Below are 245,546 nucleotides of genomic sequence, written 5' to 3' on the forward strand. Positions count from 1 at the left end.
CAGTTCCTTCTCCCCCCACTTCTTCGTGACCCAGTTATGACATACTGCTATATGGGGAATTTTAATGCACACATTAATGTTGTAAGATGTGTCACTGTTATCGCAGTTAATTTGACAACAAAATGTTTACATCCACCATTTATGAAAATCCTAAGTGCACCTGGAAATCCCAAAGGTTCATTAATTATGAAAGACACTCCTTCTGTGAGTGTCCTGTTTTTATAGTCAGATATTTCTCGTTAAAGCCTGCATTACCTTTACATTGGCAGCATTCGGGAAGTAGATAAGAAAATGCAGAGATAAAAACAGCCTGATAAAGCCCATTCGAACATTAAACCACAAAAGTCGGTTTTCATCAGCTAGCTCTAATGACTACACAAGATGATGGCACAGGTCACTGCAGATAATCTGACTGGAAAGAGACACACAAACAAATTCAGTAGCATAGTAGAGGATGAAACAGCATGAGACTCGAAAACCTAGGAATCGTCCCAAAAAAGTTTGTGATGCTACAGTTGAAAAAGAAACTTCAGAGGAAGGATTTGGGTCTAAAAAGAACGTGATCGACAGCGATCAATGGCGAGAACATACAAGGATTACCATTGGTGTGGCTTTTGGTCACTGGAGAGCTGTTTGTGTAACTGCTCTCACTTCCAAAATGGGAAGACTAAACTTTTTGCAACTGCCTCTGTCAATGATAATGTTGCTTTACATATGGGATTGAAAGTGCTACATGAATTGAAAATTATTATGAATAACAATGACTAATAATATGACCGAAATGTAAAATGATAAATCAAAGATTTGTATCTCAAATTAACCTTCAAGCTCACCTGCATTATTTAGTTAGAGGACATGAATAAGCCACGTGAAGCCTTTTTCGTCCTGTCTCACTGCACATCAATCTCAATTGTTACGTATTTTATTTTTTTGGTTTATACCAGCGCCGTTGAATGAGAGTCGTGACAACGAAAGTCCAAAATCAACGTGACACATTTGAACTTCAGATAGCTCCTGGAAGTTCTTGGCGCGCAATTCGAATCCATTATTCAGAGCAACAGAACTGCGATTTTTGGTAATTAGTAGTCAATAAATTGTATCGATTTACAATAAAGCCGACCGACATGCCTATTTAGTTACTCTATGTAGTTGGTCAATCCGTTTTCTTAAATTAATCAATCATAAATAATCATAAATCATAATCCACTAACATGCTTAAATGTGCATTTAGATTTGATTCAGATGTGCTGATAATATACAATATGATCAATCTCTGAAATGCTCTAGTTTATACGAAATACACCTTTAAAAGAGACTCCGCCCACTCTATTTACGCGTGCGCAGTGTTGCTAGGAGTCACGTGAATCTTGCTTCGGTTTCCTGGTCGCAGCTGCATCTCTGTAGCCCGGTGAGTTCCTGTCCACTGGTTCTTTTGGGGGGTTTGCGTCTCAGGTCTCCTCAGGTAGCTCCACAGACTGTGCACCGGGACAGCGACGTTAACCTGGAATCATTTTAATGGACTAGACGATTCGGTAAATTGGGCCACTGCGGCTTCCAGGAGACAAGCTCAGCACCGCGCTGACGGAAGTGTTGTTACATTCCGCTGCAGCGGTTTGAACTGCAAGTTACAAAAGTTCCGTTTTGTCCACAAACAGCGACTATTACACGAGAGTCTTTCACTGTCATCACCGTCCAGAGGACGCAGCCACATTAAGGCTGTTTGTCTTTACATAGTTGTATTCATACTCTATTTATTATTTTCCTCTGACAGTAGTTCTGTTTTAGATATTGTGAGCATTAAACGGTACTTACCGTGTAGAAATACTCCTGCCCCTGTTCTTAACGTTGCCTGAACTTCTCCTTTCAACCATCCCATTGTTTATTTTGGTTATTTAATTTGTTCTATGTTTTTGCCAAAATTGTCTGAATCTGCGATAAAGACTGGAAACAATTCAGTACTATTTCCCCTTACTCTCCTTCCAGATAATGACAAATGTCATCAAGAAATGTTTAGATTTTAATCCAGGCAGCGAACTAATGACTCGTTTCACCATCAACTGATGTGTGGAATTCATTATTAAATGCTTTGTCAATAGAATTGCAGGAACTAGGGATGACCCCCACTGCAAATGTCTGGACATCGAGGTGTCATGAAACAATACAACAGAAAAGAAAACAAAGGGATTGTGTTTATAATATTGGATAGAGAGAAGCTGCAAATGTTTAGGTTTGGTGTTTGGACTGTTTACTAAATGATTAACTATTGTGTTAATTAATCTTTAATCATTTAATGAATCAATTAATTGTTTACCACTATTAATATTATAGATATGATTCAATTCACCCATGACTGACAAGCAAGTTGTGGTTCATGTGATGATTTTTACTTTAGTAGTGCAGGTTATTTATACTCATAGGTGTTAATTGTTAAGCTACAGCCCGGCTCTCACTGGTTCCATATAATCTTACAGCACATCTGAGATGATTCATGCAGATCTAATTGATTATCACTCAACGTGAGACTGATCTACTCTCTAACTATATTTAATCATCTCTCTTTATCCTATCTAGGGATAAAACGGTAACATCCAGATGTTTTTCCTGCCAGTTACGTGTTAACAACAGTTGAACCATTCACAAACACGGCACAGAGCAGATTACTTTAATACGCGACAGCAGCAGGGCTTATCAGAGTGATTTATGATGAATAGTTGATGAATGCGCTGTCATTTGCTTTATGCCGTGTATTGTCATTCATCACTGAGCCACTCTCGACTAATCAAGAAATAACCACGAAATCCGTTCTCGTGCTCAGTGTTGTCATATAAATCATGTGCACACGAGCAGAGAATTAACTCTGGGGTTAATATGATTCTGACTGTAAATTATCTTGATGCCAGGAATTAGGAAAATCACTCAATAATTGTTATGAATTGTTCAAAATTATTTCATGTGCACCATGATGACGTTTAATGGGGCTTAGTGAAATGGCTTACATTGAATATTGTTTTTGAATCATGTTCCTGTGTCTGCCTCACTGATGTAATCAAACATATTATGATGGTCCTTTGAAATCACATATCTCCAAATATATTGATTTTGAATTTTCCCTTTTGAGTTGAAGTCAAGATATATAAAATAAGGTGGGTTATCACAAAAATGCTTTTTCACAAAGATGAAAACTGGGCTGTTTTGTTTGGAGTTACGTGGTTTTCACTGTGCAGCAACAAATTATATTATATAACTTGAAACCTCATGTAGTGATCATATGAAAGTGTTGATAAAATATGTGAGTGTTGAGCCAATTTCGTTAACATTTTGTTATTCTAATCAAAAGTGACTGTTTTAGCGGTGATGTAGAAAAACCTCTTGTTATACTGAGCGGTTGAAGCTCCGGCCTGGTGAGGTTATCACCAGTATTTACAGTCTGCCCTGTTACCTGAGGGCACCACATCACAATGAGTCGACATTAGTTATCCAACACCACTCATGCATGTAGTGAAAAAATGGGTTGCAGAGCTGAGTCTTGGTAAAATTCACTGTGAAATGTGCTGTCTGCAGAAATTCACTGTAAGCAGGTCACATAAACACCGAACAGTCTTGGTGGATTACATCAAAAACAGAATTGTTTTGTTTTTTTAAATTTAGTCTCCGTCTGACTGCTGTTGTTGGTCTACAGCAGGTTTGGAGGATGAGCTCAGGAAATGGGACCAGGAGAAAAGTCAAGATGCAGCAATTCAACGACGTGGTGGCGTCTGACCCCGAAACACAGACTGAGATTCAAGGTCTTTTTAGTAAAGTTAGGACCTATGTGAAACCGTCCAATGGGGAGTGGCGTATCCCCGATCCAAACACTGCTCTTAGACACACAGTGGAGGAGCGCTGTCGGCTGCAGGCCCTGAAGGTGTCCCTGAATGATGTGAAGAACCAGCTCAGTGACATGAACGTCCAGGTCTGGCATCAGCACACCAACTCCACCAATCGAGCTGGGAAGGTGATAGCTGTCGTGCGTTCTGCTGTCAATGCGGAGATCTGCACTCAGGCCTGGTGCAAGTTCTATGAGATCCTGGGAACCTTTAATCTGCTTCCAGACGAGGCTCTTCAGAGTGGAGAGCTGAACACAGTCCACCTCTGTGAAGCCCCAGGGGCTTTCATAGCTGCTCTGAACCACTACATCAAAACCAGCGAGTCCACGCGCTACTGTGACTGGAGTTGGGCAGCCAACACTCTCAACCCGTACCACGAGGCTAACGGGGGGAGCACGACCATCGCGGATGATCGGCTAATCGCTAACACGCTGCCCTGGTGGTTCTTTGGTTCAGATAATACAGGCAACATCATGATCCAGAAACACTTGCTGGAGCTGAAGGCGTTCGTCTCTAACATGCGTAGAGTGGACTTGGTGACAGCGGATGGTAGTTTCGACTGCCAGGAGAACCCGGACGAGCAGGAGGCGCTGGTGGCGTCACTGCATTACTGTGAGGTCACGGCTGCACTGCTCCTGCTGAGCCCCAGTGGCTCCTTTGTGCTGAAAATGTTCACATTGTACGAACACTCCTCCGTCTGTTTGCTATACCTGCTGAACTGCTGTTTCCACTCTGTCAATGTCTTCAAACCCGCCACCAGCAAGGCCGGCAACTCTGAGGTTTACGTCGTGTGTCTGAACTACGACGGCAAGGAGGCGGTGAGGCCTCTGCTCTCAAAACTCATTCGGAACTATGGTCCACATCTGGCCGACCGGGAGGCACTTTTCCCAAATAAACTAGTCCCAGAGTCGTTCCTGAAGCAGCACGATGAAGTGTGCTCTTACTTCCACACGCTGCAGGTGGAGACGATCACAGAAAACCTGCGGCTGTTTGAAGGCATGAGCACAGAGCAGAGGCAGCGGCTCGACCACATCAGGGACTGTACGGCTCACGAATACCTGCAGCGATTCCAGGTAGGATGTCTTTTAAATCCTGAACTTTGAAACAAGTAGCTGACAAGCATAATTCACCTAAAGGTCCTTTTACTAGCTGTTACAACATAATTTATACTTATCATTTACCGTATACATAATTGAACAATTAGCTGAGAGAGGGAGAAAGGAGGGGAGAGTGAATCACTGTACTGTGCACACAGCTCTACAATGAAGTAAGATTTTACGCATCTGAAATAAGACAGAAGAAAAATAGAAAATCACTATGTGGTGGTGAGTGATGATGTCGACGCAGGCCACGCAAATAATATAAGTGTATCATAAGTGTAAATAAATCAGTGTGTTTTATGTGCAAGTTAGTTTGACTAACAATCAAAAAACTGAAAGGAATTTGGTTCATAATTATCTAAAAGAGAGAAAAGCTATATTTAAGAAGATGTAACTACCAGTGTTTATTTTTGCTGCTAGATGACTTAATTGGTAACATGATTATGACGATTTGTGATTAGCATTTATCTTCATTTATCGAATAACTGACCAGTCAATCTGTTAATCTCTCCAAAATACACATCTTTTATTTTGTTATTAAAACATTTGAAGGCATTAAATGTTCTGGTTTTCTATTTTTTTGTGCTTAAATACAAATGAATCCAACATTGGATTTCTTAAGATGATAGTCAAAGTTGCTCTCTGTGTGCAGGTGAGCTTCCTTCCACGGGGCCGTTGGGTCTCCCGTAACACGGTGAGTCCTGCCTGTTGCAGCGTCTCAGGGGGCCGGCCTCTGGGACAGAGGAAGCAAACAGGTTCCTTTAATGAGCGGAGGGAGCTGCAGACCCTGACCTGGAGGGAGCGCATTGAGAGGGGTTTCCATGCCACCTGGATACAAAGACATCGCACTGAGGCCGGTGGGACAGGCTGCGTGCTGGAAGGCCCCCTGTCCGAGTATCACGTGGACTCATGGTACGTTATTGTCGGGGCTGCACTGCCCGCACTCAGGAACTCTCCGTTCTGCGAGGGAGGACTGTTAAACCACCTGAATGAAGCCCTGATGGACACAGGAAAAGACTGGACTCGTGCACCTTGCTGTGACTCTTGCCATGTGGTGTGCACAGCCTCCATCTTGTCCAGTGTCGCAGGTGTCTGTGACTTTAAAGGCGACAGTGATGGGAACAGAAAGAGGAGACAGTGCATGGTGTTTGGCAGCCGCGCAGTTTGGGGTGCATGCGAGAGCCAGATTGAGGATTTAGTCTTAATATTTTCTGCAGAGCCTTCGTTTCCTCAAAGAGGCTGCGACACGCTGCATGACGGGGAGCCGCTGTACCAGCAGCAGCTCTTGGGTTGTGTTGTGTTCTCCCTGCAGACGCTGAACTCTGGGGATGCCCTGCTGCTGCCCCTGTTTTCTGCCCTCACCCGTGTCACAGCAGCTGTTGTGCTCTGTCTGCATGTGTGCTTTCGCTCAGTCACGTTCAGGTATCCGCCGCCCTCTGGGGTCGTTGGGACAGTGCTCGTGTGTGTTGGCTTCCGTGCTGAAGCTGCTGCTCGAATACTGCCCGTTCTCACCGACGTCCATAACTGCATGAGTCAGCTGTTGAAAGAAGTGGAAGGTAAAAGTGAGTCTTCGGGCTGGGACAGACAGGTGCTGCAGTTTGTTCCCATGGAGGAACTGCTCACTGGAGGACTGACTGAGTTCCTTTGGACCATGAACTCTGAAATCATTCAACAGAAGCTGCATCTGCTCATGCAATCATAGCGCAGGATATTGAGCTGTGACTCTACTGTTTCAGAACAGACTCCATTATGTTACAATCTGTTTTATTTTTGATGTAGCAGCAGACTGTGCAACTGCATTTAGTCACTGAATAGTTTTGTGAGCTGATATTAAAAAAAGTGATCCACTGATTAGACATTACACTCCTAACAACAATGTCGGACTCTCAATGGCCACCCTAATCGATTGGAAACACTGCAGTAACGTAAACAATGCGAGTATGAATAGCCCCTAAGATGCTTTTCGTTGCCATCTGATTCTCTTCATATCTAATCTTCTTGCTCATCGTCCGCCGGTTCTTAAGATTTTACTGATTTGGTGTGAAGATTTTATATGTACATTTATTTATGGAAATACAATACAAGTTGAGAATTCAGGTACATAATAAAAGTCATCTCCATTATATTATAGGGTCCTAACAGGTTTGAACCAATTTTGTGTTTGAGTTCTTTTCATTTCAACTGATACTGTAGTGACAAATGTGGAGCCTGTGTTGTGGAACTGAGACCAACAACACTCAGAGCCCAAAAGATTGTGACACGACAAATACTATATTTCCTGTGTATCTGATGTCAGATAACAACTGTGATATTGCTGTCTTACCACTATTTGTTTTGCTCAGCCACACTTTCACTACAGTTATATCTCATTGGTGGATATGTTAGGTCGATTTGTAATTGGTGCTGTGCCTGCAGTCAGAGCTGATACTTTCATTTCGATGACCCAGGATCCCTCTGCATCTGTGAACAAGGGGTAGAAACTGGATTATTTTGGAGGCATCCATCCACACACAGTGTCCTGCATCATGCTCTCACCTCCAGCACCTGCCTATGAAAAACCCACCAGATGATGGATGAGGCTAAGGTGGAAATGAACCTGTCTGCAGTACCTTCACTTTTACAAAAATAACCGCTAATACGAATCTACAATACTTTAAATAAGTTATGATGCAGTCCAGTATAACATTGTCACAGCAGAAATCAGGTTTGTGAAATACAAATCTAATTTTTAATAAAAAAAAAGAAAAGAGATAATGCTCATGCAAATAGTTTTTATTGAGAATTCTCCGACAAGGAGCACTTTATTACTTTAAACAACAGCATATAGCATAATTTCAACTTTTTATAGGTAACATCTGTTGGTTTTAAGTAAAAAACAATACAGGTGTCTTCTTAATATGTCAAAAGAGGCATACATCTCCAATCTGTTAATTGGCAGATTTTCTTTAATTTTTTTGTTCTCTACCTTTGGGCAAGAGCTGATATAGATTAGTATATCGGGTCAAATTGTACAAAAACACAGTTGAAAAATGGATCAGAAAGCAAATCAGCAAGTCATATTCCTGTAATCTGTCTCCCTGTTTGTCTGTTTAGGAGATTTCAGCCTAAAGTCTTTACATGTACAAAAAGAAGCAGAAGCAAATGAATATCGTGCACAACTATAATACACTGTGTGTGTGTGTGTGTGTGTGTGTGTGTGTGTGTGTGTGTGTGTGTGTGTGTGTGTGTGTGTGTGTGTGTGTGTGTGTGTGTGTGTGTGTGTGTGTGTGTGTGTGTGTGTGTGTGTGTGTGTGTGTGTGTGTGTGTGTGTGTGTGTGTGTGTGTGATTGACTCAAGTGAGTGCATGTATTGTGTAGTAGGAACGTAATCCTTCCTCAGTGCAATATTCTTCTGTCACCACACTGGCCTTTCCAATATACACACACATTCACACACACAGAGATGATTCTGACTAGAGTGCAATCTGTGTGGGTGAAGGTGATATTGGTCTGTGAACTTGTGAACTCAGATTTAATTTAGTCAAATTATTCTGTTTCCTGGAAAGGTTGTTGACCTACAAAAGTGCTTATTTATTGTTGATAACACTAATGTTGGAACAGTTTTATTCCGGCTAGCTGTTTTTTTTCATTCAAAGAAAAAAATACAATAAAACTATGTTGTATTTTATTCTCTTTATATACTGTACATAAGTACATGTGGCAATGAAATGTCAGGAGGTCAGTCTGTATCCATTGACACAGTGAAACATAATATTAGAGACCATATTCAAGCTGCTCTGGTAAATCTGTCGATATTAAAAACATCAGATGCATATTTGACGATAACATACCTTTAGACAAGCAGTGAATTCAAGGACAAACAACACATTGTCATACTGTCAGTATAAATGAGACTTAATGCAGTGGAGCTCAACAACAGCAGGTTTTTAGCTGATAAGTGTTATGTTGACCCTTGATTCTCTCTGTTTTTGTTTTCACATCACTGTTGGTGGAGACTCGACACTTGCTCTGCTCTCTACAGACAAAAGGGATGTTGACGGATCAGGTGAAGTAAAGTTCATTATGCAACAACACCTTGCAGCGGGGAAGAACTTGTGGAGAAGGTGGTGCTCCCTGCAGGGCGGGACGTATTCACCAGAGGAAATGGTCTCAGTCAGTCATTCATCTCTCATTTGGAGAAGCTATTTTACCTGTAAGACTCACTTTGTGAATGTAATCACTAATCTATGGAATATTACGTATAGGATGCAATAAAGAACGCACAACATTCCTCAAAACATCCTCAGCATAACAAACTGACCGGTCAACTAGTGTTATTCTGTTCACATTGTCTTCTCAATCCAGTGTCAGGGATATACTTGATATACTAGAAACTGTCACACCTGTCTTTTTAATCTACCTTCAATAACTTCAGTTGATATATTTCTCTTCATGTTAGCTGGCCGGTTGATGACACTGACACTGCCAAAGCAGATGGTCCACCAGATGCTGCATCATCTCTGCAGTACGACCGAGAAAGGAGGAGAGAAAGTCAAAGTGAGGACTCTTCCTGAGTGAGTTTGGGGATACTTGACCTCTGGAGCTGCCTGTAGGCTCACATTTAGGTGGGTACACTTAGAAATATTTAGGCCTAACATAAAACACTATTAAACTTGTACAAACAGGCTTTATTAAAGGGGGTATTGAAATTTTTTTGTCTTAAAGTTGTCATTATGATGTTCAAAATGATTGCACAGTGTAATGGTGATATAAACACAACAACATAGGTACTTATTTTTATCTCCTGTAAGCCGTCCCTTCACCATCACCATTCTCTTGGCCACCGGGATGCGGTTTTTGCTGAAAGATTCCGCCTCTTTTTTTTGCCAGGGAGTTTCTCCTCCGAGACTTCAGGCTCCAGGACGAACCCCAGGGCTTTAAAACTGGGAGGGACTCCTCCTCCTGCTCCTTCGGGCCTGACTGACTTCTTGCTTTTAGACTTTAGGAGGTTTTCAGCTGTTTCAGGATGCAGTTGAATCTGTCTGGTATTTAAAAAAAAACCAAGGCATTTTATTTCTACTTCCAGCTTTGGCAGTACATCATTTGCATTCCAGCTGCTTCAGCAACAGGATTCAGCTCTAAGCTTCTTCAGAAAATGCACTTCAATTTTCAAAGCAATGCTTTTCAGATGATATCAAAGTATTTTTTCCAGCTTTTTTCTGTAAACTTCAACTCTATTAAACTTCACAAATTTCACTTCATTATATTTGGCCAAATTTATTTTTATTCAAACTAAGCAAGTAAACTTAGCTGTCAATGTGGGCTTGTTATTTTACTGATGTTATTTTTTTTATATCAAAGCGCTGCTGTGTTTTGAACTAAATGAATCACAAAGCTGCCAGCAGGGCTGTAAACTCTTATTCAAGACTTTGTGCCACAAATCAGTTATTTAATATCAGAATATATCGATGCAGTAAACGCACATAAAGCATTACAATAACACAGCAGACATAGACAATAGACAATAAATACGAAAAGGTAATGAAAGCGAGCTTTTAATGGTTGACTTTGGAAGAGAGAGTGTGAGTCTTTATACAGGATAAATGTTGAGAAGGCCATGTTTCAACTCCAACTACATCAGGAACAGAGTAGAAAAAAACACCACTAAGCAATCACAGTAAACATCTGCTCTCTGTCGCGGTGGCGCTGCAGCGGCACAAACGAGAAACACTCTCCCCTCATGCAGATGTTGTCTGACAACGAGCCCCCTTTGTCCTGCTTATGGACGTATGGATGAATTATGGATCATCTAAAAACACAGTGGAGAGAGATCAATCTCTGAAATAGAAAAAAGAGATACAAGCCACATCGCGTCTGGTGTGATAGACACAAGCAGTACTTTTGCAGCATTAAGGGGGATATGAACAAATATCATTATGATTTGAATTTGTGCCCTGGAGAACAGCTTGTGTAGTTACTGTCATGGCTGAAGTCTTTAAAAAAAGCCTTCTGAGTTCTGCTGAACAATTAGTGATGGTGAAAAATGCTTTGCTATTTTCTGCAGCATTAGTGGATATTTGAAAATGGGAATGACTAACAAGACATAGATAAAGAAAATAAAATTGAACTGTGAAGATCCAACCAAACCATGATTGGCTGACTTCAAATAAGTCACTGTGAGATAAAACCATTCTGTGACTGCTGCAGATAATGTTCCAAGTGATAAATATGCGCTGTACTGTATTCATACATTAATCCTTGAGACTTAACTAAAAGAAAATGCGCAATTGGAAAATCCATGAGAGGAAGGAATTAACCAATTCAACTCTGCGAAAGCAATGGGTCCAGTGCTAAAGCGAGGTTGAGGATACAACTTAGGAGTCTGTAGGGGGAAATTAAAAACTCGGCGAAGGAGACAAGAGGGATATGGGCTCACAAATCTTTCTGTGTGGCATCCGTTCTCCATTCATAAACAACAACAACCAATTAACCTCTGACACTCGGCCAGAATTGGAGTGTCAATCTTTGTCGATTCTTGGAAATATTGCAGTTTAGTTCCTGTTCAAATGGGTTCTTTTATGGATTGAGTATGTAAATCAAGTTGGACAGTCCCAGATTTATTGCCAAGACACAATGGGTTTTTTTGGGCTTGTCCACTTAAAATGTTAATCAGTTTAACTCTCTTCTAAGGTGTTCCAGCTCTGCTGTCAGTCATCTGCACATTGAGGAGCCAGCAGAAAATGCGGGTCTGTCACTCACAACATCTTTACACTGAGTAAATATCTGTTTAATGTCTTCACAAATCAGCTGTTAAGATGTCTTTAATCACATAAAAAAGGTGTTTGACATGATTGTGTACCAATGTCTTCAGGGATTAAAAACATCAATACACGTAACCATAACCTTTAAAACACCAAAATTCAAGAGGTGTAATGTGAGGATCTATAGTGTTCGCTCTATCTAATCATTAGAACAGTCCAAAATCCTGTCCACCTTCGTTCATAACTTATCTTTGGATATTATTCATTTGATTTTGCATGGCTGTGCAGTATGATTAACATATGGTGCACTGGACGGGGATCTGATTGGACAAACTGCCAACTGCTTCAAAAAACACAGCTGAGGCAGTGTCACTGAATGGGAACGATCCAACCTGAAAAGATTTCAAAAGGTTGTTTCAGTTGATACTAGATGACTATAACTAGTAAATTAAGAATTAGGAAAATGAATGATCTCTATGTATTATATCTACTATATTTGCTAGTACTATTTCATAATAATTTCTATAAAAAGTACACACTGCAATGCACATCTTGGTAGACAGATAACTAGTCAGATTAAACTATTTCACATATTTCTCTGTAAGGTCGGGAGTGTTAAAAAATAGGTCTAAAATATTAATCAGCTGAGGCTAAAATCTGCCTGACCTCCATTCAGAGCCAACAGCTTGCACTTCTAGCTCATTGTGTCATTTTCTGTCCAAAATAAAAACCTAATTGAGCCAAAGCTTTAACTGCGCAGCTGCCAGAACAGTTTGTGTGAGAGGCTGCTGCGTGTTTGTTGGGTCACACATGTTTTCCAACAGTTTGACAGCTACAGTAGATTAGGTCCCATATGGCCTGCTTTGGATTTAGTGTAATTTGACTAGATTGTTTCAGTACTTGGGTCTGATTTCACTGAAGGTTACCTCTCACATACATAATCAAAGGCTGATATATTCACTTTGTTAGTCAGTGTTGTTCACTTTGCATTGGCCTCTCTCTCTCTCTCTCCCTGTCCCTGTCTGCCTCGTTGTCTCTCGCTCTTTCCTTGAAGGCACATCAATAGACCTCAGTTCACCCACTGAATTGAATTGACTCAATAAATGGGATTACTTGGACAGAGGTAGGGGCGGAGAGCACAAATCAGGCCACGGTTGTTGGCATTCAATATGTACACACACACACACACACACACACACACACACACACACGTTTGTTTGCTCTAGTATGTACACTGCACTTTTATATGCGCATGTGGGAGTGCATTTGTTTATGGCGGCCCGTCAACACACCATGATTCATCGCAGAGCTGAGCTCTTGGCCTCAAACATCTTTCCCCGCCATTGTGTGTGATCCATTTTTTCGTCCGCACAGATTGACGTTTCCTACTTAAAATCGCTGATGATGGAGAGCGGTGGGTGCAGGTCAGCGTGTGACATGAGCCTTTAATTCAGTCACTCCATCAATTGTGTTTGTGCGGCTCCGAGGAACCACCATTCACATTGTTCGATGCACATTGTTTTTGCATTGTCGTTCAAAACATAGTTCAATTCTAGCTGTCCATGCAGTCTGCATAACAGCTCACAGTTCACTCATCTTGAAGCACAACATTTTCTGCTATTTCACCTGCATAATCACAATTACTGCATATTGGAGCTCTGAGCACTGCCAAAACATGGGGGGGGACTACACTTACTGAGCCTGAATGCCTCCTGTGTAGGTGCACACAGCGCGCTGAAGCTGTTGCTCTCCCAATGTGCTGCTCATGCTGTGCTTCCTGTGTAGACACTGTTGGGTGAGGAGATCGAGACCACTCTCTCCAAGAAGTCACTGCTCGCGGTCGTCACCCGTAACACCACAACGTTTTCTTTTTACACTTGTATATTTGTATGAATTAAACAAACAAAACATTCTATGTCAAACTGGTTGGATTTAATAACCTTTGGATAGAAACAAGCAAGCTGTGTCCACGTTCTTTGTGCTACGCTAAGCTGACTGACTGCTGCTGCACAAATGAAAGTGATAATGATCTTCTCATCTTATTCTGCAAGAAAGTGACATTTTCACTATTGTAAACTATTCTTTTTTTGTTGTGTGTGTTGTGTGTTTGCAGAATTACCTTTTCTTTTGACTGACTTCAAATTCTTTTTAGGATTCCCACCATTCAGTCGATCCATGAGGTTATTGTCTAGCAGCCTCACTACAGGGCTCACTGTTGCATCATGAGGACAAATATTAGCATCTCTTGTCTCGGGTGACATTATTACTCATCGCGTGGTTGTTTTTACAAATGAGAAATGTACTCTTTGGAGATCCAGTGCCCTAATTGTTCCCGATGGAGGAGGGAGAACACATTGTCTTGTCTGCATACAGGGAGATGCCATTCTCATGCCGTTCTCCTCCTAACCATTCAACCAAGTCAAAAGTACAGTTTTATCTGGTCGACTTGGCTGCTGAGCCTGCCTCATCTGTGAAACACCATATGTGATGATGCGATGTATGGGTCACATTGTGTACTTTCTGATCCTATCTCAGCGGGGGGCTGCAGTGTGATGGTGGTGAGCTGCCGTTACTGTATGTAATTCTCTACATGAACAGCAATTGGCCTGCAGTAAATATTGATGCAGATATTCTCATTGTAAGGTGTTTATCTGTTCCAGGTTTCCGCAGAAATGGTATCACTAAACAATCTCCCAAATAGACTTAAAATTACATTCTACTTTATCTGTTTGCAGCACAGCTTCTTTTCAGCAACTCCAGCAGTTTCCTCTCCGAAGATCCCACCATAGTCCATATTGTGCGGCTGATAAAAGTGGCTGATTACCGCGATGAGGCACCCTGTCACTCTAATTTACACAAATCATACACTCCCACACTGACTGCTGCTCAACCGCATTAACACCAGGACAAATGGCTCCGGCAGTCAAACAGAAAGCCTAATTTAATCTTCATGCACAGTTCCACGCAAATAAGTCCACACTGAGATATTCACCCCTACCAACACATACCGAATGTGCATACTGTTGGTCCAACAGTATGCACATTCGGTATGTGTTGCTCCCTTGAGTCTGACATTATGTTGTTTTAGATGCTGTGATTTCAGCAGCAACACACCAGTGATGCAGACATTAATGTGGGTAATTTTTTTAATTCAGCAATTTAGTCCTGCTGATATCTGATTGGCTGCATGCTGAGAAGCTGCGAGACTAAGGCTATAAGGTTTTGTTGGAGGTTTGGTGGTGAAAAAAAGAAAGTTCAGGTTTGGAGATGTCCTTATCATCTGAGAGAACATTAACATGCCTTTCCTTAAAGTCTGTGTAGCTGGTAATTATAGTGGGGTAAGATAAACAGCGACAGTGTCACTGCAGTGTTGTCCACAGCATGCTGATTGGAGAGCCCCCTGACCAATCAGAGGAGTGAATGCCTGCTGAATTTTACGGGTCTTTTATGTTTCCGGAGGATGCATGTAGTGAATACCAGGTGTAGACATTTTGTTGGTGCAGTCTTAGGGAAGATGTATTATTACTACGTACGATGATAATGGTGCTCATTTCAGTCTCTGCTGGAAGGCCTCCATAGTTTTTCTCTTGGTCTTCAAACTACTATCCACTGTTACTTTTCCACCATTGTACAGCTGGCCAATCACCAATGTCTTTCCTGTAGCAGCTGGAAGGCTAAGTCCATTCTTCTCCTCCCAGTCCACCACTTACTCTGCACTGCTGGGCACGTTGAACATCGTTTGAGCAGTAGTTGTTTGTCTCCTGAAATCTTGTCACTCCTCTATTTGAAAAATGTCCTATGCTGTCCATAGTCAATGATAAACTGTGCCACCCTGTTCAAAAAGTTCAATTGATCTGAACAGAAGGCAACGTTTTAATAGGATAAATAGTAATCAGAGGCAGCATGTTTTTTTACGATGCGTCTTCTTCTCGATATTCTGTTACCATCACCCTTACACCCCCTACCCTCTGACCTCTGTTTTCTATAAACTTTAATTTAGCGTTCCACATCTATTCTCTTCGTACTGTGTCAGGTGTAGTAAATGTGGCAGGTGGGTCATCTCACTGGTTTGTGAGCTGTTGATTGATCAAATATTAGATTGACACACACACACACACACACACACACACACACACACACACACACACACAGGTAGTATGGGGTAAATGCTTGAGAGATTATTATTCGGGAATATGACTTAATTACTTTATGACATTGATCAGCACATTTGACTTTCCATCATCAGCGTCTCTTGCCGTTGTCAGCAGGCAGTGTGCAATTCTCTTTATGTTTGAGAGTGTCACATTTCTCCACAGCTGGATGTGCAAATATATACGTTTATTGACATGTGACTTGATAAGAAGTGAATTTCAACTTCGTCCCATATCCATCATTGTCGTTCTCAAACCCAACAACTCTCCATTAGTTATCACTTTACCTCCAACACTTTCATCGGCGAGAGACCAGAGCTCTACATACGAATCCTAAACATTCTCTAATTCTTATTCATTCAGTTGAGGCTTTATCGTCAGAGTTCCTATAAATATCTTCCCCACTTCCTCCTTGTCTCTCTTTCATGCCTATACATGAACTAGTTTTAGATATGGACCACACACACACACACACACACACACACACACACACACACACACTATTTTTGTTGTCTTTCATTTGATCAGCAGCTCTGCAGGGAGCAGATACTGTCTTCTTCTTCTTCTTCTTCTTCATCCTCCCCATCGGAACCCCCCACCCACTGCACCAATCATTCACACCAGCTTGTGGGGACCACACTGGAGAGGGAGGTGCACCACAGTAGGAGGAGAAGATGAGAAAAAGATAGGAGGACTGTATGGCTCATGCTGCAGCATGAACAAAAGACGTGTTGGTGATTTACAAGCCATGCAACAGCCGTGCTGCTGCTGCCAATGTGGGTTCAATTGACCAAGGAGAGTAAGAGCTCCTCCGACCTCGGCGGGTCAGGAATAAAATGATGGAGGGTTTAAATGTTGAGAGAGGGGGGGTGGAGATGAAAGTAAAAGGACAGAATGAGAGGAGGGTGCAGTCTCATCTGCGAGAAATATCTGATGGGTAAAACTCTGGAGTGATCTTGAAGAAAATTTGGTCCTTTTACTCGAGCATGACAAGGACATCATGGCTCATTTTTTTGTTGTTTCGGGTTCCTCTTGCTGAAGTGCTTTGGCCCTTTTGGACTGTATATTTAATTTATTCTGGCTTTATTTGATAATTCCTAGTTCAGTGGTGACATAGATGCCACAACAGTCACTGGAGTCAGCTGCCCCCCCCCCCCCCCCGCAGGATTAAATTGTTTGATGCAATTTTCTCCTCACGGAAGCGGCAGGATTACGTGATGCATAATACTGCTGCGTTTAAACCAGCAACCTGGACAGCAGTTAACGGTAACTCATGCAAAACCCCAGGGGAGCCCTTTCTCCCCCTCCTCCTGTAATTGGTCTCCTGTTGTTGCTCCCTGCAGGCTCTGTGAACGGCGGAGGCGCCCCCGTGTGGCGGCCGGGGGAAGCACGAACGCCGCGGAGGAGGGGGAGGGGGGCGCGCGTTTAAAAGCCCCGACTGAGGAGGAGCCGCCCACAGTATCACGGAGCCCGACACCTTGAAAAGTTTACATCCAACTACAACAGCAGACTTAAGGGAGGAAGAAGAAGAAAAAAGGAGAGATGGCAACTCAGACGCAGCAGCCGCCCCACCTGCACCTGGCTGAGCTCACCGCGGCGCAGTTCATCGACATCTGGAGACATTTCGACGCAGACGGTCAGTGTTGAACTGCGGCATTAATTGATTCATAAATTGGTACTTAATAGAAAATGAAAATATAGTTGTGGAAAAGGTGTGTTAGAAAGTCAGTTATTGCATCAATTGTAATTGCAGGTAGATGTTAACGTCTCTTTAAAAAAAAAACAATAATCCAGTGAAGCGTTTGTTTAACAATTCAGCAACATAGGAAACTACAGTAGGCTTTGTTATTAACTGATTCATATAATTAAAATTAACATTAAAATTAAAAATAAATTCATATAATCGCTCAAACCAATCTGAAGCGTGTTACAATTTGTAACCCACCTCCATGGATTGTTCTTAATTTTACTGTTTAATTTTTAACATTTGTGATGTCTTCAGTATATCTGTGGTGTAAAAAACAAACAAACACATATATGACTGTTAAATGCTCTCGTAGGGACGATGACATTTCTACAACATAGATTCAAATCACTATTAAAAGATGCTTCATTGACTTGACCGTATAGTCAAATAGCCTACAGCGTTAAAGCACATTGCACAAGTATCAACAAGGGAAATCTGCATTCTCATGAATGAACAGCAAAACATATTAATATCTTGTTGAAGAACAATAATGTCGACAATATTTTTGCACAAAAAAAGATCTGTTCATTAAAGCAGAAGGAGATTTAAACACACACACACGCACACACACACACTCATGGATAGAGAGAGAATAAAAAGTGGGGGAGGGAGGGCTAAAAAGGGTTAGGGAGGGAGTATGAGAGAGAGGGAGAAGAAGTAAGATGGGGTGTTTGTTGGGAGGAGCTTCTGAATCTGAGAGCTTACTGGGAATGAACTGGTGTGTGTGTGTGTGTGTGTGTGTGTGTGTGTGTGTGTTCGTTCTGATAGTAGCACAGTAGAAGATGTAAACATGCTCCAAATGTATGTAAGATGTAATTAAAGTATTAAAAGTCAAAGTAGACTCATTATGGTGTAGAACAGCACGTGATTGTTACCTGATGGATTATTATTATCACTGATGCGTTAACATATATGAGCGGCAGCCATCCAATGTTGGTTTGGGTGGAAATGAATTGATAATTTTTTAATGCTATTGCTAACTTCAATCTATAACATTTAGAGCTGTCAGTTAATAAATATACATATATACATATATTAACTGGTAAAAGACATATATTATATATATATATATATATATATATATATATATATATATATATATATATATATATATATTGGACAAAATAAGCTTTTTATATATTGACTATTGTTTTCGCAAATTGTCTCTTTCATCTAATTATTTTAGTATTTTCTGAGATTTTATGGACAAAACAATTTACTCTAATGATTATTTTCTAAATTCTCAGATTAATTATGAATATAACCCTCACATGCAACCCTAATAACACATAAAATTTCATTAATTGTGATTAAAAGCTGAGCTATTAACCGACCATATGTCAAATCTTAATCTACCAATTAATTCTAGCTGTCAAGTCAGTAAAGTGAATCGCCTCTGGATCTAGTCTGACGTAACAGAATAATGGAAATTATTATTAAGCCTAATGATCATTAGACTGTGTGCTGAGCTGCAGGAACATTTTCATCATCCCACTCTGTCTCACTTATATGAGCCACTTCAGCTTTAGAGATTTTTATGATCCAACTTCAACAGAAGGATTTTTTTCCCCAAGCCAATCAGAAAAAAACTTTGACCTCTGTTGTTAAACCCCTTCAAAACTCCTGTGCCCTAAACGCACCATGTATGTTCTACAACCACTGTGCACCTCAAGTCATTTTTGTGCTTACGCATCCAAATCTTAACCACGACCACAGTGGTGATGGATCAGAATATGGTAATACCAATCATTTTTGTGACAGTTCTGAATGGCTCTGATGAACAATGTTGTCCTGAGGTGATGGATCAGAAACATTTGGAGGGCAACGAAAAATCTCTATATTGTGTGGTTTAGTCTAGAGTACATATTGACTATTCAAGGAGGTTGCACATTTTTAGAAACCACTGATCTTTAAACAGGTCTCACTTGTACCAGATGTGTCAGGCCTGTCTTCCTATATAATGAGGGAAAGAACAATTTTCTGCATTTCACAGCAGAGCAATCAGCAGATATTGATTTAACTATAAATCGAGGTAGAGCATAAATAGCCTGCTGGCTTATTGATGCAGAAGTTTTTAGACCTGGACAGCTGTTTTTTTTTTTTTTACTACTGTCTTCAGGCAGCTCCTCTGCAGAAGTTTTTTGCTAAAGCACATCACACTAGTTTTTATGAGGATGAAAAAACACAGTCAATCACTTCACGTCACCCAGATGATCAGAATTTGTATCGTTGACAGAGATGACTTTTGGGCCACAACTGTGGATAAAAGGGAAAACCTCCCTCCTAAGTGTGACAAAATGTTTTATTGTCTGATGTCATCCAATACTGTCATTAGTGAACAGATTTATCCCATAATACTCACTTCAGTGTATCCTCGTGTACTGAGTTGTCCCTCAGTTTTAAGTCAATTTGGATAACAGCTTCTACCAAGTGACTAATTGTGAATGTAAAACATAAACCATTGTTATATTTAACAAGTATATCTGACTGGATAAAAACCTGATGCTGCAATTTTGAAGTAAACCGCAATAAGTGTGTATTTCCACGACAGATATGTGGTCTTTAGTTATTATTCGGTTTGTGACAGTAACAGAGGGACTGTAGGCCAATTTTAGGACCAGTACTATCTACTTGATTTGATATGATTGATTCAGGGGAGTAGAGCTCTGTCAGTGATGTCAGAAATGGTTTCAATCAAATTACTTTTACTGTAAAATTGTCTATTTTAGGGGGATGTGTTTGTGAGCGATTATTGCTAAAATAGCATCAGGGCAGCAACAGGTTGTCTTTATTTTTGACCACAGCTGCAGAATAGCAGGGATTGGATACATTGCCTCCTACCGGCTGCAGCGAGAACTGTGACAAAGAGGAAACATTGGCTGCATTCCCGATGAAATGCAAAGAGTGAAGCGTGTTTTCCACTTGATACAGGAGGAAATGCTGCTGGACTGCACATCCAGCTGAAGAGGGATATTGCTCCATGTTTCACATCGCATTTTTTTGAGGAAATATTCAGTCACCTTTTCGAAGCGACATGTCTTCCAGTGGTTACGAGCTAGGCAGCTGGAGGTGCCATCGAGCGATCGGCAGTTGAGTTGTGTTTGACAGGGTTTTTTCGGAGAGAGAGGGGGCTGCATCTGCTCAGTGTGCAGTGGTGCGCTCCATGTGGCAGATGAGATCTGTACTGCAACCAAAGTCTGGCAGCGAGTCCCAATGAAGTGAGAACACAGTTACTTATTCAGGCTTTATGACAAGCCACGGGAATTTAACACATTCGTATTTCATCGTGCATTATTTGTTCATCCACATCTGTGATACACTATTACAACCTTTTTTTAAACTCCCCAGTTTCAGTCACAGTGTGTTCGATTATGTATTTATGTAATAGCAAAGATGTAAAGGTTTATGATTTCATTAGGACAGTTCATCCAAGGATTGATTCCGGTTGAGAAGAACTTGCAAAAAATGTAATTCAAAAATGAAAACTTAACCCTCACGTCCAGTTTTACAACATTTCAAGAGACCATGCTGTGACAGTACAAGCTGGCAATCAACTGTCAATCAGAGTCTATTTTGAGGTCACTTTCCAGCAATAAGTTTATTGTTTTTTCATCTGGCCTGTAGTGATCTACACTGCAGGTACATGAATAAGCAGGAAATGACCATCAGAGGTAGCTTCTCTCTCTATTTCCATTTACCAGGAAATGGAAGTGTCATGTGCATTCTTGGGTAGGCCGTTTTCTTGCACGCACTTTGTCACACTCGATCACACTTTTTTGCCACACTTGGTCTGACTAAAGCCAACTCTGCTGAGCCAGCTGAGCCAAGGAGGAGGCAGCACAGAGAGCGAATTTGAGCGCCTCAGTAGTCACAAAGTATAAAACGCTTTGGACGCTTGTTTAATTTGTTTTAAAGTAACAAGACTTTGCATTTGATAGTCATCTCCTGTAAAGGAAGGAACATGTCATTAAGTATCTAAGTTACTACAATATATTATGTTTGAGGCCGTCGGCATTGCTCTACATGGCAGTGCTGACCGAAACATCGCAACTATTGGATGGATGGTCATGAGATTTTGTTCACACATTCATGGTCCCTACAGGATGAATCCTACTGACTCTCCACACGTTTACTTTAATGTCAACAGGAGGTTGACACGTTTGGGTCTGAGTGAAATATTATGACAACTACTGTTTTTTGCACTGTAAATGCTGCACATTATAGACATATAAGCAGCTGATTTGAGTTTTTTATTACATTTGATAAATATTTGTTCATTTATGTACATTTTGCTTAACAGTGAAGGTTAAACCAATGAGATTTGATTACAATTCTATAGAAACCCTTGATATTTCTTTCTGATTTCATTTGCTTTCAAAAAGCAAACCTTATCTAAGACTTCAGTGTGAAGTATAAAGTGTAAAATATGACATAGTGGTATTGTTTACTGTATGTCAAGGCTTATCAAATAATTAATATAGTGAAGGATTACTGAGCTCATCCATATTTAACTGGTGGTTTCACAACAACAAAATGAACAATGTCCAGTTTGTTGCAAACAGACCAACACTCAAAGTCAAAAATAGTCACTTTGGTGGAAAATGTGAGTGTTTGGTTAGCAGGTAGTCCAGCCCTGTGTGTTAGCAGTTTAAGTTTGAAAAATGGAAGTAAAGTTAAATGACAGGTTATAATGAGGCTGTGTTGTTTTTAATTTATCATGTCTGCTTTGCTTTGCGTTCCTGCAGTGCTTTGCGTACAGTATATCTAAAACGTCAGCTCAACCGAGCACAGATGGTGACATGGAGCATCTATCAAATACAATGTGTAAATGAAGCTAGGCAGGGAGATGGAGATGGGTGGAAAGGGGGGAGGTGAGGGAGAAAATGATCATAAAGGAAAGAAGATGAGAGGATAAGAGATTAAGAGATGAAGAGGGGAGCAGGGTGAATCTCTGCACTTTACTCTCCACGTCTGTGTTTTATTCTGAATGGAAATAACAATTTTGTTAATGTCTATTTTGGTTTGTCTGAAGGCACAAACCCCCCAACCCCTCGCTCGGACTATGGACAGATGGGACTCATTCTTATGATTAAAAAGAGGTCGCGGAATGTCCTGCGTGTTAGCCTGTTACTCGCAGGCAAACCAGTGGAGTAAATTATTATATTAAATCATCCCTGGTCTTGTGACTGTCAAGGGGAAGTAAAAATCCGGACACACAGGGACAGAATGCCCCAGTAAGCATTAATCTGACTGCCCACTCTCACCCTCTCAGGCAAGAAAACCCTCATTATACTGCGTACTGCACTGGACTCCAGTCATCTGTTGTTTTCTGCTGCAGCACGTCACTCAATCTTCTGAATCTCAGCCAAAAGCCAATTTGGCAAGAGATATAGGAATGTAAATATAGGATAGAGGAATTTTCAATTAAAAGTTTTCAGTCATGTAGAGATGACATAACATGTTAATCGTGGTGCTATAGTGCGCCAGACTTCAGTCAGGACATTAATATTGAAGAGTCAGATTTGTGTTTTGCCTTCAACACTAACTTCAGGGCTCAATTAGCCAAATACTCTAAGAAAGACTCAAGCTGATTTATGCAGAGCTCTAAGCACGTACGCGCCCTGGACACAGTCCATGTGAGCAGTTCTGTGAGCAGCTGGACTCAGTCAAACAGGACTTGAGACTGGATGAGTTCTCAAGGTTTGGAGACTGTGCCAGAATTGAAGGACCCCCAGTGACCTTTAATCGTTCATCCAAATCTTTTTTAATCAAACCTCTGAACAGTCAACAAAGTTTCAGACAACTTAGAAGCCTCCTAACATAGTTTGTGCCAAACTAATTTAATTGCTCTGCTGCTCCACAGGAAATGGTTACATCGAAGGGAAGGAGCTGGAAAACTTCTTCAAAGAGCTGGAGGTGGCGAGACGAGGCGCAGGCGTGGTGAGCAAAGCGCATCCTTGAAAAACCACCCGTTGTGACTAGACTTTCACTTCAAATTGTTCAGTCTGCTTTCTGACCATCATTTAAAAAAAAATAGGGATATATGAATCACAGATATATGAATGATCTTTACATAATACAATACTGCTACTTTCCTTTTTTATTCTATCTTACCCAATTCATTGTTTCCATTTGTCTCTGCCCATGTTCTGTGTCATTGTATCTGGTTTTATCTCTTCTTTGTAAAGCAAAATTGTAAATGATATATATTAGTATTATTATTGTTGTTATTATTACAAATTTTTTGGTAATTCAGTTGAGATGGCAACAAGTAAGTGCTGACTGGATTGTTTTTTTTTCTTCTTCTTCCTCTGACTTTACCCATGTGCTCTGAATGTCCAAGCAAAGCGAACAGATGCTATATGTTGTTTTCAGTATAATGTTTTGCAACAGGCAACACATAATTATTGTTTCCTCACTATGTTAATTGAAAACTTTATCCAGGTGGTATTACATTTTCATATAAAAGTTGCTGTTGCTAATTATAAATCTGTTTAATTTGCACATTTCTGTATTTATTTATATTGTGTTGAAATTAAAGGCCGTCTTATCTTCAGTGTCTTTGATTTATGATTTGATGCATTTGCAGGATCCTACACATGCTGCGTTCAAAGAAAAGATGAAGGAGTTCATGGCCAATTTTGACAAGAATGCTGATGGGAGAATTGAAATGTCAGAGGTGAGCAGACATTGAATACAGTTTTTTTTATCTTCACTTTAATTCTATCCAGTAAAGTGAGAAAAAAGAAGCAAAAAATCATCTTAAAACATTACAAATATTTAAATAAAGCATTGAATTTTCAATTTCTTGACTTTGTAGATGTGTGATTTAAAACCCAAACACAACTCTCAAAAGAGAATCCCTGTGTCTCTTTATCTTCCGTTCTGCAGTTGGCTCAGATTCTGCCCACAGAGGAAAACTTCCTGCTTTGTTTCAGAGAGTTTGTGGGATCCAGCTCTCAGTTCATGGCAGTAAGTTTGTGTAATTCACATGTGTATATATCAATTTTTTTCCCACCTTGATGGTGTCTAATGAGTTGTCAGTATATAACTCAGTATATCACTATACTGTATTTGCTCTGTCAAACTCTCACACTCATCAAAATTGATTCAGTTTAGTAATTGTCCAGAAATTGGGGTTGAATTAGTCTTCTTCTCTTCTTTTCTGTTTGTCGAGTTATCAGTGACATCACAGTTCGCTGTAGGGCACATGGTGTGCTCCCGCGCGATTCCTTTTGTTTCCCCGGCGTTTGTGTTATGTGGAAACAGTCGCATACGGCTGTAAATTGTTCATTGTAAGCTTGGATGCTGTGTCTGGAATTCACACACTTACGAAATGTTAAACATTGTCCTAGAAACTGTACAATGTTTGACACTTTGGACACAGTCTTCAACGACAGCAGAAAATATAAATTCTGTCAATTCTCTTCGTGTGTTTTTATGTACAGTTGAAATGAAAAAAATGAGCTAAGCTAAAGTTAAAGTTAATCATCATTCAAAACATATTGTCATTGACTAAATATTATTATTGTTTGAAAAAAGGACCTAAATATCACACATACTGAAGAAATAACCTTACTGTAAATATTTAATATCTCGCCAACAACAGAACAACACCATATTTGTCCCGCACTTCTGGATCACTCAAGAAACAGGAGAGCAAGGAACAACCTCTCTTCTCCAGTTGCATGTGTTGAGATAATTACATTGAAAACAGTGATGGATTGAACATCTGGGCTACTGTGATTGAAAATAACACACACACAGACACACACACACACACACAGACACACACGCGCGCACACACTCTAGGTGTATTCGGATTGAGGAGGGCTTTCAGTGGTGTGATGTTCGGCCTGCTCTGTGTGTTAAAGCTATTCTCAGACTGCCATACATTATGAATGGAACGCAGCTTTCTGCTGGGGAATGGCAGTAAGTGCTGGAGGGGTTTAGGTATCCATCTTTAATGAGGGCTTTGACTAATTCTATATTTACACAATGTCAGATGAAACCACTGTCGTTTCTCTTTATGAAAACCTTTTGCTGAGAGAAGGTATAGAAAGTCCACCTTGTGTAAAGTCAAGTATCTTTTTCTTATCTGTCATTGTGGTTGAAGTTGCACACATTTCTTCTCCTGCAGGCCTGGCGGAGGTATGACACGGACCGGAGTGGATATATTGAATCCAATGAGCTGAAGGTAACACACAATTTGTCAAAGTCTGCAATAAAGTGAATAAATGAAGAATAATTTGAAGCACTGCTGAAGTGTCAAATTCTGTGCAATTTGGACACGAGATACGTCCGATATCAATAAGCTTTGAATGAACAGGTGAACAGCACTCTGCCCTCTGTGCAGTAGTCGAGCCGGGCAACAAGTGTCTTCTTCACTGGAACCACAGTAGTTTTACGGACTACAACCAAACTCTTTTTCGGATACTTTAAAAAGGTGTTCCGTCTCTCTCCTCAGGGTTTCCTGTCAGACCTGCTGAAGAAGGCTAACAGAAACTACGATGACAAGAAGCTCAAGGAGTACACACAGACAATTGTGAGCATCATCAGACACAGACGATGTTTGTGCTTTACTCTGCTTTTTACAAAGTCGAAATTATGAATGCAAGACTCCAACATTTCTTCTCAGTTCATCGAAAATCACTGTGATGACCATTACTACTTACAGACCATAAGCTGAGAAGAACCATGCACCTTTTAAACCTGGAAAAATGTATTAAATGAACATTATACGGTGTTGTAATTGAAGCTGTAGTGATATAACATGCAGACACTGGCATCATTGAATGACACCTCAAAAATCTCAGTAGCTCTTAGAATTAAAAGTGAACGTTGTCACTTGGCTGCAGCACTTAACTTCTACACAAGGGAACTTAAAGAAAGACCCTTAAAGGCTTGAATTTTAATATCTTGAACAATATACAGTAGACATTTGTCAGGCTGCGACGTCGCTTTTCTAGCCAACAGCATCATTCAGCCATCTGTGGGCCGAACTCACTTAACGGGTGCTACTTAATCCCCTTGAACGGATACGTTTAATGTGATATGTGAGTATGTACAGCACATGATCATATTAAGTTAGAGATTCCCTGATAAATTCCATGTTAATCTTCTTTCCGTGCAGCTGAGGATGTTTGATCTCAATGGTGATGGAAAGCTGGGGCTCTCTGAGATGGCGAGGTGAGCATTTCTTCAGTTTATTAGTTTGTTTAAAATGCTCATATTTCATTTTTTTTCCAAAGGATGTTGACAACATAAGAGTTGTTCTCTGTGTTTTATCGCAGGCTCTTGCCAGTGCAGGAAAATTTCTTGCTGAAGTTCCAGGTGAGATCACACTTAACCTGTTTCAAATTGAGATCGATGAGGCATAAGTTTATTCATGTGAAACTGTTCAGGGCAGCTAGAGATTCAAGACTCGCCCTTGTGATATAGAAAATTCAGACAACGGTTGAGATTTACAATAGTACAATTCAACATTATTGGATTCCTTGCTAGACGAGTATTTGTCATCAAAGTACTGCATGAGCATATGGGGCACTGACACATGTGTGTTTACTTATGTTAATTCCTTCAGGAATTTGATATTACAGTATGAGGTTTCTTTCAAAACACGATGGAATCCCATTTAAATCAACAGTGTTTATTAATTATTGGAGAAGTATGTCTTGTTGCACAGTTTCATATACAGTACGTTCTTATCTTGACATTATTGCAGTACAGTATACAGTAACCACTATATGTCTTTGAACTTCACCATTTGTAGCCACAGTGGCATTACTTAGATATCCCACATGCATTTGTCATGTATGTTGCCATATGTACATGCCGGTTTGGTAGAGCAGATCAAGGATTCCCTTCTGACAGAGGATTAGTCTGTCTGATCAGGATTAACTCAACTCTAGTCCCAGTTATCATAATCTCCGTGGATTAATATCTCTTCTGGATCTGGTGGGGCTTTTACTGCATGCTCCCTTTAAATATCCATCAGTTTCTAACAATTTTCACTGCTGGCTCTCTTTCACACAGGGCATCAGGCTCACAGTCAAAGAATTTGAGTCCCTCTTCATGTTCTACGACAAGGTGAAAAGAGCACGTTTGTCCTGTGACACAATATTTGTCATGCATTTTGTGTATGTGTGTGTTGCTCTTGGGCACAGTGCATAAACACGAGTCTCGGGATCTGTGAGGCTGAAGCTAAATGCTCACATTATCATGCCAACATGTTCACAATAAAAATTGAATATCTGCTGTAAATTTCATGGTGGTGCTAAAAAAAACTCACTTATTTGGGATTCATTCTCTGGGGACCATGAATGCCTGTACAAACGTTCACAACAATCCATCAAATAGCTGTTGGGATCAGTCTGGACCTAACTGATTGACTGACCGACAGACACATTTCAGCACTTTATTTATGAGCCTGGTTAGACACCATGACTCGATAAATGTCTTGAGAACTATTGGATGGATTTATAATAAGATTAACTGTCAATTTTGAGTGTCAATGGTTGTTAGTCTGGCAACCTGATCAGGGTGTATCCTGCCTGTTGCCCAAGTGATTTCCAGTGTAAGAAAAAAAGTGGCTGGGTGTTCATGCTCCCCTGATGAGGAATTGTTCCAACCTATCTTTTCTTCAAAAGCCTCAGCTGTACAGTAGTTTGTGTTTAGGGCTGATAAGCTAAACTAAGAATATGTACACATTGATACTGTGACCACGTTAGCATGCATATGTGAACATGTAGCTCAAAGCACTGCTATTCCTCCATAAAGCATTTTATCGCATTGTTATCCCATAAAACAAGGAAAATCTGATCCACCTGTATAACTGAGACCACCGTTGATGTCTCTCTCACCAGGATGGTAATGGGTATATTGACGAGCAGGAGCTTGATGCTTTGCTGAAGGACCTCTGTGACAAGAACAAAATGGTAATGAATATTGACCTTATTGATTGATCAGTTCAGGTTACTTTTCTTCTTGACAAATATAGAGCTGATATAGAGTGACTACCTAGAGTACATGGCCTCTGTATCATCACTCAGACAACTTTGTGCCCACTGACTGTGACTTCTCTGACCCTCTGCATGTGTGCAGGACGTGGAGGCAACAGGACTCGGGGGGTACAAGAAGAGCATCATGGCTCTGGCTGATGGAGGGAAACTGTACCGCACTGAGCTGGAGATCGTCCTCTGCCGGGACTCTGAGCTGTGACCTCCCTGCCTGGCACCCCGCTGTCCTCCCCCATTGCCTCCTCCTTCCTACCTCCAGATGTAACCTGGTGCATGTGTGACCTTTAACCTTGCTACACCACTTAGAGTGCTCCTGAAAGCACTAAGTGTACTGCTGAGCCTGCTGTTTTAACTTTGTACCCCTCTGAGGGGTTTTTCTTTTCTTTTCTTTTTTTAACCTTTACATGGAGCTCCATAGTGAGATAGCCATTGCAATGATTAAAATAAAATATTGTGTATTTATTTATTTGACTTAGTGTTTTTAATATGTATTTGTATTTTTACATTCATCTCATATCTGTATATGTTCTTCTCCCTATGACTTTAAAATAGATACTTTTATTCTGTAGCATCTCATTTTTTAGTTTTATTTATTTCTATTTAATTTAATATGAACTTGTTTTATTTGATGAGGCTTGAAATGCTCTATTAAAAGATATTACTGAGAGATGAATAAATATATCACGACAGCCTTTGTCGCATTTATTCACTTGCATGAAGAAGGCGCATCTTCATCTAAATGATTTTCTGTTACACATCAGGGTGATAATTCTACTGCTGCTACAGTTTGTTGTGGCGTGTAAAAGAAAATACTTCCAACCCACTCAGAGCATCGTGTGGTTGCAGTGAAGATTAAAGCTCGCGTACAGATGCCCAGAGCAAGAATGTTTTCTCCAGAGTGCTCCACCTTCACTTTCTAATCTCCTGGTAAAAGAAAAATGTGAAGTAGAAAAAAGCTTGTCCTGCTCCATTTTTCATAGAGGCGAGTCTCGAAAGCCTCTGTGGCACTTTGAGATGAAGAGAGCAGAGTAGGACAAGCTGCGAGGCCAGGGACAACAAAAATTCAGCACGATGATTGCCTCCCTCTTGCTTGATTTTCCAACTGCCATAACACCGCATGAGAAAAAACAACAACATGGCAAACAAACGTATTAAGTTAAATAATTATAACTTTCTCATCTAAATTTATTTGAACCTCAACACCTCATTATATGAAACACATTGTACAATATAGCACTGATTAAATTTGCCTCTATAATAATGTGTTAATTCCTTTATATCTTTAATATGGATTCATATTCACAATTGAAGGAAACAAAAGGCAGTTCTTTTCAAAAGAGGATGTCCTAGTGTTCTTTTCTTTTCCTTTCTATAGGACACAGTCCACACCCCCATATTTCAGCATTATGTCTACCTTCCATAAATTAATCATCAGTTCTTTCATCTTTAATTGAATTCACTATCTTCAAAGATGACACCCCCTCACACGCAACATCAACGCAACTACACACTACGACACCCACTCATCAAACAATACTGTGCCCACCTCTTGTCAAATGTTCAATGATGTATACATGTGGGCATACAAATATATGCACACACACACGTATACAAGGACACAGTAAAACAGTGTGCTGCTGTCCAAGCTGTTAACTGCTGACAACCAGGAAAACAAGACTTATGTCCGCTCTGATTCCTTCACACACATCAGTCCCTTACAGAGAGAGGGGAAAGAGACAAGAGAGCAGAACAGACAGATGAGATCCCATTTGTTATTTACCCTCTGTACAGCTGCACACAGACACACACACACAAACTATTCATAGATATTAGGTATTTATTTTACTCATGGCTCAAAAGATGCCATGATGCTCAATTCAACACATCGTTTGTTTGATAAGATTGTGGGATTCTTTTGTTTGTTTAAAGATATGAAGATATGAATGTTGTTTTGGGAATTTCTGTTGCCCTAGAAAATCTGTGCAAATATTAGTGATATTTTTAGATCTTACTCTTGGGAAAAGAAACTACATAAACCATATTGCAGCACTAATTACACAGTGAAATACAACTTAAAATCCAAGTTACTGTGGGATTCCAGTTTTTACAGAGTTCTGCTTCTCAGCATCATTAACACATGGGCTTACAATATTATAGAACAACATAAACAATAATGATAAATCATTCACGTATCTCAAAGTGAAACATTAACTATGATAATTTAATTACTTGGCTTGTTGCCCCTGAAGTACATAAAACCCATGACAACATGGAGCTCATTTGCCTATTGGAACACAGGTTGGTACTGTTAAAGGGCCTGTACACCTTCACAGATTTTTACAGTTATTGTATTGTGACATATCTCTGATCAGGATGAGGTTGACTGGGGAAAAAAAGTAAAATAAGCCTTTGTACTAATAACAATGACAAAGGTGTAATATTTCTGTTCATCTTCAGGCACAGATGCAGATGCCAGCAGGTCGTTTTCATCAAATGCAATTTAACATGTCACAGAAGAAAAGGTAGTGGTGTAAATAACACAATTCATGATCAATAAGTTCCATTTTGCAGCTCCAGTTTCAGAGTCCTGGTATTGTGCACAGTGGCTCATTGTTACAATGTCATGACTTTACTGCAACACTTTAAAATGTCTGCCTGTCCAATGATCTCTGAGCTGCACCTGTACGGAAGCATCACATGAAAGATATAATATGCCTCTTCAGATCAGTCTCACTGTAAAAACAATATTTAGTATGGATTGGATTTGCCATTGTTTGAATTTAGCACTAATTTTCTCTGTGCTATTATTCTGCATCGATAATTTCTTTTAAATCAAACACACACATGCACCAGATCATAAAATACAAGCACATGCATCAAACACAGGACTGCGAGTATGCAAGCCTAAACCAATCACATATATGATGGCAGCAAAAAGAGGGAGATTTTTTTCTCATTGATCTTTACTGTTTCTTTTATTGTTTAGCATATTGTGTTTTGTCTCTACATTTTTATAGTTGTATAATTATATATAATTGTTTTATTCCTTTGTGTAGTGACAGAGAGCTGCCTCTGAGTGTCATGGATGAATGACTGAATGGGCTTAACCGGTAAAATGTCCCAAATACATAACACCTTTTGTTTGATTAATTGATTTTTTTTTTCCTTTTGTTTATTAAATCTTTAAATACATACATAAAACCCCAAAACTACAAAAGAAAACAAATCATGTCAGCAAATCAAATCAAGGTAGAAGCGAAAAAATCACAGGGACAATAAATAGGACTCTTTTGTACAGTAGAATCCAGCACTAGCCCAGGCATTGTAAATGTTAGTGATGTATAAAATAAAATATGAAGTCTCCTGTACTGCTTCACATCATTCCACCATCACATCAGTCTGTTGTCAACCCATGACTAGTGCAAAGCAGTGACAGGAGTAGTAGCTGACATTGTGTTATTATATGTGTTTTAAAATAGAAATTCTTAACGAAAATATAGGCTGAATGAGAGTTTATATAAGTAGCAGTAAGTCTTATTTTTAGATTTTATAAGAAATAATAATAATACTGTGTAACGACATATATTCTGTACAATGAGGCTTTCAGAAGCCTGTTCAACCCTAAACTAAGCTGTTAAATGTCACTCAGTATATTAAAGTAAGTAACATTTCTCTCTCTTATGAGCTCTTCCATTATTCTTTTTCTGCTGCTCTTTCATTTTAACGCTTCTGTCAGCTCTATGCTGTTTCATCCACATATCCTCAAGCTTCTGCTTTTCTCTTCATCATGAGATTTTATGCCGTCGTCAGTTTGTTTCCATCAAATGTTTCAAGGACACTGTAGAAGGATTTCAGTTCAGTTTTGAGGATTAGTTAGTATAAGTATATATAATGTATTATTTATTGACATTCCGCATCATGTCTGTTTCACAAATTATTGTTTTTGAACACTGCATGTGTGACTGTGAGTTTTCTCTGACACAATGGATGTGTTGGCAATAGCCATACTCTATCTCCACCACACAGTGGCAGCCCCACACGCAAGTCAAGAACATGACCCGTTCTGTGTGCCAGTGGAGGCTGTATAGTTGCAGGAAAATGTTTCATGCTTTTCCAGGCTCCGTTGTTTGATGTTCTTGGAGGCTGCTGTTCCTTCCAGACAGACTTAGTGAGAGTGAAGTTGCTGTTCTTGTAAACTCACAAGACACTGAAAGAGAAAACAGGCCTGGCGTCTTCAGTTAATGCAGCACAACAGCATCACCTTAACATCAGACAAAGGCACACTTACACATAAAGCTGAGGGATTAGATGAATAGGCAAAAAATGAAACAGTGTGATCAACAGCTCAAGTGGCTAAGGTACTTTGTTGATTGCAATTTGCCTTTAAAGGTTGGAATCCCCGTGTGTGTCAAACACAAATTCTCATCTTTAATGTCATTTTTAAGTGAGTGCCAGTGAGCTCCGAGGAGTGAAAAAGTAGAGAAGGTCTCCATCTGGTGGGAGGCTTGAGGTACCGGCACTCATTGTTCTTAATTGTTCTTTAGTCAAAAACAACACACTTTTTTCTTCAATTGGTAAGGTATAATTCATCATTTCATTTTCAGTGTCCCATAAATGTCTGCAGACACTCAAATACAATAAATGTGACCTGGAATGTCATGTTTGCATTGGACAATCATTTCCAGAAAAGAGTCCATGATGAAGACTAGCAGCAGATGAAAACACATGCAAAACAGCTACTGATGAAAAGATGATGCAGTCTCCATTGTGTGGTACTGTCCTCCAGTGGACAAATCAAGTAACTGCAGAAGGAAGTTACTAGATTACTATGGGGAAAAGGAATAATTTAGTCAATCATGTATCGAATAAAAGCTGACCATAACTATGAAGGTTGAGTTGATCATTACTGCTTTTATATAACCAGCTGCACTGCATATAAACATTTGGACTGCAAACGTCCAGCAGCAGCCACATTGACTTTAAAGATGAAATGCCAATAAACTTCTCAACAAACTTTTACACATCATCCCTAGAAAAGACCACTGTCAGACTCGCTCTCACTGTCAATTGTCAAAACAAGGTCCCATCTCATCTGTTGGCTGGCAAGTGTACCATTACACAGTAAATATACATATGTTCAGTGACCTCACGAAAGTCACTTCTGTGAAAGGGACAGTAGACCTTAAAACTGATTCCACCCTTTAATTACATATTATAAAACAGTTTCCCTTTTGTCTCTTTGAATTTTATAGTGCTCCAGCAGTGGCTCATATGTTTTGTTGTTTGTATCTTCTCTGGCATGGGACCGATGGAAAACACTTCATGTATAATCTGGCTTCAGACAGTTATATTATGTTTTTGTTTCTTGTTGAGGTTAAGACTCAATTGCTAACTTGTGCTCTACAATATTCAATGTACATTCTTTCTATATATTTTCTCAAAATTACAGAAGTGTAAAATATTGCCTGTCGTATTTTGATGGATGCATCCATCCCTTCAATATATGAATGTTTTCCTATCTGTATGTTTCCCCGTTTAGCCCGTTAGGCTATATATTCTATAACATTCTCTTCAGGTTTACTAACTATACTTTACTGTGTAATTTTAGTTTGTATTGTTTGATTTCACAGTTAAAAATCAAAAACGATGGTTTTATAATCAGATTCATCAACATGTGATTTCCTCCTGATAGAAAACGAGTGAACGTTCACGCCCTCGTCGCCGCACTCTGACGTCAGCGCGTACTAGTCGGAAGCGTCGCGCCGTCGCCGTCCTGGTCCCTGCCCTTCACATCCGTCCACATCCTAGCAGGCTCGACTCCCAAGCGCAGCGCAGCGATGGCCCTTCTCAAGTCCAACAAGGTTCTCTACTGTCTCGGGAACATTTCCCCATCCCTGGGGGTCCTGTCCTCCCGCCACAGGTAAAAACGGAGTGACAGGCCCCACCACCGCGGGCAGAGAGGTGTTTTAAATACAGTCTTCTTGGTAATGTAGCGGCGAGCTGTCACGTTCATTTCGCCGTTAGCTCGACTGGGACCAGCGGCAACGAGTGGATATTTTAACGTTAACGTCCAAACGGCTCCGTGATGCCATAATAATTAACGGTTTAGCGCCATTGTAGTGTAAAATGCTGTGTGCCTACTTTAGCCGCCCCGGTGGGCTAACTACCACAGACAGGGGTCAAACGGTTTCATCAGGGCCCGAGTGTAGTGCGAGGTTAGCTCGTTTTCAGACCCTGCAGCTCCCGGGGGTCAGCGCCTGTTGCCCATTATCCTCTCTGTGGGGCATTAAGATGAGTTTAGAGGGCAACTCAGCGGTGCCATCAGTGAAGCGCGCTGCTAATGGAAGTCACGTTGATTTGTCGGTTGCACTCGTTTCCGTGTCACTGTCAGCGGCGTGATCACCGCAGCCCGGCGGGGCTTTGTACGTTTTTAATAATCACTTTACAACAACGTGCCGTTTGTGATGATTTTGTTTTTGCTGTGTTCGGTTTAACGAAAAACTTCCTTTGTGCATTTTCTTTTCTTTTTTTACACGGTCGCGATTGCTTCAGTTTTCACAGCCCACGCACACATTTGAGCTTAGCGACTTGTCGTAGTTGCGAGTCGTGCGAGGTGATTGGCTGTCGTGTTCCGCCTTCGACCGCCGATTGGCTCATTTCTAGCTGTGGCGCTGAGGCAGGCATCGGTGTCCTTTCTGGTTCCGTTTGGAGGACAAACGAGTTCCTGCGCCTTTATTAGCTTAGTACTGTTCATTTGTATCTTGTGTAGATATAATCCATGTCATCGGGACGTTTTTGTTCCATGTGTCTGTATCTGAATGTTCTCTGCTCCAGTATTCGCTGCTGTAACGATGGTTTCGTTTTTGCCCACGTATCACATGTCTGTCTGTGAGGGTGTGATTCAGTTTCTGCTTTTCCAATGTCATGTCGTCTCATGTTCAAACACCCTGTTCTGGTTTTTCGAGAATAAATGAATGGCAGTAGAGTTTTTTTCTGAGGCAGTAATAAGGGAGGATGTGATCTCTGTAGTCTTGCCCTGCTTCTAACCTCAAAAGCCTTTGGTCTATTGATCACTGATAACTGTCAGTCACGGTGATGTTTGTATAAACGCTGAAGTTCAAAGGTTTTGTGTACATGCAAACTCCATGTGTAATGAGACCACTTGAACCTCAAATGTGCCAGCATTGCTGTCGCTGGGATTAAAAGTTGCATTATACTAGACAGTGTAAAATAACTGCAACCTCTTCTCTTTCAGAATCAGAATCGTTTTGGTTTTCAAATACAAGGAATTTGTTTGTGCATGACAAGACGAATTAAAAGGCTCAATTAGATATACAACAATAGAAATATATTAGAACATGTGCAAAATGGATATGTGCAATCTCACTGACTTAGTTGTAATGATTGTGCAAGAGAAGAAGCTTATTATAAATTAAACTATCCAACAGAAACAAAAATAACCTTATGATACAGTATGTGTTTATTTAAAATGTCTATGCATGGAAATAAGGAAATAAGGAAATAATATGGAAATAAGGAAATCTTATGATAATCTTAAACTTCAAAAGTGTATGAAAGAATCACATACATAGCTGCGATAAAAGGCAGGTACATTGAAAATATGTCTGCACCACAAACAACAGCCTTGAAAATACACCTCTGACAGCCTGATAATTATGAGCTTCAAAAATGTTTTTTTAATTTTTTTATTGTTACTGCACTGCACTCTGCTCCACGTGTCTACATCCTGCTCTATCAGAGCTTCAGGATCAAGTGCTCCATTGTATTTAAGTTAATACTTGCAAAGCTATACTCAGCCTCTCATTGGAGACTCTTGCCCTTTGAAAAGCATTCAGACCTAAATTTAGCTGCAAACTTTAGAGTTTACAAAGTAGATGAAACCGGAGAGGATGTGTGAGCAGCAATGCAGTGAAGGGTTGCAACATGCATTTATCGAGCAGATGTGTGTCAGAATGTATTTAATCTATTAATGTAAAGCATAAAAGTTTCCATACAATTTTTGTATTAGTATTAGTAATCCATTATGGACATAACAGCCAAATATCCTGTAGCAAAACAGTCAAAAATGCAATGACTTTATAGGACTGTAACAAACCAGAAGTAAGTTAGTTTTAATTTTGATTAGTTTGTGTGTTTGTATGATTGATTTGTCAGCAGGATCACACAAAAAATGACTGAACAGATTTTCATAAAACTCGGTGGAAAGATGGGACAAAAAAATAAATAAGCTATAGGCCAGATGATTGATAGTTTTAAAAGGGGGGATATTGGTAACTTTGTTGGAAGTGTTGACTGAATGAATGCGGGACAGGTCGTGTTTTATAACCAGATTAACTGTTACTCTTGTTTTTGGACTCTGGACCTTCAGAACGGATTTAAAAATTTGTTTCATGAAACTTGTTCCCACTGAGCATGTGTCCTTCACGAGATCTACGTCAGTGTCATATCCTCAGGTCACATGAGGAGTTAATCTGGAGCATTAGGCCTGTCGAAGCATGTCACAGGTGCATGGCTAATACAGTTGTAACATTAGTGAAACCAGTGAAGAAGCAGCACAATTCATGACCTTGCAAATTACGCACTAGTGTTTTTGTTCATAAGGGTGATAGCTGGACTTTTTTTTTTTATCAGTGAATGCTTGACTTTCCTCAGGGTTTGTAGTCCCATCCACATCATTATTCTCCTGGTAATTTGTCTTTGCAGCTCGTGGTGGGGTGGAGTGCAGATGGGTCCCCCCGATCCCATCCTGGGGGTGACCGAGGCCTTCAAGAAAGACACCAACCCCAAGAAAATGAACCTGGGAGTGGGAGCCTACAGGGATGACCAGGGCAAGCCCTTTGTGCTCAGCTGTGTCCGCAAGGTATAACAGTTGCCAAGTACTCTAGTACTAAAGTGTTTCTCATGTCTCTCTCACGGACGGACGGACACACAGACACACACACACACACACACACACACACACACACACACACACACACACACACACACACACACACACACACACACACACACACACACACACACACACTTACTTTCAGTATGTTTTGGGGTTTAACTCCTGTTAAAAATTAGGAGCATTTCTGCTTTGATCATCATGAGAAAGAGTGTATGCATTTGTATTGAATCTAAAAAGTTAATTAAATCATAGAGGTTTTAATGTACAAAGTTGGGAAAATACTGTTGTTTTTGTTTGTTTTTTAACCTTTGATTTTCACAATTTTATTCTAGGCAGAAGCTTTGATTGCAGCCAAGCAGGTGGATAAGGAGTACCTTCCCATCGGTGGTCTGGGGGAGTTTAACAAGGCGTGTGCCCAACTGGCTTTTGGTGCTGATAATGAGGTCTTGAAGAGTGGCAGGGTAAGTTTGCCCGTTCATTACCTCAAACTACATGAAGTTCAAATCAGCTCTGATAATTTTAAGTCTAGATCTCTTCTCCCAACAGAACATCACTGTCCAAACCATCTCAGGAACTGGATCTCTGCGCATTGGAGCTAACTTTTTGGTAAGGTGATCTTGGTTTTGGTGTTTCTGCAGAAACTAAATGTCGGTCAGGTCATCTCACCAGGACTTTCCTTTGTCACAGTCTCGTTTCCATGGAGGTCCACGTGACGTGTACTTGCCCAAGCCCTCCTGGGGAAACCACACACCAATCTTCAGAGACGCTGGCATGCAGCTCAAATCCTACCGATACTACGACCCGTCTACCTGTGGCTTTGACTTCAAAGGAGCTCTTGATGACATCTCAGTAAGACCTTAGTGAAAAAGTTGTCAAGGGCCATGTGTGAAGAAACATTTACAAATATAATTTTCCAATAATCACCCCCTTAGGTTTTTCTGACAGCATGATCCTTTCATTCAAAACACAATCACAACGTATTTCATAATGTTAGTTGTTTTGTAAAATTGTGGATAGTATTCAGTTTAATACGGAACTGAGTTGTTGACCAAAGAATGTTGGACGGAGAGGATTTTCACTGACATGTGGTTGCTAGGAAGCCACAAGGTAATCATACTTTGACTTTCACATACAGAAGAATATAAAATATGGAACAAAAAGAAAATGTAGCTGGACTGTGTAGAGCCAATATTCCAATTAATATGTTCATGATGTCATTGTGCCGTATTTACATTATGTCTGGTGTCGACTTGTTTCAGCCCTTTATCTGTTTGCATGTCTGCTCAATCGGACAATTCACAGACTGTACCAGGGATCTGTCTGGGTCCGAAAATCCATGTAATTACTGGTTCTGCTAATCTGGACATTTGTGTGGACGTCCATGTAATATTTAGAACAGCGCAGGTTTGCATTGCATGTGTGAAAGCAGTTTTTTGTCTGTCTCAAAGTGCACAGTCTCTGTCTGGGTAACAAACAGCTGCTCTGCCTTGCTGTCACTCACTGAACAGTGTAGACACAAAGAGACGTGAGCCTCTCGCTCGCAAGTCAGGGTTGCAATTCCTTCTTCAGTCAGTAATGTATCAGCTGTGTGTCTGGCAGCCGGTGCTGCAGTGAAAACAATGTCAATGAAAAAGTCTGCACTGATAGTGTAATAAAAAATAATAATAAAACATTTCATTTAATGGCGCCTTTCATGGCACTCAAGGTCACCTCACATCAAGTGTGAGTTCACTAACCAAAACCTTCTTTTATGTCACAGAAAATCCCGGAGAAGAGTGTGATCTTGTTGCACGCTTGTGCACACAACCCCACTGGTGTGGACCCGAGGCCTGAGCAGTGGAAGGAGATTGCTGAGATTGTGAAGGTCGGTAGTTCTTTGTAGGACGTCGCTACACATTTTCATTAATATCAAAATCAATAGATTTTCAAAGCTCTGTACTTGTATCCAGCTATTATAACTTGAAATGATATTTACCCGTTGTCTCTTTCCTGCGTCCTTCCCTTTTCTTTCTCACCTCACAGCAAAGGCAACTGCTCGTGTTCTTCGACATGGCCTACCAGGGCTTCGCCAGTGGAGACATTGACCGTGATGCCTGGGCTGTGCGCTACTTCCTTGAACAGGGCCACAACATCCTGTTGTCTCAGTCCTTCGCCAAGAACATGGGACTTTATGGTCAGTCACAATCCAGTTCAAGCTCCTTTTAGATTAATATTGATAAACATGACACGTAGATAACAATACATTAAAGATATTTTATTGAAATTTAATTATGCAAAACTCATGTTCATCTTTGACCAGTGCTGAAAAAAGTGTTTTTATGGGCTGATGATGAAAAATCTACCATATGACTGGGTGAATTCAAGCTTGTGTTTTATCACCACCCAGTGGTAAAACATTGATGGCGAACTTACTCATTCAAATATTTTATTAGACTTTCAAAGCACTGCATGTAATTGTACTAAAATGTGTGATAATGTAGTTCCTTTCCCCTTAGCTGGTCAACACAGTTCCTCGTGTGATGTCACTCAGAATATGGCCTGAAGCAGCCATCTTTAAAAACTCATGAAGTATTAGGTGTTTGTCTCCAGAGAGTCTCCTTTACTAACCTCTATTCCTTGACCCCAATGGTAAAGTCATGAGGTCAAGGAAAGATTTGGATGGGAGTCAATAAGAAAAGGCTTTAAAACAACAACTTTATTTATAACAGAATATACGCACATGGATAAACTCAAACCTGCATTCCTAAAATACAAGTAAAGTTTCTTGTCCTACACAGAATCACATCTCCTAAGAAAATATGTTTTCAATAGGCTGCATTTAACTATCAATTACTTATACAACGTACCAACAAAACAAATGTTGTTGAAAATAAAAACAAACACTGACCTCAGCCCATGAGACCTCAGTTTTCCTGTGTCACAAACATGAGTTTGTCAAACTCAACTGTAAATCACTTTGTTTCTGTCATTGTGCATGTTGATTTTCACAGGTGAGCGTGTTGGAGGCTTCACTGTGGTGTGTAATGATGCAGAGGAGGCAAAGAGAGTCGAGTCTCAGCTTAAAATCCTCATCAGGCCCATTTACTCCAACCCACCGATGAATGGTGCTAGAATTGCAGCAACCATTCTCAACACACCAGAACTGCACTCAGTGTGGTATGTGCTCTTTGATCTGTTTGTACATATACTGCACATTACCTTCAAGTTCAAGTCTCCATCTTTCATGTGCACCTAGCTCGTTAGCATATAGTCCAAGATCTATTTCTTCATCTTTCTCATCATGCCGTCATTCCTCCAAGGCTGGAGGAGGTCCATGGAATGGCTAACCGCATCATTAAGATGAGAGAACAGCTGGTGGCTGGCCTGAAGAAGGAGGGTTCCTCTCACAACTGGAATCACGTCATTGACCAGATCGGGATGTTCTGCTTCACGGGCCTCAAACCCGAGCAGGTACTCGCACACACATTTTAGGTTTTGATTGCTGGTAGTAGGGGACAGAAGAATATTTTCCTAATTGAAGTTGTTCAATTCTGAAATTAAACCACCTTTACCGAATTATGCCGTACAACAGATGGATCATTCTCAGCAAAATTGTAGTAAAGCTTGTAAAAAATTTTACGTAGTTTGAGTTTCCAGAGGAAACTGCTCAGAGCCAAGTGTTTTTGTAAAGACCTGATGAAGAAAAAGGAAATTCATGTGCACAGATGTTTGGTGAAAAATGGTTGAAGTTCTTATTGGTGTGAATAAAAGAAGGAGCCTCAGTTGTCCTTACATGAATATATGAGTTTTATTCAAAACATAACTGTCGACACACTGACAGCCAAACCAAAAAGCCTCAAGTATCAAAGAAGGATTTCCGTATTTTAACAACAGTGGAGGTGGAGTAGACAACAAGTCTAGGTCACAAAAAGTCATGTCCATCCATCTCTACCGCTTTATCCATTTAAGGGTCGTGGGGGGCTGGAGCCAATCCCAGCTAACATTGGGTGAGAGGCGGGGTATACCCTGGACAGGTTGCCAGCCTATCGCAGGGCAAAAAGTCATGTCAGGTTTGTTATTAGAATGGAGACCAACTCGAGGCACGTCTCATCCCATAGCGAGGGAGAAGATTAAAACTTCCCACATAAAACATCCTAATCCAAGGCACTCCTGCAAAGGTCTTCGGAACGGGTCAAACTATCTTTGAGACAACTTTAGTGAGACAAAATGTTAGTAATATACAGAAACACATTTTACTTAACATTTACTTTGTGGTCAGTGTCCTATTAATACATCCAGAAATCTCTGTCTGGATGTCTGTCCTTGGATTTTCTCAACATCACTCATCCGATCAACTTGGCAAGTTTTTAACTGAGGATCCAGCGAAAGTGGAATCAAAAGTCCTGACACCTGAATTTGTTTGTGTGTTCGTACCTTCCAACAGGTTGAGCGCTTGTCAAAGGAGTTTTCCGTGTACATGACTAAAGATGGCAGAATTTCCATGGCTGGTGTGACCTCTGGAAATGTGGCCTACCTGGCGGAGGGGATCCACGCGGTTACCAAGTAGATTGGATCCTGCTGGAAAAGCTACAAAAATCAAAGCAGCAGTGTTTAATGAGCAACTTCGTGTGTCACTTGTTCTCTGTCTGCTCCATTCCACCTTAAGAAAAGAGCTCAGTATTTACTTAGACTTTTTCTTGATTGGATTACATCATGAGTTCAACTTTGTCCCAATTCAAGCAGTTGCTGCTGCTTTTTTTCCTTTCTTTTTTTTTAACATTTCATTGAACAGTCTCCCCTGCCAAATTTTAAAAAACGTGAATTCTCCCTCTGATTGAGCTGATGTCTCATCTTTGCAAATTTATCATGTGGAATCAAATAGTTGGCTGTGCATTAGTGTAAATGTTCATTGTTTATCTTCTGTGAGCACAACACTCTTTAAAACATCAAGAGACTAATGTTAGGCTGTGCATTAGTTTTACATGCAAGGTGAGATCTCCCTTACATTGTGGAAGCCCCTAGAAAATGTGAGTTCTTTTCTTTGTTAATTCTAACGGTTAAGTTGTAGCACTTTATCAACAGTAAAGCACTGTTTGAGTTTCAAGATTAGCCTCTGTTTTTATCATTAGACTTAACTGTGTTAACAGGCATTTGTCAATCAGGTAATCAAGTCACTGTCAGGCTAATCTGTGGTCGTTCATCTGAACTAATCAATCATCTGGAAATGTAGTTTCCTGGTTATCTTCCTGTAAGGAATCAGCCTCCATTGTTATCAATAGTTTTTTCAATGGATTCATTACTTTTCCACTACATGTGCAGGGCAGCAGTCTCAGTCGGTCCCCTCAACCACCAACCAAACTAGTCCACAGGCCACAGGAGTTAAACTCAGTACAGAGAAGTGATCAGTAAATGTTGAACGACTTCCACCATTAAAGACTTTTCTTTATTCCAGCAAATCAAATGCCCCATTTTCTTCATCAACATATATGCACTCCCAGCTCATTCACACACACGTGTGTGAGTGATACTGGATCAACGGTCATGTACCTTATTGAACAAACAATAAATTATTATAGAGTTCTGTTGATGTGTGGGTGTCCTTCCTAATGTGACTTGCATCCTGGATGTTTTCATTTAGGGCTGCAACTAACGATTATTCTCATAATTGATTAATTATTTTCATAATCGATTCATTATGATTATTAATAATTATAATATATTTTTAATCTTTTTTCGATTAATCGATTAAGTAATCGGGTTATAAAATGGTGAAAAATGTTGATCGTGTTTTCCAAACCCCCAAGATGATGTTTTGTTTTGTCCACACAAATATATTTAGTTTCCTGTCATAGAGGAGCATAGAACAAGAAAATACTCATATTCAAGAAGCTAAAATCCGAATTTAGACATTTTTTCCTAAAAACTACTTGAGTGATTAATCGAAGATCAAAATAGTTGCTGATTAATTTATTAATCGATTAAATGTTGCAGCTCTAGTTTAATTAACATTACATATTATGTATTAACTGGGATAATTAGATAATGTCATAATCAATCAATCAGTCAATCAGACCTTGTTTGAAAAATTTAAATCAGAGGGTGACTAAAAAGGCCGGTCTTGCATTTGCGTTTGCCCATAATGCTAATCTAATCTTAAGAACTAATGAATCATTAATATTTTTTCTTTCATCTAGTAATCACTGACTTCTTTCATCTGGTAATCACATTCAAATGAGAGTGTCGACCTGCAGCTCGGCTGGTTCAACCCACTGAGTTTCCTCAATGCAACACTGAGCTGTGAGACCTTAGATGTGGAAACAGGGTCCCTCTGTAAAAGAGGCCTGGTTTCATGGCCCTTGATCATTTCAGTTTTCTCAGCACATTCCTGAATACTGCTGCCGCCTAGCACAACAGGATCGATCCGGTGAACCTGGGTCTCATGGAGTTCTCTGGAAGTTGCTGACTTGCTGCCCTGTTGGTAATCCAGCCTTGACCTACGGTGGACTGGATAATTAAAATCTACTCATTTCAGTACAGCATTAAGTTGGTGCAGACATTTAATTATCTCAAACTTAACATCGCATGAGTCTTCAGTGACAAAATAATCAATGGTGGAATGTAACAAAGTACCTGAAGTGCTGTACAAATTAGGGTATTTTCGCTTCGTGTCACTAGTACTTTTAAATTGTGCTCCACTTCATTTGATATAAGATTAATATTGTACTTTTTACCCCATTACAATTATTTGACTGGTTTAGTTACTATAGTGACTCCACAAATTAAGAATTTCTGCATACAAAAAACATGGACATCTTATGAAACATGATGCTTTATTATATAATACACTATCCTACTGTATATTAATCTGCCATCTGACAGAAAATTAATAGGCAACTGTTCTGAAAATCATTTAAATAATATGTCATACAAAAATGCCAAAGGTGCCTGCTTCTAAATGTGAAGATTTCCTTTAAGTTATTTCTTATTTCACTTTTTTTTTGCTATTAATAATTTAGAGGTTAGGGCAAAACAAACCATTGTGAACGTGTCACTTTGGGTTCTGGGTTATTTTTGTTGTTGTTTTTTTTTGCCAAATAATCAGTTGATCGATTGAGAAAATAAATGCCAGAATAATTGATAACGAAAATAATTATTGGTTGTAGCACTATTTTGAAATTGTTTAAAGAATTGTAGAGCTGCAACAGTTAATCGATTATTAATCAACCACTAAATTAATCCCCAACTATTTTGATAATCGATTAATTGGTTAAAATAGTTGACAATTGACATTTTCCACCATTTTATGACATGTTATGGACCAAACAACTAACCGATTAATCGAGGAAATAGTCGACACATTAATCGATCATGAAAATAATCACTTGCACACTTTTACCGAAGTAGGATTAAAAAAACCCACTTTTATTTAAAAATCAAACTTTTAATTGGTATTGTGAAACAGTGATATTGGTTGATTTTCTCTGAGCCCCTCCACAGAAGCAGAACTACATTACCCACAACCCCACACGAACGGAGACACGCCCAGCTCTCCTGTCACGTGACGACGCGTCACGTGTTTTTCGGCTCTCTACGAGCTGCCCGGACACTCCGAGGGCTCAGTCATCCTCCGCCGGGTGACACACATTCAAGGTACTGTCGCTAATAATTTATTTTTTTAAAACATTTGATCACTTATAAACCGAATATTGGGACGTTTGATCACGTGGTCTTGTTGTGTGGTGTGTTCAGGGAGGTGTAACGCTCGCGTTCTGGCTATTGTTGGGACGCTAAGGGAAGTTGTTGTTACGTTAGTGAGAATGAGCTCTCGTTGAAAGCCGGGTCCGTGCGACCAGTGCGACTGACGGTGATCGGCCGGACTCTGTCCGTCGGCACCGGGATCCTCCTGCAGCCTCTGGACACTCTGGTCAGGCTCTTCTGGCGTTTGATGACTTTACTTTCAGTTTCCGGTGAAATGGATTTGTGTGCCTGATGTTTGTGCTTGTGGTCCAGCTCGTCGTGTCATCACATTACCTATTTTTTCCTGTTATTTTAAGTACATGTGCCTCGGGAACAGGGTGAGGTTTTAATATGGGAAAAAAACAACTCCTTATTGTCTGTTCAGCTCGACTGGTAATCTCGACCTTCATTCATATCAGTGTTGATATCATCCAGGATGAGGAAATGCAACTCTGTTTCACCCTGTTGCAGGTCTCTGGTGTGCAGTGGTCAGGCTGCGAGTCAGACTCATCATGGATTCACAAGGGTAAAAAGTAAAGGTATGCACTGTAATGTAAATCCATCCGTCAGTTTGTTTTACTGTGCGTGAATGTAATTTAGCAAAAATGGGATCAATTCTACAAGTCAAAAAGTATTTTTTCCTGGGAGTCAGCATCTCTTTCAGGAAAAACACAATCTGTGCCTCGTACACATTGATTCGCTTATTAAGCCAAACTTCTTCTTAATAATTGTTTACACAGTGTGCTGATTTGTTAACACAGTGTTCAGTTGTCATTTTCCAGTGCAAGTGTTTAAAATGCAAAAACAACATTTCATTGCAGATCGTGCGCCATCATCACACCGACACTGGTGATGACTTTGAGAAACATCGTCTTCTCCCGAATGTTGTGGAACTACAGTCGCTGGACACAAAACTTCAGCTGCACCCGAGGGATTTCTCGTCCCTTGACTCCAGCTTTCTGATAAACTTCACTTGCCCTTGGATCCAGTAAGCTCGAGACTACATTTGGTGTTTTTTGCGCGAGGCTCAAGCAACCAACAGCCTGTTGATTCATGGCGATCAACGCTGACGTGGAGAACTGGGGTGGAGTTGGGAGCAATGACTCTGGAGAGAGGGCGTGGCTCTTGCAGAGCCCCAGCGTGGATTCTGTGCAGCCCCTCGAGTCAGAGACGAGAGGAAGCGGAGGGGTATCGTCCTTGGCAGCCGTCTTCATTGTGGTGAATGCCGCGCTGGGAGCGGGTCTACTCAATTTCCCTGCGGCCTTCAATATGGCAGGAGGAGTAACTGCAGGAGTGATGCTCCAAATGGTGAGGACCCCCCCATACAGACCCTACCTTCACTCAAAGAAGCAGGTGTTCACGACTCAAAGCATTTGGTGTAATGTGATAAATTGGCCCCCAAATTTGCCATTTTCTCTGTAAAACAGCAAAATTCATAATAAATATTATCAGTAAGTCTACAAACCTGACAGAAACTAGATTCAGTTTAAGAGATAGTAGGACCCACATATGTTATGTCATCAGGACTTCACACAACAGTCATCAAACTACGATTTATTTTTCTTAAACATGACTTGTGATGATGCCACATTTCCACCACTGAGTGCCGCCCACTTCAAAACAGTGAGAAGAGCATGTGTAAGAAATCATAACTTATACTGGACCTGGCTTCAGCTCATGCAGACACACAGTATTTACACATTACTCATCAGTTTTCTAGTGAGCAACATACATCTGCTCATACGTGGTAAAAACGGAATGTATAACGTGATGCTTCCTGTTTCTGTGTTTCAGTTTATGCTGATCTTCATAATCAGCGGGCTCGTGATCCTGGGCTACAGCTCCAAGGTTTGTGTCACATTCTGACTGAAAATCTTTATCTCTTACTCGTTTGACTCGTTTCACTTCTCTTTTTCTCCAAAATCTACGGCTTTCCCCCCACTCCAGTGTTCCACTTCATTAGTGGTGAAATAATCCGAGCAGGTCTCTTGTGTCATATGCATTGTGGCAGAATTCCCGATCAAATGCGGTGCACTGCACAAATGCTCCGACTTTCACTTCCTGAACGGCCCAGACTTATGCTGAAATGCTAAAACATAGTGGAGAAAACTTTTACATTTTGACCACCTCTTCGTTTAAAGATGATATTCTTTGGACCCAGCAACTTGTGTGGCCTATTGCAAACTCTGTACCATAAAATAAGTGTCTTCATGAGTAAGATTGGCTGATTGTGCTCTCTTAAAAAAAAAAACAGTCACCCATAACTTTCTCTCTAAGTAGGCCTTCAACTGAAGAGGGGTGCCATTAGTAGTGAGGCTCCTTCCGTTATCCCCTTTCTTATGATCGTCACCTTATCTGATAGCGGATTTCCTTTAATCTACACTCATGCTCTGTCACAGACGCATTCAAATGCATGAAATCACATGAGCTTTATCAGCAGGTGATCATGTTTGTGTTTTTTGTTGTTGCTCTTTTTACAATTGATGGCAAATAAATAGAGAATGAAGTCGCCACAGGCCAATGATTGACCAAATGGGTAACGGGTAGTTAGAGGACTGTTTCTGGATCTGTTTTTGAGATCCAATATCAAAGTTCTGCATGATGCTGGTGGTTCTTTAATGTTGTAATGTTTAAAGCTTGAGCCTTGTAAAATAAAAAATAAAAATCATAGGTCACCTAAAACCTCCCCTCGAGACTTCAGTTAACAAGTAAAACTTACAACTTAGAAAACCGTTCAGTGACTTTGATGTTGTCCAGTGGCCAACATAAATTTCATTTCATGCCAGAACCTTTAAAGAAACTTCACTGGTGGTGGAAGTACTTCTCTTAATTCCACTACCCTTACTACTGGATCTTAACATTATTATTATCTCTGTGGTTCCTTCAGGCCAGTAACGAAAGCACCTACCAGGAGGTTGTTCGAGCCTCTTGTGGGAAAGTCACAGGAGTCGTATGTGAAGTGGCCATTGCTGTCTACACCTTTGGCACTTGCATTGCTTTCTTCATTGTCATTGGAGACCAGCTGGATCGCTGTAAGTACAGTGAAGCACCTGACAGCCGCCCTTCGCTTTGCACAGTAGTCGTTACTTTTTGTTCTCTCACTTACATTTACACGGACATACAGTTTTTACCCTACATTTATTGAACAAAGGGAGATGTCTACTAGTAGCAGTGTTGATTATCTTTAAAAAAACAAAACAAACAAACGTAAAAACGCAGTGCTTTTGTTGAAGAGGGCAAAGAGCGCCGGGGATGACACCGCTCATGTGACCCACGGTTCCATGCACTTAGATGCTGACTGTGTAGAAATCCTACTCCTGCCTGTTCCTGGAAATAGACTGTGACCTCCCAACACTAAAGGAATGAAGAGAGTCCCTGTGACATTCAATTAACCACTTTGTCAAATCTCTGCCGTGTGTTCAGCAGTTTGCAGTTTATTCCCCTCTGTCCTTATCAATAACATTTACTCCCCTGCCTCCGTCTCTGTTTGCCGGTTTATTTTTTTCATTCCTTTTGCAGTGGTAGAAGTTGTGGCCCAGGGAGCAGGCAGCACCGGTGGCGTCTGGTACACCGACCGCAAGTTTACCATCGTTGTCACTGCGCTCTTGATCATACTTCCTCTCTCCATTCCCAAAGAGATTGGCTTCCAGAAGTACGCCAGGTACAGACATTTGTCAAACGGTCAACTCACTCCACTTGTTTTTTCTCACTGAGGATTCAAATGGGTTAATGTTGTCAGTGATTATACTTCATCGCAGTGCTCTGAGTGTGATGGGAACCTGGTACGTCACCGTCGTGGTCATCGTGAAGTACATCTGGCCAGATAAAGAGGTGACTCCGGTCTACGTCCCCACCAGGTGAGCCCGATACACTCATCATAACACTTTAAATAATTTGAGCTTTGTACGCCAACTCATTCAGGCAGAAACACCGTCATCCTCGTCATCTTGCTTTGCTCGAGTTGCTAACTCATTGTGTTTGTTACAGTTCTACTTCCTGGACAGCGGTTTTCAACGCAATGCCCACCATATGCTTTGGTTTCCAGGTATTTCCCAATTTGCTGTAATTTGGAGATCATAAAATGATATGCCTTTCTTATTATCGGATTATAATATTGATGAATTATTTTTGTCTTGTCTTCTTCCTCCCGATCTCTCTCTCTCTCCAGTGCCATGTCAGCTGTGTGCCGGTGTTCAACAGCATGAGCAAGAAAGAGATCAAACCTTGGGGAATTGTAGTCACACTCAGCATGATAATCTGCCTCTTTGTTTACACAGGAACAGGTAATGTGAATGAATCAGTCTACATTGTGCTGATGGCAAAAGACAAATATCATGTGGCAGCATTGCAGGTCAGCGGGCTCGTGATTTGCCATCAATACTGAAACGTTTGCGCTTTGTGCTCGATCAGGCGTCTGCGGCTTCCTGACGTTTGGCTCCAGCGTCAGTCAGGACGTGTTGATGTCGTACCCTCCTGATGACATTGCCGTGGCCATTGCAAGAGCTTTCATCGTTATCTGTGTGGTCACGTCCTACCCCATTCTACACTTCTGTGGCAGGTGAGATACAGGCAAAAATAAAATGCTGTTGAAGCTTGGACTGGACTTTTAAAGTCAATACTCGTGTTTAGATTAAACTAATTAGTTATGCGTAAAAGAAAATGTTTGCGATAAGGGCTGCCAAACTGCGTAATGTGCAATTTCTTGTTGCTCACTGGCAATATGTACCCGGATACTTGTATATCTGAGATAAGCGAATATCGGCTATTTTATCAGCCAGACTGATTTATCACCATGGTTCTCTCTGATCTCACATACCTAATCATTTTCAACATAGATACTGACCTTATTAAATGTACTGAGAATTGGCTTGATGTGACCTATGGACAATAAAAAGAATGTATTTACAGCTCACACATAAAATAAGAGTGTTTGTAAAATAGTCCAGCTCCTAAATTAAGAATGCAGTTAATGGAATGCGTCCTCACTCCTTTCTGGTGTGATCATGTCTCTCCAGGGCAGTTATTGAGGGACTTTGGCTGCGTTTTCAAGGCGAGCAGGTGGAGGTGTGTGTGCGTCGCGAGCAGAGGAGGAGGATCCTGCAGACGCTGGTGTGGTTTGTCACAACCCTTGTCCTCGCCCTTTTTATCCCAGATATTGGTAGGGTGATCTCGCTGATCGGAGGATTGGCAGCCTGCTTCATCTTCGTCTTCCCAGGTAAAAGTGCCTTTGTTGACTGCAGTGTTTTTTATTTTTTAATTTGTACTTTTAAACGTCACACTGTCGTGTCCTCATTTTGCTTAAACTTGGCAGGTTTGTGTTTGATGCAAGCCAAACTATCAGAGACAGACAGCCGATCTATCAGGTGAGTTGCTGCTTATTACGATTAATGTGCTCATATGCATGATTCAAAACTGGCGGTGGTCGCTGGGTGCTGCAGTGTAGCTGTACTTTGATGCTCTCATGTTCATTCTACATTTTAATAAGAGCCAAGCATCTGTTTGTCTGACAGAGGAACTGATGAATTTACTGCTGTTTCCAAATTCTCAAAGACAAATCCTCTTAGAATGTGACTTAATTCCTTAATCAAAACAAGGATCGACTAAAAATAAAGAAATCACTTTTATATAAATTACTTTATATTTTCATACAAATACAAAAATTAACTATCAGTCATGGAGTTTATTAAAGCATTTTTCTCGATATCCAAAATAAGACAGTTCGACTTTTTTCATGTTTTTTTTTTCCCAGTATAACATTTTTAAATGTGGGTTCGCAGACACTCATTTCCTTGTTCTCTTTTTTTTTTTACAGCTGGCATGGATTAGTAGTTTTCGGTGTTGTCATGGTTACAATCGGCGCGTTCATTTTTGGCCTCACCACAACCAACTCCATCTATCAAGACGTCGTCAGCTAAGAGGAACGTGTTTCATCTGAGACTGCGGTGTCCTTGTTATTGAATGGTGCGGGAGCTCAGTCCTGTGCTGCTATAATGAACTATGACTGGATAAGACGGAGAAGCATCTCATGACACTCATTCTAAAAAAACAAACAAAAAAAGCATGAAAAACGCTTCGGCATGTCACATCCCTGCTCAGTCGGGGAGGAGTTGAATACACCACACGACACCAAGTGACTTCAGACATTTTGCCTAGTACTTTATGTCTAATTTTAATTGCATGTTTTCATGCTTTTATGGTTTTAACTTGCAGCGAAATAGTGTAGTCACTCCCCAGGCTTTCCTCGCCTCTGGACCCTGTATGGGCGACACATTCCTGAGGGAATTTGTATAGAAAGTCTTTTTTTTTAAATGAAATTAAATTTGTATTTTGTATTAATTTTGTATTTTAAATCTAAATCTTGTCTTTCATTGAAAATTGACAGGCTGTGGTTCCCACTTTGTTGGCTCTGCTGATAATTGGCCCACTTATCAAGAATGTTGTCTCCTTTCAAATGAAACGTTGAACAAACTGACTGATGGTTTGCACCGACTAGGACAGTTTGTCAGTGAGTGATGTGTTAAGCAATTTCAAGTCTTGTTGATAAGTTTACTTCCAGTCAGTACCACTAAACGAGTCGAAATGGATTAATTTTCTTCATACTTTGTTGGTGAGGTCAACTAACTATATCACAGCTTAGATTCAGGAAGTCATTTCATGAAGATGAGATGATGATTTTACAGTTGTCTTTCAGGTTAAATCATACTGATAAGGTTGAAAAGGGTACAAAGCTACGACCATGTAAACCTGCAGGCCTCTAAAAAAGAGGTTTGGGTACAATGTGCAAAACAAATAAAGCATTAAACAGGCAGATAAGCACATCAGCATTTTACACCTCAAACGCTGTGTGCAGATCTGCAGGCTGTGCAAGAAGAGCAGCACCTGCAGTCAGGATATGAAAACCCAGTGCACTTGTACACACTGCTGCTGACGGTGTTCTCAGTGTCGAGAAGCTGAGTAGTTGGACTGAGCACGAGGTCTGATGTACTCGAGTCAGTTGACACCACTCAACGGTGATTCAAGTTGCAAATATTTTATTTTTTAGATAACCAAAGTGAACTTTGTTGTTACCTTATTATTCAACACTACAGATACTTAAAGTTCTTTAAGTTGGACTGCAAGTAAAAATAATTTCATGAAGTCACTTGTTTGACATGTGGCAAATGCATTGGAAGTATATTTAAATGGAACATTTACCAAAACTATACTGAGTTTAATCCTGGTTTTACATGTATTTAATTAAGACTATTAACTTCAGGGATGGTTAGTGTGATCCATAACTCAAATGAGATTCAAAACTGGTTTACAGTTTATCCAGGTTTAAGGAAACCAGGCAATACGATGTTCTACTCTTGAATATGAGGGACAAATGGTAAGGGAGTTTTTTCAAGTCATACTGGTTTACTAATACAACACAGTATATTGAGAAAGGGAGAGAATCTGCAGTAAAATATTAATGTGTGGGCCCAGTACAACAACTATAAAGCCTCTGTATTTATATTTTATTTAAATGTCATTCTTGGAATAGAATTTTTTTCAATGATTTTCTTTTACCCTTTTGTTGAAGCTGCATTTATGATTTACTTTTTGCAGGCTGGAATGATGTAAACGTTTTCTCAAGGCATTTGTTTATCAGATAATGTTTGTGATATTCGTTTGCAAGTTTTATTGGTAATATCTTTAGGAACCTACCAATGATGCTCCAATAAATTACAGTCACGGCATGTGAAAAAATCTGACAATCCATGTGTTCAGAAATGACATTTAATAAGACAGATTAAGTTATAGCTTTTATCAAGACAGTTTGAACATTGTCAGTTGAAAACAATCACCTTCAATCCCTCCCTTTTACTGTGGCGCTGCTTGTATATCTTATTTTAATCATGTAAAGTGCAGTGTTGTATATCTGGACGAGCACATCTCTCCAGTTTTAGGACAATAAGGCCAAACTAACTGTCCACACCAGTGCGTTAACCTCAATCCAACTGAGCAATTGTGATTCACATATATCAGACTGAAGACAAAAAGTCATTTACAATTTGATTTTGGTTTGTTAATTTGTGCGGGTAGTTTCAGTCCTCCAACAGTGACCGTGTTTGAAAAAGGCCTTTAATTTCTGTGATGTTCACCAGTGAAGAGGTTAACACCCTCAAAACTCAAACTTGTCACTTGAATCAATACAACGTGATGCGCAGAAGAGTCATCAAGAGTCAGCATCAAAAGTCAAAAACACTGCACGAATACTGCAAATGAGAATAATTGTCCCAAGTCATTTTTCCTCTTAAATGCATCTTCCCTGAGAGCAATGAACCATCTAAAAAGTGATGAGTGCAGTTTTTTAACCCAGAGAAGAAGAGAACCCAGCATTTTCTATGAGCAGATCTCTTTGACACGGAGTCAGTTACGGCAGCAACTTTCTCTCAACATCGAGTTTCTGAAACAGGCCCCAGGTGTATCACCATAAAGTCGTCTCTCCCTCCTGGCTCAGTAGGAGCCATTTGTTATGAAAGACTGGAACATGTGGAAAGCTGGACCCGGAGCCCACTGAGGAACCATGTGACCTGCACCCTGAAACACAGGAAAACAGGATCTCACAATAATGGCACCACATCACCAGCCGGACACAGGACGGACACCAAGCAACACTGGTGCGTACCTTGACCGTCAGGAAGGTTAGGTTCCCAAACTTTTGGTAGAAACCAGCAACCTGGGCTTCATGAATCCAGTGCTGATACTTAGTGGTTGCCTGAGAACATTTAGTGGTACAATTAGGAAGTGCATCTGGTTGTAGTTTTGAGTGGAGAAGCTTAACAAAAATAAACATTTTTAAAACATTTCCATGGATTGAAGTTCCTACCTCTAGACCAAGGTCCTCCACAAACCACTGGTCTCCCAGAAAGTTGCAGGCCATGTCAGTGTCTCCGTTGTAGATGAGTGCCCGTAGGCCCAGAGAGAGCAGCTTCTGATACACCCCCTTCATTGTTGGGTACAGGGTGGTGTAATTATCTCCAACATCATCACTGCAATGAAGAATTCACCATCATCACTGACCTCCAACTTAACTGAACATACACAGGACGACCGTCGATCCAACGTCCAGACAGTTACCATGTTGCGTTAAAATCTAAATTTTTAACAATTTTGATCAAAATAATTGTGCAGAGGTGGGGATATGTAGACCAGAAAAGTGGGGGAATCCCACGCATCCCCCGAGCAAATCGCACCCTGCTGCTTACACACAACAAAAACTGTAGTTCAGTGATTTCAACAAGTCAAACTTTAAGGCTAAATTCAAATTTAAAATCTGATGATACAAAAGTAAAAAAGGCATTTGGATTAATCTTTGGGTGATAAGTTGAGTTCTGATGATGTATTGTGAAACAAGCTGCTCTCTGTAGTTTTATTAGTGATGTGTCAACCGACAACAGGAAGGATTAACGCGATGTGGCATTATTATGATACACATTCATTTACAGTTACATACCTGCAGAGGTCCCATGCAGGCAGTTTATCTGGGATGTGTAATGCTTTCCTCACGTCGCCCCTGTTCAGCCAGTTCATCTGTGCTGTGCTGTTGATGCAGGGAGGGACTTCACCCATGGACACGGAGGAAGTCACTCTGTTTGAAAACTACAACAAAGAGTTTATCATAAACACTACAAGACATATATAAAATAATACAAACAGGTGCAAGGCCAAAACACTCACTATGTGGGTTTGTGGATGTTTCCTGTACTTCTTAAACAGATGACTCATGGTCCTCTCATACCCTCTGTGGAATCTGCTGTGACCCGCACAATCCAAGTAGAGGGCGTACTCATTAAGTCCACTTTCATACACAATGTCAAAGGCCACAGTTACCTGAAGGGAGACGAGGAAGTAACTGAATTTGAAAGCAGCGCTGGAAATTACCAGCTACAATACGGGAGAGATGGTGCACACGTACTTGTGTCCTGCAGTTCTCTGATAGAGATTCGTAAAAGTTACAGCGACCCTTCTCACAGCAATCTTTGTTCAGATCATGCCACAAGCTGCAAAATAAATATAGCTTTAAAAACGACAATCTCTGCCCTCAACCAATGTGCAACTTACACCTTGGCTTAATGTTTCTGTCATAAATATATATTGATCGAAAACACCAAATCAAGAAACTCCCAACTACTGTATGTTATATTCGTTCTTGTAAAATAACAAATACACTTAGATTTTAATTTGGCTTTCTGGTATTCAGGTGGGGAAAAAAGTGTCTCAATTCCTTGCCAAAAACTAAAAGTACTATATTTTGTATACTACATTCTTAAGAGTCATCATCATCTATCATTTTTATAATTATGGGCTGGCAGTATAAACGGAAACAAAAATTACTTGAGATTAAATTGTCCAACAACACAACAACACTCAAAACGTGCTCAGAATCTATGTCGCTCATAAAGTCACATTAGATTTGAAATGTACTTACTCTTCTCCAAAGAGGCCATGGTAGTAACCAAAGTAGATCAAAGATTGGTCGTTGAGATCAAAGTTGGTAATACCGTTTCCCACAGCGAAGCCCTAAAAGCAAGTCAGTGTGTCTGTGTCAGGGAGTTTTGCCCATCACAGAGTATTTGTGAAAGTGGTACAGATAGTGAGCAGCTGATAGTGCGGAAGATCAACAGACGGCTGCAAGGAAGCTCCTCACCTTGAAGTTGATTTTGGCCGTTCCTGTAGCCACGTGCAGGCTGAGGGTCGGTGCATAGATTCCACCATAACTTTCTCCAAAGATGAAGAATTCATTTTGAGTGAAACTTGGGAACTTGGCAAAGAAACTCTGCAGGGCTTGGTAATTGTCATCGGCTACCTATGAGAGGAACATATGAAGTTGCTTATGTTTGAGTGGTCTCTGGCAGTTTCTTATCCTCTATTTTCTTTTTCTTTTTTAATCCATCACTGTTCAATCAACAGAACTCACCTGGCTGTCATTGGTTTTATACTGGTGGTCATCAGAGTAGGAGAATCCCACTCCTGCAGGAGATTCTAGATACAGCAAGTTGGCAATCTTGTTCCAGCTGAATTTGTTCTCGTACAGCGTGGCCCCGTTGTCGTTCACCTAAAAAGTAAAAAGTCAACAGTCACTTTAATTCAGTGCACAGGTGTAGTTGTGCACACGGCGAGCGCACTCACGTGAAATGGTCCATTCTCCGACAGGAATCCGTCCAGCGAGCTGCAGCCTGGGCCTCCGTTCAGCCACAGCACCAGAGGGTCTTTGACCGGGTCTCTCTGGGAGGTCACGAACCTGCAGGAGGACACCAGGACCAGGGTTAGATGGCAACACACACATTGTGTGCAATGGAATACTTCTCGACTCAAAACCACCTTGCCCCCTGAGGGAGAGAGCAGCCTGAACAGCCACTGGGACTTTGTCAGGAGACTGACTCGGCATCATGCGTGTGGCTGTTCCTACAACCATCTACACAATTATGTGTATGTTTGCAATGGAATATAGTTGCATTCAATGTATTTATTGGTTTGGGGATGTGTGAGAATGTTTGTGTGTGGGGGGTGAGATACATGTACTCACTCCGATGACGTGCCATGTACTTTAAGGACATTTTACTGAAATGACTTCTGTACTTTTACTTTTAGGTTTTTAGTACCTAGTACTTTAAGTCAAGTAAAGGAACCTGATGTGTCGCAGTAAACTTCCCTGCTGTGAGACGCAGCCCTCCAGGCTGAGGTCTGAGGAGTGATGGCTGGTGGAGGTCAGAGGCGGAGGAGTAAATATAAAGCCGGACGTACACGATGTGCTTTTCACGTGACAGCGGAACAGAGCACTTCTCCTTCCTCCACAGTTTCTTACCAGTAATGGAGGAACGTCCCGGGCCGCGCCTGCAGGTATCCGGACCACTGTCGATAGTTGGGTTGGAACATCATACCCGGTAGAAGCGTCACCTCGTCCGGGGCGTACTGCGCCCGGGAGCCGGGCAGCAGCACGGCGAACACACACACCAGCAGCCCACCGCCGAACATCTTCTGACCAGGGACAGACGACACACCGCGTCAGTTGAGTTCCTCCTGCGAACAGCACAGCAGCTCCGCGACAACAAGCGCAGGCGTCTGGCTCATATGACTTCTGCTCCGGGTCACGTGACCACATGTGACCACAGCCTGTGTCTTTAACCAATCCTGAGCAACGTTTCGCGTTGGATGAAGGTCCGCCCATAACCCCGCCTCTGATTGGCTATACCCTAGACTATTTTCCCTAATAATCATCACTCTCCCTTTCTTTCGGTTGCTCTGATGGAAATATATAAAGGCTTCAGAAGCAGGTGAGAAGTGTATTAGAAGCAGATAATTATATATTCAACTGTAATCAGTAACAATATTTATCGTCACCATTTTTTTATGTGAAACCCAGAAACTCCCCAAATTGACATTTGCAGCAAGAATAGAAGAGCACACTCACACTTTCAGTATTAAAACAATACTAATCATAAAAAGGCTTTTAAAGGTAAAAAAAAAAAAAAAAAGTGACAGTGACACAGACATAGGCTACAGAGTCATGAAATACATGTGATTTTATGCAAAACAAAGTTTAGGGACAAATTTCATAACCTTTGTTGAATTTTTTGAAGTGAGCAGAGGCAAATAACCTGAGCAGCAAGCTCATAACGACGTAAAATGAGCCTCTCCTCAAATATTACAACACTCCTTCTTTCGTTGTTTCATCTGCATGTTTGGTTACCGTTGTAAAGTCTCAAAACTTCATCAACTAAAAGAAATGTCAAGAAAGGTTAATGCGAAATGTCAGCTGAGCTTAAATTCTCAGACTTTTCAGACATTTTGGTATTACTCAACCAACCAAGGGTTCCTGTAAGCAACTGACTCATGATACTTTAAAAAGACACCAGAGTGCTTCAGGATTGAAATGTCCAATGTCAGAGACAGAAATGGCCATTTAGAGGAACTTTGGAAATAAAAGAGAAGATCTGGAAGACCAAGAAGACACATGACTACAGAGGAGCTGCTGGACCTGAAGCAGTAAAGCGAATTCTGGATGCAAATCCCATGCAGTCAGTGATGACAGTGAAACTGAAAAGAAAAACTGAAACGGTCAAAAGCGAACGTAAAAATCAACCCAAAGAAACATAAGCTGAAGCCTTTTAGTTGCCTGAATTGAACATCACAGAAAAATCTGTGGGCGGATCTTAAATTTGGTGTGAGACCACGGAAGAAAAACAAAAATACATCACAGAAGATGAAGGGATCTAAAGGAGGAGAGGGTGAAAATTCCTAAATGTGGACCACATTAACCTGCCCTGAGGAAAATGAAGTTAGGTCCTGTATATTTTTTTCCTGAGCATTTGGGGGGGGATTGAGCAACATGGGGGGACTTTATATGCTATCATTTTAAACTAACTCTTGGTGGATTACCTATTGGATAACATCTGAATTTGACTAATTGAGGGCCTGACAATGGGCTACAGGATACACACTTCAATAGATGATATTGTAGGAGGTGGGATCAATACCCCCGCCCCCATAGGTTACGGTCAATGCAAATTGTCTTCTGTGTGTTTGATGACCTAGTTTTTCAGACTTAATGTGATGAAATAAATATTCCATAAGAAGTATCTCTTCCTTGATGCTATGAAAGTATTTTAGTAAGAGAGGGTGTAATTGTTTTCAAAAGAACGATCGGACTTTTATTTTGAAGGCAGGTATATGCCTCTACCGGAAAAGTTGGGGCCTAACAGTGGGAGGTAGGGCATCAAAGTTTTGGTTCAGCGTGGTAAACACGGGCGTCAGGTTGGAATTAAACTTGAGGTGAATTAAGTTGTAGGTCTACATTTGTATCGCGAGTCAAGATTCTATCGGTTGTCGTCGATAGGACCGTTAGCGTTAGCTTACTATCCTCAGCAGCAGCTCTGAACCACAGGTCTCGATAACGATCCAGGTAAAAAAACAAAACAGTTCTCTCAATGCTCAATCTTCGTAGAAGTCGTGCAGACAGTATGGTCGTGTGTACGTATCCATGTTTTTTTAATTCTCCAAAAGTTTGAAATTAAACGACAAAGTTAGTTTTGGAGTAGCAACCCGAACTGTGACGTTGAAAAGCTACACGAAATATAAGTGTTTCCGGTACAAACTTTTCGTAATAAACCTTCTTCAAACAAACGCTAACGAGGCGTTGAAGTAGAGATACTAACAAACGTGAACATGTCTTTTTCAAAACGCTTTATTTACCCCGCGTGCGTCTGAATACACATACAACAGGAAGATATAACTTCGAAAGGAAGTCTTTCCGGTTGGGCGGGGCGGGCGCAGCTGATTCAAACAACAGAGAGAGAGAGAGAGAGAGATTTTTAAAAAAACTATGTTTATTAAGATTTACCAGAGAACATCACGGTCCTCTAGAAATGAAAAGAAAAAAAACCACACAACAACAACAACACAAAACAAAAATATAACTGAAGAGAGAGAGAGAGAGAAGCTCCAGGCGGCATCATCCGTTCTCCTCCCCTGCCCAGCAGCATGGAGCCTGAAGTTGGCCCTCACAGCCCGGACGAAGACAGTGCCGTGCCAGACCAGGCCCTCAGATACCAGAGGAGCCTGAAGAGCCTCCATATGCTCGCCACCAGATTTTTGGAGTTTCTACAAGAAGCTGAGGGAGGAGTGGTGGACCTCAGAGAAGTGAGTGGGCCGAGGCCAGTCAAACACACTGCACAACAAATACTGAGCCCACCACCTCAGCTTTTTGTTGTTTGTGTGTGTGTGTGTTTTCTTTTCTTTTTTTCTTCACTATAACTGATGTATTTAAGTGTCAGATACGGTTACAGGAGGCCTCAGGGACTGCACACATACTCAACCAATGGACTATTGTTATCTTTGAAAATAATTACAGCTGCAGCGATTGGTTGACCAGCAGAAAATAAATTAAAATTTGATCATTAAATTTGACATTAAAATTTCTCAGCAAAAATATTACTAAAATATTTAGGTTATTGTCTCTGAACTGTCACTGATTTCCAGTCATAAAATATACAGATCCCTTTATGTAAAAGGTGAAGGGTAAAATTCTGCACCTGATTTCTCGTGCTTGTCAGTGTGTACTGTATCTGTTGTGTAAAACCCTGAAATATTTACGTTGGTTCATTATTTTTGCAAAAACTGTGTGAAGTAACTACAATAAGTGCAATCAACTTCTACAGGGACAAAAGCTGGATGTTGTCAAAAGTTTTGAGTGCATTTCTCTTCAATAAGTATCTTAAGAGTGTGTCTGATGCTTAAATTGTGTTTTTTGAAAGCAGACTTACTTTTTGTAACCATAGTAACCACCTGTTAGGACATTGTCGGAACAAGAATTCTCACAGGATGAGGCCAGGGAAGCTGTGTAGGATGAATTCTTTTTTGTTCCTTCAGGCTGTCACGACCCTGGCTGTTGAGCACAAAAGGCGCATCTACGACATCACAAATGTGTTGGAGGGCGTCGGTCTGATTGTGAAGATATCCAAGAACGTTGTAAAGTGGTTGTACGTTTTTTAAACCCTGCCTTGTGTGCATGTATGTGTGTCAAGAGGGTGGTTTAAAATTTGTTTTACAATATAATACACGTGTTTTCTAAATAAGGGGTACGGGGCCAGGAGAGAATCTACGCAATTTAACCCACAGACTGACACAGTTAAGGTCTGAGCTGGCGGATTTGGAGCAGAAGGAATTTATGTTGGACCAGCAGAGACAGTGGGTGGAACATAGCATCAGGAACACAACAGAGGACTGCAGCAAATATCCTTTTTCATGTGCTTTTGAACGATCTTGATTTGAAACATTTATAAGTTATTTTGTTCTTTCTACTTCTATTTGCAAAAACAATCTAGAGTAATGTGAGATAGAAGAGAGGTTTAATGCAGCTTAGACCTTGCGGACACAAACCTTGTATGCCATTGTTTACAGCTGCATTTTCTTTGGCAAAGCAAATCTATTCCTTATGATAGTATTTCATCATTTCTTTGGCAATCTGTCACACTTCTACAGTATTTCAAATTGAACCTTGACTCAGATCAACCCTGACCTATGTGAACCATGAAGATATCTGCAACTGCTTCAGTGGTAATGTATAGTCACTCTCTTGTCATTCAACAATTGCTGTTGTACATTTTTGTGTCAGCATATCTTTGATCCTGTTGAAAATCATATGAGAAGGGCAGTGAACATTGGACAACACTGTAACCTTGCTTTTTTGTGAAATATAAAACCAAAATCGCCCTGGCATATTTCTTCCTTTTTATGCGCTAGAGTTTACCTGCCACGAAAGACACATTATTGCAGCGCAGAATCAGCTCATAATTTTGGTGAATCAGCGTCATCACTATCACACAGCTGGACAAACATACAAAATCATGATAGTGCTTGCATCAGCACAACAGCTGAGAGTTTGTTCACTGTAGAGACAAAAAAAAGGCTAGAATTTCACCTGAAGACCAAATTAAATTATTAACTTTTCAGACCACACACTCTTGGCAGTACGAGGTCCATCGGGCACACAGTTAGATGTTCCCATTCCCAAAGCTGTAAGTCCTGCACCACTGGAACTTACTATTTATGCTGCCCTTAATTCCGATGGGATGACTTGGTGTGTGTGTATACATCTTCTTTTAGGTCCAGAACAGCCCGGCAAAGTACCAGATCTATCTGAAAAGCATCAGAGGACCCATAGACGTCCTGCTCCTTAACAAACACTCTGCCAGCTCTGTTCCTGTGGCACTGCCAGTCCCACCGCCTGAAGATCTTTTACAGAATGCCAAGTTAGCCATGTCCACTTCAGTCGCAACAGAAAGCAGTACGACACCTTGTCAGGCTTCAGCTGATGCCAAACATCTCAATACATCAAGACAGACATCCACAGAAGACACGCAGCCGCCTCATGCATTGTCATTTATTAGCGCTGAACCTAAAAGAATGGGCACACCTATATGTGAGTATGCAATTTTTTTTGCAGTTTTATGTTTATAGGCCACTGAAAGAGAAATCTAACACACAGTTTCAGCTTGTTCCACCCTGAGCTATAGTGATCAAAAAGTCTTGGTCAGAGAGAATATGGCTTTGCCTGGAAATCACCTTATTTTTTGGGGGTGGGGGCTGCTGTTATAATGTCCATTTTAGGCAGGGACCAGAATCGGTTAATGTACAAAGTTGAGCAAAGATAAAGTAAACGAACAAATATCTCATATGACTATTTTGTAAATGCAACAGTACTCATTAAGCAGCAGCAATGGACACAACACACAATATCGCTCAGTTTTTTCTGCTTCATTAGTGCTCCATATCTGAACTGAGGAGGAGGTAACACAAGTCACGGTCTTCCTTCTCTAGCTGATTAAATCAGTTCATAAGTTATAAATCACAGTAGTTACTGGTTCTGCTTTATATTCCTTTGATTATTTTCTTATATACACAGACGCATGCATATAGATACATTTTCAAATTCTTGTTTCCAGTGCAAAATTTATCAAAGGAACTGAAGGACCTACTAGACCCATCCAAAGGTAGTGCCACTGTTGCTGACGTGTCGCTCAATTATTTATGTTCATTTAATTTTTTTTAAGTCAGTTTTACTGGATGCATGATTAAGTTTGTTATCCCTCATGTTTGTAGAGATAACGAGTACAGATCTAATCACAAGGCTTATGGCCTCTAAAGGTAGGTCTACTTTCTCCTGGCTTCATATTTTATTATATATCAGTATTTGTATTAACCACGTCTATACCTCTGCTCCTCAGTTTTTTCTCCACTCCTTCGAGTACCTCCACCACCATCTCAAACTGAATACGTTCATAATCTGGACGAAAGCGAAAGCCTTTGTGACTTCTTTGACATGCCTGTGCTCAATGTTCGACCGTGAACACGTGCCATACTACTTCTGAAGGAAAGGTTTTCCTTTGAAAACGTACACAGTGGTCTGTTTTTAAATAGCTATGTGATTTAACAAATAAACAAAGGATTTCAAATTGTGTGTCCACATTTATGAACTGGGAAGCAAAGATCCAAATCACACCTTGCAATATTGCAATACAACCACAATAACATAGTTTTACAGTATTTACAGCAAGAGCTCATTGAATGGATTGTACACAAGTTAACTTTGTTGAACTAAATACAGATGTTGTCTTGTTAACACTGGTGCCTCTGAGAGGAAATATTTGTTGAGAAACACTAATGGAACCCTTTCTTAAATGTTTATGTTATGCTAATAGATGCTGAATACTCTGAACAGGGAGCAGTGTTGGATGTAAAGTAACTATAGCCTTCAAATACAGTACAATATATATATGTATATATATATATATATATATATATATAGTAACAAAACAGAACTATACAAGTAACCTTAATAATTGTACAGTATTTGAGTGAATGTTCACGTGGTGCATTCAAGTGGTGTCGGCATAATCGGAAAAATGTAATCCCTACTGGGAAAATTCCCTTGAACGCCACCTCACATCGGAACGACAACTCGGAAAGTCGGCACTCGGCAATAATAACTGATACACGTGTTGCAGAGTTTCAGACGTCATACAGAGAAACACGGCGGAAGAAAGACAGCAGACAACGCACACGAAAACACAGAAGTCGGTAAATCGCACCTTCCGAGGAGAACGTGAACGCACTCCCCCAGCGACCTTTGCTGCCATGGCAACAGACACAGACGAGTGTTGTCTATTCGAGCACATTTGAAAGTACGTCGTAGTCTCCAGACGGTGCCCGTCTCTTCGTTATCATTTGAGCTGTGTATTACGATGGTAAGTAGAGCGTCGTTCAAGTGAATTCACAACAACAGTGAGATGCTTTGGGTGCATGAAAAACGCTTTATAAATCAAATACATTATTATTATTATTATAATTAGATGACTCCAGCAGCGTCTGATACCCAGCAGCCAACTTCCGGTTGTGTTAGGTGAACTTCTCTGCCTCACATGTGAAAGAAATGTCGCTCGGTCACTACGAGGAAGCAACTGCACCACTCTTCTGTCGTCAAATGTTGACTTCTTTCCCCAGCCTCCCAAAAACAAAGGCTCGAGCAAACAGCCCGCGAAGGTGAAGACGCCCACTCTGATCGATGGACTCACCAAGGAGGAGATGTCCAAGGAGCAGGTGAGACACCAGGAGCCAGGCCACGCCCACAGAATCTGTCCTGCCTATTCATTTATACTGTGGTGGTTCTCACGAAGGACACCGAACACTGCCAGTGGAAGGTTCCCCTTCCTGCCAGACTGCCTGCCAAGGTCCAACCAATCTGTTTAAAGTGCATTTGTTTTTGTTACAAATGTGTCGATTTTTCAATGTTCAAGTTTATTTATTGTCATTCTGCTCATGGGACGAAATACAGTACTCAGGTCTCGGCAATAATAACAAAAATATAGCGATCTATGTAGTGAGTAATAATAAACATGATATAAATATATAAAAAGACCATTTCAATGTAAAACCCATGTCCAAGACGACTCCAACGTCGATTTGTCAAGACTCAACTCCAAAGCTATAGAACAAGACATTATGTATGATGGTGTCAATATTTGCCTTTGTGAACAATAACCCTACTTTATCTGTCTTTGGCCACAGTAAAATATATATATTTCTGTATATTTCAGCTTGAAGAACACATTGTGTCCCTCCGAGAGGAGCTGGATAGAGAGAGGGAGGAGAGAAACTACTTTCAACTGGAGAGGGACAGGATGCACTCGTTCTGGGAGAACACAGAGAGACAGCTGCAGGAGCTTCAGGCCCAAAGGAAAAACCTATACTCGGACATAGAGGAGGACGAGTGGCGCCACCAAGTAGAGATAAAGGTAAAGGGGAATACACCGATACAGGAGCTGTAGGCGTAGCTATACACCATCAAACTGCTCCCAATATCAGGGACTGGATTCTCCCAAATTGTGTTTTAATCCAGAAGGCTCTTTGAAGAATCGTGTGATTGAATTACATTACTAGTTTCTAGCACTCCACGTTTCATCAATCACTTAAAAAAAATATGTATTATGAAATCACTACACCAACAATTAAAGTGTAAATAACGGTATCCAGCAATACCTTTCACTGTTCTGTTTATGTTGTTTTGTCACAGATTCTAATGGGAATCATGATAATATTTATTTTGTAAGTTAAACCTCACAATACAAACTGTACATTCCTAGCAACTTTCCACACATTTTCCACATATGTGAAGGAATACTGAAAGAATGTCTATGCCCAAAATACAAGAATACTTCTGCTAAGACATCCACGTTCTCCATCAACTTCCCATTACAGACCCAGTAGATTTGTGATGACACATCCTGTTACCCACTGCAGCAACAAGTAGTTGGTTGAAGCAGACTTCATTTTATATAACCCACATTTGACTTCCCCCTCCCTACCAGGTGTATAAGCAGAAGATGAAGCACCTCCTGTGTGAACACCAGAACACGATCTGTGAGTTGGAAGCAGATGGTTTAGTCTCGACTGAGGAGCGACACAAAGAGCAAAAACAATCAGAGACTAAGCTTCGTGAGGAAATGAGGGCCATCAAGGTAGACACGCAGCAGATCAGCAATGAAAACCTTGTCAAGGAGCTTGAACTGGTTTGTGATACACGCCAAGTCTATTTTGTTTTTAAAAACTTGATATATTAGCACCAATGATTCAAATACAGTATCTCAACAGAAACATGATGAAGAAATGACTAAAGCAAGAATCAGCTTGGAGAAGAAACTCGCAGGTAAAATAACCACATTTGGTTTTGGAGTTGAATTCAACACCTGGTGCTGTCAAGAACTGAATGGGAGCCATACTTTCTGTTTGAATAGAAACTGAGGCCAGGTATGAGAAAAAGATGACGTTACTGCCACAAGAGCTGGAAAACCTGAGGAAAAATGAGACCAGTGAGAGAGAAGATCAGTGGAACAGCCACATCGCTGGTCTTACAGAAGACCACGACAAAGCTTTGAGAGACGCTAATGAGCTTGTTAACCGCATGATGCATCAGGTTCTGGACGTCAGTGATTCACTCAAGGTATAAAATCCTCTATCAGAATAAAAACTAAGAAATGTACAATGTTTAGTTTGGGCTTGCAACTCGTGATTATTTTCATCATTGATTTCTCTGTTGATACTTTTTTAAAATCTTAAATGGTGCAAATGCTTTAAATGGCTTGTCTTGACTGATAATCAATTTGGTATCTAGTATTCTATATATTTGAAATTCTCGTTATTGTTGCAGCACTGCTGTGGATTCATTTATTATTTTAATCTATTTTCTTTTAATCTCATATGTTTTTTTGGCCTTTCTCAGACACAAATGAAAGAAATGAAGACGAAACAGCAGGAGAAGGAAAAGGACGTCATCACTGTTTTGCCTGACAACAAACGCCTTGCTGAGCTTCTCTTAAAAGTCGAGGAGGAAATTACTGGAATCGAGAAAAAATTGAAAAACAACGTTAAGAAAAAGGTTGTTTGTGTTGATGCTCGTGAATTCCCACTTGTGCACAACTGACATGTGGCGTGCTGTAGACAGGCACAAGGATAATTTGTGTCCCTTTTCATGACAGGACGTCAGTGAAAAGCTCAGAGAAAAGAAGCCAAATGATATGAGACAGGATTATGAGGCACTGAAAGAGAAATTCAACAAGGTACAAGTTAAGATTTATTTGCACAGTGTCATTTGCTCAAATATAAGCTTGATTCATGTGCACCGTGGATGTGAGCGTAATGCTTTGTGTACTTACGACTATTTGCTGTGTGTGTGTGTCTCACACAGCTTCAGCTGGAAAGGGACGAGCTGTACAAAACATACTCGGAGAGTATTGAGAAGGTGCAGCATAAAGCCGGTCTGAAGAGCGTGCAGCTGGACACGAAGCTGACAGCCCTGACAGATGTCCTGGAGAAGACACACGCTCAGCTCCACTCTGTGCTTTCTGCCACCAACATGGACCAAACAGCCCTTGCTGAGGTCGCAAACAAAATTCAGGTACTGTTGTATTGTCTCCCTCCAGACTTCCTCGCCTGCAGACATTGCTATTCTTGTTTGCTGATATGATTTATCGTGTGCATGTTCTTTGTACATGACAGAAACGTGTGTTTACAAGTATTTTTCACTTGTAGGAAAATCTCGACTCCAGTAATAATTCAATCAAGGTCTTGCAGTATAAAAAAGCTCAGATTTCCAAGGTAAGTGGTTTATTTATGTATTAGTTTGACTACTGATGATGGTTGATCAATGTTTGTAGTGATATTTATGCTTTTATGAAACAACAGGTGCATAAGGATTTACTCCTGACCCTATGAAGCAAAGCAACGGGCTCTTGATGTCACAGAGGAAGTCCAGAACATGTTTTGGATCTTGACTTTTCCCTTAAATGAGAAACGAGAACAATCAGTGAGCTCATGTTTATTCACTCTCACAGATGAGAAGAAGTGAATCCAAAGACTGAACCAGACACAGCAAAAAACTTTCTTTGAATCTTATCAAATTCCGATCTCTTTTGGTAAAAGGTTGATGTTCAATAACACGCTGCCCTCCGGAGGCAGAGATAAGAAACTACAGAAGCAGGTAAGTTTAGAAAACAAGGTTTGAAGTTTTCAGGGTTACCAGTTTACTGTTAATTATGTAAAAAGACTGTAATTTCCCTGTTTATGCATTTTAGGTTAATTATTATATCCCTTGTCATCAATGCATTAGAACAAATGCAAATCATGCTGCTCATCTCTAGAACATATTTAAATAACTTAATTTTGTGTTGTTGTAGCTATAATAAGTAATGTGCCGCTGTTTTAATAACCAAAAAGGACTCTAAACAGATAGATGCATGAAAACGTGACCAGGATATCAATACTTCTAACTCAGCTTTTTGAATTTCCAACTGGAATTTGTGAAATAACACTGACGTTCATAATGCGGTATTGATTTATGAGCCTCCTGACCACCTAGACTACTGGGCCTAGGCCTGCTCGTTAATCAGTCGACACATTGAGAGAGATGAAGAGCACTGCCACCTCACAGCATGAAGGTTTGAAGTCTGGTTTGTCGACGGTCCAAACACCAAACCTCCTCGGCATCAGCGGATTGGCTGATTCGGAGTAGATTCTTGGGGAGTGAAGTTTCATCTTATGATACTTAACCTGACCCATACCTCAACCTAACTATAGCCAGGGATCCCTGCGTACTTCTGTTTACCCAGTACCAGTGCTTTAAATCATTGCTGCAAAATAATTAGTTTACACTCTGTAAAGTCATTGATGTCTTTGACACAGATTCAAACTTTACTCTGTGTTAAAACATTTTTTGTTTTTTTAGCCACGTTTCATACAACAGATGTTATACCCTCTGTTCTTACCTGTTAAATCCACTTTAGTCTTTTTTAGTTTCTTCATACTTATTTTGTAAAGCTCAATGGGACATCCTGGTTGATCATGTGTGACGTATTATTGATGTGCTTTATTAGTCTAATTGAATAAAAGACAAATAAGAGGTAAAGACAAAGTGCTATTGCTGCTTCATTAACAATAAGCCACTAATATGAAAAAAGTATTTCAAACCAGCTTTAGTATGGAGAAGCCGTCAGAAATGTCCAGTTTTCATTTGAAGTTACTAAACACAGAAATGCTAGGGATCGTTAAAAATAAATATTTCAGTTAATGAGGTACAAAATTAAAAGCACAGGTGTTTTTCTGTGAATTGCTTTAGTTTGTGTGTCTGCTTATTTGTGTGTGTGTGTGTGGGGGGGGGGGCGACTAGAATTTAGCGCAGTTGTAAAATAGAAAAAAAAATCTAAACATTCCATTATGATGCAATGGTGATGTCATCCCCGTTGATGAAATGGTCAACGGATCAAAGGCGCGCACACACTCCTGTGATGTGATCTCATCGCATGTAACAAGTAGTGAATCTTGTCAGAATCCCATTTGAATTATAGAGGACGAAGAGGCGAGACACTGAGTTACTTGACCACATTTGAAAATACAAAACCGGACCGAGACAACCACCCAGAAAGACGAGGGCAACTTCTTGAGGAACGCTCGCTCTTAGGCAAAATGGTGAGGGAGAATTTGACCAACTTTCCAGAGATGGCAGAGGAAACAGATTTGGTTTTCTGATACACACTTTTCGGATTGAAATAGCTCATAAGAAGGACGTTATTCAATGGATCAGACGTAATAATTAAGTTTATAGTAGAAAGACAGTTATATTTACATTACCTGGCATAATGCTGCATGGCTTAGTCAGACACAAGCACTGGAGCAATGGAGTTATGATTAAGGCCTTTAAAACATATTGTTATTATGAGTATTGAGGATCAGGTGACAAATCGAGCATGGCGTTAGTTCAGGCAGGCCACGAAGTCAAGCTCTGCCACTATGCAGCTCATCAGCCGACAGTAGAGATCTCGATGCCAGCCCACGTCAGTTGACGGCAAAGCTCATGTTGCATGCTTTTATGCTTTACTGCACTCCAGCTCGCAACCGGCCTTCACCCCAGCACCTCCTTTTCTTACTGTATCTTACTTAATCAATGTCATGTGTTGTCATTGAAGCCTGCTCTGTTCTGTTCTGTGCTGCCCTCCCTGCCTCACATTCTATGAAGGCTCATGGAATGGTAGGAAGACGTCCCTATCTCGACTTTCCACATATACCCGTGGAAGGGCAGGGAGGTCCCAGAGCAGAGCCAATACCGCCAATTATAACTAACTGCGATTATTGAAATGAATTCATTTTGACTAAAGTGGTCCTGACTGAACTAATAGATATTTACTGCCTACAAAATGTTGGTATAATGCAGCAATAAAGTCTGTTTGCGTCCGTGGTAACATTGTGTGAAAGCACAAAAAATCCCTAGATTTTGATGTAAAAATGATGTATTGAAGAGCAGCTCCCTAGCAGCTAAAGTTCGGCTGTGTTAGATGAACTTCTCTGCCACACTGTTCAAGAGATATCGCTTGGTTACTATAGGGAAGCAATTCAACCATTCTTCTGTTACGTTGACTTCTGTCCAGCCTCCTAAAAACAAAGGCTCGAGTAAAAAGCCTGCAAAGGAAAGTAAGCCCACAGATGAACCCATCGAGGAGGAGATGTCCAGGGAGCAGGTGAGAACTGGCACGTTTTACCTCAGGAATGAAAAGGTTGATGCTCAAAGTGATCTGTACTTTTAAAGTGTATCTCACCAACACAGCGTTGCACTTTGATAGAGCCGGGGAAGTACAACAGAATCTGTGCAGCAGAGACTATTGATTTCTTTCTTTTTTTTGTCAAGACTCACCTCCAAAGCTACAGATGACATTACATACGATGGTGTCAGTATTTACCTTTGTGAACAATAACTCTCTACACCTGTAATGGATGGAATCAAAAGCAACTGAAAATGAACTTTGTCTGTCTGAGATTTGGCCACAGTAAAAATATATTTCTGTATATTTCAGCTTGAAGAACAAATGGCGTCCCTCGAAAAGGAGCTGGAAAGAGAGAAGAAGGACAGAAACTACTTTCAACTGGAGAGTAACAGGATCCAATCCTTCTGGGAGACAACAGAGAGACAGCTGCAGGAGGTCAGGGCCGGAAGGGAAAACCTATACAAGGACATAGAGGAGGACGAGTGGCGCCGCCAGGTGGAGATAAAGGTAGAGGAGAATACGCAGATACTGCAGATAGTGGCACAAACATATTGTTATCTGCATAAAATAAGGTGTTTTTCATGAAAAGCTGTCGTTATGGAGATACACTGATCCCTTCATGAGCTTTTCCCTGGTGAAATGTGACATCACAGCTGCTGTATATCTGCTCCTTGCTTGTGTGACAGTAGGATTTAAAGGCGGCTTAAATAAATGTTAAAACAGAGCTACCGAATTGTGATGCTCATCATGGGACCCAGGAGATTTGTGATGACACATCCTGTTACCCACTGCGGCAACAAGTAGTTGGTCGAAGCAGACTTCATTTTATAAAACCCACATTTGACTTCCCCCTCCCTACCAGGTGTATAAGCAGAAGATGAAGCACCTCCTGTGTGAACACCAGAACACGATGTGTGAGTTGGAAGCAGATGGTTTAGTCTCGACTGAGGAGCGACACAAAGAGCAAAAACAATTAGAGACTAAGCTTCATGAGGAAATGAGGGCCATCAAGGTAGACACGCAGCAGATCAGCAATGAAAACCTTGTCAAGGAGCTTGAACTGGTTTGTGATACACGCCAAGTCTATTTTGTTTTTAAAAACTTGATATATTAGCACCAATGATTCAAATACAGTATCTCAACAGAAACATGATGAAGAAATGACTAAAGCAAGAATCAGCTTGGAGAAGAAACTCGCAGGTAAAATAACCACATTTGGTTTTGGAGTTGAATTCAACACCTGGTGCTGTCAAGAACTGAATGGGAGCCATACTTTCTGTTTGAATAGAAACTGAGGCCACGTATGAGAAAAAGATGACGTTACTGCCACAAGAGCTGGAAAACCTGAGGAAAAATGAGACCAGTGAGAGAGAAGATCAGTGGAACAGCCACATCGCTGGTCTTACAGAAGACCACGACAAAGCTTTGAGAGACGCTAATGAGCTTGTTAACCGCATGATGCATCAGGTTCTGGACGTCAGTGATTCACTCAAGGTATAAAATCCTCTATCAGAATAAAAACTAAGAAATGTGCAATGTTTAGTTTGGGCTTGCAACTCGTGATTATTTTCATCATTGATTTCTCTGTTGATGCTTTTTTAAAATCTTAAATGGTGCAAATGCTTTAAATGGCTTGTCTTGACTGATAATAAATTTGGTATCTAGTATTCTATATATTTGAAATTCTCGTTATTGTTGCAGCACTGCTGTGGATTCATTTATTATTTTAATTTATTTTCTTTTAATCTCATATGTTTTTTTGGACTTTCTCAGACACAAATGAAAGAAATGAAGACGAAACAGCAGGAGAAGGAAAAGGACGTCATCACTGTTTTGCCTGACAACAAACGCCTTGCTGAGCTTCTCTTAAAAGTCGAGGAGGAAATTACTGGAATCGAGAAAAAATTGAAAAACAACGTTAAGAAAAAGGTTGTTTGTGTTGATGCTCGTGAATTCCCACTTGTGCACAACTGACATGTGGCGTGCTGTAGACAGGCACAAGGATAATTTGTGTCCCTTTTCATGACAGGACGTCAGTGAAAAGCTCAGAGAAAAGAAGCCAAATGATATGAGACAGGATTATGAGGCACTGAAAGAGAAATTCAACAAGGTACAAGTTAAGATTTATTTGCACAGTGTCATTTGCTCAAATATAAGCTTGATTCATGTGCACCGTGGATGTGAGCGTAATGCTTTGTGTACTTACGACTATTTGCTGTGTGTGTGTGTGTGTGTGTGTGTGTGTGTCTCACACAGCTTCAGCTGGAAAGGGACGAGCTGTACAAAACATACTCGGAGAGTATTGAGAAGGTGCAGCATAAAGCCGGTCTGAAGAGCGTGCAGCTGGACACGAAGCTGACAGCCCTGACAGATGTCCTGGAGAAGACACACGCTCAGCTCCACTCTGTGCTTTCTGCCACCAACATGGACCAAACAGCCCTTGCTGAGGTCGCAAACAAAATTCAGGTACTGTTGTATTGTCTCCCTCCAGACTTCCTCGCCTGCAGACATTGCTATTCTTGTTTGCTGATATGATTTATCGTGTGCATGTTCTTTGTACATGACAGAAACGTGTGTTTACAAGTATTTTTCACTTGTAGGAAAATCTCGACTCCAGTAATAATTCAATCAAGGTCTTGCAGTATAAAAAAGCTCAGATTTCCAAGGTAAGTGGTTTATTTATGTATTAGTTTGACTACTGATGATGGTTGATCAATGTTTGTAGTGATATTTATGCTTTTATGAAACAACAGGTGCATAAGGATTTACTCCTGACCCTATGAAGGTCTCTTGGTGTCAAAGTGGAGGAGCTTCGTGCAAAGCCCCTAGAGAGCATTCATGATGGAATTCCACAACATGTCTTGGATCTTGACTTTTCCTTTCAGTGAGAAACCAGAACAATCAGCGAGCTCATGTTTATTCACTCTCGCAGATGAGAAGTAGCGAATCCGAGCCCTGAAATCCAATATTAACCCAGTTACTACTTTAACTTATTGCTGCAAAATACTTTGTTCATACTCTGTGACGTCATCAATGTCTTTTACACATATTCAGACTTTACTCTGTGTTAAAGCAAGTAGTGTTGTGTTTTTTACGTTTCATTCGACAAATGGTATGCCCTCTGTTCTTACCTGTTAAATCCACTTTTGTCTTTTTTTGTTTCTTCACACTTTTTTTTGGAAGCACAATGGGACATTCTGTTTGACCATGTGTTCTTGAGTAAAATAAATAAGAAATCAAGACAAAGTGCTTTTGCTGCCCAATAAACAATAGGCCTCTAATATGACAAGGTATTTTAATGATTTGATCGACTAAACATTTTTCCTTTTGCAATGCTTCAGTTCTGTTTAGGCCATTTGTATAACGAAGTGATTGTTGTTACAAGTGCACAATACAGCAGTTTGTTTAAAAGTTATTGTCCTTTATCATTCCAATCTGGACACTAAGAAAGCTAAATTTCATTTCATTTTTTCTTTTTAATATAAATTGTCACCACTTAATTTTTTTATCAAATTCTTTTTTCATTCATGATTTTCACATTTATTCTTGCCAACATGTTTAGTGACATCATATCGACCTTAATTGACATTTTAGCACCAAAATCTAATCAGTTCATCTTTGAGTCCAAGTGAATCATTCATTCATTCATCGTCTACCGCTTTATCCATTTAAGGGTCGCGGGGGGTCGCTGGAGCCAATCCCAGCTAACATTGGGCGAGAGGCGGGGTTCACCCTGGACAGGTCGCCAGCCTATCGCAGGGCCACATACAGATACGGACAATCATTCACTCTCACATTCACACCTACGGTCAATTTAGAGTCTCCAATGAACCTAACCCCATTCTGCATGTCTTTGGAGTGTGGGAGGAAGCCGGAGAACCCGGAGAGAACCCACGCATACACGGGGAGAACATGCAAACTCCACACAGAAAGGCCCTGGTTGAACTGGGATTCGAACCCAGAACCTTCTTGCTGTGAGGCGAAGGTGCTAACCACTACACCACCGTGCAGTCCGAGTCCAAGTGAATGTTCATCTTAAATTTTAAGGAATTTCCTGGAGGCATCCATGGGATGCCAAGTGGATGGACAACCTGAAAACACGATGCCCCTGGCCAATGTTGCCAAATAAAAAAGATCTCCAGTCAGCTGAAGTTTTAATGAATTCATCAGATTTAAAAGAACAGGTCTCTTGCAATTTTTCTTTTGGAAGATGGGGACAAAATTTGGACCCAAGCCAAGTATTCCAATCTGAACAGCTAGTTTCATCAGCTGATTTCCTCATCGCCATGACTCATCGCCAGAGAGAAGAGGAACATATGGGGTGGATCCAGTTTCTCATTGAATATTCCAGTGGTGAATCGAGCCCTGCTGCACTGAGTGATTGCTGTTCCCTGCGGTATCAATAATACAGGAGGAAGTTATTGTCCCTGTGCAGGCTGTAGTATCACACAGCTAAAGCAGGTGGAGGGAGGGGGGGTCCTTTCACGCAGCCGTCTTGGGTTTCAGGGCCGGCAGACAGTTGTCTGACTCTGGGGAGCTTGCTGCTTTGCCCTTGCACAGGGCTCAATTGTAAGTCTGCCTGACCGATGGATGAATGTGTCTAAACACTGACAGGCTGCACAGTCCTGCTGGCCAGGCACCGTCAGTGACACTACACCCCCAACAAGCCCAGTCACAAGACGATTCCCAGCTGAGGGACAGCTCAAAAGAAAATTAGTCAGTGGGAGACACTGGACAGTTAGAGAATGGGATAGATATCATGGGTGTGATTAACATGATCCAGATGTTTACCTTGTAGCACCCAACTGAGGGCTGTGACCTTCCTTTAGTGTCACGAGGGTCCAAAAATGAAGATCTGAAATACAAAAACATAAACAAAAACAATATATATTGCATTCCCAAATATAAGAGAAGACATTCCACTATCCATTTTCTTATGTCATTAATATATTTGTCAAACATACAGTAGGATGAAACACGAAGCCAGGCGGCAATCTAGAGACCCCAGAGACCAAAAAGCAAACAGCTTCAAGAGCAGCAAAGATAGAGGACAGAGGTGGGAGGGGGTGCAGGAGGAGAGTGAAAGGTAGAGAAAGTCAGAGCGATGGTGAAACAGAGAGGGCCACGCAGAAGGAGGTCAGCTCTGAGTGTGTTGACACCGATACGTCCGAGATCCTAACAGCCACTTAAGAGATGCTTAGAAACATGAATGGATTGTAGCAGTTGGTGAGTTTTCCTAAAATGATCAATATTTTGAGCGATTACTGATGTTGAGAATGTATTAAAAAAATGTGTTTCAATCTTACTTGAATGTCTATAAGAATCAGAACTGTGTATTTGATTGTGAACAAATCATTCATTGCTTTTCTTTGGATTCTCTTTTTCACCTGCCTTTGATTGTTCACAGTCTCATCAGCTTTATTAGTTAATTACTGATACTTGTTTTGTAACCATGCAGTGAGACTGGTAAGGTTATGTGGTCATTAAGCTTTAATGTCCCTTCTCCGCTAAGATACTTTACTCCCTTAGTCCATCCCACAAAAAATGCCACCATCCATTTAAAAAAACAGGATTTTGTGAAATCAATAGGAAAAGCAAGTCATACAGAAAGATGTGACACCACTGTGTCACTACGCACGTTGGCATGAGATGAAGATGGCGGAGAAAGGGGCAGGGATGGCCACTCTTAGATTCACCTGCATCATAGTTTGTGCTGTTTTACTGGGACAAGGATCCCCTGAGAAGACAGGTGAGTGTTTCACCAAAGCATACATACAATATCTGTATGATTTGCTTATTGCACGATGCTGGCTCAAGCTGTCTGTGACTGTACTCTTTCAGGAGGTGGTAAAGACGACCAAAGAGACGCCATTCTTCAGGAAATTATTTCAAAATGGAGTAAAGGAGGCGGCTGGAATCCTCAGAGAGCTACTCCAGAAACAAATAAGGATCAGTCTGTGCACCCTTGGGTGAGGAATATCATGGGGAGACTAAAATCGCTTGGGCTTCTTCCCAGCAAGACTCTGCCTTCACTAAACAAGTCAATTGACAGACACCGGCTCTCTGGCTTTCTCTACAACATCTCCCTGTACCTCCAAGAGATGGGCGCTGAGCTGGAGGAGGCACCGGCGGAGCCAGACGAGCAGCAGCTGTGGGAGAAGGTGCTGCATTTCTTGCTCCAGTCGGAAGGGAGCACTGCGCTGAACCAGTGGAACGGCCAGGTGCCACCGCGACCCAGCGTCAAACTGCAGGACTGGTTTTTGTCCCTGAGGGGTAGTCCTCACTGGGACTGGCTCCTGGGGCTGCTGCAAAGTCTCCTCTCTCTCTCAGAGCGTCAGCCCCACAGGCCTCTCCTGGCTTTCTTATCTCAGAACTGGAGAACAGTGAGCGCCGTGCTGGAAGCTGCACTACAAGCTCTGGTCAGTGGGACGTACGGCCAGGCCAGTGCCGGCCTGCAGGGCTTCATTTGTGCTCTAAAGGGTCGCAATGACTGTGCCTTCAGCGTCAGTTGGCTTCAGCAGGTGCTGCGTTTCTTAGAAACCCGCAACTGGAAGCCTGTGGTCAGTCTACACCCAGCAGGAGGGGAAGCAGAACACAACAAGGGCTCCGGTGCATTTGGACGTTTGAAGCCCTTCAGCATGCCTCCTGAGGCCATGAGGCAGGACGGGTTGTCTGGGAACGTATCTACAGAAGACAAGAGGGCTACAGAGGAAGACCCAGACTCTATGCAGAGTTTCCTGCTGCAGGCGTTATCACGTTCAGGTGGAGGAGAGCGAGGAGGCCAGAACGTAGCTCTTGTGCAGGGTTTGGATGGGCTGAGGAGGGGCCTCCTGCACAGGGTGGGTAGTTCTGTGTATGGTAATCTGAGGAGGAAAGTGTCACGAGTTACCATGGCACTGCTTGATGATGTCAGCACCTTGGTGGATGTGCCACAGCCCAGCGCTCAGAGCCGGTGCTCAGTCGGTGAGTTTGTGGGACAGTTGGACTTAGGAGGCTGTTTGCACAATAAGAAGCGTTAACTTACATGAGACAAAAAGCGGAGTCAAAAATGTGCATTGTCATACAATCGTTTGGTGATTAAGAGAGATTTCACAAAACACTCACCTCTGAATGCTTTATTTTAGATGGTACTTATGAGAAACACAATTAATTCAAAAATATTAAAGCTATTTAGATTTGTGTTTACTTAAATTTAACAAACCCCTTTTGGAGAGGCTCATAAGTTGAAAGAAACAGGGAACAATGTGACAGTGACTCACACTGCTTTAAAATCTTTATAATCATCCTGGTCACTGAAAGCATCTGTTGTTAGCTCGGCTAATCTCTTTATCCTCTCATTGATGTCAGTAACATTATATCTTGGGCTTTGTTTGCTGAGCTGCACTGTTACATCAGGACTCGTTGTGCACTGCAGAATCTCCCAGTGGCTTTTTCCACCACTCATTCACTTTGATTTTCAGTTAATATTTGCTTTTATTTGTTTTTTTGAAGGTGACCTGAGACAGCTGATCCTATGGTAAGATATATATATATAAAAATATGTTTCATTTGTTTCACATGTATGACCAAAAAAATTACATTTCTACCATCTCTCCGTGCATATGCAGGGGGATAAGGCATAACGTGACATGGAACACCCAGGCTTTAGGCGTTCGATCCCAGGGCCTCCCAAGCTCACTCCCATTCCTGTCATGCCCATCCGCTGAAGGAGATGGACTAAGATCACAACAAATACACTCTTCTCCTAAAACAGCCCCTTCTTCACGAACAGTATCCAAACACAACCGCCTTCATGAACTCTCCACTGCGCCTCGCCACTCCCAGGTCAACCAGTCAAAAACAGGGAACGCAAGAGAGATGAGCAGTGAGCAGAGGAAAGAGACAGAGTACCCCACCTCAACAGAAATCCTGGAGGCAGCGTGTAATGAATCCATCCCGGGCCTGACAGGGGTCTCCAACTTTACTGTGTTCCTCTACTGTAAACTGTTTGACGGGGAGAACGGGGCAATTGATCCTGCAGTGGCTCAGATGGGGCTCGACCTGCATGCCACCTGCTCCGATGCAGCGTGGTACCTGTCTGCTGCAGAGGACGACTTCCTCTGGGTCCATGTCTGCAGCGAGTTCTTCGCCCATGAATTCAACAACACTGTGTGTGCCAATTCCTCATTCTGGCTGCAGAAAGCACATCAGGTAACGGATCACTAATTTGATTAGTGGGTTTTATGGGAAATTTTTCATAATTGTCCGTGAGATGGCAAGGTGTAAATGTGCGTTGCTTGTTTTTTTTATTCACAATTCTTTTTTCACGGGATGTTAACGTATTCCCATTTCTTTTTTCGCAGGCTGCAGTGACTAAGGACTACCATTTTTTCAACCAAACAAGCATAGACGAGCTGTGTGTACAGCTGTCCGGTGGGGCAATAGGAAGTCCTGAACTCGATGAGAGCTGTCTGGCTCAGTTGGGCAGCAGGTCGCTCAGTGCCCAGGCTTTCAGACACTGCTTCCTGCCGAACAACTCCGTCCTGATTGCAGCTTTGTGCGACAGAGAGTCCCCTGACTCGCAGCCATCCTTGCCAGACGCCAGCTGGGCTGCAGCATACTGCTCCAAAGTACTCAACCTCTCCCATGCTGATGCCATCGAGGAGAGCTGTCAATACAGGGAGTGGGCTGCGCATCGCTTCACCAACACCACCCTCCTGGAGCTCTGCGGGCAGACACCTGGGTTGAGAGAGTACATGTGTCTGAACACCTCACTGTACAACCAGCTGCTAAGATCTGTGCCTCAGTTTGACGATTTCTGTGCTGACCTTGAAGCAGAACTCGAGGGCAGGAAGTGCTTCTTGCAGAGGTTTTTTGACATGCTCCCAGCGCCATATGAGTTTGACACATCGCAGCTGTGTGTGGACCCAGCCCCACTGCTGGTTGACATCTTTCACAAGCTGAGTGTGTGTGAGGTCGAGGGAGGTGAGCGTGAGGGGTTTTTAGTGGCGCTGGGATACGTTTTGCGAGTGTTGGACTTCATGGTGGGTCTCTCCTCGGGGCTTGATGAAGGGGAAGGGGAGGCAAGAAAAGGGTTGGGTCAGGCCATCCTCCTCTCCAGTCTCCTTGACAACACATCCTGGACTGCGCTGCGACCAGAAGCCTCAACGAGCGTCCTCCGCACTGTGGGAGTCTTCCTGCGCCGCGAGCAGAACACCACTCTGAAAGAGGACCTGCTGAGCTGCTTCAGTGTAAGATGGCCGACACACGCACGCACGCACGCACACACACACACACACACACACACACACACACACACACACACACACACACACACACACACACACACACACACACACACACAGAGCAAAGGGTGAATAACATTCTGTTGTCACAACAGCCTGTCTTGTGGGACCTCATCCGGTGGGACGACAACTCATCCGCTCTCAGGGTGCTGCTGCAGGTATTTGCCTGTGCAACTCCTTGCACATTTATCATTTCACAACAGATCAGCTCACTGAGCTTAATATTTAGTTTAATTACTTTTTCTTGCCAGGAGTACCTCCAGATGCCAAGAGACAGCATTCGCACTCTTGTGATGTCTGCCGAAAAAGATGCTGTGAAGAGATTTCTCTCCCATATGCACCAAAGTTGGGAGGAGCTACAAGTTGAAACCAGCCAGGTTTGTTTTTAAACTCCTAACAAGACTATGAATGTGTTGAGTTTTACACAAGGGGATGGAATCGATGTGCAGAACACAAGGTCGGGCACAAACAAAGTTTCAATGGTAAGTATTGTGAAACTTGAACATGAACAGGTAACTTCAAGGAGCAGGTTCCAGATTCCAGGGCAAGCAAGAGCTCCAATTGACTTCTTCTTTGGCTATAGTCAGAACGGTCACACACAAAGACTGAAACATAGCAGAGTAACTGAACATCAAAGTACAGGACGTGAAAGTGGCCATATCGCCATATACCCACAGCCTGCCGCACACACTAACACAAAAAGGGACAGGCCACACATATGGTGGCAGGAAATAGGGCAGAAGAGCATAATCATCACAGAATGTGATGTTTTTATGGAGGCATGAAAAGCCCTCATCCCTTTTTACAATGTACAGTACAGTTCACTGCAAAAACAGTCCCTCGTCAAAAAATAACACTCATTTCCCAGAAACAAGACTTTTTTTACTTTCTTGAAATTCCTCCTTTTTTGCAGCACACAGTTCTATTGTATTTCACTATCCTGTGCTGTATCTATTAAATTTGTATGTCAGAGTCAAAATGACGGTCCTGCTCCTTTGTTTTCTCGGTCAGGCCTCTCAAAAAGAGCTGCAGGCCATGGAAACAATGACCGCAGCCTTCATCCACAAGTTCCCCCGAGTGACCCCGGAGCTGTTCGTAGACCTGTCTCAGTTCATCCCTTTCATGTCTGTCTCTGACATTATGAGCTTCCCCGCCTCCCTGATTATCAACGACACTGTGTGAGTTACTGAGCCAAGTAACGTTTAGTTAGACATATCTTCCTGTGACAATGCCAACGAGCCTCTGTGTTGATCCATAGATTGACGGCCATTCGTGACCACAGCTCAGGGATGAAGTCACTGCAGAAAAAGGCCTTCGTAAAGCGACTCCTGCAGTCGAGTGTGGTGGGTGACGTCCCTTCGTGGCCACCGTACTTTCTCAGTTCCATCCTCCCACTCCTGCCTTACCTCCCAGTCAGTCATTTTCAGCTACTGACATCACAACAGGTTAGAGGCCATTTCACAGACTCTTTACATAACTGCTGTATCTTTTCATCAGACGTTGGTATGGGTTAAATGTACAGATGACAAATTAAAAGGAAAAAACAAATTTTTTATAATTTCATTCCATATTTCATATAATATCATTCCATTGAATGATTTTATGGGTATAAAACAATTTAAAAGCTATGCTATTGACTTCACAGTCACCATATCTCAACAAGTTTAACTCTTACTTGAGACTATGGCGACAATTGCTCTCCACCACCATCATCAAACATCAAACCATCACCTTACCTACACTTGACACTAGACTTTCTTCTTTCAATATTTAATCTGTTGTCTCTTTTAGCTTGCTCCTCTAGTTGAGTTGCTGGGCAACGGCAGTCTGGATGGCGTAAGGGGGCGCCATGTGCTCCGCACCCTCTTCAGCAAGAAGAAGAATCTGACCAGTGAGCAAATACTGAGGTGAGAGTCTTCAATGGTGTTGAAAAAGGAATTGGATTATGGATTCATGACCAGATTTAGTACAGTACAAGTTAAATAAATCAATGCACTTATAGTAAGAAAGCACCTGTCAGGGCTCTGTGAGGGTGTAAGAAGCAGAGCATGTTATCCGTCTTTGTCAGAAGTGTACAACTAATAGAGAAAAACTGTAGAAGGAAGGAAGTTGAGGAAGGAAAGTATGGTATGTCATGGTGGGTGGCGGTAGTGCACCTTAAATGCAAGATGCCCCTCGCCATTAAACTAAAAGAGGACGAGTAAGAACAAGTATTGAGAAAGTGGAACCCCAAAGTCCTGTAGACATGACACTCAGAGTTCAGACTTTTGTTTAGGTAGTAATGTATGGTGCTTTGCCAGGTACGGAACTAGATCTAATAATCCTTTTAACTATATACTATGTGTTGTTTTTAATCATTGTTTTATGGATTATTATTGTTTTATTTGCAGGCTGCAGTGACAAAGAATATGTGTGATGTCGTTTGATGAGTGAAGGGCTCATGTGTCTTGTAGGTTAGGAGTCCTTGCATGTTACCTGGATCCAGCGGTCCTGGGTTCGTACGTTCAGGACTCTGCTGTGTCCTCTGCTCTCTGGCAGCAGCTGGCTCAGTGCATGTCCAAGGGGTTCGTCTGTGCCAGCGGTCGAGTGAGTGCCCCATATTTTTACTGACATCTACTGTATACACACAACACTACAGAACATCTTCTTTAAACCACTTGTCAACTACTGTTCTATTTCTGTGTGTGTGTGTGTGTGTGTGTGTGTGTGTCTCATGGACAGTTGTCCTCTTGGCTGATACCAGCACTTCAGGCCCTGAATGTCAGCAGCATGTCTCCTCAAGAGTTGTCTGCTCTCAGTGGTCTTCTACCCCAACTCGGAGCTTCTTTCCTGCTGTCTCTCCCCTCACAACAGCTCCTGGAAGTCCTCTCACAACCAGGAATACACAAATATTCCCCAGCACAGGTCAGCATGGAATTTATTTATCATCTTTGCCTATGTTGCTTCTTCTCATTCTCATCTTAGAAAAAAATTTAGAATCTTCTTCACCATTTTGTGGTATTAGATATAAATACAGTTTCATTTGTCTTCTTCCTGCCATAGGCTTCAGGTGTAATAAACACTAATGAAACGTGAGATTTACCTGAAACACTGCAACTGTATCAAAGCATGGGTTTTATATGCAAACTTAGGAGTTTGTTTTAATGCTCTCTTCAGGCCTTTCAACTGTTATCCAAGATTTCAGAGGACACCAACGTAAGCAGACATTTTCAAAAAATACCTCCGCTTTATTTCAAACAACTGCATGCTCACCTGTGTCCCTCTCCCCCGACAGCTCACCATGGAGAGACTGTGCAGACTGAAGCCGTTGCTCTCTGGTCTCTCCCCTGCTGTGCTCAGAAACCTCCAGTGGCCTGAGATCAGTCAAACTGCCCACTGTCAGTGCTGGAGAACGCTGTTGACCGAGCTCAAGCCGGGCCATAGGGCCATGCTGTACAGTGCAATTCAGGAGGTAACCTACTTTCTAATGTACATCACTTTTCACATCTCTTATCTTTTAATCCTTCAGTGATTTGATCCAACTCCTATGTTGTCACATGTTGAGTGAAAGACAGGGTGGAGGTGGAAAGGTTTTGACAGTTTTGTGTGAGAATCTTAAAACTTATTAGAAAATATCAAAGGAAGAAACAAAAACTGTGGCCTCAGTGACATTAACCTGTGGCACTATCATAGTGTTCATCTGAATCACACGAGTGTTTGCCTTCAAAGGCTTCCAGCTTTAAATTTACAGTGTTTATTTTTTGTGTGGTTGTACTTTTACAGGCTTTACACCGAGACCTGCTGAACTTCACACAGCAAGTAAACTGCCTTCTCCCATTTGTACCTCTGAGGAAGCTGATGGAGGCCACGGATGGAGAAACAGTCCCGAGACACATAAGCCTGTACCGAGACGTTCACTGGTCGCCACAGCAGGTCAGGTGCACATTTTACTTTAATCTTCCTTTGTGCGCTCTCAAACAGTGTACTGGTCTGACCACAATAGGTTTCCAGCTCTCTGACTAAAGGAGAAAATGTTAACAGCTTCAGCCTCTGTGCCCTTTAATCTGCAACTCATTTGATATGCTTCACATGAGCCTTTCAGAATATTAATACTCCATAGACATCAGCCGCCATCAGGCTAATTAGTTTGGATGTAGTTCAATGGTGTGGAGGGGTGTAGCATAAATTAATAATGGCTACCTTAAAGGGATTTTGTCACGGCCAAGTGTGTGTGTGTGTTAGCCTGCTTTCAACACCTGTACTCAGTCTAATAAGACCTGAGTCAGATCAATAAAGATAATCCTTTTCACTTAGCAGTGACACTGAAATATACTGTGACACTGCATATTAAGCCTAAACTTTTCAATTTCAATAGATTGCAGACGTTTATTTGTGTCTCCTGATCAATAAATCTGGCAGTTGTCAAAGAGATTTTGAGGTCAACCTGAAACTGACTGCATATAGACAGTCATATACTATCCAGTGTTTTATTCCATACACATTTATTCCACATTCCACATGATAGCTTTTCAGTATAGGAGGATATTAACTGCTTTTTTATGAAACTAGAATTTTGAAGCCCCCGCTGTCATCCTTCAAGATCATTGAAGTGGCAAACTTCATGTTCACCTTCGTGTTAAATTCTACTGTAGCTACTGTACAAGTTCTACAGTACATTGAGTAACTATAGGTTGATTTAGGTTCTTTGATTATTATGTAATTATTTTCAAGGTAAAACATGATCAAAATGCTGACTATGACTCCTTTTCTCTGTTTGTACAGGCTCAGTTTCTGTTTAAAAAAGCCTATGACTTTGAAAACATTACCTTCAAGTCAGTGAGGTAAGTTGAACCGATAATGCATCAAAAATATCCATGCCTACGATTAATCAATACATATTTTTTCAAAGTCACAGTCATTGTCAGGTCAAATACCCGCTCAAAAAACAATAACCTCCCTTTCACTTTTAGGTCTCTGGGTCAAATCGCCGGTGGCATGAGCTGTAACTTTCTGAGGCTTTGGACCAACGATACAGATTTTGCAGAGCTGCTTCAGTTTGTTAGTGAGCTGCCTGGAGGCAGGAGACCTGCCCTGGTGAAGAGCAAACACTTAATCACAATGTCTGATACACACTGATTTATTAAAACACATGCATAAAATGAACAATGCCACAAAAGAATTAAGATTATGTATGATACTAACACGTTCAGATGTGTTTTTTTGCCGTGTTACCAGAGGAAATGTATTGTAGAGGAAATGAGGAAACATCCTGAACTCGACCTCACTGTTTTGAACCCTGGGTTTGCTGCAACATTACCGTAAGCGTCCTTATTGTACATGGAGCCATCAGATCAATGTGTCACAGTTTATCCAAAGGCCAGGACATTTACATCTCTGCTCTGTTCTTCTCCAGAGTGACGATGATCGAGAATCTCTCGAATGCCTCCTTCAAAGCCATTCTGGACAACATCAATGCAAACTTTGCTGATTTCCTCAGAATGCCTCATTACAAGCAGATGAATTTAGCTGAGAAGGCCAAAGCTGAGCTGGTAAAACAACATGAACTACACAAATACTGCATTCACTGCATATCTTCATGTGATGTGCAGGAGTTGACATAATACATTTCAGGTAGAGATGTATAACCACAAACCAGTTGCTGCATTCAATTTATAATCATTATCAAGATATTAGGGTATTAAAGTCATAAACCGAAACCATTAGTATCTGAAGCAACGCGGAACTCTTCTTTTTCTGTTTAATTAATCAGGACTAAGTTAAATGGTCAGTAATGGTGAGTCATGCATTTGATTTGTATTAACAAATGAATGGGATGAAGAGGCAAAACTCTGTGTGTGAATGTGTGTGAGTGTGTGCGTGCGTGCTTGCGTGCCTGCGTGCGTGCTTGCGTGCATGTGTGTGTTTGTGTCTGTGTGTGTGTGTATGTGTGTGTGTGTGTGTGTGTGTGTGTGTGTCCATGTGTGTGGGTGTTTGCTTGAGAAGCCTGATCCACCAAATGTTGGAAGAGAAACAGATGGAGAGACTCAGGCCATAGCGTGCCTCGTTCTCACAACAGCTTTTCACACCAGTAAAGTCCTATCAGTGTGAAATCCTTGTAATCCAGGCCCACTGCATATGCTCTGCAGGGCTCTTCTCAGGCTGAGGAGGAGATTGATGGTACCACTCTGGACGCCCTGGGGCCTTTACTGCCTTTCTTGGACCGGGACAGTCTGGCTCTGGTGAACAGTGGAGCTCTGACTCTGCGGCTGGAGGAGATGAGAAGTTTCTGCCTTCCTAAAGAGGCTCTGAGAGACATCAGTTCCCTGCTCACGCAGAAAGACTTGCTTGGGTAATATATCTCAAATCACTAAATCAAACCAATGGTGAAAATACATTGACAAACGGTACAAATTCATATATATTGTACATTTTGATTGGGATGTATGAGCAAAATACCTTCTGCACCTTGTTATTTTAGAGAAGTGCAGAGTAAAATATTTTGTATGTCGTATGAAATACATATAATGCCTGAAATTCTCAAATAAGACACAGGTTATCTAAAACAGCAGCAGTAGTAAGATATGTGCACTTGTTTGCCAGGGATCCTTCCAAATGGCAAGTTTGGGATGTCGAACATTTGGGCAGATTGGTGTTTTCTCTCTCAGCAAAGCAGATAGATGCCATCTCACTGGTAAGCACCCAAAGGAATCATCTCACGTAAACACTGCGATTATGGTCACGGCACTCTAACTGGTTTTCCTGAGACGTGTCCTGGCAATCTCATGTGTTGCTCTTGTGCAGACCGTGTTGAATAAAGACACAGTGGAACAGGTCCTGGTGGCTCAAAGGTGCTGGGAGAACAGTGTGTTGGGTGGAGTCTGTAGTACTCGGTGTGTGGACCAGCATCGCCGGAAAGAGCAGACGCAGAGTCTCATCCGAGGGATCGTCAAAGCACGGAACAGGAGGGCAAAAGGTTCAGTAAAGATTTCCCATAACTCTTAGCGTTGTTGTTCCACTGTCCATTTTATCTACGGGAAAATTGACTGTTATTAGTGAATCATTCATCACTGTGCATAGCACTGAATCAACCTATGTCTCTTTGAGAAGTGCCGGTTCCGAGCTGTGCAGATATCAGAGGGACGTTTCCTTCAGCCTGGACATCCACTCAACTCAGTCGTATGTCGCAGGAGGATCTGAAACAGTGTGTAGAAGTTCTTGGTCAGGATGCTTCACTGAGCTCTGAGCAGCGCCGCTCACTCTGGATGAAACTAAAGCAGGTCGGTTAAAAAAAAACTGCAGGCAAAGGCAGAAGTCTTTTTTGTCATTTGCTTGATGTTACTTTTACTCTCAAGGCGTCCACACAAACACTATGAACACATCTTGCTCTCTCACAAGGGTGATGCAGATCAGTTAGGAACAAAATGTATTATCCTTCAGATTTGAAAGATATTTTTTTGTGTGGGAGTCCTGTCCCCTTCCCAGTTAAAATGTTCCAATCACTTATGCAAAAATGCATCATCCCCAAAAATGTAATTGAAAGTTGACCATTGGTGTCTGAGAATTCCTGACTTTTTTTAAAGGTAAAAAAATAAAGATGAGCAGAAAACAGACAGTCGTATCCTGGCCAATGGTTTCCTGCTCCTGAGAGACAGGAACAACATGGGCAGTGTTTTAATATCACCATCATGTATTGTTGACCCGTGCTCTGCTTCTTGATTCAATCCAGTCCTTCAGTGCAGTGAGAGAGCTGAGGGCGGATCAGGTGCTGTCTCTGGGCTTTATGGTGACTGAGATGGGAGAGAGGGAGCTGCAGGACACAGATCTCACTGAGGCGGGTGTGTTGGCACATCTGGGGACGCTGACGGGCTGGAGCCCTAAAAAGGTGAACTTTTGAATCTTTCATTCTTATGTTAAAGTGGGAGCAAATGGATGGAAACTCACCTGGAATACGTTGCGGTAAATGCTACCATTTGACTTTTCAGATGAGGGCAGTGGTTCTAGGTGTGATGCGGAGACGCAAACTGAAAGTGGAGCAGTTAACAGTTGTTGATGTGGCAACATTTGGCCATCTGATCTGTGGTCTGTATCCCTCAGAGATCAAGAGACTGACCCCGTACATCCTCAGGTCAGTCAAATACTTAATGTACGATAATCTATACTCCTCCTTATACTCCTTACATGCAACACTTAAAAGAAAAAGGTCTGGCACCCACACCTTTAGGTTTTCAAAGCAACCTTAGACGACCAATAGAGATTGGAAGAGGTCAAATGATTGTGAGCCACATTGAACACACCTCCAAATTATCCATATTTCCAAACAACATACGTCAAACAAGCAAATGACACAGACTATTTTTAGAGACATCCATTGACATCCCATTCACCTGCTAACAGATGTGGGGTGTGCATTTCATAGCAGCAGAGACCTCTTGAAAACATTTGCATTTCCTCAGCGGAGTATAAAGTCCTGAATCATTTGCCTCAAACTGCAGTGTGGCGGCCCTGTTCTTGCGGGAGATGTCCCTGCCGTGCACAGAACAGCAGATGGAGGCGTTGGCAAGTCGTTTGTCCAGGCCGGAGGCCTTTGGGCCCGTCAGTGCATGGGGACCCGAGGTTTTCACTGAAATTGGGACACTGGCAGGTACAATACAACACAGTTTCCCTGGAGGTATAAACTTTCCTGTGGTCAACTTTTTCTTTTGAAATTGTTTTTTCAAAGAGTGAGGAGGGCGGGGGGAGGAAATGACAGCTCTTGGATGGATAGGTGCAAATAAAAATATCCCTGAGGGTGAAACAAGGGAAGCTCTTTTTTTTTTTTTACGTTTCCTTTGATTTGATAAAAGAAACTTTAACTGCAGTGTTTGTCTATCTGTCCAGTCGGCCTGCAGGATATGGCGCTGTCAGCTCTGGTACAAGAACAAGTGGAGGGAATCACCCCTGAAGCCATCGCCCTGATGTCACCAGAGAAGATGGCAGTGAGTGTCACACAGGATTTCATGGTTATTTTCTTTAGGCTGATCATCAGAGTGATGTCGACAGATAAGTTTACTGTGTAGGTGGCATGAATGGAATTTTTTTTAATTATACTTCCATAAAACCATAGTTTTAACTGTAAAAGAGAGTACACATTATGTTTTTCTTTATAAAAGGTCTTTCTTTTTTTATTTTGATATGTCTTATCAGGAAGAACATAGATATCATTTGATAAATTGATCCTGTATTGTGCATGCAGGGTCACACTAACCGTCATGACTTTCAAGGACAATCAGATTGAACACGACTATGAAAAAAGGCTAATATCAACCACAAAGAGATATTTCAGTTTTCTTCTTTTAGCATCTGTTTCCAGAAAATATGTGAGCCACTTTTTTAGAATTTGCATATAATGTTACTGAATTTTACATATTGTTTCTTAACAATAAATTTGAATAAATTCTTTAAGGTGTTATATATTTTTTCATATTTAGTTTACAATACTTTATGTATATTACTCATATTTGATCCCCTCTAAATTGGACATTTGAAAAATACTCTTTTTGGAGTAAAACAAAAATATTCACAAAAAATTACTTAAAATATTCTTCATTAAAGTCAATCAATGAAACTCACTTGGACAACAACTTCAGATCATAAATCAACAGCAAACGTAGGATCTGCATTTCTGGAAGTGAAACAGAGAATTTTAATATCTCAGAAAATATAATGAAAAGGACTGTTTGGATAGCAGGCTCAAAGACAACGCATGGACGTCTCTGGAGCAAGCAGCTTATGCAACTAAATCATATAAGTCTAAGTGAATTGTGGACCCAAGTAATTGATCAGTAATGACAAAGAACATGTGCTAATGGACACAAAGAATATTTTATCTTGATTTCAGAGGAAGTATATCAACAGTATACCCCTTTCAGCTTGTCACTTATTAATCTGTGTGACCAGAGGGTGCCTCCCCTCACCTCAAAGTTTCTTGGTGGGGTTAGTTAGTATTTGTTTTGGATGTGTGTGTGTGTCAGGTGGTGTTCAGTGCCGTTCAGTTGTCGTGGCTGAGTGCGGAGCAGGCGTGGGCCGTCACCGAGGAGCAGTGGACCGAGCTGGACACTGAGCAGAGACACGCAGTGGGGCTAGCTCGGTTTGAAGGAGACGCCCTGTTGGAGCTGAGAGGTGGGCCTTCAGAAATATAATCGTCGTTTTTAACAGAACTCTCCTTCAGAGACGGACTGAGTGATATTTTATCCATTTGAAGGAGTAATCGAGAGCACGTACACTTTTTATTATGAACCAACCAGGATCTTTATATTTGTGTTTATAAGGTGATGATATACGCTCTGTTCCTGTGTCTCTCCACAGGGAGAAACTTGGCTCCAGCTGCCCTGAACACAGACGGTGCTGCTTTCTGCTCACTGGCTCTGTGCCTCCTGTTGTGGACACTAATTTAAAATGCTAAAAATAATTAATTGTCCAATGACCTTCCTTGGTATCATCATATTTGTTATCATCGTATTTGTACACCAAATAAATATTTTGAACTGTCCTGTTCCTTCTGTGCTCTGGTCCTTTAGATTATGTTTCATCTGCCTGTGCTCTGCTGCACATACTTCACTTTTATTTCAGTTATTCGCCTGGAAGAATGTAAATCACTGTATGTAGCTGTACTATGTATAATGTTGTTTTGTTCCAGCAATCAGGCAATGTCATGATTCACTTTTATTCGACCGAGGAACTGGCTTTTCAAAATTTACAGCCCATTCCCAACCCTGTGATCAAGCAAACTGGCTAGTAATGATATTCTATTGCATTAACTATACACCGTGGACAAACACTGAGCTTTATAATCTATATTTGACGAATAATAATGGAACCATAAACCACATTAAAACACTTTGAGTTTCCTCAAAGGAGGACAAAATTTGAATATCTCCCTTTAAATTACAGCTGTTGGCATCGATAAAAGACCTTTGAAATCTTTTTCCCATTTATTTATAACGTGTTGACTCAGTAACATCTAGCATCATGCTCTGTGATCTCTATGGGAATCTTCTTCCTCCCTGTTGGACCTAAATGTTGTTTGCAAGTTTAATTTCAGAAAGGTGACCTGTTTCTCTGATATATGATATTTTCAATATGTTTGAAACCCTAAACATTCATATAGAACATATAGATGAGTATCTATTACATTATATTTTTGTGTTATTTGTATTGCTTGAGTTGACTATAGTAATTTGTGTTGCCTATTGCGCTGTAAAGTATACTGTGATAAATTGTATATTTCCCGGCATTATTAGGTCTTGCACAAATAAGTTCACTGTTCAGTACAGGGCTTGAGTTCATTTTCATCTATAGCACATTGAATATAATTTTATTTATATATTTACAGGCTGACATTCCAGGGCCGTCGTCTCAGAGGGAATGTTCCTACCCGTCTTCTTTTTAGGAAGGACCATTATAAGTGTAACAGATGAAAAAAGTGCTCAGATGAAAATCCAAGTCAATAATTGTGGTCAGTGATGAATAAGTACGGTTGATCAACATACAGCAGTTGGAGCAGCAGCTGCCACAAACTGTGTAGAGAAGATGATCACTACTTGAGCCATCCTCTGCTAAGATATATATTTTTCAGAATAATCCATCCGTTATCTATTAATACCACGTAATCCTTAAAGGGTCGTATTCACACCTATGGTCAATTTAGAATCTCCAATCCACCTAACCCATGGTGGGAGGAGGCTGGAGTAGGCTACCCAGAGAAAACCCACGCAGAGACAGAAAGGGACATTATGGTGTATTAATTTACACCTCTGAAATTCATAAATCATTTAATAAGCCAACATCATTGTACCATCATATTGTTTTCATCATCATATTAAAAATATTAAACATTCCATAAAGGATTTGACCAAAATGTTTTCACTAAAATCTACCAGATTCTTGTTCAGGATGTCCCCACGTGTGTCTGTGCTAAATTTCAAGTCATTTTACCGTAGTCTCTTGTAACAACCGGAGGCTAAAGTAATTTCCAATACACATACACCTTTATATGGACGCATATATTAAAAATTCAGTCTCCTAAGAGAGTAAAAACTACAAGGCCCCGCTCTGACACCACGGCTGCAACGCCGCCGGTGAGCAGCAGATGGCGCTGCAGCAGCGCCGCTGCCCGGCGAGGAGGTGTTCCTCCACCGTCGCCGCTCTGTCCGCGGCGGTGACGTATTTCCTGGGGCTCGTGCGGACCACTCAGCGGTACACTGGAGGGCTATCATGACTATTTATAGCCAGCTGTTCTCCGTTATCGGTGTTTCTGTCGCTTCACCGGGCCGTCGTCGGTCCTAACGTCGCGCTGTGAGACGCCAACGAGCCGGGGGGTCGAGCAGGATGTGAGAGGAAGCCGGTAAATCCCGCCGTTTGTAAGTTTTCTGTCTGCTCCGGCTTGTACCTTCACTTGTTCGGGCTGCGTGGTGGGCTGAGTTCACTGGGCTCCGGTAACACCGGCACCCGGACCCGGACCCGGGACGGGACGTTGTGTTGTCGTATTGATCCTGGCTGCTGTTAGTTGGTGTGTCGGCTCGAAGGGGGTTTGAGGGGGGGGGGGGCTTACACACATACTCATGCCGAGCTGACGTCGACTGCGCCGCGTCCGGTTTCTGTGGTTGTTCCTGCCGAGTGGTGAGGGGGTTTCTGTGTGTGAGTGGTCGCGGTGGTCGTGATCCACACGCAGCTTCGGTGGAAGCGAGTTGTAAAATGTGAGAGGGCGCAGATCGGAACTGCTCGTCGGGGGCTGGACGACAGAAGGAGAGGACGAGGGGAGGCACCTGTGAGACGGAGCTCACACCGCGGTGTCAAGTTTGCGTTTAGTCGTGGTACAGTCCCCCCCCGCCCCCCCTCAGAAATATTTGTCAAACGGAGGAAGTGTCCCCCCCCCCCCCCCCCCTCCTCCTCCTCGCTGCCGCCGAGCCTCACTACGTGGTCGCGTCGTCGCCTCGGACTGATCTCGAGAGGTGAGTCCCGCCTCGCTCCGGTCAGCTGACGACTCAGTCCTCAACTTGAGCCCGTGACGGGTCGTCCGCTGCGGGCCGGGGGGGGGGGGGGGGGGGGGGGGGGGGAGAGTGTTCCTCCTCCCTGCGTCGATCCCTGCTGCTGCTGCTGCTAACAACACTCACAACACTCACCGTGTCTGCGTGTTGTCGACACTTCTTCTCTGCTGTCATGCTCGTGTCACGGCATGTGGCGGCAGTGGGGCTGACCTTTGACACGAGAAGGGATCGACGCACCACCGCAGCTGCAGCCAGTCAGAATATGAACAATAAGTTGTCTCAGTGTTATTGCATCGAGGGGGAAAGTCAGGATCCTCTCTGCAGCACTTGCCTCATCTGCACTTACTTCTTGTGCAACTTCTTTATCTGATGAAACGTATAATCCGTATTTGACGTGCAGGCTCTCATGTGAGAAGTTAGTGTAACACACTACTGAATATTCAGTGTAATAGATCCAGATGTTATGTGACCTGTTTGTGTTGTTGGTGCTTCTCTGCTGAGGCGAGAGCTGCGGCTGATTGTTATTATTAATATAAAGTAGATCGAGGTTATGGACAGCAATGTGTTCTCGATTGCACAAAAGCACATTTTGCTCTGCAGGCAAGTGTCTGCCCGGTGGTTTCCATGGGCAGTGTGGTAGCGTTTAGTCGTGTCTTAATGCTGACCAGGAATTTCCTTGCCATACAAGGCCCTTGATGGCATTCACAACTGTTATTGTGCTTATCACTGGAAAACTGGACTCAGTAAGTGGGGGAAAAACATTGTGAAGCATTACTGCTGACATTGTTGGAGGAAGTCTGACAAAGTAGTTTTAAAAAACATGAATATACTGTGGAGAAAAAAAGATAAAGGCCAGACAACAGAGGTTTAGTTATTATTTACAAGCACTCTAATTAGGTTATCACATGAGTCAACCCATTAAAAATCAAGTTTACAATAAAAATACCTATAAAAATTATAGCTCACTTGCAAAAATGATAGTAAACAGCAACTAATTCTTTATGAACAACTATTTGTGTCTTCACTCGGTGCCACTGGATTAACGATGACACATTAAGGAATTTAAGACTTTTACAGATATAAAGTAATCGGCTGCCTGTTTATCCGTTTGCTACTCACTGCTGTGAATGTAGTAGTGATAAACCCCGCGTTTAAACTGAGAATCTGTCATGAGAGTGACTTTTGAATCACAGTTTATGATCTCTGATACTATTTCCTTGTCCTGTTATAACCCGCACTATTTATTCTGGGAATGCTAGTGTAATTTGAGTGTTTTTTTTGTATGGAATATTTATGAATTAACTTAATGATACGACCAATATCGTTTTTGTCTCACCGCTTTTTTCACAGCGGTGACACACACACACACACACCACACACACACACACACACACACACACACACACACACACACACACACACACACACACACAGCTTGTTATTACCCAAATACACTCGGAGGGCTATTTTAGTGCGCCTGCACTGAGATATTGATTTCATGTGTGTCTCAATGTGAAGCCGTAATTACAACTTGTGATCAAATGGTCGTGTGGGCTAAATGCGTGCGAGTTGGTTTTATCATTAAAAATGTAAATAATTAAGCCGATGAGGTGTAAACAGTTTCCTTTGTAAAACGTCCTGATGACTCTGGTAATGAAACTGGTATTATCCTTTGGGCTTAATGACACTTGGCTGATTATAATTTGGCATTGTATTTTCCATTATAATCTCTGTTATCACTGTCTGACATATGGTGTCGTTTACTGTGGAAACTAAAGAGTGCTCTCAGCGTGCGACGGTGGGCGTCTCCTTTGTGTCTCGCCAACAGCGAAGTCGCTGGGCAGTTGTTGTGCCACGGTGTGTGGTTTCCACACTGACGTGACGAAAACAGAGTGGTTGAGCGGCCGGATGAGGTCACAGGTGTCTGCACTTAAAATAAGAGTGCGTCTCCAAATCAAACAGAGCTTCGGACGCGCTCCGTGTGTTTACGTGTCTCGTCAAAGGACATCAGATCACAGGACAGAGCTGAGTGAGTGACACACCACCAGATTTTTCTCTTTTATCTCACTTTGTTGGCTTATTTTCAGTCTGGAAATTTGGGAAAATGTTGTTTGAAATAGCCAGAGTTGCTTTTTTATACTGTAGACTATACTGTATAGTTATCCAGGTATCTATGAGATGAATTCATACTGTTTTTTAAATGCCTGGTAAAGATAAGCAGCTTATCATTCCAGCTCACAGCCAGGCTGACCTGTAAAGCATCACGACCCACTGCACTGAACCAAATCTGGCTCAACCCTAAAGACAAGTACTTGTTACTTTGCTTAGAAAACTTCAGGATATTGCTGTTGAAAAAAACCCCAGAATCTTCAGCAGTTTTAATTTGCGTCAAACTTAACATTTCTATCTGCTTTACTGTTAATTGCCGAGGGTTCAGGGGTTTTAAATATTGATTTGAATTGACATTGACCTCTTCTTTCTTTTATAATGAACATGTCAGGGTTGTCCGCGATAGCTGTGTTTGTTTTTCTGTCATCTGTGTTAAAACTGTGACCGATGAATAAGTTACCGAAAGGAATTTTTTGAAATGATCAGTTATGTGCAAATGCACGGGGATTATGTTTTAACGATGTATGCAAAAGAAAAAGTGTTCCCGGGGGAAATTTAAGTTGGAAAGTCAGAAAATTGGTCACAAGAGGGATTATTACAGTGGCAAGAGTAATTCTTCCGTTGAGACCATTCATACCAAAGTAATGATTCCCTGATGAAAACCCGGGTTTGCTGCTTTTTCAATATTTTCTGAATCAATTAACATTTGTTAGGTTTTGTTGATATCCAGAAGAGTAACAACAAGCTGTAAATATGTAATTAAGTAAAACAAAGTCCTTGTGTTACATGAAAAAAACAAACATTAAATAATCCCACTGTCCTTAAATGAATACTGCCAAATATCAAATCTTTATTGGTATACCAATCGGTTAACACATTTTCATTTGAAAAGTTTTTGTAAATGTAAAAACATGTACAGAAGAAACAAAGCATATCTTTGACTTCACCTACCTCATGGCAGCATTTTGGAGAATTATCCTGACCTTATTTATCAAAACACAACGCAGTTGTTTTTCACAGTGCACTCGGACCTGAGCGATAAGAAAAGGCGAAACAAACATGCTCCCATTGATGAAGTGAAGTGCTCCGAAAATAATAATTCATATGTTCGTGAGCGATCGCAATGTACAGAACAATGACGGCGGAACGAGTTTTACAGTGAGTGGATTGAGATGCTGTCATTCTCACATAGCCATCTGACAATGTAACAGCGTTTGGCTGCTCACCAAGTGTCTGCAGGCGGATCACTTCCTCAGTGGGTGTATTCATTATTAGTCAGCTGATTGAGCGACTGTAGCCAGTCAGTCCTCTTTACCTGAATTATTTTCCATGAGACTTGACGTTTTTCAGACTTCAGTCATTTTGAGCTCGACATCTGCGACAGCTGTTATTCTGGGCTGTTTGACAGATTCTCTACCTGGTTCATTCCTGCAGTAAAGATGACGGGAGACGCCTGTATTCACTTGTCATGAATATTTTTTATTTTCTCCGTCGCAGGGTCACCTGTTTTTCAGGAACTCCTACAGGTTAAACTTGGCTGACAAAACTTGTCAGCTGATTAAGTCTGACAGACTTGAAAATGCTTGCTAGCCCTGTTACACAACATCTTCCTGGCCAGATACTGCAGCTAGTCACTGTGAACTTAACTGCTAACAAACAAACCACAATGCAACAGTGTTTATTTTTTATTTTTTGGTGCTTATCATAGAAGTAAACCCACTGTAACTTCTTCCAGCCTTGCTTTCTTGACCGATCACAGACCTGATGCCGAGTCATGAAACTGAATTAACAGTGGTCCCTTTATTCGGTACATCTAATCCAGTCAAACACAACAGTCCTGCCAGAAAGGCTACATTTTTACGATGCCTCTAATGTTCAGTGTTTGGTGACATTGTTGACACATTGCCAATGGTGCCATAAAAACCTGAGCTTAATGAGCTCTGTAAAGCTGGATGTAATGGCACGACTGTCTTACAGCATTACATTGTGCAGGTCTACCTAATAAAGTGTTAACTGAGTCTATACGCAAACTTGACATACCAGATAAGGAGCGTGACGTGACAACACCAAGTTCCTGAGAAACCGGATGCAGCAACAGCATCTGGTGAAGGTTGTAAAGAAAGGGAACAACGCAAATGCAAATTGTCTCCACTCAAAGGTCTACCCAGGAATCTGTGTACGTTAAGACATTCAGTCATAGAAGTAGCTCAACTAGAGCAAAGCAGGCAGCTATTAAGCCAGGGAACAGTGTCTAATTTTCCTAGTCATCGATGATAATCAAAACGTTTGATGTATGAATGATAAATTCTGTTTTATATCTCTTATATATTGACTTTGAAAAGAAGTAATGCTCATCTTTATCTATGATGCTTTATGCAGTAGCTTGAATTGAATTATTTCTCCATGTGAAATGCTGTGGTCATAGTGTATTGCAGTAACAAACTGCCGCAGCCATCGCAAAAGACATTGTTCATTCTTCACAACAAACGTGGGGGAGCTTGTTAGTTCATTGTGGCAGGATGGCACGGCCATTTGGAATATTGGACGGCCAACCCTGCAGGACAGGGTCATTACATTACAGCAGGGCTATTACACCTGCAATGGGACCGGAGAAACCCTGTCCCACAGTAGATGGAAATCAGGAGAACGAATGTGACTGCACACAGTTGGAAAAGGGATCAGTGTATTCAGAGCAGTCCACTATAATGGAGTTAGCGCTTTGACTAATTTTCTAAATGGACAATTGGCGCAGCTGACCCTGCTGGCTCGAAAAAAAAAACAGCTTAAAGGCAAACTTGTATCAGTAAATAACTTCACCACAAGCTGAACTCGTGTCTGCTCCCTCTGGATACTGTACTATCAGATGATATATAGCTCTGTCTTATTCACAAGATTGTGTTTTAGATGTTTTTTTTAAATTTTTTTTATGGCCTGGCGATAACATATCAGTTGGCATATTACGATAAAGTACCCACACTCAGGATATTGTAAGTGAACATTTTTCTCTCCGACATTATGTTCTCTCCTTGGCTGCAGTCATTCAGTGGGCTGCCTCAGGCATTTAAACTTCACCTCGTCATGAGACTGACTCTCTGCTGTGATCCCTCAGCATCCAGGGCGTAGTCTAGCTTTCCAACCCCACTTCTCCACCTCCTCTGCCAGCCCTGTTTACCTAATTATTTCCTTTCGTAACCTTCTTCTGCTGTATTCCCCCATGAGTGTAGACACCGGCATTTGCGTCTGACCACAACATCAGGTCTGGACTTGACGTCCTGCTCACTACTTTTTGTGGGATTTTCAAATGCCTGTACTTAGCTGGCCTGTCGTACGCCTGCTCAGAACTCTTGTTGGGCTGGCTGTCCTTCCTCATGGACAAAACACATGAATACATTATTTAAAGTGTTGTGCACCAAGTTTACGTCTCTGTTCCCGTTTCTGATCGCACTCCCCCGACCATCGAAGAAGCTACATAGGGAGGAACAAAACCTCAAATTTGGACCAAGTGTTCTTTGTTTGGCCTCATGTGAATGTTGACATGTTGAGGATATACTGGCTTCTCTTGTGTTGCAGTTTTATGGTCATGATGGATCAGAAGGAATCGTTTCACAGTGAAATCTTCACCAGGCATTTTCTAAACTTTTCAGCTGTGTAATTGTGAATTATTTTCTTCTCTTCTTTTGTCACCCGTCAGGTGTGCTGTGACTGTCCGCTTCTTTGTCTCCCTGTGCCCCTGCACATACCGTGGGCAACCCGGCCCGTCGGAGAGGCGCCGTGCTCAGAGACTGTGCTGCACTAGGAGAACCCATGGCTTCAAGCCCTCGATCTCCCTCCGAAGGCCGCAGGCTCAGGATGCTGGAGTTGCTATTAGGGCCCCTGTTAGTCTTGTTGGTTTCTGGGCTGGAACCAACACTGGGTCAGAAGGTCTACACCAACACATGGGCTGTCCACATACCTGGAGGTCAGGAGGAAGCTGATCGAATTGCCAGTAAACATGGGTTCATCAATTACGGACACGTAAGTGAAAAGCTGCATTTTTTTCCCCTTCTGCATTTGAAGTTGTATGAAGTTTAGAAGTGATAAGAAATTTGAACTGCTGACTTCACGCTAGAAAGTGATACAAAAGGCCATAAGAGAAAATAAAACGTACAACATTTTGACTATGCACCAAACAACTTTGTAAATGTTTGACCTTAATGAACTATCTATTGAGATTAGGCAGTTAGAAAACCTGCAGTGAAAGCCAATGTTAAGCCGAAGCATCTTGTCATTGGTTGATTGTCATACTGTACATTCTGTCATGATGGATCTGCTGCAAGGAGCTGGATGTTTTTTTCTCCTGACTGACAACTGATACATGCTTCACAACAATTGTTTTATTCCATCCTGGTTGTTTGCCAGAATTGTTATTTTTGCTCTGCATCACAGCACGCAAACTAATGAGTAATTATACTAATAATTACTCATTAGTTTGCCTGTGGCTGTGAACAACAGGGAATCAAACAGACAACTACACCCATGTACACACAAAACTGAGGAGCTCTGTGGTTTGGCTTGTCTCAGCAACCCGCTCAAAACCATGTTATGATAGTTTGAGGAAGAGAAAATTGACTGTTGTGTCTGACCAGAGCCTGATTGATGGGTTCTTTTTGACACACAGCCACTAAGATGGGGGAAAAAAAACCTGGCAGAGTCTAACAAAGCCTAATAAAGTTAGCTTTTAGCCTTTAGCTCTCTCAAATGTGAAGCATGGACTCAAGTGAAAACAGATGTTCCAGGTTTGTACTTAAAACAGTTATCCTTCTTATTAAACCAACTTCATGTGATAGGTCTGATGTGGTGTAACATTATTGTGTCGGAGAAAAGGTGTTTCAGAATAACTCCGCTTAAACCCACAGCAACGCCAAAAAATTAAAGAATAGATAAATCGGTGGAAAATCACCATGGTAACCATTTTGTGCTGACTGATATTTTACCATTACCTACTGTTTATCCTGATGTGCATGTGCTGCTGAAACCAAATGAAAAAGTTTGAAGTATCAGAACAGAAATGTACCTTTTCACTGCCAAAGAGGAGAACCGCCGTGTGCACATGCTCCTGTAGTTTTGAAAAATTGAAATTGGATAAATAATCATCGCTCATTTTCCACGGGATAACATGGGTCAAGTTTAACTGATTAACAGAAAATGCCAAACTTTTCTGCCTCTATCTTCTCAAATGAAAATGATTTGTGCTTTCATACATTGCCCATTTCTTAAACAGAGCAAGACATTTAAAGATGTCACCATGAGCTTTTACTTTGGTTTTCACTTTTATTCTGACCAGTTTATAGACCAAATGATAAATACGTCAAATAATCAACTTATCAAACGAAAATGAGAACAATTTTTTGTTGCAGTCCTCGTTAAACTTGACTGCTTTAGACGCTGGCGTCAGGAGGCGCTCTGCAACATGACATCGCCATGATAAACCTGAGAGCAAACGATATGGAACAGTCACATCTGTTTAGCCTTCAGCGTGTTATTGACGATTTCTCTCCGTTCATTAACTTTGAAAGCTGAGCTATAACCACAAGTGATGGCCAAAATAAAGATGCTCTTGTGTTCTGTGCTGGCCTGACTGCAAAACCTCACTGTTCACTGATTAAAATGAAGCCATTACTTTCTAGAGTTGGGAGCGAACAAATCTTTTATACCTTTTTCTTTTCTTTTTTTTTTTACTTCAGCTGATGGAAAATGAGAGTTGCTTTGTGAGCCGTGCATCTAGCTCTGTGTCTGCCTGTGCAGGTGTTGGAGTTAGGCAGGAGAGCTTGAGGGGAGGATCACAGACTGTAGCTGGGCACGTTTTATAGCTCCGATGATGGTTGTTTTTACTTCGCCTTCACTCTGCTCGCCCTATGGCATCCATACAACCCCTACACTAAACGTGCCTGGTTTTAATGTTCCTCCATCATGACACACTGCTGTGTCACAGCAAACGCTGCACCCATTGAGTACATCATCATTTTGGACCTGATTTAGCTTGAAGAGCTAATCCTGTAGCGTAGTGGGTTACACTTCTGACTTCGATACAGCAGGTCGTGGTTCGACTACTACATTTCGTTGATAGGACGAAAGTGTCAGTAAAATGAATTTAAAGTAATGTCTATTGTGAATTATTATTATCAGTGTTTATTAGAGCACATGGTAACATCATCAGATACATATTTTTGTCCATGACCTAAAGATAATAATTTTACTATAGCGTTAAGACGAGGGGAAATGGCAGATATTCATGTTTACAATTTTTTACTGAAAAATACATAAGATATTAATGTCATGTCAAAAGATTTAAGGATATTTTTTTGGTTGACCGCCAAATCAACTTTTTTCTTAGCATGCTGAAAGATTTCCAGATTTAATGATACAGTTGTCCGGGCTGACTGACCTGATGTCTGTCCTTCTCTGCGGGATTCAGCTCTTTAAGGTTGCTTTAGTGAGTTGCCACCAAAAGACCCTTGGATATAAATCCTTTTTTCTGTCAGTACTGATCAATAAAGACGAGATGGCCAATGTGATAGTGGAGTCACTTGTCGGTGAGGAAACTTTACAGTAATATTGTGTGGCAGCAGTAAGTCATGTAAAAGCATTCTGATGCATCAACTGCCCCCCCCCCTTTTCTCTTCTCATTTTTTAAAAAGAGATTAAAAAGATGATGCTGATAATGAATTTTAATGTGAATGTACCTGAAATGAAGTGGACCATCAGTTTTAAAAGTGAAATGTTGCTGTGACTATGTGATGAGAAAATATATCACACCTCTCACTTTGACTCCACTTCAGGATAATGGGGCCATTTTAGAAAAAAATGGGAATAATTAAAACTAAGTTATAGTAATAAAAGCTAGAAACGGCTGACTCACTCAGTGGTAGATGGCTATTAACTTCAAACTTGCATCTCTGGATGGTTATTTTACATTTTAAAAACCTTTTCTTGCCCACATCAGCTCTGTGCCGCAGTTCTTTAAACCTACGTTTTTGTGCTACGTCCTGTTCAATTGCCTTTTTGTATTACCTTTGTTAATCTTTCTTAAAGGCAGCCTATGTACATCACTTTCATAACAGAGGTGTAGCCACAGCATCACAATTACAACTTATGCAACTTCAATTACACAAGTGACTTAACTTGTTTTTAACAGAACAATGGTAAAGTCTACCTGTGAGAAACGTGTCACGTGGAAATATTTTGTAAGCGTTGTCTATTGCACCATTTCCCAAAAATGTATTTGTTTCTCCTGCTTCCTCCAACTGGAATATGAACCAGATAACTGGTGTTCATTCATGAAAACCAGAGGCAGACGAAAAAATGGGAAGAGTAAATAAACGATTACCCTCACTTCAAAGTAAGAATGTTGCGTTTCTCAGAAATCTGTTACTCCCTTTCTTGTCAACAGCGGTTTCTGTTGCTGCTGGTGGATAAAAATGGCCACTCTGTCTATCAAAGATCAGATGCCTCTAGAACTTGTTCTCCTGGTCCACCGCAGGGGCTTTGCATGTGAGGGAGGATTGTGTTTGGAAAACTGTGCACGCACTGTACTCCGTGGCATCGTCTTGGCCTATTTCTGCTTTCTAATATGCGGGTTTCTGAAGAGGTTAGACCTTTTTATGACGAGTATTAATATTCTGTATATAGCACAAGATTAAAGGAGGAGCAGAAGGATGGATATTATCTGTAGTACTGATGAACTACATGAAATGACACTCTCCTATCAGTAACTCATGACACTGCTCTGCACTTTAAGGCAGCCTCTGTAAGAAGTTCACTTTAATCTAGTCGACAATTTTCTTATTAGTTTGAAAGATGTGGTTGAGGGATAAACATCTAATCTCTCCCTTCCACTTTTGGTTGGTTTTCCCTTGTATTTTCTTATTTCTTTTACAGCCTATACATCAAAGTAAAACCCCTTCCCCATAGGAACTAGTAGAATTATATTGGTTCTCAGATGCCTTTATCGTCATTTTGACATATTTGCATGTGACTCTGCGCTTTTAGACCTTATTTACACTTTAAATTTTTTTTTTTTAGCAGGAACCGTTTCAGTAATTTGAATGTTAATCAGGAAGGGAGATTCACCTCTCGTGGCTGCAGCAGTCTGTATATCATACTATCCAAATCCAATGGGTGTTATTCAGTCACACGGAAGTAAAAGCTTGTGGACATAAGCATTTTCTCTTTGTATCAAAATTTCTTAATTTGTGGTGTCAACACTGAGCAGTTAATTAATTGGATTTGTTAAGTTCATCAGTTGTATTTTTTTGTATGGAGCAAGGGGTATAATAATGTGATTGATTTAACTTTTCATCTAAAAGTGCAATTTTACTTTGATTTAACATTGTATAACTTTTTAATGGTGTTCTCCAATTTCTCTACTTGTGAGTAAATTGAAGTTGTCAGTTTTATCTCAGCTGAAGAAATTGGTATTTGTTGATGGTCTTGCTTTTCTCCCCCTCTCAGTCAGGATTCTGCAGAGATATTGTCTGAACATACATACCCCTCAATTTAGAGCTCTGTGTAACTTTGTCCTGTGTGGCCTGATAAAAGAGCTACATTATTCCTGAGCCATCTTTCAGTTGAAACTTCACTGCACAGTACAACCACTTTGACTTACAAAGTACATGCAATGAGCAGATGCAGGTATGGAGTCCATAATTGGACTCCGTAGAACTCAAGCAATTAACTAAGGGGGAAATCGGGGGGTTTGAGAAATTTGCTGGAAAATCATCTGACAGGATATGATGAATACAGAGATGATGGGAGAAGAAGCTGCATGCTGAGTGAGAAAAGTAGCTACTCAGGATTTGTGCCTCCCTCACAGGCACTGCAACCTCATGTAGCCCAATCAGGAAGTACAAAAATCTTTTTTTATTCGTGTTGACCTACATTGAGATTAATAACAAGATCTCACCATGAATGCAGCTGTATCTGTATATATGTACACATGAAAAATGGAATTAATTAATACTGAGAAAATTATTGCTCATTTATATCAGCTAGTATTTGCCATATGCTCTGAAAGTGAACACAAAGATGTGTTTTACGATATTCTATGTCAACACAAAACGGTCATAAATGAGGGAAGCACGGCCCATTTTAATATGTGGTGGACAGATAACTTAAAGTCGGCCTTTAGCATAAACAGCAATAAATCTTAATGAATATGACAAATGCATTTTCATCACTATAAATTTAATACTTCATGACATGATGACAGAACACCCTGAGAGAGCCTAAAAATATTTTTAAGATACTTTTTTTTTTTTTTGATTTAACGCCCTACATTTCTGTATGATTTACAGTCCACATTTACCACAAACCAGCTAGGGACAGCGTAACTATTTCTATTCATCCATGTGTTACTAACTTAATATTCCCTCAGGGCCTTTCCAGGGTCCTTGAGTCAAACACCAGCTTTATAGATTGCCACTTCTAAATATTTTATTATGTGTAAGCATATTTTGTAAGCTGGTTTACTTGTGCAATATCTTCATTAATCTTTAACACACCATTCCGTGCGCCGTGGCTCTGCCCTACTTTAGCCAACGAGAGCCGATGGCTCGATTCCAATGCAGCATGCAGCTCTATAAAGTCAGTGTAGCATGTCCCTTGGAGATCGTGCTGCTTTGAAGCTCAGTAATGATAACGCTGCAAACACAGTCCAGTCTGAACTGTTGGATTTGGGCCCCTCTTTGGTATGGACCCATTAAGAGGCCAGGCTTTTCATCCAAAGAGAATTGTATTGTTTTTCATCTCAGGATGGTTCATCAGCAGCGGAGTGGTGCAGCGCTGCAGTTTCTTTGGTGCCACTGCCTTTTTATGTTGTTGTCAATGAGAGACCCTCCCTTTATCCCACGCTCCGGCCTCCCTCACTAAGCAGAACAGACCTCACTTCATCTCAGTACAGGGGCTCTTCTTTTGAAAGTTAATAAACTGCAGACATCGACTTATCCTGTTTGCTGTGTCGGAGTCTTCTGAGTTGAGCGGATGGACTTTGGAGCCAAAATGCTCAAAATCAAACCCAGAACCATTACCACCATAAAACAATGTAACTGACACAGTCTATTAGAATCATTTTATTGATCATCTAAAATGTGAGTATCTGAATTGTTAAATTACCCAACCTGGGAAATAACAGGGAGGGAGTAATTAAATCTGTCAGAAAACATTCTCATTCTTTGAATCATTGTAATGCACTTATTATTTATAGGAAATCTTTCTTAATAGTTTCAGGGAATAAAAATATGACGCTGCATTTCAGAAAAACATTAACTACACAAGGTTACCTTTGATTGCCCGTATGCTAGCACACTGCAATATTTACATTAGCAGATGTTACATTTTCAGAAAAATGAGGTCACGATCGTAGAATCTATTGTGGAATACTTTTGGGCTGGACTGCATCAGCCAGGGGGGGCAGACTATTAACGCGAATCTCATCGACTGGGTGAAGTTAGACAATTGGTGGGCTGAATGTTGGAGTTTCCTCATTGGCTGCCAATGTTTCAAAGTGAATATAGCCAAAAAGTCACAGCCCAGCCATCGTCTCAAACTTTTTAGAATATTGATCTTGTCAGACAACAGCACGGTGATAGAAACAGGATTTTAGCAGTGCAGAAATTGAAAATTGGTGGCGACTGGTGGTTAACATGTAGTCTTAACGTGCCGCGTTTCAAGCACTGTTACATAGTTCTTCCATTGTCTCACAACAGAAACAGAAAAACATGAAGCTGAGAATAGCTCCATGTATTTATATAGTCTTGTTCGTAACATTTTTTTAAATAACATTTAAAAATGTGAGGGAAACGTTTTCTCGTCTTTCATCATTCCTCAGTAGCTGCTTCAACGAACAGAATAGACTCGTGCCTTCACACTCCATACAGCTACAAAGCAAACTAGGCAACTAGAGGACTGCCTTCAGTTTGTCTGATCCGCCTATAACTTTGTTATTTTTAAAATAAATGGTGTCGTGTCAGATTTTGTGTAGGGAAGTTACCAATCTGATGTATATTATGTCAAAGTAGGAAGATACTTCTGCTTAGGCCATCCATGGTCTCGGTCTTCCTGAATCAGCATCAACTCCATCCATTATTTAATTTCAGCGAGGACAAGAAAATCCGAGGCGAACAATCCAAAACAACTTTCACTAAGAGATTTTGTTCTCGCAGCTCTGTTTGTCAGTTCATTAGAGCCCTACCATGGATAACGTGTTGAAGCCCTGCAGGTGTTTATCTATGTTAATTAATTATTAATCAAGAAGACTCTGAATAAGGTCAAACCAATAATTGCTCTCTTTAAAAAACTGTCACGTTTTGACCCATAGTAATAGTAGCAGAAGGCAACATCCTAAAACTGCATATGAATCATTGTCTCTGGAGACGATCTGAGAATGGGTTCACTGGCTTCACTCATTGTGAAGGGGGAAAAAAAAAAGGTCTGCAGGAGACCGTCTCCAGCCTAGAGCAAAGGAAAGAAAGGAATGAACACCCAGGTTGTAAGGGGTCCTGGGAACTGCAGCAGCAAAGGCCCAGCAGCACTCAGTCATTACTCTGCTCCAGCACAGTGGAGTGATGGGGGCTGGGATGGAGCAGAACCACACACAGGTCACAGGGGCTGTAACAAGAGCCAGATGTTCTGAGGGGACATGAAAATACACGGACAGGCTCTAGCTTTAAAATTTTTGCCTGCTCACATGTATGTACATGCGCGCAACCGCGCACACGCACACAGACAGAATGTTGGGGTATTTAAAGAATGTTGGTACTGAAATGGAAAATAACTTTACTATGTTCATATGTGAAAAGAAACACATGAGGCATGCTCCATTTTTCTATCAGGATAAACTTAAGGAATCATAAGTCTTCACGTTTCTTCTAATTAAATGTATATTAAATACTGTATATTGTGCACTTATTCCTGCAGGGGAGGTTTGCTCTGCTGGTCAAGACTTGGTAAAATGTAGGATGCAAAAAAGTATAGTGCTGGAACAATGAAACGAAAATGTTTGTGTTAGGCCCTTTGATAGAAAACACACTAGGGAAGTTGTAAGGGCCTTTTTGTTTCATTTTTTGACATTCCATAAACTGAACCATTAAGTGATTCAGTAAAAGAATAGAAGATTAATGGGTTTATAAAAATAATCATTAGTTGCCCCTCTCAGGTATTGTTACATTCAAAGAAGAAAGGATCATTTTCGTTGGTCAGTGCAGACTTTACTCAAGCCATGGAGGATGGGTCTTCTGATGATTTGACAACACTAGTATCTTCTGTCCAAGTGCATCACAACAAGCAAAACAGCATCATCACATAGATGTTATCAGGCAAGCAATTCTTGCCTGTGGGATCCTTTCCGCCACCAGTTCACCAGATGTTCACCAGCTGTAGTGACTTGTGGCAGTCCTGGTCGCAGCCTTTCACAGACGGATCCAGTGACCTTCTCTCGCACACGCAAGCGGCCTATTGTGCTTTGATGGCGTCTCATCGGACGTCCGACGTCTGAGGCTTGCCTGTAAAAGGCCCATATCACATTCTCTTTGTTGGATTGAAAGTTGCGCCATACCGTATTGTCCTCTTTCCTTCTTGTGGATGTCGTCTCAGGACCAGTCTCTGATTCTGACAAATAAGCGATGAATATGGATCCAACCAGTCTAGACTAAAAATGTCAGTAGCTGAAACAAAGGGAGCATATAAAGAACTTAATGTGAAAATGCAGCATCCTTGTGTTCTGGTGGACTACAGATTCACACCAACTGAATGTCCCAGGTTGTGGCTTTCATTTTGGCATTTAGTCTGTGTTAAACTAAAGTCCAGTATCGAGTGTTTATGGTTTGATCAAAGGTGAAAGCAGTTTTTAATGTCCTTGGTTATGATGTCGTAGAATATGCTGAAGTAACTATGGGTTTAAAGAAGCAGGCTTTTAAACCAAGGGTCACACAGTTGATCCCTGAACTAACACTATTAATCTGGGTGGATATATGACCAGACCACTTTCAGGAATGAATACAATTAATGGGGCTGTTAAACAATGGACTTCCCGCCTGCTTCAGTGGCCCTGAGATAAGACTGTGGTTGTACTGGGCAGCCTCAAGTTTTATTACTCGCCAAAAGCAACATCCTTCCCAAATTAATTTACACCAAACTTATGTAGGATGAATTAAAATGCTCATGTTCTTCACGGTTTGTCATTAAATGATAACGTTTAATATGAAACCCTTAAGGTCTCACACATATTCCTCTGTTGTCTTCAGTGGCTGAGCAGAGAATATTAAATTGTGAAGTTGCTGGCAGACGAGGCAAAGCCGTATTTTTCAGCCCTGTGTGAGAGGCATCGGATCCGTCTGGAAGCAGTTGGATTTGGCTTGTATCTAATGTCATGTAGCACGTTGTGAGGACTGAACGCTCCTGTTTAACCAGGTCTGTATGACCCAGTCACAGACACCCACACACAAGCTGACCTGGGAGGTGGAGCAGTCGTTGGCGGTGCAGTTTGAAAAGGGCAAGATCTGATAAGCCTTTTACAATAAAAACAATGAGGTGGACATTTAAAAGCCTGTAGCTGCCCTAATGGAGGCAGTGGTGTGGGAGGAATGCAGCAATTGGGTGGAGCTTTTTTTTTTTAATGACGTCTGCAAGTGTTTGTTTTTTTTTCTTCTTCCTTGCAACACGAGTCCTGCGAAGTTGTAACAGATCTGCAGTTCTGTAGTGTAGTAGAGATGTTGAATTCGGATTGCAGATCAGGTGTCATTATAACTCAGCACAGCGAGGGGAGAAAAAACAGGTTTCTATTTGTTACCATGATGATCAAATTTAACATGACGCATCATGTGATAAATATACCGTTTTCCTTTAGGACTGCCCAAAATACCATTTTTGTGGCTTGGAAGCTTTCGTGTGAATTGCCCTCAGATATTCAACGCTTTCGGGGAGGAGAGCTTTAAAATATAACATCAGCCATAATATATTTTAGCAGTTGCAAGACGGCTCTGTTACTTTGTCAAACTTAGTTGACAAGGCAAACTCAACTTTTGGGGGGTATCTTCACAATCATAATTCATTCCAGATGCTGGACTCTTACCCACATCTCTTTTGAAGTTTTAACTTCGTCAGCCACATTTTCATTGTCCGTGTCAGTATCTGTGCTTGTTTGGTGACTGTGTCACCAAGATGTTTTCTTTGCTTGTGTTGCAGTTGCGATGCACTGAGCTGTCCAGGCCACTGTGTGTTGGACACAAAGTGGCTGATAATGATGTCAAGCCAACAAATAAATACTTCCCTGTCTTCCTTTCTTGCATTTTAAATTTATTTTTCAGAGCTTTCCAGTCATGCACTAGGCTGTTCCCTCTTTACAGCACTGCCCTCTGAGTAGGTGCTTATTTGTTCCTGAATGTTTCCAGTAATGTTGTGGTTACCTGCCAACTTGGCAGAAATTGTTCCTAAATGCACTAGGGATAACTTTTTTTTTTCCCCCTGACATCCTTTTAAAAAGTGAGTGTTTGTTCTAGCAGGATGTCATCTCATCTGTTTTGTCGATGCGACAACCTTGTCAAGGTCTTTCTGTGTTCTCCATTTTTCATAGAAGTTATCCAGTCTGAGCCCGACAGCCGAGTGACACAAGCTCTAAAACACACTTTTCTTTCTAGGTCATCTAAGCATGTTTCACTGGAAGTGGAATTTATAACATCTGTTTACAGTATCAGTCGCGTGTGTGTGGGTTCAAGATGAATGTTCATGAATATTTTATTGCTGATGTAAGCTTTGCATCAATGAGTTACAGTCCCCGCCTCAAAACGTCCCCCACCGCTTTAGGTGTTAGTGAAATTCAATCCCTGGATGCTTGCTGTTGAAGACGGAGCTCATCATCTTTATTGTGTGTGATGACTTTGCTGACTGAAGTCGTGCTGACTGAATTGGGTGGCTTTTATACATTCATTTTATTAAATGCGCGAGTTTGCTGCAACAAGGCTGTTGGATTTGGAATCATTCAGCACAATTGCATAACTTGTTTGTGACTGCTGAGAGGAACACTGTGCAGTTAGTGTAGCCTGCTGTTTTGCCATTTAAAGGCTACAATATATGGTTAAAATTATTATAATAATAACAACCTTTTTACTGATAATGATTTATATTGTTAAAGGCTACAAACATTGACTATTTTCATTGATGATCTGTTGACAATTTATTTTCCGACAATTCCATGAAATGGTCCAAAATGGTGATAAATGCTAATCACTCACGATGATGTCTTCAGATCACTTTTTTGACTGAAAAACTTCACCCCAATGGTTTTGAGTCTGATTAAATGACAAACATATAAAACAGAATTCAATTTTAACAAGAAATATAAACCGGTGCAAGGATAACACCATACTGTCTGATTATTAATTATTGTCTGGGACTTAACTATTTAATCAGAGTTATACTAGAATGCTATTTATTTTTTAAATAAATGATAATATTGAATGATTGCCTTAGTCCTCAATTATAAGATGTAGTTGAGTAATCAAGTACCTCTTAATGCTTGTTAACTTCTCCCAGCAGTGGCTGATTTTATTGAGTTATTGATGGTGTTGTTAATGATTTTTTTAGAAAAAGGTGCACAGTACACAGTCCATACATATATGTATATGTGTATATATATATGTATAAAAGCCGATGTTGAAATGGGCTCCCACAACCCCAAACTCCAGACTCCTGCCGTATTCACCACAGTGTAGGAATCACTGAAGAGGCTGTGTTGTGAGTAGTGTCAATGTTGTTTTGATCTGTTTCAGTGGAGGGTGCTTCAGCTCAGGGAATGTTACCGATGTTTTGGACAGGATACTGTGGTGGCTATAGTTGGTGAGCCTCAGTGACTCGCTCTCCTTCCCAGGGCAGCAGGCCAGACAACTTCTGCGCTCGCCCCCCTCAGTCTTCTCAGACGCTCACTGCTGTTGCACAGTGGAGCTACTCCAGCTCCCAGGTTTCCCTGAGAATCGAATGCCTTCCTTGTCTTTTTATGGTTCATTGAAAATTGATGATTCCCTGTGCCGGGCTCAGGGTCTGAGGGAGCTTTCCCAACAAGTGGGTTCAGTGTTTAATCCACAGAAAACAGTCCGCCTCCCACTGTTCCCCAGACCTATAATACTGGCTGTTTATGAAAGAATCTCTCTCTCTCTCGCTCTTTCTGTCTCGCCCTTACAAACTCACACACACACACACACACACACACACACACACACACACACACACACACACACACACACACACACACACACACACACACACACACACACACAACATATTTTGTAACCAGGTTGACTTGTTTTTCTATTTTTGGACTGCTCTCCATTTTTCTTACAGTGATCTCAGATACTGGTGCGACTAGGTTACAGGAAACATGCATTATTCTTTGCAAAGTTGCAATTACATACTGAGAGAAATTATATGGAAGCACCAACTATGTGAGCCTCACAGTTACTTTCTTTTATAAAGGTAATATGTGAAAAAGAAAAAAAAGATTACGGATATTATCAATCTCCCTATATGCTGATTGGAGGTGAACCAAATCTGGAGTAAAAACAGAGGGAGCCATGTAATTGCATGAATAATGTTTTGAACAGAGAACAGAAGGATCCTCGTAGGATTGAGACTCTTGTTCAGAGTGTTTTCAGACTCTAGGAAAGGGTTGTGGTTGGCCTTCCTGTCATTGTCCCAGCAGTGTGGTTTGGGCTACCAGAGAGCCGAATACTGCAGTTGTGGCAGTCAGATGGACAGATACCCGACCGGACTCTTTAAGAGAAAGGAATTTTCCCCTCTTGTGTGACCTGAAATGGCACCATGCGGCACACATACTTATCGAGACACAGGACCCACAAGGGACAAGGAAGGGGACATAAGTAGGTTTCAGAACCGATGTGCCATGCTCTCGGCAGTCAGCAGAGTGAATGATTTTAGTAACTAAATATTGTTCCCTTTTCATTTATGTTTTTTTGTGAATGCATTCCTGTAGATGTCCCTAGGATGTTTGTGGCTCTGGCAAGAGAAGGCTGCAACACACATCTGCTGATTAGTTTCACACCAGATGCCATACTGTGTGTTCGAAAGCGAATCAGATTAAAAAGATAAAATATTGTCTTGTTCTCTGACAGGTTTGTTATCACAAAGTATCAACTTGTATAACATAATCACATCGATACATCCTGAAAGAGCTAAAGCTTATTTGACCAATTACCTCTCATCAGATAGATGATCTAAATCTATGCTGGGAATTGCGAAGATGCCACCCAACTCTTTGATATCAGCATCGGCCCCCAAAAATCCATATCCGTTGGGCTCTAATGATGACAGTGGAAATGTTCCAACTCTAACAGGTTCAGTAAAACATACAGGAGAGTGAAGGAGCTGTCAGTCCAGCACAGTTTGTACACACCCACATCGTCTGGAGATTAGATTTAATTAGGCATTATGAGGGAGTGGAGCTGTGTGGGTGGACCTATGGGTGTGGACTGACCTTTAACAGGAGTTCTGCCATGGATGCGTCCAGTGCAAGTTTTGATTTAATCCAAGTTCCATTTTGGATTTCACACATGTTGCTGTCAACGCTGTAGTGTTTCTGTAGATATGTGTGTTGTCCAAGATCAGGCCCTACTACCATGGGGGTAACTACATTCTGCACTATTGCAGTTTTTCCATCAATTCAATGTAACAAATAGCATCAAGCAGTTCAGCAGTTAAATTTGATGTCGAGATTTTAATTGTCTGTTTGGATCTTGTGTCGATGCTGCGACAATCAAGCCTCCCTCTGAGAAGAGTAACATATCCAGAGGATGAATTGATGGTGTTATAGGGTCAATAAGGCCAGAACCCAGCCATTGTGCCATGTGCGGCTCCATTTTTTTCACTCTCCCCTGCTGTGAATGAGCTTGAGGAGGTTTGGACAGAGAATGGCTTGGTGTCTGTGTACTAAAGTGACTTGGAGCACATCCTGTTTCAGTGAGGACTTCCTGTTTCCGTGAGGACAGTGAGGATGGCCATGAGGCTTAACATGGCCATCTTTACCACTGGGCCAAACACCTCAACACTTCCCAATTTGTTATTTTGACTTTTTCTGCCCTTCGATGTTGGCTTTACATATCTACCAGCCAGACTGAGGTTACTGGGGAAAAGCACATGAGCATATTGGAAGGATGGAATTTTTTTTTTACCATAGCTTCCTTGCCAGTCGCGGATGCTGATGGTGGGCAAAACACACTATGACAAACATCTGTACATGTTAACTGATGGTGGTAGGTCAAGCACACAGCCTCTCCCACGCTGTAAATGTTCATTATCTGCACTCATTTTCATGAGAAATTGAATCCCTTCAAAGTAACTGGCTCCAAAGATGGTTGCACAAATGCTACGAAAATGGTTCAGATCAGAGATACACGCTCCGCGCGCATTTTGAGAGGACTCGTTGTCCGACAGTTAGTCATTTGAGAGAGATGGATATTGAGCACATAATTGCTTGTTGTAATTCATATTGGACGCACATCTCTCTCCACTCATGTTATGTTACTTAAACTGTATTGATTTGGGACTGGATGGTGATGTTTTCTGTGCCAGGATCACATATAATATGCAAGACAATACCCTGCATAATGTCTGTACACTCCCCACTCTCTGGAACGAGTGTCTGAGCGATATTATTTTCAAGCCAGACCCAGCACAGCTTTATTTGACGAAGCTGAAATAAAGGCAGCCACGTTACTTAAGTTTAATGTTCCTTGACAAGGCGGCGACTGCTTTTCATTCTCATAATGTAGATGAGACCCGGGCTGTTTTGCTCCGCGCTGTTGTCTACTATGAATAATTCTGTGTTGTAACGCCGTTCAACATATCTTTCCCCCGATTGCTGAATTATTTGGTTCGAAGAGCTCATTTGTTCATTCTGCCAAGGGAAAGGAAATTATGAATAATTGTGCTGATCGACATTCACCCACCTAAATGAACACATCAATTTCAGATACGGAGGAACAAAGTGTTATGACAGCAGTGGTGGCTGTAGCTGGACCCGGAGTGCTGGGGATTTCTATGTTGATTCGTTTTCACAGGGCTAAAATAAACCATGATGACCAATTGAAAAAACAATCCATTTTTTTCAGAAATAGACTCACTGCTTTCAACAAATTTAAATTCTACTAAATTGCTGGTGACAGTTTTTCTTTCTGCTTCTTTGTAAATCAGAGTACCATACTGATTAAGGCATGCTCTTTATTCTCAGGGCACTACCTGCTCCACACAGCCTTGATTCAACCACACCTTATGTTTTATTAAGTCATCTGTGTCACTTCTCTGTCCATTTTGCACACAGTAACTCACAGTTGCCCTGTGCAGTTTACTTGTTAACGAACAATATTTCTGTTTTGCATACGTTTTTTTTTTTTTTTTTTTTGCAGAAATGTGTTGTTTTTGTCTTGAGGTCTTAAAAACAGGGGTTCCTTCCTTCCTTGAAGTTTGAGTCCTGCATTGTTTACTTGCTAGCATTTTTTTTTCCCTCCTTGCTGCCCTTGCTGGCGGTCAGTGGAAGAGTTTGAAAGGATTGGGGGTTTAATGCGTCACCAGCATGCGCACAAATTCACGAGAACAAACAGAAAAGGTTCCACACTTCACCACTGTACATGCATCACTGCTCTATAGCACTACTAGTGGCACAAAAATGCGTCCAATTCAACGTTTCGCACTCATGTCAGTTATTTTCAATCAATACCAAGCTGGCACTTGACTATTTTGCTGTGAAGCTGATGTTGGAAAACATATACCAGTCTACAACCTTTTTTCAGTGTCACATCTCAGAAGCTATCTCTCAACTGTGATGATTAATCTTCCTTTGTGAGTCTAAAAAGAAGAATCAACAAATGTCTTAAATCTAGCCAGCCATTATGTGATACACAAGGCCTGGGTGTAACATGCCTTGCCTGTAATGCATACTCAAAAGATGACTGAGATATTCAAGGAAATGATCCTTTACTTACAGGATTTCCTTTTATTTCTGTCAAAAGATAAATATCGAAAGTGCTTTCAGTCATGGTCTGTGGCAGATTCCTGGTACTGTTCACAGTTGTGATGCTGCTCTTTGATGTCGGTGCAGCGCTTAAAGATCTTAATCTCTACAAGGTAGCTGGGAAATGGGTGTGCCTGCAATGTACGTATATGCACTTGAGATGATCTGTCTCTGTTACAGTGACATTGTGTAGACCACATTCAATAAGGGCAAGCCAGTTATGAAGAAGTGTTATTGTAGAAAAATGCATTCTTTCCCAAAAAGAGGCATATTTAAAGGGGCCATATTATGCTCCAGGCACCTTTTCAGCCTGCCTCCACGTATATCTTGTTATCTGGGGTGTCTGCCAGCCCACGGAGAATGAAAAGAAAACAATGAGTCGTTGATTCGTGGTTTGGGTTTGGCCGTGCAGACGGTCTGTAAACGAGCCATTCACAGCCCGGGCGTCAAGTGACGTAAGTTGACTCCTGCTACTGGGGCGACCACGCCCCCAACCTGAGCAGCACCTCCCCCCTTGAAGTGTGGAAAAACAGATTGCATCTACGCCGCAAGCGAACGACGACCGCGGGCATGGCCAAACTAGACTCGCGGCCGGCCGGCGGAGCTCGCGGCTACCGGCTACCGGCCGGCATAGCTAGACGCGAGCTCCGGCGGCCGGGATGTCGTTAACGTTCTATCGCCCAGCCCCTTGTGCTCTGTGTGTAATTATGGAGAACGTGTTCTGTGCCTCCCGGGTCTCTACGTCGTGTCTGTGCCTTGTCACGTGCGACTGTTGTCATGGCAGCGCAACGCCGTAGTTGCGCAGCGACCCGGGGAGGAGCGAGGCGGGGCGAGGCGGAGCGAGGCAGGGCTTTGCGGAACACGAAGGGAGGGGGGCGAGGAGTGAGCAGGAAAGCGCTGGAATCGACAATAGTCTCACAGGGCTGTTTATACAGAAAGAGGAGGGTGCTGTGTGGCTTGATCCTTGAGGTGTTTTGACATGGAATGGCAAAGACATGTAGTGCACACACCTGAAAACCAATGTTACTTGTGTAAAAGGGGGCATAATATGGGCCCAACATCAATTTCTCAAATACTGCACGTTTATCTGTGAAACTGATGTAGAAACAAATTGCACCAAGTACCCATTATTGGATAAAATTCACCACGAAGTCTGTGGAGGAAGCAGCGAGCGGATTTTGTCCAAATTAACGGATTTGTGAAATGCAGAAAACGACAGCGTATTGTCTCTCCTCGTGCAAGGGCAGCTCAGATAAATGATGACTGAGACAGTCAGTCAGGCAGAATGACATACTGTACTCTGTTTTTCCATAATAATGACGTTGAGGTGTGCAGTGCATAACATACCAATTGCCCCTCAGCTATTTGTGGTCGGTGTTATGCTTTTGAAAGGGTTACGCCACTGTAAAAAAAATGAAAGGAATTAAATTCCTATGGATTTTCTATTTTCAAATCACCCATTTCATTTTTGATAGCTTAGAAAAACAGGCAGTAAAATAGACTGTAAAGCATTTTTTTATGACTGCAACCAAAATAGTTTATCACCATCCCCTGCCCTCCTCTGTCCTCTTACAACATACCACACTGTGAAAACTGGAGCTTTAACTGATCTCCATGGAAACAACAGTAACAAACAGTCTCTGCGGGCGCCTCCTCTTCCTTCTGTGCAGTGGATCTTGTTTTGTGATCCGTCTTCCTTTCACCCCACTTCACCTACAGTCCAGAGAGGAGGAGCACAATGAATCGGAGGCTTTTTGTAGAGCGATGGGGATCACACGCTGTAATGTGTGAAGCCTCGGGCGTTGGCAGCAGTAGAATGAGGTTGTAGCTCATATTCATGTGAGTGGTGTGCGGCAGTACACGCTAGAATAACCAAATCAGTAATAATGTGAAGATGTTCTTGGACATTCAGTACGTGCAGCCAGTGTAAAACTGACAGTTATATCAGTTTTATAACTAGCCTAGGTGTACACTTTGCTAGTAAAAGGTTGGACCCCCTTTTACCTTCAGAACTGCCTTAATTCTTCGTGGCGTACTTTCAACAAGGTGTTGGAAACATTCCTCAGAGATTTTGGTCCATATTGACATGATAGCATCTATGATGCTAATCTCCCGTTCCACCACATCCCAAAGGTGCTCTATTGGATTGAGATCTGGTGACTATGGAGGCCATTCGAGTACAGTGAACTCATTGTCATGTTCAAGAAACCAGTTTGAGATGATATGAGCTTTGTGACATGGTGCATTATCCTGCTGGAAGTAGCCGTCAGAAGATGGGTACACTATGGTCATAAAGGGATGGACATGGTCAGCAACAATACTCAGGTAGGCTGTGGCATTTAAACTATGCTCAATTTGTACTAAGGGGCCCAAAGTGTGCCAAGAAAATATCCCCCACACCATTACACCACCACCACCAACCTGAACCGTTGATACAAGGCAGGATGGATCCATGCTTTCATGTTGTTTACACCAAATTCTGACCCTGCCATCCGAATGTCGCAGCTGAAATCGAGACTCGTCTGACCAGGCAACGTTTTTCCAATCTTCTATTGTCCAATTTTGGTGAGCCTGTGCGAACAGTGGTTTCAGTTTCCTGTTCTTAGTTGACAGGAGTGGCACCCGGTGTGGTCGTCTGCTGCTGTAGCCCATCTTCTTCCAGGTTCGACATGTTGTGCGTTCAGAGATGGTATGCTGCATTCTTTGGTTGTAACGAGTGGTTATTTGAGTTACTGTTGCCTTTCTATCATCTCGAACCAGTCTGCCCATTCTCCTCTTACCTCTCACATCAACAAGCCATTGTCGTCCACACAACTGCCGCTCACTGGATATTTTCTATTTTTCGGACCATTCTCTGTAAACTCTAGAGATGGTTGTGCGTGAACATCCCAGTAGATCAACAGTTTCGGAAATACTCAGACCAGCCCGTCTGGCACCAACAACCATACCACGTTCAAGGTCACTTAAATCCCATTTCTTCCCCATTCCTATGCTCGGTTTGAACTTCAGCAAGTTGTCTTGACCACCTCTACATGTCAAATGCATTGAATTGCAGCCATGTGATTGGCTGATTAGCTATTTGTGTTAACAAGCAATTGAACAGGTGTACCTAATAAAGTGGCCGGTGAGTGTATATATATATATATACATTTTTTTTATTATCTTTTAACCTAACGAAAAAATGTTAATTGAAAATACTTAGAATAGAGCAAAATTAAGTTGTGAAAGGTTTTCTTTATTGAAGCACGTTCGATGAAAACCCCTTCACATTTTTCTCAGTTAAAACAGTGCTGCTGTGCACCTTTAGCGAAACCCTCCTTACATGCAGTCCATTAGAGCAAATTGGTCAGGAGTAAGATACCTGTGCCGGTTGCAGAGACAGATGTGGCCAGTCTTCAGTTGGAGGAAGATGATGGAAATGCTTTAGAGGGAACAAGTTCTAGAAAAATAAGTGCGCAGCCTCCTGAAATAGCCCCAGTGCTCCTTCATTTGGATCGGAAGGACCTGTTTGGTATTTCTGTACAGGAGCAGTGCCCTGTCGTTGCTCGAAGAGTAAAGAGGGGAGATAAAATTAGACTTCATGACTTAAATCTTATTAGCTTCTGTCCCACTAGCAATCACCTTTTGCACTGTCTTCATTTTATGCTGTGTGTGTGTGTGTGTGTGTGTGTCTGAGAGAGAGAGAGAGAGAGAAGATGCAACAGGTTATTAATGAGATGTTATATTTGAAATGAAGACTTTCACAGTGACCTGTGTCCTTGTACTCTCAGCATTTACAGCCCACGTGCTTCTTTGCCAGTTTTAACGCACCGTTAACTTTTATAGTAACAGCTTCAGATACAGCTGTCAAACTCATGTCAAGAACATTACTCCGGTGTGTACTTCCTAAACTGACGTTAAACAATCCCTTTCTCTGGATCTGCTCACTGTTCATGCTTATTAATCAGTGCACCCATGATTCTTTTTTTTTTTTGCTGTGCACTTTCATGTCTGCTTATTTAGCAGCCTTTATTCCAAGTAAGGCAAACCCAGGCTTGGGATAAACCCCAAAAAATGTGCACACACGCATTAATGCACACATTTACACAAACGGGGACAAAGGCCAACTCATAGTTAAAACGGCTCAACTTCTTATAACACACACACACACACACACACACACACACTTGCACCCACACACACAATACCATGCACTGGACGCAGTCGAATTCCTCCACTAATGAGCATGAGCTCATTAAGGCATCTGCATGAGAGCTGAGGTCCTATGTGGAAAAATAATCTTTCCACTGTTAATATTATTATAATGGGGCGACCTTTGATTTCCTGCCGACTGATCATGAAAAGTGAAAAACTTGTGTTTTGTGACAAAAAAATTTTGTGATTTAGAGATTCATCATGTTGGACGTTCTGTGATGCTGATCACACAGCAGACTATTAGAACAGTTCATCTTGGTTTTATACTCATTAATTATGGATTATCTTTGAAACTCCATACATCAGAAATTCAATTTTTTTCATTCCCAGAAAAAATATGAAGATCTCATTCATATGCCTAAAAAAGGAACTTTAAGACGTTGGAATTACTTGCTAAGTAGGCCACGGCAATTCATTTCATACGTGTGATTAGGGCTCTTTGTAGTCTCCGAAAACTGAGATGTGTTGTAAGTGCTCCTACTGTACAGTGAACAATACAAGAAAGAATTCGTAAAGAATTTATACTGTAGGGCTATTTATAAATCTAATTGCCTTCTTTTTTTACATTTTAGAAACTAATGCTTTCTTTTCAAATCTGTGAATATAGATTTAAATTTATCTGCATAAACATATACTTTAATTTACCCCAGAATGTGTTTATTTTATTCTTAGCTTGAGAGGTAATTATATTTCAAACATTTACTTAAGTATTTTATTCAACAACCTTTTTTTACGTTTTCTAGTCCGGCTGGAAAAATAACATTTGACAACGATACCTTCACTTTGCATTTATACAGTGTATTTATGAATAAACGATTTTCCAGTTAGAAAGCCAAGCTATTTTTCTGTTTTTTTTGGCTAGATGAATAAAAAATGAATCCTCAGCAGCTGATTTTACAGATTCAAGAAGCATTTGAGGTAAAGTCTACATCCCTAATTCTGTGCACAGTCAATTTAATTTTCTTCTTTTCAGCAGAATATCATGATGAATATCAAAAGCAGCAGATTCATTCTGAAAGCATCATCAGTGATAGTTAAACGCCAGAATGCTTTTTACAGTCACCTGTCTAATTTGGCCCTCTAACTTATTGCATCTGATGGCTGAGTGGATGTAGCGTCAACTGTACTGGATGAAGCATGGGCCTCTATATTTGTCTTTTTTCTAACAGCTTTTTCTGAAGACTTGTAAATGATAACGATTTAGGTCCACAGATATTCAAGACCAACAGTCTACATGTGGACCGCCCCATTTACATGTCTTTGGACTTGCCTGTTGCCGTGCTAAAGTGATTGTGCCTCTTTTTAAAATCTTACGAAAGAAGAGCAACATCTGACTCAATATTTAAGACTTTAACTTGGAGAATACTGGCAAGTGAAGTGATTTTTTTTTTTATGTTGAAGCACCCCCATTAATCTGGGTCATCTCTTGTCTAACGAAGCACTTCTCCTCTCTGAGAGTCTATTTTAAAATATATTTCTCAGACGCAGGTCACGATGACTCGGGTCAGACACCCTATCAGTGCAGCACCTGCTGGTTTTAGCTCTGCGATAGTCTCAATTTTTTCAAAAAAAATAAATAAAAAATCTTATCTTGTACTTAAAATTATAAATCATACTGTGATCTCAAGGGTTGTGCAATGAACAGAAGCAGCTTTAGCCTTGGTACAACACCGACATTGAATGTGTACATACAAGTTAATGAGTAGTAAAAAGGTCATGTGGTTTTCCAGCATTGCATCACATCACAGTATGATGTCTGTCAATATTGAATCAACGTGTCTCTGCTCTGAGAAGCTATTTTCAAATATATTTCGATTCGGGTCAGAAACCCTATCAGAGCACCACTCAGAATGGTCCAATCATGTGAGATGGCATCCTTAGATCATAGGGTAGAAGGGTCATGTTTTTTTTCCTTTTAGCCTGTCATACAATTTTTATTTTGTCAAACACTAATATGGAGAAAATACCTAAAGGAGACCGAGCATGACAGACTCAAACGACCAGACTTTTCCATAACTGATCATGACTGTATGAAAGACGGGTGTTTATGAGGCTTAACCAACTGAGTATGTATGCTGACTTTACCGTTATGTCACCGTAAAGACCTGTCTGTGAAGAGTTGGTCATCTGAGCATAGCATTGGTCCGTGAGCTAACAGCCCTGTATGTTCTACCTTGGACAAGTTGTTGTGCTCCTCATTTACTAGTCGGTAGAAGGGTTCCTGCAATATTATCATGTTTGTTTGTTTGTTTATTGTATTAGCAATTAGTAAAAAAGTAAAGAATGTTTTTTTTAAAGTGCTAATCATGTTTCGATCTCAGGGGTTCTTGCAACGAATAAAAGCAGCCTTGGCCTTAGTACATCATTTTTGGGGAAATGTTATTCACATCACATTTCCCCGAAATTATGCTGAAGGAACACTCTCCCTAGCCATCACAAACATTGCACCACACACACACACACACACACACACACACACACACACACACACACACATAGTGACTCAAACCCGAAACTTATGAGCCCATAAAAGGGCTTATCTAACTGCATATCCTGTGTTATTCATTTTTGCCTTTCCTTTGAATCTTGTAACTTGAATCCATATTCACCTCCTGAGCAGTGCTGAAATTTAGGGTTCAGGAACTCGTTCACAAAGCGAATGCACAACAGTGGCGACAAAAGCAGAACCTTCCGTTACGCGTCATTAAATTCCTGTTGTGGAAAAGGCCTCAAGGGCTTTCAGGACAATGATGCCTACACGTTCCAAACACTCGACGTACGATGTGGGCAATTGAGTTGGAAAAATTACTCTTGAGTCCTTTTATTCATGAAAAAGTGAAGAAACAGTCAAGCATACAAGACAAGTGCAAAGTGGAAGTGGAGGTTGCTTTTAGATAAATGTCCTCAGACTTTGTAACTGCAGCCTAGACCTGAGGGTGGAGGTTATTCCATTGGGGAGCAACAGTGTTGTGTAAATTGGGAACATTTAACTGATGGCAAGGCCGCAGAGGTAGGTGAGCTACTCGACTGCAAACAGCAAAGGACATTGCACAAGGTAATCTGTTGTCATCCCGATCAACAACATGGCTGAAGAGTTCATACTAAAGCTCCAGCCTTGTCTAATAAAGGAAAAAATGAAAGATAAGTTATTTGATAGTCTGTGAAATCATTGTGCAAATGTCTCTGCATTTTTCATATGGAGACATTGCATGATACTTCAAAAAAGCCAAGGAAATCTTGACTTTTGTGAGCTGTAACTCTCAGTTAGGTACAAAACATTTGCTGAACAAATCACCGTGTGGTCCTTCTGACCCCTGTCACAGCGGGAAGAAACTGACATTTTCGCCCATCAACCTACCATGAAAAATAAAAAGATGAAAACATGTTTTCAGAATAATAGTTTGCAAATGATAACTAACAAGAGGTTCGCATGGAGAGTGCATACCTCCACCAAGTCTAACGTACTATCTCACCATGTTAAACTAAGGAGAAAAAAAAATCCACCCTTTATCCAGATCTGCTCCAAAATGTAATGGGGTTTTCCTGGGGTCATGCCCCGACCCTCCACAACATTAATTGGAAATCAATTGAATGTTTTTTGCGTAGTCCTGCAAACTAACTAACAAAGTCAGATGAAAACGTATCCTCCTTGGGGATGTAATACCTAACCCTAATCAAAAACAAGCAAATCATGTTTGCTTTAATTTTCCTTAATTATCTTTGAGAATGCATCTCAATGTGTCTTAATTTTATCCCTTTAAAATCAAATCAACAACACAAAGTGTGCTCATTTCTGAAAACTCTCTGAAGCTTCTGTAGACATCAAAGCTTTTGGGACATTTCTCTTCTGTCCTCGCTGTTCGAATATTTTATTTTTTTATTATCAACACTACTAAAATGGAATAATCTAAATTCTTCAGAACAATCAAGGTAAACTGCGGACTGTGCCAAGAGTCACAATCTGTGTTTACGGTATAAACATGTCAGAGAAATGTGGCCAGTAGCTTGTTGGTAATGTAAAAGATAAAGTAGCTGAAGTTTGCCTTTTAAGGCTTGATAAAGTTAATGGTTTATTCCTACATGCTTTACATGTATTTACAACGAGGAGAGACGATGTGATGACTTAGTGAAGTTTGACAGAAGGACCAGATGTGCAAACCCTTTATCAGGTGTGTCGGGCAGCTCGGTCTGCTCTGCCCTGCTTTGAGACAAACTGCTGGTTATGTCGAACTGCCACTGAGGCAGAGCGTACTCCTTTCCTACCCGTTCACCGCAGTGAGTATTTAGACACCAGCCTCATTATATAAACAAGTTGCAGATCTATTTTAGATTTTTATATGGCTTGTAGCCCCACAAGTCTCATTTTCTCAATTCATCTCATCTCCCTGATGCACAAACTAAATACAGTAATGTCCTGCAGGTCCTTGTGCAAATGCAGTTAAACGTCAAAAGTGAAAGGAAATGTGTCATGATTGATGTGTCCACAGTTTAACTGCAATAATGGCCTGCTCCTCAAGCGTAATTTCCAAAAATCCACAGGCTTTGTTCTCGACATTCACAATTCCATATGGACAACATTTTCACTTCACCTCAATGCAGCCCCCTGAACCCATTTCGCGATTTGTCTCCAGACATTGTGTGGCTCTTTGTAAAACATATTTGTGTCAACAGTCACTGGAGATGAGGAAGCAGACCTCCTGATAAATGCTTTCACACAAGGTAAATTTGGCAGCCAGGGAGGGAGCAAACATGCAAACAAACCAGCTAATTTCCCATCGTCTGTAACCGTGCATTTTAATGAGGTTGATGGATTAATGCCTCACTTTCCATAATGGGCTACTCAGTGAGCACCAGTTAAACTTGTTCTGCTCTATCAGCACCCAGCTTATCTCATCCGTTATGGTCACTCACAAGTCCTGATCCGTTTCCACACCATTTTCCATCTTGGTCGTAAATGGCTGGTTTTTGTTTTTTTTTCCCAGTGGAAAAAACGTTAAAACCCACAGAAACATTGTCGTTTTGAGATTAGATGGTTGAAGACAAGCCTTCTTAATTTGTCAGATGATGATCGAGACGTTTAGCAGCATTAGAATTGGCTTCATTTTGTGTGTGTGTGTGTGTGTGTGTGTGTGTGTGTGTGTGTGTGTGTGTGTGTGTGTGTGTGTGTGTGTGTGTGTGTGTGTGTGTGTGTGTGTGTGTGTGTGTGTGTGTGTGTGTGTGTGTGTGTGTGTGTGTGTGTGTGTGTGTGTGTGTGTGTGTGTGTGTGTGTGTGTGTGTGTGTGTGTGTGTGTGTGTGTGTCTTATATTCTCAAAAGAAGTGTAGATGTGTAAAAATGAGTCTGTGTCGTAAGTGCTATACCCATGTTTCCCCTTCAGATAGCAATTTGCGACATCACCCAGGTTCACTTTGGACAAGCTTATCAAACCGCAACAAGCTGTTTGACACATTGCGGTTTGCGTGTTATACAATGAGTTTTCTTATGTAATTGTGATTTAAAAAACAACAACAACCCATTTCTTTTAATTGTAGTTTTGTGACGCCAAAATCTGATGTTTATTTTCATTTAAAAGAAAAATTCTGTTAAGCCACTGTCTTGTTACCTTGGAAATATCCGCACCTGACAATATGTTGTCTGTGGGATATCATGTTTCATGAAGAAATATCACATCAATTAGAAGTGCACAGTGCGAGATGCACCACCAACATTTGTTTTTCTGTCGTCTCTTCCCTTAATTGGAGTTGGAGTTTCTTAAAGGGCCCTGCCACTCTCCACATACGTCTTTGATCTGTGTCCCACCTCCCAGGCTTTTATCTGGGTTAACACACTCCCAGCTCTTATTCCTCTCTTCTTCTGAAAGGGGACTGTAGGCTCAGCTAATGCCTTAGGATGTCAGCGTTTTCATTCCACTTTGTAACCTGCATTTTCTCCTTGGCGTTCTCCTTAAAACACGCATGCATGCATGCACACTAGTGGTTCCAGGTCTGAGCTGAATATCACTATAAAGTGTGTCTTCCGTCTTGGTTATTGCCTCCCTTTTGTCCAATGGCTTTGTGTGCAGGGGCCTTTTGTGTCGGCCTGGCTGGAGTCGGCCTGTTTACTGTGATTAAATGGGAGCAGAGGAGGTTGAGGGAACTGAATCATGCCTCTTTTTAGAGCAAAGGAATGTTGCAGTACACACTGCAGTGGCTTAGCACTTCATCAACCTTTGCTGGGAAACCATCAACTTCCTCTCCTCATTTATATTTTTTTATTTATTTTTTACACATTTTTATATGTGTATACTGCCCATAATTATGTGTAACTGTGTGTTCAGTGGTAATTTTGTTAATGACTCCCCATTTCATAGCACATGGAGCTGTCAAAACAAACTGAGTACCTTCATATGTCTTTGACAGAATTCATCTCTGAATGTTAAACTGATTCTATGGACTCTTGTTTTCCTGTCTGACGATCACTCATGTACTCTGTTTTTTTAGTCTAGATTAGGGTAACGACTAACATTTTCCTCTCACTGTCTATTAATCTGTATACTGTATATTTGTGAAGAACTAATTGACCTACAACACCCACAGGATTTAAATTTTCAACCTGATATTAAATATGTTTAAATATTATTTTTTTTCATTTATCAGTCGACACTGAATACCCCATAATGGAAACAGAATTGATTGAACATTATTAAAAGGGGAAAGCTGAAATTTTTTTCCCTTATCAGTCGACACTGAATACCCCATAATGGAAACAGAATTGATTGAAAATTATTAAAAAGGGAAAACTGAAATATTACATGGACATAATTATTTAGACCGTTGGTTGGATACTTGAAGAGAGAGTTTGAATTGGCCATATGCGATAACTGATTTGATCTCTTTGTCTTTCTAGGTATTTGGTGATTATTATCACTTCCGGCATCGTACAGTGGTGAAGAGATCGCTGTCAGATCACAGGGGGACACAAGTCCGTCTAAAAAAAGATCCCAAGGTAAGAAGTTTTTTTTTTTTGAGGGGATTACAGTTGATGGATGTGGATGAGATATATTGATGTTTCATAATAGGCTGTGGAAGAAGGTGTGTGAGGTTTAGGGGCCTAACTAGAAAAAATCTATAACTATTAAGGCATATCTAGGAGGATGAAGGTGTGGGAGTTTTCAGTGAAATGTATGTATATTGATACAATAGCTCCACTGTAATAATCTAAGTTACATAACTTTGGTTAAAAAAACATTTGACTAGCTTTATCATCCAAGTAATTGCAGACGATAAGGCTTTGAAATTTGTTTTTTTTACTGACTTCCCAGTATATGAAACACATATCTTTTTTGAGTCCATTTTTGATCCTTGGATAAGTCAATATTATAAACCTTTGCTTTCTTTTTCTTTGACATGTAACATTGTTAAACTTGATCTTCTTCATTAAGGGAACTGTAAGGGAGTCATCAGTTTATGATGAACCTAATTCTTTTCACTCCTTAATTTGAAAGTTATTTTAAATTAATTTGTCATTCAGTTATCAGTAGCTCTTACTGTATATAGGGCAGATAAGAAGCAGAATAAACATAAAGGGATATACAGTAATCTAACAGCCACAGGACAAAGAACCAAACTCTTAGCCCTCAATTCTAAACTTCCTTTTTTAATCTGTTTCCCAAATGAGCCACAACACACTTGCTGTTTTTCCTTTCAGCCACGTGCTCGAAGTGGAGCAGTTGCTTCCATATGGACTCTCACCAGATACATAAATGTCCTGCTCCGCAACTGATCTAAAAGGAAATTTCATATTTCTGTTTTGTCTTTGTTTTTTTGCTGTTATGCAAGAGAGTATGAGGATAGTTTGAAATTGAGATGTGTCCTACGCCGTTGGGAAGGACAAAGGGAACAGTGTGAAATTAACTTTCATTGCTGTGGGAATACAGCTACTGTGTGTGTGTGGCTGTGAAAGATGATGTATGAGTACTTAAAAAAACTTTTATCAGGAAAGGAACTCACAAAAGTGCATATTTGAAGTGAAAGTTTGTAGAGCCAAATAATGTAATCATTTCCCAATATTGTAATAACTAGCAATGATGCAATCAAATTCTCCATGGTAAATTTAATAAAGTCTGATAATAAAATGATATTGTTATTACATAGTGGGAAATTTTAACATAATTGTCTTCAACAAGGTTGTAAAATACAGTCGACCTTTGTTTTTGAGTCTACTTCACTAACTACTCCAATTGCTAAACTGCTCACATCAATTAGCATTAAATATATTTTTTGCTCTTCGGTGGACGAACTGTACAACGTTCAGACTGTTTCCATAACACTGCTTTTCTTCAGTATTTTCCGATAATATTTAGGCCAAGTCCCTTATTCTTTTTATCTTTAATGAATATATGTGGACAAAACTTCTACGTTTCAGGCAGTAGGAAACTCTGGGGAAGTGCTTGTATTGTTTTGCTCCTCTATGGTTCACTGGCTGACAAAGACATTAAAGTGCAGTGAGGTACTGTTGACTGCTGGCATATACCCAGAGCACAATGGGTTACAGTGAAAAATGTACCCGAAATGACTGGCTTTGTATAGCCAATAGTGATTAGTTGACTCTGTTACTGATCCAGCAGATTGACTCGGGCTCCTTTGCTCTGTAGCGGAGTCAACTCATCCCTGATCTGAGCTCCTTCTTGACTTATATTTTCTCCTAATGATTGAGCCGATCAGTACTTGAGAATTGTGAGAGATCTTTAGCACTCTTTCCTTTTTCTCTGCTTTCTAACATTCTCTCAAATGATATCAACATGTTTGTATCTATACTGTGTCCAATCATTTCAGTATTTCGAGGACAATTATAGTAATTTAGATACGTTTTCATATAAATATATACAAGTGCAACTGTATTATGTAATCAAACCTAATCTGCTCCTTTAAAAAAAGTTGATGAGACATGGTCCAAGTATCCCTGGCCATGCTGTCATGCACGTCCCTCATGGGGAGTTCCTTGAACAGTGCGACTCCATTTCCTGTTGTTTCATTTCCTTTTCCCCCGACAGCACCTCACAGAAAGTGGAGCATTACAGTTGTGGGCCCCTCCTGTCTGTTCAGGAAAGGCCAGCTTAGCTTGTCAGTACCTACAGGAATTTTATCTTATTGTATTTATCTGTTTGATTTTATCAAGGGAGCTTAGCACAATCTGCGTTAACTTGCGATATTTACCAAATCCCCTCAGTTTTTATGTATAGACTCTCTCCCATCTAAACATCGAAACGTTTCTGTAATTGTGCAGCAACTAACATTATGTGATGAAAGCTCTTTTAAACAGGCTTATCGTCGCTTTTCTGCTAAACTATTTTCTAAAAGGATGAATTCAGAATCGTCAAAAGAGACTGTCCGAGAGGAAGCCTGAACAAAAGGCTCAGTAAACTGTCCTTGAAGAGTGCCTTATTACTGACAGAAGCACCTGGACCTTGGCCAGATCTCATCGACTGGCTAACAGAGCCCCGTTAATGGGGTCTGTTGAAAATATTAAAGCTTGGGTCTATCTGCCACCTCAGTGCCTTCTACTGTGTTGTGTTTTATTCTGTTGTTGCTTTGTTTGTTGTGGTGGGCCGATCGCTTTGTTGTGTTGTTTTTGTTGGGTTAGTTAAAAAGCAGAGGTAATACGACAGACACAACAGAGCAATAAACGAGCCCTGAAAAGCTGAACTTCACCATCCAACTATAATTTGTTTGACTGTGGTTGAGGCTTTTATTTCCATTTTAATTACTATGGAAAAAATTAAAGCAGCTTTAACATAAAAAAAGGAAATTTAATTGAATAAGGATGACATGGCTACTGATCTGTACTGCAATTGATTTTTATGTTCCTTTATATTAATGAGGCTTTATTTGAGGTTTCTGTTGGGTCCCTGATGGAGGAAACAATGTTTCAATAATGGAGCAGCATGACAAGGGTGGGGAATGAATTTGTGGCACGCTACACCTAAACATAAACCAAGCAGTATGTTTGTGAACAACACATCTGCACTGGTTTGGTGTGGTGAGTTATTTTTGTATTTTGTATTTTATTTTTTTTTATCTTCAAAGCCCATTCATAATAGCAATGCTGTTTGTCAGTGTCTGTTTTTCTGTCACAGGCTATTAAAGAAATTAGGGATGGTTTTTCCCCACTTGTGTCTTATGCACTGATTAAAGAAAGATTCTTGGTGTTATTTGTAGGGAAAGACAAGACACTACTGAGGAAAAACTGTCTCTTTATTATCAATTACATTTTACCAGGGTACTTTGTGTTGAATTTCAAGGAAGTTGTATGCTGCACTGAAGTTACAGTATTTCTGTCCAGTTTGACTAATTCAGCATCCACTCTGCATACGTAGTTGACACCCTTAAATAGCTAAACATCCCCATCGCCTTGAATATGACACAATTTCCTGTTGTTTTGTGTCTTGCAAAATGTTGCAAGGCAGAGACCCAAACTACGTATGTGTGAAAACAAGATATGTGTGATCACAATGCAGATGTAGGAAATGGTTACCACAAACACCTCCTTATGACACAAGAGAAATAACATTTCTGTGAATGAAAATCACATGGTCCCTTTTCATATAACTGAGTCTTTGTCACTCTGCCATTCTACCTAAAAGAGAAAGACAATATTAAATTCTGACAGAGAGCAGAGATTCAGCATCTGCCCCGGCTGTCAATCCCCTGTACCGTCTCAAATTGATTAGATAATTCACATGTATAATAATGTAATGCAGCTTTGTGACTCTCTTTGAGTGTTTCTCTCTTATTTAATATGGATCAAGATGCATGTTTATTGATCCAGAGAAGATGAGGTTGCACAGCTGATATGATGACATTCATTTTAGAGTTGATTTGATCCAGTGCTGCTCCAGAAGTCTTATCTTTGCATAGGAACCATTGTATAGCAGGCAACCCACCGTGATGTCACCCAAGCCTCGAATTTAGTATTTTGGCCATCGCCATCTCGGTTTTTTGAAACCATCTACACCTGCAACCTGCACATATTGGTCAGATCTCGCTGTCAGTCACATGCTATCAACGCTCCAACGCATTCTTTATCGTCTATTTTACTTTAGATGAGACCATAATTTACTAAATGAACATCATGCTGTATTGAAGAAGACTTGAAAGTAGAGATTGAAACCATGACCTCCTCAGCTAAATGTTTACTGACGTTATAAATCAAGTGAGCGTTTGAGTGATTTTCTCATAGACTTCTATATTAACTGATTCCTTTTTGCAACCAATGAGTCGCCCTCTGCTGGTCATTCGAGAGAATACTATTACTAATACTAATCTTACAATATTAATGTCTATGCTAGTTTCTGACCAATTGACAAGTCCAACACAAATGAAATCTAGTGCTATTGTGTAGTTTCCTTTTTTAGCCCTATTCTTACTTTATATCCTGAGGATATACTATAAGCAAGACAGTGATTTTGTTTTGTTCATCTGCCTGTGATGATCTTTGGAGGACAAATCCTGATAGCTTACTCCTTACACATTGGCAGACATTCTAATGTTGGATGTACCACTTTCAACTTGTATTGTCAAAAGTAGTCGATTATATCCATCTGTCTTTGTGGGCAGCCATAGAAAAAGCAGTCACCCGGTCCTTTGTGTACTGTAAACTGCCCCAGCTGCAGCTCTGACCTCATCTCCACAGTTAGAATCGGATGAACCCTGGTGGAAACGTCTCCTCCACTTAGACTGATTGAGCTTCTCACTAGTGAAGGGAGCGACACTAACATGAACTCGCACACAAATCTCTCTGCTCCTCCAAGTGAAATTATTCCATTATGCTAGTGTTGGATTGGCATCGCTTCAATGTTGCAGCTAATGTGACCTTCATTACTTCTTTCCTATTTTAGAGACTTTATGTCTCTAGTGATCTGCAGAGAGAGAGAGAGAGAGAGAGGGGTGTGTGCTGTGATTTGGATGTCCTTCATACCAGGTGCTCTGTCCTTGCGGCAGACACTTTTGTTTTCTTTCTGACATTTTTTTAATCTGTTCTCGTCCTCCCAAGCATTTTGCTGTAGAGCCTAGTTCTGCAGTGGCTGTGAGATGCAGGCTTATTTTCACTGTATGCAATATGCTCCTGTCAGTACTTCCTGCAAGGAGCTTGCACATTACGACAGCATGCTGCAGACTGGGTTGCTGTCATGTTATCAAACTTGTATTGAATTGCTCTTCTATGTGTAAACTGTTATGTTTGGGGGCACCCATAAGCATAACAGTTTCTGGTGAATCCAATTTTACATAAATCAAGAAGTTTTAATTAGTCTGGGGGTGTCCTGGAATTCATCAGCGAGTCTCATTAGTGAGGAGTTCATGATATCCCTGTGCCTCTAATCTCACTCTGTCTGAGGTCACCCCGCTGTGAATTGGGATCTCTATTAATGCATTTGACACAGTGACCATCATGGCCTGCACATAATTCATTTTTCATCCCTTTATGTACGACAGTGAATGTTACGCTTTGTGGAGCAATTCTTTTTTATTATTGAGTGTCAGTCTTTGTTTCTGTTGGCATTGCTAATCTCCTCATGTGTTTGTGCATTTTTATATCCAGGTGACTTGGGCAGAACAGCAGGTGTCGAAACGGAGGAAAAAGAGGGAAACTTTCGAAGAACCTTTAGATCCCAAGTTCAGAGACCAGTGGTACCTGGTGAGTGTCAACAGAAACCTAATGGAACAAACAAGTATTTGTGTGTTGTGGCTGTGTTACACACTGTTTGAGCTCTTCATCTACCAAGAGTCTGTAGAGGTAATCAAATTTAGGACTGTGATGTTTTGGCCGAGCCAAAAGACAAGACTGTATGAATCCAATACACCGTCTGTGTGAAATGCTGCTGTCTTGTTTGGACAACAAGTCTGAGTGACTTCACCCAAAAGATTCTGTTTGAACAATAGCACACACACACCTTTTGAAGTCTGAATTGCATGCCTTTAGAAACTCTTGGCTTACTTTGGTCCACAGACAGCATGGCAACAAAGACAGAAAGACAGAGGTGATTCATCTTGAAGCGCCCTTGTTTTCAGCTGATTGATTTTCACATTTGACTTGAGGAATGTCACTGACACATTGGCCTGTTAAAAGCAGCAGTAACAACCCCCGAGATTTTTTCCGTTCAGCTCCACTTTTTCTGCAATTACTGTGAGGGAGCTTCAGGCTGAAGAAGAACCATGGTGATGCAAAACTGACTTGTACCGCCAGTTGTTCAAAATGTCAGTGCTTTAACAGACTCCTTTCCCCGGTGTGGAGTAATAGTTAATGGCACCTTTAAAGGAAAATGAGCAGAGAAAAGCCTTCTGCCTTGTTCCATCCATGACACTGGATGTAATAGATTCTGCCACATGTTCACAACTAGTGACAGAATTGAACTCACAGTAAAATCTGTCTGTTTTATTTAAGGATTTTCTTTCAATCAACCAATTAATTGTTGCAGCTCTAATATCATTATATGCACAATTTCCTATAGTATCAGGCAAAAAAATATAAAAATCAATATATAATGATTCAAGAAAAAACAATGACTAAAGCTTAAGCTATGTGCTGCTGTTTTTGAATATATGATTCATTTTGTGATCATTTGCTGAAGCTGTATGATTGGGGAATGTAAAAATAAGGATTGATTTCTATTCTTAAGCCTGTTGGCACCTCATGAGGTTGTGAAGCTCATTAAACACTTGATTAGTTGAAAACTGGAGCAACACCGTTGCAATTCTCAGACTAATGGGATCACCTGAACTTTGACCAGGATATAAATGTTAGCATGTCAGCATGGCTACAAATAACTTGAACTCGTTACCTGTTACCAGGATTTTAAGACTTTGCCCATCAGGTGAACGTTAGTCTGTGATTAAGAGTTCTACTGATTCATCCTCTAGGTACCATGAATGTCTCTGCCATATTTAGTTTTGGACCAAGTGTTTGACCGATCGCATGGCTAACATGGTGCGATGCTGTTATCACGGCTCTCTGTGAATGGCTTATGGTAAAACTTTTATATATAAAGAAAATGGATGCGTCAGAGCTTGTTGGTTCATTCTTGGTTGTGGTCATGTCACATCCATGTTAACTAGTCGCTAACTTGTCTCTGCATTTGAGATGTTTTCGAATCATCGGCCTTTAAATGGAGTTGCTGATATTGAAGTTCATATTCTGTCCAAATAACTACAATTACACTTTACAGAAAAACTTACTCGTTTAAAAAATATCATTGATGTTTTTTTTAAATGATAGGTAATGAGAGTGATCGTATGATAGTAATCATAGTAATAAATTGCCCTTCTCTCCCAACTATAAATGAAACTCGGTTTTAATGTGCCTCATTAAAACCGGACTGTTTGGCCAGAGGAGTGTGTTGGTTGGTGTGTGTCTGTCCGTGATTGACAGATGCTTATTGGTCTTAAATGATATCTTTCTCAAGATGATGAGACAGATATATTTTTCCCCCACTGATAAATCCTGGGCAAGCCTCAAAGCAGAGATCCTAAGCTCTAACTGTGCTCACATGCTCAAAATGTCAGTCTGCAGAAAGAGCGCTGACATCAAGGAAGAAGGAAAAGGATTTGAGCAATATTCAAAATGGAAACCTTGTACATGACACTCTCAGATTTATTATTCACTAAATGTGTCGGCCACTCAAGTCCTTTTTCAATCTGAATCAGAATATTACAATTTCTTCTTGATGTTTTGTAAGTGTCAATGACGTTACAAGGTTGAAGAACGAACCTCCTCCCGTGTGATAGACCTTGTTCACTTGTGAATTCTGAGAAAAAATGCTTGGTAGATGGTTTATCTAACACATTAGATCCAACCACTCGCAAACGATAAAAAGAGCTTTGAACTAGATGAAAGCCAGATATCGCTTTTGACCAAAAGTCAAGTTAAATGTCAAAAGCGTATCAAAAAGCATACAGAATGATTATGTGAGTCATCATACAGTTCAGTGCCTTCCTTTGCTTGGTATTAATAATAAATGTAATAAATACAAACATGGTACTGATGCTTTCAGAATAAAGATTACTCTTCGTCACCTTGCCCTCATCTGAATGATAAACTTCAGTTTTCCTCTAAGCAGGAATGACTGAAATGTAATAAGTAGGACCCTTTCCCCCAGATGTTTCAGTCAGAGGCTTCAACTAAATTACCTAAATGTCTGTTTTTTTACTAGTCAGCCCTTCCAAATTTAGTTAAAAGCATTGTTTTGCTGGCACTTAAGTGTCTCTTGGGTAATTAGATTCTATCTAAGTTATTTGCTTCCTCCATCCTCAGTACAACAGCAACCACCGTGACTTGAATGCCAGATCTGCATGGCAGTTGGGCTACACAGGTAAAGGTGTGGTCGTGTCCATCCTGGACGATGGAATAGAGAAGAACCATCCTGACCTGATGCAGAACTACGTGAGTATGACTCCTGAATGAGGCTGCAATATTATGATTTCCATGGATAAACTTACTGAATGGAGATGATAAACAGAAGTTTTGGTGGAGTAAAAAAGAAATGCGTGCACGGAAATGATTTGAATGTCCAAATTCACTCACAAAAAGCTGTATATGTCTCTTTGAAGGACCCGGATGCCAGCTACGATGTGAATGATGGCGACCCAGATCCTCAGCCCCGATACACACAGCTTAATGATAACAGGTAGAGTAGAAATCTACACTGATAAAAATGTGATTTTCACTCGTGTCTGCTCGTGTTTCCGCATTGTCCACTACTGTGTCCAAGGGTACCATTTATGGGAAACCCTCTGATGAAACGCCGTAGCCGCTGGGGTTTACTTTGTCGAAGAGATTTACATTTTCTGCCATTTAAAGCTTTTATTATAAAAATTATACATAGAAAATGGAGTTTACAGTCATCAGTAGAAGTTTGGATAAACAATGCAAACAATATGCCGTTTCTTTCTTATTCAGCCCAATTGAGTGTTTTTAAGATTCTGTGCCAGTGCCTGAGACCAAAAACCCGACATGATGGAATTTCTTGTGGGGGAATGTGGGAGAACATCCCTCCGGTGCAGCTCCACAGATCCACAATCTCTGCCAAGGCACGCTTAAGCTCTTCTGGCGGCTCACAGTGGCCCAGAGCCGAGCAAAGACTCTTACTGTTGATGTTTCCTACATTCTGGCTGCACCTCTTTCCAACCCTCGCACACCTCGGCCCTTATCTCTTGCCACCCAGCTCTCTGTGTCGTCCTCGTGGCAGGACCAATCGAGAGGGAGAGTCCGTATATGTGTGTATGTGTTCGTTTCCCTTACTTTACAGTGGGTAGTTGCAGATGCACATGTAAACAGCCTGTGGGCGGGCATGAAACTGCGTAAGGCTGTGTGAGACTGTAAGTGTCTGTTCCCCGCAGAAAGCACAGGTCTGTTCACCTCTATAAAGCTGTCTTTCTTCCCCAGCATACGGGCAGCACTGAGGATGTCTCAGTAGCAATGTGACCATTCACCCTCATGTTTATCTAAGACAGGGATCTTGATGTTTCTCTTTCCAGGGTTTCCGCTGATTTCTATCAGGACGGTTTCCAAATGTAAATGTTTCTAGATTAAACCTGGCTACACTGGCACAGTCTTTGGCAGAAGCAGCCTGTTCTTTGCCTCTTGATTTAGTGCAGGGGTAGCTTATGTAAGTTAGCCAGAATGACACTATTCAGTATGTGCAGTAAACATGCAGATTTTTTCTTGATGATATAAAGAAAAAAATAAACACTGACTTGCTTAACAATACAAGGGTACGGTGCAGACTGACTGCAGATATCCAATGTACAGTGATGGATGAAAGGACCTATTTAACAGTACTGCTGACAGCAGGCTGATTAATTTCACCAGACCCCACACTAATCTTCTCCCTGTAGACATTTCCTGCATATTCCTCTCTTTACCGTACTTTTTAAACATCACCAGACCTTTTGTCTTACAAGCCAGCTCATTAGTAAACTGGCAGAACCATTAACGGACTTAAGAATGAGCTGAGCAAAACAGTTGTTCAGATTTACATTTGAGGTTCAGAGTATTCCAGAGACTAACGAACAGCAAATGCCACTTTCCACGGCCTCGGGATCCTCAGTGATTTGGAAGTAATTAAGCTAATGCCAGATAGAAAAACAAATGAATGAAAAATGTGTCTAAGACTATGAATTTGCATGATGACTTAGACCCTGAAGATAAAAAAAGAAAAAGATCGATGCAAATTTGGACAAGCAAAATGTGATCACAATGCCAATCCTGCTGTTCAGAAATGCTTTGATAGAGCACCCAGTTAAGTGCATGTTAAGCTTTGATATCTTTCTCCAACTCTTGTGATGTAAATGTTAATGAAATGTTCTATTGGGTTTCAAATTTTGATATCAAAAGTCCAACTAATGTAATTATTCTGAACTTTGTCATGTTCTTCTTTTTCACTACAACTCATAATGCTGTTAAAAGTCAGTGCATCTCAAACTGCAGGAGCCACACTTAAAACTTGGTGATTGCAGTGTGTTTATTCATGACAAGAATAACTCCAGTATCGGTGGCAGATCTATTAGACAGCTGCCTTTGTTCCATTCTCTTTTTTTAGACTTTTTTGGCCAGTGCAAGTTATGGTGAATACTTTTCCCATCTTTGCATGTCCACAGACCCAGTTCGGATACAACTGTATGATAATAGCATGTCTCTTTAGTCTCCAGAGTCATTGTGATAATGGTATTGCCAGCTGTCCATCTGAATACCGATCGTGTTGCCGGTCTCGGGCTTGCAGCCAACTGTAGTTGCTGTAACCTGAGTTGTTCTTGCTGTAATCGGTACAAGACTTCATTGATATTGCTCTTTGTTCACCATAATCTCTGACTATCTCCATTACATGTGCCGCAGGATCCCTGAGCTTGTTGCAAAATGTATCCGATACAAAAGTGGTTCTGAAGTTTCTTCATTAGAAAAAGATTTTCTAATTTCTTTCCCCAAGAATTGGGTGAGACTTCAGTCAACCTTCTGGTGAGAGGGATTAGTGAGGGCATGAAGCTGTTTTAAATAAAAAACACATGTTGCTCATAATTTAACTGCTGTTGTAAGTGTGAGATGAAAACTGATGCTGTAAGCACCACAGTTATGTAGCACCTAAACTTGACACAGACAGTTTGCATGGTGTTGGGACTGTGGGACTGTGGGAGGGACCCACACTAATTGACTGTTGCTTCACTGAGTTTTGTTGTGGCCTGAAGGAAGCTCATCTAAATGTGGCTGGTGGATTCATTTTACCCAAGTGTGGCATGTCTAGACACAAGTGTGAATGAAGTTTATTTTTCTTTTAATTTAAAGGACAATGCGATAATGGATGCAACAAATTAAAAGGATTTTATCCATCTAAAGAAAATCTGTCTGTCCTTCGATTTTCTCAACAACCACTCATTTGATTGACTTCCGATTTGGCAGGTATATTTCTTAGGACACTGAGAAGTGCTGTCTCGAATAAAGTATTTTCTTTTTTTTGAATGAGCAGTTTTTCTTGACCTCAGCCATCATTCTCGGCATCACAGAATATTCCTTTGTGAGTTTTGAAATAGAAACCAGGCTCGTTTTTGCCAAAATGCCACGCACTGAGGATGATTACTAGTCTTTTTAAATCTTAAAACATCTCTTCTTGGCTTACCAGCAATGATGTCTGACTTATTGACATAGTTGTTCCAATATGCTCGAGTTGGTTGAGATAGTTGTTGAATAGAGCTTTAATAATACCAGTTAGTCGAAGGGGTGGTGACCATCTTTTTGTTTGTGCAGTTGAGAGAAAAGACCTGTGATAATTAATGTGTGACTTGTTAACAACTGATTAAACATTGATGTACTCCTCGTGACAGAAGGCCCTTTGTTACCGCGGACAATGTCTGGGAGTGTTTCCGCTGGATCATCATCATCATGTGATCCTCTCCTGTGCTGTTCTCTCACCTCTTTTGACTCCTCTTTAAACCCCAGGCCTGGAGGTTGAATCCAGGTTTGGTTTCATGTGATGCCAGCCTCATTAGTAGAGATGTGTGCATGCAGACGAAATGAGGACGTTCAGTCATGCCTTGCCCTCATTGTCAGAGGACAGGAAGCTCCCTCAGGCATCGCATCGTGACCGATCATCCTGATGACTGAGTCAATTACATATGGAATAATTCTCATTTGGTTGCGTGGGCCGTGAACTATTAAAATCTTTACCACGGCTGCCATTTTTAGCATCGGGAATTAACAGTAACCAGTTTAATAAATCATGATAATGCATTTGGGCATATGTGTGTAGGTAATGATAGTGTCGTATTTTTTTCACGATTTGTGTGAGCAGATTGTAATTTATGAGACCTTGCCTGACTTCTCGGTTGCCCAAAGCAGCCTGTGGACTACAGGACTCGGTAGGATTCTGTAGGAAAATCTGAACAAGGTTATATAAATGCTCGTTCCTTAGTGCCTTGCCTCAATGCTTCTCTTCCACTGTCAGTGCTAGCACTGTACAACACTATTAAGATAAGACTCTGTTCTTTGGAACACGTTATTTCATAAAGATTTTATGAGGATTATCTCCAGTCTAACATTACCCATCCCACTGCTATCATCTGTTTAATACTGATTAGGATTATCCTCGTCTCAAGATACTGCCAGCCTATTCAGTACAGTTACATTTGTTAAACTACTGTAGTCTCACATAGCCAGACCCATCTCCACACTTTGTTCTTGCACTGTGCCAGTGCTGACGAGTAGAATATAGTCCGTTGTCTTTCATAGTGTCGATTTTGTAAACTAAACCCTCTTTCTGAAGACGGTGATCTACATAGGTATATCCTGATTAGAGATGAGTTTTCCAAATATAATACCTAACTGAAAACTACTCCTGCTAAGTTAAGTACAAGTACTCTTGTTTACGGCCCCAACTATATAAACATCTTGTCTGAATAGTTAGAATAATATTTGACCTTCAATGTCTTTTGCTGCTCTAAACAATGTTGATTGGGTTAACATGGAGCAGCTGTGCTTGCAAACTGTTTAATGAAAATGACTTTACATTGGAGACTGCTGTAAGTCATGTTGAATAGAAAGCAAAGAGCTGCTTTTGCATCAGAATTCATTCAATTTGACACATAGATGCACTCTCCTTCCTGTTCTTATTGACCCGAACAGTGAGTGGGAGCAGTAAAAGGATATCTTCTTGTATCCACTTCATCACTCCCATGGAAATCACTCCCAGAAAACCTGATTATGCAAGTAGTTCTTGCATAATAAGGTTCAGAAACCGAGGGCTTCACCTCTTTAACAGCATTTGTATGCTATGAACCAGTCGACCGCCTAAATGACTTTAATGAATGTGTCAATGGGAGATTTGGAAAAAGGCAAGAGTTGAACACGGGGGGGATAGGCCTGTGCATGCCTGGCATCCCATAGCAGACACCTTAGCTGCTCCTAATCATGAGCTGCCTCACAAACACTGATGCTGTAGGACACAAGACTCCAAAGTCAACAAACTCGCACTTTGTGCGTGCGCGTGTTTGTTTGTTTTTTTTACTCTTGTGATCGGAAACACGTTTTATTATTCAGCAGTTCTACTTACCAGTGGAAAAACTGTAGCTGGGCTGATGGAGACTGTGGCATTGACATTAACCTCCATCCCCTCGGCTCTTCACCATGACTAAAGAGATCTCTGCGGACTGGCAGATGAATAACAATACTCTCCCCTTCTGTCATTACACTGTTATCTATAAAGGAATCAAAAGTCTTAAGGATTATTAGAATCAGTCAAAGAGAAATAGGTCACGGCCTCTGGTCACTAGAATCTAAACTTCAGGTAACATGATTTGAATCCAGGAGTCCTTTAATTGTAATTTCTAACTGATAATGGAAATGCTTTGCAGACTATACCTTCCCCAAATGTACATATCTTGACAACAGACAGACAGACAATGTGTCATGGTAGGTTGTTAACTGGTTATGTGGTGTTTGGATCGCCGTGCTTTTGCCTTTACTGGATACCCAGAGCACCTCAGTGGAAGCCTGTTGGTGTCGTGAACATCCATTGTTTGTTGATATGACAAAGTGTTGCCCAGGCTCCACCAATCCTGTCTTGGAATGGCTGCAATCCAGAGGGGATTGCAGCCATGGTTTGAAGGGCATTAAAAGTATGTCTCCATCTGGCCGACCAGGTGGATGCACCTGACTGGAATGTGATGATCAGCTCCTCCGTAGCAGCTTCTTGGATCTTTTTGGTAGAGAGGCTCAGGCAAAATGAAAGACCAATTGTGAAAAAGGCAAATCTAATTCATATTTTCCTCCCGTGTGTGACGGTGGTATATCATCTCATTTTCCCTTTTACCTTGACTTCCTCGGGTCCTGTTTTCATTCCTTAGTTACTTATACCAGAAGACAGTAGATAACTTGTGGTGGTCTACTCTCATCTCGATGAGAGAATGTTTTCCTCTGGACAAATGGGAATTCAGATTTGTTTAAATGACACAAAGCCAAGAACCTGTCTATAAAGTTTGTTTTGTCTCAGTCTACAGCTCAACCACAGCGCTGAAGGGAGCACATTCTTTCACACATTCTACATACATATTTATATATATAATATTAAATATGCATCTCAATTTTCATTCTTCTCCTCTCCAGACATGGAACACGATGTGCTGGAGAAGTGGCAGCAGTGGCCAACAATGGGATCTGTGGAGTCGGTGTGGCCTACAATGCCAAGATTGGAGGTATGGTCAAATAGAAATAAGTGGATCATTTCTATAATCTCAGAGGGACAAGCCTTATCTTCTTTTCAGTTTTCTTTTTTGACTGCCACAGCAGCTAGAATACATGTTCAGTCAGTTTCCCAGGCACAGCATACCACTGAATCTTTTTGAGCAGCACCACAGTTATTGCCTCTGCACTGTAAAGAGTATTATTTTTCATGGAGGAACAGTATTGAAAAATTGTGATATGCAGTTTCTTGAATTGTACCAGGCTTTAGATTCCAGTGAATTTGTTACTGTTCTCACCCTATACACAAGTAATACGAAAACTGATGTAACCCTATTGTATCTAATTTAAATTTGTGTGGACAAAATATTATACACCTTTTAATGTAATGAAATTCAACACAATCACATCCAGCAACAGGCATAAACAGTTTCAGAGTGAAATTAGCAAAGGCTCAATATTATTTTTTTGCACAAATGTTGTGCTGGATTGTATTAGATCGGACAGATGTTCCAAATAGGCTGCTAACTCGGTGCGTTTGGAGACATCTGGTCGTTCTGGTGGTGTCTATAAAGAAGTGAGGGAAACAGATAGACGATGGCCAGTACACTCTCTTTATGGTTTGTTTAAGGCCACTAGAGGATATATCTTTAATGTCACAGACAGGCTGATATCAGAATACACATTTGGCAGGTCCTATTGCCTCAAGACCCAGTCTCCACCATTATGTGATTAATTTTATTCAAGAAAGAAACTCAAATAAGATGAATACATTTTTGCAATGACAAGCCATTGGGCTCTGGGAAAGTATAATGGCTTTTTTTTTCTAAAACTATTTTCTAGACATTTGAATAATGATTAATGAGTTATTTAAGAAAATATTCTAACATCATGCTACAAATGTTATTTCACCTCCCTTAAATGATTGTTGTTGTTGAAAGTGCATTTAGCATTGTGGTTCAGAGTTTGAATGCTGCACTGGAGTTAATAGCAGTGTTAATTGCAAGCATAATACTTTAATGACAGAATTAACAGTTTATTTATTTATGTGGGAGCGATACAAACACACAGCACAGAAAATATACCAAATATGTCAGTAGCAAAGTATTGTGAAATATTAATTAGTTTGCTCTAAAAAGGATTTGCACCCCGGTGAGTTGTTGTTCCTCTGCCTACAGGGAGAAACAGTTTCTGTAGTTTCTGTTCCCATTCTTCAAAAGAAGTTCTGATATTAAAAAAAAACATCATAGTTGATTTCCATAAAATTTTCATTGTAAACAAGTTATTTTATTATTTCATGAGTTTTTTTTCCTTCTCTCTCTCTCTGTGTAATTCTTACATTAAAGCCAGAGTCAATTAGGATTAGAGTTGGATGTTGGTATGGTCACATTGCTGGTACATGTATTGGTTTCTTTGTTCCTATGCTGAGGATTTGGATGTTGTATTTTACAAGGGTTGCGATAGGGTTGCAACTCCGTGTCATTACTGTTCTGCTTATCTCAGTAGCCTCCAGCTTACTTCCAGCTGTAATAAAGTTTGAACCCCTCAAAATTGTTCCATAACTCTAGTGGGAATATAAGAATATAAGTGGGCTTTTGTCAGTGGTTCAGGACTTAAAGAGTGTTGTAAAAAACCTACACGTGTGCTTTTCAGACGCACTTAAGGGGCTTTCCCATCCATAGAATCAGAAGCTAGACGTGAAATAAAGTTAAGAAAGTCATCCTCCGGTTGAATCAAACATTCTCAGCTCCAACTAAAGTACAATGAATTAAAAACAATGTAACAGCAATTACCGGTTTAGAGCTGCTACCTCTGAGGGTCACCACCCCAAGCTGTCTGAGTCTCGTCAGAAAAAATGTTCACCTTCCTATGTTTAACTCACTCACTACCTTTCACTGCTGCCGTTTGTTTCTGCCAACTCACAGCTGATATTTAAAGGGATGGGTTTGTCATTTTGGGAAATGCGTTTATTTTCTTTCTTGCTGAGAGTTGGACGAGAGATATTTCATTTCTGTTAGTTAGAAACAAAACTAGAAGTTGTTGCTTTTAGTCTTGTTACTTTTACACAGAGCAAAGTTGTCCATTTCCATCTGCTTCTAGTTTTTGTGTTCACCGTATTATAGCAAAAAATATTCATTTACAATGAGTTCTGATTCCTTGAAATTTGTTTTATGGACTGAGGGATGAATTAAATAGCACACAGAAACCCCTTATAGAGGAAGAACTGACCAGATGGCATACTACCAAGAACACTCTCAACTTGCAGTTTTTGCACAGATCTCATGTTAATTTGCAGTTCAATGTTAATGAACAAATCATAGGTCTCCCTGTTGGATTTTATACATATAATACTGTACGTGCATAAAGGTAAAATTTGCAATGAACTTTCCACTGGTAGTACCCATCTTAAAATACTGGAATTTGGGACAGATGGATATTTTGGACAGAGATACTTGATTTTGCTCAGCAAATCACAGAGCCCTCTCTCAGCGGGCTGCCATGGAAACACTAGTAGCACAGTGTCTGTTTGATGCTTTTGGAGAACTTCAAAGTCCCGTGCTTGGTTATTTTAACCCATATATGCAGCAGTAGAGTAACCTGACCTGCAATGCTTCAGATGGGGGAAAGTTTGTTTTTAAGGTGTCTTTGATTTGTCACCTCCTGTCTGTAGAGGATTGTTGCTGAGAGAGAAAAGAGCGAGTTCTGTAGTGAGAAAATCCTCTAATGCTATATTTCATCTTTTTTACCCGAGCTTTGAGTCTGTAATGTGCTTCATACTTGAGGAGGCAGTTCACCCACATTGCAATTGATCTCCATAAATTGAATTGCCATGTATTGGGTTTTTTTTCCAACAACCTGCTCGAGTGCCAAGGCAATCAATGAAGATGACGTTTGATTTACATGGTGGGATCCATGATAACCTCACGACGGATGCACAAATAACGAACACTGGGAGCAGGTGCTGCGCGACTGCATGAGTTGCACAAATACACACGGACATTTTGCAGCTGTGAAAACGAGTGTGTAAATATGCAAATCGAACAGCACCTCAGCAACAGTGCCGTGTCCCTACACATGTCGAACGTTACTGAACCTGAGCGCACAGTCAGGTGGAACTACACGGTTACAGCACTGTTGACTGCAGCACTGATCTGAAGACTAGAGGAAAGTAATCCTGCAAGATCCACATCACCTGCAGCACTTTTTTCTTTCTGTGGTAAAACGAGTATTCCACTGGTTTATGACCCTCTGTAGACGGAAGCAGAGTACTGTTTTCGCCCCTGTCTGGTTTCATCCCACACATTCTTCTTTCTTGTCAAAACGCTTTTCCTTAATCCACAGCACAGCCTGACAGCTCCGTCTGGGATTCAGTTTGTGTTAAGTTAGCAGCGACGCAGCACTCTTCATGTAGATGCCCACCAGCATGACAGAATCGAAAGTGAAGGGGCACCGGTTTTTACTGAATGGACAAGAAGTTCAACCGTTAAACTGTGAATCCAGTGTATCTTGTACTAGATAAATATGAACAGTGTCGACCAACAACAGAAACCTGCTCCAGGCTTAGTTCTGTATAGATCATTTCTCCACTTATCGCATTTCTCTAAAAATATTAAATTTTCCCTCAGTCTTGAACTGGATAGATTTGATGCTTATTAAGTATTAAGTTCTTTATGTATTTTTTGAAAAATAAAGTAAGTACTGATAAAAAAAAGGTTATACATTTTATAAAATGTTTTGTAAAATTGTGTGTACCTGTATGTGTACTCTTGCTGCAGGTGTGCGTATGCTGGACGGTGAGGTGACTGACATGGTGGAGGCCCAGTCTCTCAGTCTGAATCCCCAACACATCGACATCTACAGTGCCAGCTGGGGCCCAGAGGACGACGGCAAAACCGTCGACGGACCTGCCAAACTTGCCAAAGAAGCTTTTCTGCGTGGAGTTACAGAGGTGTGTGCGGTTGTGTATTGTTATGCGAGTGTTTGTGTGAGAAAGAAATTATTTACTGCCTGTGTGTGGCTTCCTTTCACCAGTCAGTAATTGAACTGTTCAAGCATGAGAGGACATAAGCTGGAAGAACAAAGCCGTTTTTGACCCTGACAATTATGAATGGAAAGTGAAGTCCACTAAAGGGCCACCAGGAAGGAAAATCTTTGAAAATTAATAGAAGCACCAACGAAATTGAAGTAGGAATAGTTTTTTTTTTGCTAACCATTGTTAGCAGAAGGGCGCTTCTTTGACTGCCAGCTCGTCTTTTGTCCCCCTGCTCCTTCAGTTAGTCAGCATGTCATTTTATTTATTTATTTATTTTAATACATCAAGGTTGTTTTTCAAATTCCAAACAGTTACTGGAGCTTTAAATTACTTGACAAGCATTTCTAACCAAAAGCTTCTGCACACTTGCCTGATTATATGTACACGTAAAGCAATTTTGAGGGGGTAATTTTGAAAACGAGTCTGTCAGCATCTTGCAACACTACAATCTGAAAATGGGCCACGCTGTCGTGTAATTAGTCCTGTTTTTGGTAGCGGCCCTTGCTTTAATGCTTGTGGCACATTAGGACTGTGTCAGATATATAAAAGGAACAAGTCAACAGAATAATAAGCATACAGCTCACATCCCGGGCTCTCACATCTGTACCCCATGAATAAATACATCAAGCTACGGCTTGTTATGGACCAGTAGATTTAAGGCATGTGCCATAAAGCTGATTGGAACTGCTGACAATGACAACTAAGATAATTGCCACAGTGACAGTGCCATCTGATGGTGGTGCGGGTGGTGCATAGCTGAGTTTGATCAATGCAGAGAGAGACAGTGCCACTCAATACAATAAAGTGGCTCTTAGATGAAAATTATTGCACTTCAAAGGCTGAGAGGTTGGATGATTTATTACAATGGACTGTTGCCATGGTGCTGTTTTTGTATTGCATAGCTGTCATGCAATATTTAGCTCTTTTTAATTTACTGTGACCACCCAGGCCTCTGTGATGCGTTTTAATGGGCCCTTTTTTTAAATGAGCCCTGAAATGAATTTGCCCTCCTATAATTGGGATTCCCATTAAGGTTGAATGAGATTCTGTTCTTTTCTGGATAGTGGCAGATGAATGAATGAAAGGTTCTGTGGTCCCCTCTCTGCCCGTTGGTCTGAATTCACTGTACGATCCCCAGGGTCGCGGTGGCTTTGGTTCCATCTTTGTATGGGCTTCTGGAAATGGAGGGAGGGAGAAGGACAGCTGTAACTGCGATGGCTACACGAACAGCATCTACACCCTGTCCATCAGCAGCTCCACCCAGAATGGCAACGTCCCCTGGTACAGCGAGGCTTGCTCCTCCACCCTCGCCACCACCTACAGTTCGGGGAACATCAACGAGAAACAGATTGTGAGTTGTGGTTGTATCCAGGATTTTTTCCTCTCCTTCTTTGCCACTTCTTGTTTCCCTCACACAAACACGTGGCTATCACACTGAGTTTCTACTTTAATGTGTATAGTAAAATTAAGGGATTATTTAAAGTCCTAAGTGAAGTTAGGTTGACCCATAGGATCAACCTAAAAAATGTTGGACCAACTAGTGCTAATCCAGTCTGCAAATGCATTTTTTTATTGCAACACATTATATTTAGAAATATATGATATTATAATCAGAGCTGAAACCATCAGGACATCAATGAAATAATCTACTTAGAGAAAAGTATCAGCCTCTTAAGATGATAATTTTCAGTTTTTTTTTATTTGATTGCTAGTTTTATTTTTTATATTATATTATATTATATTTATATAAATATTTTTATATTTTTCAGGTTTGGTCTGTCAAAGCAATTTGAACATGCCTCAATAGGAATTGTGATAGGTGGATTTAACTTTTCAACATTTAATTGACAATTACTCAGCTCATCATTCAACTAATCGATGGATTCAAATTTTTATTGCGTGAATAGTTATAATATATTTTTTAAAAAGCTCATCACAAAGTCCCAGTGCCCACGGTGCATGATATTTTAAATGAAGAACAGCCCAAAACCCAGATTTCAGTTAAGACTAAGAGACGCAGAAATATTCACAATCAAGTTTTGTGCAGGTAATGTTCGAACTGAGTAATTGTTTTATATTTTACTCAAACAGTATGTAAGTATTTGGTTCTGCACTTTTGCTCTGTACTTGACTCAGTTTCGTCTCTCGTCTCCTGTTTCCATTCATTCAGTCCTGGGCCATTAAAAATGATCATGAATAATGAACAGCTGAAAGTCCATCTGGCAGTCTGCTGCTGCTCTCACCACAAACACAAAAGCACACGCACAAAAGTGTGTGCACAAGCGCGCGCATGCACACACACACACACATACACACACTTTTGTCATACTATTCCTGTGAGGTTAACAACATAATGTATTCTCTCACGCCTTAATCTTAACCATCACAATTCATTTCCTAACTTTAATCTTTACCCTAACATAAGCCTAATTGTAGTCTGAAACCTATAAACAAGTCTTAACCCAGTAGTTTTTGTCCGCACGAGTGACACAAGCACAAACACATACACACAGAAACATACACACACACACACACACACACACACACACACACACACACACACACACACACACACACACACACACACACACACACACACACAGAAACATTCAGACTAAATGGACGGACAGCTTATGACATCTCTGTGACATGTGGCTGGTCCCTCAATGCTTCAGTGCTGAACTCGCTTAATTGCGCTGTCACTCAGGAATCTGCGAATGATAAGATGGAGCAGAAGAGGAAAGCTTGGACCTCCCGGTTATGCAGGAGTGAATATGTTAACGCCTGATTCTTTCTTTTTCCCTCCTTTTTCTAAAATTACACTCAAAAGATCCTTCTCTTTCTATTTAAAGTGAGGAGGTATATGAAGCTACTAAAGTCAGCTCTGCCAGTTCATTTTATTTTTTATACTGTTTAGTTTGATAAAAGATCATTTTTTGGATGCACAGCATTAGTCAGCACATTGAGAGGATTTTGATTCCAACCGCTTTTCTATTAGATCAACCTGCCCTTTTATCAACCTCCCCTTTACATACTGTACAGCATGTGACTGGGGGCTCTTTGCAATGCATTGTTTTTTGACCTTTATCCTTCCTGAGATGGGTTTTGCCGAGTATAAACAATCTGGTTCTCCTCCACTTTTCTTTAAATTCATGCAGCTATAGAAATTCCACCTGGGAGCCGCCCTGTACAGCCACAGCCCTCTGCTGTGGGTCACCCAGGAGATTTCTGCCGTAGCAGTTTGATCTAAAAAGAGTCTTGCTTGAAGACACCTCAGTGGAAGTTGTTGAGAGAGGGAGGGCATGAGTTATACAATTTTCCTGCTTTGATTTTCCAGCTGGTCCACGGAGTCACGCTGTGCGCTTTCTGCTCTTAAGTTCCCGCTTTTTCAACCATCAGGCGATATCTGCCTGCAACAAATGAGCATGAGATTAAAAAAGAAGGCGTACTTGATTATTAAAGTAGGCAACTTCCAGTTATCAAGATCTAAATATTTTAATGTCTTTATTTTTTGATGATGAAAGCACAAGAGTATTTCTGGTGAAAGTTAAGGATTTTTGATATGGTGTTAGTTTCAACCAAAAAAAAAAGAACAATAAAAAAAGAACAATAACTTCAGGTTGATCTTTTAAGAATATGTTCCACTTTTTGTCTGAGCTGTCTAAATAAGTCCATTGTGTTCATCCTCCCTAGGTGACTACAGACCTCAAATCAAAATGCACAGATTCCCACACAGGCACCTCTGCCTCCGCCCCGCTAGCTGCTGGGATCATCGCTCTAGCCCTTGAGGCCAAGTAAGCGCTTCTCTCCATGTTTCTGAGTCTTACTAAGCATTGCACTTCTCTTCAGCTCTACAGCCTCATCATAACCTTCCCTATCTACGTTATCAACTGACTTTTGTTTATTTTAAATCAGTTAATTTTATGGAAAAGAAAAGTACTAAAATATAGCTTGCATAGAACAGAACAAGTTGATGATTAGATTCTGAAGTAATTTTTCGAGGGAATGATTTGTCATTTTGAGCTCCTGAAAACCTAACTTGTTTGAATTAATGCCCCACTACTATCAGTGTCTAGCTTGTGGTTAGAAGTTTCCTAACCGCAAATTGGTCATTTAGTGGAAACAGGCAATGTTTTTTTCTTTTACAAGCTCAAATATAAATTCAACATTTTTTATCAAATCAGGCTTTAACTGTTGATGCTGCTTCATTATCCCATTTTCTGTTTTACGATTTAACCCCTCAGTCTGACAGATTTGTCACGGGTTGATGTAAGCACGAATCATTCTTATGACGTAAACATCAGTATAGTCTGAGTAACAATGAATAATGAGTAAGTAGTTGCATTTTGAAATGAGAGTGACAGAGCAAATTTACTAAATAAAATGCCTTATTCCAGTTAATTGGAAATAAGATTTCTGAATTTAGTTATGCAATTACTTACAGCAGAGAAGCAAACAGCAGTAGTGACCTGCTGTAATCCCTTTTTGTGCCTGTTCCTTTCCGAACCGCTGCAGGCGGAATAAACACTTAGAACTTTTTTCAGCTTTTCTCTTCACAACACATTTTGCCAACGGGCAGAAAGTGACTTCAAACACATGTTGACTTAAGATTTGGTGCAATTCACGAAAGAATGTGAACGCCGCTTCATTGTATTCTGTATTTAATTAGCTGTCCACCCGCAGGTTAAGTCTATGGGTTGTATTGTCGGAGGCATTTGTTTGATCTTTGTGTGTGTGTGTATGTGTGTGTGTGTGTGTGTGTGTGTGTGTGTGTGCGTGTGCGTGTGCGTGTGCGTGCGTTACTGTCTCTTTGCTTATTCGCATGTTCCAGTAAAAACCTGACCTGGAGGGATATGCAACATCTGGTTGTACGAACTTCTCACCCTGCCCACCTGCTCACCAACGACTGGAGAACCAATGGGGTTGGACGCAAAGGTACAGAAATTCCTAGCAAGATCCCGTCTGCCCTCTGTAGCTGCAGACACCTTTTGAGGCTCATTGATATGTTCCACATCTAATAAAGAAAAATGCACTGGAATTACACAGATTTTTTTAGTTAGACCTTCGAGTGGGATTCGCACTCTGAAGTTTGCTAACGTACATTATGACATTTGGAGCTGGAAGAGTGATGCTGCTGCTATCAGCAGGCCACCATTCATATGTCTCTCTCCTCTTTTCTCACTGCAGTTAGTCATTCATATGGATATGGTCTACTTGATGCCAGTGCCATTGTATCACTGGCAAAGACATGGAACAGCGTGGGGCCACAGAGGAAGTGTGTGATCACCATGGTCTGTGAACCAAGGTAAGTCATACACACACACCCACACACACCCAGCACAATAAATTCATCTTAGCACCCTGGTTACAAGTGTCGTTACATATTACAGCTGTTCTTCTTTTTAATCTAGTTTAAACTAATTACAGCTAATGGGTAATTAGTTTGAATGAATTTATAGGCAGCCCACGTAGCCTAATCCTGCATTGTAGAATTAATGTCACTGCATTCATCTGAAGGTTCCTCCAGTGCCTTACTCGTGTGGCAAGCTAAAATTGCTGTAAGATATTTACATTTTTAAAAACCGCAACCAAGTAGGCTAATCTTTACAGCATTTCCTGACCTTATCTCAAGTAGACAGTATAGTTAAGGAACGCCCCCTGCTGGACAACAAGTCACAGTCTGCTTTCCCGATGTAAAATTTTTTGAATTTGAACAGATTATTTCTGATCAAATATTTCATTTTTCTCACATGCAAAGAGAAGATTAAATAAGTGAGAGCCCTTTCGGACAACACGACACTAATTTTACATGGTGACCTCTACTAAAGACCAAAAGTCAGAATATCTCCTCTGTCGCTGATATTTACCTAAAAAAAATAAGCAAAAACATAATTTCAATATTTCTTATCAGCTGTCCTCCTCCTGGTGGCATCTTAACACGGTTGGGACGTCTCCTCTTCTTTATGTGCTTAGTGACGGGGTTTGAGGTTTTTCTCCCTCTTAATGCAGCAGATGGTTGGAGCGTCTGGGAGCAGCAGCAGGTTATTTGATTTATGTTTCAGGTGTTTAGCAGACTTACTCATTTGGAGTGATGGGAAATAAGTGAGCAGGAAGGGTTCATTGTCATGATCTTAAACAGACATTATTCTCAAAATATAGCTGCTATTTAGGTAGAATTTCATGCAACACTTTACATAAACTTTCATACACACCAGGACTACATCATCGACCCAATATTGTTTGTCCTCCCTAGGTGACACATATCCTTACGTAGAAACTACTTATCGAATGCTGTGTTAATGTTTAAAATCACAGTGTTGGTCTTGGTGTTATTTAACACCCTTAAATTTTCAGATAGTGTTGATCCATTGCCACTGGGGTGACTTTCACACGTAGCTGCTAGTGACATGATATTAAAAGGCCTTAGATCACAGATGCTGTGCTGAACTGGTCAGCTGGCAATGATTAGGTATTCAGCAAGCATTTGTATAAATTTCCATTTCCTGCTCCTATGTTTTCTGACTCTTTCCAGGGCCACCACAAAATTCATGTTGCAGTAGCCTAACATGCAAATATGAAGGTGCTTTGTTGCTGTCAGTTTGCATTACACTAATATGGACATTCGTTGTTGTGCTTATTATTGCTATAAATAAACATTTGAGATTTCCCTCACATTTCCCATGTCAACCTTCAGAGGTTAAAGCATAGACTCTATATTAAGATGGACGACAAATCCACACTTCCTGTCGTTGTACAAATATAATGCTTTAAGATCCTGGATACGAGTGACGCTATCTTGCGCTTATGAAGTCATTTGGAGGCAGACTCTGTGCAGTAGTGATCGTTGACAATTGACTATGGAGGAGGCAGGATGAATGACCTATACTACAGCCAGCCACCAGGGGGCGATTAAGATCATTTGGCTTCACTTTTGGGATGTTGTCCATTTTTATATACAGTCTATGGGTCAAAAACATTTATGTAGTGTTTTAATGCATCATGGGATATTAGAGGTAGTCCTGGAAGGATGATAACAGAATAGTGATCACAACACATCATGTATGTTTTGTGGGCACCTCAGTGCCACTGAAACCTAACGCCTTCCTTGTCTTTATAATTGTTGTGGATGCGTGTAATCTCCTAAGTGGATTGGGTGGTGCTTCACTTCCACAAAGGACGCTGATTCCACAGGTTGTGAGAAACTAATCCTGTTCAAGGCCACAAACCCTTCAACCATTACAGACTCACACACATGCCAGGGGCAAAATGTCACACGCAGTTACTTGGAAGGAAGCTAATTCAGAGTTTAGAACAAAAATTTAATTAATCATTATTTCAGCTGCATACAACCCGAGACTAACATATACACAAACACACAAACACACACCTTAATGTGTCTTTGTTATATGTTGTTTCTCATCTTTGACAGGAATATTGGCAGCCATCTATTGATCAACATGAGTGTGGATGCCTGCATCGGTACAGACACTCACGTGACCTCATTAGAGCACGTCCAGGCCCGGCTCACCCTGTCCTACAACCGGAGGGGAAACCTTGCTATCCACCTCATTAGTCCTGCCGGCACGCGCTCCACACTGCTCCACCCCAGGTACAAACACACAAGCACACAATCATACACTAACTTTTGGTAAACACAATCCATTCACGCTTCCTGTTTGTTGTTGTCCTGCAGGCCGCATGACTACTCATCGGAAGGTTTTAATGACTGGGCTTTCATGACCACCCACTCCTGGGACGAGAACCCCACAGGGGCGTGGACACTGGAGATTGAGAATGTGGCTGGTGCCAGTGACTATGGTGAAACATCTTCATTGTTGATGAGACAGATTTAAAAAATTACAACTTTTCTGAATTCAACAGCATGATTTTGTTTTCATAACTAGAGTTTGCTGCTGTGTTGAGAAGGGTTGTAACTCATGAACATTTTATTTAATTATTAAATAATCTGTTGATTACTTTTCTTATTCATTTAATTATTGTTATAAGTAAAATAGTTAAAGAAAATACCCATCATAATTTCAAGACAGTGGAGAGTCATGTTTTTATTACTTGTTTTGTCAGACTTACAGTCTTAAACATAGAGATATTTGATTTAAGATTACACTAAACAAATTAAAGCAGTGGGGAGCTGGAACTATGAAATGTTTTATATTTTGCCTTGATAAACATCCATCCATTAGATATACCGCTTATCCTTTGAGCGTCGTAATGGGGCTGCAGCCAGTCCCAGCTGGGCAAGAGACAGGGTTCACCCTGGACAGGTCGCCTGTTCATCACAGGACAAACACATACAGAGATAAGCAACTATTCACAATCACATTCAAATGTACCTGTTATTTATAGTCTCCAATAAACCAATCGTTTGGGAGGAAGCCGGAGAAATCACACGCATGCTCCACACAGAAAGTCCCTTGCCAGCTGTCAGGTTGGAAACAGAATCTTCTTGATGTGAAGCGACATATTTTACCACTGCACCACAGTGCTGAGCATGTTAAACAACCTGAAAATTAGAATTATAAATTTAAATTAAGAGAGACAGAGATTGCTTATATTATAAGTAGGTCTAGCCTGCTAATAGGCACTTGGCCATTTTACTACTGAGGCATCACAATGAGTGTAGTTTGAAAATAAATGGTGGGTTAGGTTCAGGGTTGGGGTCTTGACAAATGCTAATCCAAAAAACTTCAGTCAACACTTCCCGGAGTTTGAAGTTGATCGAGTGAGCAACGGACAGACAGACAGACAGACAGACACGGAAACACAGAGTTGTTGAATTTATAAGTAGGATGTACTTGGTCCACCAACAACACGATATCCAGAATCCAAGAACACACAAGTAGATAAATACCTCCCACCTTTAGTAAGGTGATTTACATGAGTGGAAACCCCCCCAAGGCTCCACACTCAGATTCTTGAGAGATGTCCATTTCATGACATACTTATCAAGCACAGAGTGAAATCATACAGTCTTGAAATTGTGTCTCATTCAGAGTCATTTTCTGTCACTTGATGCAAAAAAGATTCTACGATAAGTTTTGGATAGATATGCCAAATCCCCCCGAGGGAGAGCCTTGCTGTTTTTGACAGGCCTACTTCCCCCCCTGGTTAATTTCATTTTTTTAAAATCTCCATCTCTCTGTCTCCTCTCAGGAACTCTGACCCAGTTCATCCTGGTGCTGTACGGCACCGGCTCATCATCATCCAGCTCCTCTGACAAGCCGGAGCCTGCCAACGGCAGCTGTAAGACCCTGGACCTACGGCAGATATGCATCGGTAAGAAGTGGTGTCTCTTGTCTCCAGTTTGGTCCTAACAGCAAGTTACTGTCACAGCAGCCGAGGAGCGGTAGTATCATTACAGAGTCATATTGACATCTGATAAGTGAAGTGGCCTGGATGGTGTGAGGTGAGCTGGATGAAATATTGTCCCATGTGTGCTCAGCTGCATCTCTTTGCATTGTGTCTCTTTGTGCCAACTGTGTACAGACCTATTTTAAAGCCACCGCTCATCTAAATCCTGTCTGTTTCCGCCGTGGTTCCTCAATGGTGGAACGAGCTACCCATTGACAGTAGGACAGCAGAATCCCTTCAATGCTCTCGTCGCAGACTGAAAACTCACCTGTTCAGACAGCACCATACTCCCTGAATTTATAATATTAAACACAAACAAAAAAAATGGACCTAATTACAAATAGCACTTGAAGTGTTTTTTGCTTATTTGATGAATGTTTATGTACTTATTAATTCTTGCACTTTGAGTAATATCTTCATGGTTGAATGCCCTTATTGTTAGTCGCTTTGGACAAAAGCATCTGCTAAATGAATGTAATGTAAAGTAAAGTAAGAAATAAAATTATACTTTACTGCAGGAACTTTACATCATCTCATTTAAATTTAATACTGTCCACACTGCGGTCTTCTTCCTAATCCAAATCCAATCCAAGGTCCTGAGATCCCACTAACAGTGTGAAGTCCACTACAGTACATGTTGAATATATTGACAGTCTGACCCCTACAGGCTGTCAGAAGTACGTACATACTGACAGACAAGATCACATGACTGAATGTAATTGTTATATTTTTGATCATCATGTATCCTTTAGTACAGCGTGCTTTCTAACTTTGGCTCAAAACTATATTTTTTTCCAGTTTTTAGGGGTTTACAAGACCCTGCAGTAAATTACATTTTCCTCCTTCTGTGACTCTCACTCCTGTTTTCAGCTCTGTTACCCCTGGCACCCAGAGTCTGTTAATTGCCATCATAAGCAATGGTCTGCATCTGGACCTGCTGTAAATGGAAATGGGTCTCACTTAAACGCCTCGGCGTATGAATTGCAAAGCATTTCATCATGCACGAGTAGCACTAACAAAAGTGCAAATGGCAACTTGAAAGTAAGATTGCCTTGAAAATGTCTCACAATAACACATGGATGAATGAACAGAGAAGTGTCGGACACGTCGCACTGTGTCAGATCACATTCTCCCACACTCACATTTGCAATTTGGAGTGTGCAAGTGACTGATGAGTACAGCACATGCAGTGTACTGACTCTCCTCATCCTCAATGGTCGCCATTTTGCCTACATAGCAGGAGGAGACCATCAACATGTTTTGCCTCTTGCTTTCTACACGACCTTTTTTTTAAATCAAGTGAGCAAATCAGCTGGCAGATATTTTGTCAGGCTTCGATCACATTTACGTGTTGTAATCGTCGTTTCTGGTAAGAGCAATATGGCCATGTTTGATTTAGGACAACACTACATTGTCATTGTCACAATTCACCAACTACATCAGTGAGTATACAGTGCACCGCTGACTGAATCCGATGTGAGACACAGCTATCGCTCTTTACCATGTTAACTGATTGGGCAGGTGTCCTGCTTCTCTGTCCGATCGGTTGTCTGACTCATATGAAGAAGTAAAAGCTGAGTGTGTCTGTTGATTTCAGTTTCTTTCTCTGTGTTGCAGAGTGCGACGCCGGCCACTACCTCTTTCAGCAGGGCTGTGTGAAAGAATGTCCGGCAGGCTTCTCGGTGGGCTCCCAGCCCCTCAACTACACAGTGGGAAACTTCATATCGCCAGCTTCCGTCCCAGCCTGCCTTCCCTGCCCACTGCCCTGCCTGACCTGCAGCAGCCTCAGCCCTCAGGCCTGCCTGTCCTGCCCCCCTCACAGCTCGCTGGACCCCATCTCTGGCACCTGCCTGCACCTCAACCAATACATGCGCGAGTCCCCTGGCAGCTTCATGGTTGGCCAGGGTAACCCTGGATCGCAAGTCCAGCTCAGCTCCCAGCTGCCCATCACCATTGCCGTGCTCAGCTGCATGGCTATCATTGCCACCTTCGCCGGCATCTTCCTGCTGCTGCAGCTGCGATCAGGCGCACTCATCAAGCTGCCTTCTCTGGAGGCTGGCGGCGGTCTCGGGGGCAGCTTCAGCCTCGGAGGGAATAGGGTGGTGTCGTACCGCGGCATCCCGACAGTCTGGGGGGATGATGGAGTAAATACAGACTCCGAAAATGAGTTTGACGTCCATAATGAGAGGACTGCCTTTATCAAAACACAAAGTGCCCTTTAATGCCTCCCCCACATCCTTCCGTTTCTCCGGCTTTTAAAATCCCATCAGCCCCATTTGTCTGATAATTCAGGGCTGTGGTAACTGTCCTTTCACAGTCGTCCCTTTTTCTTTTTCTTTCCTACTGGGTTTTCTAGCTGAGCCCCGCTTTGGGATTTTGTCTTCCACTCTGCTGTTGGAGACCTGATGGGAAGCTCAGGGCTCGGGATGGCCCGAGCTTAGCTTTGCTTTGTTCACACATCGGTGCATTTCTATTAAACTGGCTCGCTATCTCCTCCTGCCCTCAATCACTACCAGTGTCTGTGCAGAGTCCATTTTCCCCTCCAGCTCCTTTTCGTTACAGTAAACAAATGATTATTATTTGCTCTCATCCTATTTTTCTCTTTCCATCAGTCTCATTGCAGTAGCCAGAAGAAATTGCTGAATGTGAAAAGTAGAGGTGGATGTGTGTGTGTGTGTGTGTGTGTGTGTGTGTGTGTGTGTGTGTGTGTGTGTGTGTGTGTGTGTGTGTGTGTGTGTGTGTGTGTGTGTGTGTGTGTGTGTGTGTGTGTGTGTGTGTGTGTGTGTGTGTGTGTGTGTGTGTGTGTGTGTGTGTGTGTGTGTGTATGTGTGTGTTCTGGTGTGCATACATGCACTTGTATGAATGAAGGTGTAAGAGTGTGTACATTATACATGAATAGTGTTGTGTGTGAAGCTAAAGCTGGTCCTATCACATTTAGAACTTTAACAAAAAAATTGTATTATGGGGCATGAAATGTAATCCCCCCCACAGCGTTGTTAAGTGACATTAACATCCAAATGTCTGCTGAGAAAAGCACCTCTTATCTGTAGTGTTTCACAAGTGCATTTTACACATCAACAACATAATAACTAAAAAGGAAATTCCAAGACTCTACTGGCTTATAATTATGTGTCAAGAGTCAGAAAAACAAAACGGACAGAGAGCCTTCTGGATACATAATGTCTTTTCATTATGAGACGGTAATTTTATTTACTTGAAACAGAATCCGTCTTTTATAGAGTCGCTCTTTTTATCTATGCGGTTTTGTTCTGGGTGTGATGATATTCAGTCACTCTGGAATCTCCCTCAGCTCTGGCAGAACAGAATGTGAGTCACATGACAAGCAAAGCTTCCTCCTGCCTTTTGGGATTCACCGTGGACTGGACATTTTGATGTTTTGGAAACTATAAATTCTCCGAAACCTCATACAACTACCAACTATGACACGGAGGGGTTTAAAAAAAAAAAAAAAAGTTAAATTGAAAGCGAAAACACAGAGGATCAGATGGGCCACTCTATCAACCCTGAGGCACAATCCCTTCCAGGGATATTTTATGTCTTATGTGCTCAAGTGCTGGGGCTGAGAAAGAAGCGGTCGAGGTGCTGATGAGACCCTGAACAATACGTGACTGTTGAGCACAACAGCTTCTCCAAGCAGCAGGTAGGTGTTGAGTTACCTGTGATTGATTTCTTGACAGAGCAGAAACAGTAACAATACATTCAGGCTTTCCCTTGTGTCAGAGCACATTAACACTACAATCACTCGTTGTACACGCCTCTTATCATGATGACGAAAGGTTTGTGTGTGTTCAAGTGTGTGTGTTTGTTGCATACAAGGTTAGGAACAGTTAGTCTGCCATCTGAGGTGAAGGTTTCCTTTCCTCTTTCGTCAGACTGTTTCTGCTCTTTTTCAAATCTTTAAATACTGTTTAGAAATCCTGCGTCGAGACTCCACATCTCATTGGCGTCGCTGCGCTCGCCCTCCAGTCTTCATCTCATCTGAATATCAGATGAGCTCTTTGGTGTACTCCACGATTAATTGTATTCTGAATGATACTGAAGCAAACTATTTATTCTGAAAGATTTTTAATCATACCTTTAGGGAAGATTGTTTTTAAAGTGATTTTTCTTCCGAGCAGTTTATCATCTGAAATATGCACCTCATGATTCATTCCAGTGTAGCCATTTTGAAATCATTGATCTCTGTTCTGCTATGTTGAAATTATGACTATTTTCATTGCTAGTACAAAATCAAATGGAGCTTGCTGAGAGAGGTTGTCATGGCAATGGCATGCATACAAAGCTGCAGGTGCTCATCCTGTGCTCTACCTCTCATATCATTCAGCAAGTTTTCATGCGCAGTGAGAGGTGCTGTTAAATGATTATAGAGGTCACATTAAATGTATGACAGATATGAAAACACTTAGCTGGATAGGTTAGGCATGCAATGTTATGTTTTAGAAGAGAAACAAGCAATTTTGCAATTCAGAACCTGTAAAACTGCTGTGTAAATTCTAGTCCATTTAATCCCTTTCTCTCCTAAAATGTAATGTCTTCATGATCAACATTCATGGGCAGCTCCACATTGCCTTTAAAACCTGTTATTGTTATTGAAAAACGAGCGATTGATCAGGGATCTCGTTGGCCAGCATTTTAAATGCTGAGTTGAATCTAAAAATAGTTGAGGGCTTTTGTTCTCCTCACCTCTCGCACTCGGTTCTACCTGGACTGTTCCACCCGGGGTTAAGACCTTTTGCTTCTTTCACTGACAATCAATGTTCCTTGTTTTGTGGGTGAGGCGCACGCGCACACAAAACAAATCAATTTTCATTTAATTTCATGTATTGGGAAGCCTTCTCTGAAGCTATTATTCATCAAAAAAAACTGTGTAGAGTTGGATGAGATTTGAATTGCAATAATGTGTTCAGATTGAAAGGAGAATATAAAAGCAGCAGAGAATAAAGAATTTGAAACCTGCCAAAAATCCTGCTCAGAAGGATGGAGGATTGGTATGTATCCTCTCAAACGTAACGTTGTGCCAGGAGGCTTAATTCATCTCAGATGGCCAGTGCAGGTGTAGCACATTTGGCTTATCGTGGCAGTTTCAGCCAGGAAGCACTAAACTGTATTGCGAACCAACCAGAGAATGTGGCTTTAGAGCAAATGCCCTCGAAAGGAACAAAGTATATGTGGCTACGGAATAATGTTTGTGTGCTGCATGGCTTTAGTGCCCGCTGCCATTTAGGCTTTGATTAGCCCCAGTTTAAGAAGGATGCTCATTTAAAAATGTAATAACCGCAGCCTCCGACTGGAGCCACCGAATACCATTGGCTTCCCAGCTTGGTGCAAAGTGTGCAAACGACAGATAATGTAGCCCATTATCTGTTGTGATGAAATTGCTTCCGTAAATTATGTTCTTAAAACTCTGCATCTTCTCTTACAAAACAGTCTTATTGCTTCCAGGAAAGAAAAGAAAAAAAGTTTCTCAACATAAAGTGCAACATTTGGAGGCGTTCCAACAAGCTTCTGTGCACACACAAGATTATTTATCCATCTTAGCTTGTTGTTGTAGTTACCACAGCTTGATGAAGTCAGAAAACTTAAAACCCATCAACTGAGCATTCAAGTGTCCAACTTTAGAAGAAATCCCGAATGCAGGCAGATTAAGTAGTTAGTGGAGAGAACCCATTAGCAGACAGTTTACGTCTTTATCTGCAAGAATCTGATGGAAACCACACACTAAAAAAGGGGAGAAAGAGTTTCACTAATTGTGCCAAAACAACCGCTCCTAAGTAGAAGGCAACCGCTTCATCGGCGCTGAGGTGTGAAGCCCTATAATGTACAAAGTTCCAGGAATGTAACAGAGAAAAAAATTAGCTCACTGCAAATTGTCTTCTGATTATACAGAGGTGACGACGGAGGCTTTGTCTTTATACAAGTGATCATGTCATGTTGAGCTGCCTCAGGATCTGGCCTGATGTGATCGATATGAAGTCGGACGGAGTTAATCGGAGCAATATCTTTGGCTTGCTCAGAGACGGTCACTTTGGGGCCGTCTGTGAAGTGCTTAGACACTTTCGCTTTCAGGTTGTCGCAGTCCATCGAACCCCTTCACTTGTGTCCATGGTGTTCCGTTGATATCGCCCTGTCATCTCTTCCCTTTTGAGCGACACCCTGTTTGTTCAGCAGCTTTGGAGGCAGGAGACAGAATGTATCCCATCTTCATTAACTTAAGGGCTGAATCAGATCTGCGTGCGTGCGTGCGTGCGCTTGTGTGTATGTGTGTGTGTGTGTGCACATGCTTGTTTGAGTATGAATAAAACACTTTGTAATAGGGGGTGGACAGTGGAGCAGTGTCAGATGACTCTGGCCTGTGACCTATGTATAATGTACAAGAATGACTATCTTACATGGGACATAACTCTAAAATAAGGCCTATTTTTGTACTACATGAATGGTGCAGTGTAATTTTCTTGTAATTTAAAGATTTTTTTTTTGCTCTTGTTTTTCTCCTTTTTATTTAATTGATGTCAATTATAGATTCTACTAAAATAAAGATCTATGCAAATTTGAATGTTTTTTTTATTCACTTCTCGTAAACATAATGGCAGTGATGGAAGAAGTACTCAGATCACTCACAATTTAAAATTTAAGCCAGTTTGCCGATAAGATAATATAATTCTTGACTCTGATGCAGCCGCAGTCACTTCTTTCTGGACTTTAGCAATGTCCCGTCGATGTTTGTTTGTTCAACTTCATAATAATGCTTTTTCACTGCAGACAAATATCAGTTTCAAATCTCAGTTATCGGTCAACCCCTACTTAAAACCATTTATCTTCACAGTCACACCTACAGGTATGGTCAATTCAGAGTCTCAAATTAACCCTAATCCCAATCTGCGTGTCTTCAGACTGTAGGAAGAAGCTTGTGAACCTGGAGAGAACCCACGCTTACATGGGGAGAGCATGCAAACTCCTCACAGAAAGGCCCTGGTTAGTTCGACCCGGGATGTGAACCCAGAACCTTCTTGCTGTGAAGCGAGTATCAGCAGTTAAAGTTGCTTTAGGGAATCAAAAGTACAAAACTACCTAGCCCTTTTTTGTGAACGTTTTTCTGAAATACTGGGATTCTTTGTTCTCTTTGGACCTCGAAACAATTTGGAAAACTAAAAAGCATCGTGGAGGGAAGTTTAGAGTGAACAAATCTCTTATCATGCAAACCTACAGCTGCAGGCTACGCCAGCACCTACGAGATATCGCTCTCAAAACCACACACGTAAAGGTCATGGTAGTGCCAGGGGGTAAGTCTGTGGGAGTCATCCTCTGGGGATCATGAACGTCTGTACAAAACTTCCATTTGACAGTAGTTGAGATACTTAAGTCTGGATCAAAGTGGTGCATTGTTTCAGTTTGTGAATTTCATCTTACTGTTTTCCCGGGATGTGATTTTACAAAAACCCTTTTCCCCAGAACGCTGCAGATATTTTTGTGTTTAGTGACTTCTCCTTTTGAAACATCTCCCATGTTTTGCAGGCATTTTAAATTCCAGAAGTGTTCTTGCGTGCTTTTTCAAGTCTTATATGTGACATAATCCTTTCCCACTGGTGTTACGTGTGCCACGTCTCTCCTGTGTGTTTGAAAAAATGCGTATCTTCACATATTTTCCCACGTGTCACACTTGAACATTTTCTAACCAGTGCATATAGTATCCAGGTGAATCTTTTTACCTTGGCAAAGTTACACAAATCCACCCTGTGACTGTTGTTTTTTTTAATTTAAATTATTTCTCTCTTTGAACTCTGGCTCTGAATTTCTGGTTGATTCTGAGTTTTTGTGGTTGTCTCTTGTGTTATCTCGGGTTGGTTCCCATCTGTATCAGAGTTGTGAGACAGGAGCAGGCAAATATTGTTTATGTCAGTCAATCACGTGACCTTTGACACACGCAATTCACATGTCACCTGCCTCTCAAATAACTGAATTCTATATCAATACCTTCATAACATCAATCTAGCCAGACAGTTGGTTAGTACAACAACAATAACAAAACACACAAACCAGAGACAACCACACACAAGCTCCCACATCTCAGTCTTGAGATGTTATGAGTTTGATTTAACCCTCTGAACACTAAGCCATTTTTTCCTATTTTTGGTCCGCTGCGTCACCTCGTGTAATAATGCTTCAAATCTCAACCCTGTAATGTACAGTCAAGTTACATGCACTTTTTTTTCAGAACAACTTAGGCTATCAGGATATGTATGCTTCAGTGATATCACATGAATGTATAACTAGTTATATGACCATAAAGACAAAAGAAAAAAACAAAACAGAAATTTAATTTCACAGACATTAATCACAATAACACTCCAAGCAACAATGATGAAGATTTTTCCCTCTTGAAAGCTGTTCTTTGAAGCCTTGGCTATAAGATAAAACAATCCATAAACATTTTTACTAATGCAAATCAAAAGTTATGTACATTTTTCTAAAAATAGTCCTTTGATTTTTCAACCCAAAAAGTCACTTGTGTCATCCTGCAAAGCAGTTCCTGTCTGCAGCGACAGAGGAGTGTCAGCGGTAGTAGTAGAAGTAGGAGTAAACAGGAGGAGTGAGAGGTCCTGTTTTCAGTGTAAAATCTTTTTTCTTTTTTTCGACCAGTAGACAACACAGTGTCTGATTGGTACAAATCTGTAACAAAGCCTCTGATTGGTCAAAGTGTATCCAAGATGGACGGCTAGAAGTCCACTGACAACAACATCAGTAGCCTTTTACTTAATAGGATAAAAATGATCCTAAAAGTCATTCAATGTTGGATTTATCATCATGGACATGTTGTACAAAGTCACCGGAAAGACACTGAAGTTCCATGCCGCACTACAAATCTTCTGCAAGGGCCACGATCGCACAGAAGCCCTGCCTGGAACGGCGCAGGTGTTAGTATCTCGTCAAAACAAGAACACAACAGGAAACAAACGTAAGTTGCATAAACTGATCAAATGTTATGAGGACTTTTATATCATGACGCCTTTCTGTCGCATACCACAGGTTCGGGCTCAGACGTTAAAAGGTGGATTGAAAGTAAAGTCGACTGCAACATTGAAATTTTCCGACTCTAAACCCTCAGTGCAGCATCATTTCTTGCTGCTTCTAGACACTGTGAATAGTTTTCTTCTGTGATGTCTAGACACCCTGAGGAATGCTGCATTTTTTGGTTGTTTTTTATGTATTTTTGTCCATTCTTCTCTCCATCCTGTATAGCGAGTGTATTTGATGATGTATGGCGTACGGTGTAATTAAGCCAATGAGTTTACAACGCAGACGTTGCACCAAGCACCCACCAAGTCATAAATACAAGTAATGACGTGAGACTGGGTTCACACTGCGGTTAAAAAAGGAAATGAAAAGCCTTTCTTATTTTTATGCAACCAACACCATTGGCAGTTTTTACTGTCTGTGGACAGTGTACTGTACTAGAGGGGAAAAGAACATGGCCAAGGAAATGGTTCAGCACACTGGCCGTTGCTCAAAGGTAAAATGCATCGGGCGATATCTTTTTTTTTCATTCTTCACTGCTTTATGCGTAGTAGCATATTGGGTTCAACAGTAAATCTCCACCTGTCTGCGTCCGACTCTCAGGTCGCTGTTGAGAAAACTTTTTCTCAAATTACCTCTTCACCAGATGTTCACCTGTACATTATCATAACAAGATGTTTAAAACACATTGCTTTTAAAATTTTAACTCTTACTTAGCGACAAAAAAGCCCTACATTTAATTTATTTACAGTATAAAAGAAAAGCGGAATAAATTATCTAAGTGAATTATTATAACAGGCTATATTTTGATGGGTTTGTTTAAATCTATAGAGTCTTATTTCATAAGGCGATCGTATGTTTTCACACTCCTATACAGTATAGTAGTAGCAGTAAAACAGCATTGAAATAAATTTGTGGTAAAAAAAAAAGGAAGTCATTTTGAAATGTAGTGAAGCAGAAGTGTGATGTTTAAAACTGAAATACTCAAGTTAAATACAAGTATGTCGAAATTGTACTCACATTAAAACTTCAGTGTAAATACTGTTCAATCCGAAATAATCTGATCTGTTTTGCAACGAATGAACGTAAGTGGTTATAAATATGACACATGCATATAAGGTGCGTCTCAAGCTCAGGCAGGTTTCATTCTCAGATATGTTCTAAAATTGAAAGCAACATTTGTGCAATGAGCATAACCACATTTAAATGAATACGAGGAAGTGCTGTCTCACACGGACCGGTGTACTTTCTTTTCTTTTTTTTAATGCTCACAGGAAGTGAAACCCTTCAATGGGCACAGATAACTGCTCTTGGTCATTACTGGCTCTTCACACTGTTTCTGCCTCATGAGAGAACACAAAGGTGCAGCAGGATTTACTGCTGACTGAGCTAAATACCCAGAGATGGGATTTGGGGAGGACCTGCGCTGTCCACAGGCACATGCAGCAGTCATGCGACTGCTGGACTCAGAGCTTCACTTGATGGAGGTCATGAACAAGTGGATGGGTCAGCGGGCAAAGAGCGAGCGGGAGTTTTCGGTGCAGCTGCACAACATGGCTGCCATGGTGGAGAAACAGGAGCGACCTCAGCTTGGAGCAGGACAGGACCACATCAGCCAGCTCAACAAGGTGAGGTCGTATACATCACTATCTGATCATCACCAGTCTCTCCAGTGGAGGAGAACCACTGCACGTGCGACTGCAAACTGTCTGACTGTTCATTTCAGTGTTATCAGAATTGATTGAGGATTAGATTAAAAAACAATCCATCATTGATCCATATGGGGGAAATTTGGTATTAAGTGGTGAAATAAATTTGCAACCAACCAAGAGGACTTTTTTCAATTTAATTGTTGTATCTTAGGTTTTTCACATCGGGGCATAGTCATATTAGAGGAAGAATGAATTCCCTAATTAGAGTTTACCTTGTGATTTTAATGTTGTTTTGCTGTGAACACAAATTAGTTTAATTTTTCAGAGGTTTAAAAACAAAAACAAATGTTGTTATAAATTAGAAAAAAACTAACATATATTCTAAAGTGACTGCTGAGGAGTCATTTTGCATTTACGTGCAATGTACAAAATACGGGGGCGTCGCAACAGGGAAAGGCCACGCAGGCGATTGCTTGGGGCCCCGAGCTAAGAGGTGACAAAGAGACTGCATGGAGGCTCCACGCCACTAGCTTTCTGCCAAAAGCAGAAAGTGTATGATGTGTCTGGGAATGGTGAGGGGGGTTGGCAACTTTACTACCTTTTGCCTGGGCCCCAAGGTCCCTTGAACGAGTCCTATCTAAATCTATAAAAGTAGATTTTTACAAATTTACACAGTTATGAGAGGGCTCGTGTTTTGCCAAAGGTCATAGTTCAAATTCATTTAAATGTTTAAATATGTTTTCATATCCCATTATATGTTTAAATGCCCTGTGTCCCTGACCTTTTCCCTCTGTCTGTCAGTCATGGGGAGTGCTGGTCTCTCAGACAGACTTTCTCAGTCAGGTGATGAAGAAGCGCTCTGAGGATCTGCTGGACGGACCCATCAGCAAACTGACTCTGCTCATCAGAGACAAACAGCAGCTCCGCAAAACCTACGCAGAGCAGTGGAACCTACTGAGGCAGGAGCTCAGCAAGGTGTGTGACACACACGCACACACACGCACAAACACACACGATCTTCACACTATTTTTCCCATTAAAAAAATTGATATATTCACAATTAACCATTCATATCTCATTTGCTATGAAGCAATTTTTCATTTCTTTTACCAACCACTATTAGACATGGACCAACAAATACTAATCAAGTGTAATTATCAAGATGAGCTTAAGTCAATACCACTACCTGTTTCTGTTTTCTCCTATTTTTAAAAAATATTTAAAAATTCATTTTAGAAGCCAACAGTGCAAATTAACAGTGGTTTTAGTGGAGGGCATTTATTTATGTGACATTACAGCTTACAAGGAGCAGAATTTTGTGTTGCTGTTTTCTCCAGTATATCATCGTGACGTGTAGAAGAGACAGCCGTCGTGAAACGAGGTTCATCTCAAAACTTGCGGCTGCTGAACATTGTTCTTATCACCCAATTACATCAGGCACATGATGTGTTCATTTTCAGTGATAGACATTTTGTTGCAGCTTGCGCATTTGTCAGTTTGTTGATTTGCATTTTAACCCTGTGTGGTTACACAACACTTATGATGCGTGTAAGTCCGAGACACCATTAGATGAAGTTTTGCAGTACAGACTGCATCACCACAAAGGTCAGATCATTTCCTCATGCTGTGTGTTTCTCTCATGTCTGTTCCTCTGCAATGAAACATAATGTAGCCTCTGTCCACTTCCTGTGTCAAACAGTAGCGTGAGCATTTACCAACGCAGTTTTGTAACCACATGCTCCTGTGAAGCACGTTCATCCTCTTTGCTATATATTTTTCATCTGTGTGATGCTTCAGGTGACAAAAATAGAGCTGGAGAGACTGAAGAGCAGCTATAGACAGGCAGTGAGAGATGCAGCTCAGGCTAAGAGGAAGCACCAGGAGGCCAATAAAGGTGCGAATTTCTGGTACAACCCACTTCTCAGTTTCACACTGATGGCACCTTTTAAAAATATATATCACTGTGGGGAGTCTATGTGTATCGCCATCATATGCGTCATAATGTGTCGTCCTCTTCCTTTTATGTACAGACAAAGAGCGAGACAAGGCTAAAGGGCGCTACGTAAAAGCTTTGCTGAGACTTCACGAGCAACATAATGAGTATGTCCTGTCTGTGCGAGCCGCTCAAGTTTACCATCAGCACCACTACAGTCAGATCCAGCCCGCCCTGCTCAGCGCACTGCAGAATCTGCAGCAGGAGATGGTGCTCATACTGTAAGATGAAATATAGCCCACAGTGGAATGAATACTGTGTGTGTGTTGGTGTGTGTGTGTGTGTGTGTGTGTGTGCGTGTGTGTGTGTGTGTGCGTGTGTGCGTGCATTGTAGAAATGAGAAAATGAGAGATGCATCAAAGCTCATGAACCTTTTATTTACAGTGTGAATTTCAGCCCATTAGTTAAAAATATTTATAACCTCTCCACTAGCAACATTTTTCTAACTGCAACATACATCTTCTAACAGCAGTTTGTTCTAATTATCGTCATAACCTGCCTATGCCTGAGCTGATGCATTCCAATCAACATTAAGCTGTATTCATTTTCCACTAACTTTATAATAACGACACTTGAACATGCTGCTGAGGGCAAGTCAGCAAGTCAATCTGGTCCTTCTTATCTTCTGCTCTGGAAAAGAGGAGCAATGTCAATGTTGTTTGAACTGAACTAAATCTTTGAAAACCGTCCACGAAAACAAACAGGGCAACATCTGCGCATTATGTGTAACGCATGTTGTCATGTGCCCTCCCTGACCTCTGCACCAGAAAGGAGATCCTGCAGGAGTATTTTGACATCTCCACTCTCCTCCACCATGAAGTGGTGCGGATCCACAGGGAGATGGCTTCTGCTCTCACGGCCATCGACCCGCACAGAGAATACGACAGCTTCGTTCACCAGAACAGGTAGACAGTGGCAAACTCTTCCTCTCAGATATCCACCACGCAGAGCAAAGTTGCCTTAAACTGTGTGTGTGTATACGTGTGTGTGTGTTTGTGTGTGTGTAGGTCTGTGAAGGAGATTCCTGCTTGTGCAGAGTTTGATTGTAGCCTGCTGGAGGACACGGAGAAGCTGAACCCCAAAGAGATTGAACTGAACGACCTCACGCTTGAGACAATCCAGCACAAGTGAGGAACAGACATCTTAATCTAAAATCAGATCACTAAACGAATTTCCTTCTTTTTTATAACATCTCAACGACTTCCTCCTCCTTGCCTTCCTTCATTGTGTTTGCATCTGATTTCCTGTGACTGTTCTGCATCAATTGCTTCCTCTCCCAGACTCACTGCGGTCGAAGAGGAGCTGCTGGACCTGGCTCGGACTCTGGCCTCCCAGCAGGCCGCTGTCGAACAGCTGGAGCTGGAGCTGGAGGCGGAGCAGGATGGTGTCAAAAAGGGCCAGAGGTGAGCAGAACACAGACATGAGCCAGAATCAATCAACCCCTGATGCCGCATTCAGAGGTTACAGAGGAAAGTATATTGAGAAAATATAAAAGCACACAGCCTCAGGTAACTGTGAAGACAAACTACCAAAGTTTGCCTCTGTGGGCTTCCGTTCCCGTCGGGAGAGTTCAGCGTGTTCTTGGCTCGCCCGCAGCTAATAGCCAGTGTGGTCTCATGGGGGCAGTAAGAGCCTTATGAATTATAATACAGTCATATGGTCAGAGTTACGGAGCCCAATCCCCTCCTTTGTTTTGGTTGGCGAGGCTGTTTGAAGGTGTTCGACGTTCGCCGTCCTGCGGGAGTGAACGAGCCGTTAACAAGCTCCTGGAGGACACAGCCGGAAACAGCACGTGTTACGATGGAAGAAAATTTGTGAAGTCAGTGGTGTTAGTTAGCGGAGGTTACGCCGCACTTTGGCCCTGGATTTTAAAAGTAATTCTTTGTAAATCAACAGTGACCATCTGTTTGATTGATTAGTGGGACCTGTGAGGCGACATGGCTCAGGAAGAGGAGCGGTCATCCAGTGATCAGTAGTGGACCCCCAACTGCCCCTGGTGCAGTGAGTGAATGTTGTGTATGAGTGTGTTGTTGTAAAGCACTTTGGGTGGTCAACAGATCATAAAAGCAATATATAAATCAAGTGGCCATTCAATTTTCCTCTCGTAGCTGAGGATCTGTAAACCTAACGCCAGACTAACTGCACTTTCATGCTTCCTGTTCACCATCACTTTGTTATTAATTCAAAAGCATTGGTGAAGCATTACTCATATTAAATGGTTACATTTGGCCTGTTCTTTACAGTTGACAGAACAGTCTCACCACAAAGAAACTAATCTGCAGCTTTCAATTATATAACACCATCATTTAATCATTCTTTGTTTGCAAAAGTACAGATCATGTTTTCTGTTGTTCTGAGCTCTTTAAATAGATCTCATCCATGTTGGCTGAAAGGTTAAAGCAATAGTTTTAGACATCATTGGAAATACCCTTGTTTTGTTTCTGGTGGAAATCTAAATGAAAAATGACTGATCTCACTCATGTCTGTATGTTTGATACGAAGCTGCAGCCGGCACCCAGTCATTAAATTAGATTCAAATCAATTGTATCTGTATAATGTCAAATAACAAGGCGCTTTACATAGTGAAGTAGAGACCCTATGACAGAGAAACCCAACAGTTCCCACAATGAGCAAACCACCTACAATATCAAGAAGGCAAGTCCTGCAGTATTGTTGTATAGGAATTACAGTTAAACTGCTAAATAAATCCTTGCATAAGCAAATTTAGGGGAGCAAGTTTTGATTATTATATCGATTAATCTACCATCCATTTTTCATGAAAAAAGGCCCATCATATTTTCACAGAGACTAAGGTGGCATCTTTAAGTTCCTTCATTTATGACCAAATGTCGAAAATAAAACATAAAAGCAGAAAAGTCTTACATTTCAGAAGCTGGAGAAGAGAATGTCTGGTATGTGTCCTTGAAAAATGATCGCAACACATGATTATTATTAATATTGTTGCTGATTAATTTCCTGACAGCTGATGAATGGTTTCAGCTCTAACCAGATTACCTTAGGGGGACTGACTAAGTGGGCACATAATGGAGCTGCGACCACAGTGTGCTCACTGTGCGGTGTGTGTGTGTGTGTGTGTGTGTGTGTGCGTGCTGTAGAGGAACTACGAGGTGATGGGGCAAATACAACGTCCACGGAGGGAGGCGGAGCTGGTCATTAGGGGTCAAGCGGGTGCCCACTAACAGGTGATCCCAGCCGTGCAGCAGCTTATCCTGTTCTGTTGAAGCTTGTGTTTACTATCTATACGGACCTCTACACTCAAGCCTCTGCTCATTTGAAGATCAGGTTTAGGACTTCTGGGTCATTTCAGGTTTACTCGACCAGGGCTGACTAAGCTCTTGTTAGAGAAGCCCTGTTATTGATTTCGTGAGTCAATAGGAGGCATCTGCAAATGTATTTGCACAAGCAGACGCTTTTTTATTGATGTTTGCACTATGTAATTGTGTCACTTGTGTGGTTTTATCGACTTGCTCATCCCTTTGTGTTGCTCACTCTCATCTGGTCCTACACAAATGTACTTTTTCCGATGTTCAGCCGCTCTCTGTTTTTTTTCCAGGGTCTACCAGTTTAGCAAGAGACATGCACTGGAGCAGTGCCGGCAGCAGGTTGTTCTGTCTCAAGGCACGAGAGCCAAGCTGGAGGCTCAGAGACTCATTCTGAAAGAGAAACTGGACCAGCTGGGCTCCAAAGATCCTCCTTCTGCCCTCAAACTGGACCCAGACACCATTTCACTTTCATCAACCTCAAGCCATGTATGTTCTCTCTGTCAGAAGGTTCTCCTTCCTTGGCATACTTCCTAATCAGATTTGTTCTGTCAGGAAGCCACAGAAAACAACTCATGAAATGAGTGTTGTGATTCAAATCCAAGTCCAGAGCCTAAAGCTTGAGAATAAATAATGGAATTATTGACAGCAGTTTCATCAGGCTAATTTGACTACCAATCATAAATAACACAAGTTTAATGTTAGATATTGTCCCTAACTTTGTTTGTCCCTAACACTGTTAATCACTTCAGAGCTCTGGTCCACATCAAGAGATTAAACCGAAAGGAACCATTATCTTTGATCTACAGATGTACATGATTTCTCTCACAAGTCGCTCTGCAAGCTGTAATTTGTCCTTAGTGATAATTATCCTATAATTAACCCTAACCCTTAAAATTAGCATTGAGCATGTGAGAGTGCTGACTTTAGCATTCATCTCAAAGCACCACCGTGGCAGTAAAGCTTCGACAAGCATGTGTTGCTATTGGAAATATACCAAATAAGTAGTTTCAATGTAATAGTAGATAAAAATGAGTGTTGCAAAGACACTTTTGCTGTTATTGATATGATGTTGCCCTTGAAGTTCTTTGTATGTTTTTTTATTCGAGGAACACCGCCAAACTCCTTCCAAACTCATGGATGGGATCATTAACAATCTGAGTGGCCTGTTTAAATCAAAATGTGAGGTACGTTAAACAATTATAGTGTTTATAATCACACAGTAAACGATAATAGATCAAGAATAATTGATTATACTGTAGAACAATATCTACAGTATTTCTTAATGTGTTGCTGAGGAGCACACGGTTGTTCCAGTTGAAGGACACTTCCCCTCCTCAGTCCAACGCCTTCCTGCTCGTAACTTTCTACTCTCAAACCTCACACCACACAACAAACACCCCACCATGTTTCGGTGAAAGTGTCGGAATTTCAAAGTGTAGCCTAACGTGCAGGCACATGATCTTTCTTTGGTGTCTCACGCCCCTGAAGGCACCACGGGACTTATTGAGGTCAGCTTTGTCGGTCAAGTTACTACTTTCCAAAATTTCTGCCTGACCTAAAACTAAGTTTACTTCTCAGGCAGCCAGTTCCCGTTCATGTCGTCGTTTTATCACTGCAGACAGATGATAGGACACTGGGAGCCGACTCGCCTGCACACAGTCTCTCAACATGAACAGGCCTTGTGCAGAATTTTTTTCAGTTTTTAATCTGCAAGAGACAAAAAAAAAAGACTGCATTCATGCTGTTAAAGATAATTTGGGGCAAATAATGTTTTAATGTCTATAATGTTTTGGACTTCAAGTCTGAATTATTTGAAGTGTGAACTTCTTCTCCCTCTCCAACTCCCAATACACTGTGGTACCCTGGAGGCAGTAAGGGGGGTGCAGTTAGACTTTAAAGTATCACAGACTCTTCTTTGAAGTATCGCCATATAATATCTGCAGAATCATCCTAAAACTATCCAATATTACTTTTTATTGTTTCATTATTCATGTCAGCTTTAACGATTCTGCTTTCCCCTGTTCCTGCCTCCAGGTGCTTCCAGTCCTCAACCTGCCGCAGGATGTGGAACGTCCTCTGGGGCAGCAGGACTGGTACCACGGAGCCATTCCTAGACTGGAGGTCCTGCAGCTGCTGAAGAGTGATGGGGACTTCTTGGTGAGGCAGAGTCAAGAGAAACAGGGTTATGTGCTCTCTGTGTGGTGGGATGGGTCCTGCAAGCATTTCCTGATTCAGAACACAGATGTAAGTATCCCTCCTCAATACGACAGATTTTTTTTGTATTCAGCAGGTCAAAAGTTTTTGAAGGCCTCAATTTCTCCAGTTGTGTCATGTCTCAGTGTTTCTGAAAATTAAAGATTAAAACAAATTAAGAACAAAGCGTTCATTGCTTATGTTTGTAGCATTTTAGGGAGTTCCCAAATGTTTTGACTTGTAGTGTATGTTGTTCATAGATTGAATACATGTGTAAGTTTTAGTAATTAAGGCCAAATATGATGGTAAAAATGGATGTAATGTTTCCTTCCCCGTTTTGTTTCTATAAGTTATGAACACCGGTAAATGTTATGGCATGGTGTTATTTTACCTCTCAAGTGGAGTTGAGATGTTTTAAAGAATTTCGCCATTTAGGAATATATTTTTATGAATTATTTTTTCTCTAGCCCATGTGTTTGCACGTCAGTGAACTTCTGTAAATGCCTCACTATTTTTGTGTCAGTAGAATCTGTACCGTCTGGATGGACAAGGCTTCCACAGCATCCCACTGCTGATCCATCATCTGATGGCCTCACAACAACACGTTACCAAGAGGGGTGGCGTGGTGCTGATGAAACCTGTAGTGAGGGTACAGTAGTGCTACAACACACACACACACACACGCACACACACACACACACACACACGCACACACACGCACGCACACGCACACACACGCACACGCACGCACACGCACACACACGCACGCACGCACGCACGCACGCACGCACACACGCATTATTCCTTAAAAGGGCCATTATCCATTTGTTAGATCAACTAACACACAATTTCAATGTACTAACAGTTGATTAATGTACTTCCACATTAAGCACTTATGGAAAGATACATCTGCTCTTTGACAATCTTTCCTTTAACCTCTCTTCTTTGTCATTTTCTGTCCTTCTGTGCTGGTCTCACAGTTTAAAACAGAAACAACTTGTGTTTCTTATTGTTCACTTTTTGACCTGATTAGGACAAGTGGGTCCTGGAACACGATGATGTTATCTTGGGACAGCTCATTGGACGGGTGGGTACGCTTGACCTCTGTTGGCAAACACTGGCCATTCCATGGCCATGAACAGTGTGTCCACTTGTTTGTCATCTCAAATGTTTTTTTCAACATATTTGCATGAAACGTTTTGGCTAAAGGGCAAAGACGACACGCACAGTGAGTCACAGCTAGTAATTTAAAATATGTTGTTATGGTTTCTCCTCTGCATACTTGAGAGAGAATTTGTGTTAGAATGATTGCAATGTGATGGGGGACAACATGCAAAGTCCTTTTTTTAAAGCAAAAGTGTAGCAGTTTGGATTAGAAATATAAAGTGGTCCTTAACAGCCCACTTTTTGTTACTATATACTTCTGTTGTTCAGAGATGGATTTTTACTTGTTACTAAACAAGGCTGAAATTGTGCAAGATACAAACTTGGTTTGTGTAATTCAAACAGCTGGAGTTTCATATTATCTACATCTGAACTTCAGCATTTTTCAACAGAGGATGTACTGTACAGTAGATGGCTTCCCCAAGCACTTACATTTTTATATTTTTACGGTCAGCAAGGACAGGAGGAACAACTACAGCAACCAGTAGTGGTGGTGTTTATTTCCCATTTCATCAGCAGTCACAAAATCGAGCATGGAGGGTTACATGTCAACAAGGATAATGCTCACTTTTGAGTGTGTGGAACTGTCCTATCTTGACTTAATTGGTGCTGGATCAGAAGCATACTCTGGTGAGAAAGAGGTTAAAAGTTAAAAAATAATAAACTGTAACTGGTCCTGTTGTTGTTGGTTCGACACAGGGGAACTTTGGAGAAGTGTACAGTGGTTGTTTACGCTCTGATAACGCTGACGTCGCTGTGAAGACCTGTAAAGAGAATCTGGCCCCAGAGCACAAGAGTAAGTTCCTGATGGAGGCCAGGTTAGTACACACACACACACACACACACACACACACACACACACACAGACACACGCGTGCAGAGACACACACGTGCACACGTGCACACACACACACACACCTACCTCTATGTGCCCCTGTCCAGGATCCTGAAACAGTACGACCATCCTAATATTGTGAAGCTGATCGGAGTGTGTACACAGAAACAGCCCATCTACATCGTCATGGAGCTTATTCAAGGTAAATATGATCCTGTTGGACGGAACATTTGTAACAGCTTCAAGATTAATTGCCCCATTATTGCTCCCCACTCCATCATCACTATGTGTGTGTGTGTGTGTGTGTGTGTGTACATTTCATAAGGTGGTGATTTTCTCTCCTTCTTGCGGCATGAGAGTCACAATATGAATCCTAAGATGTTGGTCAAGATGACAGAAAATGTAGCAGCTGGGATGGAGTATCTGGAGAGCAAGAAGTGTATCCACAGGTTGGTCAGTCAGTCCATGTTTGTTTTGCCCCTTTGTAAAGTTTACAGTGCTCTGTTTAATCATTGATTTAGGAACAGGTAAGATCGCGGTTTTATCTAATTGGTGGTTTGTTTTCTCATACATTTGGTCAGTGGTGGAATTTACTGTATGTAAATACATATACCAACAAAAAAGTGGTATGTACATCAAAGTGACAGATATTCTAATAATTCTGATATTGTTCTGAAATGAGCAACATAAGTATTTTTACTGGTGATACTCAAAAGCAATTTTGATTCTAACAGTACAGTAAAGTAGAAGCCAGTAGCCAAGCAGCTAAGGAACATGACTCTAAGCTCGTGCATGTATGAAACTATGACTCATTTTGTTTTAGCGCAATTATGTCACAACAAGGAAAAACACTTACTGTACAACAGCACTGGAATACCATCTGTCAAATGCTGTATATGACATAACAAAGATACATACACACCAAAACAAATGACAGTGTTCTTTGTGTTTTGATTTCCCCAAAACTGAGTGAGCCTCCATGGATTTAAAGCACAGCAAACACTAAAAGCTGTGCAGTGTGTTAGTCAAATTATTTATCAGGTGAAACTGAATTGGCTGCATATCAGAACAAAATTCATTTTACATTCAGTACAATGTTGTTTCAACAGGACCAAGTGTGGTGCAAGCTGCAGGCAGATATATCTCTAAGCCCTTACGACACATCCATCCCCAAAATCCATTTCACATAACTGCTGACCAAAGTGTACTTTCCCAGCAGCACTTCCACATATGAAGAGGTAGCAGTTAAATTGTCTATTGAAATTGAGGGATAAAGAGTTTCCTCAAATATTTGATTAACCGTTGTGTCCTCGAAGCTGAAGCTCGAAACCTGCAGGGTCTTTCACTTTAACGGAAAAGACAGAACAAGTATGACTGCATCACACGACCTTACATTCATTCTGAATACACAAGGTTTTTTTCCAAAGCAGTTCGGATTAAGTGCAGACTCATCAAAATGGAAGTTCCCCCAAATAAACAGTATTTTTAGAGACTTTTGCTAATGACCACATAAGTAACTAGCATGTGGCGTTGAGGTGGAGTCTAGAGAAGCCGATTGGTGCTGACAACTGTCCTGACTTCAGTTGGAGCTCACGCCACAGCTAAGATTGTAATATGACTCTTGTTCGAATGCAAGGGCAACCATATTCATTTCATGATTATCTGTTTGTTTAATGAGTCATTTATTTGCATTGCAACATTCATTCATGAATACGCTGAAAGTTCACTGAAAGAAGCACTTTGAAATTCAATAAATCAGAGTGGAAAGTCAAAATAATGAAATAAGCAAAGCTGCAAATGTTAAAATACAAAACAACCTATTGAGAGGAGACTCAAATAAATTGCATTTCAGATATCAATGGACAAATTATTTCACAGTTTTTTCCCCCATTATAACTCGTGGAACACAAGTTCTTTGTTCTAACTCGTGGTTACATGTAACACGGCAGTGCTTGACTGCCAAAGGCAATTTAAAAGGAGAGACTGTCAACTTATTGTGTAGGTGATAACCATTTAATATCTGGTACACTGGTAATACAGTTTTAAAATCTGATTAAAGAGAGACAGAGAGCCAAAGCAAGCATGCAGAACTGAGCGTGATGACTTCCTTTTTCAAATTGACACCACATCAAAAGACTGTGGCCTCCGTCATAAAGATCAAAAAAGTAGCCGACTAACAAAGCACGTCATGTCAGACGGATTAGAAAAAGCTGGCATCCTAATATACAGTGAAATACATGGAACTGCTCAGCTTCTTTATTCTGGAAATACTGTAAATGCAACATATAAGTGGGATTTGTTTTTTTTTCGCATGACCTTTGTGGTAATGCGCCCATGGAGTTTTGGAAGTGAAAGGTATGTCACGACTCCCCTGCAGCCTCGGGTGAGGCATCAGTGCCGGATGTTGTTGATGCTCCAGAGGACGAGACACGAGGTTGTGACATCCAGCTCATTACGGCAGCGTTGTAAGATTTGCCCAGCAGGGTCAGATCCGAGCAGGCTGCTGGGAGCTGCTCAGCCAGTAGCGCTGCATGCCAAAGTGTCTCTCATGCAAGAAGGCCTGCTCTCTCTCTCTCTCCTTCTAGTACTGCGTTCTATTGCTGTTTCTCGTGAAACAGAACATGATGGGGTTGTTTTTGTCCCTTTCACCATTTTTCATCTGCTTCCCAAAAAAAATCCCTCATACATCTTTCTCCCTCTTGTCTTCTTTTAAGGGACCTGGCAGCAAGAAACTGTCTGGTTGCAGAGCACAATGTGGTGAAGATCAGTGACTTTGGGATGTCCCGTCAGCAAGATGATGGCGTCTACTCTGCTGAGGGCGGCCTCAGACAGATCCCTGTCAAATGGACGGCTCCCGAAGCCCTGAACTACGGTACAACACAGCTCCCTCTGCCCTGCACTCACAGTCAGACGCACGTCTCCTCTCTCTGTCTGCCAAATGGACAATGAAAACCTGACAAAGACCTGTCTGTGCCTTTGCCACTGCCGCCACCTGCTGGTGATTTCAGGTCGTTACACCACAGAGAGCGATGTCTGGAGCTTCGGGGTCCTGCTGTGGGAGGCTTTCTCCATGGGAATGACGCCCTACACGACCATGACCAACCAACAGACACGGGACGAAGTGGAGAGAGGTGAAGGCTCATATCCATCACTCAGACATAAGATGTCAACGTGTGTGTGTTCAGATGCCACGAAGAGAAATTTCCGCTCCCCTCGTTATCTCTCTCTGGCACTGTGAGGCCTTTTCTGAATTCTTTGTTCCACAAAATGTGTGCAGTGTGCTTATACTGTCTCGATACCTGTTCTGACCGTGTGTGCTGTGTTTCAGGGTACCGCATGCCGGCTCCCCGCAGCTGCCCCGTGGAGATCTCCAGGCTTATGAGCAGCTGCTGGCAGTACGATGCCAAAAACAGACCGGCCTTCAAGAAGCTTCACGCGGAGCTCACTGCCATACGCAACAAAATGACATAATGAAAGTTTGCAATGATTTTTTTTTTGTAGTTGTTCTCAGGTTCATCGGTTCTTGTTTTTTCCATCACGAAGGTGTTGAAACCAATGTCTGTCTCAGAGACACCACATTGATGTGTTGAACTGACACAACCTCTTCAGGAGAGGCTGCCAACACATTCAGACAAGATGTTAGTTTTTAGTTTTAGTCGACACAGTCTAGTGGGCCAACTGTGTATGGTGTGTAGGGCACTTTCATGATTACCTCCGCCAAGGAGGTTATATTTTAGCATCTGTCCATTTGTTTGTTTGATTGTCAGAAGGATTATTATTGGAAGGATGGGACATGGTCCAAGAAATGACCCATTCAAATTTGGCGGATCCAGGAATTTTTTTAATACTTTATTTAACTTTTCTTGTTGTTGTTGTTGTTGTTGACATTTTCACTAATTTCCCAGGCAATAGTGCATGGATCTTGATGGAAAAAAACCCAGGTATATTTAAGGGGACTGGTATCTATGAGTGTGTGCAATTTGATAGGGCTTGATTCAATTTAAGGGGACTGTTGGGTCTCAGCGATGGTGTGCGCTCCGAGTTCAAAGCACAGCAGAGACTGAGACGGGTAATTCGACTGATGAAACCCCAGTCATTTTTGACAGTATAGTTGTATTTTCAATTTGTGCATAAAGCACCTATGGGGACACGTCGTAAATTAAAATAAAAATGTTTTAAACTTAGGAGAGCCAGAAATGCTGGTGTATTGATAAGAGTTAAATGCGACAAAGAATAATAGAAACAGGTTCAATGAATAAATGACAGAAATCAAATTTTTCATTTATCATCAACTCTTCTGACAGTGTGTTGTCATAGCCGCACAAGCAGGTTTTTTTTCTCCTCCGTCTTTGTGTGTGTACAAACTCAACAATGCAAGGACATATTTTCTACAATCTTTGTGACAATATTACTTCTTAAGATGATTAACTTTAGGAGCTCAAGGTCAAGGTCAACAAAAATATGCTCCTGAAATATCTCACATTTTCCAAGATACGTCTGCAAAGAATAGGGCTATAGCCCTTTTATTCATCAGAGAATTATTCCCCATCATATGATGTTTGTTGAGTATGGTATAGGTAAGGGCCTGAGGGTACTTCGCCACTAAGCTTCCTTCATTCAACCCTTCAGTCACATCAAGTCTGTGTTTGTGTGTCAAAGCCATAAACCTTTTTAAAAATGGTCTTGAGGGTAGTTTAAACTTAAAATGCTTTAAATGCTTAAAATGTTTCCATGTGGAGGAATAAAAAACAATAATGTAAGCCTGGCATATGTTGCAGTAAATTTAAGGAGGCAGCTTTCTGTCATCTACAGCCTTGTCCTTTACCTTTCGTTTACAGGAATAGTTAGTTTGGGCAAAGAAATCAGTTAAGTTTAGATCTTTATCGCAACAGGAACTTCATTTTGCAGCACACAATGGGCCTTTTAATACACAAAAACGTGACACATACACCAAGCCAGAATGGCCCAACACTCCCTTTACATTCTGTCAAGCTCCAACAAATTGCCATACACTTTTCACTCATTCATCAAGATCCATTTGCTATTCCCAGGGAAATTATTGAAAATGTAAAAAAAGAAAAAGAAAAAGCGCAACGTTAAAAAAAATCCTGGTTCGTTTCCAAAATGTAATGGATTCTTTTTTGGCACGTCTCATCCCTCCACCAAGTTGAAATCTGTTTAGCGTAATTCTGCTGACAAACAAACAAACAAACAAACTGACCAACAAACAAACGGACAGAGGTGAAAACATAACCTCCTTGGCGGCGGTAATAAAACACAATGAAACATTTAAAGATATTGAAAGTGCTAGTACCATGCAAGCAATCCAGAATTGAATAAATGGTGTATGGTTAAAAAATGAGGAAAAACTCAATGTGGTGTGATGAAAATGTAGAAGAGTTGAGACCACTCATTTCACATGAGACATTTGTTGCATAAAATTCTTTTGGTATATCTGCACATCATGGTGCAAAATCCTCAACCACAGGCTCATGTGATGACTCGAGGTCGGGACATTACTGACAAACACTTTGCATTTAAGAATGCAGGCCGACCTGTTCTGTTGGAGTCTATTACACTCAGTTATGTGATGGACAAAAATTGGGTTGGGACCAAACCCTGTGGTGAAAATGGGGGGGGGGACAAATGCTGGCTAATTAGAAAAATGATTTACTTAATCCATTTGTCACCATTTAAAACAAATAGCAAACTATAACTGCAAACTGAGAGAGGCCACACGTGGGCTGCATGCAGTCATAAATATTTGTGTCCTACCTTGTTAAAATGTTAGGAGTAAAAAGTTTTTTGATTGACAAAATTATGACATTTTTTAAATTTGTCAATTGTAAGAGAGATCCGGGCCAATAAAATAATGATAATTAATGAATAATAATACATTGGTAATGCCACTGTAAAATGAGACTGAGAGACCCAATGAGCATAATATATTTATTTTGTGTGTCGCTATTAATTTCAATGTTGTTTTGTTTTATTATTTGTTTGTTACCTCGTGTGGAAATATTTATTAGGACAATGTGTACATTTATTATTATTATTATTATTATTATTATTATTATTATTATAACCATTCCAATTGTACATGTATGCATTTGTGCTGTCAATGTATTTCTCATTAGGCAGAAACTTTGATCACATATTGTGACTGTGCTCCTTGATGAACTTGAAAATTAAAATTCTACAGTGCAGGTCCTAATCCAACCCCCAAAACATCCATCCGCCTGTTGTTTGAGTTTAGTCAGCGCAATTTTGTTGATGTTAACTCAAAGAACAATATTTTTTAGCTGTTTGTCTAATATTAACACATTTTAGTGAACTTGAAAATTGTTTAAAGCCCTGCTGTCGACAAAACTGTCCTGCCTACAGCTCTTACCTGCTGTTGCTGTGGAAATCAACAAAAGTAAAATCTGGAAGGGGATTAGGAATGGATGGAAAATACAACAACACTGCAATATCTTGACCCCAAGAACAGAAAATGATCAAATTGTATGCACTTCAGCGTGGATCCCAGACTTGTGTTGAGACACGGCAAGTGACATTGCTGAGTGACATTGACATGCCACTTCACGATGGTTGCGTAATGTCATTGTGAGGTTACTTCGAGTCATTAGACAGCTCTCTGCAAACAATGCTCAGGATGCTGCTCCCTGGCCCTGGACATCCTTGGCTCAGTGTCAGGGTTTTACTGTACTTAAAAGATTATTGTTGTGTAAAAGCATGTTCTGCCCGTTTAGCCTTATTTAATATAGATTAAAATCATTATCACAGGCAATCCTTTCCAAATTTCAGCGATAAGGAAATTGAGTTTAATCCCAGCGAGAATGAAAACATTAAATTCTCAATTCAGAGGAGCTGCTCTGTGACAGACAGACAGGCAGACAGACAGACAGATAGAGAGACAGACAGGCAGACAGACAGACAGATAGAGAGACAGACAGACGGACAGACAGACAGACAAATAGAGAGACAGACAGACAGACAGATAGAGAGACAGACAGACAGACAAAGCGACAGACAGACGGACAGACAGACAGACGGACGGACGGACGGACGGACGGACAGACAGACAGACAGACAGACAGAAGGACAAACAGAGGGACAGAAAGACAGATAGATAGATGGACATTGATGAGTTCTCTCTCCCTATACACTGCAGATAATTATTGTACACAGTTATGGCAGCTGGCAGTGATGGTTGAGGGGATATGAGATGTCCTCAATGATATGCAACAGTTTGTCATTTTCGCAGTCATTCAAGAGCAGACGGATGTTCCCACACCATGCCACAAAGCGATCCACAAATCAATCCATCAATGAACCCCACAGAGTCACCTGAAAATGTCTGCTTTGACAGGACTCAGCCTTGTACTGAGCATCGACTTGTAATTTACCTTGTATTACAAGCATATAGTCTCTCGGCAGGACGGATATGCATTGTGTTCAAGGCACACAACAAACCACAGAACATGAACCTCACAGTGCGGCCTGCTTTGTGAGAAAGAGCTCATTGAAGCAAATAGGAGATCTCCAATCTAAAGGCCCTGGGCAAACGGCTGTGGGTCTAAAGTGGGCCAGCAACAGCCTCCCTTGGACTTTCATTATGTGGGATGTGAGGACAACTATTGTGAAGTCATTGAGGGCAGAGTGAGGCGACTTCTTTAGCACCAGAACCCGGCTCAATGTTATCCACAGCACCAGAACCTTCTCCTGACTCCAGCAGTCCATCTGGACCTAGAGCTGTTGGGAACTTTACTAGGCTCCCTCTACCCCCCTCAGGCAGGGGCCTCGCTTTTCCCAAAATGACAGAAGGATGAAAGGGTTTACACGTTGGGTATTTGGGGCCTCGCTCTGAGCAGTGTGTGGTTGGAGAGCGACATCAGCTGATCAAGAAGGTAAACACGGCAGCGCTGTTTCTGAACTTCTGTATCGTCCGTCAGAGCTTCCTCAATGAAGGTTTCTTTGGGACTGCAAACAGAACATTCTTTAAGACAAAAACAAAATGCTAAATGGACTGATCGCCAAGCATTTCTTAAACAAATGGATCTGTTGGTGCAGAAGTGGCTTCCCAACCTACTCGTGTGGAATAGGTCGAAGACACACCCAGTAGGGCCTTAATGTAGGTGCAAACACCTGTTACGAGGAAGGTGTGGCACCCGTCACTCAATACCCTTCTACTGAATGAATGACTCTCGTGTGTTTTATTATCTTTTTGTTCCCATAAATGACTGCTCACTCATTTGTAATTGAAACCACTGCACCAGTGGAGCAGGTTGTTCAATGTGGATATTGACCAACGAGTGCAGTACAATACCTCGCTGCACCCAAAAAACTTTTTCAACTTTCAGTTCAGTCGGGTTCAGCTGACTCTCTCTTAATTGGTCAGGTATAAAACAAAAGATGTTTCCTTACAATGCACAGTATTCACTACAATGCAAATGGTGCTTAGGTTATTCTGGTAAAAAGTCAGAATGTCCAAATGCAGGAGATCTCGTAAATAGATGTTCATATAATTGATAGGTTACAAAAATAGATAATAAAACAACAAGAAAAAGAAAACCCTGTGCTGTATATGTTCAAAAGCAGTAATCTTCTTCATACCGGTTCACACATCCTCCTAATTGTGATACTCGAACTTATTGCCTATCTTCCTCCTGTGATCATCTCTGCTCTCCCTTGACCACACTTTAAGGTCCCTGTGCCTCCCGTTCTTCCTGTTCAACAGGTCATTCAGGCCACTGTTGATCAAGGGCCTGTTGTTAGGTAAATGTTGTACTGTCCCGGTCGGGATGGTGCTGTCCACACCGAATTTTACCTGGTCCTCCGTATGTAATCTATCATAGAGTTAATGTCATCTCAATGGGACTCGAATAGTACACTCCAGTCTATGGCCTCAACAGATCCCTGCAGAGCATCGTTAGATTTCATGTGTACAACATAATGTTCTTTATAATGGAAAAGTGTGATCAGTATTAGGTTAGAGGTATTAATGATGATACAATTCTCACTCAGAAAGCAATCACTGTCAGTCACAACATACCCACTACATAAACACTTACAACAGGGAGCATCACATAAATCATGAACTTTTATCTTTGAAGTTTAATAATTTTTCGTATTACATAATAGAAAAAGATAAACACATTTTACTTAATTTAATGTACTAAAGTAAATGTAAGAAGAACGAGGGGCTCAATTTTAGCAAATTTGTAGGTGGCGCTATCGAAGCATTTTGCCACGCCCATGCACAAGATTCATTTCAAGTCTGCACATTTTGGGGACTTTACATATACGTTGAGGTAGTGCAAACGGTCTAAAGCATGACAGAGAATAATTATAATGATAATAAATGGAGCAAATATGAATCATAACTGCTTCATCATCCTTTTTATCTTTATCCCTGCATACAGTTAGTTTGTTGTTTACAAATAAAAGGCTGAAACGAAATTAAAATAGAAAACTTCTCCGGCTGGTATAATGATTACCAAAAACAACAACAACATGTATTGTATAATTTCTCATAGTGTACATTACTGTGAGGGTTCTCCCTCTCTCCTGCGTGTGGAGGCAGATGTTCTGCTATGATCTCTCTGACACTCTTCTTTTCCGAACCAACCTTCCAATATCCATGTTTCCAGACAAAATCCCTCTGAAGCCATAACCCTTTGTCCGTTTGGTAACAAAATTAAAAACACACAGTTTTGAAAACACTGTGTTAACGTTTGAAAAATGTTCTGCCAATATATAGTGTTTTGCAGTTGGCAAAGTATGAATGAGACAAAGAGTTCATGGATTTTGGAATATGTGGTCATTGAATTAATTTTGTGTGAAAGCAATGGAAAATGATTTACAGTTTGGTCCACGTAGACTTCTGTTTCACTGAATGTGTGAGGAGTTCTGACAATGGGACTTCAGTTTGGACCAATGCATGTTAGCAATCAGAAAAAAACCTGGACTCTCCACTGACCACTGGATCAGTGGAGAGTATTGATGAACTGATAAAGAATGCACATATTGTGTAATTGTCAGATTAATACGACGTGGAATAACATATGCTTAACATGGAAATAATGTTAATGATAAAAAGGTCAAACTCTCCAAAGAATCTCAGTTAAGAATCCTGGTTGCTTCATTATTGTAGGAAAAGTTGCAACTTACTGTAATCAAGAATTTTTTTTTTCAATGTGCAACTAAATAAATGAATACTTCTGTGCTTCTAAGTACAAGCTACTGTGAACTCCTGAACTTAAAATGATTTAAAAATAATAATAATTCATAATCTGTAACAGTTGGGCTACTGTGAACTCCTGAACTTAAAATGATTTAAAAATAATAATAATTCATAATCTGTAACAGTAAAGCAATTATAAACTTGGTTTCAAGAATTCATTTCACGAATATACAAAACAAACAGACAGCAAGCTACAATACAAACATGTCACAGAAGGGTGTAGTGCTCAGTCACCTCTGTGGCACATGACACTGAGGCACACCTCTGGATGCATGTGCATGAACTTTGAGTGGCATGATGAACCATGTGAGGGACAAAGATACCGTCTGACAAAATAACATTTCTGTCTCCTCTGCAGATCATAACGCTGTGACTGAGGGGTTATCTGAGTGTCAGATCGTCGTCAGGAGAGTGCGTTGGTTCTCTGTCACCAGGAGAAGCCGCCTGACTGACGCTCCTCCTATCTCCGTGGCATCTGCCCATGTGCACTGTTTTGTACTGTACCTGCAGAGTTCCAAGAAATACTTCTTCGGTTAGTCACTCTCCTCACCTTGGTATACCTGACTTAAATCATAGTACAAACCACTTAATTAACATGCAACTTCTCTGACTCAACACAAAGTAAACAATTTAAGAAGCACCTCTGTAAAGATCCATTTCACACGCTGGCCCTTTCAAGCGTCTTTCACATAGTTCACAATAGAACAAAGTAAACATACTCTCACTCATGTGAAAATGAAGCAATTACCTCTCTTGATTTACGTTGTTTTCCAAACAGACACTGATTCAAGCAATAAATCACCTATTGGTGAAAAAGTGATGACTCATTTGTGCACATAACGTGCGAGCAATATGTGAACAGTTTCATTTTTATTTAATTTTTTTTCTGTCTGTACTTGAAGTGTAAGTGACGCCATGTGGCAGGTGGGACGGGAATACAGTTGCAGTGTTTTTCAAGACGATTGAAGTGTGTTTGAATAGGTGCAGTGCACTGATCTGTGTCTCATTCACATGTGGAGTGACAGCAGCTCATAATATCTCTAAGGTCGTCATTCCAGGGCCCAAGGCAGAGCATAGCATGTGACAGGGAACATTGCTGAGATGCCTGGCACGGATAAGATCTGAAACCTCCATGCGGTCCTTCTGTCACATGTTTAACCGCTACAAGGCGGAAAATATTACAAGTAGTAGTCCTGGCAACTATTGTGTAAATGCCCTCATTAAGTGATTTGTATATTCTTAGTATCTATTGTGCAAAGAGTCTGATCATTTCTTGTTTTCTGCAGCATCGATTTATGCTGGTGTATTTATTCAAATATGTATTGTTGTGATTGGAGAACATATATCGTCCTATCTATGCCTACCTGCTGCCTATTCTGAGAAATCAGTGTATCATAAGCTTTAACATTGAAATGATTCAGTCTTTGAGTAAACTGGTCAGATCTATGTTTTAAGGGATCCCAAGTCAGAGCTTTGGGATCCACTCCTTTAGTTGGGTATTTATAAGACTTGTGTCTATGGTACTTGTTCAGTTAGATCTCATTTTATTGAGCATGGGAAACGTCTGATCTCCAGTTATCTGCAACATGGGAACGTCCTTTGAGTTTTGACAACTTTGGGAGTTGTCTGTCTGTCACTGGGTTCTCAGTAATACTACTGGGTTGTCATGTAATTATGTAACAATGGCCACAGTACAGAGTACTACGGGTTGGAACGTCATCATGTTGATGGGTGTAATGGCTAGTGTGATCCCATTGCAAGATGGCCTCTGGTTGTGATGATATTTTGATATACTTGTTTGTCACAGGTGATAAATTCCTCACTGACCTCACGTATTTCGCATGAATAGGTGGGATAATCCTGCTTAACCAATTTAAACTGCCTCATGACCTCTGCTCTCTGGTGTCATATACAAATACACGCCACAGGGTATTTTAATATTAGTTCAAACTGAGATTAGAAGTACTTGCTTTTAGTTATCTTCGGGTATTACGCTCCCCACAAATCGAATTACAAAGTATTTGTAATTCCACTTTCTAAATGTGAAAACAAACGTAGTCTTTGTATGTGAGTTTTCTGTGTGAATGCTTAGAACTGTATATGTTTCTTGTACATGCTTCTCATATAAAAATGAGTCTAGAATCTCAACAACGCTTCCTGTTTCAATCATGGATTTGAACCAAACGAAGAAACAAGTGCATTGATTTGAGTTGGTTCTTCCTTTTTTTTTCTCAGGTGAGGTAGTTTAGGCCTATTATTTAAATGTGATTACTGCTTAGCTAATTCACCCAACAAGGGTTAGTACAGCCTAACACAGTGGACATTCTTTTGGAAAGACAATGCAATGACTCAGGCTGCCCTCAAACCACAAAAGAATACCAACGATTTTCCCCAAATGTTTTTTTCAAATCTGCAAAACCCAGTGTCAACTGGGGATAATACCGTTTTTCTCAATCACTTTGGCACATCGTCGAATGACTTTGTCAAAAAATATGACTATTTATATGAACATTAGGTCAGTTGTTCACATGCCTACAGTATAGTCATTTATATTTGCTTTGGCACAAAATGCAGTGAGTAAGCCTTGCAGATCAAAATAGTTTGCATTCATTGCTATTGAATCGTATTATTCTCAAATGCAATTATACACATATTCATTGTGTAAATCCCTACATGCTAAATAGAGCAACCAACAGTGACAATAAGCTGTCACACATTTTAGATACATAATAGTAATGTGGTACATATGTTATAGTTTGAGACAACGTAAGTTTCCATCGTTCAAATACAGTGAGGGAATGCAATGATTTGCACGGAGATGGAAGGTATATGTCCTTACTGCAATTTTGTGCAAAGGATGCTGGTTGTTAGGATATCACAGCAGATTGTTGTAGGGGGTGGCTGCGTCATGCCCGCTTTACACGGGAGGATATCAGGTGCGATGTCGATGAAACGTTGATGAAACGTTGTGGCCAGACAGAGAGGAGAGATTGGATGTCCAATGAGGTCGATACATTTTCAGCATATTTTCTTTTTTCTTGCACATATTGTACAGTAGCTCCTGATAATTTTGCTGATGTATATCCTTTTTTCTGTACAAGCTTTCTTTTTGTATTTGTGGTTCGCTGGTATGTGAGAAATACATTTTTCGTTGAAAGTATAGTATGTGCCATGGCTGACATCAATACTATTCAGCTGCCTAAATATACAATGTTAGCAATTGGACAATATTACAGTGGGTAACAATCACACTCTCAGAGTACACTGTCATTTGACAAGATGTCTTTGCATTTTGACTGTCATGGTCTAAGCAATGATAAAGGAACATTTTGTTTAGATGACAACGATTTATTCATTGATGGATTTATTTACATTTGAAAAATGAGTTAATTCTTTTGATTGAGTAATCACCTTTTGCAGGTCACATAGAGTGGTGTGCTGGATGTACCACGTGGTGTGAGAATTGTACTTAGAGTTTTGACAATTGTAAGTTTATTTCACTTAATGTGCCAAATTGATTGAGAAAAACTGTAAATGAATTTAAAAAATGAAAATGTTTGTATCCCCTAAGGCCCAGGGATACACTGCATGTGATACTCTCAATTAATATATGTATAAATACATCAAACACCACAATTACAAATTACGTATCTATTAAAGCTGGGTTGTATAAAGAATTTGACTCTTGAGTTAACCCTGTAATGTTACAAAAGAGGAGAATCAGTGTTACGTAATGAGTTGAAGAAGTCGAGGAAAACAGATAACATCTGGAATGTTCTCTGTATTAGAATGTCACCAAACACAACATATGATGGATCCTTACGCGTGAGATAATCATCGAGACTCAAAAACATAACCAGAACACAACGTGCACAGGATCTGTAGGTGGACGACACGAATGAGGACTGAGCATGTGATGCACGTGGACAGTGTTTGTTCTTAGGGAGACTGACTAGGTGAACTTTTATCTCAATAAAACTGACAAAATAACACAATTTCATTCAAATTTGTTCATATTGCAACATTGGTCATTTAAATTTTCTGTCTGTCACTGACACCCTCTATTTCTATTCTATTCTAGTGCATAAGTGAGGTCCCCACATGGAACAGAACTGAGCACCGCAGTCCCCACCGTAAAAAGCCTTCAAGCAAGGCACCCCAGTAGTTATCAGCAATATGAAACTGTGGTTTCAGTTGAAATATGAATATGAACATTCATTTGTTAAAGGTTATAATACAAAAATAAGTTGCCAGACTTGTTATGGGGGAAAAAAATAATCAAAGTTATAAGCACATATATTCAGTGTTGAATGCTTGTGATGATTTGCAGTAAAAGTGTGACTGACAGGTGTTCAACCGAGACCGATGCTCTCTCCCAGTTCATAGCTGAAACACAAGCGAACAGTGACAGTTATTGATTATCTCAGGAGCCTTAACATCATTGTTACACCAAGATTTTGTATCTACCTTGTTTTTTTCCGACTGTGGTCTGGCAACTCATTTTTTCAGAACATTTTGTAATAACTGCGAGAAGTTGCCACCTCATAAAATTGATGTGGCAATTGTGCCATATCAAGTTATGTCATTACCATCCCATATTTATGCAGTCCCACTTTAATTACTTCTCTGCTCACTGTTGTGGGAGGAATTCAAGGCCAAGCAGCCTGAACAACAGAAATGGAGGCTTGCGTCTAAGGAGTGGTTCACCTGCTAGCATGTACATGTTCCCACCCCCTGTGCGTGAGTTTCCAAGTGGGGCACACCTCCCCAGATCTCCATAAATATCTGGTGAGGTGCTGCTGACAATGACAGCAGAGAGCAGGAGAGAGTAGAGAGAGAGAGAGACCCCAGCTGAGCATCATCAGCAGAGTCGTCAACATGGGGAACTTTTGTGACATTATGAGGAATTTCTTTTGCGGGACCAAGAACACCAATGTGCGTATTAGTCTTCCGGCCGTCTGCTTTGTCTGGCAGATAGCTATGATTGTGCTGTTTGGAGTTTTCATCCGGTATGATGAGGAGGCAGACACACATTGGGTAAAGCACAAAAAGGACCACAACATCACTAGTGATATTGAAAATGACTTCTACTTCAGATATCCCAGTAAGTACAGTGTCTTTCATGAAATTTACCTGGCAAACAAGTTTCTGTTTCCAAAAATACTAATGACTTGTAAGGGCTGTTGGTTGTGTACATACATATTTTTGCACGTCCTCTTATATTTTTCCACTCATGGCAAATGGACGACTACAAATTTGAATGTTTCTGAGATATTTATTATTGTAGAAGATATTGTTTCAGCTTTACCACATCTTCACCCTCGTGTCTGGCCTTGTTATGGTTCACTGCTAAACACAGATACTTCACAAAATGATATTGCAGGACAATGTCAATGGGCATAAAAACATGAATTATAAAATGTGGATATATTTATATAGCACCTTTAAAAACCTTTTTTTAAGTGCTTTGAAGACAAAGCAGACACAGGACACTCAGAGGCAGTCTCCAAATGTATTTACACTTAAACAACACGTAAGAAGTAAAATGCATAAAAAGAATGAGAACAACAAAAAGAAAAGGGCAATATTGCATGAAAGCAAATAAATCAAAATAATCATATAGAATGAAAGGTAAATAAATCATTTTGCATTGTCATTACCCTAAGTTAACTGATGTGAGTGGAAAAGGAAAGAGCAGCCTTTGTTCTACTTAACATAAATCACCTTGGTCAATGTTTTGACCGATTGAGACTCATCACTCTAATGATGTGTGCGTCGTCCTGTCTGCAGGCTTCCAGGATGTCCACGTCATGATCTTTGTGGGGTTCGGTTTCCTCATGACCTTCCTGAAGCGCTACAGTTTCGGGGCTGTGGGCTTCAACTTCCTAATCGCCGCCTTTGGTCTGCAGTGGGCTCTTCTCATGCAAGGCTGGTTTCACTCCCTTGACCCCGCCACCGGGAAGATCTACATCGGAGTAGAGAGGTGAGGCCCTTCGACGCAAATCTTTGTCTTTTGTGTATCGCGGGTGTCGGTGCGCAGTGGCGTTGCAAAGGCGAAAAGATGGGCACAAATCTAGTTCTGCGGGACAGGTAGGGCCGGTGGGGCCGGTGGGGCCAGTGGGGCCAGTGGGGCCAGTGGGGCCAGTAGGGCCCGGGCCCTACTTCTGAACATCAAACATGTAAGAAAAACTAAAAAAAACACTATATACCTTCAGGCCTAATTGCAATAATGTCCCTCCTGGAATGGGACAGCACCTGAACTTCACCATGCAAAAACTCGCATGACTTTTATATTTGACGCACTTTACCATGTTCATGGCCCTCGTGCAATATAAAATGTGTATTTTGGCCAGATATTCACAAGCGGATAAAACAAAAAATCTCATAATTTGCTTTCCCTAGGAGAGAGAAACCAAAATGAAGAACTCTGTGGTATGGTGATTTCATGTCTAGAAACTTTTTTCATCCACAATAATAGATTCCAAAAATCGTTCATTATTTTCTTAAATGGATTTAAGTTAAAAAAACTTTTAAATTGATTGAAGGAAAAGCACAAGTTTTATATGATCTTATAAATGATTTCCCCACTACTGAAATAAGAGTTAAGAGTTAATTATTATAACTGAAATAATAATATATTTCCCCTTTGTATATTTATTTAAAAAAAAAATATTTATAATTTCCATCTTTCTTTATTGATCTTAATCTTTTTTCATGTTTAATACATTTCAATTCAGATTTTTAACTCAAAAACCTCTTTTGCTGTTCCCTTTGGCAAATACGTTGTTATTTTTCTAAATGAATGATGCCATTTTTCCAGCATGGCAGTTGTTTTGGGGCTTCACTCTCATAACCTCGTGTTTCAAGTCACAACGCTATGAACAGTGGGTAATTCCCTCAGGCAAAATCTGCATTGATGCTCAGTTATGGAGAGTGGGCGCTGAAGTTGTTCTACACAATCCCGATAACAACGGCCGGTGCTGAGAGGTCGTTCTCGTCCCTCCGAAGTTTGAAGTCATATCTGCTTTCTACGATGACCCCAAAAAAGACTTCACAGTTGAATGTGCGCCCACATACACAGAGATTATTTGGCAACGGTGTTTTAGGGATTGCCAGGGAGCTCATCCTGCCTTGGCACCAGGTTTGGACAAGGATGTATGGAATAAATAAGATGATCTATCTGGTTCTAATGGATCAATTTAGATACCCTTTCTCCTTAGAAACTGTCTACTGTGTGTCTAACAGCGTTATAGGGCTGCAATGCTAAATTAAGCCTAACAATTAGAAAACAGACCAGAATGGCAGTAGAGTGCAAACCTCCACAAAATATTCCCCATAAATTCAATCAAGCCTCACGGCTAAGCTAAGCCAACAAAAAAAATGCATTTTAATTGCAGAAGAATGATAGGTTGAGAAAAAAAGGTAAACCAAATGACACTAAGACCGGCATTCATTGACATCACAGAACACACACCAATGAGAAACAAAGCAACACTAAAAATATGTTTTCTCAAAACTCAGAATTTTCCATCTCAGGGTTGGTCACTCAGAGTTTAGGGTTAGGGTGAGAATTTGTTAAAACTGCCTTCTGGAATACACCCCAGGGCAAAAACGTAACCTTTTGTTTTAGAAGTTATTGGCAGCTCAAACAGTTGTCAGGGGTCAGGGGCATACTTGGAGTTTCCGGGCCCATAGCTTTGCCTGGTCCCGCCTTACTTAATGATTTGTGCAATCTTTGTTGGAATTTTGTTGTTTCCACTCATCTGTTGCTCTTGTTCTCACCCCTCACAGTCTGATCAACGCAGACTTCTGTTGTGCCGGCTCTCTCATTGCCTATGGTGCCATCCTGGGAAAAGTAAGCCCTGTCCAGCTGTTGGTAGTCACCTTGTTTGGCGTCACGCTGTTTGCCGTGGAGGAATACATCATCCTCAGTCTCCTTCATGTGAGTCTCACCAGACATGATCACCACACCAAGAGCTCAGTAGGAGTGTGAATTTTCCTTCAGACATTGCAATTTCTATTTCGTGCTGCTGTGTATTTCGTGTTTTCACAACAGTGAAATCTTAACACGTCCACAGTGCAGAGATGCTGGTGGCTCCATGGTCATTCATGCCTTCGGAGGATACTATGGCTTGGCCATCTCCTGGGTCCTCTATCGACCAAACCTACACCAGAGTAAACGCCTCAATGGATCTGTCTACCACTCGGATGTATTTGCCATGATTGGTGAGAGATTGACGTCTTATATTTTATACTTCAATACCTTTTAACCTCACATGACAAGGCATATCTAATATTTTAGATTCAGATCTGTTTGCTTGGCTGTAAAATCCAACTGTTGTATGGTTTGATTACATTTCTTACAGGTACACTGTTCCTGTGGATGTTCTGGCCCAGTTTCAACTCGGCCATCACAGACCACGGTGATGGACAGCACAGAGCAGCCATCAACACTTACCTTGCCCTCGCTTCGTCTGTGCTCACCACGGTGGCAATCTCCAGCATGTCTCAGAAGACAGGAAAACTAGACATGGTAAGGCTCTGTTGCTGAAGAAGGAAGTCGTTTATCATTCATATGGCATATCAGTCATGTTCTCATGTCAAACACGCTTGTGTTTACAGGTACATATCCAGAATGCCACCCTGGCTGGTGGTGTTGCAATGGGGACAGCAGCAGAGTTCATGATCACTCCTTATGGCTCACTCATTGTGGGTTTTTGCTGTGGCATCATCTCCACCTTCGGCTACCTGTTCATCACGGTAAGACCACAATCATCCTCCTCCTTGACTTCTTGAAGTCTTTGCTGTGATGCAGTCGAGCGCAGAACGTTTGCAAAAACCAAAGTGTGAATGAAGCAGAAAGAAATGACAAAGAGTTCTGGGTTGTGCTCCAGTGGCTCATTTAAAAAATACTGGGCACTTCCTCAATAACATGTAGCCTGCAGAAAGATGGAAACCGTCCAGGGAAGTGAAGTGTATTGTGATTAGAACATTTAAAGACTCTTAACTTGACACGAACACTTTGTTCGAGGAGGCGCATCTGTTTATATAGTTGGAGTATGTGTCAATCAATCAAAATGAAGTTTGAAAAGAGCTGAAGAAGGAATTTGATATGTATTGAAGGCCCTTAACCTGGAGGGTATCAGTATTGATTTGGGGGGATAACGAAAGAGATTTCATATTGTTGCGCTCAAATTAAGTTTTTTTTCAACAGTTTATTGAATACTAAAACAAGACTGAATTGAATTTGGACATTTGATCTCTGTTTTCAAAATCATGGTTACAGGTCAGTTATCAACATACGATTAACATATGTTTTCTCATCCTCAGCCCTTCTTAGAAAAGTATTTAAAACTCCAGGACACATGCGGTATCCACAACCTGCACGCTTTGCCCGGGATGCTCGGTGGCTTCATTGGTGCCATCGTTGCTGCAGCAGCCACTGAAGAAGTGTATGGTAAAGAGGGGTAAGTGAATAAAACAAACACATATATAGCTTGACATTCATAAAACTTTGACCATGTCTGTTTACTGACACCGACGACAAGAATTCACCCTTTTAGTTAGCGGCTTTCTTTTAGTGTAATTATTAAAAGCACCATTATTGCTTCTCTTCATGAACATGTTTGCTGTTTCTTGACTAAAAGTAAAATGACCTTGTAAATTCCATTTTTGAAAATCTGGCTTAAATAATTATGTGTTTTTTTTCTGTCTAGGTTGATCAACACATTTGACTTTGAAGGCGATTTCGCAAACAGAAGTGTTTTAACGCAGGGGGGCTTCCAGGCTGCTGGCTGCTGTGTGGCCATTGCATTTGGAATTGTCGGGGGCGCAGCTGTTGGTGAGTTTAAAAACTGTTTAATATAATATTATCAGACTCTGGACAACAGATCCCCTTCCCTAACAAGCAATCTGTTCAAGGACTATTGTAAGGTTATGCCAAGCACAGACACAGAACCTGTTAAACACAATTACCAGTCCTACTTTGATGTTTTATTGATGTGCTGCTCAGAAAAATCGAAAATACAAACGCTAATTAAATAGGGGGAAAGGTATTGTGTGGAATATTCATGTGGGATGTTTTGCTCAATTCCTGCATATTCTCTCCTCAAAGGTTTTATCCTGAGGTTCCCTATCTGGGGCGACCCTGCCGATGATAACTGCTTTGACGATGAAGTGTACTGGGAGGTGAGAGTGCTTGTCTACCACTAGAGGGGGCTCTTGCTCTTTTAACCGACAGTATTGCATTGAGAAATCAATTCTGGCTCCTGAGCTGAACACGTGTGTCATGTGTTGCAGGTCCCTGAGGATGAGGAGGCCATCCCCCCTGTTTTGGAGTACAACAACCACATGATTCACAAGCACCAAGAAATGTAAGCTCACTCGCACTTCATTTCATCTCCCTCATTTACTGCACCTTCAAATCAATTTTTCATTAATTGTTATTGTCTTCATTTTGTTCCACAGATCTGAGTCAAACTTCTCTGTGGAGCAGAGTTAAAGCTGCACAACTAGAGATCAACCCCCTCGTAACACTTAGAACTTGATACAACTGTGAGACAACACAGAGTAATGAAGGAACCGTCCCTGAAAAGGGACAATTCTGCAAGAGAGGAAACATTTTTTGACACACAGGTCAATTTCTCTCACGCCATTAAAACCTATGTTATTATTGATATATTTGTCCGGCACCTTTTTCTGTTATTGGAAGCTTAGGGGTTATAACAACACTGCACAAAGGGGTGACCAAATATCTCATGAATGGAAAAATAAATATGAATTGAAACTGGTATAATTCTTGAACAAAAGTTTCATCTAGATTTACAGTTTTTTTTTATTTTGGGTCAGAAGCTATATATATTGAATCCAAACTGTATGATGAGAGGATAAGGACAATCTGTTTATTTTGTATGAGCTAAATTATAATTGTTGTAATTTGTATGACTTCGTGGATTACTGTCCAAATCAGATGGAGTAAATCTCTCTGTACAAAAGTCTGAAGTCTTTCTAGCAATATTGAGATGTTGAATGTTATCATTTATAATGATTGCAAATGTATTTTCAGAGTCTGTTGAAACAGTTTATCTTGTGCAGAGGTTCTTGTGCTGCCAAATTAAGCAGTTTTTGAATTCTACTACCTACTGTATTTCTTTCAAACTATGTATAGGTCTTTGTAAGTTGTATATTCAGATAGATTCCTCTTTAAGTTTTCTGTTGCATGTAAATTACTTGTTCTGAGGATGGATGTTTTTAGGAACTCTAATACAACTATAATACAACTGTCAGCAGTTTGCTTGATGTACTGTTGACTGTTACCTCAAAAACAATATTTGTGATTGTGTTTCACAATCTGCCTGTTGTATTTTCGACAAATTGAAATGAAATGTAAATTTGATTAAAAACGAAAGTTATATTGTCACTGTTTTTGCACACATTTTTACAATGCTAAAAAATAGAATAATATCACAGTTAAATAGTTTTAATACCGTAAATCATTAAAAAAGTGTAATTGTCACATTCAGGTTCAGGAAATCAGGGGGTGGATCTGAGACCTTGTCAGAGATGCAGAACACCTGAATACATTTTTTTATTCTTAAATTTTATTATATAGATGAAACATTATAGTTTGTAAAAGGCTTTCCAGAACCAATGTTAAAATTGCTTCATACATAAGAAACAATAAAAAACAAAAATAAAATCAGAAAGGCAGAAAAACAGTGGTTAGAAAAACAACAGTGTTAGTAGGATTGTTTCTTTTTCAATGTCTGTTGCTGGTGCAAATGGAAGAAATAGATAATGAAAAATATTTTACTCTTCTCTGTTTGAGCAGGTTGGTGTCATACCATGAAACATTCCTACTCCTCATCACCGTGTCTAACAAAAATAATTTGAAATATGTTTCTCATCATTATCTTCTTTACCCCACAAGGTGAAGCTTCATGGTAAAATATGTACCTGTTTGTCGAACACAGGTTTTAGAATTAGATGAACAACCAAAGCCATTCTTCCAATCATTCTTATCCCAGGGTAAAAGCAATGACATATTTTGTTTCACTGTATGTGAATTTGTTTCGACTAATCTTTTGCTGACAGATTGTCACGGCTCAGCTGTGACGCTGAAGGGTTCCAGCACCTCCTCCCTCTTTGTGTGTGAATGTTCTTGTGTATGTGTTCTGTGTTGACTCACGCCACCACGACTTCAGAGTGTCCTGAACTGCCTCACCAAACGAGCCCTAACATTTGCATTATGATAACATCAAAACCGCACACTAGTGTTTGCATGAATTATTGACAAACAATAAAACTCAGATTTATGGGTAAAGGGCCAAAGGAGAGAAGACGCTCTAAAAGAGGCAATTATCTTTTTCCAAGTTTGCCTTCATATATGCCTGTCATACAGAATACATGTATTTTAGTTAATGTCCTGCTAATAATTGTGAATAGGTTTTCATGAAGTTAGAATTAAGAAAAAAAAAAACTGCTTTCAGTGCAGTTTCATGTGTTTCTTGTATTTCACTCTCACTGTATGTGACCAGAGGGATTCCACTGCGGCATCAGGTTTAAATGTCTTTGACTCCCCATCGATTACCAAAACTGAGTTGCACAATTTCAACCTGACTCGACTCGAGGTGAGAATCTGGAGAGTCCAGGAGTTAAGCGGGACCAGTGGACATCAGCAGGCATCGGCGCCTTCAGGCCATCACGAGCGTGTTTGTTGCCTCCAGGCATCCAGTGTCCCTGCTCCCTTTATTCTGATGGTAATGAGTCCTGGACAGGCCCGATTCCTGACCAATCGCTTTAACATTAATGACCTCTGAATACACTGGGTGGACATGTGCTTTGTATTGGTCTTGTCAGGTTGAGTGGCGGCGGAAGCTTTACTGAGTGAAGAGGTTTGTTAAAAGGCCTGTGAATGAAGTCAACAGTGGGATTATCTGTTGAAACGCATGCTGTTATTAGTTCCATGAAACAAAATAATTTACATGGTGTCATACTCAGTCCCACTTACAGATTATCTAATGACAATAATGACAACAAGTGCGTATCGGCTCCAAGGCCTCGGCCATAAAAAGGTATTATTTTATTATATCATAGGTCCACATTATGAGGCATTTATCTCCTTTTTTTCAATAATTTTGTTAGATTAATTCTAAATCCACATTATGTTTGTACTTTACTTACTGTGTATAGTGTTTTTCCAATGACTTGAAGGCAAAACAGCTGTAGTTAAAAACTGTCTCAGAGTTGTTCTTTTATTATCACTTTTGCAAAAGTTGTCAGATGTTCTCCAGCAAAAAAATGTGTAAATATTCTAATGTCTCTTAAATGTTTATGCAGTGATGAAGGTGTGAGATGGTGTTGGAGTTTTTGGCAACAACAAAAAAAGTTTCAGCATATTGAAAATGAATCTTGTTAATATGACATACAGACTGTAATAATATGGAAATCATGTAGGTGTGCCGGGGGTTCCAGTTACTCCAAAACCCAATCCAGAATAACCCAGAAGGTTATGGATCTTGACTCAAATCCAGTCTTTTCTGCAACTGTCAATGTTTGCTGAGATTTTTGGAGGATAGCATCCTCAAGGTGAGAGACAGTCAGCCCTACTGTGTAGGGGACCTGATCCGGGTGGCGAGTGGACGCAGCTCCGCTTGTGAATCACAAGACCCTGGGGAGAGTGTTTGTGAAACCACTTGGTCTGCCATTGTCCTCCTGGGACTGGCCTCCCCTGAAAAGCTGCGGAAAGCTTGTAATCAGATTAAAGGATGCTGGGAAGGGGAGGAGGGATTTTTGAGGAATAGCGAAGAGGTCGAGGAAGTTCTCTAATCAGTACCTGCCATTGAAGTGCAGAAGAGGGACTAAATAACTCAGCAGGAGGGGAGGCGGGAGCCAAGCTGGAGGGACAAATTGGCCTGTTGTTGAAGGGGGATAATGGGACAATGAGGGAGGGGACTATAATCAGTGAGTATAGAGTGGGAGAGAATAGGTGCAATGGGAAAAAAGAAGAGACTGAAGAACTCCAAAGGCTGTGGCCTTGTCCTACCCTGCCCTGGCAATTATATCACCTTTGTGAGCTGATTGGAGCAGGCTGCAGAGTCCATCTGGGCTTATGGATGGACGTAACAACCTCCCCGGGCCGCTGAATGACAGATCAGGGGCTCTTGTGGTCCTAATGAATCTTATCAGTACATATTTGCCACACGAGAGTGACAATCGATCAGTCATTGGTCACATTCCCTTTCTGTCTTTGAGGCTATTTCATAAAGTCTTCGAATTCGAAAAAGAAAAACAGAAGATGCTTATTGTTCCTCAATCTTTTAGTTTTCATGACAAACAAGCAGGTGAAACTAAAGTGTTTGTTTTTGAGTTATTGCTCAACACGTACAATAACCCCTCAATTTAACCTCATGAGCCTCCTCATGGTCCGGAGCTTGTAATGCTGATGTCACATCACAAGACTTCCCACTGAGTTCTGCGTTTCACCAGTCTCTCCGTATAGGAACCTTTCTGTCATTGTGATGACTCATCAAACATCCATTGGCCGAACACCAGGCATCACTAAAGGCCAATCACCTCGTCTTTATTTGTTTGACAAGAGTCCATTTGTAGGGGTCAAAGGGGAGTCTCAGGGGAGAAAACCTCTCTGCGGGCACTGGTGAGGAGGAGAACTCCAAAAATCACTATTCATAGCAGGGGAGTGCTTTGATTCAGGCACAAAGACCCCAGTTCCCTGTCTGGATTGAAAGAAGTAGAAATCAGAGCTGCAGGTTTAGTTATTTTTGTGTTCCAGCTACCACTAATTAGTGCACAAGATTAGTTTTTGATTATTATTATTATTATTATTATTATTATTATTATTATTATTATTATTGTTGTTGTTGTTACGATTATTAATGTTGAACACTAAAGATATACTTGCACGGACCAATAAAAACAAATGCTTTAAGTAGCCTACTTAATAATAAATTAAAAAGATGGGTGAAGAGTATAGTATGATGACACAGCTGTTAGAGAGACAAACTATAAGAAGCAGGTTATTTACACTGCCCCCTATAGGAATAAAACTTTTGAAGCAGATCCAAATAAACAGGCGGATCCATGATTTTTTTTTCCACTTCCTCTAACATGACCAGATAGGGTGTTGGCCTTGGTGGCATCCTTCTAGCTATTTTGCAGATTGTCTCTAGATGAGATTACTTTTATCTCCCTCTTTTAATTTCCCATGTCATCAATTATGTTGTTTTAAGAGTTACAAATGGGCTGAAAACCAGCTGGTTTTATAGCTGTGGGTGTGGACCACAAACAGTTGTACAGTTGCAAACCGCAACCAACTGAGCACCCGACAGGGGACACTTTATGGTGGCGCACCGCTAATTCCATTTCCGGTTTCCAGCAGCGTTGGAAATTAATCGTGAATGCGCATATTCTGGACCATTCCATTATACCTAGGAACGCTTGGAACTCAGAAGTCAGGGTGGTGATTATATATGTATTAAAATACAATTATGGACAATATATTCATTTACTGTGAATATGTTCTCGGAAATATTACACAGTGTAGCTTTAAGGAATCCTAGACTTACTACATGTGACTGACTGAGCCTCTTCATTCTTCTTTACAGAATGACATTACCTGTCTTTAATATTTTAAATCAGAGTACGGCAGACCGCTGTAAATCATTTTGTAATAAATCCTACCAACACATCTCGCTCCTCTCCTGAGTGTTGTGTCTACAGTATCACTATCACTTTTGCAAAGAGTTGTAATGCAGAAAAGTTACAGTTACGCAGATGGATGTAAATAGCTGTTTTTCACTTGTGTATCTATGTTTCAGAGACTGTACTAGTCATTAGACCTAAATGATTCATTCCCCAAACTCTTTAACGCACTTTACTATAATAGCACATCACAATTCTTATCAGCGATCATCCAGCTTCGGCTAAGTTGATGCTGATGAGACACGCTGATAGAGAGGGGGCAGCAATCTCACACTCTAAGTTGCGACAAATACAAAGGAAGGAGGGAAAGTCGTGGAAAAAAAAGAGGGAAAGAGGGGGACGGGAAAGGAGGGGAGACGAATGGTTCTCTTGGGAAGGGAGGGTGTTTGGGTGAAATACAACAGCATATGTATTGTTGGAGGCCCTGACTCGCCACCCTGGAGAGCTCCCTGTTCCCACGGTTTGCACAACAAACAAATGCAACTCCCCCCCATACACACACGCACCACACCACACACCACCATGCACCCGCACGCAGCAGTGATGTCATTAATTACCATCAAAATGAGCATGACAGCAAGCAAGTGTGCGTGCGTCTGCCAGCAAGGCTTTGTGTGTGCATGTGTGTGTGTGTGTGTGTGTGTGTGTGTGTGTGTGTGTGTGTGTGAGGGAGAGAGAGGGAGATGTAGGGAATGAGAAAGAAAGAGACCATTGTCCATTCTAAAATAAAGAAATCTCCACTGAAGCATTGTAAATGGAAAAGGCATAAAAATGGACCAAATTCAGGGATCTTTTAGTGAGAGCTGGGCTGTCACATCTCGTCAGAGCCTCACAAAACCTGATGTGCACACATTGCCCTGGCCCGGCTGCAGAGACAGTGTGGCCCTGTGATTGTGTGCTCTCCTCTCCCCTCCCAGGGAAAAGGCGCAGGGACCCTGTTTTATGAACACAGTGTATTTGGGTAAATGTGTGTGAGTGTGAGATCTCATGTGTGCGTCCTTATATATTTTTTTGGTCAATAGAAACTTAAAAATGGTAATTTTCAGGACATCATTAGCAGGCAGGCGTATACGTATTAAAGCTTTGATGAAAAGGTCAACTTCAGTCTTGTGGTGGCAACTGTCATTTTTGTTTGATACCTTCGGCAGCAAATGTGAACAACCTAACACGTTCTTGCCAGCATCACTTGTTACTTTGCATCTATGTATTTGTATGTTTAATCTGCTCACTGCAAATACTAAACACTTTGTTATATTGTTATCCCGCTGCAGGCACGCTTTTTGAACATATTTAAATCTTTTATTTTGTCTTAACTCTTTTGTGATTTGTCTAAAGTTCACTTCTATAATTTGCTCCTGTTATCAATGACATTTATTTTGTTTTGCTGTTGAAATGAAAAACAAAAGTGTACTTGAAAAACTATTGGCAGTGAGGTTGTTCAAATCAATTCAATTTGATATTCAATTTGATGTTAACACAATCAATGCAGACATGCAGATTGAATGTTTACCAAGGTAACATTCTCACTGTATCTCATCTTGTTAGCATGTTTTAATTAGTAGGTTACATTACACAGATGGAGAACAGGAATATCCCTAATTCATCAGATGTTTCAAATTTGGATCTGGTGAGGGTGCCAGATGAAAAGTTAAGGGATCAGCTAAGAGTTAACACATTTTTTTCCAGAAGAAGGAATAAATGTGCCACCAAAGTCAGTAGGATAAATTACCCAAGATTATGTTCGAAACACGAATACTCCCCCAGACTAAAGCTCTGGTTTGGCTGAAGCACAGCAGAGACGTGGCTTGTTTGTAAAGATGGGAAAGTGGAGAAAGGGACAATTCAGCATTTCAAGTGTAAAACAACACAACTGTCCAAAACTCCTGCTACAAAACATCCTGCTGCACAACCAGAGACTCAAAGAGTTAACTGAGGTTAACACCAAGATAAGATACTAAACCCATAGAGTTTTTAATCATTTATTAGAAAGGAACTGTGTGTGTGTCAGTTGTGCATCCTGGATCAACTGGTCCCGGATGGCATGGATCATTGTCTGGAACTTCATTAGAGATCATTAGGGGTTCTTCGCACAGTGGGCCTCAGTAAGCTGTGGCCCTGCAGTGACTGAGATTATTGTTGAATGTGCAGCCATGAATGCATGAGATTCCTCCTCATCAAAGTTTGCACAGATAATTGCTACTATTTGATCTCCTACTATCTGAGGGGAAACCGTGTTCATTAGAGGCCTTGAATGGGACATGAAGAAAAGAGAAACAAACACGTGCTTTGTTGTCTTGTACAAAATCTCCTCTCTCAGGGGGTTTATGTATCTGCAGAGATGGAAGGTGTTTTTGTGTCCTAAACTTTGATGAGGTCCTTGTTTCAGGACCAGTCCCATCGCTGTGTTTGGGAAAATATCCATGTGCAACCCCCATCCTCCAAGCTCACCAGCCATGGGAATTGAAACAATGCACTGCATTGAAGATGCGAAAGTCCTTTCCTTTGAGTGGTAATTTACATCGTATGTTTGCGTGTTAAACTCCTTAAGATGTGTCATCTCCATTTAAAAAAAGGTTTTGAACAAAGTTTACACAAATATGTGCATTAACCCCAGAAGATTTTACATCTTTAACACTTCCTGTTGTTTTTGTATTGTCAGTTATATTTGTCTATAATGATGTTAGTCTCCATCTTTTAAAGTGTATTTAGCCCTAATAACATGTTCATAATTTCAAATACAATAGAAGAACATTGATTTCACTTCCAGCTAAATGCCAGATACATATCATACGATCATATTAAATAAAAGGAACAGAATATATTTCATCCAAAAGGTCAAAAAGGGGCTTTGATGAAACAAGCGTTTGGGTTGGGCTGTATGCTTGGATCTGTGACTCGAGTTTATGACAGGCACATTGTGGAGCTGGTTGAACATAAATGTAAAACTGTAAGTCTGGTTTAGCAGAACTGCAAGAAAACAAAACCGTTGGAGATAGTTGATTTCAATGTAGATAAATGTTCGTCTCTGTCAGTACTTGTGCATTGATTTGAACATATTTGGAAGATGGGATGCTTTACGTGTATGTTTGAGTGTATGTGAAAAGGTGAATATCATAAGAACCTGAGAGGGAGAACACTTTGCTGTATTTGCAGCAGGTGGTGCCACAGTAACAACGACACATTATTCTTTACTTCACTTCATGGTATGTAGGAGGTAACAATGAGCACATTTACCATTTCCATCTTTGATTAGTGCATTTAAACCGCCCTAACACCACATACATGCCTGACCTTTTGATTTGCCAATTTAATGGAAGGTAAAAATCTAGGGGAATCTGGATTTACGAGAAAATGACAGTGATGACATCTATAAATATTGATAGTGACAATTGAAGTTTCACTTTGTATGCACACACAGATATCAAATAAAATAAAATCAATTTAAATCTTATTTGTATAGCCCATATTCACAAATCACAATTTGCCTCATTGGGGCTTAACAATCAGTACATGGTGTGACATTGTCTGTCTTTAACGTTAAAAGAGGTGATCATTTTTAAAAGAGTTCCACATTAGCACCATCAACTTGCTCAGCCTTTCTCAGCACGGCATGTTCACGAAGTTATATTATTTGAAATAAACATGCTCGCTGTCTTCATTAGTACAAATTTGTGGACTTGAAGCCTCCACTTGTGATGCCCAGGTGCATTTGAGCCATCCTCGGGCTGGTCCACCATGTTGTTCTTCATCTGTCCACCCTTGGTGAGGTTTGTTCTCTTCATTCTAAACCAACAGACTGCATAATAATAGAAAAAGAAATACTTTTTCTAATTGTATGGAATCGCGGTTTATTTAGCTGCTGAAAAGGAACTTGTAGTGCCAAAGCAGCCTCTTAAATTTGCCAAATAGGAAGAAGCACTGATGAGGTGAGAAGCAGAGATTGCTTAAAATAAACTGTAGTAGGCCTCCAGCTAAACAGCGAGACTTGAGATATATTAAATTACCATGATTGGGACTTAAGGCATGGTTAAAGCCTGTTTGAGAGGCTGGGGAGCCTCAAAGCAGACCTATTCATGTCTGGGGAGCTGGGTCAATAGGTTGGGGAAGTTCACAGGACCTGATTCTATTCTTATGCAAACTCAGAGTACAAGACCTAAAGCTCACTGAGTTGGAAGATATAAATGACTGGACAATCATCTGCAGCTCTCCACGGGCTCAGCCCGGGTCCACAGCGGCCTACCAGTCATTCACGAGGAAGAGCAGCAACACGTTTGCTCTGAATGTCCCATATCCGTCTGCGAAAATACTACAGCTCTTATTAATAAATAGGAGTTGAATTCAGTCCTGCCTGTCTCGCGGCAAATGTCTGTACTCCAGATTTTATGAGTGCGGCAATGTAAAGAATGAGCTGCGTGAGATAAAAGCTTGTTTTATTTATGTATGATAACAGCACAGTTGCCTGGAAATTAAGTACACAGCTTTTATGAGCACTGTCACCTCCAGTGACTCCGAACACAAAAGGAAACATCTATCTCTATCTGATGACAAGTAGAAAATGTGAGGAGATCTAATGAACGGATGCACACTGAGCGGCGTGAGAGAGAGCACCTGCAGCCAGCAGCTCCCGAGTTCCCCCCGCTCATCTTGATCTGACACCGTTTCACATCCATCAGACTCACGGTGACACTCACCAGTGTTTTTACGGATAATTCATGATTATTTATTTTTTATTCATCAACATTTTTATTAACACTTAAAGACTTGTGTCTATAGAGCTTTTGAGGCAATAGCTTGGAAGTTGTGGAATGCCCTTCCTACACCTGCGATGTGTGACGACTCGGTGTGATCATTTGGTTGTATGTTTTTTGCTTTTGTTGTTTTGTTGTCGTTTATGTGAAACAGCGTACATCCTGGGACACAAGAAATATTGCGGAAAAGAATTCTAAAAATAAAGTGTAATCTTATCTAATCTTATCTTATTAAAAAAACAGACAAAAATAGGTGTGGTTGTTTAAACAGGCATTCGGGTTATTTATGTGTCTGTCTTTTCATGCACTTAACTGGAAACAGTTTTCAGTGTTTTTACATTTTGTATTGTGTAACTCTGATTTTAACTTCATATGGCTTGTCTGTGAAAAGGGCTATCTAAAACCTTTACTTACTTATTATTATTATCATTATTATTACATATATGTATGAAATAACAAGACCTTTTTCACTGTCTGGGTTTCTTTCTGCATTGGTGTTTATTACAGTTTGTGATTTAAAAAAAGCAGAAAATTGACTTTTCTTAAAAGGCCCTGCAGATATGCTCAGAACATTACTTTTAACAGTGCAATTCTTTCTTTCTTCTGTAACAAGACACCGAGAGTACAAATATAGACCCTCACAGGATTTAATTGGATGGTGAAAGGAAGCCGCCGACATTCCTCCAGTCAACAAATCTGAAGGGGTCACAGACGCATCAGGGGAAAAACGCACGTGTCTGTTGGCTTGTGTCGGGTCAACTCGTGTCCCTGGAGAGTGAAAGGTCACCACTCCCTCAGTCCAGCAGCAGACTGACGCCCTTTGCTGTTGTAGCCTACATGATGTCACCACAGATGGTCTCTGAGTACACGGCTATACCCGTCTGTGATGTTTCAGTCATAAGAGATTGTGTGGACTCTCTTTAATTATTTGATGACACCTGAGAAGTAAAACAGACTCATGTTGAACTGAGTAAGTAAGTCTGACATGGTATAACTTGTTTTTTGCCTCCGATTCAGCTTAGACTAAGATTTAAGATTAGAAACACCATAAGGAGGTGTGATGCAAGAGTTTACTAGTATACATCACATATTGTGCTCTTTATCTTTACCTCTGGACGTTCCTTCGTTTTGTATTTTTTTTTTAAATGTTTTCTCACATATCCCGTCATTTACTAGTTGTTTTGTTAAGATTGTGAAAAAGCAGCACAGGCCTTCATATGGGAGGTTTAAAAGTTACATCGCAACCACTGTATCACTGAGTGGACTGGCTCTGTCCAAGGTGCTGACGGAGAGCAGCTTTTATAGACTGTTTCAACGTCAATGATCACACATGTATCATGTTTCTACGACAAGTCTTTTATTCAATTAAGAACAAAAACATTTCACTACACTCTCTCTGATAATTTCAAATAACATAATCAATAAAATATCAATATAAATCCATCCAGATCCTTTTATTTTGACAGGATTCTCAAATAACACTCAGACAGAAGTGTAAGGAAGGAAGAATCAAAACTCTTTTTCACACTGACTGTCTTGATGCAAGTTCAAACTGTATTCAGTCATGAACACTTGAAGTTCATTCATGGAGGAGAGAACTTTTTCATGCCGTTGCTTGATTGCACAAAAGCCCATGTTTTTCCAGGGAATCCATGTGATTGACACACTGATGCTGTAGATCGTCCACAGTAAGGTGGCATCGGCATTGTTGAGGTTCTTTTCTAAAACAAAAAATAGGAAGAAAACAACAGAGCATTAGTCAAAATCAGCTCTGTAATTGAACAACTGAACAAGATAATGTCAAATGAAGTCATGTCAAGTGGACCACTCTGAACATTTGTCTTTTTTTGATCGGTTGCATCATCGCAGCATCTTGTCGGATGACGACGTTCAGGTGGGAGCTGGATGTGAGATCAGGCTGAGTTGAGTCACATTCACCAAATGATATACTTTTAAAAGTTCCTGGACAATATAATCCCACTGGGAGACGTGGTAAGACCCTTTCTTTGCCAATTTTTACCCTCTCTCTTATTCGAACTTTATCTTTCTTCTTCTTTTTCATGTGCTCTCATGTCTTTTTTCTCAGTGTGGCTGCCGCCCCCCAAGCCCCTCAGACGGCATGTCGTTTATGCAAATGATCAGTCTTTCATGCTGAAAGTTGAATGGGACCTCAACAAAATATCTTGTCTCACGCGCACACAAGCACATACGCACACACACACACACACACACACACACACGCACACTCACACTCACACTCACACACACAAACACACACACACACACACATACACACACACTCAAATTTCAACATTTCACTTTGTGTGTGCATAGGATGAAGAGGGAGGCTGGAAGTGAAGGTGTTGCTAAGTGGTGGACACAAAAGTTAGGGGTTTGCTAGAGAGGCGGTTGAGAAGGATGTGTGTGTGTGTGTGTGTGTGTGTGTGTGTGTGTGTGTGTGTGTGTGTGTGTGAGTGTATGTGTGTGTGTGTGTGTGTGTGTGTGTGTGTGTGTGTGTGAGGATGATGAATGTGAAGTTCTCGGTGTTCCCAGGGTCTGGGAGGTGTCTGAAAGACCTGAGGGAGGGAGGCAGCTGTTGGGGAGAACCTCTCTCTCTCTCTCGCTCTCTCTCTCTCTTTCTGACAGGCAGTGCTTTTCAACGGCACATAGCCGAGCCATCCAGCCTGCTGCCATAACAACGCCACAACCCCTCTGTCTTAGTAACGCCATGCAGCCACTAAAGAGGATGGTGGGAGAGGGAGGGAGGAGTTCTGGGGGGAGGAATGACAGACGTGAATGAAGTGTCGAGACATTTCTGCCCCCGTGAACTTGAACTTGACTGACTTGTCTGCACGATTGCCGGGTGAGGATGTAAATACGTTTCTAAAAGATTCTGGTCCATGATTTAGTTTTTGAAAAGAGTTTTTTATGCTATTAATGTTCAAATGTGCTGTTTAAGTTATCAATTAACAATTTTTTAAGAAGTGAATGTTCATTTTTGACCTTAGAAACAGCATACTGTACAAAAAACAAAGAAAGAAATCTTAAGTGAAGGCGAACTGAGAAGCTTTTGTATGAGCTTTCTGTGGGGAGGAGAAACATTTTCTCCTGAGTTGTGTTTGAAAGGTCCAGAAAATGTTTGAAAGTTGACCTTGATTACATTTTTTCTTGTTTCTTGGCAAAATATGTATTTTTTAAACTGTACAATTAACTCTCTATAAAATGCTCTGAAAATGAAATAATAATTAAAACAAGACATAATATCGAACATATGGAAAATGGAAATCTATTAGTTTTTTTTTACAGTGCACAAAAACACCTTCTTGATTTCTCTAATGAAGTCACACGGCGTCTAAAGAGAACAGCTGAGTTACTGTTGGATCTCCTGAGACAGACGAGATAAAGACTGTGAGGGGCTGCAGCTCCATAATCATGTGGCTAATATGTTCAAAATGCACTGTTTATCTCCTTCTGTCATGCCCGAGGATCTGTGTGATATGCCTGTTTGCCTCAGCCTAAAGCAGATGAATGCCGACTGGTCCACATCAGGGGTCTTAGCTGCTCAGGCTCACTCGACCATGGGAAAAAAGGAGCGGTGAAAGGTCCCCTGTTGCTGATACAAAGCCAAGAACAAGCCATAGCGGGATAATCGCGTTTATCCCCAGATTAAGACGGGATCGCAGCTGCAGTATCTTTGTGGAGGGAAAGGGGGCTGCAGGGACATAAAACACACAGTGTCCTGCTCTTTACAGGTTCTGGTGCTGACGCAGGGAAGCCAGGCTCGGGTCATTTCTGTACTGTAAAATCATGGCTCACAGTAGGTCTCACAATAAAAAAAACAAAGCTGCTCAGACCTGCATGGCGGTGAAAGGATCACTGTCCATCACTAGTCCTCCCCTACCAACAAGCTGCACCTCCGCCAGACAGAGCTGAACAGTGTCTGATCTGTGCATTGTGTGGGATTTGACGATCCTTTCGATTAGCATGCTGTAGCTGCAACAGAGACAAATCACCCCCCCTCCCCCCAAAAAAAAACACACACTTTCTCACACGATCTCTATACACTCTCACAACCAAGCTCAAGTCAACGTTATACGCCCAAGTCCGTGGGTACTGTTGTTGTGCTGATGCCACCAGTTTACACATTTCTGCAGCCCATTTGGACAAATGAATACATACCTAAACTGTCTTTATCATGTGTATATGTTGGGACAGGTTTAATAAGAGAAAGAAATTACAGAAAGCTGTTTAGATTCCTCTAATCTCGTGAAGTCTGAACGAAGCCGGAGGTGACGTTATATCTCTTCTGTATGTCTTGCTTAAACAGGCTAAAATAGATTTTCTGGATCTGGTATATGTAAGAATATAAAAGGTTTATTATTTAACCAAACTGCATTCAAGTGACAGTTACAAATTCACATATCCAGAGTGTCCAAGTTAACATTTACGTTAACTTTTGTTTTCATGCAGTGTCATGATTTAACACTGTGTGTTAGTTATAGTTTATATTTTTTCACGATGCATGTAGGCCACATTGAACAGCGTTAGTGAAGGAATAAAACCAGACCAAATTTTAAGGAAGGTTTCATATTTGCAAAGGGGAGAATTGTTCAGATGTGACAGAGAACAGTGCTCTAATAATTTGACTTGAGTTCACACATTTGTCCTAATGGCCACATTCTTTTTCATTAACATTAGTCTGGGCTCACGCAGTCACACGCATCCATACACTTGCTGTGTGAGAGTCACTCGCAGACATAAAGCGGCAGGAAGACAAAGGGCCAACTTTTCCTGGAGACACTCTCATGGCTGCGGTGCTAATGCAGTCATCTGCCACTGTCTGGTCTGAAGCGTTGTCCCCACCTCGCTGCTCAGGGTTCACTGCAGCAGCCTCTCACATATGCAGCGTTGGGGAAAAAAAGAGGTGGCAGACCTTTGTCAAGTGCTCCTTTCACAAAGCAGCCATTGTGGGGCAAAGCCAGGATCAGAATGATAATGTGAACTCTGTGACTGCTGTTTACCAACAGGTCTTGTGCAGCTGCAGGGAACAAACCCGACCGGCATTGGGCTGCACTGTTTGTGCCATGGGGGGGGGGGGGGATAAACAACATTTGCACTTTACATGTGTACAGGTGCATATCGAGTGAAGGTCACATTGTGTTCATCCATTAATGCAATGTAAAATATGATGCCATTTTTACAGAAGGCTCCAGACCATTATTAATATTAATAATAAAAACAATAATAATGTTATTTTTGGCATTGAGTGGCTGTAGGCCAGAGAAATTCCATTGGTCATACAAACCAATAATCATTGTCACTATCAGAAACTCTGTCACACCCGTATTGTGATTGTTATTATATTATTTGATATTATAATATAAAATATATATTTTCAGCAACACCAGCTTCAAATCTATTTTAGTGGTTTTCAGTTCCAGAAACATTTGAATCTCAGAATTAAAAAAAACATTTTAAAAGAAGATTTACGCCTGTACTTCACACGTGCTCCCTCCCCAATCAGATTGTCTAATTACAGTCTGCTTCCTATTAAAGGAACAGTTCCCCTTTTATTTTCAAGCCAAGTGCTGACCACCGCGATATTTCTTTGCCAAAATAAAAAAAACATTTTTAAAAACACATTGTTCAATGAAACTGTCAGAAAAATAATCTTTGAAAGAATTGGGATTAAACTGTTAACTTCACAATCTTAACTCATGTTACAAATCATGTTTAACCATTGTAAATTATGAGGACATTAAGTTATGTCCTTTATATATTTTTTCAATTACTTTTTTAGGTTTTAATAGAGTTCTGCAGCATTTATGACACAACATGATTAAGTCAGTAAAAGAGAATTAAGCATTTTTACAACAGAATGTGAAAGATGGCAGTGAAGTAGAATGCTTTAAAACAATTTACATTCATGCTGCCTCATAAAATTCACAGATACCAAATTAGTGAGGTTGTAGATTGAACTCTTGGCCCAGCATGGACGAAAACAGGATATAGAATATGACTTCTGAGCACACAATTTCATTTTTGTACAGATACTATCCAGATTCAGATTAGAGTTAAGGATGAATCAAAATAGATGACAAGAATGGGCTTACAGTACGTCACCTTAGTTTAATACAGATATAATTCGACTTTACATAATGACAGTATAAAACTGTCCGCTTCCATAATTCAAATACTTCACTTTGGTCTTGTTAACAGCGGTTGGAGGTTGATGCTGCTGCGCCTTTAAATATTCTCTCTGCTCTCCTTGTTTCTATGCAATTATGTTAATATGCACAACAGAGTCTGTGTCCTTTTCACTATGGGCTGGAGTTGCGCGATTGTTTCCTTCATCTTCCCGCTTTGTTGGGCTGTCCTGTGTTTTTAGGCTGCAGGCCTGCTTTGGCCGGAAAATGTTTTTTAGTTTGTTGATGAAATATATCTAATGACATTGAGCAGTAACTTCGCCTAATCGCCATCGATGGAGCTCAGGTTCAATCTGTGTACAGATCGACATGAATCTACTGATCATCGCGAGAGGAAGCTGCTCAGACTCTGCGAGCGAGTGAAGTTGTGATGGTGTGATGTCACGTTTGGAATGGAGAGAAAACCAGGACGGACACACTGACACGTGAAGTGAAGGAAGTTCAGTTGGAATATTTTTTTCTTACTTCTAAAAATCTGTGGCAACGAGTTCTCGAGGTATATGGCCTTTTTTGAAATAAAAATGCAAGGGCTTATGCTCTGGTCTTAATAATAATAATGGAATCGTTCAGGAAAATGTGCACTCTGTGTCTCTCTACTCATTACATCCGGAATAATGTGGAATAGATCATTTAATTCATTAACTGGGGCTGAGGTTCTTCAAGATTTTACTAGAGCAGGCTAACAGACTGAAGGCCTGTTGTCTTCAGCCTTTACTTCTTTACAGAAAACGGGAAGACGTCTCATATTTTTCGTCATTCAGTTTTTTTTCTATACTTTTATTTTATATTCTATATATATTGAAATCATTGACTATTTTTTTTAATCATCAAATAAAAAAACCTAATTTCTATGAATGTCAGCTAACAATATTTGTACTATTAATTTATTTGTTTTAACAAATCAACACAAAATACAAAGTGTGAACGCATCTAAAGGCAGTACATGTATTTATTCGGGTTTTATATATATATATATACGCTATATGCATTTTCAGGGGGTTGCGTAAGATGTTTCCATTAAAATCATTGATTTCTTTTTGTCTGCTCTTTTCACGTGGCACGACTCTGACAGTTAATCCCTAACAATCTTAAACAATCGATTAGGCCACAGAGTTTAGGAAAATATGATGTGGCCGATAATATCTTGGAATTTAAAGGATCTGTTGATGTCAATTATTTGACTTATTTAGTTATTCTGAATCCGGTTCTTCGTAGTTTGAGAAAGCAAACAAGCAAGTATACGTTACTTATCAATATTTGTTTCCCCCCTCCCCCTGTTATGATCGAGACAGACATGCACGTGTGCAGGAATTGGCGCGCAGCTCTCATCTAATCGAACGTCCTGACATCTGTTCACCACCGAGTCACTGCTTCATCATCCGCTCTCTGCTCAGTTGCAGTGCGCTGACTCACTGGTTCTCCTGTGAAAGGCCTCGGCGGTGTGACCTCGCCCCTCAGCTGAGATCGGAGACTCACACTAGAGGCTTGAACAGCGCCGATGAGCGCCTGGCACAGACAGACGACGACGGAGCAATGGATGCTGCACAGCTACGTGCCAACACAACCATCTTAGAGGCACAGCTCGGTGCGGGCTCCGTCAAGATGGCCTCCACGCAGAGAGAGGGAGGACGAGGAGCTCCGGCCCGCTGCACAGTCCGACGTGTGCCTCGGTCACCGTGCTACATGGAGGTCGTTTAGATTCCAAAAACACATACCTCTTATTTCTTTGCATTTGTTTTATTGGAATTATTGGAAATGCATGATCGTTAAAAAAAAAAAAAATATATATATATATATATATATATATATATATATATATATATATATATATATGTATTGCATCCGTGTGTACATGTGCATTGAATAATGCCTGACATTCAATTAGAAAATCTGTCATATTCAAAATATGAAATTGTGTATTTTGTGTGAATCGAAAAAAGTAAAGACAGTTTTAGAATTTCTAACAACTAAAACAGTGTCTTGTAACCTTATTTATCTATTTCTTTTTAGCCATATATTTCAACTTTGTTGTTAATATACAGGAGTCAGGTTAGGGGAACTTAATGATGTGTTTGTGTTGCGTTACTAACGGCAGAAACCGATGATTATACCAGATTAACAAGTGTTTGCATACTCTGCATCATTTTCATTATCACTTTTAAAAAAGCAAAAAAATGGGGACACTATTTTTGATGGAACTATTTAAATAAGTGTTTGTTCTCGGGAGACTTCAGTGAAGGGACGACTCAGCAAGAACCACCTCCATGCAAAGACATGGTATCAGGTATAAAGAGTGTCTAAAGAGAGCGTTGGTCATTGATGAGGAAAAGACATCCTTCTGAAAAGTTCATTTCATCTTTTCAAAGCATGTGCGAACACTGGAATTTCAGAATAGGGCTCTATGCAACTAATAATTACTTCCATCATTGATTAATCTAATCTGATTATGAAATGTCAACAGTGAAACGTGTTCAGATTGCTTACTTTGTCTAACATGAGATGAAGAAATCTTTACACATAAGAAGCTCAAACGTTGACATTACACAGAAAGAAAAGTGTAATTTTGATTATAGTTCTGTCTAACATATCATTTAGTCGGGTAACTGTTGCAGCTATAATTGTGATGTTAAAAGTCTTTCACAAAAGGTTAAAGTCATTTTCTGGCTCAGATTAATACAAGTGTTAAGTGTGTCATAACCTACCGGAAAAAGGACTCCACATCCTCCAGTGTTGGTATATGTGTTTTTTAATCTTCTTCTTCTTGTTTCTTCTTATTAATGCAGGAAGCTGAAGATTTGGAGGTCATTCCTACTTTCGGTTATCTAGCTTTATGAAGGACGGTTAACACTCATACAGCTAGATAACCAAAGACAGGAACAGGCTCCGCTGTTTGCCAGAACAACAGAAAGGGAACACTGAGGTCTCCTGCAAACAGAGAAAGTCATTGTGATGTTAAGACATGGCTAAATTCAACAACTGGCAAATTTGATTCAAAAGATGTATTACCCGCATCTTAAAATCCTTCAATTTAATTTTCAATTGAAAACATATAGTTCTTCATCTGAATACAGGCTTACAAATTGACCCTCAGTCCACCCAAGAAACCCGCTGAAGACTTTCTTCGGCGCCACATGATATTTGATTAAATATCAACAGATTAAACACAACAGATAGTATAAACCTTTGTACATCTTTATGGGGCGTGGACACTGTCCGGGGTTATGAAGGCCTTGTCAGAAGTCTCTTTTTGTTAATTTTACTACTAATACACTGCTGCACTACTGTTAATGACATTGATTCATTACGTTTAGTGAATCCTACTGTATGTATGTATTTTTTCCTCAAAATGAATATTGTTATACTTGAAAATCAACCAAAAATATCTGTATATATTACATTGTGTATACTGTATATTTTATGATCTATATGTTTCCTCAAAAATCACCTCATCAAGAACTCACTTCTCTTTGTCAGTACGTCTGACGTCAGTGGCTTTAACTGTGGGAAAAATAGATGCTTTGACAGCGTGCGTCACTTTCTTTGTGTATTTAGGAAATAAAAAACTCTGACAAATAGGACATATCTGTTTTTGTCAACCAACATATTCAAAAGACAACAGGTGTATACTGTGTCTATGTCAGTTTTAGACAAGCTGGTCACATACCAGTGAACCTCACACTGAAGGTGTGAACTTGTCTTCACTGGCTCAGTGTTGTGTTGGGTTCTCTTGGTGAAACACAACAGGCCTGGATGTCTTCTCTTCAGTGGCACAATACAAAAAGGAGTCTAACGTTGTCTTTGTCACAAAAGGTTTGACTAAAGATGTATCCTCCGTGAAGTGAATGTGAAGGTGCCTGTTGTTTATCAGCAACTACAGCATCTGTGACTTTATCTATTGGTCGTGGCTTTGAGGACGAAGCCATATTCAAAGCATCAGGATCGAATATGACAGACGGTCTATAACACCCTGCTCGTATGTCTAATATCAGAATGATGCATTATTGAAAACATGCCATGTAGATGATATGAGCAGGTCTCGTCAGTGCAACAAAAAACAACACTGAAACATAAAGACTCACTTTCCACGAAGCCAGATGAAGCCTGCATCCGTGGAGCTGAAATAAAAACCACATCCTCGCCCAGTGGACAGGCTCGCATCAGGCAGCCTCCAGATGTGCTGCAGCCTCTGGCTCGACAGCGGGTGAGCGCGTGGATCACATCGATAAATCCCACAGCATCTGTGCGCACGGCGGGCTGCGGCTGAGAGCCCCGCGAGGGACCGTGCGTCGGTATCCGTGGTCAGGAGGATCCGGCACACACACTGACACACACACACACACACACCCGCGTCTTGAATGTGTGTGTTCTCCCGTTGTGTCCCCTGCCGGAGTCTCCGGTGGTCTCCTCTCACTCTCACCTCCTCTTTGCCTTTCTTCCCCCTCAACGCGTCCTCCTCCCGGCGGCGCTGACGTCACACCGACGGCAAGTTGCTGGTAACCAATCACACACAGTCTCCTCGGTGACCGTATTCAGCATCCAATTCATCATCGGAGCTGAGGCGACTGATGGGGCTTCGTTCGTCTTTGGAGGAAGGTGTAAAACCACTTATTATGAAACGAGTGACTGAAATAACTTTTTTTAATTTTTTTTTTTTTAATTTTCAGCTGCACCAAAAAATAAAAACAACAACGAACATGTTCGTTCTGAATTGAGCTCTTTAGACTAGTGTGGGTTTCTCTTTGGTGCGGCTGCTTGCCTTTCTTATGTGTAGACAGACATACTGTATGATTCTGATATCAGGATGTGTGTCTGACTCTGTGGCCTCCACACCTTACTTACATGTCTGACCTGTTAGAATAAAAAGTGGTGAAGGATGGGTTGGGGATATCTGTTGTCTCAAGAGAATTTGAGCATTTCTCAAATGAGTGCCCCTCAGTGGTTGTACAAAGACAAAACACCACTGCAGACAAAAATGGAGTTTTATTCATAAGACCTATAGCAAACATGTTGGACAACATAAATTGCCATACATCATTAAATACTTCCCTGCTTTTACATGATGTTCTCTTTCATTGTTGCGTCGCTTAATGTCACAGCACATCACAGATTCCAGCTGTGTGTGTGATCACACATCCTGACTGGTATAGGGAACAAAGATGAACACCCTCGCATTAGGACTGTGCTCTGCAGCAACACTGAATGATTAAAAGTTCCCCCGTTATTCAACTGCCAAGTACATGGTGAGTTGTTGTTTGCTTTCTGGACAAATTGAAGTAGTTTGGAATTTTATGTTTTGTGTTGAGCTCAGGTTGCAAGAACCTCGCAAGGATTCATGTTTCATTGGATTATTCATTGGACTGTTCCCCCATCATCTCTGTCCCAGGATATTTCATGCTGCTATTCTGTGCAGTTTCAATGATTTGAGGGCCTCGTGATCCTCCGAGTGGCTCTTCCCACACCACTGGGGTGGTGTATATTTAATGTATTTATGTATGTATTTCTTAAATAATTGGTAAACATACTTTGAATCAGCTTCTTTAAAAAATAGTAATCATTTATATTAATCTGTCTTTCTTTAAAGGTTTTTTTCAAACACTGAATCCAAGTGTCCCTCAAGAGACTCCGATGAAATGACAGATGTGAGGACTGAGGATGTGTCCCCCTCTAGAGCTCAGATTGTGTCCACACACCCATCTCACAGATATAAATTGTTTACACTGTGTATCAATTACTCACGAAATTAAGAGATTAGGATTGATTTTGGTAAAGCCAATGGAGGAAGCCTACAGTATGTATAAATAAAAAGTTTATATTTCCTTAACTTCTGTCAATTGGTCAACATTAACCATTAGGCTAAATAGTGGTAACAGTGATACTTGGCCTTTTTTTTAACCGACATTATAAACCAGGTTTTGAAGTCATGGTTTTCTCACTTTTATTGCCAATATTTGTTTACTTTTTGGCAAATAACATGATTTCATTCTGCCAAATTAGCTATTATCAGTTTCTTTTCTCGTACTCATGGGTGTATAGAGATCTGTCACTGGGTGACTTTGATACTGAAGAATTTAGTGGTTATAGGGACAGACTTTTTTTTATGGGCTTCTATGGATGGACATTAGAAATAATGATATACTCATGTGTGTCATGTCTGCGTGTTTGGTTTTTTATTTGGAAATTTTTAAATTTGTTTGAAAACTGTTAGATTGACGTCCCATGTCTGTCTCCCTATGGTGACCCTACTTAACTAAAATATAATACTGAAATAGATTAAAAAAATAATTCCTCTGTTTGCTTTTTTGTTTGCAAATGGAAACACAAGCCAGATGAGTGTGGCAGGCAAAAACAATTTAATATAAAATATTGTAAAAGTCAAAAGATGTATAATTAAAGAGTAAGAGAACCTAAAATTGTATCTTACTGACTTTCATGGTTGTTAAGACCATAAACCTACCAGTTACTGTATGAAATGGAATCATACAATTGACCTCAGTGAAAGTGCTTCATGTAAAAATCAGTGGATGTAATTTTTTTTTATACTACAAAACTTTATATACAAGTATAAAGATTTTAATATAAAAAAAACAAACAAAAAGAAAGGATAAAAACTAAAAATTGTGTGATTGGTCTTAAAGAAACAAAACATTGATTTTCAGACAGGGTTCTTCCGAACATCAATTAATGCATTGTTTGAGGCCAGTGGTCCCATGTTGAGGCTGGGCCGACGTGACTCTCTGCGAGATTTGACCACAGGCAGCGGCGTCTGCCCACCCCAGGACCCCGTTCCAGTCTGAACTACACGGTTAATAGGAACATCTCCAGCTGCTCGAAGCCACAGCTCCTCCATGACAGCAGGTTCCTCCATTGGGAGAGAAGAGCGTCTCCACGTGGACGGGAGTGGGGTATTCACCAGCTCACGCATTTCCTCTCGAGACCTGGGAGGTTTGTCGGGTTGCCCCACGCCTCTGACTCCTGGGCTGTCCTCAGAGCAGCGAGTCAGCCTCTCCATGCTGCCGACGCCTGCTGGTTTACCATCAGGTTAAAGGCGACATAAGTCAAGAGATTAGTCTTATATTATTGAAAATCGAAACAGATGTCAAGATTGAGATTTAAGGGCAAAAACCGATGATCTGCAGTGAAGAAATAGGATGTCAGAAGTCAGAGATTCTATAATTGTATGTAAATGATGTTACACTCCACCATGGCGTAGGATTCCGACAGAAGGAAGGCGAAGGAAAATCGAACACTGAAGCAACCTACAGGTAGATGCTGATTCCACGATTACTTGATTATTTGATTAGTCAATTCCTAGAGAATTAATCAGCAACTGTTTTGATAATCATTTCAATTCTCTGATTCCAGCTTCTCAAATGCAAAAATGTTTTGCTTTCCTTAGTCGTCTTTAATAATGAACAGATATCTTAGAACTGTTTGTTAAAGGAAATTACAAGCATTTTTAAATCGGGTATTCTGAACCTTTTCTTCAGATTTTAAAATTTTTAATTGAGAAAAGGAATTGATACTGAAAATAAAGCCTAATGTGCAAAAGTTATCAACTTTTTAAGGATCTGAGACATAAAAAAAGTGTACAGAGCTGTGCCAAGTGGATTTGCATGAGTGTATATAGAAGCAAACATTTGGATCAATACATTTACCTTTAGCGTGCTCCTTTGGCTGGCTGCCTGAACCACAGAGCTCCCTCAGTTTGTGGCTTAGTTCCACATTAGCAGCCTTATAGTGGTTAAGCTCCTGGCTGAGGTTATGGATCCATCCCTCATACTGTCGCTGCCTTCCTGCGAAGCCCTCGTCTATTTGCTCTTTGCGGGTTGGAGAACACAAACATAAGGTTACACTAAAAATAGCACTTCTCAATTGTGTCTCCATGTGTAAAAAAAAAAAAAAGGCACCTCGACACTGCTGCAGTAAGAGCTGAACACTCCTCTCGTGTTCCTTCTGCTGCTGCGTGAGCCGGCGATCTGTGTCGAGTTGTGTGCGATCGAGGGCGTTCTCCAACCACTGCACCAGCTTCTGCTGCTCGTCCAGCTGCATTTCCAGCTCAGCCAGGGCTAGTTGCAGCTTGCGTTCTTCCTCACGCAGAGACACCACCTACCGAAAACACCCACATCAACACGCTTAAGCAAACATACTGGTGATTTTTAGATTCAAGCTGTTTTCAGACGGGACCTAATTATCCGGAGTTTGCCGCTCAGTAGGAGATTGTCTGAGTCAGACGCGTTCACAACAGCAGGACCATTTCTGGGACATTCGGGTGAGTGGTGGCGCCCATTTGCCCGCCGTGAATCTTCCTGCTGCATTCTCACATGAGCTTATTCACTGATAATTTTTTCTGGAAATGTTACAGGGTGGTTGACAGGAAAAGTTTCACAGAAAATGTCCGGAGCAACATTTGCAGACATTTACGTTCTCAGGAAAATGTTCGGACGTCAGTGCATGTCTGAAAAGCACCTAGAAAGAATCTTACTCTTTACGGTCGGAAAGGGTGAACAAATATTGCAAAGACAAGCAAAAATTTTGTTTAATGCTATTGATATTTAAATGAAATTATTGTTTTGAGGCAACAGTCTGACAAAGTAGCATAGTGCCTTGTAGACTGATGAGCATGAGTAAAAAAATAAATAATTGTATCTCAGATTGACGAGAGCACAGACCTTGTCAAAGTACTTGCACAGCAGGGCTCTGGTCTCAGAGGCGGACAGGTAACTGAGTTTGGCCATGAGGTTCATCTCCCACTGGGAGAGCATACTGGCAGAAGCCCTCAGCTGTCTCTGTCTTTGAGTGATGGCCTCATTCTTGTACTCTATTGCTGCATCCAGAGCCTCAATCGCCTCGTCCAACTGGAAAAGCGTTCGCTCCTCCTGTAAAGATCCGAGGGAACGGACACGAACTTAATGATAATTTCAACACAGACGCAGAATATCTTTCTCTGTCCAACTTGATCTCCAGAGTAATATCTGACCTCAGGTGAGAGCAGGTTACCCTGCCGCAGCTTATCATCCAGCTCAACTCGTTGCTTAAGCAGTGAATCTTTCTCTTGGCGCAGGTTGGAGATCTCTTGGCGGATCTGTTCGGAGTCCTGAGCGCTGCTACTGCGAAGGAGGCCGTTCCTCTCGCTCAACTCTCGCTCAAGCGACTCAATTCGCCCGCTAAGTGTCACCAGGTCCTTACTAAGGGCCTGGTGGGAAGATGAATACAAACATTCAGCATCTGCAAGTTTCCTGAGCCACTGACAGTGTGAGGTTTTGCGTTTATCAACACCTGACTGGAGCGGAGCCGCTTGATCTCCAGTCCACTGCGTTCCTGCAGCAGGGCTTCTTTCTTGGCCAGGATTGTCTCTCGTTTAGTCAGTTCCCCTTCCAGATCTTCTAGTCCTCTCCTCTGGTCCAGAACCCGCTCCATTTCCTCATCCAGCCAGCGTTTTTGTTCTTCAATCTTCTGCTCATTGGCGATAAACACAGAAAAAATGAACCAAAAAAATGAAGCATGTTGTTATGCGAGTGTTGCTATCAGGATAATTCACAGTGCTGATCAAGCATTTGTCTGACATTAACATATGTATTTTCAGCCATATACAGGCAGTATTGCCTGTAACAAAATTAAAATGACTTCACTTCAATGTACCATGACAGTTAACACCAATCATTGTTGCACCTGTTGCTCTTCCAAGGAGATGACTGAGCCGTTACTGCCACTGCGTCTCTGCCTCTGGAAGGCAGCGATCTCCTCGGTTTTTATCTTCAGGATCTTCTGCTGCTGCTCATTCTTTATTTCAAGCTCCTGTTGGGGTGGCAGCAGCGAAGTTAAAGACGAATTAAAGGACACGTTCAAAGGAAAACCAACTCTGTTAAAAGTGAATTAACACCTTTGGCACTCATGCACTGTAATCAATGCCACACATTGGAACTTTTTACATACAGAGGGAATAATACACATTTTCCAACAATTACAGGCAGCTTCCCATCAAATTAACTGCTACATAATTGTTGTATTTTCTACAATAACTAAAGCATTAGGTGTGTCACTGATTTACTTTTCCTGAATGAGACTTTGCACTATCAACGGGTAAATTAGCCATGTATGTTTGCTGAGGCTACTCTGTGCTGTCCTACCTTGACTCTGTGAGTTCTTCGTTGCATCTCGGTCTCCAGACGTCGTTTCTGCTGACTTTCCTGGCGCAGTCGCTTCTGCAGCTGCTCCTGCTGCTGCCTCATCGACTGGACGCTGCGCTCCAGCTCTAGCACGCGACGTTCGTTCTGTGCTGGCAGGTTAGCTAGACGAGCAGTATCCCTCTGACGTTGACTTAGAACCTACGACACAGCCATAAAAATGTTTCCTTTCAGAAGTTGAAGTGTAAGAACATTGCAATAAGAGTAGGAATGTTTTGTTAGTTGAATGCATTTATTGCAAGTTGCTTTGGACAAATGCATTTGCTAAATGAACGTAATTGAATTTATTTAATATCAGGGCAGCAGTCATCAAGCAAGTTCATGGGTTTGAAAAAGTATCTTTGCAGCAAATATTATTCCACAAACTTCATTTCAACATCCCTTTGTGTAATACCCTGGTGACCTGTCCAGGATGTACACTGCCTCCCACCAAATGTCAGCCCACCCAGCAAACCTCAAAGGATGAGTGGTATAGATAATGGATTCCTTAGTTTGTAGCTGTCTGTTTCCTACGTGTCGTTATGCATGAATTCAGAGGTGTGACAGTCGAACCTGAACTTTGCTCTGAGCAGCAGCTATTTTCTGGCGACATTCCTGTGCTCTCGTCTTGTCTGTTGCGCTGATCTCTCGCTCTTGTTTCTCCAGATCTTGCAGCTGTCGTTGGGCTTCCTGCAGCTCCTGCCGGGCCTGCACAGCCTCACTCTCCAGAGCCGTGATCTTATGGCTGTACTGCCTGTTCAGGGCCTGAGCATCCTTACCTAGAAAACAAACAAAAAAAACACAACTGATTGACAGAGAAGAGAAGCTATATTTGGAAAAAGGTGAGGCTAAGGAAGGAAAATAAAAAGTAATACCTGTTTTGACTAGCTCCTTGATGAGTTCTTCCTTCATGCGAATGGTCACAGACAGCTCCCTGATCTTCTGCTGCGCCTGAAGCAGACCCCACTCTGAAACGCCTTCAAAACTCTTCAAACTTTCCCGTACCGATGTATCTCCGAAACTGGAGTTGGCTACACAGGGATTTTAGAGAGCACACAGCAGGTCAATGGGGTGGTACAATGAGAAAGCTAACAAGGTGTCATGGCAGAAATTCAAAGGCTTTAAGTACCATGAGTGCATAAAGAATGTCAATTAACGCAGGCACATCTAAAAATTCAACACTTACATGCTTTTCTGGCTAAACACATGTGCTGGCCTGGCCGAGGCAGCTGAGACACTGGACCTTTACCACCAGCTGTTAGTCCTCCTGACAGCATGTCCCTTTTATTCCAGGTTAAATTCTGGCTGAGGTTGGGGTGACTGCTCTCATCCTCTGTGTCCAGCATTTCTGCTCCTTCAAGGATCTCCTGCTCCTCATAGAGGTTACCATCATGATCACCACCAGGACCATTACCAAGGCCACACACTGGACTCATCTGTGACCACACATAAACACACATGTCAACAATGAAAAATTCTGTAAGTGTGTAAAAAATAATTTTAATCTGTATACATATTATAGTGAAAATATGATCAATTATTGCCCCTTTTATGCACCATGAGAGCGTTTTTTCTAGTTCTAGTTTGTCAGTGCATGAGCCTTTTTTTCATATGATGAATCTCTAGAACACTGCAAATTTAGTATATGCTCATTTCAGTTAAGAACATGCACCTCCATTTTTTTGCACAAGAAAACCTCAGAAAGACCAGATTTAAGTATCTTTCCACTTCAGATAAGAACACATAAAAAAAAATATAATAATAAAAACTACAGGTTGAAAATGTAGCTCTGTTGGTTGCTTACCTGTCTGTATGTGCATCCATTCTGACTTTGCTGCATGGAGCCCATAGGGGCCGTGTGTGGCCGTGACCTCAAGTTAAGACCCAGGCTCCTCAGCCCTGGAGTAGTAAGTTGACACTGCAGCTCTGCTATCAGGTCCTGTTGCTCCTGCAGCTTATCACTCTGAGACAGAAGGAAAACAATCGAATTCACATTACAGATCATTCAAGGCTGAACATGCAATGTTCAGGGTCTTTTTAGAATGCACACAATACTCGGTCTTATGGTAGTTTCTAATCTGAGAGAAAGCATGTACAACAACCGTGTTGTGACCAATCAGGACCACGTGACAAAATAAAAAACAAACTGGGGATTTGCCCACAAGAACATACTATTATGTTGATCCAATTCAGTTTCCGAAACACAGTACCATTGAATGAAACAGAACGGAAAAGCAACATTTATTTCAAGTGTGTTTGACCTGCTGCTTGTATTGTTCCATTGCGTCCTCCAGAGCTGCTAAAAAGTCTGTGTTCTCTCCTTCCAAACGCTCAATCTGGGCTTGAAGCTGAACAATGCTATCTACATTCTCTCCATCTTTCTCAACGTCATGCTCATGGCTCCACCCCTCCTCTGCAGCCTCTTGATCCTGGTAATAAACCACATTGATCGACGCATCAGTACGGCATGCATTAATTCCTAAAATAATGGCCCATATTAATTTCAAAATATTTTTTGAAAAGACTCAAAGAGACAAACCTGGTTTCTTACAGTGGGCCTCCCCCTCCTCAGTGCAACACTGTCCTCAGTGGAGCTGTTTTCAATACCACTGTCTGGTCCTGAGGCAGTGGTCAGTCTGCTCTGTTCCTCCTCCACTGAGCACAGCCACTCCTTCACTCTCAAACTCTGCTCCGCAGTCAGAGCCCCTTCACTCTGCAGCTCCCGCAGCAACCTGGGAGATATCAACAACACAAAAAACAATTTAAGGAAGATGCACTAAACACTAATGCTTCTTAAACCTGTGTTGTCCAAAAACAATGTAGTTTAGCCATTATTTTGCCAGTGTAATCACTAAATTGTGTGATGATAATTTTGTATATGATCATTAATGCACATTAACTAAATGGTTGAGGAAAATACAACATATAAACCAAGATATCCAGAATACATGCATAATATTTTGTAAAGACTTAAAAAAAGTGGTTAGACAACATCACAACAAACTAAATTTAACTCCAATTTAAATGTAATCAGTGATTGTGCTTTAACCTGTAAGCTGTGTCCATGCAAGTCCTATAGTGGGCACTTTGGGCCTGCAGTCTGCTGATCTCTCCCTCGCCAAGACGAGGCCTCCTGTGTGGATCAGCGTGAGCAATGATGCGGGTCTCTGAACGATGGCGGTTTTCGAGGGCTCGACGTAGGGCCTTGATTTGTTGCTCCAGCCCTTCCACACGATCTGGCTCGCGCTTGCAGTTGACGGTAGCCCGGTTCTGAATGTTTCGGGCCCTTGTGGCATAGTTTAGTGTGTTCAGACTCTCATCGAAGTCTGCGGAAGATGGGCTGATGCAGGCAATCATCAGTGTTTTTGAATTTCCTCCCAAAGAGTCTTTTAGGATCCTGGGCAAAAACAAAGATCAAATAAATTTAACCAAACTGACATTATAAAATCAATTCCTGTTACAAAGAAATCTCATTTATCGATGAACTTGTTAAAACTGTACCTTGTGATTTTAGAATCCCTGTATGGTATGTGAGAGCCCTTCCTCTTGGGGTCACCCAGCGCCCCAATAACATTTCCCAGGGCCAAAAGGCCACTGTTAATCTGGATACTCTCTTTTAGTCTCTCTCCAGTGTTCCCAGTCCTTAAGATGCGCTCTGACCCCGCCAGGTCAACAAAGTGGAACTTGGAAGACAACATTTGTGGTCCAGAAGTTGTAGCAGTCCCGTAAAGGCGTGAAATTCCCCGACGTTGGTCCATGTACAAGGTGAAAATGGTGTGTGACCGGCTGGAGTTTGGATTCATCTGGGTTGCACCGGTGTGCCTGGCTGTGTTTCCAGACTCTAGTAAACTCAACAACTCATCCAGACCCTCGACTTCGCACTCTTTTATGCCACTCAAAACTATGAAGTCACACACACACACAAACATACACAGAGACATAAAATGTAAATTGATATACACAAGAGAGTAAAATACTCAATAATATCACTCAATATTCACAACCACAGAAATCTGCTTAGAAATAACACATTTAATAGCAGAACGAAAAGATTGGTATTTCATACCAATGTTGCCTTTATCCTCCCGGATGTGGATGTCCTTGCTGGCTGTTTCGACCTCCAGTAAGTCCTTGAACTCCTCTTTGTAGACCTCCAGGTAGGACACTCGGACAGAGAAGTCTGCGAGGTCATTTTCATCCAGCAGCTTGAAGACGTCCGCAACAGCTCTGGGTATGATACCCTGCACCTCATCTCTGAAGGAACCTACAAACACAATTAAAAAATACATAACTGTGGATGCAAGTGGTTTCAGTTGGTTTGATGAGAACACAGTGCTTGCTTTGTTTGACAAGTTACTGTCTGGTCTTGTCCTATGCAAAATATTGTTGAACAGTATGTCAATCGAGTGCGAGGAGAAATGGTAGTTCAAATTTAAACTGATGATGAAAAACACTGATGGAACCAAATACTTTGAATAAGACAATTCAAGAAAAGTAAAACAAATAAATGAATAACTTACAAATATTTGCTTCTCCAATGGTGTAAGTCTTGCCTGAACCTGTCTGCCCATAGGCAAAGACTGTAGCATTGAACCCTTGGAAGAAGGCATCTATGAGTGGCTGGACAGACACAGAATAAACCTCCTCCTGACAGCAGGATTCTTCAAACAGGAAGTCACATAGGAAGTGTCTGTCATGGCCCAGGGTAACCCGGCACAGTTCAGGGTCCACGGTAATACAGCTTTCATGGCAGTGTAGAAGCTCTTTTGGCAGCAGGGGGCGCACTCGAACAGCTACTTGCACTGCAGAATAATCCCCTTTGCCTTGGCCACCAGGTACTTTGGGAGACATTTCTGCTGTTGGAGCTCTTCTGTGTTCTTCTGTTATGTATTGATCATCTTTGGATCCCTAAAGGGAATAAAAATCCCCTGTCACCAAAGATTGTTTTTTCAAATCTGGATGAAGGATGCAATAAGGCCATTAGTGAAGATGTGACCGTTTGCATGATAATGCAGCAAACCAACCTAGTACACACGTCTTCTAGTACAGACAATTTTTGCCATGAGACCATCTCACAAAGATTTCATATGAATACACCCAAGACGCATTGACGACACTTTGATATCAGACCACATCCTGAGGTGGTCTGGGTCCGGATGCTTGCTGGCGCCACATGTGAGGACCTCCATAGGCAACTGGGCGATGCCTATTGCTTACTTACCACAGTTGCCGTCACCTAGTCAGTTGCTGGCCTTCGGGACCGTGGTCCAACTGGAAGTACATCAATCCATACAGGCCAAAGGGAGACAAGGAGCGTGTGCTGGGATTTTAAAGGGGACCTATCACGTGGTCCCTCCCAATGCAAAGATCTGTCTGAAGCTGCTTTCAGAAAATCTGGACATTTTCCTTTACTTTTCCGGAGGGGCTGTATGTGAGAAGGAAAAAATAGCCCACTAGAGGGCTATGCTTTTGGTTTACTGCCCATGCGCGTACTCAGAGAACCGTAGTCACGCATGGTAACCACTACTTCAGTGTGTTGATACCGTTCAGATTGTTGACAGTGAACGCATCTCACGAAAGGCGATACAACGCTGAGGTCTAACTTCAATGCACGTCAGCATCCCCTCTAACAGCGGCGGTAAACCACGTCCCTGAACACAACTATGTAAGGTAAAGGTCGTGCTCACCACCTGGATGGTCTCCGTTCGAACTCCATTCAAAACACACATTTCATTTCGCCAAGTTGACATTAAAACATGTCTTAAATTGGCTGCAAACCGGATGTTGAATATCCACGTGAAAGTAACGTTATAATCACTAACGTAACTTATCAGTCGTGATTGACTCGTCTTTGTTTTATACAAGTAGCGTTAACGAGAACTGCTAATATCGTCAGGAACGCGACAACACATGTTTTTACCTTTGTGAACTTATCAGGAAAAGCTGGTTAACTTGGGTCGCACGGGATGATGTGTTCACGGTCCCGTGAACTTATTCTGACCATGTTAGCAGGATGACGTTAGCGAGCCACCTTCATCACTCTTCAACAAAGTATGTAGATGTTCCAATGCGTAAAGAAACGTTATTCCTATAAAACCCTGTTGTCGACTTTTCTAAAGCTCCTTCAACAAGACGTTTCGCAGCAGACTACACTTGCTAGTTCGGTGGCCTGTTGTCCCAGATGACTCCAGACAACTTCAGCTAAGCTAACGTTAGCCAGTTAGCCAGCTAGCCAGCCTGCAGTCCGCACAACAAACCAAAACACGAGGATGAGGCTGGATCTTGTCATCTGGAGATGCTACAACATTCTCCCGCGAGGAATGGAGAACGGTCAACAAGCACATGCACGGGCTGCGTGTGTGCTCGTGACCACCGACCGTTACAACAACTTACTTTAATGAGGCAGAAGTTACTCCATGACTTCAGGATAACACTGGGGCTTTTTTTTTTTTTTTGGGAGACTGGAAGTTGAGGAGCAGTCGAAGGGAGGAGCCCGAAAGTTTGGGCTGTAGTTTGGGTTTGGCCTCCTGAACGCATCACGGCTGAGAAGGATCCTTGCAAAGAGCCACAAAACCATTGATTTACAAATAATCTCACGAAGAGTGATTTCACATTTTTGTGCTATAATCGTGATTTAATAGTAACCTTTAGTAACTCTCGTTACACTGATGTTTACTTTTTTTTTTTTTTTTTACCTGGAGACTAATATGTTATAATCTCTAAATCAAGATCTTGTAGATAGTTTCCAAAATCCATATTATTTTATAATAATTCCTCCTGCATGAGATTAAAGAATAAAGATAGTCAACTCAGCAATGTATGTTTAGTCCCCAAAAAACCACACACACACACACTTAAAGATGACAGTTTTAATGATTGTTGAACTTAGATCTGTGCACAGGGCAACAGAAAAACATTTTTTATATAAAACATAATGTTAGCAAGTTGTGTTTATGCCACAAAATTGTCCAAGTAAAATAATAATGAAATATGAGTAAATGTTCGATAACAAGTTTGCAGCTGCCATTGTTTTCATTTAAATATCAATCTAGAAATTTTTAAATATTTTTCTGTTACTTCACATCAGAACATATTCAGGTGTGTGAATATTTGAGTGAAAATTTCAACATACCAGTTCACATTTTTTCTACAACCTCTCAAGTTTTTTTTTTTTTTCCTGTGACTTCAAATTCAGGTTACATATATAAGAATATTTGTTAAGTGAAAATGTAAGTTTAAGTTCAGATTTTTGTTTCTACAGGTTCACAAATCCAGTCTACAATCGGTTGCATTTTGCAAAACATATTTACCTTCATAAGAGAAATGCCATTTGGCCTGGCTTCAGTGTTGAGTGTGCATCATGTCTTGATCAGTGATCAGCAGGGGGCAGTGTTACATCATAGTTTGACAATGCACATGGACATCCTTCTTTCACATCCCCTCTGTGTTGAACCTTATTTTTGGTAATTGGTCAGGGCTCACGTTCAAGGTTGAGTCGTCCTACAGGCAGTGTTAAAAACATTACACTCGCATGGACACTCACCATTTTCACCCCTTTCCTGCACTGTGATGTCTCTAAGAGCAAACAAACACTGTAAACACACCTGTCATCTGCCAGTGACGCTGTTGTTCAACCAGAAACATAACAGATACACACAGCACAGCTATGCTAACCATACTAATTACCTGGTTATCACCGTGCAGGCCCACTGGCTGTGCTGCGCTTGGAACTGCGAAATAATACCCCCCCACCCTCACCTGCATGCCCACACTGAATTGCCGTGAGCCAAACTGACTGTGAAGTCCTGTCTTCACTCTGGTGAACCTCAGCAGACCCAGTCGCACTCGCCTTTGTTCTATTAAACTTCAGATGAGAACCAAGGTATTTCCTTTCAAAAGTACCAGTGATAACCCAACCTGCTGTCAAAGAGAGTGTGCTGGTTTCTTATGACTATATTGCACAACCAGAGTGAGATTGGGATATTGATTTCAGTACCATACACACTGCCAGCACTCATTACGAGGGCTTTTTATCTGCACAGCGTGACTCAGCCTCACTGAGAGCTGTAGAGGCACGATGGTGGAGCTGGAGGAGTGGGGACAGAAGGATGTGAAAGTGGGTGTAATATGATAACACAGAGGAGGGGAGGAAACGAGAGGACGGTGAGGTGAGCAGACAAAACATCTCCAGACCAGGTGCTCTCGCTGACAAACCCTCTCAGAGTCCAGTTTGTGTACATATATATGTGTGTGTGTAAGTAGCTATTGGGCTCCAGGTTGGACCTTGCACAAGGAATGCAGAGGTAAAGTCTGGGTGAGCTTTTAATACTGAATTATCACCTCTTGTGGGTTCTCGAGGGACATATGGGAAGCGTGGCTTCCAATTGACCTTTACTTTTTACATTATGACAGAAGAGGGAGAGACTGAGCCAAGAACTCTCTGTCTGCAGAGATTCAGCCAGTGAAATGCCAGCGTGAATGGTCTTCTATTCAGCCGTTGCTCTCTGTCTGCCTTGCTATCTCTTTCCATCTCTTTCCTTCACTCAGCGTACAGTCTGTGGCTATAGCTCCCCCGCCTTCTCGTCGTGTCATCAGCGAGTCTCAGTTGATGCCCCCTTTGCAACTAAATACATCCTGTTTGTTTCCAGTGAACCTGCACTTTGCCTCACTGTCCACAGATGAACTTCTGTGTGGCTTCTTTTTCAAAGCGTTGCATAACACAACACCCAGGAGAAGATAGATGGTCGGTGAGGCACAGAGGTGACACATTTCATCACACTTATTTTCAACATCACATTTTCTTTCCCAAATACACACCACCTTGTTCAAGGGAAATGATCACACGTGCACTACTTGCAAGGTGCACGTGACACATGCATTTCTCAGTGTGTACTTGTTTTGCAGATTTAAAAGTTAAAGTTCATTCGTGCACTGTAGGAACACAGAGGCTCTTTTCAGCAGCCTGACTTTGGCTGCCTGTGTGCTGAACAGCACTGCTCTGTACTGCAAGAACCAAAGTGTTTCTCCACTGCTCACATACTGTATGTCAGTGCTTATATATGTATACATATATATATATATATATATATATATATATATATATATATATATATATATATATATATATATATACACACACACACACACACTGTATAATATGTAAAAGCTGTGCCCCCAATTGGAAAAAAGATTATTTTGGGTTCAGTGGCTCAGGGTAGGGTTAGGATAAGGTAAAGGTAGGGTTAGGTTTAGGCAAGTAGTGGTTAGGATTACAGTAATTTTCCATGAGTTTATGTTTGTGTATATATTTATATTTATCTGATTCGTTTTACAACATATCAATTACATTTGGGGGAAAAAAGAGGAGACCATTTTTTTATGGTTTACATGGTGATTTAATGATTGCATCGGAGATTTCACTTTACAGAATAAAACATGATAGTACAAAGGATTACAAAATTATCACACATCGTGATTACATGTCCATATACAAAGCATGTATGTAAAGATAGCTAGAGAATTTCTTTCAGGGTGGAATGTCTACATATGTTCTGATTCAGTTTCCCTTCAGTTGAGGGCTGGTTTATTGTCCATATTAAGTCATTCCCCTTTTTTATCTCCTATACACTGATTTATATCTTTGTGAAATAATTATGTTTTGCTTATTCCTGACAAAACTCATGTTCTTATACTGAAGTCCCTAAAACATTCATCAGTCATTTGCTCCTCTTTCTTGAGCTTGATACCAATGCTTCTAAAGATCAAAAACTCAGAAACATTTATCACATACATGATTGGAAGACACACCAGGTCACCACTCCATGCTTACTTTACTACAGTTTTGACACCAAGCTGCAGCATCTCCTTCAGCAACAGTACAGGTGACTTTGAAGATGGTCACCACAATAGATCAGAGTATCACACATCCATGACCAAATGTCCAAACCAGACCTTTGTTTTCCCAAAGTGATCTAACAGTGTTTCCACCTTCATCCTTTTCTTTCTAGAACTCATACTGGGAAACAAATACGGTGATTTTGGTGATGTACCTTCCCAGCTGGACACGTCTCTCCAGCTCGCTCATCTCCACTTCTGCCTCCAAAGTGGCCGGCCCCTGAATGGGGCTCACCAGCATCAGTTGACCTGTCAGACGGTCTGAACGCTGGACTGTGAAGTGGCGCCGAGCTAACCTCCCCCCCAGCAGGGAGAAGCGAAGCGTATCGCCCATTGGACGCAATGCTGAGACCCTGAACATGACTCGAGGAGCTGACAGGTTGGACACGACAGCCATGTAATGGTAGGAGAAGGAATTTGGGGTCTGAGAACATGCCTTGTTGTCCGCAGGACAGGGGTTACGTTCACAGCGCCTGGAAAAAAGTAAAACAAGTTAAAACAGAGGTAGATGTATCTAAGAGAATGTGGAATTGTATTAAAACTATGCAAGTAATGCAGCCAAAACCTTACTGAGCATCACTACTGAAGAACCACCCTATTTGTACAATGGAGAGTGAATTCAAAGTAAAAACAAGAAGACAAAGCTCACATGGGCGACGTCTTGACATATGTAGCATTAGGAATTTTGGGGCAGTCCACGTGGACACACTGGAAACCCCCATATGTGTTGATGCACATCTGGTCCTTTGTGCAGTTGTTTTGTCTGGTGGCACACTCGTCGATGTCTGTGAGAGAAAAGATCGACACAGTGAGACGTCAGAAATTCAAACAGAAATGTAAGTTAGTCACACAGTGTGTGAAATAAATTTTAAAAAATGTGCCATTTTGAAGTTTTTTATTGGCATCGTATTAGCATATCATATATCAAAAAGAAAAAATGTGAGTGCACCTTTACAGCTGCGTCCGTCGCGGGTCGCATTATATCCAACCGGACAGGAGCAGCGGTAGCCTCCAGGGGTGTTGATACAGGCATGTAAACACAGTTTCCCAGCTTGGCCATTATGGAATAGCTCACATTCATCTATATCTGAAGTGGACAAACACACACAGACTCAGTTGGCGCTCCTATATGGAAACATAAATGTGCATATCTGTTCTAGTTACATTGCAGGTATTAGTTGTACCAGTGCAGGTGTTGCTGTCCCTGCCAGAGATGGTGTATCCTGGCTCACAGGTGCAGTGGGTTGTCCCCTGCACCAAAGAGCAACGTGATGGACGAACAAAGGGCCCAGCGGTGGCAGCTGGCAAGGTAGCTGCTGCAGCAGCGGTGGCTACGGAGGTGTTTGTCATGGTAACGAAGACTGAAAAACAGGAAAGAAGAGATGTAAGCAGTTGTAGACTGTGTTCTATTTCCCCCTGTGATATTTTCTGTGCAACAGCCTTGGATTTACCCTGATGCCCAGCAACGTTTTTTTTTTCCCCCCCATTGTGTTATTGTCAAAATTATTTTCTAGATAAATCTGAGGAATCAGGACCACGTGTCACCATGCACCCATAATTGCAAAGCTTTGAAACTCCTCAGATAGTAGCATCCATTCAGTATGATTAGACTGAGTGACCGTGTTTATAGACATGATTGTGACATAATGAATTGTCGGCTGCCCCAAAAAGGGAAGATAAAGCCAGACATACAGAGACAAATTGCATGTTTGCATGAAAATGTTAAATAAATAGAGAAAAACTAAACTTTGTTGGCTCTAGCAGCAGCAGCAACCTCTCAACCAGCTCTGTCTTGGACTTGAGGCTGGAATTCAGTAAAATCCACTCTGTGGTACGAAGCACTGGATTGTATTGACAAACCAAACCATTGACCAATATAATCTCCTTCAGCAGACTGGGAGGATTTGGATACTTTGCTATAAAAAAATCTGCATATAATATGGAAAGGTGTTATAGTTATAGTTATAGTAACCTTTTTGTGCCGCCTGAGCTGTCTGAAGTGTTAGTAGTTATCTAAACATGCATAAGAGTGTGATGGTGAGGTAAAACTATATCTCCGTCAGGTGTGTGTGGTCTGGGTATGTAATCCCTACATGTTGGCACAGGGCTCTGACAGGTCGCTCCAGCCCAGCCTTTGGAACAGACACAAGAGAACTGGTTCACCTCGTCCACGCACGTCCCGCCATTCAGGCACGGAGAGGGCGCGCACTCATTGATGTCTGAGGGTGGGGAAAAAACAAACAGGAGTTTTATATAAGGAATCTCTGGTGCTATGTTTGAACCCTGCCAGTGATACGAGGGCAAATGCAACCAAATAGCCTTGATGCTCAAAGATTAGAGAACAAGACATCATGGCACATGTATGTGTAAGAGGGAGAATGAGGAAAAGTGGAGCAGAGGAGTTCACAGTAGATCCGGGGACGCCTTGCTGGATCAAACAGCCTTTGAGCCTTTATCTCAAAGTTGGCAAGCTGTAAGAGGACACTGAGGCTGGACTATCGCATGTCTCAGCCTTCAATACGCTCTCTGGACAATGACCAAAGGACATAGAGAGGAAATATGATCGTGGTCATATATAAACTATATCTCGACATAGTTGTTTTCATGCATGATGCACAAAAAGAGGAATGGCAATGGAGAGCAGGAGAGGGAGAGGTTGATGACAGGGGTTGTAAGAGTGATCAGTGGGTAAGATAACAGGATGAGAGATGGTCAGGGTTAAGAAGAGGAGAGGCTTTGGTGGGAAGAGGATGACGAGGAGACGGTGGAGGCCACGTATAGCTGAAGATCAGTACCGGTCTCTCACCTCGGCAGGTCGGCTGCTGGCCACTCCAGGTCAGGCTCTCCTGACAAACCCTGCTCTCTGATCCCACCAGTTCATAGCCCGGGTCGCACAGGAAGTGAACCTCGTGGCTCACACTGTGTGACCTGCCGAGTTTCCTTCCATTGATGGGTGCGTCCAACTTTGCGCAGGTGCCTGTTGGAAAAGCAGGTGGTTCAAATAAAAAAACAGCAGAATAACATTTATTTTAACATCCGGATTAATGGGTCTCGTGATGTTTTGCTCACTGTTGGTGGCCTTCGCTGTCTGCTTCCCTGCATTGCTCTGCAATAAGTTTATCTTCTTCTTCAGGTTGCGTAGACTCTGCATGTAGGAGGCTTCATGGGCTGAGAGAAGCTTCTGGACCTGCTTCAGAGAGCCCTGTATGTCCTGCCTGCTTGGGCAGTCCTGAAAAAAAACAGAGAAGGGGACTGTAGTAAGTCACTAACAAGAGTGTATGAATTTGAAGAGGTTTCCCTTTTTTTTTTTTACTTGTAATGAATAATTACTGTAATTACTACTAATTATAGTCAATAAGTTAGATTTGGGAAGATTTTGTGAACACTGCATTCTTCTAATTTGTTAGGAGTTTTTAAGAGTGATCTGCACAATGCATAGTGTTACTGTATGGCTATTCGAAGCTGCAGTCCTGCACTCCAGTTGTGCTTGAAGACGTGTTAGAAGTTTTCTTTTTTTAAAAGAAACGCTTTTATGAATACATAAAAGCTTCTCTTCTGGCTCAGGTAGGTTAAAAATAAATATTTGTCAACATGAAAAAAGAGACCACAGGGCCACAGGCCAGTGATGTAATTGATGCATTAGCTGGAGAACTAACTTTCCATTCATTCTAACATTTCCATTCATTCCCAAGACTCAACACGAAGATAAAGATTTTTTTTTTTATGACCATAGGAGATTTACAACTTTTAGTTTGAGCCAGAAAATGTAGTGCGTAGACCTTACCAAAGGTTTTCTGTGATAACGACACATTGACATTCTTGTTCGCTCTCAAGCATCATGAGGCATTTTTCCAATTCTGTCTTGAAGTTAGAGTTCTCAGCCACAAGATTGTCTCACATATAACCTTCATGTGTATCTTTTTTTTATTAATAATCAGAATCATTTTGTGAGGGGGAAAAGTCATACAAATTATCATCTTAGATGCATAATTTGTCAAATGTTACTCTAGCCATTGGGTCACTTATATCTATACTCAATTATGCATGAATATGGTTTGAATAAGAGTAGATTACGAAGTTAAATCTTAATTATGACCAAATGTAAGTGAATGAAAGTCTGTGGGAGAAGTGCAGTGATGTGGAGACCTGTGCAGTACAGAGGCTGGGCTGTTGAGAGAGTAAACGCACTCGGATCAGAGTATGTTTTTCCACTGAAAGTATATGTGCAAAGCAGGATCCTCCTTCTCTCGAGATTAGATGCTGCTCAAGTCATGAACAAAAAAGACTCTGAAGGTTTACTGTTCCTGCAGTGGGGCTGTCGGTATGTGACCCTGCGTGGACATTCAAAAACGTAAATATAAAAAGTTATGCAATATCAGCAAAAGTTACATAGGTTGCATTACAGGTAATCACTTTCTCTTTTTACAATGTGGTAAATTAAAGGGGGTTTTAGGGTCATTCAGTCAGGTTGAAACGCCCTCAGCGTAAACATCCCCCGTGTTACAACCTCGCTCTCTATTAGCCGAAAGGAGTGGACGAGGGAGGGGCAGCGACTTGTTTTCTACCTGCGTCTGCTCCGTCATTACTCTCTTTCATTCGACGGCGTCACTCTGTCCTGTCCTCTCCTACGTGTTTTCAGACAACCAATTAGTGGGGTTTTTTCTTCCCAGCAGGAGTTATGTAAGAAGAGTCAATATTTGTTGAAAACACCTTTCTGATTTGGACCAAACTGGGGTTTGGAGAGACTTCAGTCACTCAGAGGGGTTGGCTGGTGTTTATAGTGAAGTTGTGAAAGGCCTCTTTCTGCCTGGGCTAGGTGATATTTCACATGGCTTCATGTTAACTGGGTGATGTTACCAAAAGGGTAGGAGGCAGGGTTCACGATTTCAGTTCAGTTCTGTACACATGTTTATATATTAGACATAGACTTGATATTCTTATGGACATTTATTTTTGCCATCTCTGAGTAACACACAAATCCGATACACACGGACGAACACAGCCATGCACGCAGAGGCCAAAAGACAGTCACTGCACTAGTTCTCTGGAAACACTCAGCAGGTTTGCAGTAGAGTGCGGCATAGACATACTGAGGGAATTCATAAAGTGGAGCCTCTGGGGTCTTGTTCCCAATGTTTGCATGCAAAGTGAGGGCGACTCAAGGTTTGGGCTGTCGTGATGTCAAGCAAGGACATTCTCAGTAGGAGCCAAAGTGCACTTCAGAGGAGAGGGAGGTTGTTCAGATTTGAGCAGTTTTTGCCTTTCAGACCATTCATGGTAGCTCTTAGCAGACATGTTGTAACCAATGAATTAATTCAAGAGAAAGAATAATGATGTCACTCTTAATTTTCTTTAACTGAAATCTTGTCAAATAAGTCAAACCACTAATTAGCCAATAACATTGTGTTGCACATACCTGTCCAAAAATGGGATGGAGTGAGCAGGAACACATTAACGTGATGACGACTGCAGCTGAAACAAACATATTTCCTCCAATACCAAATCCAATGTGCAGTCTGCGATCAGTCCTCTAACGTGTTACAAGTCGCAGGCAGCCTGAACTTTGTGGGCAGCCCCTCGGAGTGTGTGCAGGGACTTCAGCTGAGAGAAAAAACACAGTTGGCAGTGGAAAAGCTGCTGCTGCTGCTACGAACTGCGGCGGAAAGCTGGGGTTGCTCTTCAGGAGCCAATCAGGGAAGGAGACTTACAGTCAAATGTGACCACATTATTATGCATTTTCTTAATTTGGACTCGATTCCTCTCGGGTAAAAGCAGCTTAGTTTATATCTTGTTTCCAGAGAAGCGGGAGGAACCCCCCCCCCCCCCCCCCCCCGATTAATAAAACAGCATGAGATAATAGTCTGCGTGAAAAACACACTCATATAGTACTTTAAACAATTTAGTGGTTTAAGTTCTTTTCTTTGCATTTTTTTCCCAACACAATGCAAAGAAAAGGATACAACCACTAAAATTCAAAGCACTTTCTTAGAACCTACAAGTTGGGCTCTTCAAGGATTTCTCTTTGAGACATTGTTTCCGGATGCTGTTTGTTTTAAAGAAATGATAACTGTAACCACAGGACAATCAACAATACCATAATAATGCAATGAAATATGGGCTAGAGCATATACAGATGAGAAATCTTGTAATGTACAGATAGGATGGAAAAATTACTGACACATTAACATATCATTTTTTTGAAAAGCCAGTGCCGTGATGGACAGAATCTGCAGAGAAACTGTGCCCTCTACAGGAATATACAGGTTCATGCATCCCTGTACTACGCACTACTTGGACTGAAAAACAAAATAACCAAAAATGACTCTTGCGTCACTAACACAGGGCCGTACCAGACTTATCCCGACAATGACATGGCAATGTTGTCAGAGGATACAACAAAGATGGATGGAGGTGACAGGTAATATTGTTATTTCTTTCTCATTCTGACTGCTGTCTGTTTGCTGGAATGGTAAAACAATAAATCTGCATGTTTTTTTGGGCAGAGACATTTTCACAATTGAGACATTTGATCGAACGGGCTTCATCATTCCTGTCTCATATGCCTGCAAAATAATTTCCTTTATTCTTCTCAAACTACCTTGCAAGTTTCATTCTACTAGATGTCTGAATCATCAGCATCTTTTCTTGGCTATTGACAAAGTAAGATTGCATTCATCATAAAATAAAATGGTCCTCATGGAAAAGGATGAGTTTGCAACGTAAGTCTGCTCCACAGAGAAAATAATCTGTTGTGTATGGACTTAAGTCCTCAGCGTGTGCTGCTAACACCACTGTTGTTCGAAGGGTAATGACGAGGCTGAGACTCAGAGATTTACCTGAGAAATCATCTCAGTGGGTGGCATTGTCCGACTGAGCCCGGAGCAGACGGTGCTCACAGCCGTCATTTGGCTCAGCAGGGTCGGACAGCCCCTTACTGATGCAACAAAATCAAAGAGATCAGTGACAACAGGGCAGCCTCTGGGCACTGAGTCCTCAGTGCAAAATACATCCCACAGGGGAGAGGAGTGAGTGTGGGTCTACTGGGTTGCACAGCAGTCTCATCCTCAGACACTGAATCATCCCATTATGAGCGGATCATGATTCACGTTGCCAACGCTGGGTCCCTAAACACTGTGTTTAAACAGACGGCCCCATGTCAAGGCACTCAGACGTATCCGTTTGTTTTGTTCCACATAAAGTCCTTCCACCTAACGTTCAGAATATCTGAAAAAGAAAACATCACAAAAAAAATGTAGCTAAAAAATACAATGACCTGCGGCTCAGTGATATAGCTCCATCTCTAGTGATTCACCTCGATGATGAACATTGGCCCCCTCAAAAAAAACATCCCCCCATGAAACATCATGGAACAATGATGGACACAACATGACATCATCCTCAACCCTGCATCAGAGTAAACCTCTTGTTGTCACTACGATCAGGGACAATGACAGAGATGAGGATGTTTTGTCCTCAGAGACTGACTCAGTCGTACGGCACCTGCTGTCAGTGGTGGAAAGTAAGGCAGGAAGCATTTACTCAACATATATGTTGCTTTGCAGATTAAGATGTTACATCTAAAACATATGATTGGCTTAAAACCCACCTCTTCTCCTCCACATATCCCTAGCCCCCACCCTCTTGTTTTTGTTTTGTATAAGTGCTTTGGGTTCTTGAAAAGCGCTTTCCAATATATCATTATTATTTTTATTATTATTGTTATTATTTAAAAAAACATGATGACTTGTCCAGGATTTACATAAAACGTTTTTTTGTAAAGATTTAAAATAGCCTCATTTTGACCTGCAGCCACATCAACAGGATGCTGCTTTAGCAATGATTAAATAATGTATGATAATCTGTTAAACTCGAACAGACGCTATTCTGCATTGAGTACATAAACTATTTTCTGACACTCACACACTTCTAGCTTAGCCACATTTTGAATTGAAGACGAAAATATATATACAGATCATGGAAAAGTTTTATTCTTCCTGTAATGTTTTCAACTTTGTTTTTTCTCTTCTTCTTCTTGTAATTTGAACAAAACAACAATTATACTGAATTGACAATCTTTTTGCTGTAACCTTTTTTATTTTGGAGAGACCCATCTGAACTTTGTGTAATAAATTATGTGACTGGTGAATGGTGAACTAGCAGCTGTTTTTATATCTGGCAAAAAAAAGGCAGGAGGAGGAGGAGGAGGGAGGAGGAGGAGGGAGGAGGAGGGAGGGAGGAGGAGGAGGGAGGAGTAGGAGGGAGGAGTAGGAGGGAGGAGGAGGGAGGGAGGAGGAGGAGGGAGGAGGAGGAGGGAGGAGGAGAGGAGGGGGGGGGTAGGCAGAGGAGGGGGGGGGAGGAGGGAAGAGGAGGGAAGAGTAGGCAGAGGAGGCAGGAGGAGGAGGGAGGAGGAGGAGGGAGTAGGCAGAGGAGGCAGGAGGAGGAGGGAGGAGGAGAGGAGGGGGGGTAGGCAGAGGAGGGGGGGGAGGGAAGAGGAGGGAGGAGTAGGCAGAGGAGGCAGGAGGAGGAGGGAGGAGGAGGAGGGAGTAGGCAGAGGAGGCAGGAGGAGGAGGGAGGAGGAGAGGAGGGGGGGTAGGCAGAGGAGGGGGGGAGGGAAGAGGAGGGAGGAGTAGGCAGAGGAGGCAGGAGGAGGAGGGAGGAGGAGGAGGGAGTAGGCAGAGGAGGCAGGAGGAGGAGGGAGGAGGAGAGGAGGGGGGGGGAGTAGGCAGAGGAGGCAGGAGGGGGGGAGGAGGAGGAGGGAGGAGGAGGAGGGAGTAGGCAGAGGAGGCAGGAGGAGGAGGGAGGAGGAGAGGAGGGGGGGAGTAGGCAGAGGAGGCAGGAGGGGGGGAGGAGGAGGAGGGGGGAGGAGGAGGAGGGGGGAGGAGGAGGGAGTAGGCAGAGGAGGCGGGTGGGGGGAGGAGAGGGAGGACCGAGGACCGTGAGCCACCGGCCACTACTGTCGGGACACCATGAGGTCCGTCACGGCTTCCCGGTGTTTGGACCTGTTCGTCGCCTTGTCTCTGGTGGGCCCGTCTGTCCACGCGGGCCGGACGATCGCACACGCACCGGATCCGCAGAAGTCCCGCACCGCCGGTAAACACACTTCAGGCCGCGCACGAGTCAGGTGGCGACGAGGGACAGAGCTGTGTGGAACTGGTGCAGGATGAACTTCCCTCATCACTTTCCACTCATGACTTATTATACAATGCAGTGACGGGACTAGGAGACAAAACAAGTTTGTGTGTGTGTGTGTGTGTGTGTATTGGTAAGTTTTTTTTTATCTTCATGTCAAGTGACAATCATTTAATAAGATGTAGACTCAAGTGGGTTTTATCTTCCATCTGGCAAAGCACCACCAGCACCAGTGTTTGTGTCACTGCCTGCTGTGTTGCAGACATGCGGCATAAGTATAACAAATGACCATTTTGGTGTTGTTTTTGCAAAACAATTTAAAAAAAAAAGAATTATAAAATCCTCACTTGGGAACTGAATCCCTTCATTAGAAACTTTTTGTTGAAATCTCCTTGGACCTGTTAAGTCACTTAAAGTGGTAAAATAAGTGAATTTGATTTCCTCACAGACCATGTTGTTATGTATCCACTATGTTCACCTTACATCAATGAATTAAGTATAATTTTGATATATTTCATATAAATGTAATGTGAATTTTATATGGTATGGCGTCTGAGTTTCATAAGGAAATAATGTTTTGCAAGCCTACAGCAGCTTAACATTTAAGTTTGTTTGCTTAGTTAATGCCAGCGTGGTATAAACATCTCCCTTGGTTTTGATTGAAACTTTGTGTTGAACTTAAGTGTACCTTGAGATGAAATGTGAGGGATATTGTGACAGCGTCACAGTTGCTCCAACTTTACACCACACTCGATGACAAATACTCACATTTGCATTCCATTGCCATGGCAACAGCAGCAGCAGTATGGTCAAATGAGTGTGCCTCTTTTTCTTCCAGGGCTCGGGGTGAAGGAGTACTCCCAGATCGTTGCCCAGCACAATAGACTGCGCAGCCGGGTCAAACCCATGGCAGCTAACATGCAAAAAATGGTTTGTGGCACCTATTGTCTGTCTGCTCCTTCTGTGCATGTGTTTGACTGGTGTGAACATTGTCATCTGAATGGGAGTTTAAGTTTAACATAATCCCTTTATTGACGCTCTTGTTAAAAACCAGGGGTGGTGCTCTGTCCACACAGATGATGCTCACTACGCAGCTCAACGTTTAGCTCTTTATTAGAATTATTGTCTCCTTACTATAGATTTCCTCGCCCTCCACTATTGTTCAATGTACATCTGCTGATGCACTTAGACACATAGTTTGTCGGCAAACACACTTAAACCATATGCCTTTGAATTTGAACAAGCTTGTAGCTGCCAAACTTGAAAGACAGTGATTGTGGTGGTGGTGGTGGTGGTAGCACCAACAGTGAGTTAAAACAGTCTAGAAACTTGGCCCCTGCCCCCCATTAAACTACAAAACAGGTAGTAGCACATAGACGCAGGCAACTGCAGCTGTTGTAAAAATGAAAAGGAAACCAAATCACTTAAAAAGGAATGGATAACAAAGGCTTTTACTTGAGTTGTCTTTCACTGTGGTGCTAATGGTCTTACTTTATTTTAGACAAATAAGGAATGAACCAAACATCATTAGTCACTTGTGAGTCTGTTAATACTAAACTCCAACACAAATAGTTAAAATACTGCAAACAAAATGTCAATCATCAATTTGCCAGAGTGATATAACAGGTCAAAGGGTCATGACGTGGTGTTGCTGAATGCGCCGGAACTCCCAATATTAATTTTTGACTGATGTTATTCTGACTCCATCCTCTGCAAAACAGTCCACCAGAATCCTCCCCCTATTTTATTCCATCTACTGCTTTGCCATGCAGTACTTACTGCATATCCGCATGACTGTCTTGCCTGCGTGTGATTATGACCAAGAGGTAATGATGGATAATGACACTCGCAATGCATTAGATATATCCTCCGGGCCTAATATGAGATTTGTACCAGGGAAAACTGTCACTTCATAGATTACATCCTCAAAACCACCAGTACAGACTTGCCCCCTTTCTTCGACTGCTCTCAGAGAACTGTTCTCAACTGATAAGGCGGTAATGAGAAAAAAGAGGATGTGGATTATCATCCTGCATTCACAGCCGTGGTATTACAGGTAATTTCCCTGTGAAAACCCCTCAGAGGAGCTTTGTCGAGCTGAAGGGGCCTATTAAAGAGCTTTACTGATAAACGTTAAAAGGCTCAAGGCTTCGGCTGTGTTTGTGAATATCTGAATAAGGCTTTTTATTTTTTTCCATAGAGAAACGAGCCGGTAAGCATTATGGTGAGATTGTATTAAAGTGATTAAAATATGGTCCCTTAAAGGCTTTGCTTTAAGGGTGAGATAAGATGGCAATATTTTAGGAATAAATGGTGCTCCTCCTTTTCTCACCCAGTGCCCTCTATCTGCAGGTTTTCTTTGAGCTCTTGAAGCTAAGGAGTATTATGAGGTCACGCCGTCTTTCTCAGAGGCAGAAATTAAAGTTCAGCATTTACAATTGATATGTAAATCACAACCCCTGGCCAATGAGATTTGATCTTATTATTGAACGCCATATAAGTGTGGCTGCGTGACATCACAGAGCAGCCAACGATGAACTCAAGGGAAATCAGCCTTTCTACATCATACAGAACATAGAGTCATTGCTTTGCTATTCATCTTCCAAACTCTGTGTAACTGTACAGAAAAGAATTGGATAGTCATTTCTTTGAGAGATTAATGTATGCACAGATAGCACAGTGAGAGGAAAGATCATAGCAATAAAGGTCATATTGGCTTGTGTTAGGAACTTGGTCCTTCAGCTTGTAAATTTCTCTTTGTTGGTGTAAGAGAAAACATAAGTCCTTATGAAACCTAAAAATTGACTAGTCTTCTTAAATGCTTCGATAAATTTGAGAAACGTTAAAAAAAATCCTTCTCTGTACTTAAAGAATGAACTAAATGTTTGTATTTAAGTAAATATGGCAGAGTGATTGGAGAAAGTTTGCGTGGCAACCAGTTGTTTGTTTAAAGCAGTCAATCCATACCTTGGAAAATGTGCCACTCAATAAAAACACGGCTTTAGTGAAATGTTTATTCCAGTGTAAAATATGGCTAGAAAAATGTGTAATGACATTCATTTTTGTGGGATTGTTTTTTATAACAGATGTGAAGCAATATTACTAAATAATGCCATGGTCTTTATCATTAGGAGTGGGATGAGGAGTTGGCCCTAGTTGCAAGTGAGATGGCAGCATCATGTGACACAGGCCCCTCCCCTCAGCGCTCCTCAACTTTCACTCACATTGGCTTGAACCGACGTCTTCTTCCTCACGGTGTTGCCTCATTTTCTGAAGCCATTGACTCCTGGTTTGAGGAGGGAAAGGATTTCCTCTACTTGAGTGGGCGATGTGGAGAGAACGCCACTTGTCAACACTACACACAGGTACTCACAAGCAGATGCAAACTGTGCATGCGTTTTGTTTATCAAAGGAAACCTCCCGGATATTCATGTGTGTGTGTTTTAAAGGTGCTGATGTTGTGCGTCTAATCCCTCGGTTGTCGTCGTTGCAGCTGGTGTGGGCCACTTCGAGTCACGTGGGCTGTGCCAGCCAGCTGTGTCACAGAGGAGGAGACCCCTGGGAAATATTTGCCTGTGCATATTCCCCCGGGTAACAATTACACACCTTTTCACCAAAAAAATCAAAACATTAAACCCATTTGACAACCGCAAAATTTGAGCAAATTAATTCTCAGTTTTAAACAAAATACAAACTGACAGTTTAATCTGCCATGCAGCTCACAAATAATTACACTATTTAAACAGCAATACTTACATGAAAGGTTCCAGGTGCCTGAATGCAGATTCATCATTAGTATTTTATCTACTGTATTTTGATGGGAGTTTGCTTTATTTCACCAGGATAATCCACCCACTTTCAATACTGCTTTCCAGGGAAACCTTATGTACATACGTTGGGGGGAAAAAAAGATTATCTGAAACCACCTTTGAATGAAGATGTGAGAATATGATTATTGTAAAAGTCTTTTTTCTTTATTGGGATTTAAGTTGTTATTTTGAGCATTGAGACGGTTAAAGCCCACGTGACATTACTCGTCACCAGTATGTGTCTCCTTTTAGCTAAGCAGTGTATATTTGTGTTGATGCAGGGGGAACTGGGAGGTGAATGGTCGACTGGTGTTGCCCTACAAGTCGGGGCCTTACTGCTCTCTCTGCACCTCTTCCATGTCTGGCTGCTTTAGACTGTGGGACCATGTAGGTGGATTGTGTGGTAAGACATGTATACAACGTATGTATGTATTTATATGTGACTGTATATAGGCTGTCATTTTACATTCACAATATCTTTCAATGGGAGTACTCAGTGAGGTTTTTGAGACACAATTAATTGCGAGGATAAAAACCTTGCAAATATAAAGGATTGTCATGGCCGTACTGTGTTTGAAGGATACAACTGGAATTTTCAATATCACTCTCTTGGTCAATTTTGTGCATCTATCCTCAATGTCCTGTTAAATTGTTGTTAGCAATGTATAACACATTAAGTAGTCTCGATTACTAATGCGTACGATAGTATCTTTGGTCATGCAATATTGTTCATTGTTTCCACACATTATTTTCTATCCTGCTTTTGATATTTTGTGGTCACCAGTTTCCTACTTATATCCCTCGGTCAGACATTACAGATTTCAGTAAAAAGATGTGTGTGTGTGTGTGTGTGTGTGTGTGTGTGTGTGTGTGTGTGTGTGTGTGTGTGTGTGTGTGTGTGTGTGTGTGTGTGTGTGTGTGTGTGTGTGTGTGTGTGTGTGTGTGTGTGTGTGTGTGTGTGTGTGTGTGTGTGTGTGTATATCTATATGCTGTATATATATATACTGTATATATTTGTTTCTATCAGAGATTCCAAGGAATCCATGCCGTATGAGCTGTGGTCAGCACGGCCATCTCAACATCTCATCCTGCAAGTGCAAGTGTGACGCTGGCTTCACTGGACACTTCTGCCAGGGTACCAGTCATAGATATAAAGATGAATAGCATTAAAATAGTTTACTTACACATGTATCAATATCAAGCGTCATCAATTGGGTTTGTTCATTTTAATATTCAAAGTGAAGGGTCAGATTGTGCAATACTAGTGTCTGTTTTTCAGTGCGGTGCAGCGTGCAGTGTGTACACGGTCATTTCAAAGAGGAAGAATGCTCTTGCTTGTGTGATGTTGGCTACGGTGGTGCTGAGTGTGC

The 245,546-nt window shown here is 41.1% G+C and overlaps 14 protein-coding genes and 3 long non-coding RNA genes across 31 annotated transcripts in view; 12 read left to right on the top strand and 5 right to left on the bottom strand.

Annotated features, from left to right (window-relative positions):
• Positions 1–1,359: 1,359 nt before the first annotated feature.
• cmtr2 (cap methyltransferase 2) lies at positions 1,360–7,119 on the top strand. 2 transcript variants are annotated; one of them, XM_035628762.1, is made up of 3 exons: positions 1,360–1,408; positions 3,680–4,939; positions 5,619–7,119. In XM_035628762.1, exons 2-3 carry the CDS (start codon positions 3,692–3,694, stop codon positions 6,666–6,668), a joined length of 2,298 nt encoding a protein of 765 aa, XP_035484655.1. In that variant the 5' UTR covers positions 1,360–1,408; positions 3,680–3,691; the 3' UTR covers positions 6,669–7,119. The 2 variants fall into 2 exon arrangements, with proteins under 2 accessions (XP_035484655.1, XP_035484656.1); XM_035628763.1 differs by having other exon boundaries at positions 1,366–1,408; positions 3,683–4,939.
• Positions 7,120–17,250: 10,131 nt separating this feature from the next.
• LOC118302542 (calretinin-like) lies at positions 17,251–29,273 on the top strand. Its single transcript, XM_035628764.2, has 11 exons — positions 17,251–17,492; positions 23,467–23,543; positions 24,193–24,282; positions 24,495–24,575; positions 25,744–25,800; positions 26,071–26,148; positions 26,737–26,792; positions 26,897–26,936; positions 27,639–27,692; positions 28,469–28,540; positions 28,707–29,273. Exons 1-11 carry the CDS (start codon positions 17,399–17,401, stop codon positions 28,821–28,823), a joined length of 816 nt encoding a protein of 271 aa, XP_035484657.1. The 5' UTR covers positions 17,251–17,398; the 3' UTR covers positions 28,824–29,273.
• Positions 29,274–32,508: 3,235 nt separating this feature from the next.
• LOC118301811 lies at positions 32,509–38,389 on the bottom strand. The gene is made up of 2 exons (XR_004790370.2): positions 38,205–38,389; positions 32,509–32,828 (listed from the first exon to the last, which is right to left on the bottom strand). It is a non-coding gene; the product is annotated as an uncharacterized LOC118301811 (long non-coding RNA).
• Positions 34,382–43,099, top strand: LOC118301809 (aspartate aminotransferase, mitochondrial). The gene is made up of 10 exons (XM_035627394.1): positions 34,382–34,541; positions 37,346–37,502; positions 37,871–37,999; positions 38,085–38,144; positions 38,226–38,387; positions 39,298–39,402; positions 39,561–39,711; positions 40,529–40,694; positions 40,838–40,988; positions 41,962–43,099. The coding sequence occupies exons 1-10, from the start codon at positions 34,459–34,461 to the stop codon at positions 42,082–42,084; spliced, it is 1,287 nt and encodes a 428-aa protein (XP_035483287.1). The 5' UTR covers positions 34,382–34,458; the 3' UTR covers positions 42,085–43,099.
• A 1,856-nt stretch (positions 43,100–44,955) lies between these two features.
• slc38a7 (solute carrier family 38 member 7) lies at positions 44,956–52,993 on the top strand. Of its 2 annotated transcripts, none has more exons than XM_035627392.2 (13): positions 44,956–45,167; positions 45,726–45,793; positions 46,076–46,562; positions 47,049–47,102; positions 48,142–48,286; positions 48,774–48,915; positions 49,013–49,111; positions 49,242–49,299; positions 49,423–49,537; positions 49,665–49,812; positions 50,270–50,469; positions 50,566–50,617; positions 51,067–52,993. In XM_035627392.2, the coding sequence occupies exons 3-13, from the start codon at positions 46,308–46,310 to the stop codon at positions 51,167–51,169; spliced, it is 1,371 nt and encodes a 456-aa protein (XP_035483285.1). In that variant the 5' UTR covers positions 44,956–45,167; positions 45,726–45,793; positions 46,076–46,307; the 3' UTR covers positions 51,170–52,993. The 2 variants fall into 2 exon arrangements, with proteins under 2 accessions (XP_035483285.1, XP_035483286.1); XM_035627393.2 differs by lacking the exon at positions 44,956–45,167 and adding an exon at positions 45,258–45,441.
• Positions 52,994–52,997: 4 nt separating this feature from the next.
• Positions 52,998–57,355, bottom strand: si:ch211-122f10.4 (cathepsin A-like). Its single transcript, XM_035627391.2, has 11 exons — positions 57,088–57,355; positions 56,412–56,523; positions 56,200–56,337; positions 55,930–56,088; positions 55,711–55,802; positions 55,198–55,282; positions 54,960–55,112; positions 54,736–54,881; positions 54,109–54,271; positions 53,908–53,997; positions 52,998–53,819 (listed from the first exon to the last, which is right to left on the bottom strand). The coding sequence occupies exons 1-11, from the start codon at positions 57,255–57,257 to the stop codon at positions 53,736–53,738; spliced, it is 1,392 nt and encodes a 463-aa protein (XP_035483284.1). The 5' UTR covers positions 57,258–57,355; the 3' UTR covers positions 52,998–53,735.
• A 1,577-nt stretch (positions 57,356–58,932) lies between these two features.
• On the top strand, positions 58,933–63,235 carry LOC118301810 (transcription factor E2F4). 4 transcript variants are annotated; one of them, XM_035627399.2, is made up of 10 exons: positions 58,933–58,990; positions 59,762–59,921; positions 60,651–60,760; positions 60,858–61,013; positions 61,294–61,337; positions 61,734–61,798; positions 61,887–62,202; positions 62,726–62,773; positions 62,883–62,927; positions 63,008–63,235. In XM_035627399.2, exons 1-10 carry the CDS (start codon positions 58,953–58,955, stop codon positions 63,127–63,129), a joined length of 1,104 nt encoding a protein of 367 aa, XP_035483292.2. In that variant the 5' UTR covers positions 58,933–58,952; the 3' UTR covers positions 63,130–63,235. The 4 variants fall into 4 exon arrangements, with proteins under 4 accessions (XP_035483292.2, XP_035483289.1, XP_035483288.1 ...); XM_035627396.2 differs by having other exon boundaries at positions 58,956–59,184; positions 59,759–59,921; XM_035627395.2 differs by having other exon boundaries at positions 58,957–59,184.
• Positions 63,236–63,889: 654 nt separating this feature from the next.
• gas8 (growth arrest-specific 8) lies at positions 63,890–73,655 on the top strand. The gene is given in 24 exon segments (XM_047331683.1): positions 63,890–64,027; positions 64,284–64,379; positions 64,877–65,074; positions 65,648–65,848; positions 65,931–65,985; positions 66,074–66,279; positions 66,559–66,714; positions 66,815–66,895; positions 67,024–67,233; positions 67,368–67,433; positions 67,521–67,544; positions 67,546–67,679; positions 67,758–67,815; positions 69,153–69,299; positions 70,256–70,345; positions 70,679–70,876; positions 71,232–71,432; positions 71,515–71,569; positions 71,658–71,863; positions 72,143–72,298; positions 72,399–72,479; positions 72,626–72,835; positions 72,970–73,035; positions 73,123–73,655. Coding segments are annotated over 24 exon segments (3,033 nt in total). The 5' UTR covers positions 63,890–64,024; the 3' UTR covers positions 73,258–73,655.
• A 2,369-nt stretch (positions 73,656–76,024) lies between these two features.
• Positions 76,025–90,230, top strand: LOC118301917 (stereocilin). The gene is made up of 29 exons (XM_035627605.2): positions 76,025–76,118; positions 76,211–77,332; positions 77,861–77,885; positions 77,977–78,559; positions 78,712–79,599; positions 79,749–79,811; positions 79,905–80,030; positions 80,665–80,831; positions 80,912–81,098; positions 81,445–81,560; positions 82,107–82,239; positions 82,375–82,557; positions 82,810–82,848; positions 82,928–83,104; positions 83,416–83,565; positions 84,415–84,473; positions 84,603–84,726; positions 84,868–84,950; positions 85,046–85,181; positions 85,779–85,981; positions 86,233–86,323; positions 86,434–86,605; positions 86,740–86,909; positions 87,359–87,514; positions 87,615–87,757; positions 88,125–88,273; positions 88,510–88,607; positions 89,643–89,790; positions 89,977–90,230. The coding sequence occupies exons 1-29, from the start codon at positions 76,025–76,027 to the stop codon at positions 90,063–90,065; spliced, it is 5,874 nt and encodes a 1,957-aa protein (XP_035483498.2). The 3' UTR covers positions 90,066–90,230.
• Positions 90,231–91,833: 1,603 nt separating this feature from the next.
• furina (furin (paired basic amino acid cleaving enzyme) a) lies at positions 91,834–160,681 on the top strand. Of its 4 annotated transcripts, none has more exons than XM_035627606.2 (16): positions 91,834–92,030; positions 98,458–98,780; positions 125,895–125,993; positions 131,586–131,681; positions 134,295–134,423; positions 134,591–134,667; positions 140,631–140,719; positions 144,482–144,654; positions 145,877–146,089; positions 148,432–148,532; positions 149,570–149,673; positions 149,926–150,043; positions 152,168–152,347; positions 152,432–152,556; positions 153,910–154,032; positions 155,725–160,681. In XM_035627606.2, the coding sequence occupies exons 2-16, from the start codon at positions 98,571–98,573 to the stop codon at positions 156,327–156,329; spliced, it is 2,442 nt and encodes an 813-aa protein (XP_035483499.1). In that variant the 5' UTR covers positions 91,834–92,030; positions 98,458–98,570; the 3' UTR covers positions 156,330–160,681. The 4 variants fall into 4 exon arrangements, with proteins under 4 accessions (XP_035483499.1, XP_035483500.1, XP_035483503.1 ...); XM_035627607.2 differs by having other exon boundaries at positions 91,834–92,014; XM_035627610.2 differs by lacking the exon at positions 91,834–92,030 and adding an exon at positions 92,602–92,621.
• A 2,820-nt stretch (positions 160,682–163,501) lies between these two features.
• On the top strand, positions 163,502–179,056 carry fes (FES proto-oncogene, tyrosine kinase). 4 transcript variants are annotated; one of them, XM_035628284.2, is made up of 19 exons: positions 163,502–163,636; positions 164,415–164,768; positions 165,594–165,767; positions 166,590–166,686; positions 166,823–166,892; positions 167,553–167,690; positions 167,793–167,912; positions 168,066–168,188; positions 170,360–170,555; positions 171,176–171,253; positions 172,104–172,313; positions 172,789–172,911; positions 173,296–173,349; positions 174,126–174,244; positions 174,369–174,463; positions 174,587–174,710; positions 176,976–177,133; positions 177,270–177,392; positions 177,590–179,056. In XM_035628284.2, exons 2-19 carry the CDS (start codon positions 164,544–164,546, stop codon positions 177,730–177,732), a joined length of 2,370 nt encoding a protein of 789 aa, XP_035484177.2. In that variant the 5' UTR covers positions 163,502–163,636; positions 164,415–164,543; the 3' UTR covers positions 177,733–179,056. The 4 variants fall into 4 exon arrangements, with proteins under 4 accessions (XP_035484177.2, XP_035484173.2, XP_035484176.2 ...); XM_035628280.2 differs by having other exon boundaries at positions 163,503–163,636; positions 166,823–167,006; XM_035628283.2 differs by lacking the exon at positions 171,176–171,253 and having other exon boundaries at positions 163,503–163,636; positions 166,823–167,006.
• A 10,242-nt stretch (positions 179,057–189,298) lies between these two features.
• Positions 189,299–195,926, top strand: rhcga (Rh family, C glycoprotein a). Its single transcript, XM_035628285.2, has 11 exons — positions 189,299–189,611; positions 190,298–190,490; positions 192,299–192,449; positions 192,586–192,733; positions 192,874–193,040; positions 193,130–193,267; positions 193,838–193,974; positions 194,224–194,348; positions 194,622–194,695; positions 194,807–194,880; positions 194,975–195,926. Exons 1-11 carry the CDS (start codon positions 189,386–189,388, stop codon positions 195,006–195,008), a joined length of 1,467 nt encoding a protein of 488 aa, XP_035484178.1. The 5' UTR covers positions 189,299–189,385; the 3' UTR covers positions 195,009–195,926.
• A 10,384-nt stretch (positions 195,927–206,310) lies between these two features.
• Positions 206,311–215,556, bottom strand: LOC118302889. The gene is made up of 3 exons (XR_004790647.2): positions 215,261–215,556; positions 213,884–214,106; positions 206,311–206,696 (listed from the first exon to the last, which is right to left on the bottom strand). It is a non-coding gene; the product is annotated as an uncharacterized LOC118302889 (long non-coding RNA).
• Positions 215,557–216,144: 588 nt separating this feature from the next.
• Positions 216,145–227,915, bottom strand: kif7 (kinesin family member 7). 4 transcript variants are annotated; one of them, XM_035628565.2, is made up of 19 exons: positions 227,738–227,915; positions 225,865–226,252; positions 225,411–225,608; positions 224,846–225,245; positions 224,394–224,741; positions 223,884–224,076; positions 223,606–223,773; positions 223,149–223,307; positions 222,531–222,780; positions 222,220–222,375; positions 221,918–222,123; positions 221,309–221,506; positions 220,851–220,976; positions 220,458–220,634; positions 220,159–220,374; positions 219,851–220,057; positions 219,089–219,287; positions 218,837–218,998; positions 216,145–218,201 (listed from the first exon to the last, which is right to left on the bottom strand). In XM_035628565.2, exons 1-19 carry the CDS (start codon positions 227,879–227,881, stop codon positions 217,834–217,836), a joined length of 4,263 nt encoding a protein of 1,420 aa, XP_035484458.1. In that variant the 5' UTR covers positions 227,882–227,915; the 3' UTR covers positions 216,145–217,833. The 4 variants fall into 4 exon arrangements, with proteins under 4 accessions (XP_035484458.1, XP_035484457.1, XP_035484460.1 ...); XM_035628564.2 differs by having other exon boundaries at positions 216,145–218,204; XM_035628567.2 differs by lacking the exon at positions 225,865–226,252 and having other exon boundaries at positions 216,145–218,204; positions 227,738–227,823.
• Positions 226,815–231,791, top strand: LOC118302441. The gene is made up of 2 exons (XR_004790550.1): positions 226,815–227,014; positions 231,352–231,791. It is a non-coding gene; the product is annotated as an uncharacterized LOC118302441 (long non-coding RNA).
• Positions 230,722–236,878, bottom strand: LOC118302438 (fibulin-7). The gene is made up of 8 exons (XM_035628568.1): positions 236,655–236,878; positions 234,308–234,467; positions 234,045–234,215; positions 233,332–233,457; positions 232,423–232,599; positions 232,188–232,325; positions 231,888–232,023; positions 230,722–231,711 (listed from the first exon to the last, which is right to left on the bottom strand). The coding sequence occupies exons 1-8, from the start codon at positions 236,721–236,723 to the stop codon at positions 231,348–231,350; spliced, it is 1,341 nt and encodes a 446-aa protein (XP_035484461.1). The 5' UTR covers positions 236,724–236,878; the 3' UTR covers positions 230,722–231,347.
• A 3,286-nt stretch (positions 236,879–240,164) lies between these two features.
• LOC118302440 (C-type lectin domain family 18 member A-like) overlaps positions 240,165–245,546 on the top strand; it is a 10,816-nt gene continuing 5,434 nt past the window's right edge. The window contains exons 1-7 of the mRNA XM_035628569.2: positions 240,165–240,328; positions 241,206–241,297; positions 243,499–243,732; positions 243,861–243,958; positions 244,458–244,579; positions 245,204–245,311; positions 245,456–245,546. The exon at positions 245,456–245,546 is cut by the window's right edge and continues 2 nt beyond it. Of these exons, the coding sequence (XP_035484462.2) occupies positions 240,205–240,328; positions 241,206–241,297; positions 243,499–243,732; positions 243,861–243,958; positions 244,458–244,579; positions 245,204–245,311; positions 245,456–245,546 (869 nt within the window). The 5' untranslated portion in view covers positions 240,165–240,204. The remainder of the gene's footprint in view (positions 240,329–241,205; positions 241,298–243,498; positions 243,733–243,860; positions 243,959–244,457; positions 244,580–245,203; positions 245,312–245,455) is intronic.

This window comes from Scophthalmus maximus, chromosome 4 (genome assembly GCF_022379125.1).
Source record: "Scophthalmus maximus strain ysfricsl-2021 chromosome 4, ASM2237912v1, whole genome shotgun sequence".
Lineage (NCBI taxonomy): Eukaryota > Metazoa > Chordata > Actinopteri > Pleuronectiformes > Scophthalmidae > Scophthalmus > Scophthalmus maximus.

Excerpts from the sequence above, each read along its gene's own strand:
- cmtr2 (XM_035628762.1), top strand. The coding sequence starts at position 3,692 with ATGAGCTCAGGAAATGGGACCAGGAGAAAAGTCAAGATGCAGCAATTC. Across the intron at positions 4,940-5,618 it reads AATACCTGCAGCGATTCCAG|GTGAGCTTCCTTCCACGGGG; the intron begins GTAGGATGTCTT and ends CTCTGTGTGCAG.
- LOC118302542 (XM_035628764.2), top strand. The coding sequence starts at position 17,399 with ATGGCAACTCAGACGCAGCAGCCGCCCCACCTGCACCTGGCTGAGCTC. Across the intron at positions 24,283-24,494 it reads GGAGAATTGAAATGTCAGAG|TTGGCTCAGATTCTGCCCAC; the intron begins GTGAGCAGACAT and ends TCCGTTCTGCAG. Across the intron at positions 26,937-27,638 it reads ATTTCTTGCTGAAGTTCCAG|GGCATCAGGCTCACAGTCAA; the intron begins GTGAGATCACAC and ends TCTTTCACACAG.
- LOC118301809 (XM_035627394.1), top strand. The coding sequence starts at position 34,459 with ATGGCCCTTCTCAAGTCCAACAAGGTTCTCTACTGTCTCGGGAACATT. Across the intron at positions 34,542-37,345 it reads GTCCTGTCCTCCCGCCACAG|CTCGTGGTGGGGTGGAGTGC; the intron begins GTAAAAACGGAG and ends TTGTCTTTGCAG. Across the intron at positions 39,712-40,528 it reads CAAGAACATGGGACTTTATG|GTGAGCGTGTTGGAGGCTTC; the intron begins GTCAGTCACAAT and ends TGATTTTCACAG.
- slc38a7 (XM_035627392.2), top strand. The coding sequence starts at position 46,308 with ATGGCGATCAACGCTGACGTGGAGAACTGGGGTGGAGTTGGGAGCAAT. Across the intron at positions 48,287-48,773 it reads TGGAGACCAGCTGGATCGCT|TGGTAGAAGTTGTGGCCCAG; the intron begins GTAAGTACAGTG and ends TTCCTTTTGCAG. Across the intron at positions 48,916-49,012 it reads GGCTTCCAGAAGTACGCCAG|TGCTCTGAGTGTGATGGGAA; the intron begins GTACAGACATTT and ends ACTTCATCGCAG.
- si:ch211-122f10.4 (XM_035627391.2), bottom strand. The coding sequence starts at position 57,257 with ATGTTCGGCGGTGGGCTGCTGGTGTGTGTGTTCGCCGTGCTGCTGCCC. Across the intron at positions 56,338-56,411 it reads CGGAGAATGGACCATTTCAC|GTGAACGACAACGGGGCCAC; the intron begins GTGAGTGCGCTC and ends TTTACTTTTTAG. Across the intron at positions 55,283-55,710 it reads CATGGCCTCTTTGGAGAAGA|CTTGTGGCATGATCTGAACA; the intron begins GTAAGTACATTT and ends TTTATTTTGCAG.
- LOC118301810 (XM_035627399.2), top strand. The coding sequence starts at position 58,953 with ATGCCTCTACCGGAAAAGTTGGGGCCTAACAGTGGGAG. Across the intron at positions 59,922-60,650 it reads GAGTGGTGGACCTCAGAGAA|GCTGTCACGACCCTGGCTGT; the intron begins GTGAGTGGGCCG and ends TTGTTCCTTCAG. Across the intron at positions 62,928-63,007 it reads AAGGCTTATGGCCTCTAAAG|TTTTTTCTCCACTCCTTCGA; the intron begins GTAGGTCTACTT and ends TCTGCTCCTCAG.
- LOC118301917 (XM_035627605.2), top strand. The coding sequence starts at position 76,025 with ATGGCGGAGAAAGGGGCAGGGATGGCCACTCTTAGATTCACCTGCATC. Across the intron at positions 77,886-77,976 it reads CTGAGACAGCTGATCCTATG|GGGGATAAGGCATAACGTGA; the intron begins GTAAGATATATA and ends GTGCATATGCAG. Across the intron at positions 80,832-80,911 it reads CTGATTATCAACGACACTGT|ATTGACGGCCATTCGTGACC; the intron begins GTGAGTTACTGA and ends GTTGATCCATAG.
- furina (XM_035627606.2), top strand. The coding sequence starts at position 98,571 with ATGGCTTCAAGCCCTCGATCTCCCTCCGAAGGCCGCAGGCTCAGGATG. Across the intron at positions 134,668-140,630 it reads ACACAGCTTAATGATAACAG|ACATGGAACACGATGTGCTG; the intron begins GTAGAGTAGAAA and ends TCTCCTCTCCAG. Across the intron at positions 148,533-149,569 it reads GCTCTAGCCCTTGAGGCCAA|TAAAAACCTGACCTGGAGGG; the intron begins GTAAGCGCTTCT and ends CGCATGTTCCAG.
- fes (XM_035628280.2), top strand. The coding sequence starts at position 164,544 with ATGGGATTTGGGGAGGACCTGCGCTGTCCACAGGCACATGCAGCAGTC. Across the intron at positions 167,913-168,065 it reads CTTGAGACAATCCAGCACAA|ACTCACTGCGGTCGAAGAGG; the intron begins GTGAGGAACAGA and ends TTCCTCTCCCAG. Across the intron at positions 168,189-170,359 it reads GGTGTCAAAAAGGGCCAGAG|GGTCTACCAGTTTAGCAAGA; the intron begins GTGAGCAGAACA and ends TTTTTTTTCCAG.
- rhcga (XM_035628285.2), top strand. The coding sequence starts at position 189,386 with ATGGGGAACTTTTGTGACATTATGAGGAATTTCTTTTGCGGGACCAAG. Across the intron at positions 192,450-192,585 it reads TCATCCTCAGTCTCCTTCAT|TGCAGAGATGCTGGTGGCTC; the intron begins GTGAGTCTCACC and ends ACACGTCCACAG. Across the intron at positions 194,881-194,974 it reads ATTCACAAGCACCAAGAAAT|ATCTGAGTCAAACTTCTCTG; the intron begins GTAAGCTCACTC and ends TTTGTTCCACAG.
- kif7 (XM_035628564.2), bottom strand. The coding sequence starts at position 227,881 with ATGCGTTCAGGAGGCCAAACCCAAACTACAGCCCAAACTTTCGGGCTC. Across the intron at positions 225,246-225,410 it reads GGAGGATAAAGGCAACATTG|TTTTGAGTGGCATAAAAGAG; the intron begins GTATGAAATACC and ends GTGACTTCATAG. Across the intron at positions 223,774-223,883 it reads GGCCCACTGTAAGAAACCAG|GATCAAGAGGCTGCAGAGGA; the intron begins GTTTGTCTCTTT and ends GTTTATTACCAG.
- LOC118302438 (XM_035628568.1), bottom strand. The coding sequence starts at position 236,723 with ATGTTTGTTTCAGCTGCAGTCGTCATCACGTTAATGTGTTCCTGCTCA. Across the intron at positions 234,216-234,307 it reads GACAGCGAAGGCCACCAACA|GCACCTGCGCAAAGTTGGAC; the intron begins GTGAGCAAAACA and ends CTTTTCCAACAG. Across the intron at positions 233,458-234,044 it reads CCAGCAGCCGACCTGCCGAG|ACATCAATGAGTGCGCGCCC; the intron begins GTGAGAGACCGG and ends CCCCACCCTCAG.